Here is a 288,358-nt window from a genome sequence, read left to right on the forward strand (position 1 = left end):
TGTTTCCACATGCCACCAGGCCAGGCCCCACACTCCACAAGGACAGAAACTCCTTTTGGGGGGACGTTGCCCTATGTATCTCTTCATCTGACTGTTGATTCATATTCTTTATCATAGCTTTTTCTTTATCATATCTTTTTCTTTATCATATCCTTTAACAAATTGGAAATCATAAGTGAGTATTTCCCTGAGTTCTGTGAGCCGCTTTAGCAAGTTAATCCAACCTAAGGAGGAGGTTGTTGGAATCTCCAGTCTGTAGCCAGTAGGTTAGAAGCATAGGTGATAGCCTGGGGCTTGCAACTGGTGTCCAAATGGGAGGTGGGGGCAATCTTGTAGGACTGATCCCTTACCTGTGGAATCTCATGCTATCTCTGGGTAAATAGTGTCAGAGTTGAGTTAGATTTCTGGACACCCTGCTAGTATCCAAGTATTGCCTGGTGTTTTGTGCGGGGAACCCCTCCACGTTGGGTCTGGGAACACTAAAAGACCCCTGACACCTAAACACAGACTCTATCAAACATCCCATACAAGACTGGTACATTTGTTAGAATCAATGAATCTATATTAACATTATTATCACTCAGATTTCATTGGGATTCTCTCTTGGTGTTGTACATTACACGGATTTGGACAAATGTATAATGCTATGTACCTACCATTATAGGATCATACAGAATAGTTTCACTCTCCTAAAAAGCCTGTGTATCACCTTTTCATCCTCTCCCCAGTAACTCCTGCCAATTACTGATCTTTTTACTATCTCCATAGTTTTGCAGAATTTTTTTTGCATTTTTCCAGAATGTCATTTACTACTTGGAATCACACAGTATGTTGCCTTTTCGAGATTGGCTTCTTTCACTTAGTAACATGCATTTAAGTTTCCTCCATGTCTTTTCATGACTTGAGCCCTCATTTCTTTCTAGCTCTGAGTACTTCATGTATTGATGTACAATATCTATTTATCCATTTCACCTACCGCCTTCAGTCATTGGTTGTTCATCTGAGTTGCTCTCTGGATACATAGACACTCTCTTCTTTTTAGAGAGAGAGAGAGAAAGAGAGAGTGTGAGAGAGCAGAGAGGAATAGCAGAGGGAGAGGTAGAGAGAGAATCCCAAGCAGACTCCATGCCCAGCACAGAGCGCAACCCACAACCCTGAGATCACAACCTGAGCCGAAATCAGGAGTTGGATGCTCAACTGACTGAGCCTCCCAGGCTCTCCTGGATACTTTTACTATAGTCTTTTTTTTTTTTTTTTTTTTTTTTACTATAGTCTATCTTTGATCTCCTATAGTTTCCCTAAAAAGAAGGTGGATGGGGCGCCTGGGTGGCTCAGTGGGTTAAAGCCGCTGCCTTCGGCTCAGGTCATGATCCCAGCATCCTGGGATCGAGCCCCGCATCGGGCTCTCTGCTCAGCAGGGAGCCTGCTTCCTCCCTTCTCTCTCTGCCTGCCTCTCTGCCTACTTGTGATCTGTCTGTCAAATAAATAAATAAAATCTTTAAAAAAAAAAAAAAAAAAAAAAGGTGGAGTGAGTTTTTTGGTTTTTTTTACTTGTTTTTATCCTGGGATTCATTCTGATTTCTGAATCGAAGTATTCATATTTTTCATCAATTCTGGGAAATTTCTCAGGGCTTTATCTTTGAATAATATCTCTTTTTCATGTTTTCCATTCTTTTCTTCTAGAAACCAGTTGTCTATATGTTAGACCTTCTCACTGCATCATTCCCATTTTCTAACATCTCTTTGTATTATACTGAGTAATTTCTACAATCTATCTTCTAGTTTATTAACTTCCTCTAACTTGTCATCTGACCTGTTCACTTAGTGTTTTAACTATTTAACTTATTCTGGGGTACCTGGGTGGCTCAGTTGTTTAAGCTTCTGCCTTCAGGTCAGGTTGTGATCCCGGGGTCCTGGGATTGAGTCCAGCATCAGGCTCCCTGCTTGGCGGGGAGTCTGCTTTTCCCTCTGCCTCTCCCACTCTCTCTCTCTCTCATGAATAAATAAATAACATGTTTTTTAAAAGTCTTTAGGGGCGCCTGGGTGGCTCAGTGGGTTGAGGCCTCTGCCTTCGGCTCGGGTCATGGTCCCAGGGTCCTGGGATCGAGCCCCGCGTCGGGCTCTCTGTTCGGCGGGGAGCCTGCTTCCCTCTGTCTCTGCCTGCCTCTCTGCCTACTTGTGATCTCTCTGTCAAGTGAATAAATAAAATCTTTAAAAAAAAAAAAAAGTCTTTAAAGGGGAGCTGGGGTGGCTCAGTGGTTGGGCCTCTGCCTTTGGCTCAGGTCATGATCTCAGGGTCCTGGGATCGAGTCCTGCATTGGGCTCTCTGCTCAGCAGGGAGCCTGCTTCCCCACTCCCCCCACCTGCCTGCCTCTCTGCCTATTTGTGATCTCTCTGTCAAATGAATGAATAAAATCTTTTAAAAAACAAAAATAAAAATAAAAAGTCTTTAAATATTTTAATTATTTTCTATAGTTGAAATGTTATATTTTATACTTTTTAATTGTAAAAAACATGTAACATAAAATCTACCACCCTATCCATGTTTAAGTGTACATTTCAAGGGTGTTAAGTATATTTACATTGTTGTGCAACCGATCCAGAACTTTTTCATCTTACAAAACTGAAACTGTACCCATGAAACAACGCCCCATTTTCCCTTCCCTCTGGTAACTAACCACCATTCAACTTTCTGTTTCTATGAATTTGACTCTTTTAATACCTCATGTAAGTGGGATCATACAGGGCACCCAGCTGGCTCAGTAAGAGGAGCATGCAACTTTTGATCTCAGGGTTGTGAGTTTGAGCCCCATGTTGGTTATCAAGATTCCAAAAAAAATAAACTTTTTTTTTAAATGGGGGGGGTCATACTGTATTTGTCTTTTTTTTTTTTCTTAAGATTTTATTTATTTACTTGACAGACAAAAATCACAAGTAGGCAGAGAGGCAGGCAGAGAGAGAGGAGGAAGCAGCTCCCCGTGGAGCAGAGAGCCCTATATGGGGCTCGATCCCGGGACACTGGGATCATGACCTGAGCTGAAGGCAGAGGCTTTAACCCACTGAGCCACCCAGGCGCCCCATGTATTTGTCTTTTTGTAACTGTCTAATTTCACAGTTAGAAATTCTGTTACATTGCTACAACATGGGTGAACTTTCAGAAATTATGGTTAATTATGGTTAATTTCTGGAAGTTCACCCATGTTGTAGCAATGGAACAGAATTTCTTACTTTTTAAGACTAGTAATATTCCAGTGTGTATGTGTATATATGCATATATATATATATATATATGTATGTATGTATATATGTGTGTGTGTGTGTGTGTGTGTATCACATTTTGTTTGTTTATCCATTCACCCATCAGTGGACATTGGGTCACTTCTACATTTTAGCTTTTTTTTTTAAAGATTTTATTTATTTATTCATGAGAGACAGAGAGAGAGAGAGAGGGAGGCAGAGGCAAAGGGAGACGGAGAAGCAGACTCTCCACTGAGCAGGGAGCCCAATGCAGTCTGATCCTAGGACCCTGGGATCATGACCTGAGACAAAGGCAGACACTTAACCGACTGAGCCACCCAGGTGCCCCTACATTTTAGTGATTTTAAATAATGCTGCTATAAACATAAATGTGAAGATGTCGCTTTGAGACCCTGCTTTCAATTTTGGGGAATATATCCCTGAAAGTGGGATTGCTGGGTCATACAGTAACCGCCATACTGTTTTCCACAGCACCTGTAATATTTTACATTCCCACCAACAACACACAAAGCTTCCAATTTCTTCACTTCCTCATCAACACTTGTTATTTTCTGCATTTAAGGTTGCATGAGGTTTGTCTGGGGCAGAACAAAGCACAGTTGTCCTAGACCGACAAACACAGACTCCTCAATTTTGAACTTCCTCATATTTAAGGGAAGTATCCAACCACCCCACTTGTGGTTAATTGTTCACTGGCCAAGCTAAGATACCAACTCCTAAATGGGGAGTTTTATGGATGTGTGAAAATAAGGTGGGACAGAGTTTCCCCACAGCTTCTGGAGATCAGTCCCCAGAGAAACTTGAAAACAGAACTCTGGAGAAAAGAGGGGCAGAAAGGAACTCCTGAACTGCTGAGGACACAGCTATTTCCTCTGGGTGACCACAGACTAGCAGGTCCTTTGAACAAATTTCCTTATTCCCTTCCCCTCCAAGGATAAGAATTCCTCTGCCCTAGCTACAGAACAGAGGTCTGCTGTACCCATCTAGGGGATGATACTAAGCAGAAAATAAAGTCAGCCTTTAGAAAATGAAAATTTTATTTTTAAAGAATGCTGCACTGGGCATCTGGAGCCCAGAACCCTGGGTTTCACTTCTGGTACTTTGGCTCAGAGGCTTTGTGATGTTCAACAAGCTTCCTTCAGGAATTTCCTTCTTTGGGGGACACAACTAAATCATTTTTGTGACAATGACTGTCACGGTTCTCTGAACACCTATTCTGGTTCAACTGTACTTTGTTTTTGTTTTGTTTTGTTTTTATCATCTTTACAGAGCAGTGAAAAATCCACCTTGATGAGAAGTCTTTGCATTACTTTGTGGTTCTTTTTTTTTTTTTTTTTTAAGATTTAATTCATTTATTTGACAGAGATTGCAAGCAGGCAGAGAGGCAGGCAGAGAGAGAGAGAGGTGGGGGAAGCAGGCTTCCCGCCAAGCAGAGAGCCCGACGCAGGGCTCGATCCCAGGACCCCGGGACCATGACCTGAGCCGAAGGCAGAGGCCCAACCCACTGAGCCACCCAGGCGCCCCTACTTTGCGGTTCTTTGCACCACATCAAGCCAGGCAAAAACGTGACTGTATGTGATTCCCACTCAGGGAAGTGTATAGAAATGAAATGACTCTTGATACGGTAGTGAGATTACTGGATGGGAGGAAAGGTGTACAAGGCACCAGAGTTTTTTTTAAAGTTAGCTCAACATAAGGGGGTGCCTATCTGGCTCAGTTGGTAGAATATGCAACTGTTAATCTTAGGTTGTGAGTTCTAGCCCCACAGTAAGCACAGAAACTTTTAAAAATTGGTACAACATTATTATATTTCCTGTTCAATGGGAATATTTATTTTTTTATTTTTTCTTAGACCTTTTTAATATATCATTTTTTAAAAAGTTTTATTTTTTAAATAATCTCTACACACAATATGGGGCTGGAACTCACAAATCAGAGATCAAGAATTGCATGCTCTCTGACTGACCCAGCCAGGTGCCCCCTATTCAATAGTAGTACTTAAACACAAATTCAAAATTGTATACAGTGGATTCTTATAAGTAATTTACTCAAGGGGCACATGGCTGGCTCAATCTGTGGAGCATACCACTCTTGGTCTCAAGGTTGTAAGTTTGAGCCCCATGTTACGTGAAGAGATTACTTTTTTTTTTAAGATTTTATTTATTTATTTGACATAGAGAGAGATCACAAGTAGGCAGAGAAGCAGGCAGAGAGAGGGGGGGAAGCAGGCTCCCTGCTGAGCAGAGAGCCTGATGCGGGGCTCGATCCCAGGACCCTGAAATCATGACCTGAGCTGAAGGCAGAGGCTTTAACCCACTGAGCCACCTAGGTGCCCCAAGAAATTACTTTAAAACAAATCTTATGGGGCGCCTGGGTGGCTCAGTGGGTTGGGGCCTCTGCCTTGGGCTCAGGTCATGATCCCAGGGTCCTGGGATGGAGCCCTGCATCTGGCTCTCTGCTCAGCAGGGAGTCTGCTCCCCCCCCACACACACCCATCTCTCTGCCTGCCTTTCTGCCTACTTGTGATCTCTATCTGTCAAATAAATAAAGTCTTATAAAAAAAAAAAATCTTAGGGGTGCCTGGGTGGCCCAGTCGGTTAAGCATTTGCCTTCGTTCGGCTCAGGTCATGATATCAGGGTCCTGGGATTCAGCCCTGCATCATGCTCCCTGCTCAGTGGGGAGACTGCTTCTCCCTCTCCCTCTGCCCTTCCCCCACTGCTTGTGCTGGCTCTCTTTCTCTCTCAAGTAAATAAATATAATCTTAAAAAAATAATAAAATAATTTTTTAAAATCTTAAAAATAAGCAAGTAAAGTTTTTATCAGAGTAAAATCCGAAAGACCCTCCCACCTATTCTCCACCTACAATAATTTTTTCCTCTTTTTTTTTTTAAGATTTTATTTATGTATTTGAGAGAGAGATAGCAAGCAGAGGGGAGAGAGAAGTGGGTTTCCCACTGAGCAGGGAGCCCAATATCTGGCTGGATTCCGGGACACTGGAATCATGAGCAGAGTCGAAGGCAGATGCTCAACTGACTGAGCCACCCAGGTGCTCCCCAACCTACAATGATTTGTTGTAGGCCAGGATCCCCAGGGAACAGACTGAGACAATTTCGTGTGCAGGTGGTTTACAAGAAGTATGCTCAGAAACAATGTCTGGAAGGGATGAGAAAAGCAGTAATAGGCAATATCTTAGGGAACTCTGAAGCTAAAATTGTCCTTCTGAACTGTCCCAAATTGGGTCAAAGGAACATGTGTTTCTACTGCAAAATAACCAGTCATTGGATGCATTTTGTCCCCAGGAGAGGACTTAAACTTGTCAAAGCACCTCCAGGCAGCTGAGGGTAATGCTTCTAAAGGCACTCTGCGTTCGCTGTAGGCAGGCCACATTCCTGACAACTGTCCAAAGTGCCTTGTCCTAAAAAAAAAAAAAAAGCATGTGGATAACACCCCACAGTATCCACTACACCCCTACACTCCTATTCCCTTCTCTAGAAATAAAAACCATGACATGTCTGTATCCCTCCAGATCTCTGTTTTTAAACTCATATACATATATATTTTCATACACAAGTGTATATGTATAGATGTTTTCTTTTTTTACTTCAAGTGATTCACAAGATACGCATTGTTCTATTGTGATATCCACTTGTGTTGGAGATCTTTCCATTCCAGTACAAATAACTCTATTTTTTTGTTAACAAGTGCATAATATTCCATATTGCAGATGTCAATTTCATCAAATGCTTTTTTTTTACATCTACTGGTGTTCATATAGTAATCCTCAAGCTTACTAATTCTCAAGATGTTTGAAGTAAATATGCATAAGCACAGCAAAGAACATTTTATTTATTCATTTTTTTTTAATAAGGTCTGTGTCCGACGTGGGCTCAAACTCGCAACCTCAAGATCAAGAGTTGTGTACTCTACCAACTGAGCCAGCCAGGCATCCCACACCAAAGGACATTTTCAAAAATGATCAGTAATGAAGGAAAAAAATAATAAAAAGTAAAAACAAGGGGTGTCTGGGTGGCTCAGTTATTAGGCATCTGCCTTCAGCTCAGGTCATGAGCCCAGCGTCCTGGGATGGAGCCTCGCATCAGGCTCCCTGCTCAGCAGGAAGCCTGCTTCTCCCTCTCCCACTCCTCCTGCTTGTATTCCCTCTCTTGATGTCTCTCTCTCACAAATAAATAAATTTTTAAAAAAATAAAATTAAAAAAATAAAAATAGAAACAAAAAAATAAAAAATAAAAAAACAAATGATCAGTAATGAGGAGAGTTGCCATACTAGAAAGCAAGTCATAGTAAAAGGCAATAGTAATTGACACAATATGGTATCATTGCAGGAATACAAACAGATGAATAAAATGAATAGAAAATCCAATAACAGACTTCACGTTTATATAAAAATATATTCAGTTTATGATAAAGGTGCAATTCAAGGAATTGGGCAACTTGATATTTAGAAATTAAGTTATACTCTACCTCACACCTTATACAAACAAAAATTCTAGACAGACTTAAAATTGTAATGTAAGGGACACCTGGGTGGCTCAGTCAGTTAAGCATCTGCCTTCTACTCAGGTCATGATTCCAAGGTCCTGATATCAAGCACTGGGGTCAAGCTCTTTGCTCAGCGGAGAGCCTGCTTCACCCTCTCCCACTGCCTGTGGCTCCCTCCGCTTGTGCTCTCTCTCTCTCTCTCGGTCAAATAAATAAATAAAATCTTTAAAACAAAATTTAAAAAAAGAAAGTCTTCATCTCATTATTACAACATTAAAAAAATTATAATATAAAAAAGCCCATAAAACTATTAGAGGAAAGTATGAAAATATTACCATAAACTCAGTTTATTAATGGAAACTTTTCCTAAGCATGAAATGAAACCAAGAAACCATGAAGGAAAAATGTGAGGTTATATTGCATAAATTCAAAAACTTCTATGGAAATAAACACTCACACAAAACAAAAAACAGTATTATATGACAAGTGATAAATTTAAAAAATGTATTTGAGGTGAGTACAATTGGGGCACCTGGGTAGCTCAGTCAGTTATACATTAGACTCTTGATTTCATGATTGGACTCTTGATTTCAGCACAGGTCATGATCTCAGGGTCATGAGATCCAGCTGGGTCAGCTCTGAGCTGGGTATAGAGCCTGCCACAAACACAGAGTGTCCTCCCCTCCCGCCCTCGCTCAAACACACTCTCTCTAAAAGGAAAAACAAAAAAAAGGAAGTGCATATAATCATCCAAATCACTAATACACAGGATATATAATAAAGAAGAGACAGTGACAAATCATAAAAAATAATAAAGATGTAATTTATAGAAGAGATATAAACATCCAATACGGATATAAAAAGTTACTCATCCTTACTAGAAATCACAAAAATGTGAATTAAAATAACGTAATACAAAGGTGGGGAGAGAGAATCATCAAGAATTTAAATATCATGGGGCGCCTGGGTGGTTCAGTGGGTTAAAGCCTCTGCCTTTGGCTCAGGTCATGATATCAGGGTCCTGGGATTGAGCCCCGCATTGGGCTCTTTGCTCAGCAGGGAGCCTGCTTCCCCCCACCCTCTCTCTGCCTGCCTGTCTGCCTACTTGTGATCTCTGTCTGTCAAATAAATAAATAAAATCTTAAAAAAAAAAAAGAATTTAAATATCAGGGGTGACTGGCTGGCTCAGTCAGAAGAGCATTTGACTCTTGATCTTGGAGTTGTGAGTTCCAGCCCCACATTGGGCATAGAGATTACTTAAAAATAAACAAATAAACTTGAAAAAAAAAATACACATGTATATGGGGAAATGCATGCAAGAATCTTGCATGCAGTATAGTTTGTAATTGCAAAAGATTTGAAATGATCTAAGTATCCATTAATGAGAACATTTAGTCAAATATAATACATTCATGCTACAAAATATTGAACAATTTTTTATTAATATATTTTAAAATATTTTACTTATTTATTTGAGAGAGAGAAGGAAGTGCACACCTGAGAGAGAGAGAGAGAGACATCATGAGTGGGGGCTCGGGGGAGAGGGAGAGGAGGGAGAAGCAAACTCCCTGCTGAGCAGGGAGCCAGACAGGACTCCATCCCAGGACCCTGGGATCATGACCTGAGCTGAAGGCAGGCACTTAACCAAATGAGCCACCAAGGTGCCCTATTTTTTAAAGATTTATTTATTTGATGGAGGAGGGTCAGAACGGGGGGTGGGGGAGAGAAGAATCTCAAGCAGATGCCCCACTGAGCACCAAGCCTATTGGTCAGTCTCACAACCCTGAGATCATGACCTCAGCCAAAACCAAGCAGTGGACACTTGGCCGACTGAGCCCCCCAGGAACACCTAAACAGCACTTTAGAAGAATGAGATAGAGCTGGCCCTGAAAAGTCTCCTCAATACATGCACAGGATTGATGTAGTTTTGGGGTGTTGCTGGGATTTAGAGCCTACAGCCAAGAAAGAATTCTTGAGACATCTTTGGTGCAAAAAGGTGGTTTTATTAAAGCATGGGGACAGGACCTGTGGGCAGAAAGAGCTGCACTGGGGTCATGAGGTGTGAGCAACTGTATACTTTCAAGTTGGGAAGGCGTTGGGGATAGCACAAGCCTCCAAGGTATTTTGGACCATGATGGGGCTAGCTATTGTTAGGAAAAGGTCATTTATTACTGTTTAGTAAAAACTCAGTCATGAGAATATTCAGATGTATATCGGTGGGTCATAAGCTTCAGGATAATTGCCAACATATATGTTGAGTGGTAAAGATAAAGGAAGTTTCCAAAGGAATTTTTATACATTAAAGCAGACTTACAGGATCCTGAGGGTCAGGCTAAGATTGCCTTTTGCCCCCAGCAAAGTGTTAACATCGAGGCAGCTGGGGCTTCTAGGAATGTCACTCTGCCTGTTCCAAGGACCCATCAGTGAGCTATAGGTAAAAAGGAAATTTAATTTTTCTTTTGCCTTTGTTTCCCACATCAATATTAAGAAAAAAAAACCTGCTCATATATTTAAATATACATATCCTTATTTGAACATATGTATGCATGCATGCATACACATATAATAAATACAATAAACTCTTATCAGTGGTTAAATGTGGGAGGGCACTGGAACTGATCCTTGGGTAAAGTGGCACTTCTGCTTCTCATGTATTGTTCTGTGTGTAGTGAGCCTACATTATTTTTGTGATTTAAAACACAATTTCAAAAAGGGAAAGGGAAAGGTGATACTGACTGGTAGGATAGTACAAAAGAATATAAAAAGAACACCTGTCATCCCATCATTTAAAAAAAAATTCTTTTTAAATTTTTTGAAGTAAACCCTATCCCCAACGTGGGGCTCAAACTCAAAATTCCGAGATCAAGAGCCCCATGTTCTATGGACTGGGCCAGCCAGGTGCCCCTGTAATCCCATCATTAAGAGAAAACTCGTCAACATTTCTTTTTAAGACTTTAAAAAAAAAAGTTTTTAAGATCTTATTTACGTATTTGTCAGAGAGAGAGAGCACAAGCAGGGGGAGCAGCGGGCAGAGGCAGAGGGAGGAGCAGGCTCCCAGCTAAGCAAGGAGCCCAATGTAGAACTTGATCCCAGGACCCTGGGATCATGACCTGAGCCGAAGGCAGAAGCTTAAGGACTGAGCCATCCAGATGCCCCATCAACATTTTAATATAAATCTTTTCAGCTCCTTTTCTTTGTATAACTGATTTTTTAACCTCGTCGAGATACAGACTGAACGGTATTGAAATTCTATGTATCTTTCTTTCTTCACTTTAATTTTTTCTAGAAGTTATCTAGTGTGGAGTTCTCCTTCTTCCATTAAAGTTACTCTACTTCTGGGTGAAAGTCAAAGCCACTTACTTGCTCAGGAGGACTCTTCCCTGCTGATCACTAAGCCAGAAACTCCAGATCCCAGCTCCAAGGCACAGGAATGGCTTAGCCACTACCATCTGGTTCAATGAGCTTTAGACTACTTCAGGGTCACCTGGAAAGCTAAAGTTACATCGAGGTGCATGGGCGAGGGCTGGGGGATCAGACTAGGAGGCTGAGCAGACTAGGAGGCTGAGGAGTCCCTGAGTACAGCTGACTAGGTCATTGGAAAGAACTGCTCAAACACAATTAAGGAAGTACAGCCAAGGTGAGGCTCCACACAGACTGAACTTTGCTCCCTTCAGCTGGGTTGCAGGGCAGCACAAGTTGGAAAGAGGGAGTTTTTGCTAAGGTGCTTTTTGCAGTGGGGAGATCTTACGCATGAGCCTAGTTCAAAGGGGAGAATGATTACCTAGACATCAAGAGTAAATCCACACTTGTGGTTTAAAAGGACCCCTGAACAAGGCTCCTTTGGACTTAAACGATGACCAGCAGGAACAGGCCAAGCACGGGAGTGGGTCTTAGAGAGAAAACTGCTCACGGCATCCTTTGGGCCCCAGCTGTACCTGCGAAGAACTTTGGTGAGCAGAACCAGCATGTGGGGGACCTGGTCCTGGCATTATGGGGGATGGGAGGGGGGCCACCAATTGCATCAGCATCTGAATATAATCCATTTGTAACCCTGCACAGTATGGAGTATGAATCTATGGGTAAGTTTATAATCAGAGGGAATAAACATTTAGTATCCAAGAGTCAAGAAAGAGGCAAAAGAAGTGATTACAGAACGGAAATAAATAAAGAAAAGAAAAGGCTAGGTTTCAGGCCCCTTTGTCCTGACTCCAGTCCTGGTGCTTTATTTACTGTTCCCCAGTTGACTCCAACGCTTGCCCACTCTTGGCTGCCTGTGAAAGAAACCCAACTAAACTAGCTTAGACAACCACAGAAAGAGCCTCACACGCAAGTGCAACTCACATTGGCTCTCGCTCTTCCTCTTCTTTCTCTTGTCTGTACATCTCTCTGCATGTCAACTTCACTCTCCCACAGACAAGTTCCTACAAGAATAGCTGTTAGCAGTTTCCAGACCACATCTCCCAACTACCCCACCCAAGAACTTCACTCTTTCTCTTCGTGCCAATTCAAACATCCTGGTGCAGGATGGGGGGCTTGGGGGCGGTGGGGAGAGGCAGCCAGTGGCTTTGATTATCCAGAAGAAATGGGAATATGCGAGCAGGCAATTAAACAATTAAATGTCCTCCATATGGAAGTCTAATTTTCACTGGCCTCTGTTCTTCCTTGTTATAATTGCATCATTGTTTCCACAAACTCAGTAAAGATATGGATTAAACAGGAGGTTAGTGAGCTCAACTATACTTTTTATATATACATTAAAAGCATCATTATTTTCATTTCCAGGTTTATTCAATTGGTTAGCTTTTATGTCTATTAGTTCTTTTTTTTTTTTAAGATTTTATTTATTTATTTGACAGAGAGAGAGATCACAAGTAGGCAGAGAGGCAGGTGGGGGCGGGGGAAGCAGGCTCCCTGCTGAGCAGAGAGCCCAATGCGGGGCTCAACCCCAGGACCCTGAGACCATGACCTGAGCTGAAGGCTTAACCCACTGAGCCACCCAGGCACCCTATGCCTATTAGTTCTTGATGGACTGTGTGACACATGGAAATTTGAGTATGCTGATAACCAGCAGATAGTTTGGTACATTTTTTTCTTCTTACATGGATTCATCTATAATTTCTGTAATGTTAACAAGAGTAATTCTGAAGACTTAAATATAACATTTCAGAATTGATTAAGCATTGTGTACCCCACTAGATAGATTCAAATCAATGTTTGCTTGCAAAAGAATTTGCTAGAGCCCTAGATTTGCACTGTTTTTCTCACTTAGCATAGTACAAAAAAAAAAAAAGAGGGGAATCCAAACTGGGGTAGAGGGCCTGGATTGACTCCCTGCCATATCACACACCCTGTGACCTTGAGCAGGTCCTTTAGTCATTTATGTTTCTGAGTCATTCTCTCTGAAATGGATAACATTTCCTATATAGCAGGGATATTAGGAGAAGTAGAGATAACAGACGCCTAGCACAAGTTATGGAAGGCTTAATAAACGGTGCTTATTGATTTTGGCCAAACCCATAGCCTGCAGATGCCCTGAGAAATCCTTATCCCAGGGGCACCTGGGTGGCTCAGTGGGTTAAGGCCTCTGCCTTCGGCTCAGGTCATGATCCCAGGGTCCTGGGATCGAGCCCCGCATCAGGCTCTCTGCTCAGCAGGGATCCTGCTTCCTCCTCCCTCTCTGCCTGCTTCTCTGCCTACTCGTGATCTCTGTCTGTCAAATAAATAAATAAAATAAATAAATCCTTATCCCAGGTTGGGAGGACTCAGCCTTGCTCTTCTACACATTTGCCTGCCCAAATTACACAGAAAGAAATCACCGGTTTACAGGGATCTTTCTTCTCCGAGCCCCGACTGCCCTACATAGCTCATGGTCCATTTGATCTTCCTATTACTCTGCCATGGGACATATCTGACACGGTTAACTCAGACCATAAGCTCCCACATTGTTCACATGTTTCACCATCGGTTGCCAAACTGACTTCATTTCCTGCCAAGCTAACTTCATTTCCGTTTTTGATAGGGTTACTAAACTGGACGGGTTCTGAGAATACTGCTGACACAGTATATCTGGATTCTGCAAAGGGGATGATAAGGTCCCGTGGTCTCTCTGTGGCCAGGATGGCCAAAAAAAGTAATAGGGTAGACAGCAGAAGTCGTAACTGCTAGGAAGCACATTCACTCATTTACACAGCAAATAGCTACTGAGGGCCGGTGTGGGGCACTGAATAAAATTCTATGGACAGAAGCGAAAAAAAGAGACAAGACTTTCGGAGCTTACCTTCTAGTAGTAGGAAAGAGACAATGAACACACAAATCATCTGGAAATTTCTTTTATATATATATATATATGTATACACACACACACACACACATATATATATATTATTTATTTATTTATTTAACAGAGAGACACACACAGCGAAAGAGGGAACACAAGCTGGGGGAGTTGGAGAGGGAGAAGCAGGCTTCTTGCTGAGCAGGGAGCCCAATGTGGGGCTCGATCCCAGGACCCTGAGATCACGACCTGTGCTGAAGGCAGACACTTAACAACTGAGCCACCCAGGTGCCCCTCATCTGGAAATTTCTAAAACTGATAAGTATTACCAAGAGAATAGCATGACTTGGGGCAGAAGAGGGGTGCTCCTTTACCTATAGTAGTTTAGTGATCTAAAGACTGAGGAGGGGGCACCTGGGTGGCTCAGTGGGTTAAAGCCTCTGCCTTCGGCTCAGGTCATGATCCCAGGGTCCTGGGATCAAGCCCCGCATTTTATTGGGCTCTCTGTTCCTCAGGGAGGCTGTTTCCCTCCTCCCCTTTCTCTGCCTGCCTCTTAGCCTACTTGTGATCTGTCTGTCAAATAAATAAATAAATATATCTTTTTTAAAAATTTTTTTAAAATAAATAAATAAAGATTGAGGAGCAGGGGTGCCTGGTTGGCTCAGTCAGTGGGGCATGCAGCTTCTGATTTGGGGGTTGTTAAGTTCAAGACCCATTGTGGATATAGAGCTTACTTTAAAAAAAAAAAAAAAATAGACGAAAGAAGAGCCAGCTGCGTGAACTTCTGGAGCTAAAGCCCTCCAGGCAGAGGGAACAGCAGATGAAGAGCCCCTTTTAGAGAATGTGTTTGGTATATTTAAGGTCTACGAAAGAAAAGCAAGTCCTGGAAGCTCAAATGAAGTGAGAAAGGCACAGATGGGGGAGGGGAGACCCACTTGTGAAAAGCCTCCTAGATGATGTTCCCCAGGGGAGTTTCACATGACCCCAGCTATTGATCCTGTCAGCTCTCCACTTGGCAGAAGCAGGACCTGGAGCAACCTGATTCCCTCCCTATCACCATCACCTTGGACTATAAAAAGTTCCATCTACTCACCTGTGTTCTGTGCACGTATTATAATTTCTTTTGCGTTCCATGATTTGGAAAGTCGGGCAAAGCTAATGTAAGTTTTTGTAACTCGCGTTAAACACTTTACTTTTTAACTCCTGTATTGCCTAAAAAATACACAGAAAGACATGTACTTCAAAATAAGGAGGAGGGACGCCTGGTTGGCTCAGTGGGTTAAGCAGCTGCCTTTGGCTCAGGTCATGATCTCAGGGTCCTGGAATTGAGTCCTGGATCAGGCTCCTTGCTCAGTGGGGAGCCTGCTTCTCTCTCTGCCTCTGCCTGCTTGTGTTCTCTCTCTCTCTCTCTGACAAATAAATAAAATCTTAAAAAAAAAAACAACAAAACAAGGAGTAACTTTAAAAATTAGCAGAACTGGGTGCCTGGGTGGCTCATTTGGTTGAGCAACTGCCTTCGGCTCAGGTCATGATCCTGGACTTCCAGGATTGAGTCCCTCATCGGGCTCCCAGCTCCTTGCGGAGTCTGCTTCTCCCTCTGACCTTCTCCTCTCTCATGCTCTCTCTCACTCATTCTCCCTCAAATAAATAAATAAAATCTTTAAAAAAAAAAAAAAGATATGGGGTGCCTGGGTGGCTCAGAGTGTTAAAGCCTCTGCCTTCGGCTCGGGTCATGATCCCAGGGTCCTGGGATCGAGCCCCGTATGGGGCTCTCTGCTCCGTGTGGAGCCTGCTTCCTCCTCTCTCTCTGCCTGCCTCTCTGTCTACTAGTGATCTCTGTCTGTCAAATAAGTTAAAAAAAAAAAAAAAGATAAAATTTAGCAGAACCATCCAATGAGGGAATAAGCTGCCTCAAAAAAAAGTCTGCTAGGAAGAAGAAAATATACATATTCATCACGTCATCTAATTACCCTTTTTTTGGTAGTGGTGAAAACCATTGAGATCTAGCAAATTTCAAGTATACAATACATTATTATGAACTCTACTCACTGTGGTATACATTAGGTCTCCAGAACTTATAGCTGAAAATTTGTACCCTTTGACCAACATCACCCCATTTCTCCCACTCTCACCACTCTTTAAAAAAAAAAAAAAAAAGATTTTAAGGGCGCCTGGGTGGCCCAGTCGTAAGTGTCTGCCTTCAGCTCAGGTCATAATCCCAGGGTCATGGGATCATGACCTCATCCTTTAATACTCAGCAGGGAGCCTGCTTCTCCCTCTCCCTCTGCCTGCCGCTCCCCTTGCTTGTGCTCTCTCTCTCAAATAAATAAATAAAACATTTCTAAAAGTAGATAAAAAATTTTTTTTAATTTTTAAAAGATTTTATTTATGTTTTTTTAAAGATTTATTTATTTATTTTAGAGAGAGAGTACAAACCAGTGGGAGGGGCAGAGGCAGAGGGAGAAACTCAAGCAGACTCTACCCCTGAGTGTGGAGCCTGACGCAGGGCTGGATCGCAAGACCCTGAAATCATGACCCTAGCAGAAACTACAACCTGGGGCTGGAACCCACAATCTTGAGATCAAGAGTTGCTGGCTCCACCAACTGAACCAGTCAAGTGCTCCTCACCACTCTTATCTCTGTTAACTAGGCGCTCCACTCACAGATTCCATATATAGGTAAGATCATGTAGTATTTGTCTTATATGTTAAATTAAGCTTATTAAAAATATATACATTACAGAGACACCTGGGTGGCTCAGCTAGGTGTCCAACTCTTGATCTCAGCTCAAGTCTTGATCTTAGGGTCTTGCGTTCAAACCCTGTGTTGGGCTCCATGCTGGACATGGAGCCTACTTTATATACACACATATATATTTTATATGTACACACATTTATTATTTTTTAAAAACAATTTGTGTTTTTAAAAGATTTCTATTTTTTTATTTGACAGAGATCACAAGTAGGCAGAGCAGCAGTCAGAGATAGAGAGGGGGAAGCAGGCTCCCGGCTGAGCAGAGATCCCGTCTCGGGGCTTGATCCCAGGACCCTGAGATCGTGACCTGAGCAGAAGGCAGAGGATCACCCCACTGAGCCACCCAGGCACCCTGACAAAGGTTTTTTTTTTTAAAGTCACTAATATCCAGGGCACCTGTGTGGTTCAGTCAGTTAAGCATCCAACTCTTGATTTTGTCTCAGGTCATGATCTCAGGATCCTGGGATGGAGCCCAGCGTCCGGGTCTCTGCTCAGCACAGAGTCTGCTTGTCTCCCTCCCTCTGCTCCGCTTCCCCTCTCCCCTGCTTGTGGGTGTACATGCACTCGCTCTCTCCCTAAAATAAATAAATTAAATCTTTTTAAAATAAATAAATAAAATAAAAAGTTATCAATATCCTGGAAACTGCATGGGGAAAAAGTACTCTCATAATTGAAGAAAGGAATGCAAATTAATACAGCTTTTACTGAATACAGCTTTAACTGGCAATGTCTATCAAAATCACAAATGCATCTGACCTTTGATACAGAAGTTCTGCTTTTAGGCTATTTATCTTACAAATTTGCCTACATACATGAAAAAAGGTATATAGTCAAAGTCATTCATTGCAGCTTTGTAATAACAAAAGGTTGGAAACACCAAAATATTCATAAGTTGATATATTGAATAAATTATGACATATCTGTACAATGAAATGCACCTATTTGAAGGAATAAAATACCTCGTAGTAGTAATATGGTATAATGTCTAAGATATGTTATTACAGGGAAAATATTGTATATTGTACGTTAACACTTATGTTAAAAAAAAGATTATTAAGGGTCACTTGATTGGCTTAGTCAGTAGAGCATATGACTAGATCTCAGGGTTGTGAGTTCAAGGCCCACACTTGAACAGTTCAAGGCTGTAGAGCTTACTTAAAAAAAAAAAATTAACATGTGTGCTTATCTCTGGAAGGCTACACTTAATAGTGGTTGCCTCTGGGGAAGAGAAGTAAGTGACTGGAAGGAGAGGATGGGGATAGAAGAAGAGAGACTTTCTCTTCATTGTATATTCCTTTTTTTTTTTTTCCTTCAGTGCCCGCAGTTCTTGGTCATGCTGCTTTCCCCTTCGAAGAATGAAGAGAGAAACCAGAGGAAGGGTGGTGGGCAGCAAAGCAAAGTTTATTGAGCAACAGTAAAGGGATAATACAAATTATCAGCTGAAGAGGGAGGGGACCCAAGAAGGTTGCCCTCTTCATTGTATACTCTTTTATACTGTTTGATTTTTATATGGTACAGATGTTATCTAATTTTTTTAGATGTTATCTAATTTAAAAAATAGATTACAATTGAAAGAATGGGCTGAAAATACTTATACATGTGTTAGTACACATATGGAAAATAGCCATCCTCAGCATCCTGGAACAGTCTTTATCAGATGGTGGGAAGATGCGAGATTTCAGGTGAAGTTTAGCTTTTTACTTTTGTACTCTGCCATATTGTTTCAATGGGTTACATTAAGCACATATTACTTTTCTAATTTAAAAATACATTAATAATAATAATTATAAAGAAAAATAAAATAAAAGCAAATTAATAGTAGATTCTTCCCTAGAGAAGTGTTGGTACAAAGCCAAAAAGACTATTTGTAGTGAACTTTGTAGGGAGAGTTCCACCTTGGTAGGGAATTTCAGACTGGATGCCAACCTTCAATAGAAAACATTCCTTAGTTCTATGATCTATAACTCTGGCTGGACTTTCCAGTTGGATGATAAACTCCTAAAGGACAGGGAATCTGAATTCTGCTTTTTTTAAAAAAAATGCCCCTCATCCTTTAAAAGCACAAAAGTACATATACTTGCCAAAAAAGAATGCAGGGACATCTGTTTTTTTCACAGCTGACATAGTGCAGAATCAGTGTCCAGAGCTGTAGGTCACATACTGTTGTTCTAACCTTTCCTATCACAAAGAGAAATGTAATACCATTTTCCCGGTAAAGAAGGTTCGGTCAGCACATTTTGGTTTTGGAGTGGCAAAACAAGAGTTTATTTGTTCAAAGTTAATGGACCAAGAAGAGTTGGTCAGTACATTGCCAGGATCTCAAGTTACACACCACCACCAACTACAGGTCTAGGACCTTACTCTGGGTACCCACTTAGGCCTCTAATTAGTTATCATTGATCCTTCTGGCATAAACCTTGACCTTAATAAATGTGTACTGAATGAATGAATGAATGAATGCAATAACAAATAAATACATGCCCAAATGAATAGACAAATTATTGGATAAACAGATGCATAAATACATTAACAAATGAATGAGTGAAACATTTTCTCATAGGGCAAACAGACATACTACGGGTCAGGGACACTGATTCTGCCCTTACTGACTGACTTAGAAAGTAGAAATGGGGGTGCCTATGTGGCTCAGTCGGTTAAGTATCCAACTCTTGATTCCAGCTCAGGTGGAGATCTCAGGGTTGTCAAATAGAGCCCCCTGCCACGCTGAGCTCCACACTCAGCAAGTACTCTGCTTGTCCCTCTCCCTCTGCTCCTCCCCCTGCTTGCTCATTCTCTCTAAAATAAATAAATAAAACCTTAAAAAAAAAAAAAAAAGGAAGGAGAAACAGACAGGGGGAGAAATCAAGGGGCACCTGAGTGGCTCAGTCGATTAAGCATCTGCCTTCGGCTCGGGTCGTGACCCATGATCTCAGGTCATGGCTCAGGTCATGATGGAGTCCCACACTGGCTCCTGGCTCAACAGGGGGTCTGCTTCTCCCTCTCCTTGGTGCTCCCCCTGCTTGTGCTCTCTCTCTCTCGCTCTCTCTCTGTGTCAAATAAATAAAATCTTTAAAAGAAAGAAAGAAAGATGGAAGGAAGGAAGGAAGGAAGGAAGGAAGGAAGGAAGGAAAAAGAAAGGAAAGAGATGGGAAGGGAAGGAGGGAGGGAGGGAGAAAGAGAGGAAGGAAGGAAGGAAAGGGAAGAGAAGAGAAGGAAAGAAAAAAGAAAAAAAAAGGAAAGGAAAGGAAAGAAGAGACGAGGAAAGAAAAGGGAAGAAAAGAAATGGACACAAGAGCCCAAGACCGGGGCTCTTCTTGCTGAATGTGGCCCCGCCTCCTGGTCAGTGCCCAAGAGTGTGCCCAACCAAGCAGAGCACAGAGCACAAGGTCAGAACCACACATACACAGATGGGCCCCTGCCAAGGAACCTTTTATCCCTCTTCAGAGCCAAGATACAGCCACTACTCAAAGAAATACTGACCTAAGTTCCCTAATTAAAAATATTTGGTTTCCTCTGTATTTGGCCCTTTATGATTCCACGTATTTGATTCCCAATTTTTTTTTCACAACAGGAAACATGTATATGTCAAGAGTGTGATCCTACCCATGTTTGTGTATGTATGTGCCACTTAATATCTCCCCCTCCACCCCACCCCCGCCACACACACACCTCAGTGCAACAGAAAATAGCAATTACAGCTCAAAAGCTCAAGTGCAAAAGATTGAAGTGGTCAAGATAAAAGACTATAGGAGTGCCTGGCTGACTCAGTTAGTAGAGCATGCAACTCTTGATCTGGGGTCAAGAATTCAAGCCCCATGCTGGGTGTAGAGCTTACTGTAAAAAAAAGGTGGTGGGGGGGGTGCCTGGGTGGCCTCTGACTCTTGATTTCAGATCAGATTGTGATCTTGGGGTCCTCGGATTGAGTCCCATGTTGAGCTCTCTCTGCTCAGTGGGGAGTCTGCTTCTCCCTCTATATCAGTGCTTTCTCCCTCTCTCTCAAATAAATAAACAAAATCTTTTAAAAAATAATAATAAAAAATAGAAGTAAATTAAAAAATAATAAAATTTAAAGGAGTTTCCTTTTGTTTGTTTCGGCTATTTTTCTTAAATGTTGGGGTTTTTTGTTTTATTTATTTATTTTTTTAAAAAGATTTTATTTATTTATTTGACAGACAGAGATCACAAGTAGGCAGAGAGAGAGAGGAGGAAGCAGGCTCCCCACGGAGCAGAGAGCCCAATGTGGGGCTCAATCCCGGGACCCCAAGATCATGACCTGACCTGAAGGCAGAAGCTTTAACCCACTGAGCCACTCAGGTGCCCGTTTTATTTATTTGAGAGAGAGAGTGCCCAAGCAGGGGGAGCACCAGGCAGAGGGAGAGGGAGAAGCAGACTCCCTGCTGAGCAGACAGCCTGATGCAGGGCTCCATCTCAGGACTCTGGGATCATTGCCTGAGCCACCCAGGCATCCCAGTTTAAGCTGTTTTTTAAAAAGTAATGTCTACCCCCACTGCGGGGCTCAAATTCATGACCCAGAGATTAAAAATTGGATGCTCAGGGTGCCTGGGTGGCTCAGTGGGTTAAGCCTCTGCCTGGGCTCATGTCATGATCTCAGGGTCATTGGATCAAGCCCTACTATCAGGCTCTCTGCTCAGCAGGGAGCCTGCTTCCCCCTCCCTCCATCCCCCACCTGCCTACTTGTGATCTCTCTCTCTCTGTCAAATAAATAAATAGAATCCTTTAAAAAAAAAATGTAATGTGCTTGTGCACATACACAATTACTTTATATACAATAAAGGAATGGGAAAGGGGAAAATTGTGAGACTAGAAAAAACTATACTGTATTAGTCAGGATGTGATGGTGCCAAATTTTGGTTTTCTTATTGAGGATGTCTTCCTAATCTGGAGGAACAGAGTTCTGCTATAAAGTAGCAGGTTCCCCCCACCTTTTTTTTTTTTTTAAGATTTTATTTTTAACTAATCTCTACACCCAACATAGGGTTGGGGCTCAAACTCACAACCCTGAGATCAAGAGTCATGTGCTCTACTGACTGAGCCAGCCAGGGCCCCTCAGATTCCCTTTGTAGTGCACACCCTCCCATCTGCTGCTGGAACACATCTATTGTGTCTTCATCCCCCATTTCCAAGTGTGCAGGTGTGTCTGTTTCATTGATCGGCTGCCCATCAAATCAGAATCTGATCTGCCTCATTGACAAACCCTGCCGTTCACAATAAGCTTTCATGAGTTTAGTAAGAGGTGTATACCTCTTAATCATACACTGCACCCAGAACCATCCTGCCCACCAACTTCAAATTAGTATGATCCTTCCCAGCCTTGCCTCCTTTCTTGGGCCTGCGGTTGGCCATGAAGAGTGCCAGAGTCCCCTCAGGGTCTGGTTCAAAAAGGAGGTAGCAGGTCTGCACTGAAGGAGCTCACAAGTGGCACCAAGAGGGGCAGAAGGAGGAGTTTGCAACCATGGAGGAGGGAGAGCTTAATGATTTATTTATAACAGTGAAAATTAAAACAAACCACACACACACAAAAATAATGATTAGACACATTTTGGCATAGTCCTTTGATTGACTATTGTATAGTCATTACAAATGTAATCATGATAATTATAACAACTTGGAAAATAGATACACTGTTAAGAGAGAAAGCAAAATGTAAAATGTAGACGTGGTACGTTGTTACAATTATGGCCCCAAGGAACCACACTGGATGTATCCAGATTTCATGAAGTCCCCTCCACGTAGACTCTGGGTTTGACCATGTGACTTGTTTGGACAATGGGACATTAGCAAATGATGAGTCAGATTGCAGCTTGAAAACTGTTTACACAGAGGGGTCTTTTTTTTTTTTTTTTAAGATTTTATTTATTTATTTGACAGAGATCACAAGCAGGCAGAGAGGCAGGCAGAGAGAGAGGAAGGGAAGCAGGCTCCCTGCTGAGCAGAGAGCCCGATGTGGGGCTCGATCCCAGGACCCTGGGATCATGACCTGAGCCGAAGGCAGAGGCTTTAACCCACTGAGCCACCCAGGCGCCCCTACACAGAGGGATCTTAACCTTTCTCTCTTACTGCTTTTGGAACACTACTGCCCAGGTATCATGCTGGAAATATACCACCCAAGCCCATAGCCAGCTCCCAACATATGGGCATATTATGGCCAGACCCAGGGGAACCACCAGAAGACTGCAGTGGCATAAATGACCCTGGTTAACCCTAAGAAGAAAGGCCCAGGGGCGCCTGGGTGGCTCAGTCGTTAAGCATCTGCCTTAGGCTTCTTAGGTCATGATCCCAGGATCCTGGGATCAGACTCCACATCTGGCTCCCTGCTCAGCGGGGAGCCTGCTTCTCCCTCTCCCTTTGCCTGCTGCCCCCCTACTTGTGTTCATTCTCTCTCTGTCGAATAAATAAACTCTTAAAGAAGAAGAAGAAAAAGAAGAAGAAGAAAGCTCAGCTAATTCCTACCCAACTTGACAACTCACAGAATTGCAAGCAAGTAAAAGCACTAAATTTTGGGTAGTTTGATATAATTTCTACTTTGTTAAAGTAAGTGTGCATATATAGAAGGAAAGTAGCAATGCTGTTTACATAGAAAAGACCTCACAGCAATCCTGTGACAAAAGAAACTCAGGTAGGGACGCCTGGGTGGCTCAGTTGGTTAAGCAGCTGCCTTCGGCTCAGGTCATGATCCCAGCGTCCTGGGATCGAGTCCCACATCGGGCTCCTTGCTCGGCGGGGAGCCTGCTTCTCCCTCTGCCTCTGCCTGCCACTCTGTCTGCCTGTGCTCGCTCGCTCTCTCTCTCTAACAAATAAATAAATTTAAAAAAAATTAAAAAAAAAAAAAAAAAGAAACTCAGGTAAAGAAATCTGTTGACTCTGTGTAACTTGACCTGAGGCTACCTACCAGCAGAAACCAACATATTCCAGAGAAAAAGTTATTTAAACAATAACCACAAAAATAAGCACACAAAGGAGTACAGATATTGTGTTTAGAGTGATGAAAAACTTTTGGAAATAGGGCTAGTTGGACAACATTGTGATTTTAATTAGTGTCACTGTATTTATGTATTTTTAAATGGTTAAGGGGAGCCTGGCTGGCTCAGTCCGTAGACCACATGACGCTTGATCTCTGGTTGTGAGTCTGAGCCCCAACACTACGCTGGGTATCAAGACTATTTAAAAATAAAATCTTTAGGGGAAAAAAAAGTTAGGGTGGCAAATTTCATGATGTATATATCTTTCCATAAAACCATCAAATCAAAGTCACTCTATCACAAACTTCCTCCCCGAAATGGGGCTGTGTCTCTAACACGCTGTTCCAGGGGCTGCTTGGGCCACCATGAACTGCCAGCTTGTACAGCGGGCCAGTGGGAGCTCTAGGTAATTTTCTGTTTTTATACAGACTTGGGCTGAGTGATGCAACCTGATCCTGCCATCCTTTCAGAGGCCGTGAATGTCAGGATGGGGTGGTGGACCTTACCCTCCTCAAAGAACACCACCCACGTCCCACCCACTCCCGACAAAGCTCCTAGCTCTCTTCCAGGAGGCACCAAGGTGCAGGATGCATTTACAGCCACACCCATAACCAAGAATTCTCGTTTCAAAACGCCCTTCCCTGCCTCCTGTAGCAAGAGGTGACACTCACATCTGGCACCCACCCCTTTGCCTTGCTGCGCTCCAAGCCAACCCTGGTTTTAGACAACTCAATGAAATGAAACAAAGTGGGGAATGAAAATGAAACAAAATGGAAAGGGAAAGTAGTTTAAAACAGCACTTTACCCTCAGTCCCCACGAAAATGAGCCCCGTCAGCAGGTCCAGGACCTCTTTGGTGTCCTGTGTGGGGCTGGGATCCCACTTGAGAATGCTCACTAGCCCTCTCATAGGGTGTTTGCTGAGTGCCTTCCTACTGGCTCTTTAATACTAAACTTGAATCTGCTGGGACTGACTCATCCCTCCCTTGCGGCACCGATACTCAGTATCAGGGCACAGCAGCTGCGGCAAAATCCCTGCCTGGCTTGGAGCTTTCTCTCCTCCTCCTTCGAATCCACTGTAGCTCAGTCCTTGCTGCCTACCTCAAGTTTCTCCAGTGCCTGGCCAATTCAGCACTGCAGTTTTATTTTTTTGCTTCCCTGATCCAAAATATTTTCGTTATTAATTTCTCCATCCGTCCACCTCCTAGGCTTGTCTTTAGCCCTTCTTTCTGGGAGGTACTTTCCCTCAGCTTCTGGGTCCTGGTAATTACCTCTGCTAACTCAATTACATGACCTTATTTTTTCCCTACTTCCTCTTTCCTTCCATTGTTATGCAGAGGGAGGGGGAAGCTGCTGAGTGAACAAGGAGAATTGGATTAGGTAGCTGAGTATCTCAGCAGCTCCCTTCCTGGTTCTGCCTGCCTTGGAGGTTTCACTTAAAACAGCCCCCCACCCGCTCCACACTGTCTTCCCACCTGCAAAACCCCGAGTGAAGGATAAATCAATTAAGGGTGCCTTAGCAGAGGTGACAAAGGGGAGATTCTGGGAGATTACAAAGGTGATTGTATTGTAGGGGAGGAAGAAGTTTCCCTCGACCCTCACAGGGTCCCTGGCTTGGTTAGAAGATGAAACTGACAAAGACATTAGCAGGAGAAAAGAATATATGTTTTCCAAAAAATTTACTTGTACATGGGAGCCTTCCAAGAGAATGAAGACGTGAAGAAGGGACCTGAGCAGTAAGTTTTTATACCTTTTAGGGAAATACAAATTTGTGAAGAATTGACAAGACAAAAGGGTTTGGACTAGGGAGAGTAAATGGTGAAGAAGTAACTAGGAAGATAAGGGTTAGTTTAATAAGGCTTGTTTACACAGCCTTCTCGGCCCTAGATTCTCTATCCGTGGTAACAAGAATGTCCTGCTTTTCCTCCTGTTACAGGGAGGGTACGGTGCACAGGGGAGTTTTATGACCTGTTTCAGGGAAGAAGGTGAGGTGGGGGAGGTCAGAGTGACCATCCTACTTCTGTGGCTTTTAAAAAATTCCTTCAGGGGCGCCTGGGTGGCTCAGTGGGTTAAGCCTCTGCCTTCGGCTCAGGTCATGATCTCAGGGTCCTGGGATCGAGCCCCCCATCAGGCTCTCTGCTCAGCGGGGAGCCTGCTTCCCCCTCTCTCTGCTTGCCTCTCTGCCTACTTGTGATCTCTGTCAAATAAATAAAATCTATTAAAAAAAAATTCCTTCAGCTAGGGGCACCTGGCTGACTCTCAGTTCTTGGAGCCTGGGACTCTTGATCTCCGGGTTGTAGGTTTGAGCCCCATGTTGGGTGTAGAGATCACTTAAAAATAAAATCTTAAAAAAAAATTCCTTTCAGCTTAAGATAAAAATGTAATAAGTCAAGGTGCCATATTTTGGGGTAGCATGTCCTGGCCCCCACCAGCATCTTGTTACCATTTAGTCAGGTGAACGGATGATTCTAACATTATAAAATAAACTCGAGAGATTATAGAGAGGGAGATAACAGTAGTGTGGCTAAGAAAAGTAATTTTGTTCAGAGAAATCAATGCTGAGAAAACTTAAATTAAATCTCCATCCTGGAACTATTTTCTCAATGATTACTCTCCTTCTTGGGGTGGGGTGGCGGGGGGGGGGGGGAGATGCCTCTTTGAAAACCTGGTAAATTATGTACAATCTTATCCTCAAGAAAATGCACAGAAACACAGAAACCAAACCTTAGGGGTTCACCGTCTCTTTGAATCCCGGAGGCTCACGAATGGCTGGTTAATCGATGTAAAAGAATCCGGAGCCGCGATCTGGCCTTTCCTTCTTTGTAAATCCCATCTAGAGTTCAGAGTAGTTCGGGAGAAAGCATTCATTTGTTCATTCATTCAACAAGTAACTCTTTGAGAAACTTCCAAGTGTCAGGCCCCACGCTGGGCCACATTGTGAGGCAGAAAGAGGTGAATCGGACACAGTGCCTGCTCCCGGGACGCTCACGTCTGGAGGGGGAGACCCACAGAGAACAGACAATGAGCGTACAGTGATGGAGGAGGGACGGTGGGAGCCCCGAGGGGAGGGGCAGAACTCTTTCCCACAGTCCCCCTTGCCCACAGCAGTCAGTTCCTATACCTCTGACTACAAAGCTACGTGGTTTTAAAAGCCCAAGTATCCCCTGAGGGGCTAGCCGAGTAGCTGGGGTCAGAACTCTCACCCCACCCCTACCCCCACCGGCCCCATCCAGCTTTCACACCTCCAGTGGGATGGGCCTGGCTTCCGTATTTCCTCTCCCACCCCTGCCCCAACACGTATATACCTTCCCATTAGGGGCTGCTCTCTACTCCCCAGCCCAGCTTTTAAGTAAGTAACCAATCCCCCTTGCACCTTCTCTCCTTTCTTTGCTTAAACCCTTATTCATTTTACTAGTTGAGCTGCCTGGAAACAAGGAGTAATGAAAATAGCTAACTTTAAGGAAGTTACAGATTTGCAAGAAACCTGGGGAGGCCTGGTATGAGCTGGTCTTTATTCACAGGCGTTAAGGCTGGGCTGGACTGGGCCTGGCCATGCTTCCTCTCACCTCTTCTCTGAATTCTCTCTTCCTTGGGGATCTCCAGAAAAAGTTTCTGACTCCAAGTCTGGGTGTCAGCAATTCTGCGTGTCTGAGTTGAAGGCTAGGCTGCATTTGATTATCCGAGCTGCATCCTTGTCACACCTCTGGCCCACAGCCCCTGAGCACTTGCAGGCTTTGGCTGGCCCTCCTTCCTTCCTGGATTCAGCTCCTGACTCCCAAGGGAGAAAGTCCCTGTCTTCCTTATGTCCTTGAAGAGTCCTCTCCAGACCAGGCCTCTGGACCCTCTTGTCCTGACTAGCTTTCACCATTCCCAGAGGTTTCTCTGGTTTGGATACATTGTCCTTCTTTTTTTTTTTTTTAAAGATTTTATTTATTTATTTGACAGACAGAGTTCACAAACAGGCAGAGAGGCAGGCAGAGAGAGAGGAGGAAGCAGGCTCCCTGCTGAGCAGAGAGCCCGATGTGGGGCTCCATGTGGGGCTCAATCCCAGGACCCTGAGATCATGACCTGAGTCGAAGGCAGAGGCTTTAACCCACTGAGTCACCCAGGTGCCCCACATTGTCCTTCTGTAATGCATTTGCTTTATAGACCATTCTATTGTAAGATAATGGCAAAATGTTTTATTAATTTGTTAAGGAAAGATAATAAATACAAGATGTGTGTGTTAAACAGAAAGGACCAGGTGCCTGCGTGGCTTAGTCGTTAAGCGTCTGCCTTCGACTCAGATCATGATCCCAGGGTCCTGGAATCGAGCCCCACATCAGGCTCCCTGCTCAGCTGGAAGCCTGCTTCTCCCTCTCCCACTCCCCCTGCTTGTGTTCCATCTCTCGCTGTCTCTCTCTGTCAAATATGTAAATAAAATCTTAAATAAAATAACATATAAACAGAAAGGAAGGACCAAGTGATACCTAATATTTTTGAGGTACTAAGAGAATATGAGACACTCTAAGTATTCTAAGTATTCACGATATCCTAAAGATACATGAGACACTAAATATTCACACATGAAGTCATTTTTTTTAAAAGATCTATTTATTTTAGAGAGACGGGGTGGGAGGGGCAGAAGGAGAGAAGTAGACTCCCCGCTGAGCAAGGAGCCCAGAAGGAAGCAGGGCTCTATCTCAGGACCCTGAGATCATGACCTGAGCCAAAATCCAGAGTTGGACACTTAACCTACTGAGCCACCCAGGTGGCCCTGATGCCTTAAGTCTTAATGCAGAAGATGACAACCAGTCTAGCCCCATCCTCTGACCGAAATATACAAGTAAAACCCATTGTCACTCACTGGGCTGACTGATGAGCTACACTGGTGGCCAGGTGTACTGGCCTGTGCATTTCTTTGATGTCAGCCTGTGTGGCTGATCCAGGGAAACATCTGTCTGTGGGTGGCATGCCTTTACTCAAACCTCAACTCTGGTCCTTGTAACTGCGCCATTAGCAGGGAAGGCTGACATAGCCAAGGGACAGATCATGCAAGCATTTTGTCCCCTCCACCCACAGGCTTCAGGTACCCTCATGCTTCCACCCCACTGCTTCTTATCCTAAATGTGTCAACCTGTCCCACTTTTCTTCTTGCTTCTCCCTCTTTGTGTTTTTCCTTGATTTAATAATGCATATGTTTTGAGCATTTAACCTGGTTTGAGACCCTTTCTCTTCCTTGCCCTCTGAGATAGTTGGCCTGATAGTGCACTTGGAAGCTTCCATGCCATTACTGTATAACACCTACTCTCCTACCTCGTGTTTCTCCAAACCCTGTTTTGCTGGCTATGACAATGGAGATCAGCATGGGCTCCCACCTTGCATAGATTTGCCCCAATCTTTTTTCCTTCCCCTCACGCACTGCCCTCTCAATAGCAGTCCTTCCCCTGATCTCCACAATGGCCTGGGGGTGGGAGGGGCTAGAGGCTAGTTTACCACAGTTAATACCAGTCCTGTCTTACAAAGGCAAGGCTCAGGCCTCCCATGTTTAGAAGGAATCTGAAGCCCATTCTCTCTACTGCAGGTGAGACTTTTGCTATTCCTTGTTTTGCTTTGCTTTTTCTTTTCTGTATGTTAGGAGCTCTTCTGCTGTAAACTCCTTGAAGGCATGCTTCCTCTCTTCATTGTCCCAGCTCTTACCACAGGGTTTAAGACGTACCACCTGCTCTGTGGCTGCTGAACTCAATGAATATTAATGTATCCATTTTATTCACTCATTTTGACAATTCAGCCCTTTAAATCTATCTAATCCCTAACCCAATTCCTAGCAGCTCTACCTAAATTTTTCTTAAGTTGGCTTCTATTCCCCTCTTTTGCCACTATGACACTCGGATCTAAACTACTTTACCTAGGCATTTTTCTAGCTAGGAATATATCAGAGTTTCCCTGCTTTCTCTATAAACTCCCCTAACCTTTCTCCACACAGGTGATACAGTGATATTAGATAGGGAGATGAAAGGAAGGAAGAGGGAAGGAAGGAAGGAAGGAAAGAAAACAGCCAACTTCCTAACTCTGGAACCCTTAAAACTTGGCATATTCTGGGCAAATTTCCCAATCATGGGGAAAGTGTGTCTGTGACCCCACAAATATTTTCTTTTTTCTCTTAAGTGAGTGTATCCCAACATAGGGCTTGAACTCAAGCAACCCCTGAGATCATGAGTTGTATGCTCTACCCACGGAGCCAGCCAGGCACACCCTTTTCTATTCTGTTTTAAAAAAAGAAATTAGGGGCATTTGACTGTCTTGTGGATGGAGCAAGAGACTTTTGATCTTGGGGTTGTGAGTTGAGCCCCACGATAAGTGTAGAGATTACTTAAATAAATAAAACTTAAATAACAAAGAACTTTCCCAAAAAATTAAAAATCTTAAAATAAATAAATAAAAGAAATAACTGGCTTTCTACCCTTCCTTTCACAGTTATAGTTAGCTGCAAATAACAGAGATCCAACTAAGACCAGCACCAGGGGAAAGTGGAGTTATTAGCTCAAACAGTTGTAAAGTGTTGCTAATCTGCTGTCTCTAGGCCTCTCTTAGACTGAGAACTTCAAATGACGATCTTTCTTCTCTTGCTTCTGCTCTTAGCTATCTTTTTCTCTGCATTTCAGTTTCATTTTCTAATCTGTTCTCTTCATATAATGGAGAAGAGGTCTAGCTTCATTTGACCTTATATCTATAGACCCAGAGAAAAAGAGCCCCTTTCCATGTATTGATTATAACGACGATGTTAGTTGGTTCACTTGAAGTCCCCTGTTCGTCCCTGAACCAAACATATTCGTCACTCTGGCTAGGCTCCCACTCATGCCAGGGGGTAGGGCAAAGCTCTCATATGGGAGTTTTGCCAGGCTCCTGTGGAATGGGATGGGGGTTGGGGCTCCAAAGGAAAAATGGGGACAGAAATGACAGAGTTCCAGGCACTTTTTTGTAGAGTAGAGGTGGGAAGAGATTTTGACATGTGCCCAACTCCTTCTATCTGTTTATTGGTGGTGGGTTGGTGGGTGCTTTTTCCCTTCCTTCATAGGCTGTAAGCTCTACCAGACAAGAATCTATCAGTTTTAGCTCTCAGTGTTGGTTATCCCTGCACTCCTAGCACATGGTAGGTATTCACTTCCTCATCTGTCCAGAAAAAAAAAAAGGTCATAGGCGCTAAAGACACAGGAAGAAAAGACACGTGTCCCTGCCCTCAAGGAGCAGCAACTTATGCATGTATATGCATTGGGCTGCTGTTTTTCAAATCAGAAGACTCAATGGGTGGTGAAATTAACTTGGTGGATTGCAACTACAATTTTTAAAATGTGAGAGAGAACAGAAAATAGAAATGGACCAGCCAACGTCAGAGTGCATCACACATAATGGGGGTATTGTTCCATCACATTTTTTTTTTTAAAGATTTTATTTATTTATTTATTTGACAGAGAGAGAGAGATCACAAGTAGGCAGAGAGGCAGGCAGAGAGAAAGGGGGAGGCAGGCTCCTTGCTGAGCAGATAGCCCAATGCAGGGCTCTATCCCAGGACCCTGAGACCATGACCTAAGTCAAGGCAGAGGCTTAACCCACTGAGCCGCCCAGGCACCCCTGTTCCATCACATTTTTATTACAGTATAAATATTATAAATACACACAGAGACACACACAATGTACTGGGTTGCAGTGTGAAATGCATTTCTTATGGAGTTGGTCAAAAGTTTCGGAAAGCCTGGCTTAGGCTGCCTGGACAGAAGTGTGGTGAGATAGTATCCTCCCAATTTAGAGCAACCCTGAGCTCCAGACACTGAGTCATGTCATCGCTGGGAAATAACACCTGGGAAGCTCGTTCAAAGACTCAGGGTGGAAGTGGAGACACAATTTCAGGATGCTGTTGCAGGGTGAACTCTGGATTTCTGTGCTTTGGTTGGCTTGTGTTACATCCTCAAGGCCATTTTATCATATGCACATTCAGGTGGGCTTTCTTTCTCGCTCTTTCTTTTGTCCCCCCAAGTAACAGATGACTTAACAGTTTTCAAAGTTGAATACAAAATTAATTTTTTTCTGTTATGTATGGTTGGGTCATGAGTTATATATTCCTAGAAAAAAATTCTGAATTAACTAAATTATTCCTGGAAGAATAGAACTCAGGGAGGCTGGGGGACAGCAGTTAGTATGGTGTGGAAGGACCAGGGACTATTGTCCTGAATAGAATCTCTACTTTAGCATTTGCTGGCTCTGTGGATTCAGAGGAAGGGACCTAGTCCACATTTGACGAAAAGTGACTCATCAAGGCCCTGTGTCAACTATGGAAGGTATAAAAATAAACACTGTATCTGTATTATTAGAAAACCACAGGTCCCTCTTCCATTTTGTACAGCTCCTTGGAGTTCCCCTCCACCTACTTGATGCAGTGTTGCCCAATTCATGAGTTGCTTTTTTTTTTTTTTTAAGATTTTATTTATTTATTTGTCAGAGAGAGTGAGCACAGGCAGAGAGAGAGGCAGGAGCAGGCTCCCTGCTGAGCAAGGAGCCCGATGTGGGACTTGATCCCAGAACGCTGGGATCATGACCTGAGCCGAAGGCAGCCGCTTAACCAACTGAGCCACCCAGGCGTCCCCATGAGTTGCTTTAAAAAAGCCATTAGGTCTTTCAAATGAACTCAGTTGGGTTTTTGTCATTTACCAATGTCCTGTCCCCAAAGAGTTTACCATCTGGTAGAGTTATAAGTGCATAAATAAGTAGTAAAAATATAACCCCTAGAGGTTAATGTAGTTTATCAGTAATAAACTCACTTATGTTTTTCAATCAAGTCATTTGATACTTCCAAAAATACGCTTTGAGGATATCTGGGTGGCAGACTCTGCTGGGGATGCAAAGACAAATAAGACATTATCCTTACCTTGAAGGAGTTCAATCTGATAGAGTTTTCAGTCTCAAGAGACATACAATATTTCATAAAAGTTAGGCTCATTTGTTAAGGAGTCAGGCAGATCTGGGTTCAGTTTTAGGTAGATCACTTCCCAGCTGTTGTTAAACCTTTCTGAGCCTCTCTTATATGCATCTGAAATAATATATAGACATCTGGAAAATGCATATACTCATAGACCTACTTCCTTGGCTATTAGGAAGATTAAATTAACAAATTCAGATACTTAACCCAGTGCTAATGGATAGTAGAGGAACTTGATAAATGTTTTCCATTCAACTTTATTTTATTTTTTTATCAATTCAGCTTTATAAAATAAAAAAATACTCTTCAATGTTTAGGACTTCATAGAGAAAATCAGATGCAGTTTTGGAAAACGGGATATTGAAATTCATGATTCAGTGAATAAATGTCTATAAATGCAGATGCAATGTAGATTGTAGATATAAGAAATTATTTATGTTTAAATTCTGAAATTATTTTAGATTTTCTTTTCCTTTATGTTATGTGATTCTTTTTTTGTAAGATTTTATTTATTTATTTGACAGAGAGAGACACAGTGAGAGAGGGGCTGCAAGCCGGGGAGTGGGAAAGGGAAAGTGGGAAAGAAAGCGGGCTTCTGGCAGAGCAGGGAGTCTGATGCAGGGTTCCATGAGAGGCTAGATCCCAGGACCCTAGGATCATGACCCGAGCTGAAGGCAGATGCTTAACAACTGAGCCACCCAGGCGCTCCTACATTATAGGATTCTTCTATGGAGTTTCTCAAACTTGGGTCTATATCAATAGAACAGGCTGGGTTTTGGGGCCCTGGGTGGCTCAGTTGGTTAAGCATCTGCCTTCTGCTGAGGTCATGATCCAGGGTCCTGGGATCAAGTCCCTTATTGGGCTCCTTGCTCAGCAGGGAGTCTGCTTCTCACTCTCCCTCTGCCTGCTGCTCCCCCTGCTTGTGTTCTCTCGCTCTCTGTCAAATAAATAAATAAAATCTTTGGGAAGGAAAAAAAAAAAAAAAGATAGGCTGGGTTTCCTGCAATTACAAACAGCTCCTAACCCTCAGTAGTTTAACATGGTAAAGGTTTATTTCTAGATCATGCACTGTCTGCGTCAGCTCCTGTTGGCTCTCCAGGACAGCTGTCCTTGTGTTGGCTCAGAGATCCTGCTCCTTTCCTGTGGTGCCTTCATATTAGCTAGTAGGAAAGAAAGAAAAACCTACTCTTTCTCTTAAATGGTTCCATGGAGAGGAGGAGAGGAAACAGATGCCACTTCTGCTCACATTTCACTGGCTAAAGCAAGTCCCAAGGCTCTGCTGAAGTTCAAGAGTTGCACCTAACTTCAAAGGAGCAGTGAAGTACAAGCCTCTCAAGTGCTCTGGAAATACTATCAAGTGATGGTAATGTCTACCTAGGGCATCCCATGCTTTCTGTTCTTTTTGTTTTGTTTTGTTTTGTTTTGTTTTTAAAGATTTTATTTATTATTTGACAGAGAGAGACACAGCGAGAGAGGGAACACAAGCAGAGGGAAGTGGAAGAGGGAGAAGCAGGCTTCCCGCCCAGCAGGGACCCTGATCGATGTGGGGCTCAAACCCAGGACCCTGGGATCATGACCTGAGCCGAAGGCAGACGCTTAACGACTGAACCACTCAGGCGCCCCTCTTTTTTGGTTTTTAAATGGTCATGTTCCCTCCCGCCACAGGACCCTTGCCTTGGCTGTTTTTTCTGTGACAAAGAATGCTCCCATTCTTTGCCTGGTCTAATCTTCCCTTAGACTGAGGCAAGTTTTCTTTTCTGTTTTTTCTGTGACAAAGAATGCTCCCATTCTTTGCCTGGTCTAATCTTCCCTTAGACTGAGGCAAGTTTTCCCTTCCTTAGGGAAACTTTTGCTTTCTCCTCCCATTATCATTTACTTTCATAGCATGGGGCGCCCCCATCTTATGGCACTTAATTGTAATTTGCAGTTAATAATGCGATGACTTCATTTATGATTGTTTCTTCCTCAACAGCATCTGCTGTAGGAATCATGTTGTTTTGTTCAGGCCCCTGTCTCAACCACTTATCCCAGTGCCTGGGACAGTTGCTGAGTGAATGAAGAAGTGAATATTCTCAAGGGTCTGGGAACATTTTTTTACTCTCCAAAGTCTCTGTGTATTATTGGATTTGAAAAACAGTCTTGTATGAAATTCTTTTGGTGGCTGTTAAGTAGATATTTGACAAATACTTGCCGATCTCATCCTGAAAGCTGAGTCTAGAAGGAACATCTCTACACCCTCTGAGTATGGAAGTCTTGATCTTATAAGAGAAACAATATTTACCTTGACCAATATTACCCCTTGACCAATCTGGGGGATTGAGGGCTAGGGAAGTCATCTCATATTTCACTCTGGTCCCCACCCTTTCAGATTGAGCAATCCAGGTTTTTGTTTTCAAGACCCATTCTACACCTGCAAGTTTCCCCATTCATTTGCATAAGTATTTCAAGACTGCTCTAGACCAGTGAGCCCAGCATGACTTCTGTATCAAAAGTTGGTGTGGGGGCGCTTGGGTGGCTCAGCCATTAAGCTGCTGTCTTTGGCTCAGGCTTGAGGTCATGATCTTGTAGTCCTGAGATCAAGCCTCACATCAGGCTCCTTGCTCTATGGGAAGCTGGCTTCTCTCTCTCCCACTCCCCATGCTTGTGTTTGCTCTCTCGCTGTGCCTCTCTCTGTCACATAAGTAAATAACATCTTAAAAAAAAAAAGTTGGTGTAAGGGGCACCTGGGTGGCTCAGTAGGTTAAGCATCTACCTTTGGCTCAGGTCATGATCCCAGGATCCTCTGCTTCTCCTTCGCCCCCCCACCCCTCTTGTCCCCACTTGTGTGCTCTCTCACTGTCTTTCAAATAAAATCTTTATTTTTTTTTTTTTTAAAGATTTTATTTATTTATTTGACAGAGACAGAGATCACAAGTAGGCAGAGAGGCAGGCAGAGAGAGAGGAGGAAGCAGGCTCCCTGCTGAGCAGAGAGCCCGATGCGGGGCTCGATCCCAGGACCCTGGAATCATGACCTGAGCCGAAGGCAGAGGCTTTAACCCACTGAGCCACCCAGGCGCCCCTCAAATAAAATCTTTAAAAGAGAAAGCTGGTGGGGTGCCTGGGTGGGTTGGGCCTCTGCCTTCAGCTCAGGTCATGATCCCAGGGTCCTGGAATCGAGTCCTGCATCAGGTTCTCGGCTCAGCAGAGAGCCTGCTTCCTCTTCTCTCTCTGCCTGCCTCTCTGCCTACTTGTGATCTCTGTCTGTCAAATTAAAAATAAAAACAAACAAACAAACAAACAAAACCTCTTTTAAAAAAAAAGGAAAGCTGGTGTCAAAAGAAGTTAAAGCAAACCAACTCTTCACTTTCCTTGAGGGGAAAAAAAATTTCTAGCTAAAGTAATTTTCTTTCTAGCTAAAGTAATTCCCTTTGAAGTTAAGCCTTTGTTTTGCAAATATAAGGCCTCTGAGCTGCCTGAGGAGTTGAAAACAAGCTGCCCAATAAAAATTCAGTAGTGGATGAATCAGGGTGAAACTATAAATAGGCCACTGGCATTGAAGTTTGAGACATTTCTGACGCCTTCCTAATGGGCTAGAAAATTCTTGATTCAATGTGTTCAAGGTAACAGATTAATTTTTAATGTTGGTGTTAATTACATTACATTATCTTCCTTATATATAAAAACAGGTTAAATTGGAGTCCTGGGTTAAGTGTCCGAAACAACAAACAAGGCAGCGCCTTTGTTGATAAATAGTTCTCATTCCACAAGGGAGAGTCACACCCAAACCCCCTGGGAACTAGGACTACAATCTTTGATCTAGTTAACTCTGCATACCAGCCCTAACTGGTTTTAAAAGTGTCTGATTTATTGTTTTTCACCATTCAACTTGTATTTCTTCAGTGCTTGACACCATTCTAGAGTTGTAAGCTAATAGGATTGAAGACCAATTGCACTTAAAATGCAGTGTGATTAGCCTTCTCAGTTTGCAAGCCTAGTCCCTAAACCTACTTCCTGTCCTTCTGCTGCCCTCATTGCCACACCAACTTTCTCACTAGGCTCCACCTCTTCCTCTCTTGCTTTTTGCCTCTTCTTCCTCAGTGATAGGCATATCTCTCACTGAATTACGCTCCTCTTACATATTTCCTTTATAGATATATATTAATATATAGCATATGTAAACTTTATAAATTATATATATGTGATGATATGTGAACATGATAAAAATCTCAAATAGCATGAAAGAGAATAACCATAATAATTAATTCTCCCTTCCACCCTTGTTTCCCAGGCTTTAGTTACCTTTCTTCCAGGCAACCACAGTTAATTTCTTTTCTTTTCTTTTTTTTTTTTTAAGATTGACTGATTGGTGTGTGTGTTTTGCGGGGTGGGGCATCTGGGCAGGGGAGGAGAACAAGCAAGAGGAGCTGCAGGCAGAGCAGGCAGAGGGAGAAGCAGGCTCCCCACTGAGCAAGGGGCTTGATACTGAGCTTCATCCCAGGACTCTGGGATCATGACCAGAGCCAAAGACAGACACACTTAACCCACTGAGCCACCCAGGCATCCCCATTGTGAGTTTCTTCCGTCTTTCTGATGATAATCACTGCATAGCCAAATAGCAGCATATTTTAGTGTTCTGTATCTTACCTGTTTCATTAAATAATATCTTGGAGATTGTCCCTGATCAGTTCATATAGAAATGCCTCATTCTTTTTTTTTTTTAAGATTTTATTTATTTATTTGAAAGAGAGAGAAAGAGAGCATGGCAGGGGAGGAGCAGAGAGGGAGGGACAAGAAGACTCAGTGCTAAACACAGAACCCAACTCAGGGCTCTATTCCACGACCCTGAAATCATGACCTGAGCAAAAATCAAGAGTTGGATGGTTAACCAACTGAGTCACCCAGGCATCCACCTCATTCTTTTCAAAGTTGTATAATATCACATAACACAGCTATGCATGTGTGTCTGTGTGTGTGCACATGTCTAAGTGTTTTATTACATTTTCCGTCAAAGCCTTATGTATCTATTGCTTTGCTTTCCAGGAAAATGTAGTGTCTGGTCCCTCTTGAGTAATTTCCGCACGCCATCTGCCTCTCCCTTTCTATTCCCCCTTCCTCCCATGGTTGGTGGTCCTGGTATATATGTGGTTGGACCTCTATGTGTTGTTTTTTTTTTTAAGTTTTTAAAAATTTATTTTAGAGGGAGAGAGAGTGGTGGCGGGGAGAGAGGGAGCGAAGCAGGGACTCTCGAGCACCACCATCCCCCACCGCCTCCTCCCCCAACCCCCTCCACTAAGTGCAGAGCCCAACCCCGGGGCTCAGTCCCATGTCCTAAGCTGAAACCAAGACTTGGACACTTAACAGAATCAGCCACCCAGGACCCCTTATGCTGGTCTTTGAAGGCAGTTGAAGAAGGGAGAGAGAGGCAGCATGCCCATAGCTGTGAGCAGAACAGGATGTTTGAGGCTTTGTTGGTTTTCTGCTATGTGAGCTCAGTATCCAGACCTCCTTCAGAATTTAGGAATGATAACTAACTCGCTTTATGGCTTTGCTCAATTCTTTTTACCTTTGAGCATTTGATTTCTCTCTGGGTAAGATGAATGGACTGTATAATGTGATTTCTAAGTCTCCAGGCTCCAAGCTTTAAAATTCTAAAAAAATAAGCTTTCAATACTCTGCTAGTGGGAGTGTTAAAAGAGTATATCCCTTAAGGGGCACCTAGGTTGCTCAGTCAGTTAGACATTTGCCTTTGGCTCAGGTCATGATCCAAGTCCTGGGATCAAATACCACATCAGAGTCCCTGATCAGCGGGGAGTCTGCTTCTCCCTCTGCCCTTCACCCTGCGTGTGCTCTCTCTCTCATTCTCGCTCAGATGACTAAATCTTTAAAATCTTAAAAAAAAAAAATCTTTTTAAAAAATCTAAAAAAAAGGGTATATCCCTTAGATGGCAATTGGTCAATATCCTTCAAAATTACAAATATCTATACTTGTTGATCCAGTAATTCTACTTCTAGGAATTTCTTTTGTAGTTACACTTGGATATGCACAAAGTGATATAAATTCAAGATTGTTCATTGTAGCATTGTTTGTAGAGCAAAAGACTGGAAACACTCTAGGGGCGCCTGGGTGGCTCAGTGGGTTAAAGCCGCTGCCTTCGGCTCAGGTCATGATCCCAGGGTCCTGGGATCAAGCCCCGCATCGGGCTCTCTGCACAGCAGGGAGCCTGCTTCCCCCCCCCCTCCCCTTTCTGCCTGCCTCTCTGCCTACTTGGGATCTCTCTCTGTCAAACAAATAAATAAATAAATTTTAAAAAAATAAATAAAATCTTTTTTTTTTTTAAGATTTTATTTATCCATTTGCCAGAGATCGCAAGTAGGCAGAGAGGCAGGCAGAGAGAGGGGGAAGCAGGCTTCCTGCTGCACAGAGAGCCTGATGTGGGGCTCGATCCCAGGACCCTGGGATCATGACCTGAGCCGAAGGCAGAGGCATTAACCCAATGAGCCACTCAGGCGCCCCTAAAAAAATAAATAAAATCTTAAAAAAAAAAAATAGAGCACACCTCTGGCACCTGGCTGGCTCAGTTGGTGGAGCAGACAACTCACGGAGCACACCAAGGGCACCTGGGTGGCTCGGTTGGGCAGCCGCCTCTTGGTTTTGGTTGGGATTGTGATTTTGGAGTCATGGGATCTGGCCCCGAGTTGGGCTCTGTGCTTAGTGGAGTATGCTTGAGAGATTCTTTCTCTCCCTGTTCCTTCTCTGCTTCTCCCCCTATGCATGCTCATGCTCTCTCTCTCTTGCTATCTCTCTCAAATAAATAAATTAATTTAATTAAATCTTTTTTAAAAAGCATATCAAATGAATCTTTTTTTTAAAATATTTTATTTATTTATTTGACAGACAGAGATCACAAGTAGGCAGAGAGGCAGGCAGAGAGAGAGGAGGGAGCAGGCTCCCTGCCGAGCAGAGAGCCCGATGCAGGGCTTGATCCAGGACCCTGGGATCATGACCCGAGCGGAAGGCAGAGGCTTTAACCCACTGAGCCACCCAGGCGCCCTGTCAAATGAATCTTTTTTTTAAAAGACTATTTATTTGAGAGAAGGAGAGAGCAAGAGCATCAGCAAAGGGAGGTGCAGAGGAAGAAGCAGGCTCCCTGCTGAGTAGAGAGCCCAATGCAGGACCCTATCCCGGGACTCTGGGATCATGACCTGAGCTGAAGGCAGACACTTAACTGACTGAACAACCCAGGTGCCCTTAAATGAATCTGTTTAATTAAAAGTTCAAAAACAACAATAAGAGCAAAAGTTCAAAACAGAAAAAAGAAATCTCCAGTGCTAGAAGCTGGGATAATGGTTGTCCCTGGGGATAGGGCCATGACTCGAGGGAGTTCAGAGAAGTAGATTCTAAGATGTTCCTCATGGGGCATCTGTCTGGCTCAGTTGGCAGAACATGTGACTTTTGATCTTGGGGTTGTGAGTTTGAGCCCCACATTGGGTGTAGAGATTCCTTAAAAAAAACAGAATAAAGGGGCAACTGGATGACTCAGTCGGCTAAGCATCTGACTTCAGCTCAGGTCATGCTCTTGGGGTCCCGGGATTGAGTCCAGCAATAGGGAATCTGCTTGTCTCTCTGCCCCTCCCCCCCACCCCCGCTCGTGTTCTCTCTCTCTAATAAACAAATAAAGGCTTTTAAAAATTAAAAAAAATTGATGTCCCTCATATTCTTTTTGTTGATTTGGAAACTAGTTACACGGGTGTGTTCAGTTTGTGAAAATTTAGGATTGTGGAGTTTTTTTGTGAGTATTCTGTACACCAACAAAAGTTTAAAAGACACAGAAACTCCATATGCACTGATATAAGACAACCTGACACACATTACATGAAAAAAGCAAGCATGAGTCAAACACTTCCATTTGTGTAAAAAAAAGTAGGAAAATATATCTGTATTTTTTAATATATGCATACAATACCTCTGGAAGGATGCTCAAGAAACTGACAACATCGGTTTTCTGAAGAGAGCGTCATAGCTGAGAGACTTGTTGCCCATTTGGTTGTACATTTTGGATCTCAAATCATGCTAATATATTACTCACACAATGAAAAGAAAGCACTCAAATTCTAAAAAGAAAAATAAAAGAAATTCTGTGATTTTAGGAAATATTCAGAAGTACTTAGAAAGAAAATAGAGAAAAAAAAACACCAAAAGTTTATATATTGAAACTGTAACATAGAAATCAGTGATGGGAAAGTGGGGGACATGGAGAACATTAGAGTCTTCTAAAATTGGACAGATAAAACCTTCTCTTTATGTTCACAACTTTTTTTTTTAAGTCTATTTATCTTTTTTAGTAATCTTTACGCCCAACATGGAGCTTGAATTCACGACCCCAAGATTGAGAGTCTTATGTTCTTCTGATTGAAACAGCCAGGTGCCCCTAAAGTTCACAACTTTAACTATGATTCCAGAACTAGTCACAAATTGTTTTTACCCTTAAAACTATATTTATGAGAGGTGCCTGGCTGGCTCAGTTGGTGTAGCATGAGACTCTTGATCTTGGGGTTGTGCGTTCATGCTCTATGCTAGGTGTAGAGCTTATCTTAAAAAATAAAATAGAAGTGGGGCATGGGGTGCCTGGGTGGCTCATTCAGTTTAGCGCCTGCCTTTGGCTCAGGTCATGATCTCAGCGTCGTGGGATCAAGCCCCGAATCTGGCTTCCTGCTTAAGGGGAAGCCTGCTTCTCCTTCTCCCATTCTCCCTGTTTGTGCTCTTGCTTTCACTGTCTCTCTCTCTCTGTCAAATGAATTAATAAAATCTTAAAAAAAAAAAGGTGGGGTGTTTATGTGGTTCAGCCAGTTAAGCATCTGACTATTGATTTCGGTTTAGGTCACAATATCTATGTTGTGAGATCAAACCCGCATCAGGCTTTGTGCTCATGGGGAATTTGCTAGAGATCCTCTCTCTCCCTGCTCCCCCCAATTGCATTCTCTCTCTTTCTCTCTCTCTATATATGTAATAGATAAATAAATCTTTTTAAAAAGATTTTATTTATTTGTTTGATAGAGAGACAAAGAGAACTCGGGCAGGGGGAGGGTCAGAGGCCGAGGGAGAGGGACAAGCAGACTCCCTGCTGAGCAGGTAGTCCAACTGGCACTCAATCCCAGGACTCTGAGATCATGACGTGAGCTGAAGTCAGATGCTTAACCAACTGAGCAACACAGGTGCCCCACTAAATAAATCTTTAAAAAAATAAGACAAAACTGTATTTATTTGATTAAAAGAATAAGTTAATACATATACTGGTTATAAGAAGTAAGTTAATTCAAAGATCTATGTATTTTTTAAAAAGATTGGGGGGGGCACCTGGGTGGCTCAGTTGTTGAGTTGTCTTGCCTTCAGCTCAGGTCATCATCCCCAGGTCCTGGGATCCAGACCCCAGTGGGCTCCTGTTCAGCAGGAAGCCTGTTTCTTCCTCTGCCTGCTGCTCCCCTTGCTTGCACAATATCTCTCTCTGACAAAGGAATAAATAAAATCTTAAAAAAAAAAAAAAAAGGATAACTCCTTCCCATCCAAGTCTTCCTCTTTTCAGCCCTCTCAGGTATCCAAAATAATCAGCCTACTATAAATCCTTCCACCACTTTCTTTATGCTCATGTAAACATAAATATAAATGGTTAGCAATATACTACAAAGGTCATAATACTTTTTATCACTCTGCAATTTGCATTTTCTACTGTAGCAATATATCTGAACATACCTCTGGATTAATATAAATAAATCTAACTCATCTTCATCATCGCATAATATTCCATAGTACAGAGGTAGTACAACAGATTTATGGATTCCATTACCTATGGACAATCAGGTGGTTTCCAGTTTCTTTTTGTTTTTTATGTACCACAAACAATATAAATATCTGTCTTAGTTTCCTGTAGCTACTTTAACACATTACCACAAACTGGGTGGCTTAAAACAATAGGAATCTATTCTCTCAGAGTTGCTAAGTCTAGAAAGCTGAAATCAAGGAGTTGTCAGGGTTGTTAGCTTCTAAATGTTCTGAAGGTGGCTCTGTTCTATGCCTCTCTTCTAGTTTCTAGTAGCTGCCAGCAATCCTTGGCATTCTTTGGTTTAGATGCATCACTCCCTTCTCTGCCTCATTCTTCACATCACCTTTGTCTCCGTGTCCCTATATCTCAAATCTCCCTCTGCCTTTCTCTTACAAGGACACCTGTCTCTGAATTTAGGGCTCATCCTAAGTCTAAGATACTCTCATTTCAAGATCCATAACTTAATTATATGTGTAAAGATCTGTTTTCCAAATAAGGCTATATTCACAGGTTTTGGGTGGACATATCTGTAGGAGGGCCAACATTCAACCCACTACAACAAACTTGTGTATATCCTTACAACTGATATTTTCTTTAACTTTTCCATAGGGCAGAGTTAATATAATTTTTGGTCACTGGGAAGGTATATGTATTTTAAATGTTAATTGACATTCCCAGATTACTCCTAGAAAGTTTGTGGCTATTTATACTCCTACCAGAGAAGTACCAGGACTCCTTTCCCCATGCATTGCTCTTTTTAATGTTTGCCAATTGAATGAGTGAAAAAATGGATTATTGTTTTATTTTTCCATAACTATTAGTGAAATAAGCATCTTTTTAATGGATCACTTGGATTTTCTCTTCCATTAATTGCCTGCTTGCATACCTTGCCCATATTTTTATAACACTGATCCATCAGGCTTAAAAAAAAAACAAAAAACCCCATTTAAAAAAAAATCCATTTACAGGGGCACCTGGCTGGCTCAGTGGGTAAAGCACGTGACTCAATCTCCCGGTTGTGAATTCAAGCCCCACCTTGGGCAGTAGAGCTTACTTAAAAAAAAAAAAAAAAGCCATTTATAGAAACCCTTTTAGGGTAGAGATACAATGTGCTTGCCAAATGTTCTATTCTATTTTTTTTATTTTTAAAATTATTTTTTATTTTTTAAGATTTTATTTATTTATTTGACAGACAAAGATCACAAGTAGGCAGAGGCAGGCAGAGAGGGGGGAGGAAGCAGGCTCCCTGCTGAGCAGAGAGCCCGTTGTGGGGCTGGATCCCAGGACCTTGGGATCAGGACCTGATACGAAGGCAGAGGCCTTAACCCACTGAACCACCCAGGCGCCCTTATTTATTTATTTATTTATTAAAGATTTTATTTATTCCTTTGAGAGAGAGAGACAGCGAGGGAGGGAACATAAGCAGGGGGATCGGGGAAGGGAGAAAAGGCTTCCCGCTGAGTAGAGGGCCCAGCGTAGGGCTACATCCCAGGACTCTGGGATTATGACCTGAGCTGAAGGCGATGCTTAGCGACTGAGCCACGCAGGCGCCCTTCTATTTTTAAAAAAAAACTTGTCATTGTGATGTCACGCAAAACTTTCAAAATATTTGTGTAGACAAATGTTTTTATTTTTTCATTAATGATTCTGGGTTTCCTGTCTTGCTTAAAATTTCCCCCTCAGGGAAAAGTTACATTACTATTCTTTAAAGAATTTCCTCCAGGTTTTTTTTTTTTTTTTTCCGATTACTTAGCTTTTATTTGCCTGAGCTATTATAGTAGCAGTAAGTTACAATGACTCTACAATATAACAGCTTTACAGTAAGTTAAGATTTCAGCAAGTGCAATTCAAGCGTGCCACTAAGGAAGAGGGCCATAAAATTTCCCGGTCGAGGTCAAAAGATAACAGGAGATAAGTTATGCAAAAAGGGTTGAATAAACTGTTAAGGCATCGCATACAAATGTTAGTTATTACTACCGCAAAAGTGAACACACAGAAAACTAATCTTGGGCTTGGAAGGCTGGACTTTTGCTTTTATTACCATTAACATTTTTGGAATTGAAGGACCAGCTATGAGGCAGCACTCCATCTCCAGAATTCAGAGACGTGGGAAAAGCGAAGGGCTGTGCCCAAAGAATCTGTCTATAGTTCCAGAACAGAAGGCCATCAAGAAAACCTAGGAACCGAGGGGTGTCTCGGGAGGGAGCTACGAAAGCCGGGGCAGGTGGCGGTTGTCCGCTGAAGGCTGCCTGTTGGAGATTCCCGATCCTCGAGTCCTCGCGGAGCCCAAGAGGAGCCGGACCTGCCGGGCCCTAAATGCGGCCGGAGAGGACGAGGCGACGATGCAGCGTCCTCCCCTGCCGTGCCAGTCCCGCGGGTCCCGCGGCGTCCGCTGCAGGGCCGGTGATTGGTCCGAGTGGCGCAGGGGGCGGGGCGAGGGCTGCCGGGAGGCCGGCCTGGGAGGTGCGCGCGCGCCCGGACACGGCGGCGGCGCGCGCGTGCTCCGTCGGTCGGTGCGGCGGCGGTGACTGTGGTGGAGCGGGCCATGGCTGTGGGTGGCGGGCCGGTGTAGCGCCGCGCAGGGCAGGCGGGAGGCGACCGAGAGAGGCGGGGATGGGGGCGCCGCAGCTGCATGGTCGCGGTGGCCTGGGCTGCTGACCGCGTCCCCGGAGCCAGGAGTCGGCGGCGGCGGAGCACCGGGCAGGTGAGAGCGGTGGCGCGGCACCCGGATGCGGCGCAGCTGAGTGGCGGCGCGGTCGCGGCGGCGGCTGAGGTGCCCCCGCGCGGGCGGGTGGCGCGCTCTTGCCTGCCTCAGCCTCGGGCGCCACCGAATTGTGTCCCCGCTGCGCGCTTCCTGCCGGCGCGGAGGACACCCGTCCGCCGGCCTGCGGGGGCGCCTCGCTCGACTGCGGCCCTCGCGGGGCTTTCTGAGGTGAGAGGCGCTTCCCGGCCTCTGGGCGGCCGAGACCCGACCGAGCGCCCCGGGCCGCTGGTGCTTCTGGTGGCGTTCCTGAGGGGCCCTCTGTGGAGGGGCGGCGCCCTCGCTCTCGTTTCTCCTCAGCCTATGCGGACACCCTCGGGGCTCTCAGACCCTCAGGTGCCTTTTTACGTAGAAGCGCGTTTTAGGGGCGGGGATCCTGGGCTGTTGGGGTACGGGCGCGTTTTCAAATCCCAGCGCTTCCACCGACCAGCCTTGGGGCCTTGGGCCCTTGGGCCCAAGTCTCCTGATTCGTTAATGGGAATAAGAATACGTACTTCACAGGGTTGTTTTGAGGCTAGGACAGGATGATGCGCAGGACCGATCAGCCCGCGCTCGGTACGAGGTAGGCTCTTAGGAGCAGCCCTGGTGCAGCATCTTTTCTGGCTAGCTGTTGCTGATTCCTGGCTGCGGGTGTACGTTTGGGGCACATTTATTTCCGAACTGTTCTGTTGTTGCAGTAACCTCCACTGGAGTTTCTTCATACTGGATCCTGTTCTCTTACAGGGTCCAAAATATTGCCCACCCTAGAATCATGTAGTCTCTCTCGCTAAGGCTGGCTTGGGATACCTGTCTCAGGCGCTGAGTGGAAATTGTAGTAAATAAGACCGAACGGATTTTAGATTCGCTTAGGATGGAAGATGGTGGGACACACAAACTGGAAGTGCTTTGCTGTTTAAATAATCTTAAGTGACACTTAACTGTCGCTTGTTACATAGTATAAACACACGAGGAGTCTGGAAACAGACTCCTTTTTCTGCATTGCTACATCCGAAGGGAGTGACAAGTGCTTTTGTAAACATCATTGTGGGCAGTGTTAGTGTCTGGTGAAGTCATCATAATTAAGTTAGATGAGTACTTATTTTGAAGCCCTGAATGAATGTTTGGAAATATGATTCCTAATAAAATCACCTTTAAGGAGTCAGAATTCTCAGCAGTTCATTAATCATTTGGGGATTTTTATGCAATGCTCTAAGATTTTTATGGTAAAAGCAGAACTGTTTAAGTCACGATAATGTAGCTTAAGAGAGAGTGGTCAGGATAAAGATCTTAGTTTCAGAAGGTAAGTGTGAAAACAAGTAAAAATCTTAAACTTTAATAACCAAAATTGCAGAGGTGCTTGAGTGGCTCAGTTGATTGAGCATCCCACTCTTGAGTTCCTCTCAGATCATGATTTCAGGGTCCTGGTATCAAGCCCCCCTCTGCGCTCACACACAGTTTGCTGATCCCTCTCCTTCTGTTCTTCCTCATCTCTCTCTCAAATAAATAACAACTTAAAAAACAAAAACAAAAACCAAACTGAAATTGTATTTACTAAAGCAAAAATGACTGAAAAAAACCTCTTGCTTTACACACCCTGATTCATTCTCTGATGAGAGTCTTCCACCTTCAGGGTGTGTTTTAGAACTATAGAAAATTAAATTGGCTTTTAAAATATTTATTTATTTATTTATTTATTTAGACGGAGAGAGATCATAAGTAGGCAAAGCAGCAGGCATAGAGAGAGGGGGAAGCAGGCTCCCTGCTGAGCAGAGAGCCCGTTGTGGGGCTGGATCATAGGACCCTGAGATCATGAGCCGAGCTGAAGGCAGAGGCTTTAACCCTCTGAGCCACCCAGGCACCCATTAATTTATAGCCATTTTGTACCTCTCGCCTATGTTTCCTAGCTTTCTTTAGAGACCCATCCACAAAGGCTTTTGATCCAATTGTTTTTTTTTTTTTTAAGATTTTATTTATTTGACAGACAGAGATCACAAGTAGGCAGAGAGGCAGGCAGAGAGAGGAGGGAGCAGGCCCCCCGCCGAGCAGAGAGCCCGATGTGGGGCTCCATCCCAGGACCCTGGGATCATGACCTGAGCTGAAGGCAGAGGCTTTAACCCACTGAGGCACCCAGGTGCCCCGATCCAACTGGTTTTTGAATGTGAACAAAATACATAGAAAAAATTAAAATTAAGCCTTGTAAGTTATGTTCTTCCTAAATTTTGGTCTTTCCTGTTGTCCTACTTCATTCAGACTGGTGACCTGACAGTAGAAGCATTGCTAGCTGCTGTGAAAAGGCCAGGGGGGTCAGAAGTCACATCTTACTTCATTCTAGGCCTGGACCTGGGTTCGTATTAGCTGGGGCTTTGAGGATGTCACTCAGTCTTTTGGGGCCTCAGTCTTTTTATTTATAGAGTGTGAGTGGGTGTGTGTCACAAGGTTTGGGGGTGGTGGTGGACTAGAGAATCACATTATATAGAAGAACCTTTCAGATTACTACACGTTTATGGTTTTCCTTCCCTTCACTCTTTCTTTTGTTGATTTTTTTCTTTCTCTTCCTGAATTCAAAACATCCTAATGCCTGGGGGTATATAGTTCAGGGGTAGAGTATTTGACTGAAAAACCTCCTAATGCCTTAGTGCTTCCAAGCCATTACCATTACCTCTACTTTTTTTTTTTTTTTTAAGATTTTATTTATTTATTTGACAGACAGAGATCGCAAGTAGGCAGAGAGGCAGGTAGAGAGGGAGAGAGGAGGAGGCAGGCTTGTCGCTGAGCGGAGAGCTCATCGATGCGGGGCTTGATCCCAGGACCCTGAGATCAGGACCTGAGCTGAAGGCAGAGGCTTTAACCCACCGAGCCACCCATTCGCCCCCGATTACCTCTATTTTTTAAAAACATTTTTTAAGTAATCTCTGTGCCCAACATGGGGCGTGAACTCATGACCCTGAGATCAAGAGTTGTATGCTCTAGGGGTGCCTTGGTGGCTCAGCCCGTTAAGCATCTGCCTTTGGTCCTGATCTCAGGGTCTCGGGATCAACCCTTGCATCAAGCTCTCTACTCAGTGACGAGTCTGCTTCTCCCTCTTCCTCTGTGATCACTCTCACTCTGTCTCTTTATTTTTTTATTTTTTATTTTTTTAAAAGATTTTATTTATTTATTTGACAGACAGAGATCATAAGTAGGCAGAGAGGCAGGCAGAGAGAGAGAAAGAGAGAGAGAGGAGGAAGCAGGCTCCCTGCTGAGCAGAGAGCCCGATGCGAGAGGCTCGATCCCAGGACCCTGGGATTAGGACGCGAGCTGAAGGCAGAGGCTTTAACCCACTGAGCCACCCAGGTGCTTCTCCTCTACTTTTTTTCTACTTGCACTCTTTCTGGGTGCTCTTATGTCCACTGTCAATGTGCTGTTGACTCTCACATTTTCATCTTCAGTCTTGAACTTCAGATTTCCTCTACTGCCTGTGTGGTATCTTCACTCCATTTGTCTATAGGCATCTTAAACTGAACATGTTCAGAGTGGAGCTCTTGATTTCTGTTCCTCAACCCATTCCTTCCTCAGAAGTCTCCATTTCATAAGAGCACCCTTCTGCCCCCGTTCTCCACCCTCCTTACATGAAAAATATGGTGGTCATCCTTAACTTGTCCCCTTACTTCACTGTTCCCCCATTCCCCACACAATCAGTCCTTCAGCAAACCCTGTCAATTTTAGCTCCAAATACCTTTTTCTTTCTTTCTTTCTTTCTTTTTTTTTTTTTTTTTTTTTGAGAGATTGATAGAGAACATTCAAGTGTGCAGACCTGGGGAGGGCAGAGAGAGAGGGAGAGAGAGAATCCTAAACAGGCTCCAAGCTCAGCAGGAGCCCAATGTGGGGACCCTGACCTTAGTTGAAATCAAGTGTCGGACCCTGAACTGACTGAACTACCCAGGAGCCCCCAAAATACATGTCAAGTATATTTACTTCATTTTGTTTGTATTGCTACCACCCCCGTTCTTCTTGGGCAGTGGCTTCCTAACTGGTCTCCTTGCCTCTGGTCTTGCTTTACTATTTCAAACAGCTGCCAGAGTGATCTTTACTCATTTTCCTGCCTCAGTGGCTTTTCATTACACTAAAAAGTAAATCCACACTCTTTATACCTGCATTATCTGCTAATTATTTTGCTTATTTTCTTATTTCTTATTTGCTTATTTTCTTATGGTCTTTTTTCCTCCAGCATACTCTAAATTCTGAGGGGGAGATTCTTGTTTGTGTTCCCTATGGTTATTTTTTAAAAAATTTTAATTAATTAATTTTTTAAAAGATTCCATCTATTCATTTGCAGACAGAGATCACAAGCAGGCAGAGAGGCAGGCAGAGAGAGAGGAGGAAGCAGGCTCCCTGCTGAGCAGAGAGGCCGACGTGGGGCTCGATCCCAGGACCCAGAGATCATGACCTGAGCCGAAGGCAGAGGCCCTAACCCAATGAGCCACCCAGGCGCCCCTATTTATTTATTTTTTAACGTAGGCTCCATGCCCAGCAGTGCTAGAACACAGGAGCCTGATATCAAGACCTGAGCTGAGATCAAAAGTTCAGTCCCTTAATGGGCTGACTGAGTCACCCAACTGCCCATCCCCCACCACGGTATACTTGGTTTTCAGAACAATGTCTGAAACATTTAACTTATGTTGAATGAACGAATGTGTGAATGAAATAAGTCACAATCTTTTGATTGCAGGTGCAGTATGTACTGAACAAACTACCCTTTTTGGTCCCAGATTTGTGCAAATGAAGGAGTAATCAGAGTGCGTATAGTTATTCTGTTTAAGTATTATTCCCTCAGTCTTGGTTAAGGTGTTGTACCTCCTGAAAAGACTGAGCATTTAGACATTAAGCCATTGATAGCAAATGTGAATTTTATTCATTGTGTCCTGGTTCATTAGTATTTTTGTAAATAAGGAACCTAATAAGCTTAAGAGGCTTTTTTGGTTCTTTTGAGACATTGAATTTTGTTCTTTACTGGGGGGATTGGCTCTAGAGTGTGGTAGTTTCATCCAGTATTACATACCAAATCCGTTAGGGTAGCAATTGGAATTTTTATAGAGAACAGGTATTTTTATTTCAATTACACTATTTTTAAAAAATCTGAGACCCTGCTCCTGTGTCCAGCCTCTGAACCATTTGATTTGGAATTACCGCTTCTGGGGGATAAGTCCCTATCATTTGGTTTCTTTTCTTTTCTTTTTCTTCTTCTTCTTTTTTTTTTTTTAAGATTTATTTATTTGAGAGGGAGAGAGCATGAGCGGGAGAGGGACAAAAGAAGAAGGAGAGGGAGAATCTCAAGCAGACTCCCTGCTTTGTGTGGAGCCCCATGCAGAGCTTGATCCCATGACCTGAGACTATGACCTAAGCCAAAATCAAGAGTTGGATGCTTAACTGACTGAGCCATCCAGACATCCCTCCTTTTTTTTTTTTTTTAAGATTTGATTTTTAAGTAATTTCTACACTTATGTGGGGGATCTCCACTAAGAAGTAAATCCACACTCTATATATGTGCATTATCTGCTAATTATCTTGCTTAGTTTCTTACTTATTTGTCAACAGTACTGAGTTCAAGTCAATAATATTGAGATCAAGAGTTGCATGCTCCACCAACTGAGCCAGGTGCCCCTCATTTGATTTGTTTTAACTGCTCATTTGAGAACTTCATCATTTTGTAGAAGGAGGGAGGTAAACTTAGGATTTTTACCCCCACTTGAGACCTGTTTGTAGCCCTAAAAACTTGGAAGTATGAAGAGAAGGGTATGGAAAAATTAAAAGTGTGTAATTCCATTGTCAAAGTAGAAATACTAGGAAAAAATATATTGGAGGAGAAAATCCTAGACTGGACTAATGATGCTGACTGAACATTTAGTAGAAGAGCAGAAGAAAAGGAAGATAGAGAATGTCATTGATTTTTAGGCTTGTGTGGGACAACGTCCCTTACCGCTTCTCTTCTCACTTCCCTTCCCAAACTTTGTCACTTGGATTTTTTTCCCTCTGCTCTCTCTCTGTTCCATGATTGGTATGGGTTGTTTTTCTAAGGAGTTTCTATGAGCCTTCAGTAATCTAATGTCTGCTGGAATGCTTTGTGAGAGGCCTTTCTCCTTACTCCTAGTCAAGGTTTGTCTTCCTGGATTTTCTAGCCATTGGGTCTAGCTTTCCCTTTAGACTGGCTCCAGACTGGTTTATTTCCTTTTTAAGTTGTTGTTCTACTGTGTATTCCATGGTAGCTTTTATGTTATTATCTCCAGGTTAAATAGTTCTGAGTCACAAGCTTCTGTTTGAGAGAGGGAAAATGAAAGGGATTAGATGTGTAGTTGGGTGTGTATAGTGTGTTTGCTCCGGTTGCTATGATAATGCAGATTGTGTATCTAATTTAGACCTTTCTTTTTCAATAGACTTATTTTTTTTTAGATGACTAAAGAGATTTTGATAAAAAGACATTACTTTTTCTTTCTTTTTTTTTTTTAAAGATTTTACTTATTTATTTGACACAGAGAGAGATCACAAGTAGGCAGAGAGACAGGCAGAGAGAGAGGGGGAAGCAGGCTCCCTGCTGAGCAGAGTGCCCGATGCGGGGCTCAATTCCAGGACCCCGAGATCATGATCTGAGCCGGAGGCAGGAGTTTTAACCCACTGAGCCACCCAGGCGCCCCTAAAAAGACATTTCTGAAAGGGGTGATGTTGAATTTAAAAAATTTTATACACAGTAAAACTCAAAAATTTTAAATTAGTTTTTAAAAAGGTCCAGTACAGTTAATGTACAGTGTTATATTAGTTTTGGGTATACAGTATAAAGTATTCAACAGTTTTATACATTACTCAGTGCTCATCATGATAAGTTTACTTTTTTTTTAATTAGTTTACTCTTTAATCCCCTTTACTTATTTCACCCATCCCCCACCCCCTCTCCTCTGATAACCATCAGTATGGTCTGTATAGTTAAAAGTTTGTTTCTTGGTTTGTAAGAACTCAATTTCTTTCATGTATAGTCCTGAGTTTTAACACACACATAGATTTTTGTAGTTGCAGCCACCACTAACAGTATACAAAACAATTCCGACACCCCAGATAATTCCCTTGTGTTACCCCTTTGTAGTCCCCTTCTTCCCCATTCTTAACACTTGGGGTTATTTGTTATTTATTTATTTATTTTTTTTTTTTTTAAAAAGATTTTATGTATTCATTTGTCAGAGAGAACACAAGCAGGGAGAGCTGCAGGCGGAGGGAAAAGCAGGCTCCCTACTGAGCAAGGAGCCCAGCTGTTAGAGGATCCCAGGACGCTGGAATCATGACCTGAGCCAAAGGCAGACACTTTACTGACAGAGCTGCTCAGGCGTCCCAGGGGTTATTTGTTATTTATTTATTTATTTATTTATTAAAAAAGATTTTATTTATTTATATGACAGAGAGAGAGACACAGCAAGAGAGGGAACACAAGCATCAGGAGAGGGAGAGGGAGAAGCAGGCTTCCCGCTGAGCAGGGAGCCCGATGCGGGGCTCAATCCCAGGACTCCAGGATCACGATCTGAGCCGAAGGCAGACGCTTAACCATCTGAGCCACCCAGGCACCCCGGGTATTTGTTTTTTAAAGAGAAAATTTTTCATGGCTAGGATATGTTAGAACTGGAATCAGTGGATGATTGATCACCCTAATTTTTTTTCTTTTTTTAAAATATTTTATTTATTTATTTGACAGACAGAGATCACAAGTAGGCAGAGAGGCAGGCAGAGAGAGAGGGGGAAGCCGACTCCCCGCTGAGCAGAGAGCCCCATGCGGGGCTCAATCCCAGGACCCTGAGATCATGACCTGAGCTGAAGGCAGAGGCTTTAACCCACTGAGCCACCCAGGCAGCCCCATGATCACCCTAATTGTTGGTGTTCTTCTGGAAATATAAGTGAAATAACTCCAGTCTTCAACATGCAATAAAGTAATTATCTTTGTAGATACAGGATGTTTATAAAGGCTTTGAATTTAAAAAAATTATTGTATAACTTCTGGAACCTGTGAAGGGAGACTAATCCTATAATGTCAAGTTACAATAGGGACCATCTAACAAAGAATTTGGGGACTAAGTCTGTGATAAAATCATAATGGGTGGCATCACATATCCACTCATCTCTCTTTGGTAAATCTAGACTTCCTATTTACTGCTGTTGCAGGGTTAGCTAGAGATTAATTTTGTCAAGGCTTATGTTATGAAGTCTCAGTTTTTCTCCCTGTTTCTATCATTGTCACTTTCTGCTAACCTGTTTTTTTCCCAGCACTTAAAATTGTTTTAGCTATTCAGTTTTCGTAGGGATTGAGAGGAGGATATGCTATCTGTATACCCGAAGTATATTGCTAATACAGCTTTCAATCATCTTATTATATTAGTTCCAGCCTAAAGCAGTTAATAATCTAAAATCTCCATCATTTGCATACAAAATTCATAAATCCTTGCTCTGAGTCCTGGATCCAGGATATATTTCTCCCCCACCTCTCTACCAACAACCTCCTTATTTCCTGCGTATTTAAAGTGGCTCACTTGAGATTATTACTGGTTGACCCTTTAACTGGGTGTATTTACTGGTGAAATAAAGAGTGTTAATCTGGATGGTCTCCTGTGTTGTGGTATTGCTAGAGCCAGATGTGCAGCTCATAGTCCTCTAGTGTAAGCTCAGGAAGAACTGATGGGCTCATCTCTGACTCTGTAGGTTGTCCTTCCCGGGTGCTCTAGTCACTTGGGAGACCACCAGGCAAACTTCAAGGGAAATCCTGATTATCCATGCCTTCAGGAGGAGGATTATGTGGATTAAAAGAAATCCATGCGTAATCCAGAAGCTTTATTTAAACTGCTGTTTAACCACATTCCTGACCATAGTTTTTCCTTGCATTTCTAATAATTAATTTATAATATTTACTGATTTCATATCTATCTCCTCCTACCATTTAGAAGTATTGGCCATTGTGAAGTAAGGAAAGGATAGGAGGGTCAAAGGAGCTAGATAATGAAAAGGCATTGCCCTACATAATTTGGTGTTGACTGGGTGGTTTAACCACAGTGCTTACTAGACCCTGAAGACCTGAATTCCATGAATTCCTTACCTGCTGAGCCACTGGAAGAAATTGGAGATGACTGTCAGCAAGAGGTCAAATTCCATTTTGAGATATTTATGCTCTACTAGTTTAAATGATTGAGCTTTCATGATTTAATAGTATTTCAGATTATAAGTATTCAGAATTATAAGTTTAATGCAATTTGAAGTTTTCCTTAATGTTTATTTATTAATTTAGCTTATTGACAATTTTCATAGGAATTAAACTGAAAAACTGCAATTCCAAATAAGAGATGCTCAGGTTTTGTAGCCAGGCCACCCACTACTACCTCTGACAAGTTACTTACATGTAGCTACACAGTAATTTCTATTGAATAGTTGAAATATGGTCCTTTAAAACTGTGGGGGGTTTTGGGGTACAAAATGTGCTTTTTTTTTTTTTTTAAGATTTTATTTATTTACTTGACAGAGATCACAAATAGGCAGAGAGGCAGGCAGAGAGAGAGGGGGAAGTAGGTTCCCCGCTGAGCAGAGAGCCTGACGCAGGGCTCCATCCCAGGACCCTGATATTATGACCTGAACTGAAGGCAGAGGCTTTAACCCACTGAGCCACCAGGCGCCCCCAAATGTGGTTTTGTTAAAAAAGATTTTATTTATTTGACAGAGAGAGGGAACACAATCAGGGGGAGCAGCAGAGGGAGAGGGAAAAGCAGGCTCCCCACGGAGCAGGGAATCTGATGTGAGACTCAACCCTAGGATTATGACCTGAGGTGAAGGCAGACACTTAACTGACTGAGCCACCCAGGCGTTCCAAAAATGTGTTTTTGTTAAAGTTTGGGGATAGGAACTGTGGGCAGAAAGAGCTACCTGACATTGTGTATTCTTGAGCTACTGATTTATTGTAGGTCTTGTGTTTAGGTACTATTAAAATCATTCACTAGGCTTTAGAAATCATTGAAAATTGCTGTTGTTAGGTTATCAGAACAAAAATTAAAATTTGTCAGCTAAAACTTAACTCTGCAGGGGTGCCTGGGCAGCTCAGTTAAGTGTCTGACTTGTGGTTTTGGCTGGAGTGGTGATCTCAGGTTGCTGAGATCAAGCCTTTCATTGGACTCTGCACCCACAGTGGAGTCTGCTTGAAACTCTCTCTCCTTCTCCCTCTGATTCCCTTCCCATGGGTTCCTGTGCATGCGCTCTTTCTCTGTCTCTCAAAAAAATAAATAAATCTTTAAATCTTTTTTAAAAAATTATTCTTCTTTAATTTTTTTTTTAAAGATTTTATTTATTTACTTGACAGAGACACAGCAAGAAAGGGAACACAAGTAGGGAAGTGGGAGAGGGAGAAGCAGGCTTCCCGCTGAGTAGGGAGCCTGATGTGGGGCTCCATCCCAGGATCCATGGAATCATGACCTGAAATGAAATCTTGAGTCAGATTCTTGAGCCACCCAGGCCCCCTATAATGGCAAAAATTTTAAAGTAACTTAAATGTTCCTCAGGAGTGGATTGACTTAAAAAAGTAATACACTCATGTGATTGAATGCTCTGTAGCCATGAAACAGATGAGGAAAGTTTTTTCTCTACCCTCAACATGGAGCTCCCCCTCAGGACCCTAAGATCAAGAATTGCACGTCCTACTGGCTGAGCCAGCGAGGCACTCACAAGGGAAGTTTGTATGTACCGATGTGGAATGATTTTTCCATATAAATGGGCAAAGTTAAAAAAAAAAAACAAAGATGTGGTCACAGTATGTATAGAATCCTACTATTACTAGTTTTTATTTTTTTATTTATATTAAAAAATATATATATGTATTTTATTTGACAGGGAGAGAGAGAATGCGTGTACACGAGTGCACGAAGGGGGGGGTGTGGCGGGTCCAGGTAGGGGTGGCGGAGACCAGGAGAGCAGAGGGAGAATTGGAATCCCTGCTGAGCAGGTATCTGGCTCAAGTGATTAGATCCTAGGACCTCTGGGATCATGACCTGAGCTGAAGGCAGATGCTTAACCAACTGAGCCACCCAAGCACCCTCTCTGCCGATTTTCTGATTGGATTGTTTGTTTTTAGGTGTTGAGTTTAGAAGGTCTTTATATATTTTGTTTTTTAAAATTTGTATTTATTTTTTTACATAAGGTCTATGCCCAATGTGAGGCTTGAGCTCATGACCCAAGATCAGGAGTCGCAGGCTCCACTGACTGAGCCAGCCTGGTGCCCCATGTTCTTTATAGATTTTGGAAATTAACCCCTTGTCAAGTATATCATTTGCAGGTATCTTTCCCACTCCTTGTTGCCTTTTTGTTTAGTTGATGGTTTCCTTTGCTGTGCAAAAGCTTTTTGGTTTGAGGTAGTCCCAGTTGTTTATATTGGTTTTGTCTCCCTTACCTGGGGAGACAGATCCAGAAAAATACATCCAAGGTTGATATTCAAGAGATTATTGCTTATGTTTAGTTTTATGGTTTCAGGTCTCACATTTACATCTTTAATCCATTTTGAGTTTGTTTTTGTATATGGTATAAGAAAGTGGCCGGTTTCATTTTTTGCATGTAGTTGTCCAGTTTTTGAAGAAACTGTCTTTCTCCTATTATATTTTTTTAAAAGATTTTTATTTATTTATTTGACAGACAGAGATCACAAGTAGGCAGAGAGGCAGGCAGAGAGGAGGAAGCAGGCTCCCCGCTGAGCAGAGAGCCCGATGCGGGGCTCGATCCCAGGACCCTGGGATCATGACCTGAGCTGAAGGCAGAGGCTTTAACCCAGTGAGCCACTCAGGTGCCCCTCTCCTATTATATTTTTTGTCTGTTGTACATTAATTGACCGTGTAAGTATAGGTTTATTTGTGGGCTTGCTGGTCTATTCCATTGATCTGTAGGTCTGTTTTTGTGTCTGTACCGGGTTGTTTTGATTACTATAGCTTTGTAGTATAGTTTGATGTCTGGGATTTTGATACTTCCAGCTTTATTCTTTTTCAAGATTGCCTTGGCTATTTGGGTTCTTTTGTGATTCTCTACAAATGTTAGGATTATTTGTTCATGTTCTGCAAAAAATACTGTTGGTATTTTGATAGGGATCATATTGAATCTGTAGATTGCTGTGGGTAGTATGGATAGTATGGACATTTTAACAGTATTCTTCCAGTCTGTGAGCAGGTGTATCTTCCCATTAATTTGTGTCATCTGATTTCTTTTTCAATGTCTTATAGTTTTGAGAGTATAGGTCTGGTCTTTCATCTCTTTGGTTAAATTTATTCCTAGTTACTTTGTTCTTTTTGGTGTACTTGTACATGGGATTGTTAATTTTCCTTTCTTCCGTATTTTTTTTTTAAAGATTTTATTTATTTATTTGACAGACAGAGATCACAAGTAGGCAGAGAGGCAGAGAGAGAGAGAGAGGACGAAGCAGGCACCCTGTGGAGCAGAGAGCCTGATGCAGGGCTCGATCCCAGGACCCTGGGATCATGACCTGAGCTGAAGGCAGAGGCTTTAACCCACTGAACTACCCAGGCACCCCTCTTCTGTATTTTTTATTATTTTTTATTTTTATTTTTATTTTTTTTTATTTGACAGATCACAAGTAGGCAGAGAGGCAGGTAGAGAGAGAGGAGGAAGCAGGCTCCCTGCTGAGCAGAGAGCCCGACTCGGGGCTCCATCCCAGGACTCTGGGATCATGACCCGAGCCGAAGGCAGAGGCTTTAACCCACTGAGCCACCCAGGCGCCCCTTTTCTGTATTTTTTAAAAGATTTTATTTATTTGTCAGAGAACGCAGAAGCAGGGTTTGCAGCAGGCAGAGGGAGAAGCAGGCTCTCCACTGAGAAAGGAGCCCAATGTGATGTGGAACTATGACCCTGAGCCAAAGGCAGGTGCTTAACGGACTGAGTCACCCAGGCATCTCTCCTTTCTGCTGTTTTGTTGCTAGTGTATAGAAATGCAACACATTTTCATATCTTGATTTTGTATCTTGCAACTTCACTGAATTTTTCAGTTCCATTAGTTTTTTTGGTGGAGTCTTTAGGGTTTTCTGTATGTCCTGTCATGTCATCTGCAAATAGTGACAGTTTTACTTCTTCCTTACCAATTGGGATGCCTTCTATTTCCTTTTTGTTGTCTGATTGCTGTGGCTAGAACTTCTAGTACTATGATGAATAAAAGTGGTGAGAGTTTTTTCTCAATTTTGGGGGGAACAGCTTTGTTGATTTTATTTATATACGTATATGCATATACATGTATATACATATATATACACTCATATATTTATATACGTATATGCATATATATGCATATACGTATATATAATTAACATACTGTACAATTTATCCATTGAAAATGTATAATTCAGTAGTTTTTTGTATATTCCTATATCAGTTTTTAAAAAAAAATTGATTTTAAAAAATTTTTTATCCCTACAAAAAATTAACCTTTTAGCTATCACTGTTCAAGTCCATCCATGTCCCCAGCCCTAAGCAATGACTCATCTATTTTATGTCTCTGTAGATTTTCCTATTTTGGATGTTTCATATAAATGGAACCATATAATACGAAGTCTTTTGTGATTGGCTTCTTTGACTTAGCATAATGTTTTTAAGGTCATCTATATTGTAGCATGTATCATTATTTTCTTTTTTGCTGAATAATTCTGTTTTCTTTTTACATTCCATTAGTAAATGTGTTTTGCTACGTATTAGGGTTGTTAATCAGGAGATTGTCCATGACCTAGGTTTTCCTTCTGTGTATCATCTGGTTGTTAACATTTTGCTGTGTATTAAACTCTTAAAGTATTGGCAGAGAGAGGGAAATGGTGTAAATTTAATTTTTTAATTTTTAAAATTTTTTAAAGATTTTATTCATTTGACAAGAGAAAGACATAGCAAGAGAGGGAACACAAGCAGGAGGAGTGGGAGAGGGAGAAGCAGGCTTTCTGAGGAGCGAGGAGCCTGATGTGGGGCTCCATCTTAGGACCCTGGGAGCATGACCTGAGCCAAAGGTAGACGCTTAAAGACTGAGCCACCCAGGCGCCCCAAATGGTGTAAATTTTAAAGCGAGTTTAGCTGTTAGTATCATTAGCAAGAATTTTAAAAGGAGTATGAAATTATGGGATAAATTTAGCAAAATTTGGAAATTGGTCCTACATTTTACTTTTTATGATTTTTCTCAATCCCTATTATATCTTACATTCATTTGAACTAATACTGTGTATTATTATATCTAAACCTAAATTAAGGAGAAAAGTAGTCATATGTAGAATTGGAGTGTTGGAAAAGAGATGGTTTCATATTCAGAGCACTTCTATCCTAAAATCCAGTCTAGATGAGTCTCCCACAGAATTTCACGGAACACGTTGAGTTGCCTTACTTTAATCTCAGGTATTTTGCCATATGTTTATTTTAAAGAATGATTTCTCAGTTAATCTATGAGGCATAAAAGAACAGTAAACTCTCATATGTTGTCCTTTAGAAAGAGGTTGGTTCCTGAAATGTTCTGTTTGTTTTTTGGCTCCAATCAGCTTTTTAAAAATTGTTTTGTTTGGATTTGGATTGTTTTCAGTTTTGGGCTATTATTAATAAAAGAAGTATGATTTATTTTTGTGTGAACAGAAATTTTCCTTTCTTTGATAAATTGCCTAAGAGTGCAATTGCTACCTTGTCTGGTATTTACTGTTTAGTTTTATAAGAAATTGCCACAATCCCTTTTATCATACAAAGAGTAACAGGGAAGGCTTATATAAACAGAAGCTAGCTGCAGTATGTAAACAAATCCTAGCTGAGCTGCTGTTCTGGTTGAAGTAAGCTTGGGAGTTCCACCTGCTTGATCACTGCCTAGTGACTGTGCCACCCTTCTGTGCACTCTTCACCCAGACTGGAACTGAGGGCCAGACAGGTGAAATGACATTATTATTATTATTTGGGTGGACAGCAAAGCAGAGTTTATTGAGTGATAGTAAAGCTTGTTGAGGAATATAGTACAAAGCTCCCAAAGAGGAAGGGGACCCGAGACGGTTGCCTGACATTAAAAAATTTTTGAAAAAGGGGTGCCTGGCTGGCTTGGTTGGAGAACATGCAAGTCTCGATCTTGGGGTCATGAGTTCCAGTCCCGCACTGGGTGTAGAGATTACCTAAATAAAAACTTAAAAAAAAAATATTTGGGAGTGATTTTAGGCTTATTACCAGCCAAACTGTTATTGGCACTCAGGTTTCTTGATTACTAGTTTTTTGTTGTTTTTATAAATTAGGCTAGTCTTTCATATGTATGTTTCAAATGGTCAAATAGTCCTCCAAGGTTTGTTATGAAAAATAACAGTATTATGCTGTTCCACTTCCTTCTGATAATTGTACCAGGGCATTTACGATTGGTATCTGTGTTATTTTGTACTAAATTATCTTCCTTTTATTTCTCCTTTATAATGTAGTTAGGACTGTACATAACATATACATACATGTAATTATTTAAAATTATGTTTTGTTTGTATTATTTATAAATTTCATTTTAGTGAGGTAAAGAGGTTGTTATGAAATACTTCTTATTCTAAAAAAGGTACCATTGGGTCTGACATGACTGAGCACCCCTAGAATAGGTGGGATTTGGTGGTACAGTGCATGGGAAAACTTCAGTGGGAAGGTGGCTGGCGTCTTGGAGAAACTGAAAGGAGGCTACATATAGTTGGAGAGGAGAGAGTGAGTAGGACATGTGTAGGATGAGTCCCAACAGGGAGGCAGGGGGCCATACGGGACCTTGTTGGAAGAAGCTTGGAGAGTTGTTTCACTGGAACTAAAGCTGAGCAGTTCTGAAGTATGAATTGCTTGACCAAGTGTAATTTATAGCTGAAATGGACTTAAAGATCATATGTAAGTTTATAAGTCAGAAAATGGAAGTTAATGGAATTTTCCCAAGGTCAGACAAGTAACAGATGAGCTGGAGCTATAACTTGACCTTACTAGTTCATTGTTTACACTGGACTGCCAGGTAGAGGGAGTAATTTTTTTTTTAATTTTATTTTTAAGAACTCTATTCACACAGCATGGGTGTGGAACTCCCAACCCCAGGATCAAGAGTCCTATGTTCCACCAACCGAGCTAGCTAGGTGCCCCACAGGGATTGCATTTTAGATAGTTGGGAGCATTTCAGGGTTCACCAAAGGGAATTCTGGGATGAAGATGGCTGGATGGCTGTGTGCAGGCTGGAGGCAGTGGGTATTGGGAAGCCACAAAGTCAGCCTTCCCGCCCCCCTGACTTTATCCTCTGGTCAGACTGAATCACGAATTACGAGCTCTGATCTTGACTTATGCTGTTATTTAATAGCTTTTGTGTTACTGTGCTTGTCTCTTCTTCTAGATAGTGTGTCCTTTACTTTTTATTTCCTATACATTCTGGCTCAAATACTTTATAAGTAATGAATTTTACTTGTAAGTTGCCCCAGCATCAGGTTTGAATTGGGCCACTGGTTTACTAGAATCTTCATTTTATCTTTGTGCATTGACTTTTTAACCTGGGTATGTATTTTGGTTCAGAAGACTTACGGTTGCCTGCAAAGATAAGTTCATGCTCTCTCTGTAACAAAGCTCATCTCCAGCAACATACTTTAATGACTGCACTTTTTTTTTTTTTTTAAGTTGGTTTCATGCCCAGTGTGCAGCCCAGTGTGGGGCTTGAACTCAGGACCCTGTGATCAAGACCTGAGCTGAGATCAAGTGTTGGACACTTAATCAGCTGAGCCACCCACGTGCCCCTGATGACTGTACTTTTAAATAAAACTGAAAATTAGAAAATAGGAGCTCTGTAGTTTAGATTTTGTTTAGAAGATTATATTTTATTCTTTTTTCTTTTTTTAAAAGATTTTATTTATTTATTTGACAGAGAGATATCACAAGTAGGCAGAGAGGCAGGAAGAGAGAGAAGGAGAAGCAGGCTCCCCACTGAACAGAGAGCCTGCCTCGGGGCTTGATCCCAGGACCCTGGGATCATGACCTGAGCCAAAGGCAGAGCCTAACCCACTGAGCTACCCAGGCGCCCCCCAATTTTTAAAGACTTTTTAAAAAAGATTATTTACTTATTTTAGAGAGAGAGAGAGAGAGGGAGGAAGGGAGATAGAATGTGCCTGTGCAGGGTGGGGGAGAGGCAAAAGAATCCCAAGCTGATTCCACCTTATGCGGGGCTTGGGGCTCTATCTCATGACCCTGAGATCTTAACCAACTGAGCCACCCAGGTGCCCCAGGACTTTTTGTTTGCTTGTTTTGTTTTGTTATAGTTACAAGTAGAGCATTCCCTTATGTGGATGTACCATAATGTACCTAACCAGGCCCCTATTAGTAGACTTTTGGGTTTTCATCTTTAGCCCATTCGAGCATTCATTTAAGTAATGAATAAATAAGATTTATTATTATTATTATTATTTAAAATATTTTATTTATTTGACAGAGAGAGACACAGCCAGAGAGGGAACGCCAGCAGGGGGAGTGGGAGAGGGAGGAGCAGGCTTCCCACTGAGCAGGGAGCCGGATGTGGGGCTGGATCCTAGGACCCTGGGACCATGACCTTAGCCCAAGGCAGACACTCAGTGACTGAGCCACCCAGGCGCCCTTATTATTATTATTTTAAAATATTTTACTTGTTTGACAGAGAGAGGGAACACAAGCAGGGGGAACTGGAGAGGGAGAAGCAGGCTCCCCGCTGAGCAGGGAGCCTGATCTGGAGCTCAGTCCCAGAATGCTGGGGTCGTGACTTGAGCCAAAGGCAGACAGTCAACAACTGAGCCACGCAGGCGCCCTTGAATAAATGAGGTTTAGGTTTTACTTTGAAACATTTGGTTCAGATTCTGTATGATCTAACGTATGGATTATGACCACTGAAAGAAACAGGGAGGGCAGATAAACATACTGTAATAAATGGCTCAAATTCAGAATAGTGATTAACACATCTGTATGTAAGGATATAATTTATGTGTTTGAGGGCACTTCCACAAAGAGCTATAGGAGTTGTGGAATGATTACATATAGTATAAAGCTTGAAAGTCCGAAAATTTATTGTGAAAAGTAAGCCTCTGTTTCTCTGCCTAGGGATCCCTGTAATGTCCCAGTTTCTTGTGTTGTTTTTTTTTTTTTTTTAAGATTTTATTTATTTAACGGAGAGAGATCACAAGTAGGCAGAGCAACAGGCAGAGAGAGAAGGGGAAGTAGGCTCCCTGCTGAGCAGAGAGCCCGATGTGGGACTCAATCCCAGGACCCTGAGGTCATGACCTGGGCCAAAGGCAGAGACTTAACCCACCAAGCCAACCAGGCGCCCCTCTTGTGTTTTGATGATCGTGTTTTTCAGTGTCCAGCATGTTCAACATCATCACTGGCCAGTCCACTTGTTTTCCAGGGTAATCCCAGAAATTGCCAGTCTTCTTACTAGTTCCCTAATGTCAAGTTTGTTTTTCTCCTGGCCATTTCAGCTCTTTACCTTCCATTGGTCTCTTTTCAAGTCTTACTCACTCCAGAGTAATTTTGAATAAACAGGTGCCAGATTCTCTGGAGTTCAATCTACTCTTCAGTTCCAGCCTTAACCAGATAGGATGTCAGTTTAGTCCTTCCTAGGGCTCCTCTGTCTGCTGAGCATGTTTGGTAATCATGCGGCTGGATGAGTACAACGGTGGTTCTCTGGTAGGTTTCTTTTCAAGCCTGAAAAACCGCTGAAGGTTTTATAAACAAAGCACTGATGTGTTTATAATTGTATGTTAATCCATCTTTCTCTTAGTCAATATAGAAACTGTTGCTCTGCTGATCTAATTAAGGAAATTCTGATTTTTTTTGTAAGGGGAAGGAAGAATCATTTTATTATTATTTTTTAAGATTTTATTGATTTATTTGACAGAGATTGCAAGTAGGCAGAGAAGCAGGCAGAGAGAGAGGAGGAAGCAGGCTCCCTGCTGAGCAGAGCCTGCTCCCAGGCAGAGGCTTTAACCCACTGAGCCACCCAGGTGCCCCAGAAAGAATCCTTTTAAAATGGGAAGTGGGTTTCCTAATGCTGATATTTTTTATACTTAATGAGTTTGCTAAAGGCTGCTTACAGTATACCTAGGAAAGAAAAAGAATTCCTGAGGAGGGGTGCCTGGGTGACTCAGTTGGTTAAGCACCTGCCTTCCGCTCCAGCAATATGTCAGGGTCCTGGGATTGAGCTCTGCATTGGGCTCTCTGCTCAGTGGGTAGTCTATTTTTCTCCCTCTCCTTCTGTGCTCTCTCGCTGTCTCCCTCTCTCAAATAAATAAATCAAATCTTTTAAAAAAAAAAAAGAATTCTTTTTTTTTTAATGAGTTATTTTTTTCTTTTTTAAAGATTTATTTATTTATTTATTTGACAGAGAGATCACAAGTAGGCAGAGAGGAAGGCAGAGAGAGAGGGGGAAGCAGGCTCCCCGCAGAGCAGAGAGCCCGATGTGGGGCTCGATCCTAGGACCCTGGGATCATGACCTGAGCTGAAGGCAGAGGCTTTAACCCACTGAGCCACCCAGGTCCCCCCCCCAAAAAAAAGAATTCTTAAGAAATTGTGTATCTTGCATTTAATGATCTGTTCTTTTTTTTATTTTTTTTAAGATTTTATTTATTTAACAGAGAGAGAGAGAGCACAAGCAGGCGGAGCTGCAAGCAGAGGGAGAGGGAGAAGCAGGCTCCTTGTTCAGCAGAGAGCCAGTCGCAGGTCTCAGTCCCAGGACCCTGGGATCATTATCTGAGCTGAAGGCAGACACTTAACTGACTGAGCCACCCAGGTGCCCCTGTAGGGCTGTTCTTAACAGTTGGTGAGATTATCACATGAGTATAATGTTATATCTATTTAAAAGCCATAGAAGGCTCTTTGAATAGGTAATATAAAGCATAAATGAACCTAATGGATAATACTTTCTCTTCTGTGACAAGAGAACTGGAAAATAAGAAAAGTTATTTTCTAAATCATTATATTACAGCTCTATAAACAATGTTCTAAGGTTATGCCAGAGAGAATGTCTTAGAATGGTTCTGTATTTACAAGTTGTGTCACTAATGCAAAAATATTTTGTGATTTTATTTTATTTTTTATTTTTTTTTAAAGATTTCATTTATTTATTTGACAGAGAGAGACACAGTGAGAGAGGGAACATAAGAAAGGGGGAGTGGGAGAGGGAAAAGCAGGCTTCCTGCTGAGCAGAGAGCCTGATGTGGGGCTCTGTCCCAGCACCCCAGGATCATGATGTGAGCCGAAGGCAGAGGCTTAACGACTGAGCCACCCAGGTGCCCCTATTTTGTGATTTTAAGTACTAAAAGTTTAAGACTACTGCTTTTATAAAATTTTATAATAGGGACTAGGAAATTATTTTGATGATGATTATTTTCTAAAATACTCATATGGCTTTTTCTCTGTAAGAGGTCAAATAATTTGTCAGGTTACTTCTGTTCCTATTTACTTTTTTAGAAAATACAGTAACAATATTAACCCATTTATTTTAAGTGATTTAACAGTAATTGAATGCTTTGCCAATATGTGAAATGCTAGTGAGCTGACTCTGGTCAAAATTCAGACCTTTGGAATGTCAGATGTATTCTGCCAAGAGGTTGGGACTTTCTTGGGCATGTAGGCTACCAAGACTTCCTGAAAAGTGTGGGAGAGAGCCTCTGCGTTTTAGAGTTTCGTTTTATGGTATAGAGTACAGACCTAGAGAAGGAGGCCATCACTCTAAGGTGTATAGTCTGCTCCCCTAGAGCCGCAAGCTCCTTTAGCTCTGCCTTGACTTTCCCCATCACGCCTGAGAATTGTTCCAAGAACTTTTCCCTTCGTCTTGATTGCGTAACATTCCATCCCAATCCCATCCGAGGTATTACTGCAGAAGGATCTCTTTTTCCTTGGTGCAGGTACTTTGCGTATCCACATAATGGATGAACCTAGACATAATGGTTGAGCATTAAGGTACTGGGCTAGGTTAAGACAGACATACTCATATGTGTCCTATCTTCAGTACTGTTATGATACTATTTAATTTGATTGGGAGGGTGATGTTAATTTTTAGAAATGTAAGGTGGCATTGATTTAAAAAACAATGCAAATAAATACAGGAAAATATATTTTTTCATATTCTAATTCAATTGACAAAATTTCAAGAAATTCATAAGCTGAATACCTGTTTCATTGTTAGTCATCAGTAACTGGCACTCTCTCTACCTAGACACCCAACACTCCTCCCCGCCCTTGTTTTTTTTTTTTTTTAAGCGGTCGCTAAATTGTCTTGTTGCGGAGGAGGTGGATACTTTTTTTTGTCAGAAGACTGGAGCAGTGGGTGTTTGTTTACAGTTTAAGATACTTTTTTTTTTTTTAAAAGATTTTATTTATTTGTTTGACAGAGAGAGATCACAAGTAGGAAGAGAGGCAGGCAGAGAGGGGGATGCAGGCTCCCCGCTGAGCAGAGAGCCCGATGTGAGGCTCGATCCCAGGACCCTGAGACCATGACCTGAGCCAAAGACAGAGGCTTAACCCACTGAGCCACACAGGTGCCCCTAAGATACTTTTTTGGATCTGCTTTCCTTGTTCCTTTAGGGCTGAACTTTGAAAAGGTCTAATCTAGTGTGGTCATACCAGGTCTGAATGTATCCTTTATTCTGCCTCTGGAATTGTTACAGGTATATTGTAAGATTTTTCTTTTATGCATTTATATTAGCTAAAGAACTGGCCATGGGAAATCTACTTTATTCACATACACTTTTTTATATTAAGGTATGTGACTATTTTCCTCTATCACTTATTCATGGAATGTTTATTGAGAGGATATATGGAATTTGCTGTGTGAGGCACTGGGGATACAAGGTTGAAGGCTCATGGTTCATGGCTTAAAGGAACTTTAAGATAAAGACAGACAAATGAACAGATAATTCTGATGCCATGTGGCAAGTGCAAATGATAGAGACTATCAGGGTATTGTGGGAGCACAGAATATAGCAGTAGTTCTCAAAGTATGGGGACCCTGGTAGTCCCTGAGCTCATGATTGATCTGTAAGGTCAAAACTGTTTTTTAACTTAAGACATTATTTGCTGTTTTTGCTTTCATTCACTTAAAAATATGTGAAAGAGTTTTCCAGAGGCAGTATTACTTGTGGTATCACAATAGATTGAATACAGAAGAAGAGATGAGAATCTGGCTGTTGTCTTTTTTTTTTTAAGATTTATTTATTATTATTATTATTATTATTATTATTAATTATTATTTTTTAAAAGATTTTATTTGAGAGAGAGAACAAGAGAAGCAGAGAGAAGCAGACTCCCTGCTGAGCAGAACTCTCTGGGGACTCCAGGATCATGACTTGAGCCAGAGGCGGGCGCTCACCCAATTGAGTCACCCAGGTACCCATTATTATTATTTTTTAAGATCTTACTTATTTATTTGAGAGTGAGAACATAAGTGGAGGGGAGAGGGAGAAGCAGATGTCCCACTGAGTAGGGTGCCCTGCGTGGGGCTCAGTCCCAGGACCCTGTGATCATGACCTGAGCAGAGGCAGATACTTAACTGACTCTGCCACCCAGGTGCCCCTATTTATTTATTTGAGAGAGAGAGAGAGAGAAAGAGTATGAGCGGGAAGATCAGAGGCAGAGGGAAAGGGAGAGAGAATCTCAAGCAGATTCCACACTGAGTGGAGAGGCTGACATGGGGCATGATGTGGGGGCCGCTCTCACAACCGTGAGGTCACGACCTGACCCAAAACCCAGGCACCCTTAGCTGTCTTCTATTAAGCCAGACATTAAGGAGATTTGCATTAATATAAAGCAGTATTACTGTTCTCACTAAAAGTTTTATTTTGAAAAATATGTTTTTTAAAGTTAAAATATGTTTAAAAATAAAATGTTTTTAAAAGCTTTTATTTACTTATTTAACTTAGAGAGAGAGTGAGCAAGAGAGCTAGCACAAGCAGGTGGAGGAGAAGAGGCAGAGATAGAGAATCTCAAGCAGACCGCATGAAGAGTGCAGAGCCTAACGCAGGACACCATCTCATGACCCCGAGATCATGGAAGATGAGGGCAGAGATAGACAGATAGGAGATAATGTAGGTCCACTCAGGTAGGGTTACAGTGGGATGCTTTTGGAATGTTTTAAGCAAAGAATTGAGAGTTATCTGATTTATGGTCTACAAAGTACATTTTGGGTTCCTCAGGCACAGCTGAATTGTAGAGAGCCTAGAGTAGGAGAGAGACTGATTAAGAGGGTGTTGCAGCAAAACAGCCAAGAAATACTGATGATGACTTAGACTCAGCCTGTGTCAGAAACAGTGGGAGTGTTGAGTGAGTTTGGTATGTTTTGGAGGTAGAGCCAGTTTTTTAGTTTGTTTTTGGTTTTGTCTGAAATGATGTTTAAGGGGGAGCAGAACAGGAGGATATCAGTAGTTTACATTGTAGCATTGTAAAAATATGGGAAACAATATAAATACCCAGCAAGAGTGGTACATCCACACAATGGAGTATATTGCCGATGTAAGTAAAGAATGTGGAAAGAGGGCGCCTGGGTGGCTCAGTGGGTTAAGCCGCTGCCTTCGGCTCAGGTCATGATCTCAGGGTCCTGGGATCGAGTCCCACATCGGGCTCTCTGCTCAGCGGGGAGCCTGCTTCCGTCCCTCTCTCTGCCTGCCTCTCTGTCTACTTCTGATCTCTCTCTGTCAAATGGATAAATAAAAATCTTTAAAAAAAAAAAAAAAAAAAAAAAAAAAAGAATGTGGAAAGAGTTCTGTGAAGGAATACAAAGTAATTTCCAGGACATACTGTTAATGGAAAAAAGCAGAGTGCAAAAGAATAACTATGTTACCTTTTATGGAAGAAAAGAAGGAAATAAGAATATAGATAAGTATTTTCACATTTGTGCAAGAATAAACACAAGAAAGGTAGTCCAGAAACTCATGAGATTGGTTTCTTATAGTATTTAGGTGGGTACTGTGTGGAATGGAAGGGAAAGGAATTAAGTAGTAGGGATGGAGAGAGGGATACTTTTGTGAAGGTATCTTTTTGTGTAGGTCTGACTTTTGAACCATATTAATGTTTCACATAATCAAAAATAAATACATAGGGTGCCTGGGTGGCTCAGTTGGTTAAGCAATTGCCTTCGGTTCAGGTCATGATCATGGGGTCCTGGGATTGAGTCCCGCATCAGGCTCCCAGCTCCGTGAGGAGTCTGCTTCTCCCTCTGACCTTCTTCCCTCTCATGCTCTCTCTCGCTCGCTCTCTCAAATAAATAAATAAAATCTTAAAAAAATAAATAAATACATAAAATCTATTAGGATGGGAAGGGAAAAACCCAAACAAAATAAAAACAAATGAGCCTAACTGGATTTCTAATAAATAACACCCACATTGAAAGGGAGAATGGGGCACCTGAGTGGCTTAGTTGTTAAGCTTTCTGCTCAGGTCATGATGTCAGGGTCTTGGGATAGAGCCCCAAGGAGAGGGGGCGTCTCTGCTCAGCGGGGAGCCTGCTTCTCCCTCCCCCGCTGATTGTGCTCTCTCTCACTATCTCTTTCTCTGTGTCAAATAGATAAAATCTTGGGAAAAAAAAAAGGGAGGATAAAAAACAAAACCAATTAACTATGCAGAATTTTGACTATAAACCCCAGGCTCAGAACAAAAAAATCTGTAAACACATACTGAACTATTGTTAGTGAAGTTGTTTTTTGTTTGAATTAGGAATTCTGTAACTATTTTATGTACTTTAGGTTATTAATTTTTTAAGAGAGTTGTAAATATGCCTTGAATGACATTGTGGTTGGATTAGAATCTAAGATCACTATGAATTGCTGGTCTTTTTAGATAGACACAGGAATAAATATAGATGTTTGTATGCATGGATTATAGGCATATATATCCTAGTTATTTCTGTCTGCTGTTCCTTATCATTTTCTGACAAAATAGAATGCTTTGTTGAATTCCTGGAGATGGAGGAGAGAGAGGTTCACAGTTAACTAGGATGTATTTAGCAGGCATTTTTTTTTTAGATTTTATTTTTTATTTTTTATTTTTTTTAAAGATTTTATTTATTTATCCGACAGAGAGAGATCACAGGTAGGCAGAGAGACAGGCAGAGAGAGAGGAGGAAGCAGGCTCCCCGCCGAACAGAAAGCCCAATGTGGGACCCAATCCTAGGACCCTGAGACCATGACCCGAGCCGAAGGCAGCGGCCCAACCCACTGAGCCACCCAGGCGCCCCTAGATTTTATTTTTTTGACAGAGCGCAGCAGGGGGAGCAGCAGGCAGAGGGAGAGGGAGAATCAGGCTTACCAAGCAAGGAGCCAAACGCAGGGCTTGATTCCGGGACTCCAGGATCATGACCTGAGCCGAAGACAGATGCTTAACAATTTAGCCACCCAGAATCCTCTTAACAGGCATCCTTGAAATTGCTTTTCTCCTTAGTTCCTAGTTTTTACCAGTATTTGATAAAATTTGAAAGCACACTCTGAATGATAAACACCTGCCATATAGTTCTTGGGGCATATATGAATAGTTGATTATTTCTAGTCTCTGCTTCCTTTTCCTCAGGCCACTTGGGACAGCCCAGATGGAAAGCTTGTGTGAGTTAGTGTTTAAAACACCATGTGGAAAAATGTCTGATCCCTATAATCCTGGCTACCTTCTTAGAAGATGCTGTATATTCTGGGGCGCCTGGGTGGCTCAGTGGGTTGAGGCCTCTGCCTTCGGCTCGGGTCATGATCTTGGGGTCCTGGGATCGGGCCCCAGGTCGGGCTCTCTGCTTGGCGGGGAGCCTGCTTCCTCCTCTCTCTGCCTGCTTCTCTGTCTGCTTGTGATCTCCGTCTGTCAAATAAATAAATAAAATCTTTAAAAAAAAAAAAAGATGCTGTATATTCTTATTTTTCATTGTCATTATAACTCATAATTTCTTAAAAACAAAAAATGAATAAAAGTCAAAAAGTTTAGCACTCCATCAGTTGTGTTTTAATTAACTTTTAATAGACACACTTTTGAAATAATTTTCTGTAACATTCATGAAGTATTGAGATTTTTTTTTAAATTTTTTTATTTTAATAAACATATAATGTATTTTTACCCCAGGGGTACAGGTCTGTGAATCGCTAGGTTTACACATTTCACAGCACTCATCATAGCCCATACCCTCCCCAATGTCCATTTCCCCACCACCCTCTCCCATCCCCCCTCCCCCCAGCAACCCTCAGTCTGTTTTTTGAGATTGAGTCTTTTATGGTTTGTCTCCCTCTCAATCCCATCTTTTCATTTTTTCTTTTCCTACCTCCCCCCAAGGCCCCCCCCCGCCTTGCATCTCCACTTCCTCATATCAAAGAGATCATATGATAGTTGTCTTTCTCCGACTGACTTATTTCGCTAAGCATGATACCCTCTAGTTCCATCCACGTCGTCGCAAATGGCAAGATTTCATGTCTTTCGATGGCTGCATAGTAGTCCATTGTGTATATATACCACATCTTCTTTATCCATTCATCTGTTGATGGACATCTAGGCGCTTTCCACAGTTTGGCTATTGTGGACATTGCTGCTATAAACATTCAGGTGCATGTGCCCCTTCGGAGCACCACGTTTGTATCTTTAGGATATATACCCAGTAGTGCAATTGCTGGGTCATAGGGTAGCTCTATTTTCAGTTTTTTGAGGAACCTCCACACTGTTTTCCAGAGTGGTTGCACCAGCTTGCATTCCCACCAGCAGTGTAGGAGGGTTCCCCTCTCTCCGCATCCTCGCCAGCATCTGTCATTTCTTGACTTGTTAATTTTAGCCATTCTGACTGGTGTGAGGTGGTATCTCATTGTGGTTTTGATTTGTATTTCCCTGATACCGAGTGATGTGGAGCATTTTTTCACGTGTCTGTTGGCCATCTGGATGTCTTCTTTGCAGAAATGTCTGTTCATGTCCTCTGCCCATTTCTTGACTGGATTATTTGTTCTTTGGGTATTGAGTTTGATAAGCTCTTTATAGATTTTGGATACTAGCCATTTATCTGATATGTCGTTTGCAAATATCTTCTCCCATTCTGTCAGTTGTCTTTTGGTTTTGTTAACTGTTTCCTTTGCTGTGCAAAAGCTTTTGATCTTGATGAAATCCCAGTAGTTCATTTTTGCCCTTGCTTCTGTTGCCTTTGGCGATGTTCCTAGGAAGAAGTTGCTGCGGTTGAGGTCAAAGAGGTTGCTGCCTGCATTCTCCTCAAGGATTTTGATAGATTCCTTCTCACATTGAGGTCCTTCATCCATTTTGAGTCTATTTTCGTGTGTGGTGTAAGGAAATGGTCCAATTTCATTTTTCTGCATGTGGCTGTCCAATTTTCCCAGCACCATTTGTTGAAGAGGCTGTCTTTTTTCCATTGGATATTCTTTCCTGCTTTGTCGAAGATTAGTTGACCAGTATTGAGATATTTTTAATTGTTTCATGTTAATATAAGATATTTCTGTAAGGAAGAGTGTTACTGGAGTTGTTTTTTCCTTCAAAGCAGGGAGTGAATGAAGTAAATTGCCTTTGGGGCTAAGAGAATATTAAGTGGGATTTCAACCATGCTCACAGTTTGCCTACATATGTAGTTTCTTTAATTCATTCAGTGAGCCCTTTTGATTACCTGCCATTTGTAAACGCACTTTGCTAAGTATTTGGATTATAAATATGAATATGACTCTCTCTTTGTCCTGAGGGATTCACAGTCCAGTAGGGAAGATAAGCAAACTAATATTTGTAATGTAATGATTTAAAGCTAATAATATACTGTCACAGGTTACAGCAGGATCCCATGCAAGTGAGCCTTTGGGAATTAGGAAAGGGCTCTAGAGAAAATGTCACCTGAATTGGTACAGGTGCATAGGAGTTAGCCTGATGGACAGGGTGCTGGAATGAGCAGCAACTTAATAGATACCATAGTGTTTTGCATTTTAGGTAAATGAGTGGTAGATGATAGAATTCGTTAAGGAGGATAATTCATGATAGGGGATATCTCATTGTTTAAGGAGGAGATATCATTGGTTGGCAAATTCTGGATGGTTTCTTTTTTTTTTTAAAGATTTAATTTATTTATTTGACAGATCACAAGTAGGCAGAGAGGCAGGCTGAGAGAGAGGAGGAAGCAGGCTCCCCGCCGAGCAGAGCCCGATGCGGGGCTCGATCCCAGAACCCTGGGATCATGACCTGAGCTGAAGGCAGAGGCTTTAACCCACTGAGCCACCCAGGCGCCCCTGGATGGTTTCATTTTGTAGGTTCCCTTATTTATTAGACTGTGACTTATTTGTTGGGGTGAATTCCTGGTTAGTAGGAAAGACTAACCTCTGGACTCAATAGGTGAGTGAGAAACCTTAGGTGAGGCTTTTGTTCTAAAGAAACTCAAGATATGTGTGTGTGTATAATACATACACATACATACATACATATATATACCTACATACATATATACACATGTACTTATATGTATGTGTGTGTGCAGAGGTTGACCTTAAACCTAAGAGAAGCAAAATGGAATTACAGAGAAAATATCTTTAGAATACTAGTGTTAAGGGATCTTGGGCTGATGATTTAAGCCAGATGGACCTAGTCATCCTACAGATTTCAGTAAGGTAGCTGGACAATGCTGGGGTCTCAGTTACAGAGATGGTAAAGGGATAGTTCCTGTCATCATGTGTGTATGTTTATAGTATTAGGACCCCATTTTGGTTTATTGGTTTACTGATGTATTTAGTAGCAATTCCTAAATTGGGATTAAAAACTTTTTTTTTTTTTGAGATTTTATTTACTCATTTGAGAAAGAGAGCACAAGCAGAAGGAGAGGCAGAGGGAGAGAGAGAAGCAGACTCCCGAGCTGGGAGCCCGACGTGGGGCTCAGTGCTAGGAACTGGAGATCATGACCTGAGCTGAAGGCAGATGCTTAACCATCTGAGCCAGGTGCCCTGGGATTAAAAACTTTTTAAACATAAAAAAGTTAAGGGTGCCTGGGTGGCTCCATCAGTTAAGTATCTGCCTTTGGCTCAGGTCATGATCTCAGGGTCCTGGAATTGAGCCCCACATTGGGCTCCTTGCTTAGTGGGAAGTCTGCTTCTTCCTCTGCCTCTCCTCCCCACTTGTTCTCTCTCTGTCTCTCAAATAAACAAACAAAACAAAACAAAACAAAAATTAAAAAAAAAACAACTTTATAAAGTTAAACAGTGTAAACCTTCCCACCCCTAGCCCTCAGTCAGTCCTGTTTCTGTTTACCTCATTCCTCCAGCACACTTACCCCACGCAGGAAACTTTTTATTTATGTATCCTTCTAGGGTTTCTTTATGTAAAGAAAGACAATAAAAACATAGATTCTTATTTCTTTCTATCTCTACCCTCCAAAACCCACCAAAGCCCTCATATTATTTCTGTTGTTCTACAAATTGGTCTTCCTACTGTTCCCTTTACATATTGTGTTTCTTAACAATGGAAATCTTCACAAAATCTTTCCGGAGAGTATGTATAATTTTTTTTTTTTAAGTTGTATGTTTTCCTTTTGGATACTTTATTTAACCAGTTCTCTCTTGGTAGACATTTGGGTGGTTTCTAGTTTTGTTTTTGTTTTGTTTTTTTTTTAAAGCTGCATATTCTTTTTTTTCCTTTATTTTCAAGATTTTATTTATTTATTTGACAGGCAGAGATCACAAGTAGGCAGAGAGGCAGGCAGAGAGAGGGGAGGAAGCAGGCTCCCTGCTGAGCAGAGAGCCCAAAGCAGGGCTCAATCCCAGGACCCTGGGATCACGACCTAAGCCGAAGGCAGAGGCTTTAACCTACTGAGCCAGCCACCCAGGTGCCCCTGGTTTCTAGTTTTTTGTTTTTTTTTTAAGATTTTTTATTTATTTATTAGTCAGAGAGAGAGAGAGAGAGAGAGTGCGAGCGCACAGGCAGACACAGAGTGGCAAGCAGAGGCAGAGGGTAAAGCAGGCTCCCTGCTGAGCAAGGAGCCCGATATGGGACTCAATCCCAGGACGCTGGGATCATGACCTGAGCCGAAGGCAGCCGCTTAACCGACTGAGCCACCCAGGCGTCCCTGGTTTCTAGTTTTTAAAGAAAATTTTTTTTAAAGATTCCATCTTCTTCTTTATTTGAGAGAGAGAAAGATAATGCAAGCAAGTATGGGGGGTGGCAAGGAGCAGAGCAAGAGGGACAAACAGACTCCGCTCTGAGTGTGGAGCCCAATGCAATGCTCCGTCCACGACCAGTTCATGACCTGACCCGAAATCCAGTTGGTCGCTGGCACCCAGTTGATCGTTATAACAGTGTTGTCATGAATTACCTTGTACGTGTCATTTTGCCCATAAGCAAGTATAAAATTATGGAATAAATTCAGATGTGGTATTACTAATCAAAGGCCATATATCTTTGTAATTTTGATAGGTATTGCCAAAATGCCCTTATGTTTGGACCCAGATTCTCCCATTGATTATAAGGGGTAATGTGTATTTCTCCCTTGCAAGCTTTATTCAGATTTAATTGACATACAACATTGTGTAAGTTTAAGGTTTACAATGTGATAATTTGACATATGTATATATAGCAAAATATTTACCACAGAAGGCTAGTTACTACATTTCACACAATTCATGTAATTACCATTTTGTCGTTGTTGTTGTGGCTAGTAGGCTTTTTTTTTTTTTAATATTTCATTTATTTATTAGAGTGTGCATGAGAGAGAGCCAGCAGGGGCAGAGGGAGAGGGAGAAGCAGTCTCTCTGCTGGGCAAGGGGATCTGATATAGGGCTTGATCCCAGGATCTTGGAATCATGATGTGAGCCAAAGGTAGACGCTTAACCAACTGAGCCATCAAGGCACCCATCTTTTTTTTTTTTTTTTTTTTTAAGATTTTATTTATTTGAGAGAGAGAATGAGCACAACCAAGACCTGAGCCAAAGGCAGACGCTTAACTGACTGAGCCACCCAGGTGCCCTGATAATAGGCATTTCTTCACAGCCTTGCTAAGAAAGTACCTTGTCAGAGTGCCTGGGTGGTGCAATTCGTTGAGCATTGGATTCTTGTTTTCGGCTTAGGTGGTGATCTCAGGGTCCTCAGATCGAGCCCCCTGTCTGGCTCCAATGCTCAGAGTGCAGTCTGCTTGAAATTCTTTGTTCCTGCCCCTCTGCACTCCCCCAACAGGTGCTCAAGAGAGTTCTCTCTCTCTTTCTCTCTCTCTCTCTCAAATAAATAAATAAATCTTTAGAAAGTGCTTTGCTTGGCAAACAGGGATTTTTGATAAACTGCTGTGTGGAGGGGCACCTGGGTGGCTCAGTGGGTTGAGCCTCTGCCTTCCGCTCAGGTCATGGTCTCAGGGTCCTGGGATTGAGCCCCCGCCTCAGGCTCTCTGCTCGGTGGCAGCCTGTGTCCCTCTCTCTCTGCCTGCCTGTCTGCCTACTTGTGATCTCTCTCTGTCAAATAAATAAATAAAGTCTTAAAACAAATAAACAGACAAAAAATACCTGCTATGTGGAAAGTGATGTATCAGTGTAGTTTTATTTTATTTCATTTATTTATCATTCTAGTAAATATCTTTTAGTGAAATGTGTACATAGTTCTTTTGGATGTATGTCTGTGGTGCAATTCCTATGTCATAAGGTATGTTAATTTCCATTGCTCACATTCTCAGCAAGCCTGGGTATTCTTAGTTTCTTTAAATTTTCCCCTTTTTGGTAGATACAAAGTGGTATCTTACTGTGGTTTTAATTTTTATTTTTATAATGAGAGTGTCCATTTTCCCCCTATGCTTGTTGGCTATATTGGTTTTTTTTTTAACTTTATTTTATTTTATTTATTTATTTTTAAAAAAGATTTTATTTATTTATTTGACAGAGAGATATAGCAAGACAGGGAACACAAGCAGGGAGAGTGAGAGAGGGAGAAGCAGGCTCCCCACTGATCAGGGAGCCCAGGTCGCGGTTCGACCCAAGCCAGAGGCAGACGCTTAATGGCTGAGTCACCCAAGTGCCCCGAAAAACTTAATTTAAAAAAACCCAGAATATATAATCTCCATTTGTTAAACAAAAAGAAAGACAGACAAACACTTTTACACTAGCAGTCTTAATCTGGTTCGTTCTTGGGTACTATGTATTAAAGAATATTTTTGACTCTTCTAATTGCATTTTGTAAAAAAAATAAAAATGTAGAAATTACATTACTTTATCCTTTGATGTAGGTCTAGGATTTCATGGTAGTATGCAAGGAGTACTCTGAATTCAGTGGGAAGGGGTAAGGAGGAGAGAGAGAAATACTTACACCATGAAGTGATTTTTGAGTTCACCCGGTTTTGCTTGCTTATTTGTGGGTGCACGTTGGGAGGTTGAAATCATTGTTACTTAAATAGAATAGTTTAGCCAGCTCTAAAATTATAATATAACTTGCAAGATTGAGGCATAGTATTTTTTTTTGTTTTTGTAGAAAAGTACTCTTACGTGAACAGGGACTAGAGATACAAGGACTAGAGATAGACTCTGTGTAGGGGTTTTTGTTTGTTTATATGCCATTATCAGTGTTTGGATAAGCTTTTGAAATCTTCCCCTGCATCTTTTTAAAGTTTAATGGGTGTTTGTCTAGAATTTTTCCTTTCTTTTCACAATAAAGCAGTGAGAATAGATCTTCATGTGTAAGGTTATTAATAACATTGTTTTTACCCAAAGCTTTAGTAGGAATTTTAAGAGTAAATTTTTTTTATTTAAAGATTTTATTTATTTATTTGAGAGTGTGCACGAGCAGGGGGAAGGGCAGAGGGAGAAGCAGACTACCTCATAGACATCATTTTTTGGCAGTTTTAGGTTCACAGTAAAATTGAGTAGGAGGTTCAAAGAATTCTCTTATATCCCTGCCCCACTGCATGCATTGCCTCCCTGTCAACATCCTGCAGCAGCAAATTGCTGTTATTTTTGAGCTGACTGATTCCCTTTTGGAAAAGTAAGCAGTTTGATATATTTTGGCATCATCTAAAGTCTATTTTATAACATTCTTCTCATTTTATTTTATTTTATTTTAAAAGATTTATTTATTTATTTATTTGACACACAGAGATCACAAGTAGGCAGAGAGAGAAAGAGGAGGAAGCAGGCTCCCCACAAAGTAGAGAGCACATTGTGGGGCTCGATCCCAGAACTCTGGGATCATGACCTGAGCCGAAGGCAGAGGCTTTAACCCACTGAGCCACCCAGGCGCCCCAACATTCTTCTCATTTTGAAAACAGTATTATTGACCTTACTACCCAAAGAAACCAAGACTGTAATTGAATTACTTGCTTCCTAACGATTTTATTTTGAAGATACAAAATGAAAAAGATTTTCAACCTTTATATCAACAGTTCCGCTCTTTTAATTCCTCCTAATTTTATGAAACTTGAAGATTTTCAAGTTTTTTCTCCCTTTTGTACATCTTTATTTTTTATTTATTTATTTTTAAAAAAGATTTTCTTTATTTATTTGAGTGAGAGAGAGCATGAGAGGGAAGAAGATCAGAGGGAGAAGCGGATTCTCTATGGAGCTGGGAGCCCGATGTGGGACTCGATCCTGGGACTCCGGAACCATGACCTAAGCTGAAGGCAGTTGCTTAACCAGCTGATCCACCCAGGCGCCCCTGGAGACAAGTGTGATAGAGGGAATACAAGCAGGAGAAGCGGGAGAGGGAGAAGCAGGCTTCCCACTGAGCAGGGAGCCCGATGTAGGGCTTGATCCCAGAACTCTGGGCAGACACTTAATGACTGAGCCACCTAGGAACCCCTAAATAAAATCTTCAAAAAAATTTCTGACTTGGAGTATTACCGAGAAGATATATATAATTCCAGACTTGGTGTGTAGCACAAGCTCTAGTCCAATTTGAGTAGGCTTGCCTAGAAGTGAATTAAATGATGTGATTAGGATGCTGCTATCAATAGAGGACGTAAGGTCCCTTAAGATTTTATTAGTGAAGAATGGGACATTATGGCTGAGAAGAGAGGGCTTTGAGCTTACTGATCATTGAGAAACACCCACGATTTAGGACTCAAATGAGAAAGCAAAGCCTAAAACTTTGTGAAGACTATAGGATTTTTTTTCAACGAGACAGAAGGGTCCACTAAAAAAAGATTAGTAGTTTTAAAGTTAATGTTCATTCAAAGACACCATAGGGGCATCTGTATGGCTCGGTTGGTTAAATGTCCCAATCTTTTTGTTTTTTTTTTAAGATTTTATTTACTTATTTGACAGAGAGAGAGATCACAAGGAGGCAGAGAGGCAGGCAGAGAGAGAGGGGGAAACAGGCTCCCCGCTGAGCAGAGGGCCCGAAGTGGGGCTCGATCCCAGGACCCTGAGACCACGACCCAAGTTGAAGGCAGAGGCTTAACCCACTGAGCCACCCTGGCACCCTAAATGTCCCAATCTTGATCTCAACTAAGGTCTTGATCTCAGGGTCATGAGTTCAAGCCCCATGTTGGGCTCTACACTGGATATGGAGCCTACTTAAAAAAAAAAGAAAAAAAAATTTAAAAAATTAAAGATACCATCAAGAAAATGAAATGATAAACAAACTTGGAAAAAAATTATTACAAATTGGGAAAAAATAATTATATATACTAAAGAATTAGTGTTCTAATCAGGGCTGCCTTCATGGATGTATAACCTGTGCAGTCACATAGGGCCCCATACTTTTTTTTTTTTTTAAGATTTTAGTTATTTATTTGACAGACAGAGATCACAGGTATCCAGAGAGGCAGGCTCCCTGCTGAACAGAGAGACACAGTGAGAGAGGGAACACAAGCATCAGGAGAGGGAGAGAGAGAAGCAGACTTCCTGCTGAGCAGGGATCCCAGGACCATGAGATCATGACCTGAGCTGAAGGCAGAGGCTTCACCCACTGAGCCACCCAGGCAGCCCCTCTCCCCGTACTTATTTTAACAATTTTTTTTTTAAAGATTTTATTTATTTATTTGACAGACAGAGATCACAAGTAAGCAGAGAGGCAGGCAGAGAGAGAGGAGGAAGCAGGCTCCCAGCTGAGCAGAGAGCCCTATGCGGGGCTCGATCCCAGGACCCTGAGATCATGACCTGAGCCGAAGGCAGAGGCTTAAACACTGAGCCACCCAGGCGCCCCGCCCCGTACTTATTTTAATGTTAAACTATCACTGTCTTAAAATTCTTAATTTTTGAATAATGGCCCTGCTGTTTAACGATTTTATTTATTCATTTGAGAGAGAGTGCATACGACCATGAGTGGGGGGAGAGGCTGTGAGAGAGGGGAGGGACAAGCAGAATCCCCATCCAGCACAGAGCCTGAGCCTGACGTGGGGCTTGATCCCCAAAGTAAGAGGCTTAACCGACTGAGCCACTCAGGTATCCCATGGCCCTGCTTTTTAATTTTGCAGTGGGCCTCCAGGTTATGTAATCAGTCCTGGTCCTGATACATAAAGTCAAGTAAGAAAAACACAACCCAATATAAATGGCCAAAACTATGAACAAAGGAATTCAAGAAGGAACATAGATAATTAATAAATGTATGAAAAGGTCCTCAACCTTATTAAGTAATACAGACTGAAATCATAGTATATTTTCTGTATTGCCACAAATTAAGAAATCTGACTTCACCAGGTAGGTAGTGGAGAGGATTGTGTCATCAGTTTACATATTGCTGGTGAGCTGGTAGAGTGATACAGTTGGAAGACAGTTTGGCATTTTTGGTAAAGTTGGGAATTTGCATGTCCTGTAACCCACCAATTCCACGTCTAGGTTTAAAGCATACCCTAAAGAAATTCTTGTTCATGTGCACCTGGAAAGTTGTATAATAATCTTGATAATAGCAAAAAACTTTAAGCCATCCAAATGCCTGAAAACAGAATGGATAAATACATTTTGGCATATTTACGTAATGAAACACTACAGAGCAATTAAAAAGTAACATGGATAAAGCTTAGAAAAATATTTCAGCGACAAAATTCACATCTCTGAAGACGATCAGCATATGAATTTATCAAGCTGAAAAAGGGAGCCAGGAATACAAACCTAAACAAACCATTATTTAGGAATATACACCTAAGTGACAAAGTTCTGTTTTAAACAGTAATGGAATAATTATTTAGGATAAAGGTTGGGATGAGAGGAGCATGTAGGTAGATGTAATGGTATTAGTATTCTTCTGTGGGATGGTGATTTATAGCATTCATCTTGTTTGCTTGCATACATCTTTCTGTATATTGTGTGTGCTTTAAATATTATATTAAAGAAGGAAAGGGGGATGGGACGCCTGGGTGGCTCAGTTGGTTAAGTGGCTGCCTTCGGCTCAGGTCATGATCCCAGCGTCCTGGGGTTGAGTCCCACATCGGGCTCCTTGCTTGGTGGGGAGCCTGCTTCTCTCTCTGTTTCTGCCTGCCACTCTGTCTGCCTGTGCTCACTCTCTCTGTCTCTCTCTCTGACAAATAAATAAATAAAATCTTTTAAAAAAAAAAAAAAAAGAAGGAAAGGGGGAAAGTGAAATAAGCTATCGATAGTAGCTTATGATGTAGATAGAGGAATAAGTTGAGAAGTAGAAAGAAATAGCATGTTAAAGAAAAGAGGTTTCAAAAAGGTGATCTAAATGAGAGGATTTAGATAGTTGTATAGGATGTCTGCTTAGGTCCCTTCTCGCTCTAATGCTCTACAATTTTATTGTTGTGGTTCATATGTTTTTTATATTTTTCCCCATATTTAAAAATATAGTTATAAGCTATCATGTCATACAAGTAACAACTTTATTTTTAATTTAGCTCATTTAGGTGTTAATACCTTTTATCTTCACCCTTTTTTGTAGTGTATCTTCTAATTTGAAAGTCTTCATGAAAAACTTCAGTTTAAAAAAATAAGTAATGCCATCATCTGATATCTTAAAATAAGACTGAAATGGGGGTTATCATTTTGAGGTAAGTGTCCAATTTGTATCTTTAATTACTTGCCAGTTTTCTGGAAGTTGAAAAATAGAAGGAAAATGTGAATATTGGTTAGAGTCTAATTTTTTTTTTTAAGATTTTATTTTTAGGTAATCTCTACCCCCCAACATGGGGTTTGAACTCATGACCCTGAGATGAATAGTTAAGCTTTTCTGACTGAGCTGGCTAGGCACCCCTAGATTCTAATCTTTTAGTTAATCTCTGTGTTGGAGAGGTAGAAATCCTAGGCCTTCTTCTAAAATAGTCTGATAATTAGGATTATGTTTACCCCATTGTTAACAGCTTCCTGAAGGAGAGAGGAGGGGACAGTATTGTTGAAAGCTGTTTAGAGAGGTTAATTGAAAACTGAAGCTTTTTGGAGCTTTCTCGGATTTGGTAGTTAGGAGGTTATGGTTAGCCCCTTTCAAGACAGTGTTTGTGGCTGAAAATAAGTTTGCAGTAGAAAATAAAGAGTGAAGAGGAGGTGATAAAGTGAATATTTCATCTCTAATTCATTCATTAAATCAATAAGTAGAATGTGCTTAGGATGCAGCAATCATTTTTCCTAAGTACTTGAGTTCTAGTTAATGTGACCATGTATCCTGGTTTAAGACTCTTGTGGATCAATTAATGCCAAATTTTTTCCCCTAGCTTTGAGATATAATTGACAAATACCATTCTGTATTCGCCCAGTTTTTCTTTGTGCTATACTTTTTTTTTCCCCGTGGCTTAGTTTTTATCTTTTTTTTTTTTTAAGATTTTATTTATTTATTTATTTATTTGTCAGATTGAGAGAGAGAGAGAGAGCGAGCGAGCGTGAGAGAATGAGTGCACAAGCGGGGGAGCAGCAGGCAGAGGGAGAAGCAGGTTCCCCCCAGAGCAGGGAGTTGATGTGGGACTCAATCCCAGGATCATGGGATCATGACCCCAGCTGAAGGCAGATGCTTAACCGACTGAGCTACCCAGGCATTCCAGTTTTTATCCTTTTAAATTTTTTATTGTTCTTTACTATTTTATTTATTATTTTTATTTTTTTTTAAAGATTTTTATTTATTTGACAGAGAGAGACACAGCAAGAGAGGGAACACAGGCAGAGAGAGTGGGAGAGGGAGAAGCAGGCTTCCTGCCGAGCAGGGAGCCAGATGTGGGGCTCGATCCCAGGACCCTAGGATTATGACCTGAGCCGAAGGCAGATGCTTAACAACTGAGGCACTGAGGGGCCCCTATTTTTATTTTTTTAAGTAATCTCTATGCCCATCATGGGGCTTGAACTCACAGTCCCAAAATTAAGAGTTGCATATACCTTGCCACCACCCTCCCTTCTACCCACCCCCAGTTTCTTCTATATTTAGGGATCTGTTTCTTTGTTTGCTTGTTTTTAAATTCCACATATAAGTAAAATCATGAGGTATTTGTTTTTGACTTATATCACTTAGAATAATACCCTGTAGGTCCATCCATATTGTCATAAATGGCAAGATTTCACTTTTTTTTATGACTGAGTAATAATTGCATTTTATATATATCACATCTTTATCCATTCATCTGTCAGTGGACACTTAGGCTGCTTCCATATCTTGGCTACTGTAAATAATGCCGCCGTAAACATAGGGGTCCATATATCTTTTTGAAGTAGAGTTTTTGTTTTCTTATTTTTTTTTTAAAGATTATTTATTTATTTGTTTGACAGACAGAAATCAGAAGTAGGCAGAGAGGCAGGCAGAGAGAGAGGAAGAAGCAGACTCCCCGCCGAGCAGAGAACCCGATACAGGGCTCGATCCCAGGACCCTGAGATCATGACCTGAGCTGAAGGCAGAGGCCTTAACCCACTGAGCCACCCAGACGCCCCGAGTTTTTGTTTTCTTTTGGTAAATATCCAGAAGTGAAATTACCTGATTACATGGTATTTCTTTTTAAATTTTCATTTCTTTTTATTTATTTATTTATTTTTGAAGATTTTATTTATTTGAGAGAGAGTGAGGACAGCAGGGTGAGGGGCAGAGTGAGAAGGAAAGCAGATTCCTTCCTGAGCAGGGAGCCCAACGTAGGGCTCCATCCCAGGACCCTGGGATCATGACCCTGAGCTGAAGGCAGCTGCTTAACCAACTGAGCCACCCAGGCACCCTGGTATTTCTGTTTTTAATTTTTTGAGGGACCTCCATGCTGTTTTCAAAAGTGGCTTCACTAATTTACATTCCTACTGACAGTGCACCAGGATTCCCTCTTAACATCCTTACCAGTGTTTGATACTTCTTGTAACTTTCTGATACTAGCTATTCTGACTAGTGTGAAGTGATATTGTGGTTTTGATTTGCATTTCCCTGATCAGTGATGTTGAGTATCTTTTCATGTGTCTGTTGGCTGTGTGTCTGTCTTCTTTGGAAAAATGTCTGTTCAGTGCTTCTGCCCATTTTAAAAATCAGATTGTTTTCTTGGTGTTGACTTGTATAAATTCTTTATGTATTTTGAATATTAACTACTTATCACATATATAGTTTGTAAATATCTTCTCCTATTTAGTAAGTTGCCTTCTCATTTTGTTGATGGTTTCCTTTGCTGTGCAGAAGCTTTTCATCTTGGCATACTGCCACCTTTTTTTTTTTTCCCCCTTTTTCCTGCTTTGGTTTCCCTTGCTTGGTAAGACAAATCCAGAAAAATACTGCCAAGTTTGATATCTAAGAATTTACTGCCTATGTTTTCTTCTAGGGGTTCTATGGTTTCATGTCTCACATTTAGGTCTTTAATCCATTTTGAGTTTATTTTCGTGTAATGTATGGGAAAGTGGCCCAGTTTCATTTTTTTGTATGTGTCTGTGCAGTTTCCCAGCACCATTTATTGTCCTTTCCCCATTGTGTGTTGCCTCCTTTGTTATAGATTAACCATATAAGTATGAATTTATTACTTGGCTTTTTATTTTGTTCATTGATCTGTGTCTTACTTTTGTGCCAGTACCATGCTGTTTTGATTACTATAGCTTTGTATTGTAATTTGAAATCTGGAATTGTGATACTTCAGTTTTTGTTTTTTCTCAAGGTTGCTTTGGTTGTTTGGGGTCTTTTGTAGTTCCATACTAATGTTAGGATTATTTGTTCTAGTTCAGTGAAAAATACTGTTGGTATTTTGATAGGGCTTACGTTGAATCTGTAGATTGCTGTGGGTAGCATGGACATCTTAACAGTGTTCATTCTTCCAGTCTGTAAACATGGTATATCTTTCCATTTATTTTTGTTGTCTTCAATTTCTTTCTTTATTTTTAAAGGCTTTTTTTTTTTTTTTTAACTTTTTTTAAAGTGGAGCAGGGAGTCCAACGCAGGGCTTGAACTCATGCCCCTGAGATAAAGACCCGAGCTGAGATCAAGAGTTGGATGCTTAACTGACTGAGCTACCCACATATCCTGTCTTCAGTTTCTTTCATCAGTGTCTTATAGTTTTCAGATTATAGGTCTTTTATAAATTTATTTCTAGGTATTTTATTCTTTTATACACTTGTAAATGGGATTGTTTTCTTTCTTTTTTTTTTTTTTAAAGATTTTATTTATTTATTTGGCAGACAGAGATCACAAGTAGGCAGAGAGATAGGAGGAAGCAGACTCCCTGAGCAGAGAGCCCCATGCGGGGCTCAATCCTAGGACCCTGAGATTATGACCCGAGCCAAAGGCAGAGGCTTTAACCCACTGAGCCACCCAGACGCCCCTGGGATTGTTTTCTTAATATCTCTTTGTTAGTTCATTATTGCATATAGAAATGCAAGAGATTTCTGTATAGTAGTTTTGTGCCCTCAAATTTACTCAATTAATTTTTTAATTGCAATCTTTAGGGTTTTTTTTTTTAATTTTCTATATATTGTACCTTGTCATTTGCAAGTAGTGACAGTTTTACTTTTTCCTACCAATTTGGATGCCTTTTATTTATTTTTGTCTCATTGGTGGACATCCTTATTTTACTCCTGATCTTAGAAGAAAAACTTTCAGCTTTTCACCATTGAGTGTGATGTTAGCTTTGAGTTTGTCATATGTGGTTTTTATTATGTTGAGATGTGTTTCCTCTAAATTTGCTTTGTTGAGAGTTTTTACCAGGAACAGATGTGGAATTTTGTCAAATGCTTTTTCTATATCTATTGAAATAATCATACGATTTTTATCCTTCATTTTGTTAATGTGGTACATAACATTGATTGATTTGCAAATATTGAACCACTCTTGCATCTCTGGATGTCCAACTGTTTTCTTTAAGATTTCTTTTTTTTAAAGTAATCTCGACACTCAAAGTGGGGCTCAAGTTCACACCCCCGTTCAGGAGTCACATGCTCCACTGACTGAGCCAGCTAGGTGCCCTGGGATGTTCACTTATTTTTAATTCCCTCTTTTGTCTTTAAGTCTTTTGGTTTAGATGACAAATTACATGGCTCATCCAGTGATTAATACATGGATGATAAGTATAGTTAACAGGGACAGACATTACCTGCCTGGGTTTATTTTGCTAGGTATATTGGGTTTTGTCTTACAGGCAAGTTAAGTGCTTAACGAATACTCATGAAATGAATTGGCTAATTACAGCTGTGATCAGGGCTGCAGAAGTGAAATAATGACTACCTGCTTGAGTTAATTTGACAACGGAGATTTGAGAAATAGATTTGGCAGAGAATATGGAAGAAAGGAGTCATATAGACGAATCCAAGATTTTGAGGTCTGATAGATTTTAGTATGATGATACTATGAACAGAAGAAGTAAGGAAACTATGAGGAAAGACTGGTACTAATGATCTAGTGGGTGGAACTGTAACATGATGAATTTGTTAGACACATTTTTAAAATTATAGGTGGAAATGTTAGAATATCTCCTTAATTGTGGGAATATAAGACTGGAAATTAGAAAAAGATACTTTAGGACCTAACCTGGATATAATAGATTTTGGAGTAATCCACACATAAAGTATCAGTTGTGAAAGTAGGTAACATTTCCAGGGTGCTAGCTGAAAGAAAAATGTTAAGTGCTGGACTTTAGGAAATGCCTTTAGTAAATGAGTGGATGTTGTTAAAAAGATTCAATAAAGGAAAAATAAGAAGAAAAGTATTAAGGAGACCAGAATCATGTGGTTTCTTTCTTTGAAGCATAGGAAAGAATTTCAGAGGGAGGCTCCTTAGGGGGATGAGATGCTGTAGAAAGATTAAGGATTTTAATACCCTGGAAAGCATCACTGAATTTAACTATTAAGAAATTATTGAGGGGCACCCAGGTGGCTTAGTCAGTTGAGTGACCAACTTTTTAATTTCAGCTCATGTCATGATCTCAGGGTTGTGAGATTGAGCCCCTCTTCGGGCTCTGTGTTAGGTGTGGTTAAGATTCTCTGCTTAAGATTCTCTCTCCCTGTCTCTCTGCCCTTCTCCGCTTTCTGTCTCTTAAAAAGAAAAGGTTATTGATAACTGAGAGAATAAATTAAGTAGACCAGGATGAATTGTAAGAGGTTAAGTAAATGGTTTTACAAACTACACAGCATAAAGAATAAAGTAGAATGTTTTTCAAGAAGTTTGTATGGTTGTGGGGACTTAGCCACATAGATATTTTTGTATTAACACATAGTATATTTTTGGTAAAGGGGAGTGATCCATTGGTAGTTTAAATATTAGAGTGATTAATTGCCAGGAGGAGATAGATAGGTTTGAGATTAAGGACGTGGGTAAAGGACGTAATTCTTACAGAAAAGTAGCAACATTTTTGCTTAGAAACCAGAGGAATAGAAGAAAATAAATCAAGGAATTTTTAGGCAAAGAGGAAGAAAACTGTATAATTCCTTACCTTACTTTTTTAATAAGGTAAGGATTGAGGTTATCTGCTAGGCATATAGTTAATTAGCAGTGGTGTTGGGATCCTGGGAGAAGAAAATATTTAGGGAAAATTTTATAATCATCAAATTCACTGAATATTTGTTAAACATGTGCTTTGTGCCAGGTATTTGTATAGATAAGATCTGTTCTCATGGAGCCAGTTATTAATACGAACCAGAAAAATACCAAATTGTAATGTGATAATGAAGAGAATTTTAAAACAAGCCTCTTGGTAAAGTGACTGGGTGATTACTTCTTTTAATTAATTAGTTAATTATTTTTGAAGATTTTGTTTATTTATTTGGCACACACACAGAGAGAATGTGTGCACAGGCAGGGGGAGTGGCAGGCAGAGGGAGAAGGAGAGGGAGAGCAGGCTTCCTGCCGAGCAGGGAGCCCATTTTGGGGCTTGATCAGGGGACACTGGGATCATGACCTGAACCAAAGGTAGACACTTAACTGACTGAGCCATCCACACACACCCTTTCTTTCTTTCTTTCTTTCTTTCTGTAAAGATTTTATTTATTAGAGCATGAGCAGGGTAAGGGACAGAGGGAGAAGGAAAAGCAGACTCCACTGAGCAGGAATCCTGATGTGGGGCTCGATTTCAGGACCCTGAGACCATGACCTGAGCTGAAGGGAGATGCTTAACTGACTGAGCCACCCAGGCACTTCTGGGTGGTTACTTCTGAGGAGGTGACATTAGGATAAGGTGTGAAAGACAAAAATTCAGTCACTTGAAAATTAAGCTAACGTAAGAATCTCAAAGTGGAAATAAGCTTATTGTGTTGGAGGATCAGAAAAAAGTCGCATACTCTAGAACAGAATGGAAGAGGACTATAGTATCATGAGATGAAGTTGAAGAAGTAGGTAGCACTGGGCCGTGTTGGTCCCCATGGTTGTGGTAAGGAGTCTAGATTCAAGGAAGTTTTTTAAGGAAGGTTTTAAGCAGAAAAATGTCTTGGTATATTACATGTTTTAATGATTTCTCTGGCTACTTTATTAAAGATGGGTTATAGTAATAGAGGGGGAGCAGAAAGGTCAGATAACTGGCTGTTGGCCAGAATTGACCAGGCCAGAGATGATGGTGGAGAAACTTGATGTGATCACTAGGATAGAACAGAAAGGATTGCTGAGCAGTCAGTAAAGGCCCATTTTAAGATAAGCTAGCATAACCTGGCAGGTAGTGTGAATTTAGCTTGTCTGGATAGAAATGAGAAATTTGACATTGGTGGTTGAAAGAATTATCTATAGGATTCAGGCTTGGTAAAAGGGAGTATATTAAGGGACTGGGGGCCATGATTGAGTCAGTATATATTTTTGAATATCTAGTATATCAAGAACTGTGCTAGCTGGTAAGGTTACAACAGTGAACAAAAACAGACGTCCCTTTCTCATGGAATGGATATTCTCATGAGGATGGGGAAGATAATAAGTTAATATATACTGTGTTGGGTGGTGATGACTTATTAAGAAAAGTATATTAGGGAAATATATTAGAGAAAAGTAGATATTGATGGGGATATTGATAGGATAGATTTACTACTTCATAAGGGGTAGTTAGGGAAGACCTCTCTGATTAGGTGACATTTTAGCTGACAGATCTAAAGAAAGTAAAGAAACAGGTCAGGCAGATATTTGGATTAGGGGTTGGGGAGAGTTTCAGGCTGAAGTCACCTAAATACAAAGGCTCTGAGACTGGACCGTGCTTGATGTATTCTGGGAGCAGTAAGAGGGCCAGTATGACCTGAATGGGGTCAGTGAGGGAGGAGGTAGTGGAAGCTGACATTGTGAAGGTAAAGGAGGCTTGCTTGAGTCGAGTTGTAGACCAGTGTTCACCCTTTGCATTTTCTTTTGAGTGGTGATGGGTCTGTAGATCTAGAGGTAAGGATGTGGGAGGAGTGAAAGACAAAGCTATAGCTGAGTGGTGTAACTTGTAGCTAGTGAACAGTGAGGCCAGATGTTTGGAGTATCTCAAAGTGCTGGTAATAGAAGGGGGTGCACAATAAAACATTTTTTAGTATAAAAGGGATGTGTAGCCATCACTACTATCTATCTCCAGAACTTTTTCATCATCCCAAACTGAAACTTTACAGTAAACAGTAACTCCCCATTGCTCTCTCACTCTAATAATCTCTGTTAACCATTGTACTACTTTCTATCTCTATGAATTGCCTCTACTAGATAGCTTATGTAAGTGGAATCAAACAGTATTTGTCTTTTTGTGGCTGGTTTATTTCACATACCATAATGTCCTCAAGGTTCATCCACGGTGTAGCATGTGTCACTGTATCCTTTTTAAAGGCTGGATAATAGTTCATTGTATGTATATACCACATTTTGTTTATCCAAATTTTATTTTTTTTGACCTTTGGTTATTGGTAGTAATATTACTTGCACTTGAGTGTACAGATATCTGGGTGAGTCCCTGCTTTTAATGCTTTTTTAATTTATAATTTAAAAATTTTTATTTTTTCAGGATTTTTTTCTTTATTTGACAGAGTGAGAGATAGCAAGAGAGGGAACTCAAGCAGGGGTGGTGGGAGAGGGAGAAGCAGGCTTCCCACTGAGCAGGGAGCCTGATGCGGGGTCGATCCCAGGACCCTGGGATCATGACCTGAGCCAAAGGCAGATGCTTAATGACTGAGCCACCCAGGCGCCGTTGTGCTTTTTTTAATTTTTTAAAGATTTATTTATCTTTTTTTTTTTTAAGATTTTATTTATTTATTTGTCAGAGAGAGTGACCACAGGCAGACAGAGAGGCAGGCAGAGGCAGAGAGAGAAGCAGGCTCCCTGCTGAGCAAGGAGCCCGATGTGGGACTCGATCCCAGGACGCTGGGATCATGACCTGAGCGGAAGGCAGCCGCTTAACCAACTGAGCCACCCAGGCGTCCCAGGATTTATTTATCTTTGAGCGAGTGGAGTACGAGGGGCAAAGGGAGTGGGAGAGGGAGAGAGAGACAAGTAGATTTCCTGCTAAGCCCAGAGCCTGATGTCAGGCTTGATCTCCTGACCTTGAGATCACGACCCAAGCCGAAATCAGGAGTCACATGTGTAACTGATTGAGCCACCCAGGTGCCCCCTGCTTTTAATTCTTTTGGGTAGTGGAATTTTTGGATGATAATGGTAAGTCTGTGTTGAAATTTTTGAGGAACTGCCATATTCTCCCACAGTGGTTGCACCATTTTACCTTACCACCACTAATATACAAGGGTTACAATTTGTAGTTTACTTTTGGTTTTGAGTAGTGGAATGTTTCAATTATGCGTATTTTCTTAGAGGAGTGTATATCATAGATTGTTTTTAATAGTTATAGAAGTAACACAAATCCTTATGCTCTGCTATAGGATCAGAACTGGATAAGGAAAGTTGTGTTCTAGTTAAATTTTAGTGAGAGCCTCACAAGAATTAAAGTTCTGGAGGCTTAAAAAGAATATGTTGCCAGAAACTGATGGATACTGCGTCTGTGTAACTTGGCTGTGATATCTAATATACTAGGACCTTGTGTTTTGATTAGTAGGCAGGAATAACTATAATTTCCCAGGGTAGGACAAGATGATTAAATGATCTAGAATGACTCCCCCCTGCCCCCCTGCAAAGAGTATACTTGTTAACTTCTGAGATTGGAAATTTTATAAGGAGGTTGGGAAATTTTCATCTTGCTGTTGACTAACACATTGTCTGTGTAACAGTTCAGGAAAGATATTGTCTGTTTATTTATTTATTAAAGATTTTACTTATTTATTTGAGAGAAAGAGAATGAGAGAGAGAGAACATGAGACGGGTGAGGGTCAGAGGGAGAAGAAGACTCCCTGTTGAGTAGGGAGCCTGATGCAAGCGAGTCTTGATCCTGGGACTCCAGAATCGTGACCTGAGCCGAAGGCAGTCGTTTAACCAACTGAGCCACCCAGGCACCCCAAGATACTGTGTTTATTTTTTTATTTTTATTTTTTTAGATTTTATTTATTTGACAGAGAGAGAGATCACATGTAGGCAGAGAGGCAGGCAGAGAGGCAGGCAGAGAGAGCGGGGGGAAGCAGGCTCCCCGCCAAGCAGAGAGCCTGATGCGGGACTTGATCCCAGGACCCTGAGACCATGACCTGAGCCAAAGGCAGCCGCTTGACCCACTGAGCCACCCAGGCGCCCTGATATTGTCTGTTTAGATGAATGATAGACCAGTAAGTATTAAGGGAAAAAATGTTGATGGGATTATACCTCTTAACGGTGGTTTTTGAAGCTTTGCACCATGGTTGTAATTGTCATTAAGATTTGTAAATTTTGAAGTAGATCATATTCTTGTCTTCAGTATTGCTGTAATTATGCTTTTTGTTGGTAAATGACATGTTTTAATTTCAAAAAGTTTACTTTATGGGGGGCCTAGGTGGCTTGGTTGGTTAAATGTCTGCCTTTGGCTCAGGTCCTGATCCCAGGGTCTTGGGACTCAGCCCTGCCTTGGGCTCCTTGCTCAGCAGGGAGCCTGCTTCTCCCTCTCCCTCTGCTGCCTCGCCCACTTTGTACTCTTTCTCTCTCTCTCTCTCTCTAAAATAAATAAATAAAATCTTAAAAAAAAAAAAAAGCTTACTTTAGAAGCTTCTTATCAAGTTACATGAACACTGTGAATAAACTGAGTGGTTTAAACTTGCCTTCCGGTCTTTACTAATTCCTCTTCCTCCAGTTCTTGTCTTTGCCTCAGGGTTCTTTTTCTTTATGTGTAGTGAATGTTTATGCAGTTAGAAAAAAATGTTCATAAAGATCATATTGTTGAGTGCCTGCTGTTTCTGATCCTTTGATAACATGGTTTTTGCTTTTACTCAGAAAATAACTGTGGTCAGATTGTCCATATAGTCTACCGTAGACAGTGAGGATATTGTGAAAGAAATCCTGGCTATCTGTGTAGCATGACCTTTCAAAACTGTTTTCTTTGCTGCAAGCATCTCACTTAGCCTTTTGACTGCCACATGACAGAGGAAGTAGTATATAAAGGGCAGTATAAATGGCTGCCTTGTTGATGTCAATACAGTTTTCCAATGTAAGAGCATGCTCTTATATTACATATGTTATTAAATATCATTGTTTTGTTTATGTGGAGGATTAACAATTTTCATGCATAATACAGAGTATATTTTAAGTATAATTATATTATAATAGTTAAAACTGAAATAGAAAATAATTTATTGGGGCGCCTGGCTTCCATGTGACTTGATATCTTGGGGTCATAAAGTTGAGACCCACATTGGATGAAGAGGTTACTTAAAAATAAATGAAAACTTGGGGCGCCTGGGTGGCTCAGTGGGTTAAAGCCTCTGCCTTCCGCTCAGGTCATGATCCCAGGGTCCTGGGATCGAGCCCCGCATCCGGCTCTCTGCTCAGCAGGGAGCCTGCTTCCTCCTCTCTCTCTGCCTGCCCCTCTGCTTACTTGTGATCTCTCTGTCAAATAAATAAATAAAATCTTTGAAAAAAAAAATGAAAACTTTAATAATCTATGTTACTTTGAAAAAAGATCTAAATTTTTTATTCAGAATTTTTTTAAAATTCAGTTTTAGAATTACTAATGATTGAGGATTATTATATACAGACCATGACTACAAATCCACTATTTTTGTGGGCAGAGATTTCAAAGCAACATTGGAGGTATCTTTCTGCTGTTCCTGAGCAGCTAAGAGATTCTTCTTTAAAACTCTGATGGGGCGGGGCACCTGAGTGGCTCAGTGGGTTAAGCCTCTGCCTTCGGCTCAGGTCATGATCCCGGGGTCCTGGGATCGAGCCCCACATTGGGCTCTCTGTTCAGTGGGGAGCCTGTTTCCCCCCCTCTGTCTGCCTGCCTCTCAGCCTACTTGTGCTCTCTGTCAAGTAAATAAATAAAATTTTTTTTTTTTTAAGATTTTATTTATTTATTTGACAGACAGAGACCACAAGTAGGCAGAGAGGCAGACAGAGAGAGGGGAAGGGGAGCAGGCTCCCCGCTGAGCAGAGAGCCCAATGTGGGGCTCAATCCCAGGACCCCGGGATCATGACCTGAGCCGAAGGCAGAGGCTTTAACCCACTGAGCCACCCAGGCGCCCCAATAAATAAAACCTTAAAAAAAAAAAAAAAAAACTCTGATGGGGCTCTAGAATTGTTGAATTACTGTGTTGAATACATGAAATTAATATAAAACACTGTATGTCAACTATTTATCAGTTAAAAACCCAGTGCTATGAAAGGGCCTGGGGAATATGAATAAGCACCAGCATGTTTTTATTTTTATTAAAGATTTTATTTATTTTTTTAGAAGAGGGAGAGGGGTGAAGGGAGGGAGGGAGAGAGAGACTCTCAAGCAGACTCCCTGCTGAGCTTAGAGCCTCACCTGGGGCTGGATCCCAGGACCCCAAGTTCATGACCTGAGGAGAAATCAGGAGGTGAATTCCCAGCTGACTGAGCCACCCAGAGACTCCTGCACCAGCCTGATTTTAAACTTTAATCTTATTTTCAGGTAATAGCTTAGTTCTATAATGTTTGTATTTATTTATTCATCATTCAGCATATGGTTACTTGTGTCTGGTATCAGGCACAGTACAGAACCTGAAAGATAAAAGAGCTTGTCCATGTTGGTCGGGAACTCACTATTTAGATATTATCAAGGGTAACAGGAATAAAGTTTGGTAGAATTATAACTCCTTATGTCAGTTAGCTGCTAATGTCAGTGTGCGCTAATGTCAGTTCCCTCCCAGAATCTAGAGGTAACAACAAAGGTTATAAGAGAAGCATTAAGGGCATGAGGATGGTTGAGATTCTTAGGTTGGAGCAGTGCTGGAGGAGAAGTAACTGCAGGTGACAGGAGAAATCTGGAGCTTGTGTTTAGTCATCACCAGCACAGAGGTCACAGAGCAAAATGGGGCGTGGGTTCTACCATCAAATGCATTCTCTATGCTAGGTGCTGCCTAGGAGCTTTACATATGTTATTGCTCTCAGTCCATTTAAAGAAGTGTGAAATTTAGCTTGTGTACAGAAGATCAGATGAAAACTGAAATACATAATTTAAAAAACAGTAAAAATAAAACCTCTGTGCATATAGCTAGGCCAGTCCTGTGTTGTCTTGTAGCATATTTTTCTTCCTTTCTCCAAGCTACACTTAGATGAATATTTTATTTTCTTACTTTTTGTTTCTTTCCTTTTTTTTTTTTTTTAAGATTTTATTTATTTATTTGACAGAGATCACAAGTACGCAGAGAGGCAGGCAGAGAGAGAGAGAAGGGGAAGCAGGCTCCCTGCTGAGCAGAGAGCCTAATGTGGGGCTCGAGCCTAGGACCCCGAGATCATGACCTGAGCTGAAGGCAGAGGCTTTAACCCACTGAGCCACCCAGGCGCCCCTGTTTCTTTCCTGTTTTGGGGAGGCGGTGGAAGGGACAGAGGGAGAGGGAGAGAGTCTTAAGGAGACTCCACTCTGAGCGCAACTCCTGACAAAGGGCTTAGTCTCACAACCCTGAGGTCATGACCTGAGCTGAAATCAAGATTCAGATGCTTAATCTGACTGAGCCACCCAGGCACCCCAACCTTGTTTTTCTTTATAGCTTTACCATCTATATGTATATCTCTGAAAAATATTTAACATATTTATACTTAAGTAAATGGAATCATACTGTATATATTCTTTTTTTTCTCTTAAGATTGTAAGCTTCATCATGGTGATGTGTATAGCTGTATTATACTAATTTTCCATATTGTAAAATAGTCAGTACAACTTATTGTTCCATTCTATTAATGTATGTTTAGGTTGTGTCCAGTTTTCAAATATTATGGACAGTTCCACACTGAATATTCATGTACATGTGACATCATTGGTTAAGAGTTTTTCAAGGATATGTACTTAGTAAAGGAATTTTTGATTCCAGACTCTGAAAGAGGTTGATTCAATTTATTCTTCCACCAGCAGTGATTTATGAAATGGTATCTCCTTGTGGTTTTAATTTATGTTACCTTGATGAGGTTGAACATTTTTCCCCCCATATTTTAAGGATTTTTTGAGCTGCTGTGAAATTTGTGTTTAATTATTTTGCCCATTTTTCTCTTGGGTTCATGATTTTTACATATTTATTTTCTCACTAAAATTTATAAAAATTGTTTATTTGATCAATTTTTGTTTTTTAATTTTTTAATTTTTGAAAAAGATTTTATTTACTTATTTGACAGAGAGAGCTCACAAGTAGGCAGAGAGGCAGGCAGAGAGCCTGATGCAGGCCATGATCCCAGGACACTGGGATCATGACCTGAGCCAAAGGCAGAGGCTTAACCCACTGAGCCACCCAGGTGCCCTGTTTGATCAATTTTTAAATTTTAATTCCAGTGTAATTAACATACAGTTTTTCATTAGTTACAGGTGTACAGTATCCTGCAGTTCTATACATTATCCAGTACTCACCTGGATAAATGTACTGTTAATCCCCTTTACCTATCTCACCCCCTCCCACCTATTTGATCGGTTTTTATTCACCTGTTTAACAGTCTTCATTGAGTCTTTTCCTGTTTCGTTTTTTTCTTTTTTTAAGATTTTATTTATTTATTTGGCAGAGAAAGAGAGATAGTGAGAGAGGGAATACAAGCAGGGGGAGTGGGAGACAGAGAAGCAGCTTTCCTGCCTGCCGAGCAGGGAGCCCAGTTGATCCCAGGACTCTGGGATCATGACCTGAGCTGAAGGCAGATGCTTAACGACTAAGCCACCCAAGTGCCCCTTTTCCTGTTTTTTTTTTGTTTTTTTTTTAAATATCAAGGGCCACACCTTAATACGGTCTACCAGAATCTGCATGTAGCTAGCCTCTCCAGTATCATTCTGCCTCTGTTTCCTGCCTCTTCAAGTTCCTGTCAGGGCTGTCTTTGAATTCCTCAAGTGTTTGAGGTTTCTTAGGTTTTTGGATATGTTCTCTCTTACTTTGCCTAGCTAATTTTCTCTCTTCCTTCAAGTCTGTGTTAAAGTATCCCCTTTTCTTAGCATTCTTTCATATATATACCTCAAATTCATATACTTCATGCCTCTATATTTATTTATTAAAAATACAGTAATTCTAGTCAGATGACTAGTCTGGGGGAAGAAGAAGGCTGCAAATATGTTCATTTCTACAAGGAGATTTAAAAATGCATTGTGAGAGCCCCTGGGTGTCTCATTTGGTTGAGCGGGCTGCCTTTGGCTCAGATAATGATCCTGGAATCCTGGGATCAGGTCCCGCATTGGGCTTCCTGCTCAACGGGGAGTCTGCTTCTCCCTCTGACCATCACCCCCTCATGCTTTCTCTCTGTCTCTCTCTCAAGTAAATACATTCTCTCTCTCTCAATACATAAAGACATTTTTTTAAAAAATGCATCGTGGGGGCACCTGGGTGGCTCAGTGGGTTAAAGCCTCTGCCTTTGGCTCAGTTCGTGATCCCGGTGTCCTGGGATCAAGCCCTGCATCAGGCTCTCTGCTCGGCAGGGAGCCTGCTTCCCCCCAACTCTCTGCCTACTTGTGATCTCTGTCTGTCAAATTAATAAAAAAATTTTAAAAAATGCATTGTGAAAAGTAATAAACAAGGATGAAAGCTGTTGAGTTTAAGTAGGAGTGAATGGTTTTCTGGTATCGTAAATACAGTCTCATCAGTGTTGTTCCCCAACTCCTCTTCATAATTCTGTTTTCTCTTTGGTTGGAGTAGGATGAGAAGAAAATATAGTTGTAGAATAGGCAGATCATTGGACTCAGTGTGACTGAGGGGAGGGCATGGGTTTTTTAATCGTGGCCTTGCAGCTACCTAAACTATGTGTTTGACTAAATTAGTGAAGTCCAATTTGCTCTAAGAGCATGAAAATGAATAATGGCTCAAACGCAATAGATGTTTGTTTGTTGCCCATGGAATAATCTAAGGTGGTTGGTTCTCTTTGGTGGGTGGCTCTCTTCCAGGTGGTTTCTTCCATCTCTTGACTCTTCATCCTTTATGACCAGTGAAGAGGAAAGAGAAGGTGTAGGCAGCAAAACAGTTTTCTTAAAATCCCTCACCTAAAGTGGCAGGTAATTTCCACTCAATATTCCACTACGGAGAACTTGGTACATGACCTCATCATACTGCACAGGAAGTTGAAATATCTAGTACCCAGCCACATTCCTATACTTATGGAAGGAGAAAAGCAGTCTCTGCCACAGTGGCCTTGGGAAAGTCATTTTATTTCTACAGAAATAAAATGTCAGTTTGTGTCAGTTTGTGAGGTATAAAATATGGGATCTATACTTCTGAAGTTTATAACACACACATTCTTCTTCCCTTAGAATTGAACTTTAAAAGGCATAAGGAAAGTGTTTTCCATTGTATCTCCATTCACATTGTTCCACTGCAATTTTTTTTAAAGAGTTTTTTTTTTTTTTTAAGATTTTATGTATTTATTTAACAGACAGAGATCACAAGTAGGGAGAGAGACAGGTAGAGAGAGAGGGGGAAGCAGGCTCCCTGCCGATCAGAGAGCCCGATGTGGGGCTCAATCCCAGGACCCTGGGATCATGACCTGAGCTGAAGGCAGAGGCTTAACCCACTGAGCCACCCAGGAGCCCCTTAAAGAGTTTATTTATTTGTCAGAGAGGATGTGCAAGCAGGGGGAGCGGCAGACAGAGGGAGAAGCAGGCTCCCTACGGAGCAGGGAGCTTGAGGTGGGACTCCATCCCAGGACCCTGGGATCCCAGGAGTCTGGGCCCAGGACTGCCTGGGCCAAAGGCAGACACTGAACCGACTGAGCCACCCAGGCGTCCCTCCCCTGCAATTTTGAAGGAATACGAGATGCTAACGCTGCTTTCATTAGTGTTGGCTCTTTATTTTAACAGCCAGGCTACTCATAGCTCTGTAGGTTTATCCAGGTCCTGGGTACAAACTGCATAATGTTCTTACAGTGAATGGAAGCTTATAATGTGAGATGAAATAATTCTGGGGTTATGTGTTTTTGCTAAACTGAGTTGTGGACAAAATATTAGTTGGCTTTGAAATATTAAATTAAGGGGAGCCTGGGGGCTCAGTCAGTTAAGTGTCTGACTTTGGCTCACCTCATGATCTTGGAGTCCTGGGATTGAGTCCCACGTCATCAGGCTCCCCATTCAGCGGTGAGTCTGCTTATTCCTTTTCCTCTCCCACTGCCCCACCCCTGCTCATGCTCTCTCTGTCTCTCTCAAATAAATAAATAAAATCTTAAAAAAAGGGAAAGAATAGTAAATTAACTTATTTAAATATTCTGCTTTCTTTGGAAAAATAAGAATTTAAGATAATTTATAAACATTTAAGGAAGCTGGGGCGCCTGGGTGGCTCAGTGGGTTAAGCCGCTGCCTTCGGCTCAGGTCATGATCTCAGGGTCCTGGGATCGAGCCCCACATTGGGCTCTCTGCTCAGCAGGGAGCCTGCTTCCCTCTCTCTCTCTCTGCCTGCCTCTCTGCCTACTTGTGATCTGTCAAATAAATAAATAAAATCTTTATTAAAAAAAAAAAACATTTAAGGAAGTTGACTACAGCTTATATTACTTTATAAATTTGGAATCTAGTTTCAGCAGTATGATTAAAGGAAATTGTCTTGACAGTTTTTGTAACTGAAGTTTTGATAGATCAAAGTTGGGTGATGGAATTTTCATTTTTATATAAAGACATTTTTAAAAACTCATTAAGATATACCTCATTTTGGGGGGAATTGATAGCAACATTAAGATTATCACAGGTAATTTAATTTTAGCTTTTAGTTCTCAGTTCCATTTAAATTTCAGTAGAATTTTGGTTTGGAGATGGTTGTAATTCCAGAGATTTACTGGTTTGCTAATATTCTGAAGTTATTTGTATATAAGAAGATATTTCTTATAAGAAATGCCCTTGTGAAAAATATGTATTTAAGAAGATGTTATGTATTTATGTGTATTTTTTTTAAAGAAAAAAAATGAATTAACTCTTGGCTATAGTAGTGTAATTTGACCTCTCTCTCTTTTAAAGATTTTCTTTATTTACCTGAGAGAGAGAGCGTGAGCGGGATTGCAAGTACCCAAGGGTGCAGGGAGGGGCAGAGAAAAGCAGACTCCCCGCTGATCAGGGAGCCTGAGGTAGGGCTACATCCCAGGATGCTGAGATCATGACCTGAGCCCAAAGCAGTTGCTTAATCAACTGAGCCACCCAGGTGCCCCTGTAATTTGATTTCTTAATCTAATAGATTATAGTCTAATTATCTATTAGATAATAGATACATCCCAAAACATAGTGGTATAAAACATCCATTTTGTGATGCCCTTCTGTGGTCAGGAATTTGGACAAGGTACAGCAGGGTCTTGATGTCTCAGGTCCATGATATCTGGGCCTCAAGTGAAGAAACTCATAATATGAGGGCTGGAGTCAGGAAGGCCTGTTCACTCAGAAATCTGGCTGTTGGTACTGGCAGTCAGTGGGGGTTGGTCAAACCACCTACACGTGGCTTTTAGAATGACCATCTCACAAGCAAGTGTCTTAAGAGATGACAGGTGGAAACTACCAGTTTTTTTTTTTAAATTTTTTTAAAATTTAAATTCAGTTAATTAACATATAATGTATATTAGTTTCAGAGGTGGAGGTCAGTGATTCATCAGCCTTTTTTTTTTTTTTTTTTGAAGATTTATTTATTTATTTATTTTTTTTTTTTCTTAAGATTTTATTTATTTGACAGAGAGAAATCAGAGCTAGGCAGAGAGGCAGACAGAGAGAGGGGGAAGCAGGCTCCTGCTGAGCAGAGAGCCCGATGTGGGGCTCGATCCCAGAACCCTGAGATCATGACCTGAGCCGAAGGCAGAGGCTTAAACCACTGAGCCACCCAGGTGCCCCTGAAGATTTATTTATTTATTGACTTGAGAAAGAGAGAGAGAAAACAGAAGCAGGGAGGAGGGTCAGAGGGAGAGGAAGAAACAGACTCCCAGCTGAGCCAGGAGCCTGATGTGGGTCTCCATGTGGGGCTCAGTCCCAGGACCTGGAGATCATGACCTGAGCCAAAGGCAGAGACTTAACGAACTGAGCCACTCAGGTGCCCCTCATCAGTCTTATATAATACCTGGGGTTTGTTACATCAGATGCCCTCCTTGATGTCCATCACCCAGTTATTCCATCCATCCCCTGCCCCCCAGCAACCCTCAGTTTGTTTCCTGTGATTAAGAGTCTCTTATGGTTTGTCTCCTTCTCCAGTTCCTTCTTGTTTCATTTTTTCCTCTCTTCCCCTGTGATCCTCTGCCTTGTTTCTTAAATTCTAATATTAATGAGATCATATGATAAAATTGTCTTTCTCTGATGGACTTATTTCACTTAGCATAATACCCTCTAGTTCCATCCACGTTGCTGCAGTTGGCAAGAGTTCATTTTTCTGGTGCCTGAGAGGTATTCCATTGTGTATATATATATGTATATATATACCACATCTTCTTTATCCATATCTGTCGATGGACATCTAGGCTGTTTCCATAGTTTGGCTATTGTGGGCATTGCTGCTATAAACACTGGGGTGCACGTGCCCCTTTGGATCACTACATTTGTATCTTTGAGGTAAATACCCAGTAGTGCAATTGCTGGGTAGTAGGGTAGCTCTATTTTCAACTTTTTGAGGAACCTCCATGTTGTTTTCCAGAGTGGCTGCACCAGCTTACATTCTCACCAGTGAGGCTAGGTGTTCTAGTATTAAGTTGAACAAAACTACCAATTTCTTAAACCTAGGTCCAGATACTAGTATAGCATTACCATGCTTTATTTAATTGGCCAAAGAGAGCTCAGGTAAGAGGAAAGAGCATAGTTCTCAATTCTCAGTAGAAGGAAAAAAAAGTGAAGAATAGTAGGAAGTTAGAGGAGAAATAAAGAAGGAGGAATAGAAGTAAAGGAATTTGGGGGCCTTTTAGAAAATCATTCAGGTCACTAGGTAGAACTCCTTATCATGTAATTAGTGTTTAGCAGCTAGGTTTTATATTTATTTTATTTATTTTTTAGTTAAAGATTCTATTTTATTTATTATTTTTATTGAGAGAGAGCAAGAGTGAGCACAAGCAGTGGGGAAGGGCAGAGATGAGAGGAAGGAACAGACTCCCCACTGAGCAGGTAGCCCCACATAGGGCTTGATCCCAGGACCCTGAGACCATGACCCATTGAGCAAAGGCAGACGCTCAACTGACCGAGCCACCCAGGCACCCCAGATTTTATTTAGTTATTTGAGAGAGAGAGAGAGAGTACATGGGTACAGAGCAGGGGGAGGGACAGAGGGAGAGGGAGAAACAGACTCCCTGCTGAGTAGGGAGCCAGATGCGGGTCTGGATTCCAGGACCCTGAAGTCATTATCTGAGCCCAAGGCAGATAGATGCCCAACCTACTGAGCCATCCAGGCATCCTTGTAGCTAGTGTTTAAATATTCCATTAGATTGTTTGTTTCTTTTTTCTTTTTTTTTTTTTAAGATTTTATTTATTTATTTGACAGACAGAGATCACAAGTAGGCAGAGAGGCAGACAGAGAGAGGAGGAAGCAGGCCCCCCGCTGAGCAAGGAGCCCGATGCGGGGCTCGATCCCAGGACCCTGGGATCATGACCTGAGCTGAAGGCAGAGGCTTTAACCCACTGAGCCACCCAGGTGCCTCTAGATTGTTTGTTTCTTAAAGCTTTCTTTCATTGCTAATGTTTTAGCCATTCCATTTTAAATTCTTTGAAAGTATTCCCTCAGTTTCCAGATGGTGTCATTTTTAAAGCTGAGAAATAGTCAAATGAACCTCAATAGTAACTTTAACTTTATTATTATTTATTATTATTATTTTTTTTAAAGATTTCATTTATTAAGAGAGAGAGGGAGAGCACAAGTGGGGGGAGGGGCAAAGGGAGGGGGAGAATCAGGCTCCTCACTGAGCAGGGAGCCTGATGTGGGGCTTGATCCCAGGACCCTGGGATCATGACCTGAGTGGAAGGCAGATGCTTAACCAACTTTACCACTCAGGCACCCTGTAACTTTTCCTTTAATAATAATAAAAAAAGATCAAGAGGAAAAGTATAGGTTGGTTTTAAGAGCTGAATACAATCAGGAAACATATTTTTGTTTCGCTTTTGTATTAGTGATATGAAATTGATACTGACATTTTCCATTTTATTTTCTCTCATTCATTTATGATAGTAAGTGATGTGGGTGGTATAAATGAATAAAATGAAAATCACACTCCATAAGAAAACAGTATTTTATTTCATTTTATTTATTTTATAATACTTTATTTATTTGAGAGAGAAAGAGCGCAAACAGGGTGAAGGGTTACAGGGAGAGGGAGAAGCAGGCTTCCCACTGAGCAGGGAGCCCTGTTTGCTGCTGTATCCCAGGGCCCTGGGGTCATGACCTGAGCCGAAGGCAGATGCTCAATGACTGAGCCACCCAGGCGCCCCCAAAACAGAATTTTAAATGGTATATTAAGAAGAGAAGAGAAAAAAATAATGTTGTTTCAACACCAACAAATAGGACAACCTTAAAGAAATAGATAAATTCCTAGAACCATACAATCAACCAAGACTGAATGAATCATGAAGTAGAAAACCTGAATAGACAGATTACTGGTAAGGAGAATGAGTCAGTAACTAAAAACCTCCCAACAAACAACATTCTAGACCTGATGGCTTCACTGGTGAATTCTACCAAACATTTAAGGAAAAACTAATACCAGTCCTTCTCAGCCTCTTCCAAAAAAAACAGAAGAGGAGGGAACTCTAACGAACTCATTTTATGAGACCATCTTTATACTGACACCAAAACCAGACAAGGGCCCACAAGAAAAGAAAATTATAGGCCAATATTCCTGATGAACATAGATTTAAAAATGCTTGTTGAAATATTAACAAACTGGGGTGCCTGGGTGGCTTAGTCGGTAAATGTCTGCCTTTGGCTCAGGTTGTGATCCTAGGTCCTGGGATTGAGCCCCAGAAAACTGGACAGCGACATACAAAGGAATGAAGTTGGATCCCTGTCTTAGGCCATAGACGAAAATTAACTCAATACAGATTAAAGACATGAACTTAAGACCTGAATCCATATACATTCTTAGATGAAAACATAGGCGGTAAGCCCTCCTACTCTGATTTTGGCAGTGACATTTTGGATTTTATGATGAGTTTTTTGGATTTGACACCAAAAGCAAAGGAAAAAAGGCAAAAATAAATGGGACTAAATCAAACTAAAAAACTTCTATACAGGGGCGCCTGGGTGGCTCAGTGGGTTAAAGCCTCTGCCTTCGGCTCAGGTCATGATCTCAGGGTCCTGGGATCGAGCCCCTCATTGGGCTCTCTGCTCAGCGGGGAGCCTGCTTTCCTTCCTCTCTCTCTGCCTACTTGTGATCTCTGTCAAATAAATAAAATCTTTAAAAAAAAAAAAAGCTTCTATACAGCAGAGGAAACCGTCAATAAAATGAAAAGACAGGGTGCCAGGGTGGCTTAAGTGGGTTAAGCCTCTGTCTTCGCTCAGGTCTTGATCTCAGGGCCCTGGGATCCAGCCCTGCATCGGTCTCTTTGCTCAGCAGGGAGCCTGCTTCCTGCTCTCTCTCTCTCTGCCTGCCTCTGGGCCTACTTGTGATCTCTCTCTCTGTCAAATAAGTTTAAAAAAAAAAAAAAAATCCCTGAGGGAAACTTACGTTTCCTGAAAAAGAAAAAGGAAAAAATAAAAAGGCAGCCTACCAAATGGGAGAAAATATTTGCAGAGGGTTTAATATTCAGAAGATACAAAGAACCCATACAAGTTAATAGACACCCCCCACCGCCACCAGGTGGCAGTTATCGGAATAGATAGATATTTTTCCAGAGAAGACCTGCAGATGGCTCACTTGAAGATTTGCCCAGTATCACTAACCATCAACAAAATTAAAATAAAAAAACACACGATAATCACCTCACCCTTTTAGAATGGTTGATATCAAAAAGACAGGCAGTAACAAATATTGATGAGAATCCAGAGAAAAGGGATCCCTTGTGTAGTGTTGGTAGAAATGTAAATTGGTAGAACCATAACAGAAAATAGTGTGGAGATTGCTCCTAAAATTAAAAATAGAGAACTACTGTCTGATCCAGCAATCCCACTTCTGGATATTTATCTGAAGGAAACAAAAAATGGTAACTGAAAAAGATGTCTGCACTCCTCTGTTCGTTGTAGCATTGTTTACAATAGCCAAGATGTAGAGGCAGCCTACGTTTCCATTGATGGATGAATGGATAAAGAAGTTATGGTGTACACACACACATACACACAAGAATATTATTCGGCCGTAAAAAGAAGGAAATCTTACCATTTGCAACAACATGGATAGATCTTGAGGGCATTATGCTAAGTGAAATAATTCAGAGAAAGACAAATACTGTATGATGTCACTTATATGTTGAATTTTTTTTAAAAATCCCCAAACCAAACTAATCAATAAATAGAACAAATTGGTGATTGCCAAAGGCATGGTGGGGTGTGGGCAAAATGGGTAAAGGGGGTCAAAAGGTACAAACTTCTAGATATAAATAAGTCATGAAGAGTGTATTATACAGCATGGTGACCGTAGTTAATAATACTGCATTACATAATTGAAAGTTGCTAAGAGAGTAGATCTTAAAACTTCTCATGACAAGAGAAAAATGCCTTTTACTTAAAAAAATTTTTTTAAACATTGGGGCTCCTGGATTGCTCAGTTGGTTAAGCAGTTGCCTTCAGCTCAGGTCATTATCCCAGCGTCCTGGGATTGAGACCCGGATCAGGCTCCTTGCTCAGCGGGGAGTCTGCTGCTTCCTACCCCTGCTCTTGTGCTCTCACTTGCTCTCTTGCTCGCTCTTTCTCCCTCTCAAATAAATAAAATATATTTTTAAAGATTTTATTTATTTGAGAGGGAGAAAGAAAAAGCACAAGCAGCGTGCCCATGTGAGCCAAGGAGGGGAGGCAGAGGGAGAGAATCGAGCTCAGTCCTACCACCCTGAGATTATAACCTGAGCTGAAATCAAGAGGGGATGCTCTCAATCAAGGGATCCACCCAGGCATGTTTGGTGTTTTAAAAACGGTGTTTTAAAAATAATGTTGTAGGGGCGCTTGGGTGGCTCAGTGGGTTAAAGCCTCTGCCTTTGGCTCAGGTCATGATCCCAGGGTCCTGGGATCAAGCCCTACATTGGGCTCTCTGCTCAGCAGGAAGCCTGCTTCTCTTCCTCTCTCTCTCTGCCTGCCCCTCTGCCTACTTGTGATCTCTGTCTGTCAAATAAATAAAAATTTTTTAAAAATTCTGTATTTGAGGTTTTGTTTTTTTTTTTAAGATTTTATTTACTTATTTGACAGAGAGAGATCACAAGTAGGCAGAGAGAGATGGAGAAGCAGGCTCCCTGTGGAGCAGAGAGCCGGATGCGGGGCTCGGTCCCAGGACCCTGAGACCATGACCTGAGCCGAAGGCAGAGGCTTAACCCACTGAGCCACTCAGGCGCTCCTGTATTTGAGGTTTTTGAAACAAAATGTGGTTTATTAGATTAACTATAGGATATTGTTCCAAATTAAATGCAGGACAGTAGCCAGAAGTGGTTTGAAGCATAAATAGATGAAGATTTCAGATTCTTTTTTTAAAAAGATTTAATTTATTTATTTACTTATTTGAGAGAGAGAAAGAGAGAGTGAGCATAGAAGCAGGGGGAAGAGGTGGAGAGAGAGAGGGAGAAGCTGGCTTATGGTGAGCAGGGAGGCCAAGGTGGGGCTTGATCCCAGGACCCCGAGATCATGACCTAAGCTAAAGGCATATGCTTAGTTGGCTGAACCACCCAGGCACCCCACGATTTCAGTTTTTTGAAAAACTAGACATAGTGACATATGGTGACTTATACTCCAAACCATGTAACTTGTAGTACTTGTTCTGTTGAGTACAGGTCATTGGTTGAGGTAGTGTGTGGCCATGGAGGTGGGGTTTCATGACAGCAATACTGTGTTGCTGCCTCACCTTTTCAGGTGAGGTCTCCTGATCCCTAGACACTACTTTCCAACCTCCTGTGTGAAGTTTAGGCAGGTACTTTATATTTCCCATTTACAGTAGTCTATCCTTATCTCTTGTGATTGAAGCTCTGTGGAGGCCGAGGTAGAAAACATTAACAGTCAGTAATATGAACCTTTACTCTCTTGGTTGTATTGCCTCTAGTAGTTTAAGAAGGTGCACCATCTGAATGAAACAGAACAGACAGATCTCCCATTCATCTGTCTCAACCAACCTAAGTGCTCTGTTATAGGCTGGGTTGCAAATTGGCCCATGTTTTATTTTTGTAATTCCCTCTTCTCCCAGTCACGTGTGTGATATGGTGTCTTAAAAAGTGTAAGTAACTAATAAATATTTATTAATTTGAATTCCAATTTTTTTTCTTGTCTCTTTCTCTTGATCAACGGCTAGCGCTGAGATGACACTATCAGCCTGCCTCTACTGATTTACCATGTCCTCTAGATAGAGTAGGCAGTGAAAGAAGAGGGTTGGCACCAACCTCTTCAATTTTTCCTGGCTTTTAAGATTTTTCCAAACTCTGTTTACTGTCAGTAGTGAAGAGGAAATGAAAGACAGAAGCATTTTGTCATTCATGGCTAGATAGCTTAGGAGGATAATTTTCTCTGAAGAAAAGCATTTAAACAGACAAACAAATACTTGCACAGACCAAAGTTAAATTAGTATCTAAAGTAGTAATCCTGAAATGGCTTGGGAGAAATGCCAGCTTTTTAGGATGCTGTTTGAATTTCTGTGTATTACAACTTATTTTCATAAAGACAACAGACAGAACTAAAAGGTTTGGAGCCTGCAATAGTTCTTTTTTCTACAGCTGTAAAGCTATTTAAAATTCTTCTCATGTTACTGTTTGCCATCCAGATGGCTTTTTGGCACTGACTCAGTTCCTAGATGTGAGGGCTGTTGGTTAGTTACTCACCAGCATCACCATACACTTGCACAGTTTGGCTCATGACTCACTCACACAGCACTTAACATGTGGGTATCCTGTGCTTGATACAATCATTTCTGATTGTCATTATGTCACTTGTTATAAATAGGTACCAGAATTGATTGGATAACATTTCTGGGATGAAGATGGTTGATATCCCCCTCCCCCACCAAAAGAAAAAGACACCCAGTGAGTCTTTTGGACCCCCATTGCCTCTGTATTGAGAAACAGAAGTTGTCTAGATGAAACTTTTGTTTAAAATATATATCTGCATGGTAGATCCAAAAGTATATCCAGTAAGCCAGAATTATTTACCTTATGCCTGCATTATTAGCTGAAATGATTAAAAAACAAAAAAGAACTTTTCTCAGAAGTCAGAGTTGAGATGAGAGGTTAGGGAGACAAAGGGGTTTGTTACCTGAAAGGAACACCCAAAGAGGCTCTGAATGCAGTGTTCTGTTTCTTGACCTGGACTGTTCCTTTACAGTAGGTGTTTGCTATATAGTAACTCATTGCATACTTTCTTTTTTTGCGTGAGCTTTTTTATTATTTTAAACAATAAATATGTTTAAAAATAGAAAATACTTACCCATCATGTACAAGAATTCCCTCAGCAGTATCTTCATAGGATAAAGAAAGTCAACCATATTTTGAACTAGATAATTGTTGTTAAGTCTTTGTCTTACTAATTTTATCTATTTAGTAAAATAATCAGTGTTACCCTAAAACATGGTTATGGTCAACAGTGATTTAAATAGGCTTAACAATTAGTACCCATGCCCCAAATACCATTCATTTGGATGTGGAAGATAATGCACAGGGTGAGGGGAGAGCATTTCTTGGAAATGTATATCCAATTTGAGCAATTCGTAGTCTTTCTTGTTGATAAACATGATTGAATATTTAGAAGAAAGGAGGGTAGACTGAAATAAAACACTGAAAAAATTAATTAGTATTACTTAATAAAAATTAATATTTGGGGTGCCACAGTGGCTCAGTCTTTTGGCAGTCTGTGTTCAGCTCAGGTCATGATCCTAGGGTCCTGGGGTCCAGGATCCAAGCCCTGCATTGGGCTCCCTGATCAGTGGGGAGTTTGCTTCTCCCTCTCCCTCTGCCCCTCCTCACCATTCATGCTTTCTCTCTTGGTTGCTTTCTCTCTCTAACTCAAATAAGTAAAGTCTTAAAAAAATTAATATTTATATCAAAACCATTTATTTTCTGAAGATTTGTTTATTTACTATTTTTTAAAGATTTACTTATTTTAGAGAGAAAGAGAATGTGAGCGCACATGTGAGTGGGAGGAGGGTAGGAGAGAGAGAATCTCAGGTGGACTCCCTGCTGAGCCCCATGAGGGGCTCTATCATGACCCTGAGATCATGACCTAAGCTGAAACCCAGAGTCAGACACTCATCCAGGTGAGCCACCCAGGTGCCCCAAGACCATTTATTTTGAAAGAGTATCTTAAACAGGTTAGCACTTTGTTTTTGAATAATGGGATGATAAGATTTTTATTTTTTTATAATCTCTGTAAAAAATTATTAACATTCTTTAGACTTAGGAATCTGCTGAATTAAAACTTTTTCATTAGCCCATTTTGTCTGAAGAAATAATATCCAACAGTGTCCCCTCCCCCCATTGGAATTCCACTATTCTATCTAAATTTATGTTTAAACTTTTACCTAATAATAATGACTTTTAAAAAGTTGTTGGGAATGTGGGAATTATTTAAAATTCTCCAGTGCCTTTTAAGTGAATATAGCTAATTTATATAGCTTGTTTCTTTAAAAAAGGTTTTTTGTTTTTTGTTTTTTAAAGTAGGCTCCATGTCCAGTGTGGGGCTTAAACTTACCACCTGAGATCAAGAGTCATATGCACTACATATTGAGCCAGCCAGGTACCCCAGTGCAGCTTGTTTCAAACATTATTTGTTCAGTGATTATCAGTGGAAGGTGGAAGAAAAATGTAGGTAAATGGCATGAATTGTAGAGCACCTTGTAGTTTGGTGTTCATGTTTTGGGATACGTTGCATTTTTTTGAAAAATGTAATTTAATTTTTATTCCAGTATAGTTAACACACAGTGACAGTGTACAAATAGTAATTCAACAATTTCGTACATCACTAGTACACATCTCAACAAGTGCTTTCCTCTTGAATCCTATCACCTATTTCACCCATCCTCCCACCCACCTCCTCTCTGGTAACCAGTTTGTTCTCTGTAGTTAAGAATCTTGTTTCATGAAGCCAAAGTTGGTGGCATCACAATTCCAGACTTCAAGCTCTATTACAAAGCTGTCATCATCAAGACAGTATGGTACCGGCACAAAAACAGACACATAGATCAATGGAACAGAATAGAGAGCCCAGAAATAGACCTTCAATTCTATGGTCAACTAATCTTCGACAAAGCAGGAAGGAATGTCCAATGGAAAAAAGACAGCCTCTTCAACAAATGGTGCTGGGAAAATTGGACAGCCACATGCAGAAAAATGAAATTGGACCATTTCCTTACACCACACACGAAAATAGACTCAAAATGGATGAAGGACCTCGGGACGCCTGGGTGGCTCAGTTGGTTAAGCAGCTGCCTTCGGCTCAGGTCATGATCCCGGCGTCCTGGGATCGAGTCCCACATTGGGCTCCTTGCTCGGCAGGGAGCCTGCTTCTCCCTCTGCCTGCCACTCTGTCTGCTTGTGCTCACTCTCGCTCCTCTCTCTCTCTCTGAGAAATAAATAAATAAATAAATCTTTAAAAAAAAAAAAAAAAAAGGATGAAGGACCTCATTGTGAGAAAGGAATCCATCAAAATCCTGGAGGAGAACACAGGTAGCAACCTCTTCGACCTCAACCGCAGCAACTTCTTCCTAGGAACATCGCCAATGTCAAGGGAAGCAAGGGCAAAAATGAACTATTGGGACTTCATCAAGATCAAAAGCTTTTGCACAGCAAAGGGAACAGTTAACAAAACCAAAATACAACTGACAGAATGGGAGAAGATATTTGCAAATGACATATCAGATAAAGGGCTAGTATCCAAAATCTATAAAGAGCTTAGCAAACTCAACACCCGAAGAACAAATAATCCAATCAAGAAATGGGCAGAAGACATGAACAGACATTCTGCAAAGAAGACATCCAGATGGCCAACAGACACGTGAAAAAATGCTCCACGTCACTCGGCATCAGGGAAATACAAATCAAAACCACAATGAGATACCACCTCACACCAGTAAGAATGGCTAAAATTAACAAGTCAGGAAATGACAGATGCTGGCGAGGATGTGGAGAAAGGGGAACCCTCCTACACTGTTGGTGGGAATGCAAGCTGGTGCAACCATTCTGGAAAACAGTGTGGAGGTTCCTCAAAAACATGAAAATAGATCTACCCTATGACTCAGCAATTGCACTACTGGGTATTGCACTACTGGGTATATACCCTAAAGATACAAACGTGGTGCTCCGAAGGGGCACATGCACCCAAATGTTTATAGCAGCAATGTCCACAATAGCCAAACTATGGAAAGAACCTAGGTGCCCATCAACAGATGAATGGATAAAGAAGATGTGGTATATATATACAATGAAATACTATGCAGCCATCAAAAGAAACGAAATCTTGCCGTTTGTGACGACGTGGATGGAACTAGAGGGTATTATGCTTAGCGAAATAAGTCAGTCGGAGAAAGACAACTGTCATATGATCTCCCTGATATGAGGAAGTGGAGATGCAACATGGGGGACTTAGGGAGTAGGAAAAGGAAAAATGAAAGAAGATGGGATCGGGAGGGAGACAAACCATAAAAGACTCAATCTCAAAAAACAGACTGAGGGTTGCTGGAGGGAGGCGGTTCGGGAGAGGGTGGTGGGGATATGGACATTGGGGAGGGTATGTGCTGTGGTGAGTGCTGTGAAATGTGTAAACCTGGCGATTCACAGACCTGTACCCCTGGGGATAAAAATACATTATATGTTTATAAAGAATTTAAAAATTAAAAAAAAAATCTGTTTCATGGTTTGTTTCTCTCTCTCTCTTTTATTTCCTTTGGTCATTTGTTTTGTTTCTCAAATTCCACATATGAGTGAAATCATACGGCATTTGTCTTTCCTGACTGACATATTTTGTTTAGTATTATGCTCTATAGCTCCATCCGTGTTGTTGCAAATGGCAAGATTTCATTCTTTTTAATGGCTGAATAATACTCCATTGTATATATATATATATATATATACCATCTCTTTATCCGTTCATATATCAGTGGACACTTGGACTGTTTCTGTTATCTTGGCTGTTGTACATAATGCTGCTGTAAACAGGAGTGCATGTTCCTTTGACTTGGTGGTTTTTTTTTTTTTTAAGATTTTTATTTATTCATTTGTCAGAGAGAGTGAACACAGGCAGACAGAGAGGCAGGCAGAGGCAGAGGGAGAAGCAGACTCCCTGCTGAGCAAGGAGCCCGATGTGGGACTCGATCCCAAGACCCTGGGATGATGACCTGAGCTGAAGGCAGCTGCTTAACCAACTGAGCCACCCAGGCGTCCCTGACTTGGTGGTTTTATATTATTTGGGTGAATACTCAGTAGTGTGATTACTGGATCATGGGGTGGTTCTATTTTTAATATTTTGAGGATTTTCGGTACTCTTTTCCTGAGTGCCTGGACCAGTTTGTATACTCACCAGCAGTGCACGGGGTTTCCTTTTTCTCCACATCCTCATCAACACTTGTGATTTCTTGTGTTGTTGATTTTAGCCATTCTGACAGGTATGAGGTGATATCTTATTATAGTTATGATTTGCATTTCCCTGATGATGAGTGATGTTGAGCATCTTTTCATGTGACTTTTAGCCATCTGTATATTTTCTTTGGGGAAATGTTCATGTCTTCTGCCCATTTTTAAATTGGATTATTTGTATTTTTGGGTGTTGAGTTGTAGAAGTTCTTTATAGAATATTCTAACCCTTTATCAGGTATGTCATTTGCAAATACCTACTTAACATTCTACAGGTTGCCTTTTAGGTTTGTTGATTGTTTCCTTTGCTGTGCATATTGTGATGTAGTCCCAATAGGTTTTTTTTTTTTTTTTTTAATTTCTCTTTCCTTCTGGAGAAATATCTAGAAAAATGTTGCTATGGCTGATGTAAGAGAAATTACTGCCTGTGCTCTCTTCCAGGGTTTTTATGGTTTCAGGTCTCACATTTAGGTCCTTAATCCATTTTGAGAATTTTTTTTTATTATGTTATGTTTGTCAACATACAGTACCTCATTAGTTTTAACTCTTAACTCTTCTAGACTCTTGGAATCCTTCCCTGACTCCATTGCACCCAAGCACCAGGGCATATCTATGTCAAAGCAAGAGCATGCTACATTGAAGGTCACAGCTTACAAACAGCTCCCAACTTCTTCTCACCTCTTTATTTGCAGCTTTGACACATATTATGGCCTCAGTTAATTTACATGTGGGTAAATTATTTTACATGTGGGTAAATGAATTAATGAATGAGTGAACAAATTCTATGGAAGTCACTTAGTAGAACAATTGTACTGGATAATTAAAAATGTTATCTAAATCATGCCTAAGAGGAAAAATTTAACTATGTGGCTTCAATGCAGTCTCTCAGTGCCTAGTCTAAGAAATTCCATCAACAGCCCACCAACGTGACATCTTGACATGAAGTCATGGTAATATCTACCATTACACAGATAAAATGCCATACACATATAGATTTCCTAAAACTCATTAAATTTAAAAATCTGAAATGATCTAATTCAGATATCACTTACCTATTTGCACATGGCTTTACAAAAATCTCAGTCTATATTTTATAGATGTACCTTTCCATAAAAGAGTAAACCAGAAAATATTAATGAATATACAGAATTCTGATCACATCTTCACTTGCAGTGGATCAAGCTTCACCTGATATCACTTTGTTTCCAATCCATACATTCCTGTCACGTGAAGAGGAATATGAAATATATCTTACCTATAACCTAAGCACTGCATTCCCACTATATAGCAAAATAGTAACAGTACAGGCATTTCCTTCTAAAACTGATGCATTTTCAATTAATGTTTAACTATAGAACAGCTTATTCCCATAAAATGACATCTACTAAATTTAGACAGACTGGAGAATTCCCATGATGTCAAGGGATAACCATTATTTTTAATATAAGGAAAAAGAATAATTCACTAAGCTCCACATTTATGTTTTTGTATTTTTCTATATCTATGCTACATTTCACAATAGAAATATTTGGAAACATTTAAATAAATTAAATTTTTAAAACTGGCAAAATAAGTTGCAAAGTATTTTTCTCGTCCTATTTCAGAACATATCAAAAAGGCACGTTTAACCATTTAGCTTTACAGTAATCATGCTCATTGCTTCCTAACGGAACAGCACACCAATCTCCAAAATTAATTCCTTGATCTTCAATTTCAAGGGCAAAATCCTCACTTTCAAATGTCAACTGCTTTAAAAAGACTCCAGTGATTCAGCAAGATAATAAAGATGCTTCTTAAGCAATACTGTGTTTAAAAGAAAAACTTAGAAATGTTTTTCTCAACCAGAAGTAAATTATCAAACGGGAATATTGCAAGGTTACAAACATGTCCATTAATTTCTACCATAATGTCATATTAATAATTCACTAATCTTAATCTTCGACAAAGGAGGCAAGATTATACAATGGGGAAAGTCTCTTCAACAAATGGTATTGGGAAAGCTGGATAGCTATATGCAAAAGAATGGAACTGGACCACTTTCTTACACCATACACAAACATAAAAATCATTAAAAAATAGAAGAGTAAGAGTTGATCAGGAGATATGTAGATAAGGACATTTTAGGAAGAGGGAATGATGGTTAAGGTAGGAGGTAGGAGAGAGTATGGGATATGTTGGCAAGTATCTGGTTCAGGGCGTCAGGATTAAGGATAGGATATGTGAGAGTATTGAAGAACAGATCTAGAAAGGAAGGTAGATGGGGCCCATGAATTTATTCTTATAATTCATTTATTTATAACTACATCATCAAGAAATTCTTAAATCTACTATAGTGCTTTTTCTTCCAATAGCCCCAGAAGTTCATAATTTTGTATCTGGGAAGTTAATGCCGTAGGGTGGTGTGAGGTGCAGTCTCTTTGAAAAGATTGCTGTTTTAGGCTTCAGGCCCTAGGAAGCCTCAGCATTTCCAGCTGTCTGGTAAGGGTGAGATCTTAGAAATTTTGTTTTTATAGGTTCATGCCCCATTATTGCTGTTGTTATTTATTAGGTGATTTGGTTTCAGTTGTGAGAATTTTGCCAAAAATCCATGCTAAAGAAAGGAGGGGCATGTACAGGTTTATCATGATTGTAATTGTATGATAGGTGGCTGATGTTTCATAAACCCTTCTCTATTTTATTTTATTATTTTATTTTTTAAAGATTTTATTTATTTATTTGACAGACAGAGATCACAAGCAGGCAGAGAGGCCGGGAGAGAAGCAGGCTCCCTGCTGAGCATAGAGCCTGATGCCGGGCTCCATCCCAGGACCCTGGGATCATGACCTGAGCCGAAGGCAGAGGCTTTAACCCACTGAGCCACCTAGGCGCCCCGCCCTTCTCTATTTTAAATGCAAACTTCTGTTTTTCCTCTCTCAGCTTTTGTTGCAAATTCCTGATTCATGTCATACATGCTGGACTTGGTATTCAGGAGCTGGCTTTCCCCCATCTTTGTGTGGTGGTGATGAAAGTATGCAAAGCATGGTCTTTATAATTTTGTGTAGCATATTTTCTTGAACACCTGCTATTTGCAAGGTTGAAAAACAACTCTCCTAAAGACAGTCTCAAAAGGCTGTTCTGCAGTGATATACCTAAAGCTATTCCAGGACGAGTGATTGTTAATGACATCAGTAGTAACTGTGTGTACTTTGTTCATGTTTAATAAAAGTATCAGTTTAGGGCGCCTGGGTGGCTCAGTTGATTGAGTGTCTGCCTTCGGCTGGGGCCGTGGTTCCAGGACCTTGGGATTGAGTCCCACATCAGGCTCTCTGCTCAGTGGGGAAGCCTGCTTCTCCTCTCCCTCTGCCTGCCACTCCCCCTGCTTGTGCTCTCTCTGTCATAAAAATAAAAATGAAAATAAATCTTTGTAATAAAGTATCAGTTTAGAGTGCCCAAGTTTAATGATTTCTCCAGATACTGTGGTAAGAGACAGTACTTTAAAAAGCATGGGGGAAAAAAAGCAAAAATAAAAGCATGGGTCAAGCCCTCAAGAAGCTTATAGTTAACGTTTGGTTTATTATGGTTAGTAATAATATAATAATAAAGACTTTTTTTCTGGTACTTTAAGAGTTATTATGCAGAGGGTTGTGTAGTGCTCACACTCTGCAGCTAGACCCAACTTCAAATCCAGGACTGCCATTTGGTAGCTATGAGATTACAACCTCTTTAAGTTCCTCAAGGAGTAATAATATTACCATAGGATGGTAATAAGGATAAAATACAGAAATGCATGTAAAGAAATTACTAGAATGCTGGCACAGAGTAAGAACTCACCTTTAGCTGTTTTAGATTTTCTTATTACCCTGTGAGCTTTTTTTTTATTTGTAGGAGTAGGGATAATAATGTTTTGTCTTAAAAACATTGAACAGTTACAAAATGGCTACTATGTGCCCTGATCACTTTTGGGGAAATGAAAGTAGTTGAAAATATATAACTCATAGCTCAAAAGAACTTAGGGCTTTTGAATTAAAAAAAAAAAAAAAAAGTTAGCGGCAAATATTTATATTTGACTTACTAAGTTCCAGGCGTTCTTTCTTTAATTTTTATAGCTTTGTGCTCTAAGGTAGTTACTGTTGATTTCATCATTTCACAGATAAGGGAACTTAAGTAGGGGAGAAGATACATGATTTTCCCGAGATCTTTCAGCTGGTAAGGGATGGAACGAGCTCTCACAAGTAAGCTGTTGGATTCTGAGACCACAGTCTTTCATCAGTGCACTATCTTGCCTGCAGAAACAAGACTGGCACATGAGAAAGATTCAGGGCCTGTATAAGTGTCAGTGTAATGGGTCCAGATTATAAAAGGGTGTAAGAGTTAGGAGAGAGGAATCAGTAAAGGCTTGAATATTCAGAGAGTGCGGTTTCTTGCATCCTTGCCAACACCTGTTGTTTCTTGTGTTGTTAATTTAGCCATTCTGACAGGTGTGAGATGGTATCTCATTGTGGCTTGATTTGTATTTCCTTGATGATGAGTGATGTTGAGCATCTTTTCATGTGTCTGTTAGCTATCTCAGTGTCTTCTTTGGAAAAATGTCTTCATGTCTTCTGACCATTTCTTAACTGGGTTATTTGTTTTCTGGGTGTTGAGTTTCATAAGTTCTTTGTAGATTTTGGATACTTACCCTTTATCAGTATGTCATGCAAGTATCTTCTTCTATTCTGTAGCTGCCTTTTAGTTTTTTTGATTGCTTTCCTTCACTGTGCAGAAGCTTTTTATCTTGATGAAGTCATAATAGTTCATTTTTGCTTTTGTTTCCCTTGCCTCTGGTGATATGTCTAGTAAGAAGTTGCTACCCCTGTGGTCAGAGAGGTTGGTGCCTGGGTTCTCCCGTAGGATTTTTTTTCTTTTTTTAAGATTTTATGTATTTATTTGACAGACACAGATCACAAGTAGGCAGAGAGGCAGGCAGAGAGAGAGAAGGAAGCAGGCTCCCAGCTGAGCAGAGAGCCCAGTGCGGGGCTTGATCCTAGGACCCTGAGATCATGACCTGAGCCGAAGGCAGAAACTTTAACCCCACTGAGCCACCCAGGCACGCCTCCTGTAGGATTTTGATGGTTTCCTGTCTCACACTAAAGTCTTTCATCTGTTTTGAATTTATTTTTGTGTATGGTGTAAGAAAGCAGACCAGTTTTGGGGCACTTGGGTGGCTCAGTTTAAGTATCTGCCTTTGGCTCAGCTCATGATCTCAGGGTCTTGGGATCGAGACCATCAAGCTCTACGTAGGGCTCCCTGCCCAGCAGGGTTTCTTCTTCTCCTTGTTCCCCTGCTCTTTCCCTCTGCTCTCTCCCTCTGCTCTTTCCTTCTGCTCCTCTCTGCTCTCTTTCCAGCTTTCTTTTGACATCCATTAACATGATAGGTGGTTCTCCATCTCCTCACTTTCAATCTGCAGGTGTCTTTAGGTCTAAAGTGAGTCTCTTGTAGGCAGCGTATAGATAGATCTTAATCTATTAAGATCCCATTTTTAAGTAATCTCTGCACCAAATGTGGGGCTTGAACTCAACCCCACGAGTAAGAGTCTCATGCTTCATTAAATGAGCCAGCCAGGTGCCCCACCACCAGACCATTATTATACTTCACAAATGCAACAGTATTTCCTTAAAATCATCTAATATTTAATTCATATTTGATTTCCCAGTTTATTTTAAAGATGTCTTTTTTTTAAAAAAGAGATTTTATTTGTTTATTTGTCAGAGAGAGAACGCACAAGCAGGCAGAGTGGCAGGCAGAGGCAGAGAGAGAAGCAGTCTCCCTGCCGAGCAAGGAGCCTGATGTGGAACTCGATCCCAGGACCCTGGGATCATGACCTGAGCCGAAGGCAGAGGTTTAACCGACTGAGCCGCCCAGGCGTCCCTAAAGATAGGTTTTTATAGCTGATTTGGTGAAATAAGTGTTGGATTTGGCTGTCTCCACTCCCAATACGGAACTGAGGCAGGGCTTGATCTTAGAACTATGAGATCATGACCAATTCCAAAATGAAGAGTACTAGGCTTAACCAGCTAAGCCATCCAGGTGCCCCTCCTAAGTGTTGATTTGTTAACAGTCCTTGCACCATTTTCTTTTCTTATTGTTGATTAGCTTGTTTTGTTTTTGTTGATTACTTTTTTTATTGATGATTCACTAGGAACTTGACTGATGCTTCCTTGAAGTTTTTAATTCCTTTCTCTGTTTTCCTATTTCTTGTAAACTGATAAATAGTTCAGATTTAGAGTCTTAATTAAATTCAGGGTTTTTTGTTTGTTTTTTAAAATCAACTATATCCTATAGGGTGTGGTTAGTACTTCTGTTGCATTGTAGGAGGAGACATATGTCTGGATTATTCACAGGATTTAGATAGTGTTAACCTGATACTGTTCATTATAAAGTTCTTCATCATCCTTTCACTTTATTTTGTAAAATTTTTTAACATCCATAAATTATGCATTATTGCCTCGATTCGTTGTTTCATTAGAAGTTGCACAACGGTGGTTTTCTAATTTTATCATTCTTTCTGTGTTTATGAACTAAAGTTGTTCTAAAAATTAAGGAAAAAACCTTACCCTCATCAGTCATTTGGTTACCCTGAAATATTTGGTATAAGCTGGTCAAAACATGTTTGATTTGCTTCCCCATTCTTTATCAATTTTCAGAATAGGGAGTTGGTCTTAGCAATCTCCAGTGGTGATCAGTAAATTATTTGTTTCTTTTTATTATTATTAAGTCACTCATTTGTATATTTTTGATGCATTTCAACCCATGGATGTCATGAGTATTTCTGATGCTCAGAAATGCTTCAAGTTGGCTCTTGTCTCTTTTGATGTGATGCTTTCATTCTTTCAGTAAATGGGATTTGAATCTTGATTTAATTAACTTCAGTGCCCATGTTCCGCCCACTATTATTGCTGTGCTTTCTTCAAGGAAGTTCTCAAGGAAGTCTTCAAGGTGCAGTTCAGGGGCGCATTTGTTGGAAAAGGGGTTTGATTCCAGTAGTGTCAACATTCGTCTGAACATAGTTCTAACAGCAGATTAATAGCCTTTGTGGTACAAAGGCTAAGGCGGTGCAGTATTAGGACAGGCAAAGAAAATTAGCACAGAAACATAGCACAAAGGGCCTTGCCAGCTGGGTTGAGGGATTTGGTGTTTTTAATTCTTAGGTGATGGGTTGTGAGACTATAAGTTCATGACATTTTGTTTCTCACATGAGATTGATAAATTTTAAAAAAAAGATTTATTTATTTTAGAGTGAGTGTGTCTAATGGGGTGGGGGGAGGCAGTTTGAGAAAGAGGGAGAAAAGCACAGACTCCTTGCTGAGCATGGGGCCCAACACAGGGCTTGACCTGATGGCCCCAATATCATGATCTAAGTTGAAATCAAGGGTCAGACAGATGCTCAACTGACTGAGCCACCCAGGTGCCCAGATAGAAAATTATATTTGAAAGAAGGCCCTCTTGACTGCTGTTTTCATTGGAGTTTGCAGAGAAGAACTCAGCGAAAGAAGCCAATATTATTTAAGTAAAATCTGGAATCACCTGTCGAGTGGTTGTTAACTGAATTTCTTAGAAACCTCTAATCTTAAATCTTCCATTTTTCATATGTGATACACTTTTGTTGAATTTGAGTAGTGCGTGTGTGTGTGTGTGTGTGTGTGTGTGTGTGTATGTGTGTGTTTAAAGAATCTAATGATAACCGACAGTGTTTTTAAATAATTTGTTTCTGGTGGCTTAATCTTTAATTAGCCATCTGTTATATTATTGGCTGTATTGAAATCCAAAGACTAATTATGGATTGGTGGTCTTTAGCATATTTTATTACAAGATTTGGCTAATTTTCTGTTTCACTACGTTTTACTGAATAATTTTTAGGGCCCCATGGTTATGAATGTGCTTCAATTTCATAATGCCTCCTGCTATGGCAGACATCCTTGACATCTGGGCAGTGGATTCACAGTTAGCATCTGATGGCTCCATACCTGTGGATTTCCTTTTGCCCACTGGGATTTATATTCAGCTGGAGGTTCCTCGGGAAGCTACCATTTCCTATATTAAACAGGTATGTTAATAGGTGGAATTTTTATAAATGTAGCTTACTTACTGTATCACTTAGGGGAAGATGTTATTCTATTATAGAAAATGTTATTAATGTAAATCATATGGTCAGTTTGAGGGAAAATTAATGTTTAAGATTTTGATATATGCTTTGTCTTTTGTAGATGTATAAAAGGTAATTCTCACTCTCACTTTTAATCTATATGTAATACCTGAATTAAGAAAAATTATGTTAGTTTGAAATGTTCATTCAGGTTGTTTAAAGGAATTTGACATTGTCAAAGAAAGTTTTGAGTTAAAATCTTTTTAAGTACTTTGAACTTGTCATACTTTTTTGTATGTGATTTTTGGTTGGTTGTCTCTTCCACTTTTCTTTCCTCTTCTTCCCTCCATACCCCCAGTACTCTTCATGATGATTGTGGGGAAGAAAAGTTTTCCCCTAGTAGTGAATAGCATGCCCTCCTTTGGAGGCACGTTCTTTTTTTTTCTTTTTTTAAGGTTTAATTTAAATTCAAGTTAGTTAATATACAGTGTGATATAAGTTTTAGGTGTACAATATAGTGATTCAGCAGTTGCAAACAATACCCTGTGCTCATCACTACAAGTGCACTCTGTACTTTTTAATCCCTATCACCTATTTCACCCATCCCCCCAACCACCTCCCTTCTAGTAACCATCAGTTTGGAAGCAGCTTCTTTTATTTATTTAGGTTTAAAGATTTTATTTATTTATTTGACAGACAGAGATCACAATTAGGCCAAGAGGCAGGCAGAGAGAGAGGAGGAAGCAGGCTCCCCACTGAGCAGAGAGCCCGATGTGTGGCTTGATCCCAGGACCCTGAGATCATGACCTGAGCCGGAGGCAGAGGCTTTAACCCACTGAGCCACCCAGGCGCCCCGCAACTTCTTTTATATAACAAGTCTTGCTTGTTTTGTTGGATTATTTTTTCACGTGAATTGATGAGTGGTATTGATTTGTGAATACAATGAAATGTAAATGAAATTATTTTCCTAAACTTTCTCTTTAATGTTTTCCATATAGTTGAGCCCAATATGAAAATCAGGGATTATGGTATTTTTAAGAAAAAGTATTTATGATAAACCTTTTTAAAGTTCTTGACTTTGGATAGCCTCTTAACTCTTTTCCAAGCTTCTTCATCTGGGAGACATGAGAATTCTAAAACTGCATGATCCCTGAAGTAGGGAAAAAACCCCAAAATTATTTTAGGTATCCCAAGATTCAGAGGTATTAACCTGGTGTGCAGGTTCAGTACTTATCATTATAGTCACCAGTGACAAGTATGGATGTCTGTGGCTGCACCTGAAGCTGGATTAAGCATTCATGCACTCCATTCTTTTAATTGTAAAACATACATAATGTGAAGTTTACCATAAGAATAACTTTTAGGTGCATAATTCTGTGGTATTAAATACATTCACAGTATTGCCCAACCATCAACCTTATACAGAAACACAAACACTGTTCTCGTTAAATAAAAAACTTCCTTCTCCAAGTCTCTGATAATCCCTATTCTAGTTTCTGTCTCTAGGAATTTGTCTATTCCAGCTACCTTATAAAAGTGGAATCAAACAGTAGTTGTCCTTTTGTGTCTGACTTATCTTACCTACCATAATATTTTCAAAGGTCATCCATATTGTAATATAAGTCCAAATTTTATTCCTTTTTAAGACTTAGTAAAATTCCACTGTTTGGAATTTTATGCCACATTTGTTTTTCTGTTCATCTCTTGATGGATATTTTGATTGTATCAGTCTTTGGCTATTGTGGACATTGGTGTACAGATAGCTTTTTGAGTCTCTACTTTCAATTTTTGGGGGTATATGTCTGGAAATGGAATTTTTGTATCTTTCGTAACTGTTCTAACTTTTTAAAGAGCTCTCAGACTGTTTTCCACAGTTGTGTGTTATCCTTTTTCTTTCCCACCAGCAATACTCAGGAGTTCTAGTTTCTCCACATCCTGGCCAACACTTGTTATTTTCTGTTTTTGTCACTTGTTTTTTATAATAACTGTTTTTATAGCTGTGAAATGGTATCTTATTGCAGTTTTTAGTTGTATTTCCTTGATAACTAATGATGTCGAGCATCTTTTCATGTTCTTAATGGCCATTTGTAGAATTTTCTGTTTAAGACCATTGTATATTTTGTAATTCAATTGTTTGCTTCTTGTTGTTGAGTCATAGGAGTTCTTCATATGTCCTGGATATTAATCTCTTATCAGATACATAATTTGCAAATATTTTCTCCCATTTTTTTGGGTTGCCTTTTTACTCGCAGTACTGTCCTTTGATGTATAAAATTTTTAAAATTTTTATGAAATCCAGTTTACTTATTCTTTCTTTTGTTGACCAGCACTGCTTTCTCCTGAATATAGCTGAATCTGAAGATTAGCTATGATTTTTACTAGGGTCTGTTATTCTTAGCTCTTGGTTTTTGTATTGGCTGCAGTTAAAAATTTGTAATCCACCTTGCCATTTGTATGGTGACCTTCTTTTATATGATTTCATTCAGGAAACTTGGGGGAAAATGACAAGAGATTGATCCTGCTTCTCCTGACAGGGCACTGTTAATTAATTATGATAATCCTGGTGAATAGAAAAGAATCCAGGAAAAATAATATTTTATATGGGAGTGATGGTGCATACTTTGAATTTTCTGTTTTTTTTTTTTTTCTAATTAGAAGTTACTTATGTTCATAAGAATGGTAAATATGAGGGCGCCTGGGTGGCTCAGTCGTTAAGTGTCTGCCTTCTGCTCAGGTCATGATCCCAGCGTCCTGGAATCCAGCCCCACATTGGGCTCCCTGCTCCGGGGGAAACCTGCCTCTCCCTCTCCCACTCCCCCTCCTTATATTCCCTCTCTCACTGTCTGTCTCTCTATGTCGAGTAAATAAATAAAATCTTTAAAAAAATGGTAAATATGGACATCTTCATAGATAATCACTTTTTTAAAAAATTGAAGTAGAGTTGGCATACAATATTATATTACTTTCACGTGTACAAACTATGATTCAGCAGTTATATACGTTATGAAATGTTTACCATGATATGTATAGTTACTGTCTATCACCATACCAAGTTATTCCAATATTATTGACTGTATTCTTACTACTGTACTTTTCATCTCCATGATTTATTTATTTCATAACTGGTATTTTGATTTTTTAATCCCCTTCATCACTTTCACCTTTGCCCCCACCAGTTTGTTCTATGTATTTATTAGTTTCTGTTTTTATTTGTTTTGTTTTTTAGATTCTACATATAAGTGAAATCATATGGTGTTTGTCTTTCTCTGACTTATTTACTTAGCATAAGGCTAGGTTTTGTTTTGTTTTGTTTTTTATATACTTATAAATGGCATTGTTTTCATTTCTTTGCTAGTGTATGGAAAGAACAGGTTTTTGTATATTAATTTTATATTCTGCAACTTTGTGGAATTCATTTATTCTAATATTTTTTGTGGAATCTTTAGGGTTTTTTATATATAGTATCATGTCTTATGCAAATAGTGACAATTTTACTTCTTCCTTAACAATTTGGATACTTTTTCTTTTTGTCTGATTGCTGTGACTGGGTCTTCTAATACTGTATGTTGAATAAAGGTGGTGAGAGTAGACATTTTTTTCTTGTTCCTGATCTTAGAGCAATAGCTTTCAGCTTTTCACCATAAGTATGATGTTAGCCATGGGTTTATCATATATGGCTTTGTTATGTTGAAGTATATTTTCCCTGTTCCATCTTTTTGAGAGTTTTTATGATGAACAAATTTGGAATTTGTCAAGTGCTGTTTTGGCATCTTCTGAGATGATTAGATGATTTTATCTTTCATTTTGGTATATCATCATGATTGATTTGTGTATGATGAGCCATCTTTGCATCTCTGGAATATTTCCTACCTGATTGTGGTGAATGAGCCTTTTACTGTCTTGTTGAATTTGCATTGCTAATATTTTGTTGAAGATTTTTGCACCCGTGTTCATTGGGGATACTAGTATGTAATTTATTTATTTATTTATTTATTTGGTAGTGTCTGTTTGATTTTGGTATCAGAGTAATGCTGGCCTTGTAGAGTGAATTTGGAAGCATTCCTTCCTCTTTTTTTTTTTTTTGGATGAGTTAGAAAAGAATTGAGGGGTGCCTAGATGGCTTAGTCAGTTAAGTTTCTGACTCTTTTTTTTTTTTTTTTAAGATTTTCTTTATTTATTTGAAAGACAGAGATCACAAGTAGGTAGAGAAGCAGGCAGAGACAGACAGGGGGGAAGCAAGCTCCCTGCTAAGCAGAGAGCCTGATTCGGGGCTTGATCCCAGGACCCTGGGATCATGACCTGAGCAGAAGGCAGAGGCTTTAACCTACTGAGCCACCCAGGCACCCCTAAGTTTCTGATTCTTAATTTGGCCTCAGTTCATGATCTCAGGGTTGCGCACTTGGGCCCATGCTCAAATGCAGAGTCTGCTTGAGATTCTCTCTCTCCCTCTCCCTGTTCTTCTTTCCTCACTTGCATGCTTGTGGCACACGCTTTCTCTATCAAATATATAAATAAAAGAAATCTTTAGAAAAAAAGAAAAGGATTGATATTCATTTCTTTTTTTCCCCCCACCTGGAGAGGGAGAGAGGGGCAGGGGCAGAGGGGAAGAAAGAGAATCTTAAGCAGGTTCTATGCCCAGCAAGGAGCCTGTGGCCGGGCTCTATCTCAGGACCCTGAGATCATGACCTTAGCCAAAATCAAGAGTTGGATGCTTAACTGAAAGAGCCATTCAGGTGCCCTAATATCTGATATTCATTCTTTTTTGAATGTTTGGTGGAATTCAGCAATGTAGCCATCTGGTTCTAGACCTTTTTTTTAAAAAAGATTTTATTTATTTTTCTGACACACAGAGTGAGAGAACACAAGCGGAGGAGTGGCAGGGGGTAGAGGGAGAAGCAGGCTCCCTGCTGAGCAGGGAGCCTTATAGGGTAGGGGTGGGGGTGGGGGTGGGGGAGTGGCTACTCCTGACCTAAGCTGAAGGCCAGCGTTTACTTGACTTAGCCACCCACGGACCCCTAGACTTTTTTTTTTGGTGCAAGTTTTTTAAAATTACTGATTCAGTTTTATTACTGGTTATCATTCTATTCAGAGTATCTGCTTTTTTTCTGATTAAGCTTAGAAGATTTTATGTTTCTACAAATTTATCTGTTTCTTTTGGTTTTCCAGTTTGTTGCCATATAGTTTTTTATAGTAGTCTCTTAAAAATCTTTTGTATTTCTGTGGTGTCAGTTGTAACTTCTCTTTCATTTCTGATTTTGAGTCCTCTCTCTTAAGAAGTCTGGCAGATACTCACTTAATTTTGTTTATGTAAATGCATTTTTTGTGCATTATACTATTACTTACCAATATGGGTTAATACTGTATGTATTCCCTTGTAAGTTGGTATTTTATTTATTTTTTCTTAATTATTTTCATTAACATATAATGTATTATTTGCGCCAGAGGTGCAGGTCTGTGAATCATCAGGCTTACACATTTCACAGCACTCACCATAGCCCATACCCTCCCCAATGTCCATAACCCAACCATCCTGTCCATACCCCTTCACCCACAAGCAACCCTCAGTTTGTTTTGTGAGATTAAGAGTCTCCTATGGTTTGTCTCCCTCCTGACCCCATCTTGTAAGTTGGTATTTAAAAAACAAAAACAAACCTTAATATATCTTGGACAACTTGCCATGTTACTGTGTATTTTTATTTTATTTTTACAGATTTGTAATATTTTATAGTTGATTTAGCCAGTCCTTCATGGATAAACATTTGGCTTGTCCTATTTTTTTGAGTTTTATAGAAAGTGCTTCAGTGAGTATCCTTGTAGATGTATCTTTGTACACTTGAACAAGTTCTTCTGTTCCAGAAAGTGTCTTGTTTTTTTCCTGCAGATGTTATGGAAGCAAGTTCACAATTACCCAATGTTTAACCTCCTTATGGAAATTGACTCCTATATGTTTGCATGTGTGAATCAGACTGCTGTATATGAGGAGCTTGAAGATGAAACAAGACGACTCTGTGATGTCAGACCTTTTCTTCCAGTTCTCAAATTAGTGACAAGAAGTTGTGATCCAGGGGAAAAATTAGACTCAAAAATTGGAGTCCTTATAGGAAAAGGTAACTTAAAAACTTATTGGTATGAATTCTTTACATATTTATGGTTGTATGTATAAACATGTAAGTATGATCAAAGACATTGCTTTGTAGAGTGTGGCTCAAAGACCAATACTTATTTGTAAGTTTATAAGCAGTCTGAGATAAGGTGCATGTAACAATTGAGAGTAAATGTTTATAAATTCCTATAGCAATGTGATAACCCCTGGGACACTATGGTAATATGTTTTGTATATCTTTTTTATTGACTTATTTTTATTAGCCAGAGTATATGCCCTTTTTTTGGCAGATTGAAAAGGAAAAAGTTGTCTCTTTGTCTCAGATAGTTTGAGAAGCCCTTTTCTAAGAGATACATCCTCCATTTCTTTTGTACTTCCTCTACACTATACACACAATTTATATAAAACTCTGTATATCAAGACTTTAAGCTAATTGAAAAGTTTCTGTCAATAACCCATATTACTGACAAATTTTACTCCTTAACTAAAATTATCTTTAAGTAGAAATAACTTTTGTAGGGAGTCAGGATATGTTATGTCCACGTTATTCTTTGCAAATTAATTCCAGGGAGAATCATGAGTAACAAAATATGGTAGAGTATCTTTTGCTACAATAATGTTAGGTGTCACATGGGCCAATGGTATATCAATATCCTGCTTTAGACAAGATACTAGAATTAAGTACTATGAGAGGTTTACTGCAGAGGAGGCTTGAAGTTTATTTATTTTGCAGTAGCAGTTTTGTGTTGTTTTCAGTTTTATTTTTTAAGAGACTTGAAATTGAAATACAAAACCAAACAACTCACTGGAGGCTTTTGAATTTGGATTAGCCTCTTGTATTGACTAAATTCACTCTTAAAAGATAATATAGTATCATCCCGTTTAATATTATAAGTGTCTTCAAGATAACCTAGTATCATCCCCTCTAAGAACCATGTCCTTTAAGATTGCATTCTTTGATCTTGACCTATAGTGATTCAGACTAATGATTACAAGTGTAGGGCTACATTCTTCCCTCTGAGTGCTTAGAAGAACAGAACTTTGTTGAATTACTGAATGACAGCCTATGTGTATTTCTTTCTCTTTTTTCTATGTATTTCTTTCTCTTTTCTTTCTTTCTTTCTTTTTTTTTTTTTTTTAAGTAGGCTCCATGCTGGGCCTACCAGTACCAGGCTTGATCTCAACAACCCTGAGATCAAGACCTGAGCAGAGATCAAGAGTCAGATTGCTCACTGACTGGGCCACCCAAGTACCCAGACAGTATAGTACTTAAAAAGGTTTGATTACTTCAGAGGATAGCTAGTTCAGTTTAGGAAATAATTTTTTGTTTCTTCAATAAGTTTGTAATTATTTACCATATAGGATTCATTCACCCACCCACCCAACCATCCATCACTTCTTCCTTCCTTCCTTCCTTCCTTCCTTCCTCCCTCCCTCCCTCCCTCCCTTTCTCCCCCCGCTTCTTATTTTTTTATTTTTAAGTAATCTCCACACCCTGTGTGGGGCTTGAACTCACAACCCTGAGATCAAGAGTCATATGCTCCACTGACTGAGCCATCCAGGAGACCCCACAATTTCCTTACATATTAATGGCCTCATTAGAAAGCACTCCTTTCCATTTGCTAGGGCTCCAAAGATTTTTTTCAATAAATTTTAAATTCTCCATTACAAAAAGTCTCTCCTTTGTTTGAATTGAAGAGTATATGGGAAAGTAAAAAATAATAAATAATGACTTATAGTGTTATTGAAGACAAGAATATCCACTGATAATATTGAGATATAGTTCTTTCCAAGTGGCTTTTTGTGTATGTGTCTCTGTGTGTATGAAATATATAGCTTTTATGTTTCCCTGCTGAAAGAAGGAAGTAGACCAGAACCACACTGATTGTTAAGGATTAAATATTTGATAACCCAAAAGATTAGCATCACACAGAGAGCTAACCTTTATTTATTTATTTATTTATTTATTTATTTGACAGAGAGAGAGAGAGAGAGAGAGAGATAGATCACAAGTAGGCGGAGAGGCAGGCAGAGAGAGAGAAGGAAGCAGGCTCCCCGCTGAGCAGGGAGCCTGATGCGGGGCTCGATCCCAAGACCGTGAGACCACGACCCGAGCCGAAGGCAGAGGCTTAACCCACTGAGCCACTCAGGTGCCCCCAGAGAGCTAACTTTTGTCAGGATATAGATATCTTTCTGAGATGTATCATGTTTCCAAAACTTAGATCACTACACTATCTTCTAGTTGTGATCTTCAAAAAATATGGGCTCATTAGCCACTGTTATCTCTACATGAGCGTGGCAGATTTAGCAAATAAAAATATACTAGATGCAAATATTACATGGGATAAACTCAATGATGAAAATCATTCATGGTTTATCTAATTCAAATAGAATTGGGCATGCTGTTTTTTTGTCTTTGTTTTTATTTGGCAACCCTGACTTTACCTTGCCACAGTGCAGGAGTCATACGTATGTAATATATAAATTGAATTTTTCTTTCTATAAGCAGTGTGACCACATTTTGTTCTGTATCATAAGGTTTATTATATGAAAACTTTTAATGAAGTGTGCCCTGCAGTTTGAGTGATCAAGATGCAAACTCTGTTTTATATTAAACTGAACAGCTTATGGATCACCTGGGTGGCTCAGTTTGTTAAGCATCTGCCTTCGGCTCAGGTCATGACACCAGGGTTCTGGGATCAAACTCCGTGTTGGTTCCCTGCTTGGTGGGGAGCCTGCTTCTCCCTCTCCCACTGCGCTCTCCATGCTTATGCTGGCTCTCTCTCTCTGTCAAATAAATAAAATCTTAAAAAAAATAAATTGAACAGTTTATAAACGCTTAACAATAAACTGTACTTTCGATTTTCAGCATATCTAGAAAACCTGATGTTAATGATCATATACACAGATTCAAGTGTTAACATGCATTTAGGAAGTTGAGTAAGTCTGTTTTAATATTTTGGAATAAATTTTCACTTTAAGTACCTAACGAGTCCGTTTTCGCAGTTGCTCATTTGTATGTGATGACTATAACCGGGGTTTGGTGAGGTCATGCCTCCTGGTAAAACAATAAACAATTATTTCAGTTTAACTTCAGGAATGAGTTTGCTGCCTTCTCCTCCTCAGAGAAAACAAAGGAACCTTTACAGATGTTACTGCCCTGGTGGGTCTAAAAATACCTTCTCCTGCATGATGATGTATCTCATTTTATTTTTTAATGTTTATTATAAATAATTATTTACAGAGCTTCTATTTGTCTTCTGATTATGCTCTGTAGTGAAGGTCACCCCTTCAAATGCCCATTAAATCTTGATCAGAGGATTTTGTCAGCATCCTGAAAAAAAATTTGAAAACTCCCTTATTTTTTCCCTGACCTATTTTTTTTTTTAAGATTTTATTTATTTATTTGACAGACAGAGATCACAAGCAGGCAGAGAGAGAGAGAGAGGGAAGCAGGCTCCCTGCTGAGCAGAGAGCCTGATGTGGGGCTCCATCCCAGGACCCTGGGATCTTCACCTGAGCCGAAGGCAGAGGCTTTAACCCACTGAGCCACCCAGGCACCCCTTCCCTGACCTGTCTTAAGTTGTGGTATATTTTCAAGTGACTGTAGGATTTTAACAGTATCTTTAATGTGAAGAAAATATTCATGCAATACCTTTTTTCTTTTAAGATTTTATTTATTTATGTGGTAGAGAGAGAGAGTGTGAGCACACGTGTGTGCACTGTCAAGGGAAGTGACAGGCAAAGAAAGCAGGCTGCCTCTTGGGAGCCAGACATGGGGCTCAATCCCAGATCCCAGGACCCTGGGATCATGACCTGAGCCAAAGGCAAATAGGTACCAACTGAGCACCCAGGTGCCCCCACTCAATGCTTTTTTTATGTGAAAAAATTATATTTGGGACACCTGGGTGCTCAGTCGGTTAAACATCTCACTATTGATCTCAGCTCAGGTCTTGATCTCAGGGTTGTGAGTTCAGGCCCTGAGTTGGACTCCATGCCGGGTGGGATGCCTACTTTAAAAACAAATTATACTTGACTGTAAATGATACAATATTCTTTTTTTTTTTTTAAAGATTTTCTTTATTTATTTGGCAGACAGAGATCACAATTAGGCAGAGAGGCAGGCAGAGAGAGAGGAGGAAGCAGGCTCCCTGCTGAGCAGAGAGCCCGATGTGGGGCTCGATCCCAGAACCCTGGGATCATGACCTGAGCCAAAGGCAGAGGCTTTAACCCACTGAGCCACCCAGGCGTCCCTGATACAATATTCTTATCTTGAAATTTAAGGCTTGCTATCAAATTTTCTTACCAGAGGACATGTAGAAATTAAGTTTAAAATTAAATTACTTAACCTAATTGTTTTATTTTTTATTTTTAAAGTAATCTCTGCATCCATTCTGGGGCTTGAACTCACAACCCAGAGATTAAGAGTTGCATGCTCTTCCGACTAAACTAACTAGGCACCGTGCTAATTTCTTATTTTTGGCAAAGTGACCTTTTTTTTTTTTTTAAGATTTTATTTATTTATTTATTTGAGAGACAGAGATCATAAGCAGGCAGAGAGACAGGCAGAGAGAGAGGGGGAAACAGGCTCCCCGCGGAGCAGAGAGCTCGATGCGGGGCTCGACCCCAGGACCCTGGGACCATGACCCGAGCTGAAGGCAGAGGCTTTAACCCACTGAGCTACCCAGGCACCCCAAAGTGTCTATTTTTTTTTTAAAGAGTCTGTTTATTTATTTGACAGAGAGAGAGAGATCACAAGTAGACAGAGAGGCAGGCAGAGAGAGAGGGGGAAGCAGGCTCCCCACCAAGCAGAGAGCCTGATGCGGGGCTCGATCCCAGGACCCTGAGATCATGACCCAAGCTGAAGGCAGAGGCCCAACCCACTGAGCCACCCAGGTGCCCCCCAAAGTGTCTATTTTTAAGAACTCTTTGTAGTGGTTTCTAAATTCAAGTTTTATTATTTATTTATTTATTTATTTATTTATTTAATTTTTTTTTTTTAAGATTGATTTTATTTATTTGACAGAGAGAGATCAGAAGTAGGCAGAGAGGCAGAGAGAGAGAGAGAGGAGGAAGCCGGCTCCCTGCTCAGCAGAGAGCCCGATGTGGGACTCGATCCCAGGATCCTGAGATCATGACCTGAGCCGAAGGCAGAGGCTTAACCCACTGAGCCACCCAGGTGCCCTAATTTGTTTTTTAAAAGCATATTCTCAGATTGGAATTCAGTGAGTCTGGGATGAATTAAAGAAATCTACACTCTTCAGTTGGTTCTAACAGTTATGTGAGCAGAGTTCCTTATTTACAATATATTGAAAAAATTACCAAAGTAGTAGCAATTGCAGTTCAACAGTATGTATCAAGTGTTTTAAATTGGGACTACAGCAGTGAGCTGGGTCTTTGCTTGGAGCTCACAGTGCTGTTGGAAATATGGATCAGTAAATAGACAATTACAATACAGTGTGTAAACTGCTATAAGTCAAAGAGGTAAAATCAACTGAGTGAGAGAGGGTTGGCCTTATAGACGACACACAACTAAACTGAGCCTTCAATGCTGATGAGGAGTTGAACAGGTAGGAGGAGTTAGAAGGATAATCGAATGGGAATGGCACGTCTGAAGATTGGCCTATTCACAGAATAAAAGTAACTGGTTATGGTTTGTGTAAAGGGATAGCTAGGACAAATAGGAAGATGAGAGAGGCAACCAGCTTCAGAGTATGTGGAGCCATTCAGGCCATATGAAAAATTAGAGACTGATTCCTAAAAGCAATTGGGAAGTATCAAAAGGATTTAAATAGTGGAGTAACATGATCAGATTATAAAGATGATTCACATTGTAAAATAGAGAATGAATCAGAGAGATTAAGACTGGGAATAGAGAAGTTAGTGAAAACTGATGTGGTAACCCAAGGGAGGGATGGTGATGGCCAGGATTAAATTAATGACTGCAGGAACTAGAAGAGTAGACAGAGTTGAGGAACATTTAGAAAGTGGATTAGAGGGGCACCTGGGTGGCTCAGTGGGTTAAAGCCTCTGCCTTCGGCTCAGGTCATGATCCTAGGGTCCTGGGATCGAGCCCCGCATCGGGCTCACTGCTCAGCGGGGAGCCTGCTTCCTCCCCTCTCTCTCTCTGCCTGCCTCTCTGCCTACTTGTGATCTATGTCTGTGAGATAAAGAAATAAAATCTTTATTAAAAAAAATAAAAAGAAATTGGATTAGACATGACTTTTAGTAGATAAAGGGAGATAAAGAGTTTGATTTTTGTTAGATGTATTAGGTACTCATTTTTCTTTCCTTACCTGTAATACCTATGTCTGTGGGTAGAAGTAGTTTCAGCAGTGCTGGGGAAAAATCTCCAAAGTGCCTCAGCTAGTTTGTGTTAAGTTACACTTCCTTCATAGCTGATATAGAGTATGTATTTCTATTGCACATCTAAAACTCTCCAGGAAGTCATAATGTACCCTCAGGATTTTAACTTTGCTGCATTATGCAACTTAAACATTTTTATTTTTCTGTATTTAATGCCACAATTGATTCTAATATTTATTTAGTAAAGATTTTTATTTGGGGGGGGGCAGAGCAAGAGGAAGAAATTTTTTTTTTTCCTTTAAAGTTTTTTTTTTTTTTAAGATTTTATTTATTTATTTGAGAGAGAGCGCGCACGAGAGGGGAGAAGGTCAGAGGGAGAAGCAGACTCCCCACAGAGCTGGGAGCTCAATGTGGGACCCGATCCCAGGACTCTAGGATCATGACCTAAGCCAAAGGCAGTGGCCTAACCCACTGAGCCACCCAGGCGTCCTTCTTTAAAGGTGTTTTATTCATTTGGGATAGAGAGAGAGGGAGAGAGAGAACAAGCACAAGCTAGGGGAGAGGCAGAGGGAGAAGGAGAAGCAGACTCCCCGCTGAACTGGGAGCTGACATGGGGCTCAATCCCAGGACCTGGGGATCATGACCCAAGCCGAAGGCAGATACTTAACCATCTGAGCTACCCAGGCACCCCAGGGAGAAAGAGTCTTGAGCAGACTCTGTGCTGAGTACAGAGACAGATGTAGGGCTCGATCTCACGACCCTGAGATCATGACCTCAGCCAAAACCAAGCATTGGACACTTGGCCGACTGAGCCCCCCAGGAGCACCTAAACAGCACTTTAGAAGAATGAGATAGAGCTGGCACTGAAAAGTCTCCTCAATACATGCACAGGATTGATGTAGTTTTGGGGGTGTTGCTGGGATTTAGAGCCCACAGCCAAGAAAGAATTCTTGAGACATCTTCGGTGCAAAAAGGTGGTTTTATTAAAGCATGGGGACAGGACCTGTGGGCAGAAAGAGCTACTCTGGGGTCATGAGGTGTGGTCAGTCTGAATAATCTTTAAATTAAAATGTTTGCCAATCTCACCATTAATTTTTATATGTAATGAACATATAAAAATTTCTTCATGTTCATTTATTGTAGATTTCAGGGATTATTTTTTATTTTATTAAAAAAATTTTTTTTAATTTGACACAGAGAGAGATCACAAGTAGGCAGAGGCAGAGCAGCAGGCAGAGAGAGAGCTTGATGCAGGGCTTGATCCCAGGACCCTGAGGTTCATGACCTGAGCTGAAGGCAGAGGCTTAACCCACTGAGCCACCCAGGCACCCCAAAAATTATTTATTAAGATAATGATAAGTTTATGAAAAAGTTGCTATATTTAGTTGTTTTGATGGTAGAAGTAGTCATAATTAAGTACATCAAAGAATAATTTTATGAGATTTTTGATTAATTGATACACTAACCGTTGTTAAAATCACAGTGAATTGAAAGTTTAATCTATAAAATTTAAATTTACTGAGTTTTAAGTTAAGTAATAGCTTATATTTTAAGTTCATTAACTTAAAAGTTTTCAGATTCTTAGGTTTTCTCAGATATAGTAAATGTGACTTACTTGGTTTGTAAAGAAAAACTGGATATTTTGTATGTAGTTTTAAAGTGTGTACTATTTCAGTAATTACCTTTATAAAACTCGTACCCAAGTGCATTTCTTTAAAGGTTTCAAGTTTATCTTCTTTAGAAATCTAATTATGTTCATCTTCTGTACATGAAATTTGTTACTTTTTCTGGATGTTCTTTTGGTCTTTCATCATATTTTCCTGCCCAGTTTTATTTGCGTGATAAAAACCAAATATCCAATATATTTGGTTGAATATATTTTTTATTCTCTTGTATTATTATTAGCTACTCAGAATGACACTTTAAAAAAATTTGTTTAGGTCTACATGAATTTGATGCACTGAAGGATCCTGAAGTGAATGAGTTCCGAATAAAAATGCGCAAATTCAGTGAGGAAAAGATTCAGTCGCTTGTGGGATTGTCTTGGATGGATTGGCTAAAGCAGACATACCCACCAGAACATGAACCATCGGTCCTTGAAAACTTAGAAGATAAACTTTATGGAGGAAAGCTCATTGTGGCTGTTCATTTTGAAAATTGTCAGGTAGTGTTATGTTATTTTAAGAAATACATTGTAATAAATCTGTGATTTATACCTGAATGCAACACCAATCCTAGAGGAGATAGCTGGTAAATTTTATTAAAAAGAGCATTTTTAGATTTAAAGATGGAAATTTAGAATTATGTATAACAATCAAATGACACATCTTTTGCACATATGATTTTGTGATATAGTGATATATTAGTCTAGATTGGGGTTGGGAAATTGCAGTTTTTGAATGGTATGTATGTATTTGTTTTTTAGAAATCATTTTTATTATTAAAAAAGAAATCATTTTTATTTCACTTTATTTCTAAATTTTATTTAAAATCAATTAACATATATATATTATTAGTTTCTGGTTTTTATATTTTAAAGGGATGTTAAAAAACTCAAGGAATTTTTAAAAGATGGAAGGAGAAAGGAAGAGAGAGAGAGGTGGGAAGGAAAGGGAGGAAGGAAGATAGGGAAGGAGGGAGAAAGGAATGTGACACAGACTCCTGGGTTGTCAGCAAAGCCTGGTTCTTCACAGAAAAAGATTGCCAGTCCCAGTCTAGATAATGTTCTTTAGTGTAGATATTTTATTTTCTTATTTGAGTTTTCTGTTGCCTACGAAATGAAAGGTTTGATCAAATGATCTCTTTTTTCTCATATTCTTATATATGCATTTCATGGTGATATGGAAATGGGCATTATATTGGAGTATATTTACAGTTAATCCATACCTGAATGGTCACAGCTATTTTACAAACCAGATTATGAGACTGCTTTTGTATCTAGTGTGGTCATTTTATCTTCTAGGATCTGGCTTTAGAATTAGGGTGGGAGTTCAAGGATATTTTGTGGTGTTCTTCAGTTACTGTGATAACAACAATGTAAACCATTTCAGTAGCCATTCTGTATTGAGCACTTTACCATGCCAAGAACTATGAAAGGTATATATTTTTAAAATATATTCTTCACTTTTAAAACAACTACAGGGGCACCTGGGCGGCTCAGTGGGTTAAGCCTCTGCCTTCGGCTCAGGTCATGATCTCAGGGTCCTGGGATCAAGCCCTATATCGGGCTCTCTGCTCAGCAGGGAGCCTGCTCTCCCCATCCCCCATCTCTCTGCCTGCCTTTCTGCCTACTTGTGATTGCTCTCTCTCTCTCTCTCTCTGTCAAATAAATAAATAAATAAAATCTTTTAAAAACTATAAAATGTTATCATCCCCATTTTACAATGAAGAAAATGAAAGGGAGAGAAATTTTTTTTTCCTCTTTCTTTTCTTTCTGTCTCTCTTTCTCTGTTTCTTTGTTTCTTGTTTCTTTCTTTTGTGCCAGGTCTTATATCTTATAGCTGGTCTGTGGTAGAGACAGGATTTTATCCAGGTGTTTCGGTTTTATTCAGTTCTGCCTCCTTTCAACAATATGTTTCTAAATAATTGTAAGAACAAATACAAAAGAAGGAAAGAAAGAGCCGGCCCGGCCTTCTGGCATTTTACAAAGGAGATTTATCTAGCTTAAAAGTTTTTTTTGTTGCTCTCTCCCGAGATATGTTGAGACTAAAGTTCAGTTTAAATCAAGATTTGGATATTACAAAGTCTCAAGATCAAATTTGAAATACGATTTAGGGAATTCTGCAGTGTTGGAAGAGGTGGAATAAAGAACTTTACCACTAAAAGGTGACTAGAATTCAACTTGAAAACACTGGCTCAGGGCAATTTGCCCTTCTAGGTCAGTCTGCATTTCAGTACATATGGGTCAGTTCTCTACTGGATATACATATTTTTCATGTAATCATCATTGTAACAAAGTATATGTGAAAATAAATGTTTTGAAATGAGAAGAAAAATGGAGGTATCGTGAAATCTACTGGATTCTAAGCAATCATAGAATTTTTTCCCAAATTCTTTTATTTACTTCTAGTTCTTTAAAAAAGTTATTTTAGGGGCACCTGGGTGGCTCAGCGGGTTAAGCCTCTGCCTTCAGCTCGGGTCATGATTCCAGGGTCCTAGGTTTGAGCCCTACATTGGGCTCTCTGCTCAGCAGGGAGCCTGCTTCCCCTGCTCTGTGCCTGCCTCTCTGCCTACTTGTGATCTCTCTTTCTGTCATAAATAAATAAAATCTTAAAGTTATTTTAATCACCTAGTTGTCAGCAAGAAAAGTGCACTCCTAATCCCTGTCACCTGTTTCACCCATCCACCTACCCATCTCCACTCTGTTAACGATCAGTTTGTTCTCTTTAAAGATTTCCTTTCTTGGGACGCCTGGGTGGCTCAGTTGGTTAAGCGGCTGCCTTCGGCTCAGGTCATGATCCCAGCGTCCTGGGATCGAGTCCCACATCGGGCTCCTTGCTCAGCAGGGAGCCTGCTTCTCCCTCTGCCTCTGCCTGCCTCTCTGTCTGCCTGTGCTCACTCTCTCTGACAAATAAATAAATAAAATCTTTAAAAAAAAAAAAAAAAAGATTTCCTTTCTTGGTTTGTCTCTCTCTATGGGTTTCTTTGTGTCTAAAATGATGTCCTATAGGCAGCATATAGATGGGTCCTGTTTTTTTAATCCACTCTGTCACCCTAGGTCTTTCGATTAGAGTGTTTAGTCCATTTACATTCAATGTAATCTATTTATATATATATATATATATATATATGTATGTATATGTATATGTGTGTGTGTGTGTGTGTGTGTGTATGTATATTGCCGTATTATTATTGTTACCTGCTTTGTGGTTGTTAATGAAGATTTTCTCTGACCCTTTCTTGTCTTTCTATCTTTCATGGTTTTCTTATTTAGTGATATAGTTGGATTTCTCTCTCTTTTATTCTTTGCATATTTATTAGTGGTTTTTGATTTGTGTTGCCATTAGGTTTGTGTATAACCACTTCTGCATATGGCAGTCTATATTAAGTTAATGGTTATTTAGGTTTTAACCCATTTTTTACTACTCTCCTTCCCATATTTTAGGTATGTGTTGTCATATTATATCCTTTTGTTTTGTGAGTTCCTTGACTGATATTTTACAAAAATATTCATTACTCTTTTTGTGTTTCCTACCTTCATACTTTCACTTTTGGTCTTTCTTTTCGACTGAAAGAGTCGTATGTTTAATATTGCTGGTTTAGGGGCGCCTGGGTGGCTCAGTGGGTTGAAGCCTCTGCCTTCGGCTTGGGTCATGATCCCAGGGTCCTGGGATCGAGCCCCGCATCGGGATCTCTGCTCAGCAGGAAACCTGCTCCCCGCCCCCCTGCCTGCCTCTCTGCCTACTTGTGATCTCTGTCTGTCAAATAAATAAATAAAAAATCTTTAATATTGCTGGTTTAATGGTCACGAACTCCTTTAGTTTTTCTTTGTCTGAGAAACTCTTTATCTCTCCTTTATTTTTTTTTTTTAAAGATCTTTTAAAGATTATTTATTTATTTATTTGATAGAGAGAGAGAGAGAGAAAGCTTACAAGTAGGAAGAGTGAGAGGGGGAAGCAGGCTCCCAGCTGAGCAGTTAACCTGATGCAGGGCTCCATCCTGGGACCCTGAGACCATGACCTGAGCCAAAGGCAGAGGCTTAACCTGCTGAGCCACCCGGGTGCCCCTTTATCTCTCCTTTTATTCTCAGTGATAGCCTTGCTAGATAGAGTATTCTTTACTGCAGGTTTTTCCCATTCAGCACTTTGAATATATCATTCCACTCCTTTTGGCTTGCAAAGTTTCTGCTGAAAAATGGGCTTATAGCCTTATGGGATTTCTTTCATATGTAACTTTCTTCTTTTTTCTTTCTGCTCTTTTTTTTTTTTCCCCCTTAAGATTTATTTATTTGACAGCAAGAGAGGAAACACAAGCAGGGGGAGTGGTAGAGGGAGAAGTAGGTTTCCCACTGAGCAGGGAGCCTGATGCAGGGCTTGATCCCAGGACCCTGGGATCATGACCTGAGCTGAAGGCAGACGCTTAACGACTGAGCCACCCAGGCGCCCTGTCTTTCTGCTCTTAATATTTTTAATTTATTCCTATATTTTGCCATTTTAATTGTAGCATGTCTTTGTGTGGGGCTGCTTTTGTTGATTTTGTTGGGGGCTCTCTGTGCATTCTTTATCTGGGTATGTTCCCTTCCCCAAAGTAGGGAAGTTTTCAGCTGTTATTTCTTCAAATAAATTCTCTACCCCTTTTCCCTGTCTTCTTCTGGGAGTCCTGTAACGCGAATATTACTACTTTTGGTGGAAGTATTGTGTTCCCTAAGTCTGTTACTGTTTTGTACTTGTTCCCTAAGTACTTTTTTCTCTCCTGTTCATCATGATTACCTTCTGTTACTCTGTCTCCTAGGCTATTAATTAGTTCCTCTGCTTCTTCCAGCCTGTGTTCATACCATCAAACATGTTTCTTACTTTATTTATTGAGCCTTTTAGCTCTGCCATGTTTTCCTTATTCTCTGTGTTAATGGTCTCACTGATGTCCTCTGCTGTTTTCTTAAAGCCCAGTTAGTATCCTTAATGATCATTGCTTTAAATTCTCCATTAGGCATGTTACTTATATTTGTTTTGCTTATATCTCTGGTCTTGGTCTTGGTCTGTTCTTTCATTTGGGACAAATTCCTCTGTCTTCTCATTTTGTCTCTGTGCCTGTTTCTGCATGTGTTAAGAAAGTCAGCTACATCTTCTGTTCTTGTGAATAATGGCCTTATGCAGAAGAGGTCCTGTAGTGCTCTGCAGTGTAGTGTTTCCTGTTCCTCACAGCCTGTGCTTCCAGTAGCATCTGTATTGTGTGCTGAGTGTTTTCTGCTGTTGTGCCCTGGCTACTTTATCCTTCAGATCAGTAGAGTCTGCAGAGGCTCTCTTTGCCTGTTGTGGACAGTGTTTGCTCCCTGCCCTGAATGTGGTGTGTTTTAACTAGATGTGCTCTGGTCTACTTATGAAATGAGATCTGTTGCTGTTGCCACCAGAACCGAGGCCTCACAAAACTCCTGGGTCAGGAGATATGGTGCTCTCAGGGGTTTGGGCTGGTCATCTGGGTGAGGAGGCCTGCTGTGGTGGGACTGAGGCAAGTGTGACTGGCAAGGATGGATCCACGAGAGTGTGCGGGGCAGGGCTTGGTATAAGCAAGTTACATGTGAGTGCTAATGCTGTGTTCATTCCCTCAGGTGGCTCTGTGTTTATGCTGAGGGATAGGGAAGGGAAGTGGCGCCTTGCAGTTCCTTATTTTCCCCCATGAGGTTTCTCTGTGAGGGCTGCCTGTCTGGAACTCTTGCCACTGCTCCGAGTTGAGCAAGTAGCTTCCCCATTGTGCCCGTAGGCACTCTAAAGATCTCTGTTTTCATTCTGTATTTCCTTGGGCTGTTTGTTCCACCTTGTTTCTAAGAGTAGCCCCCATGCCTCTGTACTTTACCTGAGCCAAGCCCACTGCCTTTAGAATTGCAGACTTTAAGCCCCACTAGCTGGTGGCAGGAACTTGTGAAATGGGACTCTTTTTCTTTGCTTGCTGGTTACTATGTGGACTCCTTTTCCCCAGGTGCTCCTCTGTGTTATAGTTTGTCTCTTGTTCTTCTGTGCTATAGTGGCTCCCTCTGTACTGCAAAGGCCAAGATTTGTTTCTCTCCTAAGCTTCATCTCTGCAATTCCCTTCGATGTGGCGGCTTTTCTACCTTTAGTTCTGGAGTTTGTTCTACCAGTCTTCAGATTCATTTCTGGAGTATTTAATTTAGGAGGATTTGATAGTTATCTGTTGTATTCATGGGACTTGGTGATCTTCTCTTCCTATTCTGCTGTCATCTTCCCCTCCAGCAGTCATAGATTTTAATGCTGAAAGTAGTTTGAAGATCATCTAGTCAGATTCTTTATATAATATAATCTTTTCACCATCCCTTATATAGTGTAGTTTCTCTGACCAAATACATTCAGTACTCGGGGAAGTACTCGACCTTTAGAAGTAGCATGTTTTCACTTTTGACAAGCATTTTGATATAAAATGTATTTAAAAATTCAAACTGGCCTTTTATGACTTCTGCCCATGTGGTTGTCCTTTCTCATTTTGCATGAGTATCCATTCAGTCTTCCCTTCATTATACATGTCAAATATTCAGATAGTTGAGATAGAGCTATCATAACGCTCCTTAGTTCACTTTTCTTTTAGCCAAACAGTTCCCTGGGGATTAAACAAAAAGTTCCTATTTTGTATTGTATAGACTAGTAAAATTACTAAGTTATTAAAGAAACTTGGAAAGCCACATAAAGTTTATCCCTCTTTGTTAGGCAACTAAGTCCATTTTAAAAAACACAAATTTGGAGCCTGGCTGGCTCAGTTGGTAGAGCATGCAACTCTTGATCTCAGGGTTGTGAGTTCAAGCTCCACACTGGGTGTAGAAATTACTTACAAATAAGATCTTTAAAAACAAATAAAACCCCAAATTCCTAATTTATTATCAGTACTATTTCATAAGTGGATAAATATTTCACCAACAAAAAATAAGAATGATGATTTCAGAATAAAGAATGGTTAGCTAACTGATTCCTCATATGTGCGTTTTTTTTGCCCTTCCAGCTTCTATATAAAATAATCATTTTGCTATTTCGTCATTACTGTTAATGACCAACATTAGGGAGCAGTATGTAGGAACAGTAAACATGAGATGAAGTATAACAAAGTACTCATATAGGTTAAAGATGGTTTTACAGGATAGTTAGGGAGCAATATAGACAGTAGTTTCTGTGAAAAACATGAAATTTTTGATGACCATATCATCCAGTATAGAGCACGGCTCTTGAGAAGCAAGATAAATATAATCATGGAACTGTCATGTTTCTGTTTTAAAGAACATTAGTCCCAGCAGCCAGACCATGGCATTATTTTTAATTCCAAGAGTCATAATTTGTTAAGGATACCAATAAACCTGAGCATCACTTTCAAACCTGTGTTTTTTTAAACCTCAGCCAGCATAAGTTATATGGAATAATTGCATCAATTAAGGAAGAAGGGCACATGGCATTTGAAATAGTCTCCTGTGTGTTAGGGAACAGGGCAGGTTGTGGAGAAGGTAGAAGGAGGTAGAGACTATTTTGGGGGAATTTCAGAGAATGTATCAGAAGCATGGGCAGAAATATGAGAAACAATGAAGCACATAGCGTAAAACTATAAAGAATAATTTCTTCACCTGTGTAGACATTATTGGAATAAGCGCAGATGTCATGATACAGACGTAGTCACAAATGAACTGTATCCCTTCCTCCTAAACAGGAGTTTCTGTTCCATCCTTATGCCTAGTATCTTCGTTGGGTAGTCTCTCATGTAGCTGACTGTGAGCATTGAGCAATACAATGCAAGTTGACTCCTGAGGAAAATCACAAGTCTTTTAAAGGTGCAATATTTTGTGAAGTATTGAAAAGAAATGTTGGAAAATTGCTTGATACAGGAAAAACCAGTTGAGTTCTGACCAAGTCAGTCTAATTAACAGTTTATGTGAAGAAAATTAACACGGGTGATGAGACACACCGGTACTTCAGAAGACTTGAATGTAATCATCATGAGATTACAGTTGGTCTTTAAAGAAAGGTTTCAAGCCCTTGGTACTATATACAGATCCATTATACAAATGTACAGTTGACCCTTGAACATGCAAGGGTTGAATGCCAACCCCTCCACATTTAAAAATCCACAGATAACTTTTGACCCCCACAAAACTTACTACTAATAGCTTCCTGTTGACTCTCTTACTGATAACATAAATAGTTGATTAACACATATTTGTTAATATGTGTCATATACTGTATTTTTAAGTAAAGTAAGGGGGAAGAAAATGTTATTAAAGTCATAAGGAAGAGAAAATACATTTAAGGTATTTATAAAAAAAAATCCACATAATTAAGTGGACCCACGCAGTTTAAACCCATGTTGCTCAAGTGTCACCTGTATCTCCATGGTCTCAGGTGCATCTCTCTCAGAACTGATGATAAGGAATGTCTTTTCACATATTTATGAAATTCATATTTCTGTTGTGTTTGTTTCTTGTCTGTTTTAAAACTGTGTCATGTGTGTCTTACTGATTTGTATACGTTCTTGGTTTTTGGGAGGAGTGAATGTTTGTCATTCACATATGTTGGGAATGTGTTCTCCCTATATGTGACTTGTCTTTTTTATTCTTTATTTAGCTAGTTTATTTTACTTGCTTTTATCCTCAAATTCTAGTCAGTTTCCATATTTTTCTCAGTTCTTGTGTTTTATACATGTATACACACAGAGCATTTCAAATTCAACATTGTTTTGTATGAAATAACACCAGTTTATGTATTTGTATTAGAATATACCTAGAAATGGAATTGGTGAGTGATGGGTGTATGGGTGTAATTGGTTTTTAATATATATTGCCAAAAGGGTTTTCTTTCTTTCTTTGTTTTTTTATTTTTAAGATTTATTTATTTTTGAGAGAGTTAAAGAGCAAGTGAGCACGCTTGTGCAAGCAGGAGGGGCATAAGGAGAGGGAGAGAGAATCCCAAGTAGACTCTGGCTGAGTGTAGGGACTCGATATGGATCTCAGTCTCAGGACCTTGAAATTCCAACCTGAACTGAAACCAAGAGTTGGTTGCTAAACCAACTGTATCCCCAGAGGCGCCCCCCAAACAGTTTTTCCAATTTACATTCCTACCAGAAATATTTTGAGAGTTTAGTTTCTTCACATCTTTGCTAACACTTGATATTGTCAAATTTGAAAAATGTTTTAAAATTTGCCATGTTCCTTTTCATTGAGTTTTAAATTTCACTTAATATGTTTTATTTCTTGGAGTTCTCTTTGATTCTTCTTCAGATTTTTTGCTCTTGACTCATTTGCAAACAACCTTTAATTCTTAACACACAGTAATTAAACTTGTTTTATTTTGTGAGTATTACTTGTAATATCTGCAGTTTTTCAAGCCTAGTTCTGATTTCTGGTCTTTTCTGTAGGTTCTTGCTATCCGATAATGAGTGTGTCCTCTAGTTTTTTATTTCTAAAAAGTCTGTTTATGAAATAGAGAGTAAATGGGAGTCATAGAATAATTTTATGGTATATTAAGGAGCTTAAGGCCTTATTATTCAGACCTGTATTGTTTAAATACAGTAGCCACTAGCCACATTTGTACATTAAATTTGAATTTAAGTTAATTAAATTAAGTAAAATTAAAATTCAGTTATTTGCACTAACCACATATCAAGCTTCTCGAGAACCACTTGTGGAGGGGCGCCTGGGTGTTTCAGTGAGTTGAGCCTCTGCCTTCGACTCAGGTCATGATCTCCTGGGGTCTAGCCCTGCATCGGGCTCTCTGCTCGGCAGGGAGCCTGCTTCCCCTCCTCTCTCTCTGCCTGCCTCTCTGCCTACTTGTGATCTCTCTCTCTCTCTCTGTCAAATAAATAAATGAATAAATAAAATCTAAAAAAAAAACCCACTTGTGGCTAAGAGGCTGTTGTATTGGATAGCATAGTATAGACTATTTCCATTTTTAAAGAGTTTTATTGGGTAGTGCTGCTTTAGACAGTTACGACCATTTGTATTATGTTAAAAGAGTATCATATCTCTTTGTGAATCTATTTTTAAAAGTAGATTACTTTCTAAGGTAGCTGAAGGTTTTGAGGTGGATAGTGCAAGATTAAATAAGAAGCTATATTGCTCTTTAGGAGAAAGATGAAGAATTGCCAAAGTAGAATAGTGTGAGTGGGATAGAGAGGAGGTGACAGCTGGCAGCCCAAGGATACGAGATCATTGGTATCTTACTGGGAAGTGAGTTAGGGGACGAAAGTGGAGTCATGTGACTTTTCAAATGACTCTGTGGATCCTGGCTCATATGCTTTGATGCATATAGCACCAACTCATATAGAACATTAGGGAAAAAAGGGTAAAAATACTAGAGAAAAGGAACACCCAGTAAGTTTAGGTTTAAAAAGTTGAAATTTGAAGTACCTTGTGGAAAAGGGAGGTGACTTAACTTGGTGGAAATACTGCAGAAGCAACCTCTGGTCAGTAGAGAATTTTCTAACAGTCACAGTTGTGCAGAGTAGCAGTGGTGGCTGCTTTAGGAGATAGTGAATTTTCTTAAATCCTTGGTATGTGATCATATGGTGGGAAATTACTTTGCTAGATTATGAGAAGTTTCAGATGTTAAGTGATCTTTAATATCTATATGTTTGGGATTTGTGATGAGAAGATTTGATATTCAGTTCTGACTATATCTTTATTTCTCATTAATGAAACCTTTGTTTCTTTTTTACATGTTTATAAAATTGGACTGAATTGTTCATTTATAATTTAATTGGTATATAACATAAAATTCTTAGTATGGACTACATTTGAACAACTACAGGATTTTTGAACCTTTTTAAAACAAAGATATTAAAAAATATAAAAGATATTTACTGAGAAATGTATTTGATAAACTCTCTGGTGGTGAACTTTAGTTAAATATACACTTTAGTTAAATATGAATCTTATCTGTGGGATCTGTAGCACTTTGTATAGTGTAAGATGACTTGCAAATTATCAGAAATCTTAAGTTTGTTGTGGACATACTATATTTAGAAAATAAGAAAATGTACTGGAATGTTAAATGTAAAGTATATACATATATAACATATATATATGGACATACTATGTATGGCTATATACAATGTAGTGATAAGTATAAATGTAAAGAGAGTTTTTTCAGCACAAATATAAAATTGCTCCTTTTTTCTACCCCTCCTTTTAGGATGTGTTTAGCTTTCAAATATCTCCTAATATGAATCCTATCAAAATAAATGAACTGGCAATCCAAAAACGTTTGACTATTCATGGGAAAGAAGATGAAGTTAGTCCCTATGACTATGTGTTGCAAGTAAGTGGGAGAGTAGAATATGTGTTTGGTGATCAGCCACTCATTCAGTTCCAGGTATGTGTATTAACTATCACTTTTCCATAGATATGTGTGAGTGTGTGTGCGTGCGTGTATGTACGTGTGTATTTAAATAAAAATACATTATTATAGTTAAGTATTTAGAACCTACAGAAAATTATACAAAATTAAATAATAGATATTCATAATCCTACCCACCTCTGAGATAACCATTGTTAAAATTTTGGCATGTTTTTGTTTACTTGCAGTTATATATTTTTGGTATAATGATTATATTAATGTGTGTATCTAAATGTTTCCTTTCTACTTTTTTGGTTGTTTCAGTGTTATCATTTCCTGTGGCACAATGAATTTTTTTTTAAGATTTTATTTATTTATTTACGAGAGAGAGAGAGAGCGCAGTAGCAGTGGGGGCGGGCAGAGGAAGATGGAAAGGTAGACTCCCTGCTGAGCAGGAAGCCTGACATGGGGCTCATCCCAGGACCCTGGGATCATGACCTGAGCTGAAGGCAGATGCTTAACCAACTGAGCTACCCAGGCATTCCAGCATAATGAATTATTAATAAAACTTGCTAAAGCTGCCTACTGTTTTATCATGTAAACATAATAATTAGGTAGGAAATATTCTGGAGGAAATAAAATACAAGATATTTTGATTAGGGTCACCTGGGTGGCTCAGTGGTTGAGTGTCTGCCTTTGGCTCGAGTCATGATCCCAGGGTCCTGGGATTGAGCCCCGCATTAGGCTCCTTGCTTTTCGGGAAGCCTGCTTCTCCCTCTCCCACTCCCTGTGCTTGTGTTCTCTCTCTCTCTCTGCCAAATAAAATCTTCAAAAAAAAAAAAAGATTTTTTGATTAAATAGTCACTAATTAAATGGTAAAAAAACTTACTTGTGATTATCAGTTAACAAGGTCTTATACATTTTCATTTTGAATTAGAAAACTTTTCAGTTCAGTCTAACATTTATATGTGTAATTGCCTTTCCTTCTGTTTTTTGTTACTTCCATATATGGTAGGAATTTTGAAAGCATTAGGTCTGTCCATCCTCAAAAGCTTTCCTCCATCTTTGACATACCTGTTTCCGTGCAATCACAAGTTCCTTGAGTATAGTGCCCCAGATTGTTTTTGGAGTAAAGTAGGGTTTAAATAAGGTAAATGAGGGGCACCTGGGTGGCTCAGTCAGTTAAATGGCTGCCTGTCATGATCCTTGGCTCCTGGGATCCAGCCCTGTGTTAGGCTACCTCCTCGGCTGGGAGTCTGCTTCTCCTTTTCCCCTGCTTGTGTGCTCTCTCTGTCTCTGTCAGATAAATAAATAAAATCTTAAATAAATAAATAAATTTGCAGTGCAACACCTCTCCCCCACCATGATCTGGTCAAATAGGATCTTGGATGTGATTATCAGTTAACAAGGTCTTATACACTTTCACATCCTTATACAATAGGATGTGATTACTCTTGTGATTTTTATTTTTTTGATTTAAAGAGGGATAGAGGCATGCCAGATATTAAGTGATGGCTGAGAAAAAGCTGTGATTTTGGGGGTGCCTCAGTGGCTCAGCCATTAAGCACCTCTGGCTCAGGTCATGATCCCAGTGTCCTGGGGTTAAGCCCCACATTGGGCTCCCTGCTCAGTGGGAAGCCTGCTTCTCCCTCTTTCACTCCCACTGTTTGTATTCTCTCTCTTGCTGTCTCTCTCCCTCTGTGTTAAATAAATAAATAAATAAAATCCTCCCCCCCCCAAAAATAAACCAACCAGGAGCTTTGAATTAGTGGAGGGTGTATTGTTTTGCCAAAACTAGGATTTATGGAGTTTTTTGGGGTTTTGTGTTTTAGGATGTTATTATAAAGAAAAATAAAGAGTTGTATACATTTTTGTACAAGGTCTTGTGAGAGAGAAAGTATACCATGTAGGTGAAGGAATGTGAAGGAAGTGGAATGATACATATTTCATGTGTTTGATTGAATATATTTATCATAATATGTGATTTCTGCTTACAGACCACTCTGGATTTTTTTTAGTTTCAAGAAAAAAGTATTTTGTGGTTCTGAATTTAATGTAATATGCTGAATCTATATAGGAAATTTATTCTTCTGAGGAGTATATTGAGTTTCTTTCTATTCAGTTTGTTAGGCATCCCTGGTAATGTGAATAACCATCCCTTTCCTTATATGCCTTTGGAGTGTTGTCCTGGTCTCATGGAAATAAAACAGAGTTTCAAGCTGAGATGGTCAATGTTTTTGCAAGGGAGATAGTAATGGTTGTCTTCTGGAGCCCTATTCTGTAAAGGTACTAGGTCGACCTCAGGGATCCATGGGAAAGTCTAAGATGACCACCTCAGGATGTGAAGAAATGGCCACATGTGTACTACATGTCTAGTAAGTAGTAAGTAAAGTAGTACTACATGTACTACTTTTCCTGACTGATTGATCAAAGCTTTACACTGTGATATCACAGTCTTTACCAGTCAAGTCCCACCCTTGGGGCGGTGAGCCACTTGGTCAAAATGTCAGGTATTAAGTGCAAAGAGAAGACAAAACATCTAGCCTGAGGTACATATTTCTTAAAGGTTTAGCCAAAAAAAAAAAGAAAAAGAGAGAGAGAGAGAAACAGGTAGATTTAAAGATGCCAGGTATGTAACTTAGATCTTCTTTTAGTTCTTTCACCTGTTAAAGGGAAGAAAATCTTACAGGTTGTTAGGAAAATTAGTTAGTTCTTCGGGTGCCCGGGTGGCTCAGTCGGTTAAGTGTCTGCCTTCAGCTCAGGTCATGATCCTGGGGTCCTGGGATCAATCCGCATGTTGGCCTCCCTGCTCAGCAGGGAGCCTGCTTCTCCCTCTGCCGCTCCCCCTGCTTGTGCTCTCTCTGTCTCTCAAAGAAATAAATAAAATCTTAAAAAAAAAAAAGTAGCTAGTTCTTAGGTGTTCAATTAATGGTAGCTATTTTATGTTGTGATTTTAATTTCTCATATTCTTAACAGTTGTTAAGATATATTTTCATAGTACATTGGTATAGTGATGTTCATTTAATATTATTCTTCTGTCAGTTTAAGTATTTGCTTGAAAATCTTTACCTTATTCTTTGTTGCCACTGTAGTATATCCGGAACTGTGTAATGAACAGGACCTTGCCCCATTTTATGCTTGTGGAATGTTGCAAGATCAAGAAGATGTATGAGCAGGAAATGATTGCCATAGAGGCTGCCATAAATCGAAATTCATCAAACCTTCCTCTTCCTTTACCACCAAAGAAAATGCGAATTATTTCTGTAAGTTTCATGTGTGAACGTTTGGTAACCCCAAAAAGCATATAATTTTGTTAGGTTGTGTGCTTAAGCCTCACATATTTTCTCTGCTCACTTCTCATTCTGTGAAAACCAGTGCACATTAGCCAAAGATCCGTTAGCATTTATTGGTAATTATCTTTCTAGCTACTATTCTTTTTCCTCAGCTCAAGGAAATGTAAATATGCGATTTCTGGTTTTGGTATTCTTTTGGCATCACAGAAAAATGACACCAAATTAGAAATTTCTTGAGAGTGCAGGTGAACATAAACTTCAGTGAGCAATTTGAGATGTTCTAGTAAAAAAGATGTTCAGAAATAGTTGATGTTCTTATGTATTTAATTTATGTCAGCTTAGCTTATGCTAGCATTTTTGGTATAACTTGCCTTCTTATTGAATACTTTTAGAATTTAAATATATCAAAGATACCATTTTTCCCCAGAATGTAATATATTTATATAAAGCAATTCCTATGTTTCTGTTTATTGATTGGAATAGTTAACATTTTTTAATAGTTACTCAGTTTTAACAAGTTGTATGTTTAATCTCTCCTTGATGATTAAGATATTAGCTGTGTATTAATTTAAGTGGTCAATTCTTAATTCATCCAAAGCTTTAATATGATTTGTTTATGGTGTTTAGTTTAGTGAACCTCTTGGCAGTATTGGAATGCTACCTGTATTTTGCTGGAAGAACTAAGTGGTAGTGGTTGTGATGCTTCATTTAGTATATGGGATTTTCAGCTGTTAGTTCGGAGGTCTATTTTCATTATTTTGCCAGTGGACATGAGAACAAATAAGATGATTTCATTGCTAGCATAGAATATTTATGTCTTTAATTAAAATACTCTATTTCATTCTTTTGCAGCATGTTTGGGAAAATAACAACCCTTTCCAGATTGTCTTGGTTAAGGGAAATAAACTTAACACAGAAGAAAGTGTAAAAGTGAGTACTTGTTAAGATTTGAGTTTTTTTAAATTTGTTCTGTTGTTATTATTATTTTTAAAAGATTTATTTACTTGCTTTAGAGAGAGAAAGAGCACTGGAGCACTAGAGCAGGGGGAGGGGCAAAGGGAGAGGGAGAGAAGCTGACCCCATGCTGAGCCTGGAGCCAAATGTGGCCTGATCCCAGGACCCAAGACCATAACCTGAGTGGAAACCAAGAGGTGGCCACTCAACCAACTGAGTCACCCATGTACCCTTATCTACTCCATTATTTGAATAACTCACTGATACGCTTAATGAATGTCACACTGGAGATTAAATTTTCCCTATATTGGTCAGTTACACAAGATAGAATATGGTGACTTAAAGTTAGACAAGAATTTTTGTTTTTATTTTGTTTCTTTTTTTAAATCTTTTTAATAAAAGATTTTATTTATTTATTTGACAGAGAGAGAGATCACAAGTAGGCAGAGTGGCAGGCAGAGAGGGGGAAGCAGGCTCCCAGCTGAGCAGAAAGCCCGACGCAGGGCTCGATCCAGGACCCTGAGATCATGACCCTAGCCGAAGGCAGAGGCTCAACCGACTGAGCCACCCAGGCACCCCAAGAATTTTTGTTTTTAAAGTATTCTTTGACTAGTTGGAGATGTACTGGATATAGTGATGTTTTTCTGTATGTATTGTGTAAAAGAACTTGCTTTAGATCAGGAATTCAGCAAATACAATTTAAGCCAAAACTGTAGGTCATAGGTTCCTATGCAAGCTCAGCCTCCTTTGTCAGCCTTGTTTAGAGCTGCACTCAGCCTCCTTTCTCAGACCTTTCCTTTTCTTTTAAACTTGCTGAACACAGAGAAAATGTAGTATCATTTCTTGGAAGAAAATAGATGACTACATTATGGACCACAAGTTGTTAACTCATGGAAATTTATTACATAATCCCATACAATTAAGTAAAGATTTAACAAGGCATTTTGTCTCAAAGTGTAAAGCAGTTTTCCCCAATTGTGCTTGGCAGGAAATTAAGTGAATAGTTTTGTGATCCAAGAAAGATTCACTTAGTTTGAGATATTTGCTGGCATGAGGATATATTCAGGAGCACCTTGCCAAAGATTATCAATGGCTTGCTTTTATAAGTGGACTTTAAAGATTCTTTGGTTAGCTGTCATTAAAATAGGGATTTTTTTTTTTTTTGCTCTTATTTCCTCAGCTAGTATTTAATTTTTAATGAGTATGCTAATGGCCAATTAGCCTTTGTTTTCTGTTTTAGTGGTAATTCTATTTTTTATTTAATTTAAACTTTCCTTATTAATTTTTGTCCACTTGCAGAAGTATAACATGTTTGTTGGGACAGGTAAAATAGTCCAAACACCATTAAAGAAAAAAGTTACTGATCTTTTTTCCATTATAAATTGGCTTGAGAAGCTTTCCTCTTATCAATTTTCTGAATAAGCTTATATAGGATTGGTATTATTTCTTCCTTAAATGTTTGGTATGATTTACTCCAAGCTATCTGACCCTGGAGTTTTCTTTGTGGGAAAGTTTTTTTCCCCCTAAAGATATTATTTATTTGAGAGAGAGAACGCATGAGCATGAGCAGGGAAGAGGGGTAGAAGGAGAGGGAGAAGCTGACTCCACTGAGCAGGAAGCCTATTGTGGGTCTGGATCCCAGGACCGTGGTATCATGACCTGAGCCCAAGGCAGATGCTTAACTGATGGAACCACCAGGTGCCCCGTGTAGGAAGGTTTTTATTAAGAGATTTAATTTCTTTTTTTTTTTCTTAAAGATTCATTTATTTATTTGGGAGAGAGGCAGAGTGAGCTAGTGTGGGGGGAAGGGGCAGAGGGGAGGGAGAGAGAGAATTTCAAACAGACTCCCCATTGAGCGCAGAGCCTCATGCGGCACAACTTTGAGATCATGACCTGAGCTGAAAGGAAGAGTCAGGCTTAACAGACTGAGCCACCCAGGCACCCCTAGGAATTTAATTTCTTTAATGGATATATGGATAGTCAGGTTTTCTGTTTCTTTATGTCAGTTTTGATAATTTTTGTCCTTTGAAGAATTTAAGTTGTTACATTTTTGGCATTAAGTTTATAATAGCCTCTTACATTAGTTTTTCCGTTACTGTTTGACAAATTACCACAAACATAGCAGCTTGAATGCCTATTTATTAGCTTGCATTTCTGTTGGTCAGAAGTCTGGGCATGGTGTGGCTGGATTTTCTGCTTATGTTCTTGCAAGGTTGAAATCCATTGTTAGTTGGGTTGTTTTTGTTCCTGAAGGCTCTAGGGAAGAATTTGCTTCCAAGGGGATTCAAGTTATTGGCCAAATTCAGTTCCTTGAAGTTGTAGAACTGAGGTTCTCATTTTCTTGCTGGGTCTTGGTAGGGGATTGACTGGGAATTACTCTCAGTTACTAGAGTCGTCTTTCAAGGCTGGTTTTGTGGCTCTCTCTATTTCTAACTCTATAGAAATGGAGAATTTCTCAAGCATCAAGTCCTTCTCACTCTTTGAATTTCTTGCCAAGAAGAACCTGGTCCCTTTTTAGAGACTCACCAATGGATCAGGCCCATGAAAGATAGTCTCCCTTCCTTGAAGTCATCTATGTCAAGTAGTATAACCTAATCATAGAAGTGAAATCCATTATATTTAGAGTCCCAGAGATCTTAAAGGGCACATGAATGTCTTGACCCTGTCAATGTGCTTAGAATTCTGGGGCATATTCCTTCCTGATCGGTCCTTTCTTAGCCTTGTAGTGTTTCACTTTTCAGGTATGCATCTTTTTTTTTTTTTAAGATTTTATTTATTTATTTGACAGATAGAGATCACAAGTAGGCAGAGAGGCAGGCTCCCCGCTGAGCAGAGAGCCCAATGCGGGTGGCTCGATCCTAGGATCCTGGGATCATGACCTGAGCTGAAGACAGAGGCTTTAACCCACTGAGCCACCTAGGCACCCTCTCAGGTATGCATCTTAATATTTAGGAGAAGCCTGAACTCAGTGCTGTCTCAAATCTAAAAGATGACATTAGTGCACACAGAACTCAAGAAGTCCTCTAGTTACAGCTCTAGTGGGAAGGAGGGCTTCTAACCTTCAGAGAGAGCAAGAATTTCCCTGCTTTTTCCCTGTTATTTGTTTCCTGTTCTTTGTTCTCATTTGTTCCAGTTTCTAAGAAGTCCTGTGGCAGCGGTAGCAGTGGTGGCAGTGGCAGCAGCAACAACAATGGGCACAGGCCTAAAGTGCAAAGTTGAACCTTCTCAGATTAGAGGAGTTGTACAGAGAATGGGGCAAATCCTCACAGGGGTTTTTTTTTTGTTTTTTGTTTTTGTTTTTCTTTTTCTTCTGTTTGGCATAGTTGCAGGAAGTATGGGTGAATAAAGCTTTAGCTTTCTGACTGGGTGATAAAAAAGGGGAGCCCTAGGCAACCAAAAAATAATTGGATGATTGAAGAGTGGGAAGAACTTGGGAATGCAACTCTTTAAAGTTGTTTATGCTTATAGGTTTATTCCTGAGCTGTACTTATGCGGATCTGAATCTTAACTGCCTACATAATTTGAAGACTGAACTGTAGCATATGTTCCCACCAGGTCTCAGTCTGGTTACTGTATGCTGCACACAAAGGACAGATCCAAGCACTATGCAAAGGATTTTGAAAACTGAACTGATACTAGAACCATAGCTTCACAGAGCTTGTTTTACCTTGTAGTCTGAACTTAACCATTGTTTCCTAAAACATCAGTGTTCTCTGTAGGATATAAACAAAACCCAGAGTCTTAAAACATAGTGGTCATAATGGTCTATGCAATTTAAAATTAATTGGCATCATAAAGAACCAGGAAAATCTCAAGTTGTATGGATAATGATAATCAACAGGTGTTAGTGCTCAGATGACATATATGTTGTTAGTTACAATAATGCTCCAAGTAAGGGCAAACACACTTGAAAGGGATTGGAAAAATAGGAAGTTTCAGCCAAGAAACAGAAGATGTAATAGGAACCATATGGAAAATTTAGAACTGAAAAATACAATAACTTACCATTTAAAAACTCATTGAATGAGGTGCCTGGGTGGCTCAGTTGTTAAGTGTCTGCCTTCTGCTCAGGTCCTGGGATTGAGCCCCACATTGGGCTCCCTGCTCAGAGGAAGCCTCTCTTCTCCCACTCCTCCTGCTTGTGTTCCATCTCTCTCTGTGTGTCTCTGTCAAATAAATAAAATCTTAAAAAAAACCACCTACTCATGGAATGGATTCAGTAGTGAAATGGTAATGAGAAAGGAAAGAGTCCATGAATTTTAAGATTAATAAAAATAATTTCCAATTTGAACAAAATGGTGAAAAATGATTGAGGGAGAAAAAACTCCTTGTAGCTTCAGATGCCTGTGTAACAATATCAGAAGGTTGAACATTTGTGTAATCTGAGTTCTAGAAAGAAAAAGAGTACAGTTCAGAAAAACTATTTAAACAAATTATTATTGGGAGCTTTCCAAAGTGGGCAAAAGACAGAAATGTAACAGATTAAAGAAGTTCAATGAACCACAAATAGGATAAACCCAGAGAATTTCAAGCTCACGTACATCTCATAGCACACTTATTAGTCAAAAATCGTAACACCTCATAGCCTACTTATGTGGGTCTCAGCACACCTAAACTGTTAAAAAATAAAAATAACCTGAGGAAAGAAGGAAACTCTCTTAATCTTTTTCTGTTATTAGTGCCTGACACACTAAATAAGTATTTGTATTATGAATTAATACATTTTAATGTAACTAACTCTAACATCTTTATATTCTTAGTTAAAGGTAGCATAACACTCTTCCCAAAAGCCAGAACAAATCTGCCTCTTTATAAAGTGATACCCTTCATGAAACCATGGGAATTTCAAGCTATTCATCCCACTGACCTTTTTCTGTGTCTAATATCTAAAGGTAGAAAGTAGTGGATTTTGGCCATTATTTCTGAATAAGAAGGAAATCAGGTATATTGTTGGGAAAAGTTTCATGTACTGTAACACAGAAACATTTTTAATTGTTGAATTCAGGAAAAAGTTTCATGTATTGTAACACAGAAACATTTTTAATTGTTGAATTCAGGAATGTGTGTAGCTTTGGCATAGCCTTGCTGTAGCACAGTGGAAGGTTCTTTCCATGATAAAGCCTGCCTTCTCTTGTTCTTCAAATGTTCTGGGCCTTGTGAAAAAGGATCTCTTTGGAAGTTTACTGAAGTTGGACAATAAAACACAACTGTGTGAAGCATGATGGTGCTTTAAAATTCTTTACTTTTCTTTTTTTTTTTTTTTTAAGATTTTATTTATTTATTTGACAGAGATCACAAGTAGGCAGAGAGAGAGAGGAGGAAGCAGGCTCCCCGCTGAGCAGAGAGCCCGATGGGGGGCTCGATCCCAGGACCCTGAGATCTGACCCAAGCTGAAGGCAGAGGCTTAACCCACTGAGCCACCCAGGTGCCCCCAAAATTCTTTACTTTTCAGAGTCTGAAGATGATTCAGACCAAGCATCAGGGAATGGGACAATTTTGACAAAATTCCATGTGATGCAAGTTCAGAGTATAGTTTTTCTTACTGATTTTTCTGAAAAGAACAACTTCTCTTTAATTCTGCTACCATGGGAAATTCTAAGTTCAGAAAACAGTTTTTCCCCCACCTTATTTTAAATGTAGATCACTTTTAATACTCTTTTTTTAAAACCATGTATCAACTTGAATTATTTTAGGGTTTTGTTTTTTTTTTAAATTGTTACCACCCATGCCTTGGTTGGAGTCTTTCTTTATTTTTATTTTTTTGTAGATCATATCCTTTGCTGTTGCTGTTTATAGCTAGTATAGAACTTTTGGAGTTCATTATACTTAAGTTTTTTTGAACTTTGTAGCCACCTGATCCATAATTTTACTTCATTCCTTATATCTGAATTCTTGTAGAAGTTGGTTGATGGAATTACAGCTAGCATTTTTTGTTTTGGTTCTTTAAATACAGTATTTTTTGAGTACTTATGGAGTAGACTCTATATGTTCTTATTCTCAAAAATTGTCAAAAACCAAGGGATGCTAACATTTTTGAGTTTAGCAGTTTATTATAAGTAGCTTGTTTTTGTTACAAAAACATTGAAAATACTCATTTCTTTAAGAGGGTGGTAAATTCATGTCTTGTAAGTGTTCAGGGTCACCAAGAGTAAAAACTGAATAACATTTTTATCCTGAAATTCATTCTATCCTATCATACAAAAGGTGCAGAATGTGTCTTACGTATATTTTGTTTTATTTATGATATACCAAATCTCACTTTACAAATGTTTGAGCTAAGTGTATGTGTGTTCGATCCCTGTCTCTTTGTCTCTCTCTCTCACAACACATACACAGTGTCCGTATACAAAATTTTGACTTTTTAGAAAATAATTGAGGATATTTAATAGTCAAAAAAGTCAGGAGCAAGATTCACAGAGAGTATGTATATGGTAAGATCCTCCATAAATGCTTGATGTTAGACTACAGATTTTGCTTTCTTACAATAGAGCTAGTGGTCAAAGCAAAGAAAACATTGTCAGTTGTATTCAGAATTTCCTAAGATAAACAAATTAGTTATTCACGTGTCTAGAACTCATTTTCATACTGCTGTAAATTGAGAGATGTTAGTGATTCCTTCTGAAGGAGGCACAAGAGGAGATAGAGTGGGTACCAACACCCATGCCAGCATCACTACAGTAGATAAAATAATGTTTCACATAATCTTTCCTCTTTAAAAAATTTTCAATTTAAATTCAATTTAATTAACATACAGTATATTATTAGTTTCAGAGGTAGAATTAAAAAATTCATTCAGTCTTTTTTTTTAAAAAGATTTATTTATTATTTTAAAAAGAGAGAGTGGGTGGGGAGAGGGGGAGAGAGACTCCCAAGCAGACTTTTCACTGAGCATGTCAGTTGAAGCAGGGCTTCATCTCATGACCGTGAGATTATGACCTAAGCCAGGACCAAGAGTTGGACTTAACTGACTGAGCCACCCAGGCGCCTCTCATATGTCTTTCCTTTATAGAATCTTTTCAGTGGCTAAACTTAAAATATAACATTGACAGTATAATAGGAAAAGTCATTTTTTCCTTAAGTTTATTAATTTATTTTGAGAGAGAGAATGCAGGCAGGGAGGGGCAGAGGAAGAGAGAGTCTTAAGCAGATACCTTACTGAGCACACAGCCCAGGTCTCTAAGAGATGACCTGAGCTGAAACCAGGATTCAGAGGCATAACCAACTGTGCCATCCAGGCATCCCAGGAAAATTCTGTAAGAGACCAAAGTAATTCAGTCTGGGTGTTACACTCAACCATGTGATGGTTTATCTTTAATTGAATGGTAATATTTGAACTTCCCAAAGAAGAAAATATATTGTGTATCTTTCAGGAAATTCTGTATGCATATTTTTACCTCAGACTGGGTTTTTGGGTAAGGTTGAGGCAGCAAAGACTTTGTTGTGGCCATTTAACGTCAGAGTAGAATTAAAGTAGTCTCAGGAACATGAAGTTCCTGGGGCACCTGGGTGGCTCAGTGGGTTAAAGCCTCTGCCTTCAGCTCAGATCATGATCCCTGGGTCCTGGGATCGAGCCCCACATGGGGCTCTCTACTCGGCAGGGAGCCTGCTTCCCTTCCTCTTTCTTTGCCTGCCTCTCTGCCTACTTGTGATCTCTGTCTGTCAAATAAATAAATAAAATCTTAAAAAAAAAAGGGGGGGGGACGCCTGGGTGGCTCAGTTGGTTAAGCAGCTGCCTTCGGCTCGGGTCATGATCCCGGCGTCCTGGGATCGAGTCCCACATCGGGCTCCTTGCTCCGCGGGGAGCCTGCTTCTCCCTCTGCCTCTGCCTGCCACTCTGTCTGCCTGTGCTCGCTCGCTCTCTCTCTAACAAATAAATAAAAAATTAAAAAAAAAAAAAAGGGGGGGGGGAACATGAAGTTCCTAAGGGGAGGATCGTGTGATAATAGATGACAGCTCCCGCCTTATCCCTCATATGTCTTTTTTTTTTTTTAAGATTTTATTTATTTGTTTGACAGAAATCACAAGTAGGCAGAGAGGCAGGCAGAGAGAGGAGGAAGCAGGCTCGCTGCTGTGCAGAGAGCCCGATATAGGGCTCGATCCCAGGACCCTGGGATCATGACCTGAGCCGTAGGCAGAGGCTTTAACCCACAGCCACCCAGGCACCGCCCGCCGCCCCCCTCTCCCATATATCTTTACTTGAAGATTTGTGGAGCTTCGGGTGCATATGAAGCAGCATGCATTTTTCTGGGAGAAAAATACTCTTTAAACCCTTTACTTCGTCCCAACATATATACCATCTTCATTCTGCCCCACTGACATGACTTCACAATTTAGGAACAGTAATCTATCTAAATTGGTGAGTATTAGATTCTGACTTTTTTATTTGCTACATAATTTGATCTTTCTCATTACTTGCTTTCCTTACCTTATAAATAATAGTGGACTAGTATTTCATTATTCTAATATTTTATAACTTCTGAATAGAGTAGTTTGACTGACAGGAGGTATCCATCAAAGCATGGCATCTTCGGGTAACAGAAAACCTAACAAAAAAAGGAGCTTAAATAGGGGCTTTGCATTTTTAAAAAATGGTTCTCATCTTATAGGAGAGTAAATGATTATGCAAGTTTTCAGCAGTTAATTAAAGGTAAGAAATATTCTTGCAATGATGAAAGAATAATTTTACATTTGAGACTGGTCGGTCTTGACCCCAAACCATGTAGTATGGAGGAGAGGCAGATAATTAGGTTTATCCAGGATAGGGACTTCAGATGAGTGTGACAGAGGAGAGACACCCATTGGCAGAGAGTTTTGGTGAAAGCAAAGGAAGACAAAGGTGACAGAGAAAAGCGGGGGTTGTGGGGAGTATTGGTCATTGAAATGGAGGCCTTAAAGAGGGCAAGGAGATTATCCTGTAGGAGTGTCAGAGTGAGTTGGAAGGGGAGGTGAGTAGAGAGTAAGATGTAGCAGTTAGTGATTTGGAAATGCTAGGGTGTGGTGGGAAAGTCCAATTCTAGATATGTTTGGGTTTGTGTGGCTGAGGGGAAGGAGAGGAAGCCCTACAGAGATCTTGAGATAACAGAACTCAGAGGTCACATGGATTGTTTGCTTGAGGCATGTGCACCCTGCCTCAGCAATACCTCTTAGTGTTTTTCATCTCATTTGGATTCTTCACGTCTTGGAAAACAATTACTGATATCCTTTTTGTAAGAAAATTGAAAAAACTGTACCTCCTTCACTTATGATTCTCAAGCTGTTGCCTGTAGCCCAGCTATCTCTTCAGTTCCAGACTCCTGTTTTCACATGCCTCAGTGTGTACTGTTTGTTTCGTTCCATTGTTGTTTTTTTAAAGATTTTATTTATTTATTTGACAGAGAGAGAGAGAATGAGTGGAGAGAGCAACAGGGAGAGAGGGAAAAGCAGGCCCCCGGCTAAGCAGGGAGCCCAACATGGGGCTTTATCCTAGGACCCCCGGGATCATGACCCAAGCCAAAGGCAGATTCCTAACCAACTGAGCCACCCAGGTGCCCCAGTACACATTTCTAAAGCCAACTTTATTTAGTGTCCCCCAGCTCATTCTCTTAACTCCTTCAACTACTTTTTCTCTTATATTTGGTAAAGCAGCTGGAGTCACCACTCTCCCTTAACTACCATATTTAATCAGTTGATTACATACTGTTGATCCTACCTCATTGAAATCCTTTACTATCCATTCTTTCCTCTTTGTCTTCCGTACCATTTCATAGCTCAAGCCTTCATTGTCTCTCCCTGAATTACAGCAACAGCCTCCCCCCAGTGATCTCCTTGCCTCTGTTTTCACATCTTACCTTACACCCAGACTTCTCTCTTACCTGAAAACAAAACAGTCTTTCTGTGATTTAAATTCTGTTCCTGTTGGGCACCTGGGTGGCTCAGTTGTTAAGCGCCTGCCTTTGGTTGAGGTCATGATCTCAGGGTCCTGGGATCAAGGCCCACATCAGGCTCTCTGCTTGGCAGGAAGCCTGCTTCTCCCTCTGCCCCTCCCCCCTACTTGTGTCCCCCCCCCGCCCCCCCCCGTCTCTCTCTGTCAAATAAATAAATAAAATCTTAAAAAAAAAAAAATTCCATTCCTGTTTAGTAGTCTCAGTTGGCACTTTGCTGTTCACCTCTCCCAACCCAAGCACCAGTGTGGCCCCCTGATGTGCCTCTAGCTGTGCCATAGTGGTTTCGGTTCTTAAGGCATGCCAGGGGAGTTTGTCTTTGCCTAGGCAGTAGGCACCGCTTTCCTTTCTTCCCTGTTGAACTTCTTTTAAGATAATGACTGGTATGATAGTGGTGGAACTTTTCCTAACCTCTTGACAAACTAAAATTACCATTCACTGTGGGTTTATTAACTGGTGCTCAGTCTTCCTGAGGTATATCAGGGAGAAAAGGAAAACTTCAAAATCTGGATTTTGTGCTCTTTTTACTTCCCATATAATTTTACTAACACTAAATGCCATTTGTTGAGCATTTCATGATAGGGCCCTTTCTTCATTGCTTAGGAGAAAATAATTATGGTTCCTATAGGCAATTGCAGTTTTCTTTATAGAATAATTATTCATATGTGTATATATATATATGTAAAGAATAATTGTTATTCCTGTTTTTGTCTTGGCTATTAAAAATTCTACTATGGTAAGTGTCTCACAGTTTACTTTGAGTATAGAGTAAAGGAAAATACAAAGATTTCCTAAACGTGCAGTTGTATAAATTCTTCTTTATAATTATTGTTACATTCTTCACAGAGTAAAAATGAATTCCCAGACTTTTTGCCTTATTTTGGGGAACACAGGGAAATAGCATTTAAGGTAGGGTAGAGACATGGACTTAAAAGTTGCTTAAGGCTATGGCTGTTCAATCTTGACATTTTCTATTATTTATTGATTTATTTATTAAAGATTTTTTTTAAAGATTTTATTTATTTGATAGATTACAAGTAGTTAGAGAGGCAGGGAGAAGCGGGGTGGGGGGGAAGCAGGCTCCCTCTGAGCATAGAGCCCAATGCGGGGCTCGATCCCAGGACCCTGAGATCATGACCTGAGCCGAAGGCAGAGGTTTCACCCACTGAGCCACCGAGGCACCCTTTAAGATTTTGACACTGTTTAAAAACAGATAACATTGAATGGGTTAAAAAAAAAAGATTTTATTTATTACAGAGAGAGAGTTTATACGTGTGCCCATGTGAGTTGGGGGGAGGGGCAGAGGGAGAGAGAGACTCTCAAGCAGATTCCACACTGAGTGTGAAGCCCAGTGCAGGGCTGGATCCCACTACCCTGAGATCATGGCCTGAGCTGAAATCAAGAGTGGGACACTCAACTGACTGAGCCACCCAGGCACCCTCAGTAGTTATTTTAAAAATGATTTCCATTTTCATTCATGTTTGCATTAAATTTAATGAGTTTTGAATTGATTATGAGCATTTGGTGTTATGCCTGTATTTAGGATCTTAAATTTAAGTTCATCTAGCTGATTTGTGTTGTACTTTCTAGAATAGTAATTTTAAAATATTTTAAAGATAACATTATAAAATACAATCTATGATTACTTAAGAGAATGATAAATCACCAATATTCTTGCTATCCTACCATAATTAGTTTTATTTGTATTCATTTCTTTGCACCATCAAAATGTGAATATGCTTTTAGTGAGTATGATTGAATTATTTTATTTTATTTTTCATTTAAGAGTACGTTATAGGGGGAAAAAAGTACATTATTGGGATGCCTGGCTGGCTCAGTTGGTAGAGCATGGGACTCTTAATCTCAAGGTTGTGAGTTCAAGCCCCACATTGGGCATAGAGCCTACTTTAAAAAAAAAATCAATATGTTTTTAAAAATTTAAAAATAGTAAGATTATATCATAAATCACTTTCCTCTTGTATTACAGTATAGGCTTGATTATGGATTGAAAGTAGGAAACATGAGTAGACAGACACTGGCACCATTCTCATTATGATTAGTTTGGTTCTAAAGAAGGTTTTTGTTTGAGTTTGACATAGGAGAGAAATGCTTAGGTTTTATAGTGTGCTGGGGAGGGGATTTTTCCAATTCAGAGAAACAAAGGAGCAAGGTCTAAGTACTTGGGAAATTGGAACAAGATGGAACTAGAGGTTTTGAGTAGAAGGAATAATCCCTTTTCTCTGAATTTGAGGCAATCAGGTGTGTATTCAGATGAAAATTATTGGTGGCCTGAAAATTTACTGCAGGTGCTTTTAGCAATTCTTTGTACTCCCTATTACTTTAATCTTTACTGTGTAATAATAATCCATATGTATTTGGAATAACTGATTTTCTTTATCTTAAAAATTTTTTAATGGAGGGGATGCCTGGGTGGCTTAGTTGGTTAAGCGGCTGCCTTTGGCTCAGGTCATGATCCCAGCGTCCTGGGATCGAGTCCCATATCGGGCTCCTTGCTCGGCGGGGAGTCTGCTTCTCTCTCTGTCTCTGCCTACCACTCTGTCTGCCTGTGCTCACGCTCTCTCTCTCTCTCTCTCACAAATAAATAAATAAAATCTTCAAAAAATATTAAAAAAAATTTTTTAATGGAAAAATTCAAACATAGACAAAAGTAGAGAGAATAGTGTAATCAAGTTCTATGAACCCATCACCAGGCTTCAGTAGTTACTCTGATAGCTTTTAAATTTTTGCTTTTTAATGATTTTAACATATCTAACCCTTTTATCTGTGTTTATTTTTATTTAGGATTTTATTTATTTTGAGAGAGAGAGAGATTGTGTGTGTGAGCAGGGGGAGGTGCACTGGTAGAAGGAGAGGGACCCCAGGCTGAGCACAGGTCATGGTCTCAGGGTTGTGAGATCGGCCCCACATCAGGCTCTGAGTCATCTGGGCACTCCAGTCTGTGTTTGTTTTGTGGGAGTTAGGTAAATGAATAATGTTTATTAAAGTAAGCCATTCTTTCCCTGTTACATTATGAACTGACTATATGAACTATGAACATTATGAACTAACCTATAGTTTTATTTATGCAATTGAAACAATTTTAGTAGCTTTTAAACTCAATTCTAATATAAATATTTATAACTTTAAAATTGATGGTATTACTTAAAATTTCTTATCTCTATTTAAATGTTTCTGTCTCAAAAAAAATGTTTCTTTCTCTTTGATAGAATGGGTATTCTTGATATTACCTTTTTCAAAATGAGGATAGTAACTCTTCTAATAAGTCAGTTTTTATTGATAAGCCCGTTTAAATTAAAAATGAACCTATAAAAAATGAACCTGTATATTCACATGTATTCATTTATTCAGTAACTAGTAAATTGAGTACTACTGTGTGCTAAGATCGCATTTGAATAAATCAATATAAAAGCATTTGGCCATAAAGTCAGTCTGTGTTTCGTATTGTTTTTCTACTTTCACCACCCACTTTTTACTTATTAGTCAACCAGTTTTATTGATGTATAGTTGACACACAATGTTACATTAATTTCAGGTATACAGCATAGTGATTGTACCACTCTGCATTGTGCTGTGCTCACCACAAGTGTAACTATGATATGTCACCGTACAACACTGTTATAGTACCATTGATTATATTCCTTATCCTCAACCTTTCATCCCTGTAACTTATTCATTCTATAACTTGAAGCCTGTACCTCCTGTTTCACTTTACCCATTTGCCCATACCCTTCATCTACCCCTCTAGCGACCATCAGTTTGTTCTCTGTATTTATGGGTCTTTTCCTGCTTTGTTTGTTCATTTGTTTTTAGATTTCACATATAAGTGAAATCATGTGAAAGTTGTCTTTCGTTCTGACTTACTTGTCTTAGCATAATACCCTCTAATGTTGCAAATGGCAAGATCTTATCCTTTGGTATGGCTGAGTAATATTCCATTACACACACACACACACACACACACACACACACAGCACATCTTTTTTTATCCATTCATCTATGGATGGACACTTGGGTTGCTTACATACCTTGTCTATTATAAATAATGCTGCAATAAACATAAGGGTGTATACATCTTCCAAACTAGTTTTTTTGTTTTCTTTGGGTAAATACTCAATAGTGGAACTACTGGATCATATGGTATTCCTGTTATTACTTTTTCAAGGAACATTCTTACTGTTTTCCATAGTGGCTACACTAATTTACATTCCCACTAACAGTGCACAAGGATTCCCTTTCTCCAGATCCTCATCAGCATTTGTTATTTCTTGTTTTGACTGAAGCCATTGTGACAGGTATAAGGTGATGTTTCGTGGTGGTTTTGATGTCATTTTCCTGATGATTAGTGATATGGAACATCTTTTCATACGTTTCTCGGCCATCTGAATGTCTTTGAAAAAATATCTGTTCAGGTCCTCTGCCCATTTTTAAATTGGATTGTTTGATTTTGGGGAGGTGTTGAGTTGTGTAAGTTCTTTATATATTTTGGATATTAACCCCTTATTAGATATATCATTTGCAAATATCTTTTCCCTTTCAGTGGACTGCCTTTTTGTTAGGTTGGTGGTTTCCTTTACTGTGAAAAAGTTTTTTATTTGGTTTAGTCCCAGTAGTGTATTTTTGCTTTTGCTTCTGCTGCTGGAGAGAACATATCTAGGAAAGTGTTGCTAAGGCCAGTATCCACAGAATTGTAGCCTATGTGGAAGTAATTTGAGTGCTGTGGTTTCAGATCTCACATTTAGGTCTTTAATCCATTTTGAGTTTATTTTTGTATATGGCATAAGAAGGTGGTCCAGTTTCATTCTTTTCTATGTAGCTATTCAGTTTTTCCAGCACCATTTATTGAAGAGACTCTCTTTCCCCTGTTGTATATTCTTGCCTCCTTTGTTGTAGATTAATTGACCAGGTAAGTGTGGGTCTATCTCTGGGCTCTCTATTCTGTTCCATTGATTGATGTCTTTGTTTTTGTGCCAGTACCATATTGTTTTGATTACTTTAGCTTTGTAGAATATCTTGAAATCTGGGATTGTGATGCCTCCAGCTTTGTTCTTTCTCAAGGTTGCTTTGGCTATTTGGAGTCTTCTGTGATTCTATATAAACTTAAGGATTATTTGTTCTACTTCTGTACTACTCACTTTTAAATTTAGAGATAATTGGGTTATGTCATAAAAAACTATATGAATGACTGAGTAAAATTTTCTGGGACATTTTGCATATGTCCTGCATTACTCTGGACCTGTGTCTTCAGGAAAAAATGAAACACACTGATGTGTAGAATAACTGTAAATATGGATAGAATATCTTTAAGAGGGTGGGTCTTAGAACATCCAGTTCGTACATTATTAAGAAGTAGAAAGAGACTTCAGAGACATTTTATCTATCACTTACTTTCCAGTTATACAAAGAATAAGACAAGACCCCAGGTAAATGCAGTCAGTGGAGGTGAACATGTGATAGTAGTTTTTATACTTATGGTCTTGGTTTCTGTAGATCTGTTTATACCATTGAGACATACTGCATTTTTTAGTTGGTTTACTTATTAAGTGAAAAACAGGTTAAAATAACAGTTTAGTGAATTATATACTGATACTTACAGCCTGACGTTTCTGTGGACGAAAAGTTTTTCCTAGAGTTGGTGTGCTGCTTCTCCTAATAGATGTTTGTTTTTCAGAGTGGAGGTGTTTCAGTAGTGCAGTACTCATAATTCTGTGTTTTTGTCTCCCTTATTACAGGTTCATGTCAGGGCTGGTCTTTTTCATGGTACTGAACTCCTCTGTAAAACCATCGTAAGCTCAGAGATATCAGGGAAAAATGATCACATTTGGAATGAACCACTGGAATTTGATATAAATACTTGTGACTTGCCACGAATGGCTCGATTATGTTTTGCTGTTTATGCAGTTCTGGATAAAGTGAAAACAAAAAAGTCAACTAAAACTATTAATCCCTCTAAATATCAGACCATCCGGAAATCTGGGAAAGTGGTAATTATATACTACCGAAAAGTTTTTACAATGGAATAATTTTAAGAGTCTTTGAAATAATTGAATAACATGTGAAATGATAACATATAACTTTCGTCCCTATGAAGTGATTTTAAAAAGATGATAGATCTTCATTTTTATGTTCTGTTCATTTATTTCTCTTTTGGCAAATTATTTTAGCAAATACTGTATGGTAAGTGTTCCATTATAAATATAATACTTTAGAAAATAAAGATAAAAAAGAATGAAAGGATTAAAAAACTATTTCCACAGTACCTTAACTGAAATTCTATGTGCCACATATGCTCAAACATTCAGATTTTTGTGAATATTAGAAAGATTGTACAGTATACTTTATTCAACACATCTGTGGAGCTTGGATCACAAATCTGTAATCAAACACATCATTGTTTGGCAGTGAAGTATATGAATAGTCACATTAAATGAGACAAATGTAGAATATTAGTTACTTCATGCATTTCTGGCCATGTTTTGCTGTCATACGAGTTATGAATAAACTTTTAGTTTTCAGTTTCTTAGATTTCGAAATTGAGGAAAAAGGGTGTACCTGTTCTCATATTCCATTTCATATTTTTAGTCCTGTCTTTTTCATTTTCTTTTAAGTTTATGAAAAGTTGTTTTGGAGGGATGGGGACATGAATTTTATATATTTAAAAAAAAACTGGTTGCTGTATTTATGTACATGAATTTGTGTCCTTTATTCTTTAATGTAAGAATTAAGCAGGCTCTTCCTCTGGTTATTATCATACAGTTTTTTAAAAATAAATTTTAGGGTATAAAAGTCACAGAAGAGTACTTCCTTAGTATTTTTTCTTACACTGATAAAGAATTTTACTCAAAGTATTTGACTGTTTATAAGGTTTTTTGATAAACTATGACCACGTTAATTGGTCTACGTGTCTAGGCTTCCTTCTAAGAAATACAAATAAATGCTACAATACCTACAGACATTGTCTTCTCCTACATTAAGGTTTAATGAGGTGTAAAGCTCATAAAACATATAACATGATATATCATACGTATTTTCTTGAATCATTAAAAATTCCTCATCATTTGCATTGTTTATATAAGAAATAATGTTTTTTGGATACATTATTTCATCATGAGACATTAGTTGACTTTCAGAATTTTCTTGAACCATTGTAAAGATCTAGAACATTTTTCCATGTACAGCTCGTTTTATTTAGGATGATTTTTTTGGAAATCATCAGGAACTGTAGATATTTCTAGATCTAAATTTTTGAAACAAAGGGCGTGTACATGTTTACCTGCTGAAGTTCTTTTTCAGGATATTTATACAGTGGTATCTTTTTCAACAGCATTATCCTGTAGCATGGGTAAATACGATGGTTTTTGACTTTAAAGGACAGTTGAGATCTGGAGACATAATACTGCACAGCTGGTCTTCATTTCCTGGTAAGACTTATATCCTAATCCTTAAAGAGTAACTTTTGGCATGTGGACTAGTTAGTTTCTTTATGACTCACTATTCTTTCAGTTTAGTAAAGAAACCATCTTTTAGTATCTTTATTATTTATTCTAAAACAGATGCCCACAGATTGTTTTAATGTATTTAAAAAGTGATTTGTATCTGAAGATATTTGTTATCCTGGTGAATATGTTCTTGCTTTAAAAGTTTTATTTTTATAGATTTTGGAGAAATTCTCCTAAGGAACAATGTCTTCTTTGTAACAACCTTTTTGCTTCTAGTTGTACTAAATTTCTACACTAATAGAAGGAACATTCACTAATATGGGAAGAATAGTAAAAACACAAGTGTTTAGTTGGCTTTAACCTGAAATTTGAGCTAAGAGGAGCACCTTCCATATTCCTATATTTCTGAAGTATTATTCAGAGCACCCCAACAAGGGAACCAGTTTTGTAACACTTACAATTTAGGTTCAGTTTGGTTCAAAAGTAGGATTTGTACAGAAGACTGCTTGATTCTTTCCATTATTCCATACTGTGTTTCCTGAATGTTTGAAATTTTTAGTATAAACTTTGCATTATAATAGTAATTTTCATTCCCCCCTGCCTTCATAGTTTGTTAATACAGTTAATAAAATTGTGAAATTACTTGCATTTTAAAGTTATTTTTTGGGTGACAGATACTTGAAAATGTTTATTAGTAGTTGACATCTGAGAAATTGGTTTTGGATAATCAGTTATTTACAGACATATTTAAAACTTATGTTCTAATATTTTATGTATGTATATATTCTTCAGTTACTGCCCTTTCCTCATATACCTGTAGTAGTTTTTACTAATCATGTTTTCCCCCAAATATAAGAGAGTAGTGTGCATTTATATATTTCTTAAGAGAAACTGTGAGCTTCATAGTTAGAGTAAAAATTATGCATTTCAGCAGTTACACCTTTTTGAAAATTTTAATTTAGACTCACACATGTTCTCCAGAATCACCAAGCAACTCGATTGGTATTTTTAGTAAAATAGACAATTTTGGGAAGTATTAACTTGGCATACTATGAGCCTGACTTTATCTCTAACAAAATGTAATGTGAAAAATAATAAATGAACACATTTGCTATGCATGTATGAGCTCTAGAATTGTCACTTTATCCCAGTAGGAGTGAAGCTGAAAAAAAGGAACTACAAATAATCTATTGTCTTGAGTCCCTAGGCCATCATTAAATGGTATATAATCACATTACTGATTGCTTTTTCATCTTTCCAGATTTCTTTGCATATACACTAGGAAATACAAATGTAGATTTCTATTTTTCTTCTAGTCTTAAAATAGCATTCTGTGCAGTGTTCTCCTTTTTTTCCCTTTAACCTTATCCATCTATATAGAATGCTGCTGCTGTTCTTAAACCAGACTTACCTTATGATAATTTAAGCAGTGTTATAGTGAATAATCTTGCTTATGTGCAGGTATATGTCTAAAATAAATTCCTAGAGGTGGGTCTGTTAAGTTAAAGAATAAATACATTTGTTATTGTACACCTGTAACTGATATAACACTCTATGTTAGCTAACTGAAATTAAAATAAAAACTTAAAAAAACTTGGAATTTTAAAATAAAAAAAAGAATAAATAAGTTTGTTATTTTGATAATCATAAATTGCTCTCCAGTTGAGGTTGTACCAAGTTGTACTTTCTATTTATAAAATATATTAGAGTGCTTTTTTGGTAATCAGTTTTAAGCAAGGTTACCTCTCTATGTTTGTTAGTAAGAATACTAAAATGCTGCATTTTACTTTAGCTAGATTGTATGTGGTAGGACAAAGGAGTATAATGCTACCAGATAGCATAAGTATAGGATTTTAATTTGCTGAGAAATCTGCTTTAGAGGTATTTAAATGAGAATTTCTCCCTTCTCAGTGACAACAGAATCTGAAATTTGAGAGTATTAAACAACTCAAGCTAGAATTGATCAACGAGCTTAAACGTGGAAATACTCAAAGATTTTCTAGTGGAACTCCTGGGTAGCTAAGGTGGTTGGCATCTGCCTTCATTTTAGCTCAGGTCACTAACACCAGGTCCTGGGATTCCTGCCTGTCCCCCACACCCCCACCCCAACAGCCTCCCTGCTCACTAGGGAGTCTGCCTCTCCCCTTCCCTCCCCACCCCACCCCTGCTCCTGTTCTCTCTCTCTCTCTCTCTCTCAAATTAATAAATAAAAAGAATATTTTCTGGCATTGGTAAATAATTTGAGTATGCATAATATCTGGACATTAGGCCTGGACACAATGGATTTTTATTTCCTTAGGAGAGAACAGCTGTGCTAAAAGTCTGTATAAGAAGGAGATAATAGTTTGGAGAGGAGAGACTTTAGGTTGTACTGCTAATTCCGTTTTCTTGAGTTTATTGTCTCTTCGACAGTTTACTTATCTGTGAAATGAAAAAGTTTTATGAGAACACTGAACTGTAAGAATCCCATGCACAATTCTGTGAATGTACCATGGGGGAGCAGAGGGAGTACCTTAAAGAAATAAGCAGTTTATTCGGTTAAAGGAGTACCATTTGAATGGAGTGTTGCAGAAACTATCAGAGAGTCCTTTAACTGTTATCAGCAGTTTATGGGCTAATTGAGGACCATAAACAACATTAGATTTGTCTGAAAGAATGTCATTGATGATTCTCAGAATATCAGTTTCGGTACTGTGATGACCATGGAAAATAAGGAATCCATATATGTGGTGAAGTAATAAAAATTCTGTGGGTCACTTTATATTGATGGAGAACAGTTCCCATTAAGTTTTTTTTTCAAGACTGAGAATACTAGTCAAATTTGAAGAAAGAGGTGAAGTAGGTATTTTTATAAACTTTCTCATTTTAGAGCTGTATGTAAACTTACATTCAATTCTTATATCAAGTATTAACAGAATGTTAGAAGCTTACTGATACGATTGTCTGCCAAATTCCTTAGGTGGCATAGTTGTAAAATAACTTTCTACTAAGGATTTATTTTAGTTTAGTTTTTAAAAACATTTTTTAAGAATCAAAATTATTTGTATATTTTAGATGAACTTGAAGAAATGTTGAATCCAATGGGAACTGTTCAAACAAATCCATATACTGAAAATGCAACAGCTTTGCATATCAAATTCCCAGAAAATAAAAAACAACCTTATTATTATCCTCCCTTCGATAAGGTAAGCTGATTATTTAAAGAATCAGTATGCATGAAAATCACTGAATCATTAGTTCTTGGCTCTGTGTGTTTATAGTTTAAGCTTTCCATGTTTGTTTCTCTTTCAAAACGTCACATACATTGGCAGCTTGGTTCAGTGGAAAGACCACTGAGCATGGAGCCAACTAAACTTGTATTTAATCTTGGCTTTATCACTGACCAGGTGAGAAATAATATCTCTGAAGGTCAGGTTTCTCATTTATAAAATGAGGAAATCATAATTGTTCTCTTGGGTTCTTTTCAATTTAAAATGATAGTAAATGCATTCATATAAGTCTGAGTATGTGATACATACATTGAAGCTTGCCCAGCATCTTAGTTTAGGAACTAAAGACATGATCACTGCTGTGTCAGAATTGGTATTCAAAGAACAGAAGATTTATGTTGACTATTACTATTAGTAAAACTTCCTAAGATACTGTTACTTGTATAGAATCTGTAGCAAGGACTTCCATTTCTAAACATGTTTCCTTAGTATACAAACTGCTTATCTTAGGTATCAGGAGGGTATCTGCTGGAGTTGAAAATGGGGCTATGCTAATTTACATTCTGAGAGCTAAGCAGTCATATGTTTTATCTTCAGGTTTGGCATCTTTGTTTCAGGTATGATTGATGCAATTTTTATGAGAAAATCTTAGAGCAGATTCTCAGATAGTAACAAGTTTATTTTATTTCCTTCATCTATGTGAGAAAAGCTTCCTTTAAAAATTAGTATTATACTAAATAATATTCACATTAATCCATCTTTAGACTTAATCGTATTTTAAAATTCAGCACTGCCAGACCTGTATAGAGTATATTTTAAAAGTAATATGTAAATTAAATTTATGTTACCTAATGTTTCTTCTTTACTCTCATTTTCATTGAATTTTATCCACATAAGGCAACTTTTCATTTCCAATTCTTCTGAAATGATTTTCTGACCAATAGTATACAACCAAATTAAATTTTGTGGTTAATACAGTTGAAATCCCAAATATGTCAAGAACCGTATGCCTTAGTGTACACTGAGTTGGAAAAGGTACATTTTTAACTCATCCATTGCATTCGTGCCATGGCTTTATTCCTTAGAATAGCAATTTAACCAAAAGGCATAGTTACTTGTGATACATTTTATATTCCAAGCTATGGCTATTTTTGTGTTCACTTATAGTATGTGTTCAACAATCAGTTATAGTTTCTTGTGGATCAAATGAGGTGCTTTTTGAAGCATTTTTACAACTATTCTATGCAAATATATGTAGTTTTCATGTTATATTTCAGGAGAAGTCCAGTTTCTTTAAAATGTTTTATTTCAACACTGCTTAAGTCACTAAACTTTCCTTTTGCCTTTGTAATCTCTTAGAGAGTCCGTCTTTGAAAATCAACTTGCAATAGAGGATTTGTCTTTAAATATATATAAATATACTTACTGAGATTTTATAAAAATTGTATAATTTATAAGTGCACATTTAAAAAATCAAATAATACAGATAGAAAAAGCGAAAGTTCCCTGTATTCTTTTTATTTAATTTAATGATTTTTGTTGTGATCATTTGTGTACATTTTGCTTTTCAAGACAATTTTATGGTTATTGATAATTTTAATAACTAATTTCATTTTGTCATTATAAAAACTGTATGAAATAGGATAAGAGTTATCACTACACTTTACATTTGAGGATACAGTTAAATTATTCATTTAGTATTATGTAAGTCAGTAACTGGATATAAATCTTCAGATTCTTTAACCACTGATTTTCCCATCTTTTTAAGAATCAGAGCTCCCTTTGAAGTAAAAAAATTAAAAAGATATTTTTAGATTATTCCCTGATAGTCTACTTTTTTATGTTAATTTAGAAAAAAAATGACAAAAGAGAAAAACTTACTTATTTAGTAATTCTTACATATCTTTGCATTTTCTTAATCAAAAAATACTTACCTGTATTTAAAATTCTTTCACATACCAAGGAATTCTTTCACATACATATTCAAGCCATTGCTTATTTTATCTACAGACAATGCTAGTGTACCCTAGGAGTCACAGTACCATTGACTCTCAGTTGTCAGGAGTTTGAAGATTGGGAATCACCACATAATACCATTTTGCATTTAAAATTGATGTTTACATTGTAAAGCATAGAAATGTCAGACCCTATGTTGTTTTTTGTAGTCTAAGTACAATTATAATCGTTTACAATTAAAATTTTACAAATACAAGCACCAGAATTTAATTTAAAACTTTTTTTTAACAGATAATTGAGAAGGCAGCTGAGATTGCAAGCAGTGACAGTGCTAATGTATCAGTAAGTATCAAGATTTTAAATGGCCCTTTCTTATTATAACGTTGTGCTCATTTTTAGTTACCTTCATCTGATTTATGCTGATGACTTACAGACTGTATGTGAATATGTACATACTAATGTTTTGTTGAATGGCAGCTGTTTGTAGGTATTCTGTGTTCAATGGTAAACCCTTTTCTGATATAAGCACAGGCTTAGCAGCTTGTCTTTTTTTTTTTTTTTTAATTTAGTTAATTTATTTTTTAAGTTGGCTCCGCACCCAACCTGGGGCTTGAACTCACAAACCTTGAGATCGAGAGTTGGATGTGCTGTTGACTGAGCCAGACAGGTGCCCTCAGTAGCTAGTCTTTAAGAGATGCCGTGGCACCTCCTCATAGAGTAACAGTACTGTTCTTGTAAATATTATTCAGTTGAATGAAGAGGCTGTAATTTTCTTTCGTCTTCACCTGTAACAGCAGATATAATCAGGTCAGGATTTACAGTGCTAGGGAACCAGTTTTCTTCCATCTTGGTGCTCTGTCTTGTTAATATGTAGTTTCTGTCTCATGGTTTAAATACTAGTGCTTCAGCTTCTCATATTGTTATGGTCCAGCCAGCAGGAACAGGAAAAGCAAGAATAGAGGCCACACCTATTCTTTTTGAGGAAATCATTAATATGCCTCATTGCTGCTCACATCTTATTAGGCAGGAATTAGTCACATGGCCATATTTTAACCACAGATGAGGCTGGAAATAGTCTTTAGTTGGCCAGGCATGTGCTTGGCTAAGAATAAGAGATCCTAGTTAATAAAGGAAGAGCAGAAAGAGTACTATGGGACATACGGCAGTCTCTGCCATAGACACTATGCCTCTCATTTTTACCAGAGACTACAAAATAGATTATTTTGTTTAGTTTACAATATTTGTAATATTTCTATCACTTATACTTTTTAGCTTAATTTTTTGACTATTAAAATAGTTTAAGACGTTGCTGAGTCTAATCTGATACTCTCTTTTAATGTTAACCTGTTTACAATTTTTATGTGTTTTCAGTATAGAGCATACATTTTATTTACATAAAATGGCAATAATAGGGCGCCTGGGTGGCTCAGTGGGTTAGGCCGCTGCCTTCGGCTCGGGTCATGATCTCAGGGTCCTGGGATCGAGTCCCGCGTCCGGCTCTCTGCTCAGCAGGGAGCCTGCTTCCCTCTCTCTCTGCCTGCCTCTCTGTCTACTTGTGATCTCTGTCTGTCAAATAAATAAATAAAATCTTAAAAAAAATTGGCAATAATAGAGAGGCCAGGTGGCAAAATGGAGATAATGTATATTTTTATCATTTACACAGAATCAGAGCACTATTTTATGTTGGCTAGTTGGAGAAATGTCTGGCCCAGGGTGTCTTCTACTTTGCCCTTAGAGTTCTCAAAAATATCCATAGTCCTGCAGTGCAAGTCATCTACTATAAATACTTCGAGCACTTCTCTTTAGTGAAATAAAAGAAGTTTATTACAAGTATACACTTACCAATTTGTCCATCAGTTATATTGAAGATACTGTGGGTTCTGTTCCAGACCACTGCAATAAAGGGAATATCATGATAGCATTAGTTGTGAGTTTTTTGGTTTCCCAGTGCATATAAAAGTTAGGTTTACACGATACTGTAGTCTGTCACGTGTGCAGTAGCATTATGCCTAAAAAACAATGTATATGCCTTAATTTTAAAATACTTTTTACTTTAAAAAATGCTGATCATTATCTGATCTTTCAGCAAGTTGTAATCTTCTTGCTGATAGAAGTTCTTGATGTTTATGGCGACTGACTGATCAGGGTTGGGGTTGCTGAAGATTGTTGGGATAGCTGTGGCAGTTCTTAAATTAAGCCCACAATGAAGTTTGCTGCATTAATTGACTCTTCTTCCTTTTATGAATGATTTCTTTGCAGCATACAATCTTTTTGGTAGCGTTTTACCCACAGTAGAACTTCTTTTAAAATTAGGTCAGTCTTCTCCAACCCTGCTGCTGCTCAACTAAGTTTATGTAATATTCTAAATCTTTTGTTGTCATTTCAGTAGTCTTTACGGCATCTTCACCAGCAGTATGTTCCATCTTAAGAAACCACTTTCTTCGCTCATCCATAAGAAGCAAGTCCTCATCCGTTCAAGTTTTTTCATGAAATTGCAGCAATTCAGTCACATCTTCAGGCTTCACTTCTAATTCTAGTTCTCTTGCTGTTTTTACCGTATCCGCATTTACTTCCTCCACTAAGTTCTTGAACCACTCAAAGTCATCTGTGAGGGTTGGAATCAACTTCTTCCAAACTCCTTGTAAATATTGATATTTTGACCTCTTCCATGAATCCAAAATGTTCTTAATGGCATCTAGAGTGGTGAATCCTTTCCAGAAGGTTTTCAGTTTACTTTGCCCAGACCCATCAGAGGCATCACTCTGTATGTACCTTTGATTTTATGAAATAAATTTCCTAAATAATGAGATTTGAAAGTCAAAATTACTCCTCGGTCCATGGGCTACAGGATGGATATTGTGTTAGCAGGCATGAAAACAACATCAGTCTCATTATATGTCTCCATCAGAGCTCTTGGGTGATCAGGAACATTGTCAGCATTAATGTTTTGAAAAGAATCTTTTTTTATGACCAGTAGGTCTCAGTAGTGAGCATAAAATATTCAGTAAACCATTTTGTAAACATACGTGCTGCCATCAGGCTTTGTTGTTCCATATATAGAACATAGGCAGACTAGATTTAGCATAATTCTTAAGTGTCCTAGGATTCTGGAGTGGTCATTGAGCACTGGCTTCACCTTAAAGTCACCAGCTGTTTTAGCTCCCAGAAAGAGAGTCCATCTGTCCTTTGAAGCTTTGAAGCCAGGCATTGACTTCTGCTCTCTAGCTGTGAAAGTCATAGATAGCAGTCTCTTCTAATAGAAAGCTATTTCATCTACATTGAAAAGCTCTTGTTTAGTGTAGCCATCTTCATTAATGATCTTAGCTAGATTTTCTGGGCAACCTCTTGCAGCTTCTGTGTCAACACTTGCTTCTCCTTGCATTTTTATGTTACGGAGATATTAAACCTCTTAACTTCTTTTAGCTTCAAACTGTTCTCCTGCAGCTTCCTCACCTCTCTCAGCCTTCATGGACTTCGGGAGAGTTAGGGCCTTGTTTGCATTAGGCTTTGGCTTAAGGGAATGGTTTGATCTTTTATCTATACCACAAACACTTTCTCCATATCAGCAATAAGTCTCTTTTGCTTTCCTGTCATTAATGTGTTCACTGGAGTAGCACTTTTCATTTCCTTCAAGAACTTTTCCTCTGCATTCACCACTTGGCTAATTTTTTGGCACAAAAGGCCTAGCTTTTGTCTGTCTTGGCTTTCGACATGCCTTCCTACTAAGCTGTGTCATTTCCAGCTTTTGATTTAAAGTGTGAGACGTGCAACTCTTCCATTCACTCTAACACTTAGAAGCTATTGTAGGGTTATTAATTGGCTTAATATCAATATTGTTGTGTTTTAGAGAATGAGGAAGCCCTAGGAGAGAGAGAGATGGGAACAGCTGGTTGGTGGAGCAATGAGAATGGGTACAATGTTTAATAAGTTTGCCATCTTCTGTGGTATGGTTCATGGCACCCCAAAAAATTAACAGTAGTAACAGCAAAGATTGCTGACCACCAGTCACTGTGACAAGTATAATAATAATGAGAAAGTTTGAAATATTCAGAGAATTACTAAAATGAGACATAGAGTGAGCAAATGCTGTTGGAAGAATGGCGCTGATGGACTTGCTTGATGCAGGGTTGCCACAGACCTTCAATTTGTAAAAAATATAGCACAGTATCTGTGAGGTATAATAAAATAAGCCTGTACCAAAACAGATAATTACAGTTTTAGGTTTCAGAGATAATAGTTATATAAGGATATCTTCATTCTAATTCCTCGTTTTGTTACCCTTTATTAGTCTTTATATTGATCCCAAGTATTAGAAGGGTAACTGACAATTTTTACTACTTCTCTTATGCTTTTTACTGCTCCCTCACTTAAATCAGAAGGTTTCCTTCTTACTAAGGATGTGATATTCTCGCCCATGTTTGATGTGCCTTTTTTTTAAAAATTGGGGGCATAGTACAATTAATAAATAGTGAAACCAGAAATTAAAGTTATTCCTATAACTGCCATCTACTTTTTATCCTCAGAGATAACTGTGTCAGGAGTGTAGCTTATAGGTACTAATCCTAATGCAATATATGGATTTACATACCTTTATATATAATATATCCTTTTTTAAAAAAATTAATGAGATATATATATATATATAGTTTCTTTTTAATTTAATGCATTTGTGGATTTTGTCTCTTTCAGAGGTTCACTTCTCTCTTTTTATTTACTTTTTTATTTTTTTAAATTTATTTTTAAAAGATTATTTATTTATTTATTTATTTGACACAGAGAGAGAGATCACAAGTAGGCAGAAAGGCAGGCAGAGAAAGAGGGGGAAGCAGGCTCCCCGCTGAGCAGAGAGCCCGATGCAGGGCTCGATCCCAGGACCCTGAGATCATGCCTGAGCCAAAGGCAGAGGCTTAACCCACTGAGCCACCCAGGCGCTCTTCTTTTTATTTACTTTTTAAAAAAGATTTATTTATTTTAGAGAAAGAGTGAGAGTAACAGTGTGAGCAGAGGGAGAGGCAGTGGGAAAGGCAGTGAGAGAGGAATAGAAATCTCAAGTAGTCTCCCAAATGAGTACAAAGCCCCTGTCCCCCAGGGATCGATCCCAGGACCCTGAGATCATGACCTGAGCCAAAATCAAGAGTCAGAAGCTTAACTGACAGAGCCACCCAGGCATTCCCCACTTTTTAAAGTTTTTCAACATTTATTAGCAGCTATTAGTTATTGAACATACATACTCCTGGTTTTTTGTTTTTTTTGTTTTTTGTTTTTCTTCTTTCCCATTATTCTTTACTAAAATAGTGTTGTAATGAATATATTAGAGATACTTCTTTAAATATGTATTTTGTGTTTTTAAAAGTATGTATGTATGTATGTATTTATCTATTTAAGTAGGCTCTGTACCCAGCATGGGACTCCTGACCCCAAGACCAAGAGTCGCATGTTCCACTGACTGAACCAGCCACGTTCCCCTACATACATGTATTTTATCGGATGGATTCTTTGAAGTGAAATTATTAGATCAAAAGCATCCCTTTTTAAATAAGAATTCTGCCAAATTGTGTACCTTAAAATACCTTAAAATTTATAACCCCAGCCACACTGTGAAAGAGTTAGTATCATTTTACATATCCTCCAACCCTTTTAATACCTTTTTAACCCTTTTAGTATTTTAATCCATTGGACAAAAAATTGATGTCACACTACTTTAACTTGCATTTTTTTTTTAAGATTTTATTTATTTGTCAGAAAGAATGTACGTACAAGCAGGGGGAGCTGCAGGCAGAGCGAGTAGCAGACTCCCCATTAAGCAAGGAGCCCGATGCTGAACTAATGCTTCTATGAACATGAATATACAAATATCTTTTTAAGACTCTGTTTCAGTTCTTTAGGATATATATACATCCAGAAGTAGAATTGCTGAATCATATTGTAGTTTTCTTTTTAATTTTTTTAAGGAACTGCTATACTGTTTTCCACGATAGTTGTACCATTTTACATTCCCACCAGCTACAAAAGCAATGTTTTTTACATCCTTGCCATCACTTGTGTTTTTTTTTTTTTTTTAGATTTTATTTATTTGACAGACAGAGACCACAAGTAGGCAGAGAGGCAGGCAGAGAGAGAGAGGAGGAAGCAGGCTCCCCGCTGAGCAGAGAGCCCTATGTGGGGCTCGATCCCAGGACCCTGGGATCATGACCTGAGCTGAAGGCAGAGGCTTTAACCCACTGAGCCACCCAGGCGCCCCACTTGTGTTTTTTGACAGTAGCCATCCTAATAGGTGTTGGTATTTCTTAAAATCGTTGTGTGCCAAGGATCTTGGGTCTATAGAATAGGAAAAATGTGATCCTTGTAAATTATGATTATAGAATTGACAGTTTTTGTCTTCTTATCTGGTGGACCTCAACCTGAGGCTAATTTGCCCTTTGTGGGCCATTTGGCATTGTTTAGAGTTTTCTTGATTGTGAGGGTGTTCCCGGCATCTAGTGGGTAAAGTTCAGGGATCTGCTAAATTTCTACAAGGTACAGGACCATCTTTCTACAACAAAATAATAATAGCACTGAGGTTTAGAAACCCTGCTCTAATCTAAAACATCCATATTATAATTTTATCTTATTTTCTATTGTAGAAACTCAGGCATAAAATTTTAATGGTTGGCTTTGGAGAATGCAAATGTGATAACTTAAGCCAGTGTTCACAAGTCCTAGAAATCTACCTAGGAAGTTTTCTTAGGAGAATGATTTGGAGTTTTTACAGCCCTCAATTTTAGGGAAGGAAATATCAAAAATTTAAAAAATTTTTTCAACTTAACTGAAAATTTGCAGGATGTATTCAGAGAATTCCCATATAGCCTTCCATCAGCTTCCCCACCTGTTAACATTTTGGCACATTTGTTTTTGTTTTGTTTTGTTTTGTTTTTTAAAAGATTTCATTTATTCATTTGACAGAGAAAGCAGAAACGGGGGGAGTGGCAGGTAGAGGGTGAGGCAGAAGCAGACTCCCCAATGAGCAGGGAGCCCGATTTGGGGCTACATCTCAGGACCCCCAGATTATGCCTAAGCTGGGGCAGATGCTTAAATGACTGAGCCACCCAGGCACCCTGGGTGCAAGATACAGTAATAAATGTTTATTAAAACAAGTGGGTGAAAGTTTGATGGGAAACAGGACGGTTAGTCTCAAAATAGGCCCACAAAATACTTCTTGTTAACTTTATCCCAGAAAAACCTAGTAGACACTATCCTAATGAAGTAATACAAATTAACATCAAGGGGCACCTGCATGGTTCAGTGGGTTAAAGCCTCTGCCTTCGGCTCAGGTCATGATTTCAGGGTCCTGGGATTGAGCCCCGCATTGGGCTCTCTGCTCAGTGGGGAGCCTGCTTCCTCCTCTCTCTCTCTCTGCCTGCCTCTCTGCCTACTTGTGATCTCTGTCTGTCAAATAAATAAATAAAATCTTTTAAAAAATTAACATCAATAGCAATAGAAAAAATTAACATTATTTGCCTCCTGTCCGAGGCACACTCCACCACTTCATTGTATTCATACCAAAAATACATAGCTGGAATCTGATTATGACAAAACATTAGGCAAATACATGTTGAGTAACATTCTACAAAGTAATTGACCTGTATTCTTAGAAAATATCAGAGTCAGTGAAGGTAAGGAAAGACAGAGGAACTGTTTTAGAATGAAGAAAACTAACGATAAATGACAGCAAAATGCAACAGTTAAGCCTGGGTTGGATCCTAGACCTATAACAAACATTATTTAGAAAACTGGAAAAATTGAATGGAATATGTGAATTAGACATAGAACTATATCCGTATTATTTTCCTGATTTTTGTGAACAGATTCTAGTTAAGTATGAGAATTACCTTGTTTTTAGGAAATATACACTGAAGAATTGAGGAGTAGAAGGGAATATTGTGTGTATGCCACTTAATATTACATGTTAAGAGTCCTGATTCCATATGTGGAAAGTATTTAGAATCCAAGATTTGGGCACTGTATATGCTCATTGCTATTGGCGTGCACTTGTATCTAGGCCTTTTCACAAAACAGCTAGGTAATGTATATATATTTGCATATATTTGGGCATATATAAGCACCGAGATGTATTGCTTTATCTATTAAAAAACGTGAGCTCAATGTTTTTAATTTATTAGGTCCACCACTACAGGATTTTTTTTAGCCTTTGCCTTTCAATATTTGTAATTCTGTTCTCTGACATTGAGAAATCTAGATGTCTGTTAACCACAGTATATTTGCTTATTTGCTTAATCCCCTGTTTGTAATCAATCTCCCAGTCATGTAACTCTCTTGTCAGTTTGTCTGGCCACACATAGTTAATTCTGTCCTCAGCAGGCATACTGGTAGCATGCTGAGTTTAAGTATGACCAGTGAGGGGCACCTGGGTGGCTCAGTCGGTTAAGTGTCTGCCTTTGGCTCTGGTCATGATCCCAGGGTCCTGGAATTGAGTCCAACATTGGGTTCTCTGCTCAGCGGGGAGCCTGCTTCGTCCTCTCCCTCTGTTTGCTGCTCCCCCTGTTTGTGTGCTCGTGCACTCTCTCTCTCTCTCTGCCAAATACATAAATAAAATCTTTCAAAAAAAAAAATATGACCAGTGAGTTTTCCAGTCTTTCATTCCCCTCCCCTGAAACCAGCAACCACATCCCCCATTTAGAAGAGGAAAGAAGCACAGTCATTTTTTGATGTACTTATAGCAAAGTATATTTGCTTTGTTTTATTTTAGTTAGTAATGATTATTACATCATAATATGTGTATGATTTTGAAAAATCTAAGCATGAAGAAGGAGAATATGAATGTTACTCTTCATTGCTTTCTACCATTATTTTAGTTCAGGCATTTGAACAGGTGTATAAATTCACCATTTACCCTGTGCAGTCTAAGTTTTCATTACTGATTATTTGGGGTTTTGCAAAAGAATGTAAGATTCTGTGATTTCTTTGGGCTTCCTGCCACATTTCTGGTAGTTGTTTATTTTTACCTTGGCTTTATTCAGTGCTATGCTTTTCATAGCTCAGTAAACAATCATAGTACAATTATACAGCTGACCCTCTGTTCTCCCCTCTTCGTTTACTCTTAGGTCTTCAGGATATTTACTTACAGTAGGCTGTAGAGTCTAATTTTGATTCACAAAATTACAGTAGGTTTGTTGGCTTTTTGCCATATTTAACTTAATAGTGGTCTGTTTCTCTGACACGAACAGTTTAGACTCTATGTTGTTTGCAGTAACAGGTTTCAAGATGTGTAAGTGTAGGAGTTTGATTTTCAAATTCCGATGACTTTTGATGGTAACTTTTCAGAGAAACCTAGTCAAACCTGTAAAATAAAGCATACTCTTTTTAGGTTGAGGATCTGAATATAAAACCACTGTAATCATAGTCTCTGTGTGTGTGTGTGTGTTTAAAATAAAAGTTTTTTTTTAAATTTTTATTTTTTTTAAAGATTTTATTTATTCATTTGACAGAGATCACAAGTAGGCAGAGAGGCAGGCAGAGAGGGAGAGGAGGGGAAGCAGGCTCCGTGCTAAGCAGAGAGCCCGATGCAGGGCTCGATCCCAGGACCCTGGGATCATGACCTGAGCCGAAGGCAGAGGCTTTAACCCACTGAGCCACCCAGGCACCCAAGATTTTATTTTTTAAAGAGTAGTTTTAGGATCACAGCAAAATTGGGAGGAAGGTACAGAGATTTCCCATATATCCCTGTCCCTTCACATGCATATCCTTTCCCGTTATCAGCATCACTCACCACAGCAGTACATTTGTTACCAAAAACAAACCTACACTGACACATCATAATCACCTAAAGTCCTTAGTTTACCTTGGGTTTCATTCTTGGTGTTGTGTGCTTTGTGGGTTTAGACAAATGTATAATGATACTTATTTATCATTATCATATCATACAGAGTATTTTTACTCTCCTGCATATCCTCTATCCTCTTCCTGTTCATTCCCCCACCCTACCCCGGCAACCACTATTATTTTTATTTTCTTCATAATTTGACCTAAGTTTTGTATAATTTAGAAACATACAAAAAAAAAAAAAAAGAATCATACAGTTTGTAGTCTTTTCAAACTGGCTTCTTTCCCTTAGCAGGAATTAAGGTTCCTCCATGTCTTTGTGGCATGAAAGCTCATTTCCTCTTAGTGATAAATAATATTCCATTCTGTGTATTACAGTTTACCCATTTACCCCACTGAACGACATCTTGGTTGCTTCCAAGTTTTGACAGTTTTGAATAAAGCTGCTCTGAACATCTGTGTGCAGGTTTTTTGTGGGCATAAGTTTTCAACTCCTTTTGGTAAATACCAAGGAGCGTGATTACTGGATTGTATGGTAAGAGTATGTTTAGTTTGTAAGAAACTGTGAAACTGTCTTCCTCTGCGTGGTTGTAGTATTTTACATTCCTGCCACCAGTGAATAAGAGTTGTTCCACATCCTTGACAGCATTCAGTGTTGTCAGTGTTCTGAATTTTGACCATTATAATAGGTTGTAGTCTTATCTCATTTTTGTTTTAATTTGCATTTCCCTGATGACTTAGGATTTTAAGCATCTTTTTGTGTTTCTTTGCTGTGCCTGTATCTTATCTGATGAGGTGTTTGTTCAGGTCTTTGACTGGTATTTTAGTTTGATGGTTTATTTTCTAATAGTTAAGTTTTTAAAGTTCTTTGTTTATTTTGGATAACAGTCCTTTATCAGATAAGTCTTAACTACAGATATTTTCCCCCAGTCTGTAGCTTGTCTTTTCATTCTCTTGACAGTGTCTTTCACAGAGCAATTAATTTTAAATTTCATGAAGTAGTTAGTTTATCAGTTCTTTTATTGATGGGTCATGCATTTGGTGTTACATGTAAAAAGTCATTGCCAAACCCCAGGTCATCTAGGTTTTCTCCTATGTTATTTTCTGGGAGTTTAATAGTTTAGTATTTCACATTTATTTTTACTAAGTTGGGTAGTATCAGTCCTTCACCTTTTTCTTCTTCAGTATTGTGTTGGCTTTTCTGGGTCTCTTGCCACTCCGTATAACTTAAGAATCAGTTTGTCAATATCTACAAAATTTTGATGGAGTTTGCATTGAATCTCTTGATTACATTAGAAGAGCTAATTTTGGACATATATACAATCTTCCTATTCATGAACATGGAATATCTATTTAGTTATTTGATTTCTTTCATCAGAGATCCATAATTTTCATTATATGAATTTTGTACATATTTTGTTAGTTTAAGTTTTCATATTTTTGGGTGCTAATGTAAGTGATATTCGATTTTTAATTTAAAAACCACTTGTTTATTGCTGATATATGGGAAAGCAGTTTACTTTTGTTTACTAAATTGTGTCCTACAGTCTCGCTTTAATTATGCATTGGTTCCAATAATATTTTTGTTGATTCTTTCAGATTTTCTACATAGACATCTATGTAGATAATCATAACCCCCATTCTTTTGTACATATGTGTTATTTTGAACCTCATTACTTTAGAAAATTAGCATGACTATTTTAATGCTTATATGAAATTCCATTTAGAAACATCAAGTACAAAATTGTAAATAATAGAATATACATTTTTACAGAATCTTGCCAGGTTATTCTGGAGAGGGTTTTGTTTTTGTTTTTGTTTTAAGATTTTATTTATTTTAAAGAGAGCATACACACATGTGCATTTGGGTGGGAGAGAGGGAGAAGGAAAGAGAATCTCAAGCAGACTTCCCACAGAGTAGGGAACCCAGCACAAGGCTTAATCTCTGACCCTAAGGTCATGACCTGAGCTGAAAACCAGGAGTCCAGCCTTCAACTGACTGAGCCACCCAGGTGCCCCTGTTTTGTTTTTGTTCTTATTTTTAATGTATTTTGGCCTAAATAGTATAGTTCTACTTTAAGTATGGGGAAATGGATCTCTTTCTTTTAATGTTACTACAATTCAGAGTCTAGATCAAAAAAATAGATTGGGCCATCTTCATTATTTTAGTATATTCTTGTACAGATTGGGGAAGAAAATGGTGTAATGATATTTGTTTCATGTTTAGTTTTAGCCAGGATTCAGTTCTTTTTTTTCTTTTTTTTTTTTTTTAAAGATTTTATTTATTTCTTTATTTGACAGACTGAGCTCACAAGCAGGCAGGGGAGGGAGGGGGGGGAAACAGGCTCCCCGCGGAGCAGAGAGCCTGTTGGGGGCTTGATCCCAGAACCCCCGGGATCACTACCCAAGGTGAAGGCAGAGGCTTTTAACTCACGGAGCCACCCAGGTGCCCCAAGGATTCAGTTCTTAATCTAAATGGTTTTGATACCTCTGAACCAACAAGACACGTACACTTTTTTTTTTTTTTTTTTAAACTTTGTATGTTCGGGCATGTCTGGGTGGCTCAGTCTGTCTTTGAGTCATTCATGAACCCAGGGTCCTTCCAGGATCATGCTCCTTGTTCAGTGGGAGTTTGCTTCTTCCTCTGGCTGCCACTCTCCCTGCTTCTGCTCTTTCTTTCTCTCTGACAAATAAGTAAATAAACTCTTAAAAAAAAAAAAAAAACCCTAGTATGTTTGTTTTGTCTTTGTTGATTTGTTTATAGCAATTGAAAATTAAAATGGAAGGATAGAAAAAATCAATTTAAATAATAAAGGACTTTTTAATCCAAATTGCAATTCTGCCACCTAGTGTTTGCATGGATTTTTAAAGAAACAGGAAGGGGAAACCCCCTTTTTAGAACTCTTGGAGAATACTTTATTTCATCCTTAGCTTACAAATTTAATATGCTACCAACTTACGAAAATGGCGTCCATCTTTATTAATTTTTTTTAAGGGATTAGATCTTTAGTGTCTTATTTTAAAGCTTATAAATTGTTTATAAATTCCTTATATATAATTTTGCTAAGTGTTTGCCTGTGATGTTCATAGAATTAAATTATGTAATAAATGAGTAATTTTACTTTCTTAGAGTCGAGGTGGAAAAAAGTTCCTTGCTGTACTAAAAGAAATCTTGGACAGGGATCCCTTGTCTCAATTGTGTGAGAATGAAATGGATCTTATTTGGACTCTGCGGCAAGATTGCAGAGAGAATTTCCCACAGTCACTGCCAAAATTACTGCTGTCAATCAAGTGGAATAAACTTGAGGATGTTGCTCAGGTAACAGAACATAATTTTTCTAATTCTTTTTGGGGACATATATTACTTTGTTGATCTCATGTAAATTGTCCTTTCTTATATAGGGATATCTCCATAGGTTGGATAACTTTCTATAATAAGAGAAGTTTTCAGATTTTAAACTCTTACATATACTCTAAATGACAGACTAGAAAGTTCAAGATTTTAAATTCCCAGATTCTAGATGGGTTTCCTATATCTTCCACTAAGAACAATTAAAACATTGCTTTTGGTGTAATCATCTATAATTACTGCCTGCATGTAGTAGGTTCTGGATTATTTCTAACAGATTCATCAGTGAGCTCCAAAGTTTTAATTTTAAAATGACTTTAATCTTTGCATTGACTGTTCTAAAATGAATATGTATTGTTTGAAAATTACTTCTATTTCTAGAAGCTAATATTTTAGAGCATAAACCTTTTAGATCAGTTTTTAACATTCATTTTGGGTGGGCAGTATTTTTTTTTTAAGATTTTATTTATTTGACAGACAGAGATCACAAGTAGGCAGAGAGACAGGCAAAAGAGGGGGAAGCAGGCTCCCTCCTGAGAAAAGAGCCTGATACGGGCTCCATCCCAGGACCCTGATACCATGACCTGAGCCAAAGGCAGAGGCTTAACCTGCTGAGCAACCCAGGCGCCCCTGGGTGGGCAGTATTGATGAATGTTTGCTTTATGCAGAATAAAGAAAGGAAAAAAAGATTGTTCCCAAAAAGCCACCAAATTTTAGCTCCTTGATTTAATTTTGGAATCCTGTCGAAAAGCACTGACATTTATTGAATTCAGTTGGTTATCAATCCTCTACAGAAAGATCCTTGAAATGGTTTTTTAATCAGAATGAATACATTTGGTATATTAACCTAATCTGTTCACTTTACTTGGCTGAATTCAGCTGATCTTTTTAAAGGTTTTCTGGTCTTAGCAAGTCTATAATGACTTTTTAAAATTTAAAAAAAAATTTTAATTCCAGTATAATTAACATATAGTGTTATATTAGTTTCAGGTGTAAAAATCTATAATGACTTTCTAAAGTTTTCCAGAAATGCTTTTAATCATACACATTTTAATTTTTTTATTTTAATATTTTACTTCTGTAAGTTTAGAAAGGACTTGTTTTGAGTTTATTTCTAGTACTTAACTATTTTTTGAATAATGTTACGTAATTATAATGTGCCTTATTTAAACTGTTTATACAGTTAGACCATATGAACTTTACTTACTCTGAAAAGGAACTATTTCTGTATAGATTTAGTTGTTTTGACATAGTTATCTTCTAACCACTTACTTATTTAAATTCAAGGTTAGTTTTCTATGAACCCTCTTAATGGTAGAATATCAGCATTTTTTTAGTTGGCATGTTTGCTTGCTTCTAATGGATAGTGTCCAGTCCTAACTGCTTATCCAAGAAATGCATCATATTATTATTTTGTATAGAATTAGAAGAAATTTCTTGCTGTACTCTTAAGAGATACTGACAGAGAGGTTTCTTGTGTCTTCTGTCAGAAAACAGAACGAAGGGCGCCTGGGTGGGTCAGTTTGTTCGCCACTGACTCTTGGTTCTGGCTCAGGTCATGATCTCATGGGCTGTGAAATCCACCAGGGCTTCAGCCACCATGCTAAGTGAGGAGTGGGCTTGAGGAACCTCTCTCTCTGCCCTTCCCCCCACTAGCATGCCTGTGCGCTCTCTCTCAAATCTTTAAAAAAGAAAAAAGCCAGTTTTTGCTTAATGTTTCTTTCCTTTTTTTAAAAAAGATTAATTTATTTATTTTAGAGAGAGAGAGCGTGCAAGTAGGGGAGGGACAAGGAAGAGGGGAGAGAGAATACTAAGGGCAAATCCCGATGCTGGGCTGGATCCCAGGACCCTGAAATCATGACCTGAGTTAAAATCAAGAGCCAGTGCTTAACCTGTTGAGCCACCCAGGCACTGCTACTATTTCTTTATATGAGCATGGGGATAGAAATTTTTACATTTTGAAATTTAGCGCACTTATCTCATTTCCAAGAGGTAACCTAAAGCATTGTTTTCAGATATAACTAACATCCTCCATTTAGGATTAGCCAATCCTAATCCCTATTTTTAGTAGTCTAGAGAAAAAAAAGTTGTTGGAATAAAAAGTGTATGGATACAAAAGAATGAATATAAACTGTATTTTTAGTGAATTGACTACCTTAAGAAGTAGAGAGCCAGAAGTCTGGTGTAAAGTTTGTATTCTGATCCTAGAGGGATAAGCCATGGGTGAAAATTCTATAGAAGCCTTTCTCCACCACCCCCACCCCAAGGGGAAAAAAAAAAGAGTAGCCCTCCATTAATCCACAGGAAAATAATAATGTAGAAGGGGTTTCAATAGGCTTTGCAGAAGGCAGGTAGTTAATTAGCACTGTTTTCATTATTTATATCATTGAATCAGATTTCTCTTCCCTATTTGCTTCCTTAGCTTCCCGCAAACTAAAGTAGTAAGTTTTGATATTTTATTTAGTTTTACATCTATATAATTAATTCTTTAATAATTGTAAATAAACTTACCAAAGGCAACTTCCTTCCAATAGTAGAGCTGTTTTTAACTCACAGCATAGTTTAACCTTTAAACTATTGTTTCAGACCTTGGATATGGTCCCCCTATTTCCCCTATCCATAATGGGGATTTCTGGTCCATTAGGACCTTGGGCAAAGTGGGGAGGGAATCCCATCAGTGATGAAAAGTTGTATGAGGTAGGTGTTTCTTACCTTTTTTTTTTTTTTTAAAGATTTTATTTATTTATTTGACAGAGATCACAAGTAGGCAGAGAGGCAGGCAGAGAGAGGGGGGGAAGCAGGCTCCCTGCTGAGCAGAGAGACTGTGCGGGGCTCGATCTTAGGACCGTGAGATCACGACCTGAGCCGAAGGCAGAGGCTTAACCCACTGAGCCACCCAGGTGCCCCTGTTTCTTACCTTTAAACCCATATTTGTCAATTTTTTTTTCATTGTTACACTTGTTAGGAGCACCCCCCCCCTTAAGATTTTATTTATTTGAGAGAGAAAGCACTTACGTGCAAGTGGCGGGGAGGGGTAGGGAGAGGGAAGGAGAGGGAGAAGCAGACTCTCCATTGAGCAGGGAGCCATATATGATATGGGGTTGGCTTGCAGAACCCTGGAATCATGACCTGAGCCACAGGCAGATGCTTAACCAACTAGGCCACCCAGTCGCCTGTTAGGAGCCTGTTTAGACATGTTTTCCCCTAATAGCCCCATCCCCATGATATTGTGATCCGTGGGTAAATATGTGTCTTTTTATGTACAATATGTATATATGTGCTATATACATAAAAAGAGCAAGTATAAAGCTTATTCCTTTTATTTACACAAGTTTAAGAATAATTAAAAATTTAAGAAAAAGTTAAGAAACTAATATTTTACTGTATTTGAATAACTTATATAATTATGTAAATTGTAATACCAAATTTCATAACTATGTTAGCAGTTTAAGAAAACATACAGTAATAATAGCAATATAACAAATTGTTAAAAGTTACTCAAAGGTTATTTTTTCTGCAAATGTAAAATTAATAGAAAAATAAATTTTTAAAAAGTATCTTTAGTGAGGTTAAATTTGCTTGATATGAGAAAATAAATAGCTTCTAGATATTCATTCAAGTATTACTGACCTGTTTTGGCACCTGACCTAATTAATGAGAGAGGCTGAATAATTAGTAGAATTAAAATAATAAAATATGAATGATTTTTATTTAGTTCTCAAAGCCCAAGTCTCACATAAAAGCTTAAATGACAAACGACAAGGTAGCTAGACAGCAGATATTCTTAGGCCACTTTTTGCAGTATGACTGTGAGATTGGCAGTCTGTTGAGAGAAGTTCTCCAGTACTGCCATCTCTTTTCCATATTTTTGTAACCCCATTCTTGCAATACATTTTGTGTGTCTTCGGATTCCAGGTGCTACTAACATGCTACTTACATGATACCAAATATCACATAGATACTATGTGATAATACAGAATACGATTTTGTCAGATAGAGTTGAACTTTGGAGGGCCACAAATCATAGTTATCAAAAATTTTTTTCTCTCTCTTCCATAATCACTCTTCTTCTCATTTAGCCATCCCTAATAAGAGTACATGCTATAAACATAATTAATCTTGAGGAGGAAGATGAGCCTCACAGTGCTCTGATGGGAGACAGATAAGAGTTCTTTCTAGTTTGGGCTCTCTGGAAGTAGGGTTTCCAAAGATGTAGACATTTCTGCCCAAATCCACCCTCCACTGCAGTACCAGCTCATCCCTGTAGAGGGATTCCTTTTTATTCTGTCTAGATCATTTCTAAGTGGCATCTGTAAATAGGAGACTGGCTCTTTTTACCTTGTTTATAGAAAATAAACTATTTCTTTTTAGTCACTTACTATGATTTAAAGGGTGTAAACTTGTTATGGTCAATTTAAAAAATCTGTTAAGTGATAGATATTCTTTTTTCTTTTTAAGATTTTATTTATTTATTTATTTATTTGACAGACAGAGATCACAAGCAGGCAGAGGGGGGGGGGGGAAGCAGGCTCCCTGCTGAGCAGAGAGCCTGACGCGGGCCTTGATCCCAGGACTCTGGGATCATGACCTGAGCTGAAGGCAGAGGCTTTAACCCACTGAGCCACCCAGGCGCCCCAGTGATAGATATTCTTAAAAATATTAAGAACTAGAAATAAGCTCCCTCAAAATAATTTTATGTTGTTATTAATGAACTTTTTATATGTACATTGTCTGTCATTAGCTTGAGTGTGTACTTATATTTGTACTTTGAATTTTACCTTTAAGTATTTCTTGATCATTTTTCTCTCTTTTTTCCTTTGAAAAATTATTTAATAGTTAATGATTATATTCAGTGTATCATTCTATTCCCAGGTAAGTACTTCATTGCTTATTTATAGAATATTTCAACAAAGACAGTCTTTACTAATCCACGTTAACAGGAGTGGAGTTTTGAGGCCTCAGTAATTGCAAGTATGCTTTTCCTTTCTTTTGACCGATCTCTGCTCCTGTGTGTCAAGGAAAAGTAGATTACTTTTCTCCCCTATAATTTCTGAACCAGTTTTAATTTTTCAACAGCTTCAGGCACTACTTCAGATTTGGCCTAAACTGCCCCCCCGGGAGGCGTTAGAGCTTCTAGATTTCAACTATCCAGATCAGTACGTGCGAGAATATGCTGTCGGCTGCCTGCGACAGATGAGGTATTCTGCAGGTGGCTTTCTTGGGGGAAAGGATGTATAATAACCTGGGGGGTAGATAGAGAAGGTGATGTCTGCTTGAATGTGTCATAAGAAAGGAAAGAGCTAGGAATTATTCAGATTTTAAAGTGTTTTTTCTCTCTCCCTTTCGATCTCCATCTCTCCCTCTTCTTTCATGTTTACTCTATTATAAAACAAAAAGCAAAAACACACTGGGTTGGGACGTACCCAAGATCACCCTTGGTTTCTACAGTTCATTACAGTTCACAAGATTCCACATATATTCATACTTTGGGCTGTGGTTTATTACAGCAAAAGGAGGCAGTGTAGAATTGGCAAAAGAAAATGATTCATGGAGCAAAGTCTAGAGGAAACCACGTAGGAGCTTCTAAGAGTTCTTTACTAGTGGAATCACAGTGAATATACTTAATTCCCCCGCAATGAGTTGTGACAACATGTCTGAAATAATTATCTACTGGGGAAGCTTCTTAGAGATGTGGCAGTCAGAATTTTTTTTTTTTAAAGATTTTATTTATTTATTTGTCAGAGAGATAGAGTATAGGCAGGTAGAGTGGCAGGCAGAAGCAGAGGGAGAAGCAGGCTCCCTGCGGAGCAAGGAGCCTGATGCGGAACTCGATCCCAGGACGCCGGGATCATGACCTGAGCCGAAGGCAGACGCTCAACCGACTGAGCCACCCAGACATCCCAGCAGTCAGAATTTTTATTGGGGGCTAGTCACAGAAGCCCTCTTTGCCTAACAAAAAGCAAAATTCTAGACTCCCAGAAAAATGAGTATTGAGCGTAAACCATACACTTTGTAAGAACAATTTATGCACACAAATCCACTCTTACCTGTTAGGTGGTGGGAAGCCTTCTGAAATCTGTTTCCAGATGCCAGCCAAAAGGGCCAGAGTGTTAACAGGTTTTTTTTTTTTTTAAAGGATAAAGTTCAGGCCTGCTGTTATGTTAATTCTTTCCTGTCTACCACTCAGAATTAAGAAATGTTAGTATTTTGTCATTTTTAAAAAATACTTTTAAGCAAATAACATTATAGTTAAAAGTGAAATCCTCGTAGTTACTTTACCTAGTGCTAATTACTTTTATTTCCCCAAAACAGCCATTATCATGAATTTGGCATGTATCCTTCTGTACCACATTTTTCTGTTTATACTACATTTTTATAACTATAAAAATATAGAGTAACATTGTGCATTTAAAAGAAATTTTTTTTTAAAGATTTTGTTTGTTTATTTGACAGAGATCACAAGTAGGCAGAGAGGCAGGCAGAGAGAGGGGGGAAAGCAGGCTCCCCGCTGAGCAGAGAGCCTGATGCGGGGCTCGATCCTAGGACCCTGGGATCATGACCTGAGCTGAAGGCAGAGGTTTTAACCCACTGAGTCACCCAGGCGCCCCAACATTGTACATTTAAAAACTACACTAATACGTCTTACTATATGTTTTATTTTAAATCTTGCTTTTTAAACATCCACCATAGGTTTTTGAGGTCATTCTCTCCCATTGAATATAGATAATAGTTTGTTCCTTTCACTACTGTGAAATATTCTGTTGTAGGGATATATCTTATTTACTCCATTTCCTTATTGAAGAACATTTTTGTTTTCTCCAGACTTCCCTGTTATAAACAGTGCTGCAGTGAACATGCTTATACAGTTCCCTTTGGCCAGTATATGTATGAAAATCTATGAGCTTTATTTGAAGAAATGTCGTTATTAAAACAGTCTCCGACACTGGGCATTTTCAGGTTTATTCATTGCCAGTCTCAAAAATGAAGATTATACTGTATGGTTATTTGAAAAAGAGAAGTTCTCAGAAAATTATGGATACTGTTATCCTTTTTCTTCTTTTTAAAAGTCATGTGATAATCCAAAAGAAATTACACAAACTCTTCCATAGTTGCTGTTTTAGGGGAGTAAAGTTCAAAGTGTGAGGAAAGAAGAAGCCTCCTTCTGTTTCAGTACTTCTTTCTGTCTTTTACACCACTTGCAGGTTTTTAAAGGACAAAGATTTTACAGTAAACTTAAGATTGTTGAGTAGTTTTAAAAAATGAGGCTCCTAGTTGCTTCTTAGTTTCCCTCAGTTTACCTTGAAGACCTGAGGGGAAGCATCTACTTGGACTGCTTTGGGCTGAGCCAAGTGTTTTTCTTAAGTGTGTTGGTCCCCAGGAGGAGATTGCTGTGATCTCCATGTTCCATTTGGTAATTCTGATGAGTTTTCCTTTGATAGATTTTCTGCTTATGAGGTTTTTTAGTTTGTTTGTTTGTTTATTTTTAAATATAGTGCCCTGGGTTTCAGTCCCAGATCTGCATTAGATTACTTTCTTAACCATTTATTGCCCAAGACTACAGTTAGCAAGTAGAGGACTTGGGATTCATATCTTATCTGACCACTGGAATTGCCTCTGATGAGAGTGTGTTTATATGTGACACAAACTAGAGAACTACTAATGTTAATTCAGCTCATTTAATTACAACATTATGTTGTATTAATTCAGTATGTATAATTCACTTATACATACACTCATTTCCTTATCCTTTAAACTATTAAGTTAATATTTTAACATTCACTATCTGTGAAAAGGAATTACTTAATCCTAATGATAGGAAAGAAAAATAAATTGCTAAATTACTGATGGAATTTTTATTTTAAAAAACTGGTTGACTGAGATATCACTTTTCCAGCATGATCAGAAATCAGTATTAAAGTACCTGATTTTTTTTAACTCTAGGCTGATTGTAAATACAGTCATTAATCATATCAACTTAGATAATTAAAATGCCCCAGATATCTGTTCTTTGCTCCTTTCCTTTTCACTCCCCCTCCTGCCCACAGGAAATCCTGAGCTTTTCTTGTGTTATTTTAACAGTGGAATAGTGAATATAAGCATGCAACAGGCCTTACCCCCACGAACCATTGTGTTTCAGCAAGTTAGTATTTGATAGTTTGATCGGAAGGAATCTTTTTCTGCCACTGGTTATTGAGTGACTTATTCTGTTCTTTTGTTTCTTTTAGTGATGAAGAGCTCTCTCAATATCTCTTACAACTGGTGCAAGTTTTAAAATATGAGCCTTTTCTTGATTGTGCCCTCTCTAGATTCCTATTAGAAAGAGCACTGGCTAATCGGAGGATAGGGCAGTTTCTCTTTTGGCACCTTAGGTAAGTCTTCTGTATTTTTCAATTTGAGTCCACCTTGTGCTTTTGTAAATATAAATCAGCATAATACAGGACATTTAGTGTACTCATCAGCTGCTTTTGTTGTTTCTGAGCCATCTGTAACATTAGCACTTGTCTTGGTGTCTTCTCCTATTTCTTGATACCCAACTCTTAATTTTCAGGATTTGGCAAACTAATTCAGATAAGTATCCCACCAAGCCTCCTTGATTTTTAACAAACAAATAATTAATGTCTTGCTATTTTCTTGTCAAATGTGCTTATTATGTACTCACAATGTATTTGGGCTAAAACCGGACTTAAAATTCCTTCCAAAAGGCTTTGGGTAGTAATACTATCATTGCTACTAATAGGTAGAGGTTTTAAAGTTTTTCTATAAGAACAGCAACATTATTTTCGGCTTCTTTTTTTTTTTTTTTTTGTAAAGATTATTTATTTATTTATTTGACAGAGAGAGAGATCACAAGTAGGCAGAGAGGCAGGTAGAGAGAGAGAGAGAGGAGGAAGCAGGCTCTCCGCTGAGCAGAGAGCCCGATGCAGGACTCTGAGATTATGACCTGAGCCGAAGGCAGAGGCTTAACCCACTGAGCTACCCAGGCGCCCCTTTCGGCTTCTTTATTAGGTCATTTTCAGAAATACATGAGTCTTATTTCACCAAGTTTATATAGGAGTAAAATCAAGAAGGATAACTAAAGTTCTTCTGTCCTGGGAAAATTGTTGGCTCCTCATTTCTGACTGTACTCAGACATTTTTCAGTCATTTTCATCTGGACTTCAGAATATTAAAACTAATGATTATCAGAAAAATATGACTTAACTCCGTTTTTGCCAAAGTTCTTAAGGAAAATAAGCTCTATATTATTTTGATGTTAATTTGGGGGGTTATATTTCTGAATCTTGACTTCCTTATTATTCATAGAGGTTTTCCTTTCTTATTTTAAACTTGTCATCTTCTCCTGCAGTTCAGTCTTCCTAATTTTAAGCCCCCCAAGGAATAACAAAACAAGGTGTTCCTTCCTTTTTCAAACATGTACAGCATTCTTTAAGTGAGAAAAAATTGTATAGAAGCTAATTGAGTGACTAGTCAGTTGTGTGATATGAATCTTTACTTTATTGTCATTTAATTGGCAATATTACCATTTCAACTACAAAAAGTAATAAGCAAGGTGAGATGTGAAAATTTTGAATTTTTTTGAATAAAAAATTAACTACAAAATCACGTGTTTTTGAACTGTGGTGTTTAAAGACTTGGGAAATTGACCATCCCACTAATAATTGTGAACAAGATAATGTGTTCTTTTTTTGATTGGCATCAGAAGTTTATTTCATAATAGAATATGAAGTCAGTATTTTTATTTGGTGATCTGAAGTATTTTAAAAGCAGCCTGTCTCAATAGTATTAATTTATTTGTAGGTCAGAAGTGCATATTCCTGCTGTCTCAGTACAATTTGGTGTTATCCTTGAAGCATACTGCCGGGGAAGTGTTGGGCACATGAAAGTGCTTTCCAAGCAGGTATCGGATTTTTTTTTTTTTTAAAGATTTTATTTATTTATTTGATAGACAGAGATCACAAGTAGGCAGAGAGACAAGGCAGAGAGAGAGGAGGAAGCAGGCTCCCCGTGGAGCAGAGAGCCCGATGTGGGGCTCGATCCCAGGACCCTGGGATCATGACCTGGGCCGAAGGCAGAGGTTTTAACCCACTGAGCTACCCAGGCACCCCTCGCATTTTTTTTTAGTCTTCTGTTCAGTTTGCCACGTGGCATTTGACAAATTGTATCATATGCTGTTTCTCACATTATGTCATAGAGGTTTTAGTAACTAAACCTAGTTAATACATTTTTAAATTATAAGTCAAGAAATGAAATGTCAACAAACTTAGCAGAACATTAATTGAGTGCCTCTCTGTCTTTATGTATTTTGCCATATGTTTTAGTTTGAGATATTTTGACAACTAAGTCCATAGTTGTTATAGGATCTAGAATTCAGATTCTTCAAGCTGCTTTTTCAAATTATGTATATGTATGTATGTGTGTGTGTATGTGTGTGTGTGTGTGTGTGTGTGTGTGTGTGTGTGTGTGTATGTCTGCAGACCCTTATCTTCTTTCCAGGCCTTCATTTTCTAATCATGGCAGGTGGTAAGTTATTAGTGATATCGATAGGTCAGATACTAAATGCTTATATGCCAGGAACCATACTAAGTGTTTGAAGTATATTTCTTTACTCTCCTAATAATGTGCCACAGTAGTTGCCAATAGTGTCTGGATTTGACAAGGGGGAAACTGAGGCTCCAAGAGATTAAGTAGCTTGCCTAAAAACTAACTATTAAGTGACAGGAATAAATTTTAAAGTTAAGTCTGTCCAGCTATAAAACTAACTTTTTTTTTAATCCTACTGGGAGTTTTCACACTTTTAGTACCATAACTCTATTTTATAAATCAAAACTTAAACATAGAATCAATATATAAAATAGCAATGTCATTTTATCAGTATAAATATGTTTTAAGGCTAAAATAAAATAAAAGCCATTAAACAGAACCGTGAAACTATTTCACTAAATATAGAATTTCAAAATCTGGGACTATTATTGACAGTTGTAGTCTCAGTATCTATTTATTTCTTTTGTTTTGGAGATAATCCTGATTTATACAGCTAAGTGTTTGCAAATAGTAAACGTTTTTTAATTGCTTGCTTACAAGTGAGTAGCATAACTGTGGCTCAGACTTGGTTTGCTGATAGGTCATTGGTCCCCTGAAGGTTGTGATGAGAGCATTTCTGCCATCAAAATAAAATAGCCCTTTATTCTAGCTTCTTCATGCCAGAATCCTTCATTGACAGGTAGCAACAATATGCTTTTGTTCTTAGGAATAATCTTTCTTAAATTGAGTATCCTCTAAATAAACAAAAGAAGGTTTTGTTAATGGTTTAATATATATTTACTCGGAACTTTCTATATGCCAGGGTTTGTGTTAGGTTCTGGTAATGTGAAGTGAATATAGTTGTGTCATTGTTATCAAGGAGTTTATATTCCAGAGAAGATAGACAAGTCAGTGATTGTTATGATAGAATTATTGTAATGGGAATATTGTGGAAGCACAAAAGACAGACATGTAAACAGACTTAAGACATTAGGGAAGAGTTCACAGTGGAGGAGATGCTTGTAGCTTTTGATGTTGTAGTTCGTGTTAGTTCAGTGAAGAGTATGTTAGTATTTTACAGAGAAACAACCAATAAGGGGTGTGTGTGTTTGTGTATGTGCATGTTTGACCCGTGAACAATATGAATTTGAATAACACGAGTCCACTTATACACTGAATTTTTGGGGTATAGTACAGTACTGTAAATGTATTTTCTCTTCCTATGATTTTATTTCCTCTAGCTTACTTTATTGTAGGAATATAGTATATAATACACATAACGGACAAATTATGTTAATCGACGGTTTATGTCATTGGTAAGGCTTTCCATCAACAGTAGACTATTAGTAGTTAAGTTTTTGAGGAGTCACAAGTTATATGCAGATTTTCAACTACATAGGGCTGGAGCTAGAGTCAGTACCTCTAACCCTTTATTTAAGGGTTAGCTGTATAGAGAGAATGAAGCCAAGGAAGATGGTGAGATTGTGATTTATTATAAAGAATTGGCTCATGTAATTATGGAAGCTGAGAAGTCCTGAGATCTTCAGTTATGCGAGCTGAAAACCCAGGAGAGCTACTTTTGAAGTTCTAGTCTGAAAGCAGACAAGCTTAACATGTAAGGAGTTTTAATTCCGGGCAGGAAAAGACCTGTGTCCCAACTCAAGGCAGTCAGACGGGGTTCCTTCTTATTTGCTGGAAAGTCTGCTTTATTCAGAACTTCACAGATTCTGACAAGACCCACCCATATTAGGAAGGGCAACCTGCTTTACTCGGTCTACCCATTCAAATGTTAATTTCATCCAAAAACACCCTCACAGACACACCTAGAATGATGCTGGACCAAATATCTGGGCACCTCATGGCCAAGTCAAGTTAATACCTAAAATTAACCATCATAGATCAACTTGGCATGTAGACACAGCTCTGAAAACCATATTTAATCTCCAGGTAAAGACTGTAGCAAGTTCAAAATGCCCTTAACATGATAAAATTACCCTGAGTACAACCAAAAATGCACTAACCTCTTTCCCAGCACGAGAAGTAATATCCTTGAGTGTGGCCTACTCTTCTTGTTTCTCTGAAAATTAAATAATATGATGTAAAATTAACGCTTAAATACTATGATATAAAATCAGTACATCTTACGTTACATGATAAAGGAAGGGGCGCCTGGGTGGCTCAGTTCATTAACTGCCTTTAGCTCAGGTCATGATCCCAGGGTCTGGGATCAAGCCCTCTGTTGAGCTCAAGCGGGGTTTGCTTCTCCCTTTCCTTTTGTCCTTTCCCCCTGCTCGTGCTCTCTCTCTCTCTCTTTTTCTCTCTTCAAATAATATCTTTAAAAAAAGAAAGATAAAGGAAAACAGTGGGAAGGAAACAAAGACTGTGTGTCTGTGTACATATAGTATATACACAAAAACATGCATACCAAAACAAGGAGGAGATACTCATGACAGTTAATCCTCATTTCTGTAACTAGTCATGTGGTCATAGCTGGTATTTGTTACTAGCTTCTTCCAACCCTTTCTGTATTCCCTTTGCCTTTAGTAAGCATTTCACTTGTGGTTCTTGACCTGCAGAGTTAACCCAAACCTTCGTTCTTTTCTTTTCTTTTTTTTTTAAGGTTTTATTTATTTGAGCAAGAGCACATGGGAGTCAGCTGCATAACCAACTGAGCCATCCAGATTCCCCCCAAAACCTTCATTCTTGAAGGGTCCAGGTCATTAGTAGTCCTACCTGAGTTAGCTTGTAATTGTCCATTGGTCTTAATGATAGGACATGGTCATGCTTAGAAGAAATATATTCTGTATTCTAGGCATACTTTTCCTTTTGTCTGTGGAGTAGTAGGCCGGTTTCCTTGTGGTAGTCAGGATCAATCACTCCAGCCAGCATCATCGTGCCCTTCTTTGCCTGTTGATATGAAGACATAAGGAGCTCAAAGTGGCTGGGCTGGAGTCTTAACTTTTAGTCCAGTGGAATCATTGTCATGTCTCCCACTGGAACCATTCTTCCTTCTGTAACTAAGACCTCTATGTCCATAAAGCATAAGGATGCAGGAAAAGGAAGCAAAATTTTGCTTCCATTTTTAAACTTTGATTTTGGGACCCTTGAGTCCTGGCTGTGGGAGAAACAGTGTCATGTAGCAGATGATGACTTGGATCATATACAGCTTTCTGGAGAACTTTGCCCAAGTCCTATAAGGTATTGCCACCTAGCTGGTACTGTAACTTAGTCTTCCAAAGGCCATTCTACTCTTCTGTCAAGCAAGCTACTTCAGGTTAAGAACATAGTAAGACTAGTGAATACCATGAGCATGAGCCCATTGTTAAGCTTCGTTTGCTGTGAAATGAGTTTCTTGATCAGAAGCAATGCTGTATGGAATACCACAATGGTGGATAAGGTGTTCTGTGACTCCACTGATGATAGTTTGGCAGAAACATTGCATGCAGAGAAGGCAAATCCATATGGAGAGTTGAGTGTTTATTCCAGTAAGAAGGAAATATTGCCCCTTTTATAGTAGAAGCAGTCTAGTGTAATCAGCCTGTCACCAGATAGCTGGCTGACCATCCTGGGTAAAGGTAAATGGTGCTATATTAGGGTCTCAGTGTTGGTCTCTGCTGCTGGCACAGTAGTCACTCAGTGGTGGTCATAGCCAGGTTGGCTTTAGTGAGTGGAGGTCCATATTGCTGAGCACATGTATAACCTCCATCCCTGCCACCTTGGCCACTTTGTTCATGAAGCCATTGCGTGACGACAGGGGTGATTGGGAAAAGAGGCTGACTAGTATCCACAAAATGGGTCATCCTATCCATTTGATTATAAAAATCCTCTTCCAGAGACACCCTTTGGTGTACATTCAGAGAGGCTTATTACATATCTCTTCCCCAAATTTCTTTGTCACTAATTTTCTAGTCATGTTCCTTCTGAGTCCCTGGCCATCAGCCAAGCTTTAGTTACATCTCATGAATTGGTATATAATTGCATGTCTGGCCATTTCTCCTTCCAAGCAAAGTGAACAGTGAATTGCAGTTTCCAAGGTTCTGCCCACCAGAACTTGAGCACAGTCCTTTAGAAATGTTTCAGAAAGGGGCTGTAGTACCACAGTTGTCAACTTTCATATGATGCCTACATACTGTAAATCATGTTGAGTCTTCTCTTTTCTTCCTTTGTTAACTGACTGAAGGGAACTTCCTTTGAGGACATAGGAGCAGGCTGAGAAAAAGAAGGTAGTGTAACAAGTCCATGGGAAACCATGGACATTTGAGTCACTTTTTCATAGAACTTATTGTGCCTTCAGGACCTGCTCTGGTCTAGTCTTATATACACCACTTTCATATGTTGATGGAACACTATTTTGCTCACCTATCTTTATGGTTTGGTGGGTCAGATAACACCCAATTCATATTTGGCAGCTCAGTTCACATGCTTGCCTGGTGGCCAGTGTTTAATCATTCAGTATGAAGTCCCATTAGCAAGCTAAGAGCTGTTTCTCTAAAGGAGAGTATTTATCTACCGGAGATGGCAGGTGTTTTTTCCCAAAATCCTGAGGACTTGTGCTGTGATTTACCTATAGGGGCCTGCCAGAGGCTCCAAACAGCATCTGTATCTGCCACTGACAGTTCAAGAACCATTAGATCTGTTGGATCATAGGACCAAGTAGCACAGCAGTTTGCATAGCAGTCTGAACTTACTGCAGAACCTTCTCTTATTTGGGCTCTCATTCAAAACTAGCACCCTTTTAGGTCACTTAGGAAATAGACTACAGTATATTACCCACCTGAGGGTACACTTAGACTGCCTTTACAATGCAGAGAGGCCCCCTAGCTACTGTGTCTCATTTTTGGTTGTAGGAGGGGCCAGAGTAACAAATTTTTCTTTACCTTAGAATATCTTGATATACTCCATATAAATTGAGTGCTTCAAGTTTCGTTGAGGTAAAAGGCCCCAAATTTTTGTTGGAATATTTCCTACCTTCTAAAGTTGCTGTTTCTTACTCACTAGGTTGGATCAGTCTAATATTATAAAGGTGTCAGAGTGGTATCTTGTTGAGAGTAGGGGCAGTCAAGATCTCTGTAAATTAAATTATGACTTAGAGCTGGAGAGTTGATATACCCCTGAGAAATGACAGTGAAAATGTATTGTTGGCCTTGCCAGCTTAAGGAAACCTCTTGTGATACTTTATTGACAGTTATGGAGGAAAAAGCGTTTGTTAGCTCAATAGTTGTATACCAAGTACCAGGGGATGTGTTACTTCATTACACAACGAAACCATATTTGGTATACCACCTAATTAATGTTAGGATGATCCACTGTAATTCTCTAAGATCTGTGTGTCCTTTGCATAGGCCAAATAGGCAAGATGAATAAGTTTGTGATGGGAATTACCACCCCTGCATCTTTTAAGTCCTGCAGGAATGGATACTGCTTTTGGTTTATTGTTTTCTTAGGTAGAGATGGTTGTGATAACTTCTGCTTGACCTTTCCACCAAAATAGCCCTCACTCCATAGGTCTGGGAACCAATATGGAAATTCTGCCAACTCTTGAGTATATCTATTCCAATTATGCATTCTAGAATTGAAGAAATAGCCAGAGGATGGGTTTGGGGTTTGGGACCCAATGGGCGCACTGCGAAACATATCTGCGCTTAGTTCCGTAAGCATCTATTCTGGTGGACCTCAGTGACATTTTGAGTCTCCTAGAATTAGTGTCATTTCAAAGCCAGTATCTAGAAGTTTGAAAAGGTCTGGTTATTTCCTTTCCTCCAATATGCAGTTACCATGGTAAAAAACCATAGGTTCCTTTGGAGAAGCCAGGGAAAAATCAGTTTCAGTCTTGGCACTGATGAAAACATTGGGGAGAATTAACACCTTTACTGTATCTAGGTGTCTGGGTGCATGTTAGAGAAATGAGTCCTGAAGGTTTTACTATAGGTGTTGATTATTGTCTGGGTGTAAACATCAGACTATAAACTGTATGTGACCAGGAAGTTATTAGCAAGGTAGTTATATCTAGCTGATATAATCTGAATCTGTGTATTCAGTCCACTTAGACAAAATATTTTGTAGAATTAAAAAAACCTCTTCCGACTTTGCTTCTTGGTACATTGTTTTTTCCTCATGGCAGAGACTCCCTACCTTGCTGTATTTCCCATCCTCTTGATCTCATTTGAAGGCCATTTGTTTCCTCACTCTTAACCTACTCATTCCTATACCTCTCTGGTGTCCACCCTATTTTATAAACTATCCTTGTGGTAATTCCCAGTTTCATTATACTTTTCTAACTCATTTGCATTGCCAAAGAAGCTCCCATAGCTTTTCATACATGATTTACATTATATATGTGTAATATATTATTATATTATGATTATATTATGATTTTTCATTCATGTTAAAACAACTATTATCTGATCCTTTTGGAAAGCCCATTAATGTTGGTAATAATAGCTAACATTTACTCACCATTTATTATGGGCCATTTTTTCTTCACAATTACATGAAATGATACTATTAGTCCCCTTAATTTTATAGTCCTCTTAAAAATATCTCATACCTATCAGTGTCTCTTGTACTCATGGCTACTGTCCTCTACCAATCCATTATCTTCTCTCACCTGAATGTCTTTTTTTTTTTTTTAAGATTTTATTATTTATTTGAGAGAGAGAGAAACAGCAAGGGAGGGAACACAAGCAGGGGAGTGGGAGAGGGAGAAGCAGGCTTCCCACTGAGCAGGGAGACCGATGCAGGGCTTGATGTGGGGCTCGACCCCAGGACTCTGGGATCATGACCTGAGCTGAAGGCAGGTGCTTAACGACTGAGCCACCCAGGCGCGCCTCACCTGGATGTCTTCATTAACTTCTTAAGTTTTGCCTTTTGTTTCCATTGTTGTACACGTATCTCCTGTACTGCATAGCAGATAAAGTAACCTTTTTAAAATGTAGATGTATTATGTCATTTTCATTTTTAAAATCCCTGAATATTCATTTCATGGAGAATAAAATCCCATTTTTTAAAAACCATCTAATTGACTTTATTAATTGATTCATGAATTGGGCAGGGTCCTATCCAACTAATCTAGTGGAGGGGACTTTGAGTTGCAAAATAGAAGGATTTTGTAGGGAGAAATGGGGGGGGCAGTTAACAAAAGAAAAGAAACGTTTGTTTTAGGACAGAAATGATTGTTTTAGGACAGTTACCTTCCCTTAGGGGAAGGGACTGAGGGTCTTATTATTATTGGAGGTGGATTTCCTCATTTTCCTTTAGGGGTTTGAGAGGGCTCCTGTGACAGATTACCTTATTGGTACTGACCAGAAAATTCCTGCCTAAGACTATACTTTCCTGGGAGGGGGTGGCACATGGGTGGCTCAGTCACTTAAGCACAGGACTCATGATCTCAGGGTCATGAGATCAAGCCCCGCTGTTGGGCACTGAGCTCAGCATGGAGGCTGCTTGGGATTCTCTTTATTCCTCTGCCTCTGTACCTCTTCCCACTCATGCCCTCTCTCTCACACACACACAAAATAAACAAATTTTAAAAACAAAGAAAAGGGGGCGCCTGGGTGGCACAGTTAGTTAACCGTCCGACTCTTGGTTTTGGCTCAGGTCATGGTCTCGGGGTTGAGACTGAGCCCTGATTAGGGCTCTCCATTTAGCATAGAGTCTGCTTGAGTTTCTCTCTCCCTCTTCCCCCCTGCTTGCTCTCTCTCAAATAAATAAATCTTTTAAGAAGGGGGGGGGAGGTTGAAGTTGCAGTTAGGTTAGGTATTAAGCCTCAGTTTGGTGACTTGACCTAGCATTTGGGGCCAGTCATTTTCTTTTAACATTTTCCTTTTGATCAGGCTCTCAGCTTAATGGAGAGATGTGATCAAAATTTAAGGCGTTAGTGTCACTATCAGATACTGTTTTGAAGTTCTCAAAGTTTTTGTTGTCCCTTTTGTTGGATTCCATTATCCATAGGTTAGGATATTTTTGCTTAATCCCTGTGGTATTCATAGGTTATGGAAGTCAGTCATTCTCTTTGTTCTTTTTTTGACATTCCAATCTTAAGGAGTTCATTTACTTGATGGTTAGTGGCTTAACATTTAAAACTTGTGAGAGAATTATTTGGTGCAATTATTATGATAACTATAAGCAGGATAATTCCCAGTGTTTGGAGTGCTTTTGGAGCTATGGTCCGCAAGACCCAGACCAGTCAAAGAAAGACCCTGTTGAAGAGTCCTTTTAAGGCAAGTAGCTTGCTCAGTGATCTTATGTAACGGAGTTTCAGCTTCCTGAGAAATGTTAATCCGGATACAGCAGGTGTTGTTGGCCCCAGCAGAGGTACTCCCCTGCTTGGCTAAAAGATAATCGAGGGCTGTCTTACTATTAAGAACAGCCTTGGCTAAAGAATCTAAGGATGGTTGTTGGGCCTCTGTTGCTTTAGCAGCAGATTCTGCAGTAATTTCAAGAATTGAGAATTTCCTGATCATGAGCTAATTTACGTTTACCTGTAACCAGGGAAGTAGGGACCTGCCAAGAGGAGTGAATTCTTGAATCATGAAAACCTCCCAGCAGGTCCTTTCTAACTCAACAGTGCAACTTCAAGGGAGTCACCCAATGAGTTGTCTTATTTTGCTTGTGAAAAGTTAGGGTCTCAGATTTTTCTCTTATTTGAACTATAAGGTTGTTTTAAAATCCAGAAGTTACCTCCCTTAAGCAGTGGCCTGGGGAGAAAAAGATGAGGGCATTATCTTTCAGGCTAATGCCAGAGTTAAAAAAAGGGGGAAGAATAAAGGTTTTCATGTTTAGTTAAGGTCTAAAGTCTTGATCTATCACCTTGGGCAGAAGCAGTCCGCCTCAAGGTCAGCTACATCTCTTTCTCATCAATTTGACTTAGAGGTTGCCAGCCTCTGCACAAGACCAGGTTGGAGGTGGAACTGTCATTAGTTGTGAGATGAATACCCAAGCAGTGTAGTGGTCAAGAGCACTGGGTCAGGTCCCTTCCAGTGGGGCTTAACAGCTATCTTCGATGACATTTCCAGAATGACCATTCACCAAGCTCTAGACTGTGACCAACAGGAACCTTTGAATTGGGATCCAAGAAGTCTTCTTTAATCTGTTGATGATAGGCTTGAGCATAAGATATTAGAGATTTACAGTAGCTGGTCTTAGGAGCATGAGACAACAAGGGATCAGCAAAAGGCTGTATACTAATAGACATTGGTCTGCTGGTGACTGTCATATATGCAGTAAGTTTTTTTCCTAAAGGGGTAACTACTAATAGTCTGCAAGACCAAAGATAATACCTTAGGCCAGGAAAGTCCAATAGTTGAGGCAAATTTAGAAATTTTAAGTTTGAAAATCCGATTAATTCTCTCAGTCTTGCCTTATGATTGAAGGTGATAGGGACAATGTTAATTCTAAGAAGTTTGCCAGGTTTTTATTAAGCCTTATGTGATTTGTCCAGTGAAGTGGGGGCCTTCATCACTGGGGATTGTGGAAGGTATACCACAAGTGGGAAATACACTCTGAGGACATCAGCCTTGGAGCTTCGGAATGCTTCAGCCCATCTGGAAAACACACGTACAGTATCAACATATTGGTAGTCCATACTGAGTGGCAATTGAATGAAGTCATCTACAGATACTCAGAAGGCCCAGAAGGAGGAGGTCTGAAATCTCTTGGGACAAAAATAGTTCTTCTTGGGGATTATGGACCTGACAGGTCAGACATTACTGGTAGACTGCATTTGCAGTTTAATAAAAGTCTCCTTACCAATCTCTGTTCATAATTTGTATCATCTTAAATGCATTATGGTGGGTGAAGGAATCCACAAACTAAAAAATAGAGTTTGCCAGGGAGTCAGCAAGAACCAAGTAGCCATCTTGGGTTTCTCATAGCCTCAAACATTTGTTTAACTTACAGCTATTGCTTACCCATGCTAATTTCTCTAATTCAGGAACAGACTGTTGCCATCTTACAAATCCATCAGGATGGCAAAAGTCTGGCAGTGAGGGGCAGGTTTTGCAGAAGCAGAAGGGATTTCTTTCACATGTGCCATAATCTTTATAGATGTGTTGCTGTTGCCTTAGCATGAAAGTCAGCTGGGGCATTTTTCTGATACTCAGGCTTAATCCTTTTAGTGTGAGCCTCAGTTTTAATGACAGCAATTTCAGAAGGGAAGCAGTAATAGTAGGAAGATGGCTCACTTTTGCCATTTTTTATTGGGGTCCCAGAGGATGTCAAACCTTTTAAGATAATCAGAATTATAAGTGATAATATTATACTAGGGCATGCTAGGTTTCTAGGAATTTCATATAATTTTTAGAATACAAATGCTTTATAAAGAAGGCTTACTGTTGTTGTTGTTGTTGTTATTATTATTATTTTTTTTTTATTTTATTTTTTTTTTGGTGAGTAAAAGCAATAGAAGTTTATTAAGTGAAGATAAAAAGCTCTCAAGAGTGAGGGGGTCCCGACAGGGTTGCCCAGCTTACTTCTTGTTTGACAATATTTTCTACGTAATTTTACATATCAAATAAACCTAATTAGTTTAAGAGATCCCTTGAAATGGTCTAGGAGCCTTTGGAAAAATCCCAAAGTTTATCCCAGGTCAAAAAGAACATTTATAATTTGATTTTGAGAAGTTTGGGCGGGGGGAAATGAAATTTTAAAGCCCTTGAGTAGTTAGATAGGATCACAGATCATCATGAAACTTAATACTTAATTATCTATTAGCAACACTTAGCTCTTTTAATACTGAGAAGGCTCAGTTTTCTTAAGTAATCAACAACCTGATAAAGACGGCAACCACAGGAAATTATTTTGTTAAAACACAGTATCTTTGTTTTCTAGGCAGATCACTTAAAGGTAAAGAAAAGTACACTAAAAGTTAAAAAATAAAAAACAGAAAACCAAATTCTAATTTTATACCAGCTTACTTTTTTTTTTTTTTTTTTTTTTTAAAGATTTTATTTATTTATTTGACAGAGAGAGATCACAGTAGACAGAGAGGCAGGCAGAGAGAGAGGGAGAGAGGGAAGCAGGCTCCCCGCTGAGCAGAGAGCCCGACGCGGGACTCGATCCCAGGACCCCGAGACCATGACCCGAGCCGAAGGCAGCGGCCCAACCCACTGAGCCACCCAGGCGCCCCAATACCAGCTTACTTTTGATATTAAAACTTACTCATTCCAGTCTTAGCCCTGACCACATATAAAATACCTTTCCAAAGATTTATTTTTCATAAACTTTCTACAACTTTTTACCCCTCAAAAATGTATCTTCATTTCTCGTACCTTCTTTTACCAAAAACACACATTTTGCTTTCTTTGCATGTGGAGATGTTTCCCTTACTTCTGCTGGCTCTAATTACATATATTAATTAGAACTCTTAACTTTTAGAAACCTTAGTTCCTGGTAAAAATCTAGAAGAAATTATGAACTGTTAACACTAGCATTCTTTAGATTTGCAAGTTTATGAATACATTTCATAATTTCTAGAAGCATATGCCTTTTTCAATTTTCCAGTGCACTAGTACATCCAAATATATTTTAGTTTCTCTCTAATAAGAAGCCACAAGTAGATAAACCTATGTTCAGTAATTAATATTTCAGTATTTTCTTATTTGTGAATGATGTAAATACTCAGCAGGTTTCTGTTACTTACTTTAACTCAGCAAAACTAAAATTTCAAGTTACCAGAGATTTGGGAAGCTATTTTTAAGTACAATAAAATATAATTGTTGCTAAAAACTTTATTAACTTTATTAACTTTATTAACTTTATTAAAACTTTATTAACTCTTATTCCCTTAATCTGTTTAAAATAAACAGTTGTTTATTTTACCCATGAAAACTTCATGAGACATTAGACAAAATCAGCCATCATTCTAAGTTATTTTTCTGCCAACAAATTAGGACAGAAGTACATGAATTTAGCTAGAAAATTCAGGTAGAATAAAAGTTGTTTATCTACCTTATAGTCATTGTAGATAACTCTAAAGATGAGCCTGTTTGCACTCAAGCAACAGACTGAAACTTGCTTTAATTTACCAAAAATTATTTCAGAGTATGTGAACTTGAAAAACTTCTGGGATAGTTTCTGTTACATTCCTGAGAATTTTGTGAAGTCCAAATTTATGTAAGTGCCTTCTTTTTTTTTAAGCCACAAACAGCGCTTTTCTACAAATTAATTTTGGCAGTCCCATATGGAGGTAGAAAATACTGCACATTTAAAACACATGTATGAACACATATACCAACACAAATGGAAGCAAACAGAGACCATATAGCTTATAGCTTTAAATTACTACCATGAATTAGGTATAATAATACAAAACTCACTGCTTATGAAAAATAGTTGGCTCTAATTGTTTTTCTGATAGATGGAATAAGTTCAGATTACCTGCTTAGGGGCCTAAACCGTTTTCTAATACTTGTGGAGAAGAGACTTAAGAATTGTATTTGTTTTTAACAAGTCAAGTTCCAAATGACCTTTTTTTCCCCTTTTGATAAGGATTACCTCCCTGAAGTTTACTTGTCAAAGAGATGGTCTAGATAAGAATTATGGAGAGGACTCAGGTAGGACATGTAATACTTCAAAGGCACAGGGGAAAAAACGCAGGTTCCTCCTATAATTTTTGTTCTCTTAAAGCCAGAATTCATAATACTTACAAGGCTATTGAGATAAGCGGGAGGTTTTGGGTTTGGTAAAAAGTATTGATGGATTTTGAGTTGCTTCTTCGCCTTGTCTCTGGTCCTGTAAAGACTAGACTTTTAAAACAAAAGACAGCTGTTTTCAATTCCTCAAAGACTTGGGTGGCTGCCTAAATGATATCAAAGGGCTAATAACATCTATGCACCTATGTTAGAGTGTTTTTCTTTCTTGCTGGGTAACCGTAGGGGAGAAGGCCTAAAAAATTCCTATCAAGCTCTGAATAATATCTTCCAATTTGGGCAAATTTCTCACCATAAAGTTATTAAAGTCCTTTCAAATATCTTGTCATGTTTCAACCTTGACAAATAGTCAGCTGTTTCTGGCAGTATTGAGCAATCCCATGGATCTACGAGGCATCTTCAAAGTATATGCAAAAGATGTTACCCTCACAAGATCTAGAGTTACTCCTAAACATAACCAAAACAACAGCAACAACAGAAAAACACAACAACAACTTACATAGCTCAGGTGAGCAGAAAGCCAAGCCTTAGGATATAAAACAAGACCAGCAAGCAAGAAAGAAATACTTTTCTCTGGGAGAGAAAGGATCAATAACCAATTGGTCTGGAACTGGAAAGAAAAGGATAATGTGAAATTTTATTTCCCTCTCTTCCCTGGGCTCCAGGGGTAATCCACTCATAGAAATTTTCAGAATCCTCTCCTGGGTTTAAGAAATTCTTTGTGGCCCTCAGGTTCTGCCTTTGAGCAAGATGGGAAAGTTAGAAGAGAATGGCCCATAGCCTCAGGTAGTCTTGTTTTATAAGCTGTTTAATGGTCTCTTTAGAGTAGAAAGGCAATTCAGACAGAGGGTGAGTAGAATGGATACTCAAATTAAGGATGAAGGGGAGCAGTAGAAATTATGTCAGTCTTATGCCTGTCTGTTACAGTTTTTGTTTTAAATACCCTTTCTCTTTAATTTTTCATTAGTCTTTTGCAGTGAATCTTCAATGAAACTATTTGGAATTTTGAAGCTTTTAGAGGCTGCTTCATACTATAAGTGCATATCCCATTCTGTTTATTTAATTTGGAAACACTTGATTTCAAGTGTATTGCTTACATGTTTTATCTAATTGGAAATTTCCACATAATGGCCATTATATTTCTAGTTTTCTTCAGTAAGATTTTGCCATTTTACTAGCTATCTAAAATTTCTAGGACTGTAGTGTGTTGTCAGTCCCGATCAGATGGAGGCCCCCAAACGTGGGGTGATGGTAGCCTAGAAGCTGGTGGTATGGGAGGTAAGAGGATTCACCCAAGGCAGAACAAAGGAGATAGAAGTTTATTGAATACACTGCAAGGGAGCGGTGAACAGGACAGCAAAAAAACCCACAAAGAACAGTCTGTAATGAGGCAGTGGGTGGGGGCTGTTTTTAAAGGGGGAAGGTGAGGAGGTATGGGAACCTATGGAATTATCCCCCTTTTGGTAACTGTGCCTGGTTGTAAATAGGCCATTGGTCAGTCAGGGCTTATGGATATTTTGAAGTGGGTCACCTGTCTGTATTCAGCCAGGTACCCACTGTGGGCCCTTTTGCCTTGTTCTACATTTCATTGCTCAAGGCTGTTGTCTAAAAGTGACCTCTACATGTAATTCTTAGACATAAAATAAGCAGTTGTGCTGGAAGGTGGTGTGCTCAACTCTTTAGGATCCTATTTGTTTTAGCTAGACCTTTGGGTTTCTTGGAGCCAAACTAATACCTATGAGGGACGTGTGATAAGGTTGGGAATTGTGGGGTATGTTACAATATACCTTGTTGCACAGAAGTTTTCTTGCTGTTGGCAGGTAACCTAGTGTCATTCTAACATATTCCATGACCAACTTACTCTATTACTTGAAGTAGCAGATGCTCTAACAGCCTTGACTGCTTGCCCCGTTTTTTGTAGCTTTTGGACCTCTGAGTTCCCTCAGAGGAAGTAGCCTTTATCTATATAAAACAGGACAGAAAAACATATGCTCCTTAATAGATCATCAGTGACCAAGAAATGTTACTTTGTCCTGGCCAAGAGAAGGCCCTGTATGCACCACCAGTTCCCATCAAACCTTGGATTGGGGAAGGGATAAATGAGCAAATGCCAAGGAATATGGAGTATGGACTAATTCCAAATAAAATGGAGCACCACAGCTGCCTCTAGCATTTCCCAACATGGAATCTGGGGAAGGATTCCAAACAAATAGAGAATTGCAGACAACTGTCAGCAGTTTCCAATGTGGAATCCAATGACAGAACTCAGATTGGGGTTTTCCACCTGGGAAATTGTATTCTGAAAGGCTAGGGGCTTAGCTCTGGGCAGACCCATCTGCCAGCTCAATTGGGCTTCAGGGTGAACTGCCAGCTAAGCTGAGCTCTGGGCAGAGCTATCTGCCAACTCGATCTGACCTGCCCTATAAAGGAAAGCCAGTTAGATGAGGAACTTGATACAAAGAGAGCAGAGCTCAGAGCTGAGAGGAAAATGGCAAGAAAGATAGTAAATTCAAAATGGTTCACAGTACCACACCCGTGTTTCTCATCCCTGAATGCCATGGGAAGTTTGCTTCAGATCTTGAAGTTGTCACAAAAAATTCAACTGAGTATATTAGCTTTATTAATTGATCCGTGAATACAGCAGTATCTCACCTAGCATGTAGAGGGATCTTCCCCAAACTTTTTAACAAAGCCTATAAGGCCCAACTTGATGAGGTCCTGCTTCATTGACTTCACTCACGATCAAACCACACCATACATTTCTTTGGTTCTCTGGGAACCTCAGCTTGACTTCTATAACATCAAACATATGATATATGTATGATCACATTATTTTTATTCCTGATTGATGAGTAGCAAGGGCAATACTCTACACTTTACATTGGCAGTTCTTGTTATCACTGTAAACCTGTGGAAGGACAGAGTGTCAAAACACTTGAAAGTATTTGACTTACAGCCATGTGGGTATTTAGGACACTATTCCAGGAAATGGATATCAACACAATTAGTGATGGGGCCTAGAAATTCGCAACTGTACAAACACAGAAGAAATTCAAATTTGAAATACTTCAAAAAGTTCCTGTTTGTACAGTCTGTTTTTCAACTGGTTCCCTTTTCACCAGTGTTTGTACAGCTCCTGAAACTGTTGAGAAATGGAGTGTCTGTGGCTAACTTGGCAAGCTTCAGCCCTCTCGATTTTCATCAAGCTACATAGAACCTTCCAGTTTCCTGTGAGCAAGCCTGTCTGTAAAAACTGCATGACTGAATTCATCTCCTACAGAGTCTTAGTGGTTTCTTCTCATAGAAGCAAAGTTTGAAAATGAAAACAATCTATAAAATAAATCTCCTGTTAATGGAAATTCAGGCCAAGGTGTTCATAATGTTTGTTGTGTACGTGTTTTATATGCTTGTTATAGTCGATTTATGTGTTAATATAAATGTGTTTAGATTAACAAGCTATTTTAGCTTTAATAACATAATAATAAAATAAAATGTCTTTTTTATGGCTTATGGTTGGCCAAGGCTGTTTCTAATGGATTTTTGTGTAACATAACATGGAAAATCCTCAGTTATTAAACAGTGAAGTTGACTTTTAAACACAATGGTTTTCATTGAGTTGGCTGCTGTTGATTGACCTTGTACTAACTGCATAAGTTTTTTTTTAATTTGTATAAGTTTTGATAGCTAGAGTTACTTCATAAAAATAAGTAATATGGACTTGGACAACAAATACTGTTCTCTGTATTCATATTTGTTTTATTACACAATAATTCATTTAACTGTACTACTCATGGAAAGAGAATATAAGAGTATATTGAGAACATGTTACACCAGAGTGATGACAAGAACTAGATGTTAAGGTTGAATGGCAGGAACCCCAGGATTACTTGTACACAGATTTTCCTTTTATACTATGAAGCTGGCCAAATGGAGTGGTTCAGATTGTGTTTCAAATTCTACTACTTGTTGAGCTGCAGAGTGCTGAGTTCTTTGTCATACTTATCTTCTTAACCACAATGTATGTCCCTTTACTTTTCCCTGATTTTTAAGATTTCGTTTGAGAAAAGGATTAAAGAACACTTGAAAATTTGTGCTTTAAGCAACATGATAAATATGAGGTTTTTACTCTGTTGTTTATAGTATGTTTGTCATAAACCAAGCACTGATTTTACTTTGGTTGGTTGTCAAATGTTTGTGTTGGGGAGAGGAAGGGAGTGGTTATGAAATAATATGATCACATGAAACTATAGTACTTTATATTATTTTTAACCATAAATAAATTTTGTTGGCGGGGACACTTATTTTTCAGGTTGAAGCACTCAATAAGTTAAAAACTTTAAATAGCTTAATCAAACTGAATGCAATGAAGCTAAACAGAGCCAAAGGGAAGGAGGCCATGCATACTTGTTTAAAACAGAATGCTTACCGGGAAGCCCTTTCTGACCTGCAGTCGCCTCTGAATCCTTGTGTTATCCTCTCAGAACTCTAGTAAGTGACCATCTTTGCTGTGCTCAGTGAATTTCCCATGAAAATAGCAATGCAGAAAGGATTTCTGAGTGACTGCCTTGCAGGAGCAGTAGGGCTAGCTGTTAGCCTCCATAAGTACAATATATTTAAAGAAGGAAAATCTTAAATTTCTCAGAGGTCATTCTTTTGTGCATTAGGATGTATACCTATTAGCTAAATTTACCTGTGGGGTTCATAAAAGTTACTGCATGTTATTTTCCTTTCAATTGTATGTGACTAAATTTGTTTTCTATATTACTGGTTTCTAAGAGTTAAAAATCCTGTGTATGCAAAATGTTGGCAACCATCATAGATTGTTTACTGATTTGTTTTCCTATTTCAAAATGAGATCTTAAATTAATTTGAAAGATTATTTCTCGCTTTTTTATTCCCTTCAAAAGTACTAATAGAAAGGTAATGATAAACATTCTCATATGTCAGTATTCACAATTGATCTCTTTAAGAAATCAAGAATGAACTCATAATATTCCTAATTTTAATCCAATGATATGATCTGGTTTTTATTGACTACATATAATAACATAAGGAAGAATAAAGAAAGAAAAGGAGGAATTTTAAATGTAGGTAGTGAGAAGGACGAATCTGGGTTTTCAGTCTAGCCCATCTGGCATCACTACATGCCAGCGAAAACTGTCATCCTAGTTACTTTTTTACCAAGAGGATATGTTCTAGTTCTGACTTTTGCAGAGCTGAATGAAACAGGTGAGGGTTTTCCCCACATCTAATATACAGTCTTGCCATTCCTTTTAGTTGAGGTGGGCTTATTTTCCCCTTGTTTGATTTCAGTGTTGAAAAGTGTAAATACATGGATTCCAAAATGAAGCCTTTGTGGCTCGTGTACAACAACAAAGTGTTTGGTGAAGATTCAGTTGGAGTGATTTTTAAAAATGGTGATGGTATGTACTGAGGTTTTTACAGTACCAAATTCCTTAGTATTTTTCATTTGTTGTCAGTTTGCTTTATCTGAAAGGTGATGTGTAAATGTGTAACAGATGCTATCAGTGGTCATAAGGTTGAATTTGGCATGTCTTAAATCTCTTTTTTTTCCTTTTAGAAAACAATGTTTACAGCTCACTTATATACATTGTTCTAATAAATCTTTTTTTTCCCCTACAAAATACAAAGTCTAATTCTTTGGTAAAAAGCTTGTGAAGTACAAGAGAGTATTTTCGGTGGTATATTCATATATTCTGTTTCGGTGGTAACAATTTTGATATTGCTGCCATAGTTTTGTATTTTAATTAAAATATTTTCCTGACAAGTATTTTCAAAAGAAATGCCTCTGAGGTGATTACACCAATCAGAAGGCAGTTATGACAACTACCACTTGTTATTGTGTGATTATAGACAAGTCACATAAAATTCACTGAGCTTCAGGTTCTTCGCGTCCAGAAGGATTATAGTATTGTATTTGGGTTTATTAAAAGGAATTAAAGGAACATAAGTAAATGTGTTTATGTCTATTTTAAAATGAACTTGTAGTGTTTTGCTAGACATCTAACTCCACTTGACCATATGAATGTCATTGTGTAGAAGTCAATACTTTCACAGCCCTCTGTTAGCTGAAAATTATCCTTAGATATAATAAATAAAATTGACTTGGAGTTCTGTAACCCATCATATAATCACTTAAGTGATTTTTAAGAACTTTCTGTGCATTTTTAAACACAACCAGGAAAGAAAAAAATTAGCAGTGTGAATTGTATGGATGCTGTACACAGCATGACTGTGTTATATAGTATTACAGTATCCATACAATCAGTATAGTAGCTTACAATGAAAATTGTACAATTTTCATGAAAGTGAAACAGTGAGAATTTCCTTAAGTAATCTCTACACCCAACATGGGACTTGAACTCATGACCCTGAGATAAAGAGTCACATGTTCTACTGACTGAGGCAGCCAGCTGCCCCAATTAAAAATATTGTTCAACTTAATTTAGTTACTAGTGTTATGGGCACATGCTAACCAATAAACCTAATATATATTTTTAGATTTTATTTATTTATTAGAGAGAGAGAATGCATGAGAGCAGAGTGAGGGGCAGAAGAAGAAGCCGACTCCCCGCTGAGCAGGGAGCCCAATGTGGGGCTGGATCCCAGGACCCTGGGATCATGACCTGAGCTGAAGGCAGCCACTTAACTGAGCACCCAGGTGCCCCAAACCTAACACTTAACAAAATAAATATGGTCAGCATTAAAAGTTTGGGAAAGTATTAGCACAATATTTGTCAATGGTTTTAGTTAAGTCTGGCTGAATTAGCTAATCTTGAATTAATGTTATGAGACAAAAATTGGAAAGTATTTATAATAAAGCAGGATTTTTACCCCCCTTAGATTTACGACAAGATATGTTGACACTCCAGATGCTGCGCTTGATGGATTTACTCTGGAAAGAAGCTGGTCTGGATCTTCGGTGAGATTTCTAGTGACTTTATTTTTGTCTCATGTTGTATTCCTTCCACAACAGAATTTTTTTTTTTTTTCACAACAGAATTTTTAAAACTTCCTTTTTATTCCTTCTCTCCTGCTATTATTATTAATTGTTGTTCGTGGTAATATTTATATAGCATTTTACAGTTTGTAGTGTACTGTCAAATTCATTGTCTTATTGAAGCCTTATCAGATGTAAAACTATATATGTACAGAGATTCCAGAAAGAAAGAGGCTTGAACTTCCAGTAAACCCTGGACAGACAGCAAGAGTCACGTTCTATCTAACCTATGGTTTTAAAGGTGCTCTCATGAAGGATGCCCTGGCTGGTGGTCCTGGGAAAGACAAAGCCAGAGAAGGGCCTGCCTGTCTTCTTAGCCTGGTAACATTGATTCCACTACCTTTCCGAAAGGGAAGTATTTAGGGGTTCTTTTAGGGTTTTCAGCTTGTCACCATTATTAGGGGTAGACAACAGAACAGCTTTATGGCAACAGAAAAAAGAAAACATCATGGATTTTATTTATTTATTTGACAGAGAGAGAAATCACAAGTAGGCAGAGAGGCAGGCAAAGGGAGGGGGAAGCAGGCTCCCTGCTGAGCAGAGAGCCCCATGTGGGTCTTGATCCCAGGACACTGAGATCAGGACCTGAGCCGAAGGCAGAGGCTTAAACCCACTGAGCACGCAGGTGTCCAACATAATGGATTTTAAAACTTTAATCTTTACCAAATCTTCTAAGGTGAGGAGCACATGAAGATAATTACAAAAAAAAAATGTTGATTGCATTTGTATAACAATATAAGATTTGAATCTTATAAACCTAAAAAATTAAATGTCAGGCCTTACACTGAGCATAATATTAATAATGAACAGGGTAGAAGTCTGTAATAATCCTAAATATTTTAAAAGCTTATAGAAAGAGATATGGAAAAAAGATGTGAAAAGGCTGTTCATACAAGATATAAAATAAATACACTAAAAATTATGTGAACACAGTCAATTCTGGCATAGACATACAAATTACAGGAAGAGTTGGATACCACTGATTTCCTAGCAAAGATTTTGTAAATCTAAGAGACCATTGAAGCAACAGAAACACAAATATTTTCATATACCTTTGTAAATTAATATAAACCTCCCTGTGTCAAGTTTTTTTTAATATCCTCTATCCAGTGTTTTCAGAATTTACTTTAAAATTAGAAATGTGGGGGTGCCTGGGTGGCTCAGTGGGTCAAGTCTCTGCCTTCGGCTCAGGTCATGATCTCAGGGTCCTGGGATTGAGCCCCACATCGGGCTCTCTGCTCAGCAGGGAGCCTGCTTCCCCCTCTCTCTCTGCCTGCCTCTCTACCTGCTTATGATCTCTCTCTCTGTCAAATAAATAAATAAAATCTTTTTAAAAAAAATAAAATAAAATTGGAAATGTGGAGGGGTGCCTAGGTGGTTCCCTTGATTAAGCCTTTGAGTCTTGATTTCAGCTCAGGTCTTAGAATGGTGAGTTCAAGCCTTGCATTGGGCTCCATGCTGGGTGTAGAGCCTATTAAAAAAAATTTAAGATGTGGGCAGAAATTTATGCACAAGGATATTCATCCTTGCTTTATTTACAAAAAAAAAGAAAATTAGACCACTGTGGTTAAGTGTCTGACTCTTGGTTTCGGCATAGGTCATGATCTCAGGGACCTCGGATTGAGCCCTGCATCAGGCTCCCCACTCTGCAGGGAGTCTGCTTGTCTCCTTCTTCCTCTGCCCCTCCCCCCTGCCCTTCCTCCACATCTCTCTCTCCCTTTCTCTCTCTCTCTCTCAAATAAATAAAGCTTGAAAAAAATAACTAACATACTCATATGACCAAGTATTTCAGGTATTTTACATTATTGTTCATAGAGAATTGCTTAACAATTTGGAGAAAGTGCTTATCTTCAAATGTCAAATAAAAAAAGTGAGGTGCAGAAGTGTTTTCATAAAATTACTTCAGTTGTATTAAGAACTCACTGAAAAGTGACATGCTAAAATATTGACAAACTGGGGCACCTGGGTGGCTCAGTGGGTAAGCCTCTGCCTTCCACTCAGGTCATGATCCCAGGATTTTGGGATGGAGTCCCTCATCAGGCTCTCTACTCAGCGGGGAGCCTGCTTCCCCCCCTTCTCTCTGCCAGCCTCTCTGCCTACTTGTGATCTCCCTCTCTCTCTGTCAAGTAAATAAATAAAATCTTCCAAAAAAATTTTGGAATAATAAATTTAAAAAAATATATTGACAAACTAAAATGGTAATAGACATTATTTCTGGGTGATGTAATTAAAGACAATTTCCACCCTTCATGTACGTATTTCTTTTCTTTCTTTCTTTTTTTTTTCTCAACATTTTATTTTTTAATTTTATTTTATTTTTTTATTTTTTTTATTTTTTATTTTAAAGATTTTATTTATTTATTTGATAGAGATCACAAGTAGGCAGAGAGGCAGGCAGAGAGAGAGGGAGAAGCAGATTCCCCGCCGAGCAGAGAGCCCCATGTGGGGCTTGATTCCAGGATCCTGAGATCATGACCTGAGCTGAAGGCAGAGGCTTAACCCACTGAGCCACCAAGCACCCCATTAAGATTTTAAAGTAATTCCTACACCCAATGTGGGGCTTGAACTCAACCCTGAGATCAGTAGTGGCATGCTCTACTGGCTGACCTAGCCAGGCACTCTTCATGTACCTGTTTCTGTAGTTTTCTTCAGTGGGCTTGTATTCTTTTTTTTTTTTTTTTTTAATCAAGGATTAAAAAACAGCATGTTTTGTGATAGTAATACAGGTTCATACAGTTTTAAACTTTTTTCTATGCTAGTTGATGGTTTTACCTTTTCCTCTTTTACTTAATTCTTTTATTTTTCTAAATTGTGGACTATTTCATACATGGAAGTACAGAAAATAACATTATTTTTATGTTTTTACCCTGAGACTTAATAAATATATCTTTAGCAATTAAATGATAGTTATTAACATGTTTCCAACTTTTTTAAAAAAGGAATTAAACATGCAGATAAAGTTAATGCATTCTCATCCCATTCTGCCTTTTCAAATTTCAGAATTAACCACTATTTTAAAGCTGTAATATGTATACTTTTATGCTTTAACTATACGTTTGATATCTATTATATGTTTTGAACTTTAAATAAATGCTATTATATCACATGCAACTTTTACTTTTTGTCTTCACAACATTTTTTGGGATTTATTAAGATTAATATGTGAAGTTCTAATTTCTTACTTTCACTTCTTTACTAATACTTTGAATAAATATAAAAATGTATCCATTCTTCTGTTACTAGCTATTTTTATTGATGACATTGATTCTTCTGTTACTAGCTATTTACATTGATTGTTTTTTTCAACAATAACAAAAGCTTGAGTTTGAACACTTTTCAACAGCTCACTCTTCACATATGGAAGAGATGTTTAGTTTATATAGCTGGAAGTGGAATTGCTCCATCATAAAGCATGTGTATTTTCAACTCGTCCACCATTGTCCAAATGATTGTACCAATGTTACACTTTCACCCAGAAATATCTCCTTGCCAATCAGACTTGTTGATTTTTTGCAAATCTAGTGGATATAACATAGTATCTCATAGAAATTGAATTTGCATTTCTTTTATAAACAGCTTGGTTCTTTGTGTTTTCAGTGTTGAAAAGTACCGTGTTTTTCTCTCTGCTATAAATTACCTAGATTCCTTTAAGGTTTATACTTTTTGTTATGTTTTAAAAATTGTTTTCTCTGTGCAGTTATCTTTAAAGATACTCTTCTAGGGGGTGCTGGGTGGCTCCGTCAGTTAAGCATCTGTCTTTGACTCAGGTCACGATCCCAGAGTCCTGGGATCGAGCCCCACATAGGACTCCCTGTTCAACAGAGAACTTGCTTCTTCCTGTGCCGCTCACCCTGTTCGTGCTCTCTCTCATGCTCTCTCTCTCTCTCTCTCAAATAAATAATATAAAATCTTTTAAAAGAAAGATACTCTTCTATATTTTATTTTGTAGTGTGCTTTTCCCTCTTCCATCTCGGCAAAGGTTTGGTTCTGGTGTTGGTTTTTTCCAAGTCCAGGTCTTTTTGACTATGATTTTTCTTAATGGTTATTGGACTCAACAGATTTTTTTTCCCTCTTGAGTTAATTTAGAGGCTAAAAATTGTCCAGTTCATCAGTGTTTTCAAGTTTATTATCATACATCTTTTATAACAGCCTCTTTTAATTTTAAAACCTCTTCTGTGTTTAATTTTTCTCCTTTTTTGCATGTGTAAAATTATTTTATGTGCACTGTTTTTCTTTGTTGCCCTAGAGGTGTGCTTCTTAGTATTTTAAAAGAAGGAGCTTGTAATTTTGTTGATCTTTTTTCTATTTTATCATTGATTACCTCTTTATTATTTCCCTTTAGTTGTGTTTGTTCTGTACTGACTTTTTGACAAGCAAGTTGACTCAAGCATTTGACTCTTGATTTTGGCTCAGGTCATGATCTCATGTTGTGAGATTGAGTCCTGAGTTGGTCACCATGCTGGGCATATAGCCTGCTTAAGATTCTCCCTGTCCCTCTCACTGTTCCGTCCCATCCTCACTCATGCTCTGTCTCTCAAAAAAAAAAAAAAAAAAAAAAAAAAAAAAAAAAAAAAAAAAAATTCCTCTGATAGCCTTAAGGGGTCTTGCTCCTTTTTAAAAAAATTTTTATATAAATGCAGTTAGCCAACATATAGTACATCATTAGTTTCAGATGTAGTGTTCAAAAATTTATCAGTTGGGTATTGCTTGCTGCATTTAAAATTTTTTATCAGTATATTTTGCCATTTTAATTTTAATTTTAATATGTATGCTTCAAGATGAACAAATAACCTCCCTATTGTGTACCCCATGCACTCTTCAGATAGCTATTTCCAGGCTCTATGTTGCAGGCTGTTTGCCGTGTCTTCTCTCCAGGAACAGCCCCAATGTTGGCCTTTAGAACTTTAGGCTTTAAGCCCTGCTGGTTTTAAGATCTCACAAAATTTGGGTTCTCTTGTTTTCCAAGCTAATTGCTACAGGGATTGGTTTTCCTTGTGCAGTCCCCTGTGTGGTAGTCTGTCACCATTCTCCATGACCATGGCTCCCTCCCCACCACAGTAGCCACAGTCCATTTCTCTCCCACATGATGTCTCTGTACTTCCTACCTTCTTCAATGTGGCCTTCTTCTCTACCTTTAGTTGTAGAGTTTGTTCTGCCAGTTTTCAAGTCGATTTCTGGGGTATTTAGAATGATTTGGTAGTTATCTAGTTGTATTCGTGGGATGAGGTGAGCCTAGGGTCCTCCTGCTCTGCTACCATCTTTCCGGTGGCTCAACTCCTGATCTAGTTTAAATTACTATAACTTACTATATTTAAATTAAATTAAATTACTGTAACTTCCAAGTGCATTGGATTTTTTTGTTGCTGTTGTTTCTGGGTTTTGATTTTATGTCTTCATAGTCAGAATTATGTGGTCAGTATAAATAAGTATCATATTTCTTAAGAATTTCTTTATGCTTTAATAAAAATGTCCAGTTTTCAAAACATCCCATTTGGGAGTGAAAATATTCCATATGCTATAATTATTAGCAGCAAGGTTATAAATCGTCTATTTTATCAAGTTTGTTAACTGTGTCCAAATCTATACTTTAATCAAATTTTTACTTAATTTTCACTTCGAAGATAAGATGCCATTATAATTGGCATTTGTCAGTTTCTGCTTGCAGTTTTGTTAGTTTTCTCATTGTGGTTTTAATTTGTATTTCCCTAATAACGAAGGATGTTGGCCAGCTTTTAATGTGCTTAATGGACATTTGTATATCCTCTTTGGAGACATAGCTATTTAAGTCCTTTGCTCATTTTTTTTTTTAAGTTCTTTTTTTTTCCCCCCAGTAATCTCTACCCCTAACATGGGGCTCAAACCCATGACCCCTAGATCAAGAGTCAGATGTTCTTCCTACTGAATCAGCCAGACACCCCTTCGTATATTTTAGATATTAAACCCTATTAAATAAATTATTTGCAAATGTTTTCTTGCATTCTATGGGTTGTCTCTATACTTTCTTGATAGTGTCCTTTGATGCACAAAGTTTTTAATTTTGATGAAATCCAGTTTCTCTATTTTTTTTTTTTTGAGGATTTTATTTATTTATTTGACAGACAGAGATCACAAGTAGGCAGAGAGGCAGGCAGAGAGAGAGGGGAGGAAGCAAGCTCCCCGCGGAGCAGAGAGCCCGATGCGGGGCTCGATCCCCCGACTCCGGGATCATGACCCGAGCCGAAGGCAGAGGCTTTAACCCACTGAGCCACCCAGGCGCCCCTATTTCTTCTTCTTCTTCTTCTTTTTTTTTTTTTATGTTTTTGGTGTCAGGTTTAAGAAGTCATTGACAAATACGGTATCATGAAAGTTTATATTTATGTTTTCTTCTGGAAGTTTTAGTGTCTCTTGATAGTTTCTATTTGATGATTCATCATTTTTGTACTTTTCCTTTAGTTCTTTAGAAGTGGTTTCTTTTAGTTCTTTGAACATACTTAAAATAGGCGTTTTAATTTATTTTTACTTTTTATTTATTTACTTTTTACTTTTTATTTATTTACTTTTATTTATTGGGGAAGGGTAGAGGGAGAGGGGCAAGAGAGAAAATCTTAAGCAGGTTCCATGCCTAGTGTGGAGTCCCAAGACTTGGTGCTCAGTCTCACAACCCTGTATGACCTGAGCTAAAATCAAGAGTTGGATGCTTAGCTGACTGAGTCACCCAGGCGCGCCTTAAAATGTGATGTCATAGGTCATGGGATCAAGCCCCATGTTGGGTTCCACGCTCAGCAGGAGGTCTGCTGGAGATTCTGTCCCTCTGTTGCTCCCTCTACCCTGCACATATGCCCTCTCTATCTAAAATAAATAAAGTCTTAAAAAAAAATAGGTGTTTTCGGGGCACCTGGGTGGCTCAATGAGTTAAGCCTCTGCATTCGGCTCAGGTCATGGTCTCAGGGTCCTGGAATTGAACCCCGCATTGGGCTCTCTGCTCAGCGGGGAGCCTGCTTCCCCCTCTCTCTTGGCCTACTTGTGATCTCTCTCTCTCTCTGTCAAATAAGTAAATAAAATCTTTAAAAAATAATAAAAAGATAGGAGTTTTAAAATTTGTGTCTGAAATGTTCAGCATTTGGGCTTCCTTGGGGACCCAAATGCTGAACATTTCAGACACAAATTTTAAAACTCCTATCTTTTTTTATTTATTTATTTGACAGACAGAGATCACAAGTAGGCAGAGAGGCAGGCAGAGAGAGAGAGAGGAGGAAGCAGGCTCCCCGCAGAGCAGAGAGCCCGATGCGGGACTCGATCCCAGGACCCTGAGATCATGACCTGAGCCGAAGGCAGAGGCTTAACCACTGAGCCACCCAGGCGCCCATCTTGGGGACATTTTTTATACGGTGCTTTTTTCTTACTTATGGGTAATATTTTCTTATTTCTTTGTATGTCTCATACATTTTTTGTTGAAACCACTTTTTTAAAATAATTTGGCAGCTCTGAAAATCAGATTCTAATCATTCTTTAGGGTTTTGTGTTGTTACGGTCTGTTTATTTAATGTTTTATCTGAAATAATTATATGTAAAGTTTGTATGCTCATATGTGGTTACTGATTTCTCTCCTTGATTAGTTTATTGGTCAACTAGTAATTGACCAAGGCTTCCTTGAGTCCCTGAAATCTGTAAGTTTTCCATTCTTTACTGAGAGACTCTGTGTGTTAGGATAGTTCCTTTAGCTGCCAGCCAGGTAGTTCAGAATTGTGTCTTAGCCCTAACTTGTGTAATGTCTAAATGTTAGCAAAAGATGATAACTATAACCATCTAAATTCTGCACTGCGCTGTACACTCCCCTGGGTATGCATAAAACCCTATCCATGCACGTGGCTTTGTAGATTTCTATGATTATGTTGGAGTTTTTTACTGTCCTCTATGGACACCTTTCTCCCCAGCTTTTTCCTCTAAGCTTTTTGGTTAGCCTGTTATTTGCCCAGCTGTTACTTACTCCGCTGTTACTTACCCCTTAGATAGCTGCAGTGTTAGTTGATAGTGATTTTTTTTTTTCCGAAACACCCCAGTAAACGGCAGTTCACAGTAGGTGAAGTCTGATTCAGATTAGATAAACAGAGAATTGTGAGTGAGCTCTTCCTGGGAACCACTAGAGAGTTTGAAGAATGTTAGCTCCAGAAATGGGGCCAAAGGACCTCCAACCCCATTTTGCCCCCTCTAATGGCTAGTAGATTACTGTATGCACTGTGATTGTGGACTGTTCATTGTCAAGTCTACTGTGGAACTGGGAAGGTGGGAAATTGAACTATGTGATGATAGTAAGCAGCTAAGATTCAGCTATTTTCTTCAACAAACACTTGCTGATTGCTATATTACTTTCTTACATTTCTATATTACTTAAATAGTCAATTCTGACATTTTTTTGCTAGTGTTCTTGTTGCTTTTAATGGAAGACCAGATTTTTAGATGTCCTTCCTGTTTTTGCAGATATCACCTAGTTACAGAATTTTAAAATCCAAATTTATAGCTGCTTTCCCTAGAAACCTTGAAGATGTTATTCCATGGTATTCTGACCTCTGTTACTTTGTAAAAGACTGCTGTCAGTCTAAATAGTATTTTTTTTGCCCATTGCGGAAAACAGATTTCTCTTTGCCTTTGGTTTTTGCAGTTTTTACTGCAATTTGTTGGCATATTGGTTTCTTTTAGTTCCTTCAAAATGTATCCATATTTTTCAATATTGCATTACTTCCACCCTCACAGTCTTCTGCAACTTTGGTAGAGGTGTATTGGACTTTTCTGTCCTGCATCTCTCTTAAACTCTCTTACCTATTTCCCATCTTTAGGTGACACTCTTTGTAGTTTCTTATATTTGGTCTTCTAGTTCACTAAATTTCTCTTCTACATTGTCCAATTTCATTTTGTTGTGTAGTTGACAAAATTTGGTTTTGAATTCCTTTTAGTGTGGATTGTGTTTTTTCTGTGTTTCTCTTTTTCTTTTCTTTCTTTGCTCCGTAGGGTGTGAAAGTATCCTCTCAAAATATTTTGAGTTTGAGTTTAATTTGTGCTGTTTCTCAAGGTCTTTACACACGATCATTCAGTTTTTATTTTAACTTTTTGCCTTCATGCTCTCAGATTTCACGTAGTTTATACTTGGATCTTACGAGAATATAGGAAGTCTTGAGTTTTTGCATTTTCATGAAACTTCCCCCCCCCCATCCCCATCCAGTGCTCAAGGTAGATGGCAGACTTTCATGCTACATCTTCTGATCAGTGAGCAGACATTTTCTAGTTCTTTTTTCAGACACTTGAAAGCCCTTTCAGATCCCCAGCCTTGTATTAGGATCTCAGGTCCAGATTCTGTCTCTTCTGGGCACAACGGTGTATCTCTTTTCTCATGGACATTAAAATGTCAACCAAGTCAGTGACTTCCTTAGCCAGTGCTACGAATAATCTATATTTCTGGGACCCAGAGTTTTCCTTTTCTTTCATTAACTGTAACTGTTTATGAGACATTTTTTACTTTTATCTTTTTTTTTCCTAAGAATTTATTCTAAGATTTTATCTATTTATCTGACAGAGACATAGCCTGAGAGGGAACACAAGCACAGGGAGTGGGAGAGGGAGAATCAAGCTTCCCGCTGAGCAGGGAGCCCGTTGTGGGGCTTGATCCCAAGATCCTGGGATCATGACCCCAGCCGAAGGCAGACGCTTAACAACTATGCCACTCAGGCATGCATTTTATTATCCAAAGCAGCTTAGTCTACTAGTTTGCTATAAACAATTTTACTTGTCATTGACTTTTTCCCTTTAAGATTATAAGAGTGTTTTCTGATTAATTTTTGAAACTTGAGTTGTTTTCTTCATTACTAAATATATTTTAGGATTTTTTTAAACTTAAAACACTTGCTGTTTATTGACTGAGCCAGATGTTCTATTAGGTTCTTCACATATGTAATGTCATGTAACTTAAAAAATTGTGTGAGATTGTGTTACTTCTTTTTAACGGATGAGAAGATTAAGGCTCAAGGGGTTTTAAACAGTTTGTCAAAGGTTAAAAAATGTTAAGTGAAGGAGCCTGATTCAAATCTAGGTCTGTCAGCCTGGCTAGCTCAGTCAATAGAGCATGAGACTTTTTTTTTTTTTTAAGATTTTATTTATTTGACAGGGAGGGAGGGAGAGAGAGAAAGCAAGAGAGGGAACACAAGCAGGGGGAGTGGGAGAGGGAGAAGCAGGCTTCCTGCTTAGCAGGGAGCCCAATGTGGAGCTTGATCCCAGCACCCCAGGATCATGACCTGAGCTGAAGGCAGACGCTTAACGACTGAGCCACCCAGGCTCCCTGAGCACGAGACTCTTAAATCTAGGTCCATCAGACTGTATACTTGATGGCACTTTTTCATTTTACTAGTAGAAGCAAGAAAGCAATCATGAGATAGCTCTTTAACCCTTTGTGTATCAAAGTGTTGTGGTGCCTCAAATACATAACTTTTCATTGATTTGTTTTTGTTTTTATTTTTTTTTTCTTTAAAGGAGTTTTAGTCTTAGATCTTTCCATGCTGTTGAGGTAGAAAGAGCAATTTGCTGTTGGTATTGTTACTTTTATGGGACTTGTGATTGAAATAAGGAAGTAAGATTATGGTTTATCTAAAGAGGACCCTTTGAGTACCACAAGTGACAGAGTTTTGCTTTTTATTTGGGAGGAATTTCTAATATAGCTATGTAAAAAGTAGAATTATTTTGGAATAGGCAGCAAGTTTTTTTTAGTCAAGCACATACACATAGGAAATACAGTATAGATAAGAGGAATGAGTGATTGTGAACTCTGCCTGAAGGACATAAACCCAGAGGGATCTGGTTTACAGCAAACCCCCCAACCCCACTGTTTGTATATAAAGTTTTATTGGCATGCAACCACAGCTCATTTGTTTACATACTGTCTGTGGCTGCTTTTATGCTATTAACTGCAGAATTGAGTAATCTGCAATGCCTAAAATATTTACTATCTGGCTTAATCTCCAAAAGTTTGTTGACCCTTCCTATAAAGAAAACTCCTGCAAAAATTATTTTACTTGATTTTTTTTAAAGATTTTATTTATTTATTTGACAGCAGGAGAGCACAGGCAGGCGGAGCAGCAGAGGCAGAGGGCAAAACAGGCCCCCCACTGAGCAGGGAGCCCAACGTGAGGCTCTATTCCAAGACCCTGGGATCATGACCTGAGCTGAAGGCAGTCGCTTAACTGACTGAGCCACCTAGATGCCCTGATTTTACTTGATTTATCCCATAAAAATGGAAGACTTTTCAAGCTTAGTCTGGTAATTCATTGGTTCTTCCCAAAGTTATCATGTAAGCTACAAAGTAGTCTCCTTTGCTAAAAGCAGATTCAGAGCATATGGGGAATCATGTTCAGTTATGAAAGGTTGAGGTAAAAATTCTGTTTTTAAGTTTCAGTGCGTACAGGGAGCCTGGGTGGCTCAGTTTGTTAAGCCTCTGACTCCTGAGCTCAGATTATGAGATCAAGCCCCATGTCAGGCTCTGTGCTAGACATGGAGCCTCAAGATTCTCTCACCTTCTGCCTGCTGCAACCCCACCCACCCACCCACTCTCTGTCTCTCAAAAAATTAAATAAAAAATGAATAAAAAGTAAAGTTCTGATGCCTACAAGCCAGGTCCAAGGGACCCAGGGGGGATCCCACAAGACCAGCCAAGAGGGTCTTTGGCTTCAGGCAGGACAGAAATTTACCAGGAGCCAGCAGGAGGTGAAAGCAGAGTTTATTGAGGATAATAGGGAGAGCAGTTACAGATGGACTGTCCCGGACACTTGGAAAAAAAAGGAGCCTGAGTCTCATCTTTGTTTGGGGGCTGGGGGTTTTTATTGAGGATGGTGGTCTGACCTAAGTGTCCTCTCAGGTATCCAGGAACCAGTTAGAATAAGGACAAGGTCCAGGTGTCCATCATAAGTTACTTATTACTTGAGGCCAGGGTCTTGGCTTTAAGATGCCTAGCACAGTGGTTTAGATATTACCTACAGTGCTAGAAGACTCCAAAGATACCATTAACTTTGTCCCTTACAAGGAAGACATGCATTAAGGCATATGTAGGGCAGAGGTGCAGGTCCTAGCAAGAATAGAAACAAGGAAAAAAAGCAAAAGGAACAAAATAGCTTTTGTTTTCATGGGGTCCCTTTGGTTTGCCTGTCTCTCAGTTCCATCAGCCTAATTGAAAACCCCAATCCTTTTCTTTTCTCTTAGCTTTTTTATTTTACCCATTCTACTCTACAAATGTAAAGCTCATTTAGCTTCAAATGACGTTCATTGTGACCTCAGGCAAAGGGAGGAAACCACATGTGGGAGTGCTAGAAACAAACCTAGTGTTTCTCTTATGGGAAGCAACAAGTGTCTAACAAGAAAAAGGAACTCCTCTGTTCAGTGAGATCTTTGCTGACTTTTTGTAATCTGACCCCATGTTTTTAAAATATGTAGAACTATAATTCTTTAGGGTTCATTTCTAAATGAATACCTTTTTCTCACCAAACTTTTTTTTACTGTTTCTATAAATATGTGTTCCAGTATTCCTGTTGTTTGTTTTCTTTTGGCCAGCTGTTGAGGTTAAACTCGGTCACGTAGCAGACACTCTTCTAACTTCAATCTTAAATCTTCAGGTACCTTCTATACTTACTACTTTGACCAGAATATTTTAGTACTTGTAACAGTACCATGTTAGCATGAATGAAAGTGTGTATTTCTCATTTTCATTTTTCTCTGATGTCTCCAAAATACTCTTGGTATCTGTCATGTCAAATTTTAGAACATTTGTAAGCCATCAGTATGTTAGAACACTGACCTCTTTCAGTCAATAAATAATAGATATTCAGCCTTTTCTGTCAAGTTTCACAGGTGGTCTATATATAAATCTGTCTGACCTTTGGTAGATTTGACAGTCTTCTTCCACCTCCTGAATTTTGGACGGCTGTCTTCATTGTGACTTTACATCTGAGTTACATTAATGGGATTTAGTTCCCTTTTAAGAGTGCTAATAAACAGTTCTGTAATGACACTAGTATCGGTAATCTTGGAAGGAAGGATTAAGGAAGAAGATGGAAGCAATGGAAACATTAGGTAAAGGAATTATAATTTCCTCCTTTGGAAGCAAGGGACTCCAGTACCATTCTGATTTGGGTTGATGTGTCAGAGTCAAGGCCAGAGAAAATTTTCTACATACCCACTGAGAGTAGGGTTATGGGGCTGCCATCTTCTCTGCTGTAGAATTTATATTTTATTTTATTTTATTTTTACTTATTATTTATTTATTTATTTATTTGACACAGAGAGAGAGAGAGAGAGAGAGCAAGGGAAGGAACACAAGAAGGGGAGTGGGGAAGGGGAGTAGTAGGCTTCCTGCTGAGCCGGGAGCCTGATGCAGGGCTCAATCCCAGGACCCTGGGATCATGACCTGAGCAGATGCTTAACGACTGAGCCACCCAGGTGCCCCTAGAATTTATATTTTAATTCTTGTTTAGTGGAGAGGTAACAGATTGCTCCTCGGGTCAGAGAGAGTGACAAAGGAAGAGAAACATTACCAGTTGTTGATACAGCCTTTAAAAGAAGTGTGGAAGTTGAGTGCAAATCGGGCCCATGTAAGATGGTCAGGACTCCAGGAGTTTGTCCCCAGCTTGACTTCTGTCAAACTGTCTATCTAACAAGGATGTTTTTTCCTTCCCATTGTGAGAGTTTCATCCTCAAGACACTGAATGCTTTTATTATTGCATGCTTTTGAAGAGGAAGTTGTTGGATTTTTGCCCAGTTTGGCTGCAAGTGAGGTGGGAGGAAAAGCAGGAAAGTGAGCCAAAGTTTAACCATGCACTGTTTACCTCACATGTGTTGTATCATGAGAAGGATAGGGATGCTGGGAAAGCTTCCATGCTCTAAGCTACTTTTCTTATTGAAGGTAACTTTTTAAAAGGAGAAGAAAAAATTAATAATGTAAATGTAAAGCAGTGTATTGGTATATCAGGCTGCCAACATGTAGTTTGACAATTCTTCTGCCAGACTTCCTTTGTTAAGACTAGGAAAGTACCTAAAAGAGGCATAAAATAATTGAATTCTTGGTTGTATGGAAACTTAGGGATTATTTAATGAAATATGGCTCTTTGAATTGGGTTGTTACAGTAATACATTCGTACATTTTCCCAACACACACACACCCCTCTTTCATAAAGTCCTTCAGAGCTTTCTCAGTGCCTTTAGAGAATGACAGAAGCCCTTACATGACCTATAGGGCCCTGCATAGTCTTTCTAACACTGTTTCCTGTCCTCATCTTGCTTTTGTATTCCCCTTATATTTTCCTCCAGCCCTGCTGTCCTTCCTCCTCATAGAGATCTTTTTTAACTCTTGACATGTTCTCATGGCAGTTCTCATTCATACAAAGATCACATACACATTGTGTATGAGTAAGGACTGCTTTTTTTTTTTGCTCTTTTCTGTATCACCAACAGCAAACACAATGCATAGCACATAGCTGTACCCGTATATTTATTGAGTTCTAGAATCCCATCCATTGCCTTTTCTGTAGTCACCTTTCATTTGAACTTCCCAAGGTATCACATTCTAGTTTGGAGTTGCTGTAAAGATAACATAGTTTTTACAAAACTGAATAAAGGGGTGAGCGCCTGGGTAGCTCAATCGTTAAACATCTGCCTTCGGCTTGGGTCATGATCCCAGGGTCCTGGGATTGAGCCCCGCATCAGGGCTTCCTCAGTGGGAAGCCTGCTTCTCCCTCTCCTACTCCCGCTGCTTGTATTCCCTCTCTGGCTGTCTGTCTCTCTCTCTGTCAAATAGATAAATAAATACTCTTTAAAAACAAAAACAAAAACTGAAGAAAATATTTATAACCAAAAGAAGAAAAGTATAATGTTAATATATAAAGAAGTCATGTAAGTCACTAAGGAAAATATTTAAAACCCTAATAAATAGGGGAAGAATGTGAATACCTAAGTCATAAAAGAAAATCTCCTTAAAATGATTAAAAGAGATATGAGAAAATTTTTATTTTCTATTATTGTATAAATGAAGTTCAGAGCAGAATGCTCCTTATCAATTTAGTGAAAATTATTTTACATAAGAGCAGTCTGAGAGGCCTGTTACATAGTCAGTGACTCTAGAGACTGTTGGGTTTAAAAGATAATTTTAGAGCCATGCAGGCCTAGTTTTAAGTCTTGATCAATTGCTTAGTTAAATGTATGACCTTTTACAAATTGCTTTTGTTTCTTATTTGTAAACTGGGAACTTACCTTACAGGGATTTTGTTATTAAATTTGTCTGTTCATTCAGAAATATTCACTGAGAGTCTGCTTTGTGTCAGGCACGTTCTCAGGCACTGAGGATACAGCCGGGAACAAACATCCCTGCCTGGTAGAACTTCCATCCAATAACGGAGAGAGGAACAATAAAGAAACAAAGTGTACAAGATGTCTGGATAGTGTTGAGGGCTATAGAGGAAAATTGAAACAGGGAAGAGATAGTAAGTGGGGAGGAGTGACATAATATGTATATTTTTTTATATGGATTATATTGCTGTTGCATTTAAAACAAACCATGGTGTGGGAGAAGGGAGACTAATAAGGAAACTTGAATAATTGAGTAAGGGTTGATGGTGACTTGGTCTAGTAGGAGCTGGAGGAAGAGTGGTGGCAGAGAAGTCTTCAGTACACATTTTCAGGATAGGTAAATGCTGGTCATAAGAGAATGAGTCAAAGGTGACGTTAAGATTGTCGCCTTGAACAACTGGAAAGATGGAGTTGCCATTCATTAACAAAAGTAATGTGTAAAGTGCTTAGCCTGCTATGTGGCACCTATTGGTGCTCCATAGAGGATGGTTTAGAATAAAAAATAAAGACTTTTCTTTTATCTGATATGCTTCTGTCCATCTACACAAACAAATAGAATATTTCACTAGAATAACTGGATAACAAATTATACATCTAGCTGGTACATTGGAGTTCTAGTAAATTACTTCATCTGTTGGCCAAGAGATTTACCCCCCCAACCGAAAATAGGACTTTCATTTTTCCATATGACAATAATACAGAAGTGGCAAGCATATCAATAGTAATAAAGCTTTTTAAAAATCAAAGAAGAGGGCGCCTGGGTGGCTCAGTGGATTAAAGCCTCTGCTTTCAGCTCCGGTCATGATCCCAGGGTCCTGGGATCGAGCCCCGCATCGGGCTCTCTGCTCAGCAGGGAGCCTGCTTCCTCCTCTCTCTCTGCCTGCCTCTCTGCCTACTTGTGATCTCTGTCTGTCAAATAAATAAATAAAATCTTTAAAAAAAAATCAAAGAAGAAACTTACTCTGTTAAAGTTTCATTTTATGAGTAACATATACATGTGACTATGCCCATTTTTTTCCCTTTCAGGATGCTGCCTTATGGCTGCTTAGCGACAGGAGATCGCTCTGGCCTCATTGAAGTTGTGAGCACCTCTGAAACAATTGCTGACATTCAGCTGAACAGTAGCAATGTGGCTGCTGCAGCAGCCTTCAACAAAGATGCCCTTCTGAACTGGCTTAAAGAATACAATTCTGGGTTAGTTTATCATTCTTCTGAACAAATAGCCAAACAAATAACTGTTCTTTCAAGTAGAATCATCTGTGTCCTAGAGGAAATGTTAGTGTTATTTATTGCTTTATTTCAGGTTAGATCAGAATGACAAATAGGCCTTCCTAAAGGCTCACAGATGGTTAGCATTAAATTCTACTTTATCTAGATCAAATTTCAGAGCCTTGTAGTAGTTACAATCTAAGAATTTAGGAATTTTTAAAATAATTTTTTGAATGTGTCAGCTTCTGTAATTACATGAATGTATGAACTTAGTAAGTTTTCAGTAGATTTTTACAGTAGAAGTAAGTGAGTTTGTAGACTGTGATTGCTCCAAATTTAAAAAAAAAACAGGGCTGGGAATTGTGTTATTATTGGTTACTATGTTGGGAAAGCCCTAATCATGGACAGTTAAGGAATTTCACATTGAGGGGAAAACACTGCAGGTATTTTTGGCTAAAGACTTAAAAGTCAGATTTATATTTTATTCATTGGCAAAACCAAAGGACTTGAATATAAGGATTAGTTTTCAAATTTCAATCTTAAGACCTTGTCTGTAAAGGGTCTGTATTATTAACTTCTAATTTAAGTTAGTGATTTAAAGTGTTGGAACTATAATACTTAACTCTTAAATATGGAATTCTAGGGTTAGGTCAAAACTGACCAAAAAATGTCCTGTAGTCTAACATCAGCCAGCAAAGTCAGCGGTCTCCTCTTGTTATGTATTTGAGCTCAACCCCAGTGAAGCTCAGTCTCCAGGATATAGCAGTTTGAATGGCTGAGGTCCAGTTATCTGATGTCTTTGAGTCTTCCTGCTGACTCCTTTCTGGTCCGCTCCTGCAGTGTTCACTCTCCCTCTCTTGGCTGATCCAGAATGTTCTGCTGATAGCAGCTCCGTATTGCCTTTCTACTCACTGCAGCTCATGGCAGCTCTGTGTTGCCTTTCTGCTCACAATTAAAAAGGAAGCAGAAGTGTGAATTGGATCTCATCCTGTACTTTTGGAGACTGAAAACCTTTGTTGATTCTTTTATTTATTTTTTTCTCTTTTTTCAGGGATGACCTAGACCGAGCCATTGAGGAGTTTACCTTGTCCTGTGCCGGCTACTGTGTAGCTTCTTATGTCCTTGGGATTGGTGATAGACATAGTGACAACATTATGGTCAAAAAAACTGGCCAGGTGAGCTGCTCCCTAGATCTGCCAAGGGCCTCAGTGATGCTATTACTTATATACAGCACAATCTCTTGTGCAATCCAGGCAGATTTTTTAGTGATTCTTGGAGTCATGTCTTCATGCTTTCCTTTTATTTCCCAAACCTTGTTTCACGTACTGTCTGCTTCATATATTTGTTGGTTGTTTGCTTAAAGTAAGGTGATAAACGGGGCGCCTGGGTGGCTTAATGGGTTAAAGCCTCTGCCTTCGGCTCCGGTCATGATCCCGGGGTCCTGGGATCGAGCCCCGCATTGGGCTCTCTGCTCGGCGGGGAGCCTGCTTCCTCCTCTCTCTCTGCCTGCCTCTCTGCCTACTTGTGATCTCTGTCTGTCAAATAAATAAATAAAATATTAAAAAAAAAAAAAGTAAGGTGATAAACACTTATCTAATGTTTGAAAAGTTATTGCAGTTATTTAAAATGACATATTCTCGGGGCGCCTGGGTGGTTCAGTGGGTTAAGCTTCTGCCTTCGGCTCAGGTCTTGATCTCAGGGTCCTGGGATCGAGTCCCGCATCGGGCTCTCTGCTCTGCGGGGAGCCTGCTTCCTCCTCTCTCTCTCTCTGCCTCCCTCTCTGCCTACTTGTGATCTCTGTCTGTCAAATAAATAAATAAATAAAAATATATTAAAATAAAATAAAATGACATATTCTTTCAGTATAAGATTTGGGGAGAGGGGCACCTGGGTGGTACAGATGGTTGAATGTCTGACTCTTGGTTTCACCTCAGGCCATAGTCTCAGGGTCATGGGATTGAGCCCCACTTCAGGCCCTGCACTCAGTGGGAAGTATGCTTGGGACTCTGTCTCCTTCTCCCTCTCCCCCTCCACCCCAGACTCTCTCTGTCTGTCTCTCTAATGAATAAATAAATCTAAAAAAGTTTTAAAAAATGATTTGGGAAAGAATTATTGAGACGGTCCTAGAACACTAAGCCAAAAAAAGCTTTGTCAAGGAAAAAGATGGGCAAAAAAGGTAATATAGTTGTAGTATACTGTTGCCACATGACTTAGCTTTGAAATGGATTTACATAGCCTGAACAGTATAAACACTGAGTATTGATTTAACCAGAAATTACGAGGCACAGTAGTGCCTCATTGTATAGCATTACATCAGCACAAAGTACTAAGTCTTTACTATCCATAATTTACTTCATTTTTAAAAAATGGAGGAAAAACCCATGAAAGAGTGGGGAGAAGTTACCTCTAAATAGTAGCACTCAGGGTGTTGAGGGGGCTACTAGGGCAAAGCTGTACTTTCTTTTTTATTTCCATATGTAGAAATATTGACCAAAATAGTTTGATATGTAGAACTATTTGACTTTTTAAAATCAGACATATTTATAATTTGGATACATCTTTCTTTTTTCTTTCTTTCTTTCTTCCTTTTTTTTTTTTTACTTTCACTTTTTTTTTTTTTTAAATTTATTTATTTGTTAGAGAGAGCGAGCAAGCACAGGCAGACAGAGTGGTAGGCAGAGGCAGAGGGAGAAGCAGGCTCCCCACTGAGCAAGGAGCCCGATGTGGGACTCGATCCCAGGACGCTGGGATCATGACCTGAGCCGAAGGCAGCTGCTTAACCAACTGAGCCACCCAGGCGTCCCTTACTTTCACTTTTTAAACATTTGTCTTTCCCACAGGGTAAATGCAGTTCAATATCTGGTCTGGGTTATTACTGAGTATAAAAGATCTTTGAATGATATAAACACTCTTCTCAAGTGACCCAATAGCCTTTGAAAAGAGAAGAGGGCTCATGAACATTTTGTAATGTATGTAGTTATCAAATCAGTATGTTGTACACCTGAAACTAATGTAATACTGTGTATCAACTATATGTCAATAAAAGGAGTGAAAAAAGGGCTCAGTTGAGGATCAGTGTGGTGTTGAGGGTCTAAGACTGCTGAAATATTGTCTTTCTCTTTGGAACTAGAGAAACAATAGAAATTAAGTGCCATTTGTTTTCCAGCTCTTCCACATTGACTTTGGACATATTCTTGGAAATTTCAAGTCTAAATTTGGCATTAAAAGGGAACGGGTGCCTTTTATTCTTACCTATGATTTCATTCATGTGATTCAACAAGGAAAAACAGGAAACACAGAGAAGTTTGGCCGGTGAGTATTGTCCTCATGTCAAGGATAAACATATCTGACATTTTCTCATCTGACTAGCTGGACTAGCATTTTTTAGCTGAGATATATTTAGATCAGGGAAATACTCAGTCTGCTAACTGGGGGCTTTTGAGGAATTTGCCTGTCAGATCCGTGTTCTGGTTCAGAGAGGAGAAACAATCTAGAAATTTGAAATAAGTTACTGTGTCTTATTCCAGTAGTATTTATACCACTTTTTATCTGTCTTAGAAAATTCTCTGAAACTATTAAGACATTTCATAATGAGATGCTGGGAGGGACAGGCACTTTGCTCTCATTCTAAGGGAGTCAGGGTTCAGAACTTTATAATCTCTAATCTAGTCCTCACTACTTGTAAGTTTCTAAGCACATTACTTGTCTTCTTGTCTTGTTTCTTTGTCTTAAAATAGGGACAAAAATAATTAAATTTTAGGGCATTTTGGAGCACCTGGTGGCTCAGTCAAGCATCCAACTCTTGATTTTGGCTCAGATCATGATCTCAGTTTCATGGGATTGAGCCCCATTGTCAGGGCTCCGTGCTCAGTGGGGAGTCTGCTCCTTTCCCTCTGCCCCTTTCCAAGCTTGCTTTCTGTCTCTCTCTCTCTCTCTCAAATAAATAAATAAATAATTTTTAAAAGAATTTAGAGCAATTACAATAATTAAAGTTAAGTAATGTGATGTGACCAACTCATACTATGTGCTTGCCACATGATTGCTATTATCATTCCTAGTTCTGCCTCGAGTTTCTGCAGAATAAACCTCTTGGGTGTTCATTTGTTTGTTGTTTTTTTTTTGTTTATTTGTTTGTTTTGGGGTTTTGCGGGGGAGCAAAATTAGGGAGATAGTAATGGATGGTCCTCTTTTTTTTTTTTTTCCAAGATTTATTTATTTATTTGATGAGAGAGAGAGACAGCTAGAGAGGGAACACAAGCGGGGTGGGTGGGAGAGGGAGAAGCAGGCTTCCCACTGAGCAAGGAGCCCAATGCAGGCCTTGATCCCAGGACTCTGGGATCATGACCTGAGCCAAAGGCAGATGCTTAATTGACTGAGCCACCTGGGCGCCCCTTGAATAACTGTCTTTAAGAGGAGAGAGAGGGAAAGCAAGATGATATGGAGGTGCAGTGCAAAAGTATTGATACTAATTGGGCGGAAATCAAATAAATTAGTCTCTGTTAGACTACAAATTAGTTAGACTACAGTGGAATTTGGCTACAAATGTAGAATCTGCAAATATGTTAAGAAATCCTCATGGATTTTAAGTTACCACTTGTCTTAGAACTAGTTTTGGGGTCTCAATTAAAAAGCACAAAGTAAGTGTTACGTAGCCTTTTATAAAATTTCAATTTAGTGTGTGTGATTTTAGACAGATTTATTAGTCTATGTAGATTTTATTCTTTTTTTTTTTAATATTTTATTTATTTATTTGACAGACAGAGATCACAAGTAGGCAGAGAGGCAGGCAGAGAGAGAGGAGGAAGCAGGGTCCCCGCTGAGCAGAGAGCCTGATGCGGGGCTTGATCCCAGGACCCTGGGATCATGACCTGAGCCGAAAGCAGAGGCTTTAACCCACTGAGCCACCCAGGTGCCCCTATGTAGATTTTATTCTTGAGATAGTTTTCAGAGTTTTAAAAATCAGAAATGAACTGTTAGTTCAGTAGAAATTAAAGTCTAGATATGTCTCTCTTGCTTTCCTTTGTGAAATTTGCTTCCTTCTCTAATATCATGTTGTGATTTGTTGCGTCAACTGAAGCTTCCGTCAGTGTTGTGAGGATGCATATCTGATTTTACGACGGCACGGGAATCTCTTCATCACTCTTTTTGCACTGATGTTGACTGCAGGGCTTCCTGAGCTCACATCAGTCAAGGATATACAGTATCTTAAGGTATGAACCCCTTTTCTTTGTATATGGGAGTTCATAGGCATGAAGCTCAGCTATACCTACCTGTTTCGTTCAGATGTTCAAAGGGAATAGAAAAAACAAAGCCATTTCTTGTTAGACTGTTCTTACCCAGCAGCTGAGTAATTGTCTTGCAGTAATCATAAAACGTCATCTTCAAAAACCCTTTGGCAGAGATTATATTATCACCCTACCTTGTGTCATTCTCTATCCTGCAAAAGGCATTTAAATAAGAACATGAGACACACAACTTAACGGTGCTAGGGAGGTATGGCTGAGATTTTGACATTTGCGTGTCGCTATGGAAGATATATGAAATCAGATTTTTTCCCTTTCAATTTTAGGACTCTCTTGCCTTAGGGAAGAGTGAAGAAGAAGCACTCAAGCAATTTAAGCAAAAATTTGATGAGGCACTCAGGGAAAGCTGGACTACTAAAGTGAACTGGATGGCCCACACAGTTCGGAAAGACTACAGATCTTAATGATCAGCCTTTGCTCCTAATGTATTTGTTGGTTTTGTTTAGTTTTCAGTTTGCACTTGCACTAAATTGAACATGACCCTGCCAGAGATGTTATAAAGGGAATGAAATCCTGGAACTCAGTTAAATTAAGAACAAGGCATCCCACAGAACCTAATCTGAACAATCCCCGATGACTACCCTCTGCTTCATTGAATGCTTCCAAGATTCATCATAAAAACTCCCAACATAATGGATAATCATTTCCTGCTGACTTTGCACGCCGAAGAATGCTACTAGAGATTGTTTTCTGTCTTCTTCTTCTTCTTCTTCTTCTTCTTCTTCTTCTTCTTCTTCTTTTAAAGTATTTGGTACTTTTCCAGAAAGGTGTAAATACTTCTTTTTGTAATGTGACTAAGTGTTATCACTCAGCCAACTTATCCACACCTGGGGACTGGTAGTTGTTCTTACTTTCCAAATGAGGCTTAAAAGAAAGGTATCTTTCTTCCCTTTTTAAATTATATCAACTATAAATTATAACATAATTTGAAGTTATTGTTATTTTTCAAAAGAAACCTTTAAATCTGTGGAAGGAATAACTCTTTTGTTGGTATTTATCTACCATGACAGCATCATGCCTACCAGACTTGGTGAAAATTTGCTCATGAGGCAAATATAATATATATGCTGCATATATATTTATAAATTTCTAGTGGGAGTTCTATATAAAAAGACATTTGTTTGTTTTTTTCTGTCTTTTAAAGTTTTACAAAAAGCAGAGCTTTTTCTTGTTACTTTTTTAGTTAACTATATGAGATCCAGTTCTTCCAGTTGCTTCTGTAATGAGGCACATAGTAATTTCAGTTTTACATGGTATCTATGAAAGAGTTCACTTCATAGAGCATAATACTTGAGCAAATGCATCCAAGACAGAAAGCAAATGAAAAGAAACTATTTATGGAATCATCTCCAGACCTAAAATTCAGTATTTTAGTAAAATGCCAGCTGTTCTTACTGTATTTATTAAAACTTGTAATAATGTGATTTTTCAAGGATATTAGTTCAAATTGAAATGGTTTCATGCCACATGGAATTCTTTAATTTATTTGTTGAGGTACCATACATTTAGGGTGCTAGATGGCAAATAATGTTAATATGTGCAATAAGAACTACTGGTTTGAATGTGTAAATGGATGCTCTTTCGGAGTACTGGCAATATCCAGCAAAACTACTGCTTTTTCTCCAAAGACTTTTGGGAGCTCTCAGTCCTCAGTGACATGAGAAAGAGAACCGAGTATTTACCCTGTGACTGAATTTTCTATAGGAATTTTATTAAAGATTGTTTAATTTTGTTGTTCTCCTTCATGTTCTCAGTCAAATAAATGGGTGAGCTGGTTTCAGCTGCTCTTGGGACGTGTGGGCTTTTTCTTTATGGACAGCACAGCCCTTTGGGTCTCGGCACTGGGACCCTAAGAAATCATCAAGTCAATAAACAAATCAATCTGGGAAGTAGACTGGGGCTCATGGTCTCTTTGACTTTTCTCTCTACTTCTCAGCCCAGTAGGCAGTGTGGGAGGCCTCTTGGACTTTGATGGGAGCCTGAGGCTTATCAAGTTTTCATATCTTTGCAAGGCACCCTGAGGTTGGGGAGAATGCCCCTTCAGTGTCTCAGTACCCAAGCCAAGGCCAGACTATAGCCACTTTGTAGCTCTCTTCCATGAGGCAGATGTTCAGAGCAAGTCATAGTTTCTTAGAAATGTCAGCTAAGGATGGAGATTGACCTCTGAACTGACTTATTCCCAGGGCTGGTCCAGACTCAAAACTCCAGGAATAGGACTGTGGAAGGATAGATTTGTTCAAGGATCTTTGTCCGGTAGCAGTCTACCTTTACATGCACTACGTCTTGCAGGTCAGGGGTTTGGAGACTAGTGAACATTGCCAGCTACAAGTGGGCACCACTGTTCGAGGAATCTCCTCAGCCCATAGGGAGCCTTGGTAAATATATGCCAAATCAATGAATGTGAATGTCAAGAGTAAGAAAGGGAAATGAGGGGCGCCTGGGTGGCTCTGTGGGTTAAAGCCTCTGCCTTCAGCTCAGGTCATGATCCCAGGGTCCTGGGATCGAGCCCCGCATTGGGCTCTCTGCTTAGCAGGGAGCCTGCTTCCCTTCCTCTCTCTCTCTGCCTGCCTCTCTGCCTACTTGTGATCTCTGTCTGTCAAATAAATAAATAAAATCCACGGGGCGCCTGGGTGGCTCAGTGGGTTAAAGCCTCTGCCTTCGACTCGGGTCATGATCCCAGGGTCCTGGGATCGAGCCCCGCATCGGGCTCTCTGCTCAGCAGGGAGCCTGCTTCCTCCTCTCTCTCTACCTACCTCTCTGCCTACTTGTGATCTCTGTCTGTCAAATAAATAAATAAAATCTTAAAGAAAGAAAGAAAGAAAATCTTAAAAAAAAATAACAGGACATCATTTAAAAGAAAGAAAGAAAAAAAGAAATGAACCTCCCTGGACAGTGCCTGAGCCCAGGATGGCTCTGGAGTCCTCTCTACCCTCTCTACCATAAGCCCCTCAAAGATAACCAGTACACTGTGACACAGTAGCCTTCTGTGGCTGCTGACCACTCCTAACAGGTGCTCCCCACATACTTACTGAGTTGCATATTTCTGATTCTCAGAGGCTCTGGCAGAGCCAGAGAAGAGGAGATAGAAGGCAGAGGATACCAGCCTAGAGGTCTGGGCTGCAGGAGGAGCTTGTTGCTGGGGGCTGGTTATCTAGCACCTTGGTTGTTAAGTGCTCTGGTCAACAATAAATCTTAGCGGAAAACATTTGGCTCCTTGCCGTTTTTGGTCCTTTCCCAAGTTTATCCAAAACAATGTTTTGGAAACCCTGTGCATTTCAATACTTGAGGGCAGTCTCTGTGTCTGCCTGGGTCTGGGAAGACAAAGGATGGGTATATTGAACAAATAATTACCAAGTATTAACCTAACATGTCTGTAGGCAGACCCTGGGCTGCAGAGACCAATATTTGCAAACCAGTTCTTTTCTGTGACCCTAGAGTAAGGTATTTTATTTCTCAGGGTCTGAGCTTTCTAGTATATAAAATGGGCCTGATAGTAACTGCCCTGCTCATTTCTGTGTGTTAGGGAGATGCTAGGTTAAGATCTTGAATGAGAACCTAGGCTGAGTCCCATAGGCTCATCGGCTCATAGACTCACAGGCTGAGTCCCCTAATAGCCTAGACTATTAGCACCAGACCATTCAGGTACCCTGACTAGGACCAGACTAGGCTATTAACAACCAGACCAGTCAGGCACCCTATAATGCAGAGGTTACTTGTATGGAGAAGGTAAAAGACTAGTCCATGGGGTGGGGAGCAGAGAGGGACTATGCCATGTGACCCTGACTGTTGGGAATGGGCAGCTTTTTAAAAAGGAGGGGGCAAGTGCTAGGTTTTCTTGGAGCAGAGGGCCTCTGGGCTGTGTCTTCAAGGACAGATAGAAGCTAGGGGAAGGGGTGATAGGTTAAGACTAAGCAGGAAGGTATAGCATGTTACAAAGGCTTGGAGGGGAGGAAAAACAGGATCCATGGGCACTAATAGGCTCAACAGTTATTTCTTTGCCTCTGCCTCTTCCCCTTTCGCCGTTTTGGAATGCTGCACTTCTCAGGGATCCAGACAGGATCTAAACTTCAGTCATGTCATCCTGGAGCCTCTTCCTCTTTCACTGTCTGTTGGCAGTTTTATCCCCTGGTCTGATGATGGGAAAAGGGTCTGGCATCACTTTCTGGGCTATTCCTGCTCTAAAATATGTAAATAATGGATTTTTGGAACTCCGGGTTCCTATCCGCTTTTAGTAAACCCCAGGTTCAACACTCAGAAAAAGTCTGCCCTTTCAAACTCCCAACTTTTTTTTTTTTTTTATTGTGAGAAATGGCACACAAAGTATACAAAACAAAGTATGTAAATAGGCTTAGCAAATACTCTAGAGCAGACATCCAGAGAACCATCACATAGGTCAAGAACATTACCAACACTTACAAAGCCCTACCAGTTCCCCTTCCTGGTCAGGACTCCTTCCTCCCTGCCATCGTAATCACTGTCTCTTTGATGGCAATCATCTTATTTCCTTACTTTACAGTTATGCTGCCTACTTCTTGGGCCAGGCTTCTTTTGCTCAACATTATGTCTTCAAGATTCAGCCATGCGGTGGCATCATTCTTTATCATCACCACAAAATATTCCATCTTATGGATTTCCTATAATTTAAATATCCTTTCTACTGTGGGAACACATGTAGTTTCTAGTTGGAGGCTGTTACAAATAAATAATGCTGCTTTGATGATTATAATTTATCTGCTGACTCACAGATGTATGTATTTCTTTGGATGTATATATTTAAATGAATTGGTCATAGGATTATGCATATCTTTATTTTGACTAAGTAATACTAAAAGTAAGTGGTTGTGCCAACTTACTCTTCCTCCAGTACTTAATTCTTGTCACTCCATATTCGCACCACCACCCAGTTAATCAACATTCTACAAACTTTTTAGCCATTCTGATGTGTGAGGTGAAAAAATTGCATTCTCTGATTAGTACTGAGATTAAATTGCTTTTTCATATTTTTGTTCATTTCCATTTTCTCCTTTGTGAAGTGCCTACTTAAGTCCTTTGTGCGTTTATTTATTTGGATACCTGCCATTTGTGCTTTTTTGTTGTTGTTGTTCTGAGGAGGGTTTTGTTTTGTTTTAAGATTTTATTTATTTATTTGTCAGAGAGAGATTGCAACTAGGCAGAGAGGCAAGCAGAGAGAGAGAGGAAGCAGGCTCCTCGCCAGGCAGAGAGCCCGATGCAGGACTGGATCCTAGGACCCTGAGATCATGACCTACGCCGAAGGCAGAGGCTTAACCCACTGAGCCACCCAGGCGCCCCAGAGGGTTTTGTTTTTAATACTGCTTTTTGGTTTGTTTGTTTGTTTTTTTTTTAAGATTTTATTTATTTATTTATTTGTCAGAGAGGGAGAGAGAGAGAGAGAGAGAGAGCACACAAGCAGGCAGAGGCGGAGAGAGAAGCAGGCTCCCTGCTGAGCAAGGAGCCCAATGTGGGACTCGATCCCAGGACCCTAGAATCATGACCCGAGCCGAAGGCAGCAGCTTAACCCATTGAGCCACCTAGGTGTCCCGGTTTTTGGTTTTCGTTATGTGAAATTACGTATCTTGTGTAGAAGCCTTTTGTCAGTCACGTGTTGAAAATATCTTTTCCACTCAGTGTGTGACTTTCTCAGTCTCTTAATGTTTCTTCTCATAACATAATCTTAATTTTAATGTAAAATTTATCATTATTTTCCCTTGTTAATATCCCTTGTGTAGTATTTAAGATACTTTTCTGGATTATTCTCTAAAAGCTCTTTAAAAAAAAAACAAAACTATTCTGTTTAGATCTATAATGTACCTGGAATTGCTTTTTATAAATAATGTGAAGTGTTTTTTTCCTGTGTGGGCACCAAGTGTTCCTAGTATCTTTTATTAGGATCCTTTGACCACTGATAGATCTGCCTTTGTCATAAACCAGGTGTCCATGTACATAGGAGTCTGCTTCTGGACTCTAGAAGATATCCAGTAGATTTCACCTCCCTATTTTTATTTTTTAAGTTAATTTGTCATATTCATATGTAGCATTTAGTGTGTACTAGGCATGCATCTAAACAGTATATATTTAATCTGTGTAACAACCTTACATACAGGTGCAAGTGTCCTTCCCCACTTTACAGACGAAAACAGTGAGGCTTAGAGGTTAAATAATTTGTCCATAGTCACAAAGTAAAAGCAAGCATTCAGACTCAGGGACTCTGTCTTAAGTGTTAATGCTCTTTCCTCACAATTACCAATGATGCCTCAATACATATTTCATAATCTGCTTGTTGAGATCCACGAAAAGAAACCTGAGGAAATTTTGAATGAAATTGTATTATAGATGGGGAAGTAAATTCACATCTTAAGAATATTGACTCTTCCAATCTGTGACAATGGGATAACCTTCATTTAGGTCTTCATTTTAGGTCCTGTGCATGATGATTTATAGGGTTTTTTTTTAAAGATTTTATTTATTTGACAGAGATCACAAGTAGGCAGAGAGAGAAGGGGGAAGCAGGCTCCCCACTGAGCAGAGAGCCTGATGCGGGACTCAATCCCAGGACCCTGGGATCATGACCTGAGCCAACGGCAGAGGCTTTAACCCACTGAGCCACCCAGGTGCCCCAATTTATAGTTTTCTATGTAGATTCTTGTATATCTTTTGTTAGATTTCTGGGTGATTTTAAGTTTCATTGTTGCTAATCTATAGCAGTGGTTTTCCAAATATAGTCCCCTAAATAGGATTATTAGCAGCATCTCCTGGGAACTGCTTAGAACTACAAATTCTTGAGGACCTCCCCTCCCCTCTGCAAGACCTACTGAATCAGAACCACTAAAGATGGAATCCAGCAACCTGTATTTTAATAAAGCTTTAACAAGTTTCAGAGCAATTAATAGATACACAGTTGATGTTTGCATTTAGCAAACATGCTAAACATGCTATTAATCCTATTTATAGAACTTATTTTGGTTTTACATGATCTACAAATACAGTTTTATTTCTTCCTTTCCATTCCCTTCAACATTTTGTTTCTTTTTCTTGACCTTCGGCTTGCTTAGGAATTGCAATAAAATGTTGAAGAGAAGCAATACTAAATCTTTTATTGATCTCAAAGGGCAAGTTTTCAATATTAAGTATGGTGTATGCTCTGGAATCTGAATCTTTTACCAATTAAGGAAGCATGCTTCAATGCTCAAGGGATTTTTTTTTTTTTTAATCATGAAAGGATGCTGAGTTTATCAAATTATTTTTCTGCATTTACAAAGGTTTTCCTCATTTGGTAGGTTATATTGATTAATGTTCAAATTTTAAGCCAATGTTTACATTCCTGGAATGAGCCCAACTTGATTGTGATGTATTTTTTTAAATATACTGAAAGATTAGATTTGCCAATATTTCATTTGGGATTTTTGCATCTATTTTTATCAGTGGGATTTGCCCATACATTTTTTTTAAAAAGATTTTATTTATTTGACAGGGGGGGCGGAATACAAGCAAGGAGAGTGGGAGAGGGAGAAGTAGGTTTCCCGCTGAGCAGGGAGCCTGATTTGGGTCTCAATCCCAGAACTCTGGAATCATGACTTGAGCTGAAGGCAGATGCTTAATGACTGAATACCCAGGTGCACCAAGCCCATAAATTTCTTTTAAGATCTGTGTTAGGTTTTGTTACCAAGATTTTGTGACCTTATAACACAGGTAATATTCGTATTATCTTATTTAAAAATCTGATGGAATTTTGCCAATGACCTTATATCTGATGTTTTCTTGGAGGTATGAATTTCATTAATAGCTAGAGGAATATTCAGATTTTTATCTTATTGTGTCCATTTTAAAGAGTTGTGATTTCTAGGAATTTGTCCATCTACATTTTAAATTTTATTCCTATACAGTAATTGATGTGTTAAGAGTTTATTAATGTTGCAGGATTAATACTGATATCCTCTTTTCATTCTTGTTATTGGTTAGTGCTTTCTCTGTTTTCTTAAGTAGTCTCACTAGAGGTTTTTCAGTTATAGTCGTCTTTAGAAAGAATTAGTTTTTTGGCTTTTTTGATTCTCTAATGTATGTTTTCGACATTCCTTTCATCCCTATTATTTCCTTCCTTCTGCTTTATTTGGTCTTACTTTACTCTCTCCAGTTTTGTAAGATGGTTGCTTGACCAATCGATTTTAGCCTTTATAATAAATCTTTATCTGCATCCCCTAAGTTTCAAAATGAAGTCTTTTCATCACCATTCCATAAAAAGTATGTTCTAATCTCCATTTTTCTTTCTGTGTGACTTGCTGATTATTTACAAATATATTTCCAAATACATGTGAATTTTCTCATTACTATTTTGTTGATTTTTAGATTGATTGCATAGCATTCAGAGAACATATCTGTATGATTTCAGATCTTTCAAATTTGTCAAGCTTGTTTTTATGACTCAGTATGGTCAACTATTATAAATGTTCAGTGTACATGTGAAAAAATCCATGTGCTATGGTTGCTAAGTGTTCTACATACGTTCATTAGATCAGTTCTGTTGAGTTGTCTGTATATCTTTATTTAGTTTTTTGTTGCCTAGTATTTATGAGAGATAAGTTAAAATATTCCACTATGATTTTGGTTTTGCTTTTCTAGTTATGTCAACTTTTATAGTTTGAGGCAATATTATTAGGTGCTTACAAATTTAGAGTTGATTTATATCCCTGGTGAATCGAATCATTTAAAAAATTATTTTAAAGTCTTCTCTGTGTTTCTGGCAATGCTTTTTGCTTTGATGTCTCTTTAATTGATATTAATATAGTTATGCCAGCTTTCATTTGGTTAGTGGTTGTATGGTATGTTTTTTCCTTTAAACCTTTTATAAACCTTATAAATGTTTCTCTTGTAAATAGCATGTGGGTTTTTTTTAAAATCTATTTAATAGTCCTTATCTGTTGATTTAAGTATTCACATTTACCTTTAATGTAATTGCCAATATACTTGGAGTTAAGTGAACCATCTTTTTTTTTTTTTTTAAGATTTTATTTATTTATTTGAGAGAGAGAGAGAGAGAGAGAGAGAACATGAGAAGAGAGAAGTTCAGAGGGAGAAGCAGACTCCCTGCCAAGCAGGGAGCCCGATGCGGGACTCGATCCCCGGACTCCAGGATCATGACCTGAGCCGAAGGCAGTCGCTTAACCAACTGAGCCACCCAGGTGCCCTTAAGTGAACCATCTTACTATGTAGTTTTATATTTTTCTAGCTTCTCTTTTTGTGTTGCTTTTTCCATGATTTTATTTCCAGTTTTAATGGAATTCTAAAATACTTTTTTTATTAATTTGGAAATCACACTCTTACCACTCTTTTATTGATATGCTAGGTTACAACTTGCATACTAGACTAATCTTTGTCTAATGTTATTGGTACTTTCATCATCTTCCCAGACAATGCAAGTAAATCTTTTTACTTCTCTCCCAACTAGATGCTATTGTTGTTGGATTTTAATTATATATCATTGTTAAATCCCACAAGAAAGTATTGTTTTATACAGCCACTGTTCATTTAGCTGTACAGATGGACCCTGAGTTAACAATAGTTTGACTTAAAATTTTCCAATTTTACAACAGTGTGAAAGTAATACTCCTTCAGTAGAAACTGTACTTTGATTTTGAATTCTGCTCTTTTTCTGGGCTAATGATAATGTAGTATGATACACTCTTGTGCTGCTGGGCAGTGGCAGCAAGCCATAGCTCCCATTTCAGGCATGCCATCATGGGGGTAAACAACTGAAAAACTTAAAACCATCATTCTGTACCTATAAAATCATCTTGTTTCTTACTTTCAGTATGGTACATGAGACATTGAACACTTAATTATAAAATAGGCTTTGTGGGGCTCCTGAGTGGCTCAGCTATTAATCATCTGCCTTCAGCTTGGGTCATGATCCCAGGCTCCTGGGATCAAGCCCTGCATCTGGCTCCCTGCTCAGTGGGAAGCCTGCTTCTCCCTCTCCCAGTTGTCCTGCTTGTGTTCCCTCTCTTGCTGTCTCTTTTTCTCTCTCTGTCAAATAAGTAGATAAAATCTTTCTAAAAAAAATAAAAAACAAAATAGGCTTTGTGTTAGATGATTTTGCCCAGCTTTAAGTTAAAGTAAGTATTCTGAGCATGTTGAAGGTAGGCTAAACTATGATGTTCAGTCAGTTTTAAATGCATTTTCGACTTTCCAAATTACAGTGGGTTTATTGGGACACAACCCCATCATAAGTCAAGGAAGATCTGTACATACATTTTCACCATTCTCACTGCTTTTCTTTTCTTTCTTTTTTTTTTTTTTTAAAGATTTTATTTATGTATTTGATAGAGATCACAAGTAGACGGAGCAGCAGGCAGAGAGAGAGGGAGAAGCAGACTCCCTGCTGAGCAGAGAGCCCAGTGCTGGGCTCAATCCCAGGACCCTGGGATCATGACCTGAGCTGAAGGCAGAGGCTTTAACACACTGAGCCATCCAGGCGCCCCGTTCTCATTGCTTTTCATCCTTTTTCTTATGTTTTCAAGTTTTCATCTGGGATCTTTTTTTTCTTAGACCAAAGAAAACCCTTTCATATTTCTTTTACTTGTTCTACCCTTGATTAAGTTCATCAAACTTTTGTTTGCTTGATAATAAATAGTAGATTTGCTGGATATAAAAATTTAGGTTGGTATTTATTTATTTTAGCACATTGAAGGGATTTTTCCATTGAAAAATCATTTCTTTTCTACTGAAAAGGGAACATTTTAGTGTGTATTTTTTTTCTACTAACTACTCTTAAAGATTTTCTGTTTGTCTTTGGTTTTTAGCAGCTTTACTGTGATATCCCTGGGTGTTTTGTTTTGTTTGTTTTTTGTATTCTTCTGTTTGGTGTCTGCAGAACCTCTTCAATCTATAGCTTGTTAAGTTTCATCATTTGGAAAATTATCTTCAAATCTGCTTCTGCATGATTATCCTTTTGAAACTCCATTTATACTTACTTGACCTTTGACTGTGCAGTTGATATTTATTACTTTCTCCTCTATAATCTCTTTGTATTTTTCTTCTAGATATTTCCTTCTTCCCTGTTTTCCAGTTTAGTATTAGTATTTTTCTGATTTTGAGTTACAAATGTCAGTGTATTTTTTAATTCTACAATTTCTATTTGTTTCTTTTTAAATTCTTTTCTTTTCCTGTTGCCTTTGAAATTCTCAGAATTGTTTTTATTATTTTGAACATTTTAAACATAGTTATGTTAAGCTCTGCATCTAGCAAACTCTTAAACTGCAGACCCTGTGGGTCTGTCTCTATTACTTCCTTATTTTTGTTGACACCAGTTCATGTTGTAGTGTCTCATTTGTTTGTGTATTTATTTATGCTGCATGCTCACATCCATGGTAAGTCTAATTTCAAAACAAATAAACTATTATTATTTAAGTTATGCTCTTTGGGCCCCAAATGTGGGAATTTTGTTAGAGTTCTCCATCATTAGCATTCGTAGACCCCAACTTATATCCCCCTAGCCCTGCTAAGCTATCAAAACTGCTGTTTAGTCTCTTTACCTCTTGTTGTGGAATCAGTAAACATTCCCAGGGTTAAGTGGTTCCAAATGCCTGGCTCACAACTTTGGGTTTCTGTCTTCTGCACATCTTGGCACAGAAATTCATCACTGTCTTTTTAGCTCTCTGGCGCCTTCAAGAAGATATGTTTTTTATTTTTATCTTTTTTTTTTAAGTTGTCATTAGCAAGAGAACTGTTAGCATTACCTTTTCCAACTTTATTCTTAGCCCTACTAACTCTCCATCCACTTTAATGTGGCTTCTGCTTCAGTTCAGTCACACTGATTTTGTTAATTTTGTCACAGATATCCTGGATGTTGCCAATCTAATGGACACTTTCCAGTTCTCATGTTCCTCACTTAAGCAGCAATGGGACATAGTTAACTACTCATGTTTTGTAGTATTTTCTACATCTTAGGATTTTCTACCATCTCAAAACACTCCTCATTCTATTTTACTAACAATTTCTCCTTTATCCAATTTTTTCTTTGTATACTTTTTAAAAATTTTTACATAAATGCATAAATGTGATAACAAATGCCTAGTTTTTAAAAGTGGAATCTTTTTTAAAAAATTTTTATTTGGTTACCCATTCCACATCATCAACATCATTCCCTATTCCCCCCTAGCTCATGCTGCCTGTTTGTATCTTTCCATATTTCTCTCCATGCTTTCATAATTGTATACAGAAAAAATCTTTAAAGATACACACATTAAAATAGGGTATCCTTTTTTTTTTTCTCTCACAAAATTGCACTGTTATAACTGCTTTTCTGCAACTTGCTTTTCTTTTACTCAAAAGTACCTTATGGAAATCTCTGCAGTTCATTCTGAATGGATAGACTGTAGTTTATGGTGTATTATAATTTATTCAATCATTTCTCTGTAGATGGGCATTCCTAATTTCCAGCTTTTTCCCCATTATGAACAATGTTGCAATAAACATCCTCATGTATATATTGTATATTTATTGTTATTGATGGCTTTGTTTTTATGGATTAGGTTCCCATTAGAAGACTGCATGGTGTGTGTGGGGGGATGTGTGTGTGTGCACATGCTGTTTTAAAAAACTTTACTGTAAGAACACCTTAAAATCTTTATTGAAATTCAACATTCATAAAGAACACATAGGCAGAAAGGTAAAAATCACATAGTTAAATAACTTCATTAACTTTCAGGGAGTAAATACATCTTTGTAACTAGCACCCACATCAAATAGATTACTATCACCTCAGAAATTCCTCTCATGCTCCTACTTACTAACTCCCTCCTATAGTGAGTATTATATGGACTTCTAAAACTACATATTAGTTTTTGCTTATTTTTGAACTTTATGTAAATGGAATTTTTAAATTTAACAAATGTCAGATTTTTTCCCTGAGAACTTAAAATACTATATTTTAACCCTCAAAGTGTAAAGGGATACCCTTCTACATCTCAGCAGTAACGTCACTGTTCTTTTTGTTTTGTTTTCACTGTTAAAATAAATTTCCTAACTACAAATTAATCTGAGAATTTAAAAAATATATTTGCTGGCTATTTGATTTCATTTTCCATAGATTGTTCATATCCTTTCCATTTTACAATTAGCCTGATTCTTATCACCTTCTAAAAGCTCTTTATATATATCTTTGTCTTTTACATTACAAATTTTCCCCAAATCTCTTGTTTATTAGCTTTGTTTATGGTATTTTTTACCATATAACATTTAAATATCTACATAGTCAAATATGTCTGTTTTATAGCTTTAGGATTTTCTTACTTAATGAAGATCTTCCTTGTCCTTGGCCACTCTCAGATACTGTAGCTCTTCAGGGTTTAATTTTAAGCTCCCTTCTTTTTTTTCTCTACAAACTCCCTAGCTGATGTCATCCATTCCCATTGCTTTAATCTCCCCCAAATGCTGATGATGCCCTTATGTATAGCTCCAGCCCAGACCTTTGAGCTGTAGTAACATGAACCTCACTGTCTACTGTCAGTGAGGGGTGTGCTAAATCCTGGGGGATACAATAGTATGTGGTCCCTGCCCTCCAAGCTTGTTAGAGAAAGGAGATACTGTGTTAATTTAGAGGGATGACTGGGAGACTTGTTGATCTCTTGCAAATTTTGGACTTCAATAAGGGAAAGGCTACACCCAAAAGATTAGTTCCAGAATATATACAGAACTACTACAAATCTACTAGAAAATGTCAACTCAATAGAAAAATAGGCTAAAGAAAAGAAAAGGTAGTTCTTGGAAGAGAAAACCTGAGTGGCCAATAAACATGTAAGACAATCAACTTCACTAGTCATCAGAGAAAATAAAATGAGATACCATTATTTTCGGGGCACCTGGCTGGGTAAGTATGCAACTCTTGATCTCTGGGTTGTGAGTTTAAGCCCCACATCAGATGTAGAGATTACTTTAATAAATAAATAAATAAAAATTTAAAAAATAATAAAGTAAAAAGATACGATTTTTAAAAAATCATTAGATTGGCAAAATTTTAAAATCCTGACTAAGTGTTGAAAACATGAGGAAAAGAACTTCTACTGCTGGTCAAAACTTATATTGGTACAACCACCTTTGAAAGCAATTTGGCAAATACCTAATAATGAAGATACACCCACCCTTTGATTTAGCAGTTCTACCTCTGAGTATCCTTAGGGCAGCGCTTCTCAATCTCAAAGAGATCTTCTCAATCTTTGAGATTGAGAAGCGCTCAATCACTATAGGGCCTTGTTAAAACACAGATTCTGATTCAGTAGGCCTGGGGGAGGACCGGAGATTCTTAATTCCTAACAAGCTCCTAGGTGATCTCATTGCTGCTAGTCCAGGGACACATTTTAAACAGCAAGGCCCAAGAGAAACTCTGATGTATATACTCAAGGGACACACATAGAGATGTTCACTAGAGCACTGATGGTATTAATGAGCTTCTGAAAAACTACTGAGGTGAGTGGATGGCTAAATTCGTATGGTTGAAAGCAAGAGTTAAAAGAAACTGGAGTTACACGTGTCAACCTAGATAAATCTCAAAAACAATGTTAAGAGGTGAAAAAAGGCAAGTTGCAGGAAAGATAAATAGAATGGGATATTTAACATTTTCAATAATACTGTTTATTGTTTAGAGATACATGCCTATATGGTAAAAGAATGTAGACTTGCATGGGAATGATAAACATCCAAATCATGACAGTGATCACTTGGGCAACATAGGGGCCTCGGGATAGGGAAGGCCTATGGCACTTCAGTACTGTAATGTTTTTGTTATTAAACTCAGTGAGTGGTATGCCCAGTTAAATAATAATAATACAACTGGGATGCCTGGATGCCTCAGTCACTTAAGCATTTGCCTTGGGCTCAGGTCATGACCTCCAGGTCCTGGGATCAAGTCCTACATTGGGCTCCTTACTCAGTGGGGAGCCTGCTTTTCTCTCTGCCAGCTCTGCCTGCTGCTCTCCTTGCTTGTGCTCTTTCGCTCCCAGACAAATAAATAAAATCTTTAAAAAATATATAATACAACTGTGTTATATTTCTATTTTTTGTACATCTGCAGTATATCATTCAACAACTAAAACAACAAAACAAATAGGCGAATTTTTTAAGATGAGGAGCCTGAGGCTCAAGAACTGACCCTGTACCAAACTTCAAATCCAGGCCGTGTTCCTTTTACATCACCATGCTGCTTTGCACTAACAAAACAAACATGGGTTCACCGAATCAGAAGCAAAACTACATCCCTGGGGTTTGTTTCCACAAAAGCCTGAATCAAACTGTATCCTCAAGTGTTTGCTGTGGGATGTGATGCATAGGTTTTGATCAAGAATAACTAGAGTTCAAAACAAAGTGCCTAAAAACATTTGTTTTGCTTTTGGACATGGTCTAAAACATTTTTTTGGTGTCCCAGATAAAATATGGCCATTAAAAGCAGCCCATTATTCAAGAGCAAAGAAAACAATACCCAAACACTTGAAAACACCCAAATGTGAGTTTAAGAAGCCTCAAAAGAGTGCCTTTGTTCATCTCCTGGTTTTTCACAGGCAGTGAAGCACAGCCGGGGGGTGGACAAGGGAGAGCAGTGGGGCATTTCTGTCAAGGTAGTCTGTGGACCCACCAATTGGGAAGAGTTGAAAAAAAGTGTTAGAGGAAGCAAGTAGTTACAGGCTAATTTTAATATGCTCTCTCTGCCACCTAGCATGTTGCCTGCCTGGCCCAGGCCTCTTTGAGCCACCTTTCCTCTCTGTTCTCCTGTTCTCTTAGTTCTTTCCTGGTGCTTGAACCTGGCTGTGCCTCTGTTCTGCTCCACATCTCTTAGAAATACGTTAGTGGCAGGGAGATAGTAGTAAAGGGGATGGATTTCAGTGTCAGAAAAAACCTGGGTTTAAATCCTGCCTGTGCCACTAGTGAGAAGCTCAGTAAACTTGAGACAGCATATGCGGGCCAGTGCCATCCAACAGAATGTGGGAGGATGATGGAAATGTCTGCGTCCACACTGTCTAATGCGGTTGCCGCCAGCCCCAGGTGACTACCCAGCACTTGAAATGTGGCTAGTGTGATGGAGGAATTTTTTAACTGTATTTAATTAATTTGACTGAAATAGCCACATGACTAATGGCTCTCATATTGGACAGAGCAAGTCAAGAAAATGAAGAACCCCTCCTCTTAGAGGATCACGGTGTTGTAACAGACGTGAGACACCCTGACAAAAGGCCCTACTGGAAAGCGATATCCTTTCCTGAAAGACTGTCTAAGCAGAGCACTGAGTGCATAATCTCAGGCACTCACCTTCCTGAGGAGGCCAGGCCTGCCTCACACTGCTGTCACCTCCCAACATCAGCTGCAACTCCACTTTTCCAGCACTGCCTGAGGATGCAACTGAGGCAGTTTGGTGTAAAGAAGTTTCCTTCTTCCTCTTGTTCTTTTGTCCTCACTGTGCTGATTAAACAAAACGACTACATTTTCAGAAACCCATTTTTAATTAAATACTTATATGACACTGATGAAGTTCTAGAACCTAGGTGAGGTTCAGTGGGGTGAGGTCCGGAGCCGATGACCAAGAAAGAATTCTTGAGACATCTTTGGTGCAAAATGGTGGTTTATTAAAGCACGGGGACAGGACCCGTGGGCAGGAAGAGCTGCTGCCCCGTCATCCTGAGAAGTGGCTGATTATATACACAGGAGTTGGGTAGGTGAGGACAAAGGGGATGACGTTAGTCTCTAAGGAATTTTGGAAGCAAGGTCTCCAGGACCCTGAGGGGCTAGCTATTGTTGGGAGAAAGGTTATTTATTACTAGTAGTAAAAATCTTCTTGTGAGACCCTTTAGATATATATCAGTGGGCCATATGCTTGGGAATGATTCTCGACACTATCTTGGAGATCTAGAGATAAAGTTTCACATTTCTCCTATCAAGTGTCCTTGTTAGTGAGATTTGGGTTTAGAAGAAATTTAACTTTTTTTAGGGCTTAAGGAACTGAGTTATTTGCCTCTGGAAATTGTGCTATTGATAAGGTAACTTCTTTGTTTGTAGATCTCTAGGACATTTGTAAACCAAGGGAGACTCCTGTCTTGCAGGATTGTGATCTCTGCAAGTTAACTATTTGTTTTTCTTTTAGGGCAGTCAGAGGTGCCTGAGGAATGTCACACATATTACCCAGGGGAGTGGGTGGAGAAGGGGTGCAAGGTGCCAGCTTTTGCTTTGTCCTCAGCCAGCCTCCTGCTCTCTCATCAACACTATTTGGTATTTCTTTAAGTTTTCAGACAGAAAATGTTTCTCATTTTCTCCAGGTACACTAATCATATCATTATGTACCAAATGCTTTAAACTAAAGAGACAATCTACCTGTATGGATTAAAAATATATTAAAATAGGGGCCCCTTGTGGTACAGTCAGTTAAGTGTCTAACTCTTGATTTTGTCTCAGGTGATGATCTTTGGGTCATGAAATCTAGCCCTGCAAAAGGCTCAGTGCTTCGCACGGATTCTGCTTCAGATTCTCTCTCTCTCTGCCCCCTCCCCTGGTTCATGTGCTCTCTCTCTAAAATAAAAAAAATTTTTTTTTCAATGAAGATATCCATTTTTAGAAACACAGATCAAGCAGCACCAATTTTATTTTATAGCATTTATTATAGTAAAAGTTCCTCTTGTAAAACACGAGTGATTTTGGTCCATATCTTATTTTCCATTTGGCTTTAAAACACTTTACATTATTTACAAAATAAATTGCAATTTTTATGATTGTACATAATTTTTTTTGACCCTTGGAATATTACAGTTTCAAGTAACTAAAAAATAAACACCTGGCAGACTAAGTGTACTGAAAAGTACATATTGAACATATTTAATTACCACAGTAATTTAAAAGTCTTGATCTTTACATCTTAAGATTAAAATTCATTATCATGAAGTCATTCAAGAATCTCTGGAATTTCTCTATTATCCACAATGAGACTATGGATAATCCCTTCTTTCCGCTTCCCACTACTGACAGCTTTTATGTAACAGTCATGGTTCCCAACACTGAAGTGAGTTTCAGTCCCGTCATCTACAAACTCACCCTAGGCCAACAAAAGAAGGAGGAATTAGTGTTCCAGAAACATTTATCTTTGTCTAGAGTATCAACACCATCTAAAAAGGGTGGTATAATGAAGTATCTATTAGCTAAATGTTAGACTTGGGAAAATTAAAGTTAGAAGCTTGTATTGCTAGATACTTTTCCATGTCTGCTGTGAACTGAACACTTCTTATTTGTACCCGCTTACTATCTTGAAAAATCTTAAGTTTCAGAGGGAAAAAAAACCCCTTATGTCTTATGGCTGTGTGTCTATAACATGCACTATGAGACAACACTGACTACTAAAGTACAAATGGGAAGCATGATCGCCAGCACTTACTTTGTACTGAGTCACTTACTCTGTATCAAGAACTGTGTGCAAGCATTATTTCACTGCACCTTCTCCATAACCTGACAGCAGCACTATTACTCTCCTCACCGTACAGACCAGGGCATCGAGGCAGGGAGTGGCAAAATAACCATGGGAAGCCCCCGTCGGGAAGGGATAGAATGCTCTCAGCCCACTCTGAAAACCCAATTCCTTAGAATGCAAGGTGACTTACAGTAAAACACACAGATAACAAGACCAAGCACTACCCAAGCTCGCCCTGTTCTGTCTGCAGCGGCAGCTACCAGCCGTGTGTGGCAGTCAAGCATGTGAAATGTGCTGAGTCTGAAATGCCACGTGCTGCTTCAGTGCAAAACAGACACGGAGTGTGGAAGACTTAGAATGAAACAGGAATGTAAAATAACTCTAAAAACTTTTTATATTGATGTTAAATTATAATATTTTGGATATATATCTGTGGCTCATATTATATTTTTACTGAACAGGAGTTAATCTAGAGTAAAAAGATAGGGGCCAGGTAGTGCAGAGAAGAAAGGAAGAACAGGAGGCTTTGAGGATGAAAGTGGAATATGCCAGAAAGCAAAGAAAGCACAACCAGACTTAAAACTTGGCCACGAGCTTCCTGGCAGCTGGACCCGACCAAGCGAGGCCCCACAGCCATTACCCAGCCTGAGAGAGCACAGGCCGCACCAGGAAGAGCTTTTTCTGAGCTGTGGGGAGAACCTGGCCCATAGCTCTTTACTGGAGGAGGACTGACACCACAAGACCCTGCGGGTGCAGAATTTGCCAGATACCTAATCTTGGTCATGATGCTTTGAGATGGAAAGAAAAAGGAAGAGATAAACTGTAGCTCGGGGGCAGCAAGAGCAGGTGTGCACCTACTGGGGAAGGCTGCCCAGATGCGAACTGCAGAAACTACTCTGCAAATTCAGTTTGAGTTAGAGTGAGGAGGCAACGGGTTATAAAGGGCTATTGTCCAAACACCTGTGGTTTCCTGCTAATTACTGAGAACAAAGACATTATGGAAGAACATGACTTTGAACTTCTTACTTATTTACAACCACATTCTTAATATCACAAAACATCTCTTTACACTTGCACTGGAGAATTCCTTGAGGGGGAGGGAACAGGATTCAAAACTGCCAATTTGGCATCTAGAGAATTCCAGGGAAGGAAGGAAAGGATAGGAAGGACCAGTAGGTGCCTGATCCATGCTAATGATAACTGAAGCTATTCCACAGGGGCCATAAAACACTGAAGAGCTCTCCAAACCTCTCTGCTTAAAAGAAGTCTGGATCAGTAGACTGAACCCAGAGAGCTGTAGATTTAAATCAGGAGATCTAACCCTGCTTAAGCTCTGGCGATGGATTCTGAGTGAGCCCTGATTTAATAACCCTTCAAGAATTCAAACCAGGATTAAGAAAGAGAGAAGCATCTATTTTTGTAGTGTTTGATTTCTAGCATAGGCACTTCCTCAGAAGCAGACAGCCACAACACCCAGCAGACAGGTCCGAGATAGCAGCTGAACAAACTCATCCCAGACCTCCTGCCCTCCGAGCACTGTTCCTCACCTTCCTGCACCTACCCCAGACGAAGGAGACAAGGGCAGCACCCACCATGGGCAACTAGCTAAACCTGACTAGAGCAGAGTGGGTCCCATTATCTCTAGGTCTGGTGTTCATGTCGGAAGCCAGCATGAAAGGTGGGGACAGAGGATAGTGCCTCTGGCTTGCCAGCAGACTCCCCAGCCCTGGCAAATTTCCACCCAGGTACTGCAGCTCCCAGTCCCACGCTTCATGCTTCCCCTGATGGTCTCCTCTGCTTCTGCTTGCTCCCTGTGCTATGCACACCGTTATTTCATTCTCGCTAAAATCACTCCAATAGTAATCCCACCCATGGCCATAGTGGTGCAAGCAGCTGCCAGCAAAGGCCAGACACTGTGGGGCTAGATGTGGATGTCATCATGCTTGGCCACAATGAGTGGGGTAGCCTCTGGGCACTGCTGGTCTACACATTCCACCTGTCTTCTGGGGTTGGTGACAGGGCCCTTTCCTATCTGCCTTTGTGTCATCTGACATGTGTATATCCCTTCTTTTTTAAAAACTCCTCTTTTAGAAAAGTCCTATCTGCTTTGAGGGTATGGTGTAAAGCCTTCCTATTTCAAGCACGACCCATGGAGCGACATACAGCATTGGTACCAGGGGAAACGTTAGAATTTTCATTTTAACAAGATCCCAGGTGATTCCTACACATGGCAGGTTTGAGGAGCTGTGGAACGAAGCCCAACCTTAACTTGGACAAACACAGGAGGATGCCAACCTCTGTGGGGCAGTTTTTGATGGGTGTGTGAATTCTTTTTAGGGCAGAGCCTGGTGCAGGAGAGGAAAGGCAGCATGTGAGCTGGGGTCAGCTCTCAACAGAAGGTGTTTCCAAACCCCTCCCTGCCCCAGGCGCTCTCCTGGAAAGGTCTCCAGAATTTGGAGTCAGGAGTACTTCATCTCTTTCTTGCTTTTAACCTAGAGAACCTTGGTTAATTATCAATATCCATCATTAGGAAACGCAGCAACATTTCAGTGGCAACTCTTACCCATGGCACTAAGAGTAATCAAAGGGTCAACTTACTGCTGTCTCCATTCTTTTACCATTGCACCATACATCCATAGTGTCTTTTTCTGTAAAAGTAACAACAACAAAAAATGTTATAATCTATGACTCAGACATAAAATTAACTCGTTATTATTTTAAAAGAAGTTTGACATACTGGACTTCTAAAACTCCATTAACTTTTCATGGCTTTCCAATTTTTCTAAATTTGAAGAAACTGTTTACTCTTGGTTGACAAAATAAAAATGAAACAAAATAATCTTTTAAGAAATGATCAGGGCCTCAGCACAAATGGGTGAAGCCCTGTTGAATAAAATAAACACTGCAACACAAACTTCAGGATTAAGGACGCACAGAAATGAGTGTGAGGAGGGCCCTCACCACAGACTGTTGTCAGTGACCAGATAATCCCCCAACGCCTTGCACACAGAGCCCAGTGGATGACGGCGCAAAGGGGTCACCGAGAAAGGCTGCGACAGGGTTCATGTAGGATGGACAGCATTCAGGCTTAGAAATCTAACCTTAAATTTCCTACTGGAGGGCCCAATAATCTCTATTCATTTTTGCAATGATTTCATTTTGGGGAAACTTTTTTGGATCATAAGGAAAAACACAGGCATCCCTGCTGGACTGTGTGGACTCTGTGGAGAAAACTGCTACGATGAGCCACTTGGGCATTAGTTCAGGTGTCAGGGCTCGCTTTGGGAGACATGTACATGTATGCAAGTGTGCACAGACATATGTGCATTTTGGGGGAGGATCCCCAGACACAAGTGTGAATATCAGTGTTCTGGCGGGTGGCGGGGGAGAAGACTGCACTCATCAAGCAGCCACAAGATGAGCTGTGGGCATTTTAAGAAGCCTAGAATTGGGAACTGTGCACATGTGAGAAGCCTGGGGGTCAAAAACTTGCCTGCGGGTCACGGCTGAGGTGCCAGGCAGGGGCTTCATTCTAACAGCCTGTCTACTCCAGGAACACAGTCTAGTGGGGACTCTTTTCTCCCCACACCTTGAGATGGGAGCCTCAGAGAACGGAGATTGGCCTTTGAGCGGGGCTAAAAGAGAGAGAGGCAGAGGGGCCCAGGAGATGTGGGCCATGGTTGCCCTAGTGGCAGCCTGGGGTGTGGGGGTGGGGGGCGGCGCGTATCAACAGCAGCAGCTGTAGGGAAACGGAGCTCGTCCAAACACCCGAGCAGAGGATACACTGCTGAAGTAAACCATGATGGTGGTGAAGACTGGAATTTATTAAGTTTGCCTACTGAACTCAGACCTTCTATAAAGCTATTATTAACTTGCCTCTGAAGAAATCTAACCCAGGAGACAAAAGAGAAAAATGCAATACATTTAACTACGTAAAAGTAAAAAATACTCCTACATCACTTAAGAAAACACATACATGCATAAGCAAAGTCATACAATAAATGACAAAGTGGAAAAAAATAAGCAAAGCTCACAGCACAGACAAAAGTCTAATCTTACTAACATAGAGACTCTGAGTAATCAACAAGAAAAAGACCAACAACTCAAAAGAAAGTAGGTCAAAGGACATGAAGGTGCATTATCAGGAAAGAAAAACAAAAGAACCTCAAATGTGAAAAGATGTTCAACTTCACTTAATTTTGAAAAAGGCAAATAAAAACAACTCTGAAATGTCATTTTTCATGTAGCAGAATATTAAAAAAAATTTAAGATCTGACAACATGCTCAGCTGGAGAACCTGTGGAGAAATGGGTACTGGGAGTACAAAACAGTAAAAACACCGGGAGGGGTAATGTTTGACAAACACCATGTGCCTCTTGATATAATAAAACTATAGTCTTGCCAAAAAAAAAAAAAATTAAACCTAAATTTGACCAATTCTTCAGTCAACTACCAATGTATGGGAAATATTAGAAACAGAGAAGAGGGACTGCCTGGCTGGCACAGTTGATAGAGCATGTGACTCTTGACCTCGGGTTGTAAGTTCAAATTCCACTTTGGGTGCAGAAATTACTGAAAAATAAAAATTATAAATTATATATATTTTAAAAAAAAAGAAAAAGAAAGAGAAACATCACAGAAGTGCTATCAACAAAATCCAGACCACAGGAAACTCTTCAAGACAAATTGATCTAGTTTCTTCAATAAATAAGCTATACAGGAGTTTCTGTTTGTTTTTTTTTTTCCAACTATGTGCATTTAATTGCTGGATAAACATTTTTTTTTTAAGTTTATTTAAGTGATTTCTATACCCACTGTGGGACTTGAACTCATGACCCTGAGATTAAGAGTCATGTGCTCCACCAACTGAGCCAGCCAGTTCCCCAAACATTTTTCACTTTTTATTTTTTTTTATTTTTTAAAATATTTTATTTATTTGACGGGCAGAAATCACAAATAGGCAGAGAGGCAGGCAGAGAGAGAGGAGGAAGCACGCTCCCTGCTGAGCAGAGAGCCCGATGCGGGGCTCGATCCCCAAACCCCGAGATCATGACCCGAGCCGAAGGCAGAGGCTTTAACCCACTGAGCCACCCAGGCACCCCCATTTTTCAATTTTTTAAGAAAATATTTTATTTATTTATTTGAGAGAGAGAGAGGAAACTGAGCAGGAGACAGAGGGAGAGAGAATCTGAAGTAGACTCTGCAATGAGCACGGAGCCCAACACGGGGCTTGATCCTGACCAATGGTGAGATCATGACCTGAGCTGAAACCAAGAGTCAGAGGCTTAACCAACTGAACTACCCAGGTGCCCCCACATTTTTCATTCTTAAAAAAAATTTTTTTAAAGTACATGGTAGCATTTGAATAGACTGTAGACTCCTTAAAGGCATGGACAACATCTCTTTTTCTACTATAATCTATAGTATGCTAACTGGTATTTAGCAGGTACTCAATATTATCTAAATAAGTGAATCAGTGAATTACTGAAATAATCCAAATGGTTTTAACTTTAGTGATACGAGAAGCAGGAAATACTGGGAGTACCAGAAGAGACAAAAGATTGCAACTCGTAAATATGTATCTTATAGGCCCAGCAGAAATGACATAGATGGCAATCTGTAACAACAGAACTTAGCTTAAAGATCAATGGCTTATTACTCTTTATTTTGTAATCTACTTTATCTGGACTTTGACAATTTTGAGGTGTTACAGTATTAAATTGCTCGCTACCTAGAGAAAAATTCCCTTGTTACTGATAAATCTTAAATTTCCAACTGTCTCTAAACATCATTTTAAAGAGAAGTATCAATAATGACAATAATAGAAATATCAATAATAAATAATAATACATCATTATTTCTTTTTTTAAACCTGTTTATAATCCTCAAATCTATCACTACAAAATCTGGCTCTCATATAAATCAGTCATTTAAATGAATACTTCGTTCACATGGGACACATCAGACATACCCCTATACATACTTACACTCTCTCTACGCAAAGCTCCTATAAAGGGTCTGGATAGTTGGGGGAACTAATTAACAACCACCATAAAAAGCCAATAAATTCTGCAGAAATAGCACTCACTTACCCAACACAACTCTAAAGTCCTCACCATCCAAACGTAATACCCAAGTATTGGTGGTTTTTGACCTGTTCTCCATATACTTCTTGAGACTTTTCCCATTAATTTCCAGAGTATATTCATATGCAAATCCACTGACAGCATCTATATTTATGGTTGCTTTTGTCTTTGCAGCTCCAACGCAGAAGGTTTCTTTGCCCACTAGTTTGAACATCCATTCTTTTCTTATCTCTTCCTAAGCAACAAAATATGAAAGTTAAAAACACACAAATGGAAGAAAACTCAATATTTAGCTTTAGAAATGCTGTAATTAAAGTGAGTAAATAGCAATGTTATTTAGATGTAATTTTATTACTTCATGATTCAAATATTTTAGAAAATAAAAGCACTTGAAGTTTAAATGTTATACTCTATGAACTCTATAACTCTTACTAGTTTTCTTTGTCCAGCAACATGATCTAGGCCCAAATATAAAGTTAATCAATGTAAGAGAAAAGCCTTGAATTTACATATGAAGAATCTATGTTAACAAATTCAAGCTTCTATGTATGCCATATTCTACAAAGTAACCTATGTTTTCCTACCTTCCCATCTACATATACCACTCGTTTGCCTGATGTGGTTCCATGTTCAAACTCGATCTTATGGACTCCATCACTTAAAGCGACATCCCAAACGGCTACGAGATCTGTCATTTTTTCCAGGCTATAAGGAGGGCTAAGGGAATAAAATAAAGCAATTACAATAGGCCAAAAGCAGTAAGAATATAACAAATTAATCTTTCCAAGATGAAAATATTGGATTTTTTTAAAGCCCTAAAATTACAAGATATTAAAGTGATGGTACCTAAGAATTTCTACTCACAGTACATATAACTATCTTCTCCCTCTCCCTCTTACTCTTTAAGATGAAACTACTATATATGGATATATAGTCGGATAATTCCAAACAAAGTCACCTTAATATTAATAGGATTAAGAATTTATCCAGGATAGCATTCTAAGCTGGGCTACAGAACAATGCTTGGAAAGGCCAATAAAAAGTCTCTACTTCTTCCCTACATCCCCATTTAAAAAGCACAGTATTTAATTCTGGTATTTCTTTTTCAGATCCATTCACTCCAAAACAGGAACTCCCCAAACCTTTCATACTTAAACCAGTTAGGATTCATTTTAACAAAAAGGGTTCTAATTTATGATACTGAGAAGAGAAGTCATAGAAGAAATGTCCTGTAACAAAAGAAATAAAAATGTATGGAAAATGGTAATTCTTGTCTTTACTACAGTAATCTTATTTAGAAAATAAAGGATTTTTGCCATAATGCTTTATCTGGCACAACTTAAATACATACTTTTGATATTAATTAATATAAAATATATAATATTTATATCTGCGCCCTGCATGAGTGCCATATATATATTATGTAATACCTATATACAGAATATGTTTGAGCCTGCTCTCTTAACTACATCTTACTCTTTATTCATTCTAATGTTGTTTGTGTACTCAACATCAGAAATGGTAAATGGATTTTATATCATCTCGAAGTGATTGCTGAGAACTTGGGGCTAACATAGATTTGGAGACCTTACATCCAGGCCCCATGGGAAAAGATGTGTGCCATTAGTGGCCACCTCCATTCCAGGTGTTTACTACCCTTGCTCTAAGTCACAGAAAAGCAAAACCACGCAATCTGCAAGTTTAAAAAATGTGTCCTTAACAAAGTAGACTGGATAAATAATACCTGAGTGATTAAAACAACCCTGAAAGTTTCAAGAGCTAATTTTATTGCCACACAAGACATTTACCTTTCATCATCTTCAAAGATAGGACTGTCATCTCCAGATGCCATGGTTGGCAAAATAGTCTTTAATCCAATTAGCAGGCAGGAAAGAAAAAAGCAGAATTGCAGCAAAGAAAGACTGAGAGCAACAAAGAGAACATCTGCAAAGGGTTTTTTTCTAAGTTTGCAATCCATTTCTCAAATTGCATGCAGTTTCTGATGAAACAGTTTATACATACAATAGAATTGCAATCTCCAGTTTTCAGGAAAAGAAATTAAGTCATGCAAATTGGCCAATCATATTTTTCCCTGTTATAAATTTATAACTTCCTAAAACTAGAGAACAGACTCTAGTTTATTTCAAATATGATACCACATCAGAGCTGCAAGAGACCTAGAGTTTATTTCAAATGTGATACCACATCAGAGCTGCAAGAGACCTAGAGACCCAGTCCTCTGGGTCCCACTCTTCTCAAACTGAGGTATAAGAAGCCCCAAGGGTATGAGGCAGTGGGTCAGGGAATACATAAAACTCCAGGATAAACAGTATACATATTCAGGAAGCATCGATGTTACACGGTGGTAACAAATTTAAAATGCAATCCTAATATTCAGTTTTAGAAGGCTAAATTATATTTATATAATTATATATTATATGAATTATATAACATATATAATATATAAATTATATTTATAAATATATTATATTATGGCTAAACTATATTATATTATGGTAGAATATATAATTTAAAAAATATTTTAGGAGCACCTGTCTGGCTCAGTTGGTAGAGCACATGACTCAGTTGGTAGAGCGCATGACTTTTTTTTTTTTTTAATTTATTTATTTGACAGACGGAGATCACAAGTAGGCAGAGAGGCAGGCAGAGAGGGAGAGAGGAAAGCAGGCTCCCTGCTGAGCAGAGAGCCCGATGCGGGGCTCGATCCCAGGACCTGAGCCCAAGGCAGAGGCTTTAACCCACTGAGCCACCCAGGCGCCCCTCCACTGTCATTCTTAAACTCTTACACATATACTTAATTTTCAGGATCAAGTGACCAAACTGAAAAATGATCGTTAGAAAGAAAACTCCCTCTATTCTAGCACAAAATTTAAAAAATGTAAATGAAGGGGTGTCTGGGTGGCTCAGTTAAGCATCCAACTCTTTTTTTTTTTTTTTAAGATTTTTATTTTATTTATTTGACAGACAGACATCACAAGTAGGCAGAAAGGCAGGCAGAGAGGAAGGGAAGCAGGCTCCCTGCCGAGCAGAGAGCCTGATGTGGGGCTGGATCCCAGAATCCTGGGATCATGAACTGAGCCAAAGGTGGAGGCTTTAACCCACTGAGCCACCCAGGCGTCCCAAGCATCCAACTCTTGATCTCAGCTCAGGCCTTGATCTCAGCGTGGTGAGTCCAAGTCCTGCTTTGGACTCCATGCTGGGCATGGAAACTACTTTAAAAATAACAATAAAATAAAAATAAAATGAATTTTAAAACAAAAATGTAAATGAAAAGGATGGAAAAACAAATTCCATTTATTTCCACTGATGAGGATGATGTCACTCACTTGAAAATTTTTTACATGTCTTGGAAGAAAGCTTTTTGAGTAACTAGGAATCAGCATAATCTTTTTAAAATCTCCTCCCTAGCAGTTCAACGGTCATGTTTCAGAGTGAGACCTAACTATTAAGACGTTTCTACTCTTCATCTAAACCAGTTTGAATTTTGCCCTTAACTTGGGTTTAACCGTCCTGGGGGCTGTAATGGTCTGTCCAAGCTAAATCCAAGTCCGTTTTAAAAATTACTAAGATATTCATAGCTCCCATTTCAGCAAAAGCTCTAGGTAAGGCCAGCCACAAGGTCAGTCTTCAACAAATAGGTGTTGACTCTGTGCGTCCAGACCCATGGGAAGCATTGGGACCTCCAGCAAAGTGGGTCAGGAAGCTCCAGGAGCCAGGTGTCCCCAAAGGCTACCGGAGGTACAAGAACTGGTAACTTTTCTGAGGAGCATTTTTACCCCGTAAACCACAAGCCTTACGAGATCCACTCTAAACAAATCATGCTCAACACACCAGACTAACAGAGCTCAACGAATTGCTTTCCGTATTGGCTACCCACTGCAAACCACGTTCACCAGCAGGGAGGGAATCCACGAAGTCAAGTCGCACTGCGGTCACTAAAGACACTGCACGGCCAGCCCGGGCCAGGCCCTGCGGAGGGACGCTGCGGTCAACCTGGCGCACACGAGCGCAGCCCAGGGAGGCCCAAAGGTCGCACAAAAACACGTGAAGCCACGGGGAGCTGCGCGTGCCGCACGCTTAAGTAAAGGAGGCGAGTTACAGCACCTCACGACCTTGGCTCCGCTCAGGCGTCCAGGAAAAAAGGGCTGGAATAGCATTATCTTCAGGTCGCAGGGCCTGGCCAGGAAGGAGCGACCCGCAGCTGCCCCCGCCCTCCGGTTCCCGCCTCCGCCTCCGCCTCCGCCCCGGGCCCGGCAGACAGAAAACGCCCGAACACCTCGGTGCCTCACCCGCCCGGCTCACGGTCCGCGTAGACAGCGCCCACCGCTCGCAGCGCCCGCCGCCGCGGCCGGCAGATGGCCGCCGCCGCCGCCGCGCTACAGCGGGGACGCCGGGGCTGGGCGCAGGGGCTTCTGGGTCCCGGCCCGGGGCCTCCCTACCTGCGCCGCGGGGCTTACCTGGCCGCCGGGCACCACAGCAGGTTCTGCGCCACGCAGCGCGCGGGTTCCGGCTCCGCCACCAGGGCCGCGTGGCCTTGCTCCCCTCGCCGAGAAGCGGGCGCCTCCTCCTCGGAAGCTGAAAGCTCGGCCGCCGCCAGTTGCGAGCGCGCCGACTCTGTGGCGCTTCAGGTCCCCTGAGGTGCCCAGCGCTGGCCGCCAGCCGCCCCCAAGCGCCGCGGACGCAACCCCCGCCCGCTGCCTCAGCGGAGGGCTTGGCGCTCTCTGCAGGAGCCCTACCTCACCCCAAACCCCAAACCTTAAGCCCTGGCTGGTGGGACCCGCTGATAGAAGTCGCGGGGCTGGACGCTGGGGATAACTTGGTGGCAAAAACAGACTCTGTGTCTGCTCTGAAGCCACTGGTCAGGTAAATCTGATTATGGCATTCGCCCCTTGAAATCTCTTTATGGGTTCTGGTTACTTCTGTAAAGACCCAAGCTCCTTAAGGCACGCATGAGGCCCCCTGTAGTTCTCAAATGATGCAAGCTTTTTCTTTCCACGGGCCTCTGCAGATGCTCTTCCCTCTGCTGGACACTCCTCCCTGCCTCTTCCCTTAGTTATCCTCCACTTTGTTGTTGAGCTTGCTGTAGGACATATAATTTTTTAAGGAAAATTATCCAGGCCCTGAACCCTTGGAATTCTCCTTAGCCCTTGTCAGGGTGTGCAGTTATTTCTGTAATTTTTGCTTAATGGGTAACTTAGTGGACTGAGGTTCTTGAAGTCAGGGGCTGTGGCTGCTTGGCTTTCACTCTTGTATCTCGCACATCTTTACAGTGCAGGTTCATTGTAGGCTCTGATAAATACTTGTTTAAGGAATGAATGTAGAGCATGCCTGGGTAAGTTTCAGGTGGTTTCCATTTTTGCGGCCAGCGGAGAGGGAGGAGAGTTGTTGAGTGGACCATTATGAGGAGGTCAGTGAGTGGTCCCGGGGACAATAATAATATACAGACATTTGACGGTATTCTGGTGGGGACTCTGACGGCCCTGAAGATTGGGGGGGCATGGAGGCATCCATGCCCTATTGTGTAATTTCTTCCTCCCACTTGAGGTTAATGTAAAGGATAGTTTACCTTTAGGGTTGGTAGAGTTGGAGTCATTTCTAAATGCTGAGCAAGTATGTGAGAGAAGGGGAATAGAGACACAAAAAGGAACAACCTATTAAGTTAATCAGTGTGCAAAGTAATAATGACTGAATTCTTAAGCAAATTATGTCATAAGGATTCTGCTTAGTGAACACGGATTTTTTGTTTGCAACCCTGTACTGAAAGCTTCTGGAAGACAAAGACTTTTCATATTTGTATTTTCTTCTAAACCAGTGTCTTGAGCAGAGAGTTTTCAATAAATAACTGTTGAAAGAGTGAGGTAGGGGGGAAAAGGTAAAAGGCCCCAGAGTGGAAATTTCCAGCGATGGGATAAGGCTAGCTGAATGATATTCCTAATTACTTTTTTCTAGTCCTTATTTCTTCTAAGAAACAATGCTGAGTTGTTGGGCTAGGATCAGGAAACCCTGGTTGGGGAGCAGCTCAGTGATACCGTTTAATGAAGGATCATATTTTCTTGTAAAACTTCAGGCGTCTGGATATCCTTTATAAGACCAGTAAGTTGTCATTTATTGGATGCTTGCTATGTCCTTATATATTTTTGCCTGTATTTTTCACAACAGCCCAGTACTTACATTACAGAGGCCCAAAGCCCTTCAGAAGTTACAGGGCCAGCATGTAGAGCCAGACCTGTCATGTTAACAGGGCCTGTGATGACAAAAGGGTTAAATGTGCTTAAAGAAATATCTGGGCCCTTCCTTAGAGGCCTGAGAAGCTCCTTTGCCCACAGAGCACAGAGAACTGAGGTGCACTCATGTTTGCACCAAGAATAGTCAGTGCAATCTGATTCCTCAGATGGCTTGTTCTGTGTCACTGTTTTCTCTGTGGTATAATTCCTGGGATACCTGAATTGAGGAACATACCAGTTTGGGCTGCATTTTCCACCTACTCATTCCCGGGGACCAGGACATTGATGGTAGCATTAGTCACTTGTTACTAGACAGAACTGTTACGGAAAGAAAGTCTGAAGAAAATACTGTGAAAGGTAGTGAACTTGAGTATAAAATGTGTTCAGTCAAGCTGATCCTGCTTTTGACTTGACTTCCCCCCACCTCCCCAAGGTTATCTCTGTGCCCAATATGGGGCTCAAACTCACAACCACAAGATCAGGAGTCACACGCTTTCCTTATGGAGCCAGCCAGGTGACCCATGCTTTTGACTTTATTCTCATTTGCAAATTATTTCCTTGTTTCCTAGGGTACCTAGATGCTGTTCTTAACCTCTTAAAGTGCCTCTCACCAGTTTGCCCTTTGACATCAGTGACTAATTGATTGATGGACTGCTTTTTAAAGATTTCATTTTTAAGTAATCTCTACACCCAATGTGGGGCTTGAACTTAGAACCCTGAGATCAAGAGTCACATCCTCTACCGACTGAACCAGCTAGGCCATCAGTGACATAGTTTAAGAGAGTAACAAAATGTTTTCATTCACCATTCTCCATGCTTTAATTCGGCCTCCTTTTGAAAAAGGAATTGTTAATGCATTGACTGATTTTCTGAACTTACTTTTTAAAGAATGTGAATGGAGATCAAAATAAAAGGGAAAAGTTACATAGTCTGATACCAACAAGACTTAAAATTTTCCACATGCCCTTCTAGTATTGGTTCAGCCTGATGACAGGCGATATGTTTAAAGGAAGAAGAATCGGGGCTTTAGAAACAAGCCCTGGGCTCAGAATTCTGGCCTCAGAGGATTGTGTGTCAGAACCAAAGCCAGTACCCACAGTCTCCTGCTGCTGGCTGGGCTACTGCTCCTTAGACATCTTCCCCTCAGCCCAAGGACGCTGTGGCTTTACCTACACAAACACAGCAAGTGGGGAAGCAGTGAAACAAGGTGATTTTGCAGAACATCAAACAAGAGAAGCTTGACAATTTCGGAAGAATGTAGGCTTTGGTTTGAGTCATGTGGAGCGTGGGGACTGTAGATACACCCTTAATTAGAGCCAAGAGCCAAAGGAAGGCAGTACAGACTCACGTTCCAGTTGGTTAAGACTTGGTAAAAATTTGTATTGTGTTTATTTAGAGAAATTTAAAAAACATAGAAAAGTATAGAAATTAATACCCATATTCCTGCTACCTAGAATCAACTGACCATCATTAAATATTGGCTCATTGAAAAATTTCAATGGAAGAAAACATTGCAGATAAAACACTATTGGATTTGCAAGTCCAGCACTATTACTTGCTTGTCTTCCCCCAAGGCCAATATGAACATGAATTTGATGTTTTTTTCTGAGTCCATTTTCTATAGTCATATAGAAATTATATACATGAATAGCTCATACCTGTTAGAATGGCTGTTATCAAAAATAAATAACAAGTGTTGGCAAGGATATGGAGAAAAGGCACCACTTGTGCACTGTTGGTAGGAATGTAATTTGGTGCTGCTACTATGGAAAACAGTGTGGAGGTTCCTCAAAAATAGTAAAAATAAGAGTGCCTTGGTGGTTCAGTCTGTTAAGTGTCCTACTCTTTTTTTTTTTTTTTTAAGATTTTATTTGCCAGAGAGAGAGAGTACACATAAGCAGGCAGAGAGGCAGGCAGAGGCAGTGAGAGAAGCAGGCTCCCTGCCAAGCAAGGATCCTGATGCGGGACTCGAGCCCAAGACCCTGGGATCATGACCTGAGCCGAAGGCAGCAGCTTAACCAACTGAGCCACTCAGGTGTCCCATAAGTGTCCTACTCTTGATTTTGGCTCAGGTTATGATCTCAGGGTTGTGAGATGGAGCCTGCCACAGGCTCCTCGCTGTGCATGGAGCCTGCTTGAGATTCTTTATCTCCCTCTACCCCACCCTACCCCTCTAGAAAAAAATTTAAAAATGAAACTACCATATGATCCAGCAATTTTACTTTTGGGTATTTCTCTCTCTCTCTCTCTCTCTCTCACACATACACACACACACACACACACACACACACACACACACACACAGAGACATGAATACTATTATTAAGCCATAAAAAAGAAGGAAATTCTGCCGTTTGTGACAACATGGATGGACCTCAAGGACACTATTCTAAGTGAAATAAGTAAAAAATGACAACTACTGTATATGTCTCGTGTGGGTGGGATCTAAAAACAAAACCAAAAGATTGGTGATCATTAGAGATTGGTGATCATTAGAGGTTGAAGGGGGAGAAATGGGTGGAGGGGATAAAAAATTAAAAATAATAATGGGGGCGCCTGGGTGGCTCAGTGGGTTAAAGCCTCTGCCTTCGGCTCAGGTCATGATCCCAGGGTCCTGGGATCGAGCCCCGCATCAGGCTCTCTGCTCCTTGGAGAGCCTGCTTCCTCCTCTCTCTCTGCCTGCCTCTCTGGCTACTTGTGATCTCTGTCTGTCAAATAGATTAATGAAATCTTTAAAAAAAAAAAAAATGAAGAAAGGTGTTTTGCACTATCCCACTGTATTTAGCTTGTCTCTACTATCTTACCTTTTGCTTTCTATTTGTCCCACCTTTGGTCTGCCTTTTGTTCTCCTTTCTTTTGTTCTTAAAAGTAGGCTGAATTTTTGTTTTCATATTCCACTTTTTCCATCTCCTGGTTTGGAAGTCATTGACTCTATTCCTGTTTTTAGAGAGGCTACACTTAAAATTTTACATTGCACACTTAAGAGAGCCTAACCATCCCATTTCTCCTTTTAGACAATACAGGTACCTTGGAATACTCTAACTCCAATGCCTGCCCCCTTTCACCATGTAATCAAGTTTCATTCGAGTCCGTCCTTTTTTCAGCCCACACATTTGCCTTCCTGATCGTTATACTGAATTATACAATGTTTGTTTATATTTATCTGCATGTTTATCATTTTTTCTCAACAACCCTTGCATCTCATACTTGTCTTCTTTGACCACTTCTTTCTAAAGTACATACTTAGAACTTCTTTTAATGTAGGTCTTTGGTGATTTTTTAAAAAGATTTATTTATTTTAGAGACTGATAGAGAGCATGAGTTGGGGAAGTGGCAGAGGGAGAGAGAGAATCCTCAAGCAGACTCCCTGCTGAGAGCAAAGCCCCAGTTGGGGCTCGATCCCATGACCCTGAGATCATGACCTGAGCCAAAATCAAGAATTGGCTGCTTAACCGACTGAGCCATCCACGTGCCCTGGTCTACTGGTGATTTTTAAAAAAACTTTATTTTGAAATAATTGTATCTGGGAGCTAGGGAGAGTCACTGACCTGGAATCACTTTCACATGCTTCCAGGGTCCTATCCAATGCAAGAATCTTGGACTCAGTTCCCCTAGCTTGCTCCTAGCTCTGCCAGCCCTCCTAATTGTGCTGAGTAGGCATTTACCAATGGGTAACACTCCTCTCTAAATTTGTACCCCTCATAGCTTTGGGTCCAGCTCAAAAATTTTTTTCATCTCCTTTGAGAATTCACTTCCTGAAAAACTGGCAGTGAAATAAAAATTATGGGTTTCTTTAGCAAAAAAAGAAATTATGAATAAAGGTTCTTGGGCATAATAGATGCTTTTATTTATTTTTATTTTTTTATTTATTTGACAGACAGAGATCACAAGTAGGCAGAGAGGCAGGCAGAGAGGGAGGGGGAAGCAGGCTCCCCACTGAGCAGAGAACCCAATGCGGGACTCGATCCCAGGACCCTGAGATCATGACCTGAGCCAAAGGCAGAGGCCCAACCCACTGAGCCACCCAGGCACCCCTAGAGGCTTGCTTTAAAAAAAATTATTTGAGCTGTGCCCAGCTGGCTCAGTCAGTGCAGCATGCAACTCTTGATCTCAGGGTTGTGAGTTTGAGCCGCATGTTGGGTGTAGAGAGTACTTAAAAATAAAATCTTAAATAAACAAATATTTGAATGCTGCCATGAATGGCAACTGGAAATCTGTGTGAGAGTAAGACAGGATTGTTGTAGGGAGCTCATTCTTTGGAATTCATATCATCATCATCATTACATTTATTCAGTATTTATTGACCATCTGTTCTATGGCAAGTCCTGTGGAGAGAATATTACAATGAACAGCACTGATATTTTTCCCCACTCATGAAGTTTACAAAACTTGAGGAGGCACAAAAAATGAGCAAATAAGACTGTGATTAGTTGCTTACAAAATGGCTCCCAAGCATCCCCACTTCCTGGTATTCACATCCTTGTGTAGTCCTCATATTTTACCATAGTTGGTCTCTGTGATTAATATCATATAGAAGAAGTGATGAGATGTCACTACCCAGAGGAGGTTCTAAAAAAGACTTCTGCTTATTTCTTAGGTCCTCACACCTTTTCTTGGATCACTCCCTCTGTGGGAAGCTATCATGTTGTGGGGGCTACTCAGGCAGCCTGTAGAGAGGCCTGCTTGCTAAGGAACAAACAGCCCTGCCAATAACCACATGAGTGAGTTTGGAAGTGAATCCATCAGCCCCATTTGAACCTTGAAATGACTAACTGTGGCTAAACAGGTTGACTGCAACCTCATGAAGGGGTCTGTCCAGACCATCCAGCTAAGCCAGTCCTGTATTCCTGATCCACAGACATGTCAAGATGTTAAATGTTCTAATTTTAGGAATAATTTGTTATGTATCAGTAGATGACTAATACACAGACAGATGAAATAACTGCAAATTGGAATAAATGCCTATACCAATCGAATGGTAGAGCAGTTGCTCATCAAGAGAAGTGATGTGGTCAGATGGTTAATGAAATAGGCTTTGGAGCCCGAGTGCTGGTTTCAGATCCTGGCTCTGCCACATACTGGCTGAGTGATCTTAGCAAGTCTTTTTTTTTTTTTTTTAAAGATTTAAAATTAATTAATTAATTTTAAAGGTTTTATTTTTTTATTTGATAGACAGAGATCACAAGTAGGCAGAGAGGCAGGCAGAGAGAGAGAGGAGGAAGCAGGCCCCCTGCTGAGCAGAGAGCCCGATGCGGGGCTCCATTCCAGGACCTTGAGATCATGACCTGAGCCAAAGGCAGAGGCTTTAACCCACTGAGCCACCCAGGTGCCCCTTAATTTATTTTTGAAAAAGAGAGCAAGCACAGGAGAGGGAGAAGCAGACTCCCTGCTGAGCAGAGAGCTGATGCAAAACTCTATCCCAGGAACTTGAGATCATGACCTGAACTGAAGGTAGACACTTAACTGACTGAGCCACCCAGGCGCACTTTTTTTTTTTTTTTAAACTTCTGTTTTCTAATTTGAGCATTTGTAGAATGAAGATAATAACAGTACTTATGTTAAGGTTGTTCTGAAGAGTCAAGAAGTTAGAAAAAACTGTGTAGCCCAGAGATTGACACATTTTAAAGGTTCAATTAATATGGCTGTATTGATTCTTGAACATTTGTTATTAATCTATTTTTTAAGATTTATTTATTTATTTATTTGAGAGAGAGCATGAGTTGGGGGGAGGAGAGGAGACTTCCCACTGAGCAGGGAGCCCAAGACGTGAGGCTTAATCCCAGGATCCTGGGACCATGACCTGAGCTGAAGGCAGCGGCTTAACCAGCTGAGCCACCCAGGCGCCCTATGTTGTCAGTCTATTTGAGCTATTTGCCTGTGTTCGTTCATACTGGAAAATGGCTACTGAAGGTGAATGCCTCTGTCTAAATCTGACCCAAAATCAGCAGGGCCACTCCACACTGTGTTGCATACCTATGTGCTGGGGACAATGCTTGGTCCTGGAAAAAGTAACATATGATCCATATCCCCAGAGTTCAGATTCTCATATGGGAGGCAGACACAAGGGTTATTAGTGTAATTAAGGATTAATTAAGGATTCTAAGTCTAAAAGACTTGTGAGTTGAAGAATCTTCAAGAATTTATCACCAGGGAACCTGGGTGGCTCAGTGGGTTAAAGCCTCTGCTTTTGGCTCAGGTCATGATCCCAGCGTTCTGGGATCGAGTCCCGCATCGGGTTCTCTGCTCAGCGGGGAGACTGCTTCCTCCGCTCTCTCTGCCTGCCTCTCTGCCTGCTTGTGATCTCTGTCTGTCAAATAAATAAATAAAATCTTAAAAAAAAAAATTTATCACCAAATGCCATTTGAGTTTGGTACACTCCTTTTATGGGGAAAAACTTGATAGGTCTATGCCTAGGAGAAAATTTGAGAATTAGTTTAGAAGTTTAGAAATGAAGAGATCTGTTTTAATTGCTAGCAAAGGCTGTAATTTATACTGGGAAGACAAAGCACAGAGGAAAGCAGAAACTGAAATGAAGACAGGCTTTGGATCTCAGCTTAAATGTCACTTCCTGAGAGAGCCTCCTCCACGTACCCCTGTTCTCTTCCTTCTCTTCATAGCACTTATCATAATTAATGCTTATTTGTGGGTTTTTTTTTTTTTTTCACAACCACTGTGAGGGCAGAAATCTCATCTGGTTTACTCACCACTGTGAGTATACTGTGTTTATACACAGTATTTAGTTTGATCCCTGGAACTTAGGTAACAGGTGCTTAATACATTTTTGTAAATGAATGTTAAATGAGTGTTTAGAACAATTGGCATCCTGGTGAGTCATTGAAGACCCATAGAAAACTCGAGGTCTGGGTGCCTGGCTGGCTCAGTCTGTGGAGCATGTGACTCTGAATCTTGGGGTTGTGAGTTTGAGCCCCACATTGGGTATAGAGATTAATTAAAAATAAAATCTTAAAAAAAGAAAGGAAAAGAAAACTCAAGACCCATGCAGCAGTATGCTGAATCAAAGACTGAACTTGTGTGCAGTCTTTTACTTCTCTAGCAAAGAGAGGGGCTGGAAAGGCCTTGATGGTCCATGAGAATGGAATTCCTTTGGAGGACTGTAGAGTGCTGTAGAACTTCCTCCCCTCCACTTGATACACACAAAATCCAGGAGTGATGAGGAGGAGGCTCTCTTGTTAGGAAGTAGGAGATAATCAGCCTTCCTGTGCTTTGAACACTGTAAAGAATACTGGTGATCCTACATCTAACATCCATGGTCCTCTTGGCCCTTAGTTTTACTCAAGTAGCCATACCTCTCCCTTGCAACTTATGTGATTCAAGGAGCACCCACCCCATTGCCAATTGCAATTATGGTAACCTCTTTTCCCTTCTAGAACCCAAGGTTAAGTCTTTACATTTGCTACTCAGTTACTGACTGGGAGGCAGAGTACGTGCCTATGTGACCTAATTGGTCAAAAAAACAAAAAACACCCACAAAAAACAAAAATAGAAGGAAAGACTGTAGATGGAAAAGAAAGTATGCGATCCTGATTGTTCCTGGTAGACCTCTGGAAAATCACTTTAGTATGAATTTGAAACCTACCATGTTTGTAGGAGAGCAGAAAGACTAATAGATGAGGTCTTTAATAACTTGTTGAGCAATTGAATTCACCAACCTAAAAGTGTTTTGCCTGTGGACTTCCTGTTGTGTGAGATAATAAATTTACTTATTGCTTAAGAAGACAGTTTGAATTGGGTTTTCTATTATCTGCAGTCAAAATTGTTCCAACTGACTCGTGATATTTGACCTTCTGGCTCAATTAGTGCAGCTATAGTCAGAAGAGTGGGCAAGTCACCCTGTTGTATTGGAAAAGGCAAGCAATTGGACTCTGTGTTTCTAGGGTTGAAAATGAAAATCTATTGGGGCATCTGAATGGTTCAGTTGGTTAAGCATCTGCCTTCAGCTCAGGTCATGATCCCAGGTCCTGGCATTGAGCCCTTCATCAGGCTCCTTATTGGGAGAGTCTGCTTCTCCCTCTCCTGCTTGCTGCTCTACCTACTTGTGATCCCCCCCTCTCTCTATCAAATAAATAAAAACCTTTAAATAAAAAAAGAAAATGAAAATCTGTTTAACTATAAACTACTGCTAGTGTGAAGAGCTAAGTAAGGAAAGGGATTGGGGGCAGCGTTGAGAACATCTTTGCATGGTGCAGACACAGAGATCAAACTCACAGTGGCCCCAGCTGCCTGGCAAGAAAGCCAAATATGGGCCTGAAAGTATTTACCCTAAAAGCTGTGACCCTGAGACTTCTTGTGAGACCCGGAATGATTGATGTCCTCCTTTGGAGATCTTTGTCAGCCCTTATGGGACCAGCACCGCCACAGACCTGGAAAATACGGGTCGTCCAACAGCGACACCATGTGGCTGTAAGATGCAAAAACAATAGTGGGCCAATGAGATGCCAGGACTTCCCTTCAGGTGTGTAGAAGTTGTATTTTCTCTTAGGAATTTTTGGATCACTTAAACCCTTATGAGTTTTTGAAAATGGGGGGCAGGGACCCTCTTTGTAGATTCTTACTTTATTAATCTGAGAAATAAAATATTGAGGTGATTTCTTTTTGTGAGGGGAAAAAGCAAGGATCATATTTGTACATGGTGGAGATATTTTTACAGTTTTTATCTGTATTATCAAGATGCCTGAAAATTAGGCTTGAAGTCACCCCAACAATAAATCTTTCCATTTTGTTACTCCCTTTGAAAACTTGTCTATGGTTTCCCATTACCCCCTGGATAAAGTCCCAGGTCTTTAGCACACCTCCTAAAGCCTTCCTACTCTGCCTCTCCAGGCATGCAACATATTACTCAGTTTCATCAGGGAGCCCTCAGTAAGTTCCATTATATTTGTAAAGGCTTTTGGAGTTAGGTTTTAGGGGAGGGCAGATATGAGCCATACCAAAGGGGCCCAGGTTTAATGACAAAAAATAGTAAGGTTTACTGATTACTTGTGATCTAGGCATTATAATAATGTGCTTTGAAACTATTTAATTTGCTCAAGAAGTTTTCTCTAAGTATCTTTCCTCCCTGTATTGCTGGGGATCTCCTGCCATTCCGAGTCATTCAAGTATTCCTCTAAATTTGCAGTTCTTGAGCTTGGAGGCACATTAGAATCACCTGGGGAGGGGAGGAGGGGGAGAGACGTTGTTAACAAACTATTAACACCTGAGGCCCACCCTGGAGATTCTGATTTAAGTAGTCTGGCGTGATTCTAATATGCAGTCAGGGTTGAGACTCACAGGTCTAGGAAGACTAAAGTGACCCATTTAGGTAATTCTTCTCTTTTCCTTCTGTACCCTGCGCAAACTTCTTTGATTATGCCCATCACACTGCATCTTAATTTTAGAGCGTATGTTCAGTCCCTAACTAGACTTCGAGCATTTCCAGTCAGCGACCTCTGCATTCCTGGAGCCTCATGTAGGGCCGGACACTTCGTGGAGATTTGAAAATGCTGAACGGAAGGGTAAAATGTCATTAACGAACACATCCTGGGGTCCTCCAAATGCTAGGTGCTGCCGCGCTCAGCAAGGTCTGGAACTTAGAGAACAGGCTGACTAGTCCTGTACAAGGGCCTCACAGTCACAGCTTGAATGTGTTTGGAGGGCAGAATGCGTTGGTACGTTGCCGGGGCCTCATTTCCACCAACGGCCTCAAATATGTATTTCTGTGGTCCGGGCAAATGAGTTTCCAGGTGCTTGCTAACAGCACCTGCAAAGTCACGGCTTGTTGATAGTGCAACGGCAGTGCGCAGGCGCAGACCGTAAACTCGGCGCACTCTCCTCTGACTGTAAGTCCCGCCCCCAAGAGCGGAGCCAACCCGACGCGGGGCAGACCTAGACGCTTCCGCCCCGCCCCCCCATTTCCCCCGGCGGTGGGAAGAAACGGGGCTCGCGCTCCTAGGCGGAGCGGAGGTGGGGCTTCTCGCCGCGCTCCCGCTCGATTGGCCGGCCTCCCGCGGCGCGGTAACGGTCGCGGGGGCGGAGCCAGAGGGGGCTGACTGGGGCCGGGCCGGGCGTGCTGCTGGGGGAGGCCGCGGCGGAGGAAGGTGAGTGGCGCTGGTGTTCCCTCTCCCCGGCGCATCCCCGGGACCGGCCTGGGCTGGTCCGGGAGAATGGTCACACCGACTCTTGTCGGGCGCCCAGGGACCGCGCCAGTTGCAATACCAGTGTAATGGTGGCGGCCCCTGACTAACCCGGCTGGAGTCCTGGCTCCCTGGCCTTTGGCACCTCGGGCTGCTCACCGCACGCCACAGCGCCTCCGTTTCTTCATTCGCAGCACATAGTTGGTAATTCTTGCGCTGAGGGCTGGTTGAGAAGGTTGCAGAGGCGGTCGTGTGAGGCTTAGAATGACAGCCCGCGCAGAACGCACTGCGGCCGACTCCTAGGCGGTTCCTCCGTGTGCAGAAGCCGACCAGAGCGGACCCGCTTCGCTTTTCAGGGTTAGGGTGTCTGAGAAGTTTGCTGGCTAGAGGAGACGCGGAGCGAAAGGGGGTGGGTACCCGGGGGCGTAGGCGAGTAGCCCTTCCAACGACTCATGAGGCTCATTCCAGGCTCGGAGGACCGCTGGCTTTCGGCGGAGGCTGAGTCTGTGAGGTGGGAATGTCAGAAGGCTGGGATCCGGCCCCTAGAGACCGCACAGGAAGAGTTTCTGCTACCATTTATCTTCTAACCATAATAATATTAAGCATTGTGCAGGCATCACCTGCGTTGGTTCCAATCCTCTGCAGGAGTTTGTTTTTACTTTCTTTATTGCCAGGTGGTCTCCTGCCTCCCCCACCACACCTTGAACAGGTGGCCAACTGGGGTTTGGCCCGCAGCTTCTCCCTCAAACGGGGAGAGGCGGGTCTGGCCCTTTGTGTACCCTCTCCTGGGGCCCAGTTACTGGGTGGAGATGACATCCAATCCCAACTCCCATTTCCTTATTTTCAGTAGATTTACTAATAAGAAAATTGAGCAGCATGCTCCTGTGTTTTGGGAGTAGAGCTTTTGTATTTAATTGACAGTAGAGACTTTGAAAGCATTGCGTGTTCCATTTATTGCAGTAATGTGAAATCTATGCTTTTGAGATAGCTAATGACAAATTTTGATGTGTCTCCATGGAGAAAGAATCACCACATGCCATGGTTTGTTATCTCCAGCTTTTCCCCAAGAAAGTGTTGAAAAATATACATTTTATTGGATGATGCTTGTTGTGAAGGGGAAGTTACAAGAGGACTCTTGGAAACCTGGACAGTGCCAGAAGATACAACATGCTTTACTTCTCTGCATTTGGCTTTTTATGTTATGTGCAAACAAACTTGTCTCCTGCAACCCCTATTCCCACAATCTTACTTTAGGTGTGTTGTGGCACTGATTAAAGGTATAGCGTCTGCTTTGGCCTTGGAAAACATCTGGTCTCTACCTGTGACTCAAAGTGCCAGATCTGTGTCCTGTCACAGCTTATAGTGGGGGGGAAAGGCTGGTGCATACTATCAGCACATTAAGTTCACAACATGGACCTCTGGAAAGGAGTTAAAAATTACTTAAGAACTTTAAAAAAAAATTATTTGGTCACAGGTGGAATTGAGAAGATAGTTTTTATTCCTGCTTTTGCCGTTTGTGTTTAGTGGTATTTGTGTGAGGGTGTTTCATTTTAGTACCCTTGCAAATGAGAATAATCTACCTTTGTGGTCAGAAGTAAGAACGGATAATAGTTTATGATAGATTTGGACTCCCAGTTAAATGTTTCAAAAAGCAGGGAGAGGAAAGAAGAGAAGGGAGAAGACACAAGGTGATGAGTGTTGAGTCCATCAGTGGTTACTTCAGCTGTTCCCACTTCCGTTCAGTGGTTACCAGTGCCATAGATGCCTGCTCTGGGAATAACAAAAGACCATTTTCGCTAGAAGTTGAACACTTTAAGATTTTTGGTTTATCTTTTGAAATCTAGATGAAGATCCAGTTTCGGACGTGAGACTCACTGGGTGATCATTTCATTGAGATCAACTTGAATGACTAGGTGAAAAGTGCAAGAGGAATGTGCTATGACTGAGGTATGTCTAATGTGACAGATAACTCTCTCTGGATGTTGGAAGGCCTAGAAAAAGACCTGTTGTTTGTTGAATACTGTAATAGATACATTGTATATATTTCCTTCTGATCTCTTGATAATTCAATTAGGTAGATATTTTAAACTCAGCTGAGGAAACTGGAGCCCAGAGAGTTTAAGTAACTACACTAATTCACGTAGCTGGTGGTCACTGTTATGCCCATTTAACGGGTCCATGATTAAAGGAGCGAGACTGATACAAAGCGGAGGTCAAGCAAAGCTTTATTTCACGCCAAGCATCAAGAATCAGACCGACCGGGACGCCTGGGTGGCTCAGTTGGTTAAGCAGCTGCCTTCGGCTCAGGTCATGATCCCAGAGTCCTGGGATCGAGTCTCAGGACTCGATCCTTGCTCCGCACGGAGCCTGCTTCTCCTTCTGCCACTCTGCCTGTGCTCGCTCTCTCTCTCTCTCTCTCTCTGACAAATAAATAAATAAAATCTTAAAAAAAAAAAAAAAAGAATCAGACCGACCGTCAAACTGACTGGTCGGGGACGCCCTTACAGAGAGGACGACCCCTCCCTGCTTTCCAGACTAACTTTTATAGAGCAAAGGCCATGTAGTTGGGCCTGGCCCCACACAGGTGGCTAACTGAATTACAGTTCACCCCATAATAACCATGGAAACTAGCCCATCACCTTGGTAGCTAGGAGACAGTATGCACCCCCACTGATCGGGTGTCTCCACCTGGCCTGACCCACCCTTGTACCTGGGTTTTGTTACCTGGAACTGGTTTCCGGGACTTGTTTTTGAGTCCCCTGGGGGAAGGGGAGCAGGGACAGTTTAAGGGTTAAACAACAGAGTTATTGTTTAACTTCAGTGGAAGCCTCTGGCTAAAATAAAAATATAAAATAGGTCCTTACAGTCACCAACTCTGATCACTAACTCTGTCAGCTAAGAGTCAGGCACTGTTTTATTTTCTTTCTATATTAACCCCTAATTTCCATAACACCCCTATGAGCTATGTATTTTTTACTCTCCTCATTTTATGATAGTGAGATGAAGGCATAGAGTCATTACATTAGTAATTTCCTGGCTGTGTGGCAGAATCCACAATTCAAATCCAGGCAGCCTGGCTACAGAGCTATACCAGCTTTCTTTTGGTTAGTGTTTTTGGTATTAATAAATTATTAAAATAAGATGATACCCCTCAGATCAGGGTGTAGAATCACGCTCACCATGCCAGAGCCCCTCCATTGCTCAACGCCAGTCTCAGTTACTTCTGTACTCCCACTAGTAGCCATTCTTCTGATTTCTATAGTAATTGTTTCCTTATGTTTAAGAGTTTTTTTCATAAATGTATATTTCTAGACACTATAGTGTAGCCTTGCCAGTTAAAAATTACTTAGGAACTTTTTAAAAAAAAAATTATTTATTTTAGAGAGAACAAGCAGGGAGAGGGGCAGAGAGGGAGGGAAAGGGAAAAAATCTCAAGCAGACTACCCGCTGAGTGTGGAGCCTCATACAGGGCTCCATCTCATGACCCTGAGATTATGACCTGAGCTAAAACCCAGAGTCGGACACTAAACCCACTGAGCTACACAGTTGCCCCTTAAAGACTCTTAAAAATATCTGTAGGTTTGCAGGGTGCCTGGGTGACACAGTTAGTTGAGCATCTGACTCTTGGTTTCGACTGAGGTCGTGATCTCAGGGACATGAGATTGAGGCCGGTGTTCGGCTCCATACTCAGCCTGGATTCTGCTTGAGACTCTCTCTGATAAATAAATAAATATTTTTTAAAAAATCTGTAGGTTTTCTCTCTGTTCCTTCCTTTCCCTTATAATTGATCAGATCCAGAATCTGGGTTTGACCTATATATACTGTAGGCTGGATTTTGCTGATTATAAATTCATATACAATTCAATATGTTCTGCCCTGGATAATTCCTGCACACTTGTAGCTGGATCCAGGACTGGATCAGACTCAGATTCAAGTCCTTTGGCAATTTTCTAAGCAGTGTTTGGCAAGTCCATTGGAGGTGCCTGTGCCTCTCTTTGTGATCTCAGTAACTCTTGATACTTCATACCTATATCTATTCATTTAAGGTTGCAAAACAGTGGTATTTTCTATCCTGTTTTTTTTTTCTTATTAATTGGCATACTAGTCCCTTATATATCATCTGGATACACAGCTATATGATTCCTTTAGGAAAGGCAGCATAAATGCTTGATTCTTTCCATTTATTTACCAATTTTCAAGATAATGAATTAGTTCCTTATCTTCTGATAAAGATTCTTTTTAAAAGAATCTTTAAAGATTCTTTTAAAAAAATCTAATGTCAATATAAGGTCATGAACTTAAACATATTCAGTTCATTGCAATCATTATCATTATTGAAGCTCATGTTATCTCATCTTTGCCCTGGGGGGGGTGCCAATTTAAGCCTATTCTTTTTTTTTTTTTCTTTTAAATTTTATTCATTTATTTGACAGACAGAGATCACAAGTAGGCAGAGAGGCAGGCAGAGAGACAGAGGAGGAAGCAGGCTCCCCGCTGAGCAGAGAGCCTGGTGTGGGACTCGATTCCAGGACCCTGAGATCATGACCCAAGCTGAAGGCAGAGGCTTAATCCACTGAGCCACCCAGGCATCCCTAAGCCTATTCTTTTGATAATGACCCTTACTAGTCTGTTGTTTGTTATCTGATAGCTTAAATGTTCTGTCCCAAATCTGACTATCTGACATCATACCTTTCTTAAAAAAAACTGTTTTTGTTTTTGTTTTTTTTAAGAGGGAAATTGCATTTCAAGGTTATATCTGTATGCTAGGGATCCATAGTTATTGTTTGAGGTTTTTCTGTAGGCAGAGCTAGAATTCCTACATCTGTCTATTTATATAGAGGCACACACATTAAAGATTAAGTATCTCATGAGTTCATATAAGTACTTCCAATACAAACTGAGATTATAGAGCTTTCATTGAATTTCTCTATTATATCTATAACCCCATTTTTCTTTTCTTTTTTAAAAAATTTTTTATTGTTTGACAGAGAGAGAGAACAAGCAGGGGGAGTGGAGGAGGGAAAAGCAGGCTCCTCACCGAGGAGGGAGCCCAATGAGGGGCTGGATCCCAGGGTTTGGGATCATGACCTGAGCAGAAGGCTGATACTTAATGGATTGAACCATTCAGGAGCCCCTATGTATCATTTTGGTTACCCAGTGCTCCTTTATTAGGTTCCTTAGGAAGGAATAATCCCTGAGTTCTTGTATGTGGATAAAAGTTTGTGTTCTTTATACTTGAAAGGCAGTTTTGCTGATACAAAATCTTTGGTTCACACTTCTTTTCCTTGAATTTCTTAAATATATTACTCTTTCTTCTAGTTAAAGTATTGGTATGAAAGCCAGATGATAATCTAATTTTTCCCCCTTATAAGTCATTGTTCTTTTTTTCAGATGACCAAAGAATTTTTTTTCTTTGAAGTCTAGTAATTTTATTAGGATGGGTCAGTGTTCTCAAGTATGTGATATGTTCTTTCCATATGTAATTTCAAATGTACATATTTTTTCATTTCAGGAAAGTTTTATTTTTAAAACAGCTTTATTGAGATATATGTGATAAAAAATAAGCTTCACGTGTTTAAAGTGTACTATTTGATAAGTTTTGACATACATAGGCACCTGTGAAACCTTCACATAATCAAGATTGTGCATATATCCATCACCCCAAAAATCCTTTGTTCCCCTTTGTGGTCCATCTTCCCAGCCTCTCATTCCCCTAGCCACCACTGATCTACTTAGATTAGGTTAATTTTTGTTTTCTAAAATTTTATTTTAATTTATTTTATTTTATTTTTAAAAGATTTTATTTATTTATTTGAGATAGAGCGAGAGTGAGAGAGAGGGAGATAGCACAAGCGGGGAGAAGCAGCCTCTCCTCTGAGTAGGGAGCCCAGTGTGGGACTCAATCCCAGGACTCTAGGATTATGACCTGAGCCGAAGGCAGACGCTTAACCAACTGAGCCACCCGGTCACCTGTTTTCTAGAATTTTATATAAATGGAGTCATACAGTATATAAATCTTCAGCTTCTTTTACTCAGCTTTAAGTGTTTTCTGGTTCATATGTGTTGTTGCATATGTCAATAGTTTATTCCTTCTTTTTGAAGGTTTATTCCTTTTTATTGCTGAGAGATATTCCATTGTGTGCATATACTAGTTTGTGTATCCATTCAGCTTTGATGGACATTTGAGTTGTTTCCAGTTCCTGGCTATTACAAATAAATCTCTTGAGAACTTTCATGTACAAGTCTTTGTGTGGTTGGTTGTATGCTTTCATCTCTCTTGGGTAAATACCTAGGAATGGAATGGCTGGATCTTAGGTATATAGTTAACCTTTTAAAAAATTGCCAAAGTGTTTTTCAAAGTGATTGTCCTATTTTACATGACCATCAGCAGTGTATCCGAGTTCCAGTTCCTTCATGTTAAGAGTCTGTTTTTTTGGTTTGTCTTTTTTTCCCTTTGCTCTATTTTGTTAAATTTTACATGAGTGAAGTCATATGGTATTTGTGTTTCTCTGATATTTCACTTAGCATTATACCCACTAGGTTCATCCATGTTGTTTTATAGCTGAATATTCCATTGGATATATATATTGCATCTTCTTTTTCCATTCATCTGTCAGTGAACACGGGCTGCTTCCGTGGTTTGGCTGTTGCAAATAATACTGCTATAAGCATAGGGATGCATGTATTCCTTTGAATTAGTGTTCTCATGTTTTTGGGGTAAATACCCAGTAGCATGATTACTGGATCATAGGGTAGTTCTGTTTTTAATTTTTTTAAGAACTTCCACACCATCTCACATGGTTGCTGTACCAGTTTGCATTCCTACCAGCAGAGCACAAGAGTTCCTTTTTCTCTACATCCTAGCCAGTACTTGTTTGAATTTTTGATTTTAGCCATTCTGAGAGGTATAATATCTCATTGTGGTTTTGGTTTGCATTTCCCTGATGATGAGTGATATGGAGCATGTTTTCATGTGCCTGTTGGCCGTCTGTATGTCATCTTTGGAGAAATGTCTGTTTATTGTCCTCTGCCCATTTTTTAAAAAATTTTATTTATTTAGTTGTCAGAGAGCATAAGCAGGCAGAGTGGCAGGCAGAGACAGAGAGGGAAGCAGGCTCCCCGCTGGACAAGGAGCCCAACGTGGGACTCGATCCCAGGACCCCGGGACCATGACCCGAGCCGAAGGCAGCGGCCCAACCGACTGAGCCACCCAGGCATCCCTGCTCTGCCCATTTTTAATTGGATTATTTTTTCAGTATTGGGTTGTATAAGTTCATATGTTTTGAATACTATGTCGTCTGCAAATATCTTCTTCTATTCTGTAGGTTGCCTTTTAGTTTGGATGGTGGTTTCCTTTGCTATGCAGAAGCTTTTTATTTTGAGGTAGTCCCAATAGTTAATTTTTGCTTTTATTTCCCTTGCCTCAGGAGACCTATCTAGAAAGATATTGCTACCATCAGTGTCAGAGAAATGATTGCCTGTATTCTCCACCTGCTCTTCCATGAGCAGGTGGAATGTCTTTCTATTTCTTTCTTTTTTTTTTTTTTTAAAGATTTATTTATTTATTTGACAGACAGAGTTCACAAGTAGGCAGAGAGGCAGGCAGAGACAGAGAGGGAAACAGGCTGCCTGCTGAGCAGAGAGCCCGATGCGGGGCTCGATCCCAGGACCCTGGGATCATGACCTGAGCCGAAGGCAGAGGCTTTAACCCACTGAGCCACCCAGGCACCCTGTGTCTTTCTATTTCTTTGTGTTGTCTTAATTTCTTTCATTAGCATTTTATTTTCAAAGTACAGGTCTTTCATCTCATGGTTGTTTATTTCTAGGTATTTTGATATTTTTGGTGCAATTGTAAATGGGATTGTTTCTTTTTAAAGATTTATTTATTTGAGAGATAGAGTGTGTGAGTGAGAGAGAGCACATGATGTGGGGAGGGGCAGAGCAAGAGGGAGAGAAAGAGAATCCCAAGCAGACTCCCAGCTGCGCAGAGCTGGATGCAGGGCTCCATCTCATGATCCTGAGATCATGACTTGAGGTGAAATCAAGAGTTGAATCCTTAACCGACTGAGCCACCCAGGCACCCTGAGATTATTTCCTTAATTTCTTTTTCTGTTGCTTCATTATTAGTGTGTAGAAGTACAACAGATTTCTCTACAGTGATTTTGTATCCTGCAGCTACTGAATTCATTTATCAGTTCTAGTAGTTTTATCATTTATCAGTTCTAGTAGTCTAGATGGTCAAAGTTTTACTTCTTCCTTACCTTTTTGGGTACTTTTAGTTTCTTTTTGTTGTCTGATTGCTGTGACTAGGACTTCCTGTACTGTGTTGAATAAAAGTGGTGAGGGTGGACATCCTTGTCTTCTTCCTGACCTTAGAGGAAAACCTCCCAGTTTTTCCCATTGAGTATAATGTTAGCAATGGATTTTTCATATATAGCCTTTATTATTTGAGGTATTTTTCCTCTAAACCTACTTTGTTGAGGGTTTTTATCATGAATGGATGTTGTACTTGGTCAAATGCTTTTAACTCATCCATTGAGATGATCATATGGTTGATGTGATGTGTCACATTGATTGATTTGTGGATATTGAACTACCCTTCTATCACAATATTTATGAATTTTGAACTACTCTTTTTTTAAGATTTTATTTATTTATTTGACAGACAGAGATCCCATGTAGACAGAGAGGCAGACACAGAGAGAGGTGGAAGCAGGCTCCCTGCTCAGCAGGGAGCCTGATGTGGGGTTCGATCCCAGGACCCCGGGATCATGACCTGAGCCAAAGGCAGAGGCCTTCACCCGCTGAGCCACCCAGGCACCCCGAATATTGAACGACTCTTGCATCCCAGGAATAAATCCCACTTGATTTTCGTGAATGATTTTTAAAAATTTATTGTTAGATTCGGTTTGCCAATATTGTCGAGGATTTTTGCATATATGTTCACTGGCGATATTGGCCTGTAGCTCTCTTTTTTTGCAGTGTCTTTATCTGGTTTTGGTATCAGGGTAATGCTGGCCTCATAGAATGAATTTGGAAGCTTATTTTTCTATTCTATTCTTTGGAAAAGTTTGAGAAGAATAGGTATTAACTCTTCTTTAAATGTTTGGTTGAATTCCTCAGTGAAACTGTCTGGTTCTGCACTTTAGTTTGCTGGGAGTTTTTTTGTTTGTTCTTTGGGAGTGTTTTTTTCTAGCTCTTTAGATGTAAGGTTAGGTTGTTTGAGATTTTTCTCGTTTCTTGAGATAGGCCTGTATTGCTATAAAGTCTCTTAGAAGAGATGCTTTTGCTGTATCCCAAAGATTTCGGACCATTGTGTTTTCATTTTTCATTTGTTTCCATGTAATTTTTATTTCTTTGATT

General features: G+C 39.5%; 3 protein-coding genes across 12 annotated transcripts in view; 2 read left to right on the top strand and 1 right to left on the bottom strand.

The window, feature by feature from the left end:
- Positions 1-45,027: 45,027 nt before the first annotated feature.
- Positions 45,028-239,974, top strand: PIK3CB (phosphatidylinositol-4,5-bisphosphate 3-kinase catalytic subunit beta). The gene is made up of 24 exons (XM_080798202.1): positions 45,028-45,219; positions 82,030-82,138; positions 120,467-120,653; positions 126,574-126,799; positions 135,042-135,265; positions 145,932-146,111; positions 149,168-149,338; positions 150,221-150,298; positions 165,993-166,244; positions 167,585-167,681; positions 170,754-170,884; positions 173,156-173,206; positions 185,814-186,002; positions 191,109-191,230; positions 194,258-194,401; positions 195,830-195,929; positions 213,509-213,687; positions 214,513-214,622; positions 216,064-216,142; positions 232,598-232,765; positions 233,832-233,955; positions 235,947-236,092; positions 237,858-237,990; positions 238,350-239,974. The coding sequence occupies exons 3-24, from the start codon at positions 120,483-120,485 to the stop codon at positions 238,485-238,487; spliced, it is 3,213 nt and encodes a 1,070-aa protein (XP_080654328.1). The 5' UTR covers positions 45,028-45,219; positions 82,030-82,138; positions 120,467-120,482; the 3' UTR covers positions 238,488-239,974.
- Positions 239,975-255,689: 15,715 nt separating this feature from the next.
- On the bottom strand, positions 255,690-267,586 carry FAIM (Fas apoptotic inhibitory molecule). Of its 4 annotated transcripts, none has more exons than XM_080801416.1 (6): positions 267,099-267,224; positions 264,429-264,487; positions 263,205-263,337; positions 262,627-262,855; positions 259,133-259,182; positions 255,690-256,165 (listed from the first exon to the last, which is right to left on the bottom strand). In XM_080801416.1, exons 2-6 carry the CDS (start codon positions 264,470-264,472, stop codon positions 256,016-256,018), a joined length of 606 nt encoding a protein of 201 aa, XP_080657542.1. In that variant the 5' UTR covers positions 264,473-264,487; positions 267,099-267,224; the 3' UTR covers positions 255,690-256,015. The 4 variants fall into 4 exon arrangements, with proteins under 4 accessions (XP_080657542.1, XP_080657541.1, XP_080657543.1 ...); XM_080801415.1 differs by lacking the exon at positions 267,099-267,224 and adding an exon at positions 266,931-267,033; XM_080801417.1 differs by lacking the exon at positions 264,429-264,487 and having other exon boundaries at positions 267,099-267,586.
- An 11,201-nt stretch (positions 267,587-278,787) lies between these two features.
- Positions 278,788-288,358, top strand: part of CEP70 (centrosomal protein 70) — a 100,112-nt gene continuing 90,541 nt past the window's right edge. For 4 of the 7 annotated variants that reach the window (XM_080798012.1, XM_080798014.1, XM_080798018.1 and 1 more), the window contains exons 1-2: positions 278,788-278,959; positions 280,840-280,942. Coding sequence is in view for 1 of the 7 variants with exons in the window: in XM_080798017.1 (XP_080654143.1) it covers positions 280,934-280,942 (9 nt within the window). In the remaining 6 variants the exon portion in view is untranslated. The remainder of the gene's footprint in view (positions 278,960-280,839; positions 280,943-288,358) is intronic. The other 3 variants (XM_080798013.1, XM_080798017.1, XM_080798016.1) reach the window with 3 other exon arrangements.

Source organism: Martes martes (assembly GCF_963455335.1).
Source record: "Martes martes genome assembly, chromosome: 1".
In the NCBI taxonomy this organism is placed as follows: domain Eukaryota; kingdom Metazoa; phylum Chordata; class Mammalia; order Carnivora; family Mustelidae; genus Martes; species Martes martes.

Coding starts and splice junctions, on each gene's coding strand:
- FAIM (XM_080801416.1), bottom strand. CDS start 264,472: ATGGCATCTGGAGATGACAGTCCTATCTTTGAAGATGATGAAAG. Junction 263,338..264,428: donor ATCTTTGAAGATGATGAAAG/GTAAATGTCTTG, acceptor TTATTCCCTTAG/CCCTCCTTATAGCCTGGAAA. Junction 259,183..262,626: donor GGACTTTAGAGTTGTGTTGG/GTAAGTGAGTGC, acceptor TTACTTTTACAG/AAAAAGACACTATGGATGTA.
- PIK3CB (XM_080798202.1), top strand. CDS start 120,483: ATGTGCTTCAATTTCATAATGCCTCCTGCTATGGCAGACATCCTTGAC. Junction 170,885..173,155: donor ATTATCCTCCCTTCGATAAG/GTAAGCTGATTA, acceptor TTTTTTTAACAG/ATAATTGAGAAGGCAGCTGA. Junction 214,623..216,063: donor GATTTTTAAAAATGGTGATG/GTATGTACTGAG, acceptor TACCCCCCTTAG/ATTTACGACAAGATATGTTG.